The following is a 249,437-nucleotide window of genomic DNA, read 5'->3' on the forward strand; positions in this document are numbered from 1 at the left end:
GAGTTTCACTCTTGTTGCCCAGGCTGGAGTGCAATGGCATGATCCCGGCTCACTGCAACCTCCGCTTCCGGGTTCAAGTGATTCTCCTGCCTCAGCATCCCGAGTAGCTGGGATTACAGGCATGCGCCACCATGCCCGGCTATTTTTGTGCTTTTAGTAGAAATGGGGTTTCTCCATGTTGGTCAGGATGGTCTTGAACTCCTGACCTCAGGTGTTCTGCCTTCCTCAGCCTCCCAAAGTGCTGGGGTTACAGGCGTGAGCCCCCGTGCCCTGCCATGATTTAGAATGTTATAAAAACTTGGTTGATTAAGTAGCAGTAGGGTTTGAGAGGATTGACTCCAATTTTGAAAGAAATTCTCCTGTGGGTAAAATGTTGCCAGACAGGATCACATACCACAGAGAAATCTTTCATGAAAGGGAAAGTCAATTGATACAGCAAACTTCATTGTTGTCTTATTTTAAGAAAGTACCACAGCCACCCAACCTTTAGCAACCATCACCCTGATCAGTCAGCAACTATCAACATCAAGGTAAGACACTCCACCAGCAAAAAGATTACAACTCACTGAAGATTCAGATGATAATTAGTATTTCTTAGCAATAAAATACTTTTAAATTAAGATATGTACATTGTTTTTAGACATAATACTACTGCACACTTAAACTACAATATAAACATAACTTTTATATGCACTGGGAAACCAAAAAAATTATGTGACTCATTTTATTTCAATATTCGCTCCATTACAGTGGTCTGGAATGGAACCTGCAATATTTCCAAGGTATGCTTGTATTCAGAAAACATGCCTTAAGGAAGAACTGCTATTCAGCTCTGGTTAACAATGGTTACCAATTGAGGAGCTACAAAAAAGCTTCAAAAGTTTTCATCTTAAATTATTAGATGTTTTTCAGTTTCTTGTGAAACTATGGTTATAAAATATGGTTATTTTCTTTTACGAAAACATGCTACTATATAACTTTATCAACTGTAGGAGTGATCTATAAACTCTGTAATTGTTCAGTTGTTATTCCTGCACTGGCATATAATTAGGTATATGCCCTTTGAAAACAATGATCATATCCCATGAGACGTGAAACTGTAAAACTCCTAGAGGAAAACAGAAGAAAGTCTCCTTGACATTCGTCTTGGCAATGATTTTTTGATTCGTATGCCATAAGCACAGGCAACAAAAGCAAAAATAAACAAGTGTGGCTACATAAAACTAATAAGCTTCTGCATAGCAAATGAAACAATCAACAAAATGAGAAGGCAGCCTACAATTGAGAGAAAGTAGCTGCAAACCATATATCTGATAAGGGGTTAATATTCAAAATATATGAGTACTTCACACAGCTCAATAGCAAAAAAGATGAATAACCTGATTGAAAAATGAGAAAAGGCCCTGAATAGACATTTCTCCAAAGAAGAAATAAAAAATTGCCAACAAGTATGTAAAAAGGTGTTCAATATCATTAATCATCAGGGAAATGCAAATCAAAACTATAGTAAAATATCATTTCACACCTGTTAGGTTATCAAGAAATTATTATCAAGAATAACAAGTGGCTGGGTGTGGTGGCTCATGTCTGTAATCCTAGCCTGGGTAATATGGTGAAACCCCATCTTTACCAAAAACAACAACAACAACAGTAACAACAAACACAAAATTAGCAGGGCACAGTGATTCATGCCTGTAATTCTGGCACTTTGGAAGGCTGAGGCGGAAGGATGACTTAAGCTCAGAAGTGTGAGACCAGCTTGGCCAACATGGTGAAACCCTGTCCGTACAAAAATTACAAAAATTAGCTGGATGCGGTGGTATGTGCCTGTGGTCCCAGCTTCTTGGGAGGCTGAAGTGGGAGGATTGCTTGAGCCCAGAAGTTCAAGGCTGCAGTGAGCCATGATTGTGCCACTGTACTCCAGCCTGGGCAACAGAGTGAGAGACCCTGTCTCAAAAAAAAAAAAAAAAAGGAAAAATAAGAAATAAAAAGCATTGGTCAGGGTGAGGAGAAAGGGAACCCTTGTACACTTTGTACACTCTGTTGGGAATGTAGATGGATGTAGCCACTGTGGAAAACAGTATGGTGGTTCCTAAACAAATCAAAAATAGAACAACCACATGATCCAGTCATCCCTATTCTGGGTTTATACCCAAAGGAAATGAAATCACCACCTTATAAAGCTATCTGCACACCCGTGTTTAATGCAGCATTAGTCACAGTAGCCAAGATGTGGAAACAACCAAAGTGTCCATTGATGGATAAATGGATAAAGGAAACACTGTGCGTGTGTGTGTTTGTGTGTGTGTGTGTGTAAATGGATTATTCAGCCTTCAAAAAGAAGATCCTACTTGAGGTCAGGGGTTTGAGGCCAGCCTGGCCAACATGACGAAACACCATCTCTACTAAAAATACAAAAATTAGCCAGGTGTGGTGGCACGTGCCTGTAGTCCCAGCTACTCAGGAGGCTGAGGCAGGAGAATCGCTTGAACCTGCTAGGAGGAGGCTGCAGTGAGCCGAGATCTCACCACTGCACTCCAGCCTGGGTGATAGAGTGAGACTCTGTCTCAAAAAAAAAAAAAAAAAAAAAAAGAAAAAAAAGAAGAAGAAGAAGAAGAAAAAAGATCCTGCCATTTGCAACACCACGGGTGGACCCAGAGCACATTATGCTAAGTGAAATAAGCAAGACACACAAAGAGAATTGCTGCATGCTCTCTTATATGTGCGATCTTTTTTAAAAAATTGAGTACATAAAAACAGAGAGTAGGATGATAGTTACTAGAGTTGGGGGATGTGGGATTGGGGTTGGGGGTGGAAAATGGGTAAAAGGCTCCAAAGTTACAGTCATATAGGATGAATAAGTCTAGAGATTTAATGTACAAAATATGGTCAAAGAAGCAAACAAAAGGAATTATGATACTTCTACAGGGAGGGTCGGCAGGTAAAATGCAAGATATTCAGTTAAATTTGAATTTAAGGTAGGTAACAAATAACTATTTATAACAGGCAAATATTGCAGGTGACATACTTATGCCAAAAACTTATTCACTGCTTATCTGAAATTCAAATTTAACTGGTTATCCTGTATTTTTATTTACTAAATCTGGTTATCTTATTTATAAACTTCAGTTTTCTAATATATGTAATGAATAGTTTGAGCACATGTTATCTAAAGTCTTTTTCAGGTTTAATGTTGTATGATTTCTGTTACAATCAGATATTCTTAATAGAGCACAGTCATTTGCCATACTTATTCATAATTCATACCCTGCAACACAGATGATGATACTGTTGTATCACCATTTTATTGATAAAGAAACTAAAAATTACAAAATTATTTTTAAAAATATTTTTCAGATATAGGATTTTGAATTTCCACTAATGAAACTATGATAATTGCAGAATGCCTAGCTTCAGTGAATTGACTTGATTTTGATATTTAAAATACATACTAATTCTGAAATAACTTAGGTAATTCATTGGTTTTGCTAGACTGCTATGACTGATTTCGACTGAAGCACAGAACTCACAAACAAAAAGACTGTATTCTAAAACCACCACTAGCTTGCTCCACCAATTTCTTACATTCTTCAACTTCCTCAAACTTTTTTCTTTTACTGGCATATTTCAGAAAGAACTGGAAGAAAGTTCTTCGATGTTGAAATAGTGTTAACCATAGCTCAGCTTGTTCTGTGGTATTGACAGATCACAAAATTTATAACATACATAAGAATCACACCTGGAGTAATGAGGCAATACTTCATTTAAATCAAAATATGTAGAGAAGAAAGGAGTCTTATATTTGCCAGACGTAAAACTATATTTTAATAGCATTCTATGTAAAAGGTCACTGATTATCACAAATAGTCCCCATGTAGTAGTAGGAGATTGAGAAGTTAAAACTGATATGGTAGTTTTGAAGTCTGGGTATTTAAAAAAAAAAGTAAAAAGAAAAAATGGCATGGTTTCCTTTAACACGGTCAGAAAAAAAAAATCTTAATCCCATTTTTGTTTTTCATTCCAAAAACAATTATTTATTTACTTAGTACATTCCTAGGTCTCTGAATGAAAATATTTGTTCTTTGTTGATCAAAATTATGCACTCTATTCATTACAACAGAAAATTGTAAAGATCTAGAAAATATGTATCACTATCCCTGAAATATACACTGTAGCCCTTGTAAATATGCAATCATATAAAAATACATCAAACAAGAAAATCACCTTATTTAAGTAAGCTTATCTTGCTACTCACTTGTATTATGATAGCTGATAAATACTGTAAGCCCAGGAGAAAATACTTCAGTCAGAGATCTGCAACACTCTTTCCATTACCTTGTTAATTGCAGACTCATACCTGTATGCCAGGGATGCCTGAGTGCCCTCTATATGCTAGACATTCAGCTAAGTCTGTTAACTGTGTTCTCTCATGTAATTTTCTCAACAATCTTATGGAATAGCTATTATTTTCCCAAGTTACTAGATGAGCTAAACAATAAAACCCAAAGTTCACACACTTACATATATCTAATAAGTTATGCCATTCTTTTCTGCTTTTCTATCATTTTTCAATTTCTGCTGCAGTTACCAAGGAAAAATAGTTAAAGTAGCCAATAATGAATGTTTAAAACACTAAAAAATCATACCTTATATGTGCTAGAAACAGTGATTTCAACATACTAGGTGGACTTTTGGCAGTGTGTTCTTCCCATCATACTATTTGTAATCCAAATTTTCATTTTGTGTTCTTTTCCATCTCAGGCTGCCTTTGATTTTCCTCGATTGTTGTTGTTGTTGTTGTTGGTCGAGGAAAATATACAGTGTCATTAATTCTGCTGCAAGTCTCTCATGGGGTGGACCTTGTTAGGAGTACAGAATGATCTGATTCAATTTCACCCTGTTCTATACAGTTTTCAATATCTTGGGTGGATCCCACGTAGAACATGGACTAATAATAACAAGACTTCACATTTTTATAGAGTCGTTGTTCTTGGTATGGTCAAGGGTACTCATTCCAGAATGCATCTGACTTTCTGATCATCTCTTAATTTTTCCTCTTTATATTTTGCCTCCCTGATCTTCATATTCCGTAAATGAAAATGGATATGTCTACAACCTTAAACTCTCTCCAGACTGAAGTGTGTCCTTTGAGACAAGGCAGGTTCAGGTAGGCAGTACCTTTGAAGCTGGCCTAGGAGATAGGAGAAGATATTCAGCATGCTGCTCACACAATAATATTTATTTGCCCTGGGATAACTTTTTAAATCTGCTATGATTGCAACGAGGTAACTGTAATACTACTGCAAAATAAAGTAAAAACCAGAAGAAATAACTTGATTCTAGTTTTGCTACTTTACTAGTATCAAGGCTTTGGGCAAGTCTTTGCTTCAGTTTCCAGAACAGTGAAATAAGGATATGAATGTGAATCTCTGCAAGCCCTTAAGTGGCTCAAACTAGATTCAATAAGTGAGAGTGCTTTGCAAGGGGCTGTATGTGACATCTTGTTATTAATAGTCCATATATATGAATTCAATAGTTTTTAACACAATGAGCTTGATTACTCAACATAGATAGTGAGAAAACTCAGAGATCACAGAATATTTACAGATTCATTACAGAGATAAGGAAATTGAAGATCCCACAGTTAAGTGATTTACCCAAGGTCACTATAGAGCAAGAAGCCAGAGCTCTCACCTGGGAGGAGGAAATTTTCTGCTTTACAGATGGCGGCTTACAGAGACACAGCTGGCTCCCATTTGTAACATTTGTTTAATAAGGGCCTCCATTACCCTCACTGGACACTTACTCTTTGCCAGGAAGAGTAAATTTCCTGATGTCACCGAGATAGTAAGAATCAAATCCAGGGATGTAAACTCAAATCTGTCTGGCTCCAGAGCCTGAGCTCTTAACCACTGTGGTACTTAGTTAACCGCACACACACTCAGCCTCCCAGGAGAAAAGGCACGGGAGGGGCAAGGAACCCTGCCAGGATGAAATATGCTGAGACTTGTTAGGTTTTATGCCTGGAAAGCCAAATCAGTGGCTACTTGGCTCAAAGCTGTACATTTTGAAATACATGGAAACTGACAAGCAGTTAAGGCTTTAGGAAGCTCTTTAAGACAGAAAGGGAGCGATGCAGCTTCCAGTTATAGTTAGAATTGAATACGCAATGTAAAATCCTAAATACCAAGATTTAGTTAATTGTATCATATAAAATAGATAAAAGTTGACTTTTTTTTGTCCTTATCCTTTTTTGTTTAAAGAAACGCCCATATTTCAATGGTATTTGAATTTTAAATTACCAACGTACTTTGAACAAAACTGATACTTTAATGTGATAAAAGGGCTTATTTACTACCAACGAGTAAGAAAACTACTGCCAACAGAATTACAGAATCCAGAAACAGAAACTTATTTGACAAAAGGATATCTTAAAGAGGGAAATGAGAAAGTAGATTTTAGTTAACTTCGTGTTGATGGAGGAGAATCTGAGCTTGAAATTTGAATGGGCACACTGAAAACTCTGCCCTCTTTCATGCTCATAGCACAAAATTACACATCTGCATGCTCGTGCACGTTTCCCCAGGCCTCACTTCTATTCTGGAATGTGTACATATTAATAAAGAGTCTCTTTTAGCATTGAATATGATAATATAGAAATATAGCACCATTTTAAGAAGTAGCATACCAAGCTCAGGCATTTCTTCTTCTGATACTTAGGACTGGAAAATTATTTATCTTTTGGGAGAGCAGTAAAAGGCCCTACACTGATTACTGACCAATTTCCTTAAGATTTTAAGTGATTGAGAGTCACAAAAATAGTACTGATGAGCCCAATAGTCCGTGAGCCCCTCAAAGGCAAAGGCACTATCTTTGTGATCTTTGTTGTCCCAGCCCAATTCTTGGTATAGCAGATATCCAATAAAATTCTCCTTTTATTGAAATAAAATTTAATTCATGAATATATAATCTTCTTGGAAGTTCTATTCTAAAAAATGTTCAGTGATTTTTCATGTTTCTAAATATAAAATCTGATGAGTTAAAAACTCATTAAAATGGACAACAAAGCACATCTATTTTGGTTCTTTCAATCTCTAGAAGGCTTATTTGTAAATGACCCTCCAGAATAGAAAAGGTATACAAAATACCTCTGTAATTCCAAATATGGGACCATGAACAGTGTAATTCATATTTTCCCTTTAAAAATAGTATTGTATTTATTTTCTTCAAACTTTGATATCAAAGTAAAAACTACACTTCATACAGGGAAAACAGGGATTTATTTACATTTTAAGAATAAATTAGCCAAATATGATTTTTATTTCTTCTGTTAAACAATATAACTGGATAAAAATATCTCCCACACTCAATTACTCTACAAAAATATTTGTTATCTCTAGTACTTAAAGAAGGGGGCATGCATTAAACTTGAAAGTATGAATAAGTGTATTATCACTTCATTTGAGTATGTCATTTAACTCACATACTAAAATAGATATGATGAGAGTTAAAATGGCTACAATTACTATGGTTATTAAAAAAAACTACATAAACAATACAGCCTTTAGCTATTACATTTGACTTTAAAATGTTTAACAATTGGCTTTAGTTCCAATGGACAAAACTAATTCTGTGAGTTTTTATTATAATTGCATACATTGGACATCAAAGTAAAGATTTAATTATTTAAGAGTTGTTGACAATTTTTCATATTTTCCTTTGTATATTTCTAACTTCAGCGCAAAGAAGAAAAAAGTTCTCAACGAAACAAAATCAAAAATTTTTTTTCATGAATAGACATTTCTGTGTTAAGGAAACTATAATATTTCAACAAACATATCTGTTGAGTTTATTCTTACCTACTAATCGTTGGTCAGTTTGAAAAAAAAGGCATTAAAATAAGATTATAAATTGGAATAGGAGGGAACGGAAAAGGAGATACACCCGTGATAAAGACAGCAGTGGCTAATTACAAAACCTGGCCCAGGATTCCTGACAGCCAAAGAAAATATTTTTGGTATTTTAGGATAAATCTCTCATGAAGCATTTATATGGGGACATCAAATTCTAAAAACACTTTCTATGTGTTAATACATGCAGGAATACTCTAAATTATGAAAGCACTACACAGAGATGAAAGGATAATTAACTATTATGCATATATTACTGAATTGAGAATAAAGCTACAATTCTGACTTTCAGTTCCCTGTTTTCATCAACAAAGTCTTATGCATAAATAAGGTAACATATTGTCTGAGATTGGGCAGTTTCCATGAAATACAAAGTCTGAAATAAGACTTTTATTAAAATTGAAATGTAACAACCCTGATCTTGTTATATAAAACCACAAACACACACGTGTACACAATCTAAGAAGACATAAAATAAACACTTCCTTTAGGTTGTAATATGCAAAGGTGAAATGCACAGAACGATATTAACTACCTTTTAAGTGTAATTTTTCAGTTTTAAATAAAGCTTTTCAAGTGGTACTTATAGTGGAATAAAAACATACTTAAAATAAGCATTTAAAAATGTTTTCATTATTCCAAATAGTTTACAATAATTTTAGACAAACTCCAACCATTATGGCCCACTTTAACATGCCTGTCTGCTTTTTATATAAGCACACAGGTATTTATTAAGCATGTAAACCTCCTTTCCATTTATTACTGTCCAGTAGGAATCTGAAATCTAGATTATTATTCAGAGAAATATATAGCCAAGTGGACCTTCATTTAGCTTCATTCTACCCATCGATTTTGGTACTAATTCCATCAGGTAACCATGTGAAGAACAACTCTTCTTTCTCTAGTAAGACAAACTCACCTTCCATCTGTTCCATTTAAAATGGCCTACCAGCCCCTTTGAGTTGAAGTCTTTCCCTGACTCAAGTTCCTTTTAGGATTCTTCTGAGGAGGGAAGGCCTGAAGGTTTCCTTCATTCCTTTATTCAGTGCACAAATATTGGTGGAAAGTCTCCTGTGTTCTGGGCTATGCTTTCAGGAGACAAAGGATAAGACGTGGTCCTTTAAGAATAGGCTAGGCACTGTAGCTCACGCCTATAATCCCAGTGAGAGGTGACAGCGTGCTGGCAGTCCCCTTTCTGGGCTGGCAAAGACCGGAGCTGGCTCCCTCAGCTTGCAGGGAGGTGTGGAGGGAGAGGCGCCAGCCGGAAATGGGGCTGCACGCGGCGCTTGCGGGCCAGCTGGAGTTCCGGGTGGGCGTGGGCTTGGCGGGCCCCGCACTCGGAGCCTCCGGCAGACCCTGCCGGCCCCGGGCAATGAGGGGCTTAGCACCCGGGCCAGCGGCTGCGGAGGGTGTACTGGGTCCCCCAGCAGTGCCAGCCCACCGGCGCTGTGCTCGATTTCTCGCCAGGCCTTAGCTGCCTTCCTGCGGAGCAGGGCTCGGGACCTGCAGCCCGCCATGCCTGAGCCTCCCACCCCCTCCATGGGCTCCTGTGCGGCCGAGCCTCCCCAATGAGCACCGCCCCCTGCTCCACGGTGCCTAGTCCCATCGACCACCCAAGGGCTGAGGAGTGTGGGTGCACGGCACGGGACTGGCACGCAGCTCCACCTGCAGCCCCGGCGTGGGATCCACTGCGTGAAGCCAGCTGGGCTCCTGAGTCTGGTGGGGTTGTGGAGAACCTTTATGTCTAGCTCAGGGATTGTAAATACACCAATCAGCACCCTGTGTCTAGCTCAGGGTTTGTGAATGCACCAATCGACACTCTGTATCTAGCTACTCAGGTGGGGGCCTTGGAGAACTTTTGTGTTGACACTGTATCTAGCTACTGTGGTGGGGATGTGGAGAACCTCTGTGTCTAGCTCAGGTATTGTAAACGCACCAATCAGCGCCCTGTCGAAACAGACCACTCGGCTCTACCAATCAGCAGGATGTGGGTGGGGCCAGATAAGAATAAAAGCAGGCTGCCCGAGCCAGCAGCGGTAATCCGCTCGGGTCCCCTTCCACACTATGGAAGCTTAGTTCCTTTGCTCTTTGCAATAAATCTTGCTACTACTTACTCTTTGGGTCCACACTGCTTTTAATGAGCTGTAACACTCACCGTGAAGGTCTGCAGCTTTACTCCTGAAGCCAGCATAGACCACGAGCCCAGCAGGAAGAACCAACAACTCCAGACATGCCGCCTTAAAAGCTGTAACACTCGGCCAGGCGCGGTGGCTCACGCTTGTAATCCCAGCACTTTGGGAGGCCGAGGCGGGCGGATCACAAGGTCAGGAGATCGAGACCATCCTGGATAACACAGTGAAACCCCGTCTCTACTAAAAAAAATACAAGAAAAATTAGCTGGGCGTCGTGGCGGGCGCCTGTAGTCCCGGCTACTCAGAGAGGCTGAGGCAGGAGAATGGCGTGAACCCGGGAGGCGGAGCTTGCAGTGAGCCGAGATTGTGCCACGTCACTCCAGCCTGGGCGACAGAGCGAGACTCCATCTCAAAAAAAAAAAAAGCTGTAACGCTCACCACAAAGGTCTGCAGCTTCACTCCTGAGCCAGCGAGACCACAAACCTACTAGAAGGAAAAAACTCCGAACACATCCGAACATCAGAAGGAACGAACAACTCCAGATGTGCCACCTTAAGAGCTGTAACACTCACCGCAAGGGTCTGCGGCTTCATTCTTGAAGTCAGTGAGACCAAGAACCCACCAATTCCAGACACACCAGCACTTTGGGAGGCCGAGGCAGGCGGATCATGAGGTCAGGAGTTCAAGACCAGCCTGGCCAACATGGTGAAACCCCATCTCTACTAAAAATATAAAAAATTAGCCGGGCATGTGGCACACACCTGTAGTCCCAGCTATTCGGGAGGCTGAGGCAGGAGAATCACTTGAACCCAGGTGGTGGAGGTTACAGTGAGCTAAGATCGTGCCACTGCAGTCCAGCCTGGATGACAGCAAGACTCCATCTCAAAAAAAAAAAAAAAAAAAAAGAATAAACCTCTCCAACTCTGCATTATGTAAACGAATAACTGAAACAAAGCGTAATGGGGTCTTGCCCTACCTAACAGAACCTACTGGGGGCCAAGAAAGGGAAGGGCTACTTCTATCTCTGCAATGAGGGAAATATTCTTGAGGGGATAATACCTATGCTTAGGCACTTAAAATGATCGGCTGGGTGGTGAAGAGAGGGGGAGATTCCCAAATGGGGAAATTGAGCACAATCTTGGAAACGTGGGCAATTTTGAAACAGCTCTGCATAACTAGAAAGATTAGAAAACGGCAGTTTTCTCCTGTTATGTGAAAAGATTTATAGCAGCCAGGCACGGTGGCTCACACCTGTAATTCCAGCACTTTGGGAGGCCGAGGTGGGCTGATCACCTGAGGTCAGGAGTTCGAGACCAGCCTGGCCAACATGGTGAAACCTTGTCTCTACTAAAAATATAAAACTTAGCTGGGCATGGTGGCGGCCACCTGTAATCCCAGCTACTCGGGAGGCTGAGGCAGGAGAATCGCTTGAACCCCAGAGATGGAGGTTGCAGTGAGCCGAGATCACATCACTGCACTCCAGCCTGGGCAACAAGAACAAGCCTCCTCCAAAAAAAAAAAAAGATTTATAGCAACTGTGATTATTATTTTGCTAATCACTGGCTACAGTGAGGATAGCTTAGTACCATATGTGAAGACCACCAAGCTTGGTGGTGCTCTTAAGTGGTTTTGCCCAACATGAGCTTATTTCTTGCTTATGTGGATTCTGTTGTAGGTCCTGGGACTCTCCAGGGCAGCTGTGCTCTAAGTAATAGTTTAGCATTCCAAGAACCTTCAGTCTTGTGTCACCTTCATTTTAATACATGCTTTCATGATTGCAGCAGCAAAGGAAGGGAACACAGAGACTCAAACACTGGCTTAAGTAATTTCACCAGGAAATAAAGCATTTCATGTCTGTTCACATTTCCACTTATCAAAGTCACAGGGTCATACCTAATTTCCATGGGGTGGAGCATATAGTTCTCCCTAGGACCAGAAGGAGGACAGCAAAAAGTGGTAAGCACTGAAAATGCCTTCAGCGGTTACGAAATGTTATGAATGTTTTATGACTAAGATTAGCCTAATCTTACTAGTATTAGAGTCCATAATATTACTAGTATGTCATAAATTAAGGCTGAAACCAATTAAAGATTTAATCTTGTCTTGTGATTGAAAGTTACGGACTTTCAGGTAGTTTCACTATTACTCAATATTTGCATCATTGTCTGTGCAAGCAACTGTAAAAGCTTGCACAGCTCCGTATTCAGAAGCATAAATCATTCATGAAATTGTTTAATTAGAGTTATTGTTTAAAGACTAAAATCCAGAGGTATTTAAATAAATTGCTTTACTCTTAGTTAAAATCTCTAAAAGCAACTTTTTCTAATATGGTTCCAGTATTGTAATCCAAATGAGCCATGTGTTTTTTCTTTTCATATTTAAGATGCACTGAAATGACATTACGCACTGAAATAAATACCAATGCCTGCGTGTGATAGACAAATGGCACATTGCTAGGCATTTAGTTCAGCAATCTTTTTTGTTGCTGCAATGGATAAACAACTAAAGGAGCATTAATATCAGTTTAATTGTAATACCTGCCAAACGTTATTCTATCAGTGGCTAACACAGGTTTATTACTTGATGTTAGTGCTGCAACAGAAGTCCCCTGCAGGATGTTCCTGAAAACACATTTTTGGGCCCATCAGAATGGCGCGCATCTTAAAACAATTGGCACTTATGAAAAATATAAAATATGTAAATATATTAGGGTGGTGCAAAGGTAATTACGGTTTTGTCATTACTTTAAAAAAAAAAAAAATGGCAAAAACCGCAGTTACTTTTGCACCAACCTAGTACCTGTCTGTCCGGTGTAAAGAATAATCTAAAGGGCATGCACGTGGATACTAAAACGTACAAACAAGCACACAGCTGTGTCTGATTCCTTTACCCTTGTAAAACTTCCAACAAGTGAATACAATCTATTACTTAATTCTTAGTTTATAGACTGTCATCAGACATACTGTTGTCCAGTTCTCATGTCAGAGCTGTTACAGGCTTTTACAAAAAATGCCTCTGAAGACAGGGCAAGCTTAAACCTGCCACCAGTTAGATCTGTGTCACAGGTGCACTTTTAAAAGAATGGCAATCTTAAAGGTCAAGTTAAAAACACAAATTAAAAAAAAAATCCTGGACGTCGAGGGTCAGACTCCAGGGAGGGCAAGCTGCAGGCCCCACTCTGTGAGTTTCTGTCCGCATTCCGCGGAGGCCCCAATCCTCCCCGTGGATCCTGGCAAGGCAGGTAACCTCCCTTCCCCCCGCACCTGTCCGGCTCGGGGGCACCAGCCTTCCCGAAGCGCAGCCCTAGCGGTGGAAATGGGAACACCCCGTCTGGGAGCTTCCTTTCGGTTCAGCTTCCCCAGCCGGATCCCAAAGACCCGAAGCCCTGAGGGAAGGAAATTCCAACTCGCTCCCGGCCCACCCCCGCCCCGTTCCCCTCTCCGGCTCGCTGCTTCCCTCGCTTCGATGCCGCCGAGCTGGTCCCCACTTCTGGGCGGCCGTGCTGCAGACGCGGCGGCGAGCTCCTGGACTCCGGGCAGGGAAATGGGGCAGGGTGAGTGAGAGAGCGGGCTCCAGCGAGGCCCCCAGCGCCCAGCCAGCGCCCGCACCCCGCCCGCGGGACAGGGGAGGCGCTGAGTCCGCCCTGCCCGCGCTGGGCTGAGCCTCGCAGGGGTTGCCGCTTCTCCATTCAAGTCCTGGCTTGAAAGCCGAGCGGCAGGAGCGCGGGCCGGGGGAGGGAAGAGTAGGAGAGGAAGCCGCGAGGGAGAACAGGCGAGCTACTGTCTCCTTTGGAAAAGAACGTAGGAGCCTTGGGTGGGAAAAAAGAGATCAGCCCTCCCAACTTCTCTTCGGGAAAAGTTTTCCTAGGGCGTTTTGTTTGTGCAAACTCGGCCGGAGGAGCCTGGGAGTGCGCTGCCGGCGTGGCAGCGGTACCCGTGCGCCCGGCCCCGCTCCTCCTCCTCTTCCAGCCCCGGCAGCTCCTCTCCCTCCCCGAGAGGCGCCAAATGGCTACCCAGTAAACCCCACGGGGCGGGGGCTGCAGCGCCGCCGCCTCCTCCGCGGTGCTTAGGGCGCCCGCTAGACCTTGCAGCGACTGCGGCGGCGCCCGCGGGCTGGGAGCGGAGGTCCGCAGGTGGAAGCGCACCCGGGAGGCGGGCCGGCCGGGGCTGGGGCGGCTCGGGCGGGCTCTTGACGCTCAGCCAGCTTCGCTCCGGCCTCGGGAAGGCGCGCGTCCCGCCCTGACCCGCCGGCCTCTCCCACCCCAGCAGTGACGCGCCGCCTGGGAGCTGGAGCCCGCGCAGCGCCCCGCAGGGCGATGGACGGCCGAACCCCGCGCCCGCAGGACGCCGCAGCCGGGTAAGCCCAGAGCGCCGCGCCGCCTCTTACTGGGGAGGGCGAGGCCGGCGAGGACAGCGAGGCCTCGGCCGTTTCACCTGGCTGGCAACTCGCTGCCCTGCCGGCGGGCTGACTCACTGACTGTCCTCCACGCGGCCGGGGAGGCTGCTTCCTCCCGGCCTTCTCGGAGGCCGCCCGGGCGGAGGGCTCGGGTCGTTTTTGGTTGCCTTCCTACCAGGGCTGCCCTGGGTTGCTGAAGGCCAGCTGAATGCCAGGAATTGGGTGACGAGTCCGGGAGCAAAAATTGTAACAAAGGGACCCTTGTTTGGGCTCTGGGGGAGCGGTGGACGATACCTGTAAGTGAGCTCCTGGGGAGGGAGGGCAAAAGTTTCCTTGGTCGTGGGCTGAGGCCCAGGCAGGTGAGCAATGTCAAGGTGACTGTAAGGAGTGGGCTTTCTGCAGGCGGGTGGAGGGCGACAGGAGGGTGTGCCAGCTGTCAGCCCGCATGACAGTTCCGGGAGCGAGCGGGGTGCGCGCCTCTGATTGGGGGTGTGTGTGCCTGTGGCCAATTGCTGGTGCCAAAACCCAGCGCAAATCAGATTGCAAACAACTCTACTTTTCTTTTTATCCTCACATGTTTGAGAAGAGAGGAAGGGGCTGTCACATGGTGAGTTAATATTAAATGAGCCATGTCTTCCTGCCAGATATGCTAATAGTCACCTTGCTAAGCGTTTGAGTAAACAGTAATGAGAACAAGTAGTTCTGCAAGAGATGAAGAAAACCTGAAAATAACCTTGGTCTTGGTAAATAGTTCAGGAGTAACCTGGGTGGTAGTTGAGTTTCTCAAGTGGGAAACTCGTTTGATGTAGTACAACTTTTTTTCCCCCCAGCATAAGTGTTCCTCCAACATAGTTTATTTTGTTAGTTAATCTGAACGCAGAAATGCCCTAATGAGAATACGAGCATTCCAGAAATAGAAACGTTAAGGAAAAATCGACGTTGTCACTAATGAATGAGACTTGTACAGTTTTCCTGATTTAAGAGTGTAGAAGTCATTTTTCCCTGGAACATGACAGGCGTTTCCTTAGAAGCAAGTCACAGCATGTTTATTCATCAGAGACCATGCGAACATTGGCAGCTGTCTAGAGGAAACATGGAAAAGTCTCAAAGCAACATGACTAATCTAAAAGATATTTAGTATAATTTTTACATAGAGGAAACATGTAGTGTATTAATTATTTAATTTTGCTCAAGTTCACTTTCTCCTTTCTGCAAATATTCCTTTCACTGTTGACTTTCATTTCTTTTCTTTCCCCAGGTTTTTCATTGCTTAAATATTTTCATATATCCTTACATATATTCTCACATCAGGATGAGTAAAGAAATATATTGGTAGAAAGATATTGAGCATACAAGCAAGGTTCGTAAGTGGAGCTGCAGAATTATGTGAATTGACGATGAGACAGCTGTCAGGATACATTTCCGTATTCAGGGATTGCAAAATAAGATAGAATTAAATTGGATTTGGAATTGGATTAGGTTAAGGTACTTTAAAAAACGAAAAAGAAAGAAAAACATACCTGCTTTCACAAAATACACCCATGGGTGTTCAGAAGTCACTGGGGACTTTTAAGTAAAATAGGTGAGGTCAGATGGCTCTGTGTTGAAGAAACAGAAGAACACTTTTTGCTGGCAATCATAACTATAGTAAGAACCTTCAGACTTTACTCTTGATATTTTATTTTAATGTAGAGACAAGGTTTTGCTATGTTGCCTAGGCTGATCCGAAACCCCAGGCTTCAGGCAATCCTCTCACCTTGGCTTCCCAAAGTGTTGGGTTTACCAGTATAAGCCAGTGCGCCCAGCCCCTTTTGAGAATTTAAAGGTTAAACTGATAAGTTCTTTGCTTAAAAACAAAGTACAAAAGAGCTTTATCTAATTTGTCAAACATTTGTAAAGGACTTTTGCCCTCCCCTTTTCAAATTTAAGTAGGGAAAATGTGTCAACACCTTATCTAAAATAACACAGTAGTTCTATCATTTTACTTTACATTATTCTTCTCAGAGAAGTTATCACTACCTGAAAAATATCAACATGAACAAATTACTTCTCTACCTCATTTGTCTTCTTTCACTTGTCTAACTTGTCCTTTGGCATATTCCGAATGCCTGTCATATAAGATTTGTTGAATATTTAATATTCAGTATTGCTTCTGTTCTTTCTCAAAAGCCCAGAATATAAAGGGTTTAAACTGGGGGAAAAATACCTAGATAAGGGTATTTGGGAGGTGGCAGGCAGAAATCTTAATATGTTATAATTGTTAGGTTTTGGAGATAAATTTCTTGCTATAAAACTGACTAATTATATCATAACTCATTACTTTATTAGACAATGAAGCCTAGTTTAGTCTTTATCCTTGGATATTACTGTTGGAAAGAATTCCTCTGTAATTTTCAAAGTTTTACATTGTTGTAACATGTCATTTTAACATAGCAGCAAGTGTTGTTCTCCACATTTTATAGATGAGAATCTGAAGCTCAGAAACACTGAGTGAGTGTGTTGAAGTCCCAGCAAATTAGTAGTAAAACCAGAAGAAAAACTCCAAGTGCCTAGTTCATTTTGTTAATTGCTTTTAATCTTTTCTTGACCACGGTATGATATACCATACCATAACGTTATACATTTTAACGGATAACTTATATTTAACCATTAACTCTGTAATATTTTAATACATTTCAGGAAAAATGTAGTTGATATCCTCCTTATCTTCACTTTTATTAATTCTATGATAAATTAGCCCATTCGGGGAATAACTATTTTAGGAAAATAAAATTGTTTTATGGCCTCTCAGCTGCTGCTTTTTCTTTGAAACATTCTAAATAATAATTGTAACATCAAAAGGGATAGTTTGAAGTTTGTTTGGTGCCTTCACACATTTAACTCACATTTAGCATTCTACAACATTGTGAATTATATGGGTTGGGTGTCATTTTCTTTTCAGTGGAAGCGACGGTGCACAGAAATAGTGGCTGCTGTAGGGTCTGTGCTGGTGAAGTCCCTGCCTTAAAAGGGTCTGATCCTGTGGTCATCTTGAATGTGTTTCATTTTGGCCTCCATTGTACCGCTTTAATCCCTTATCATTCTAGATTAGATCCCTTTCTTTTGAGACAGGATGGAGTCTTGCTATGTTGCCCAGGCTGACCTTGACCTCTTGGGCCCAAGTGATCCTCCTAATTCAGCCTCCTGCGTAGCTTCAGACTACAGTCACAAGCCACTGTGCCTGGCTTTAGATCAGTTTCTTAGTATCATGCAGAAGTATCCACTTTATATTTGTTGTTCTGTATCTTATGGGCTTCTTTTTGGAATTTGTTATGAGGCTAAGAGTTTAGATGTCAAAAGACATTGAGTCACAACAGTTTCGGTTTTCCTTTGAGAAAAAAGTTTGCATGCAACTTTATATATATTCAAATGTAATATGTACATTCATATATAATATATTTACATATTTTATGTATACTATACATATACATATATACTCCTATCTAATTCATATATATATGTTTTCATATGTATGTGAAAGTTGACTGGTTTAACTTCCATAGTGATCTAGATGAAAAATGATAAATCATTTTTATATTTGTTTCTACGAAGTGGAAATCCTAGGTTGGTTTGCGTTTTTTTTTTTTTTTTTGCAGAGAGCAACACTGTTGGAGACACTGGTTAGAAAATTGAAATGCTGCATTGGAGAAGAGAGTGATAGTCAAAAGTGATTTCCTTCTCTAACGTGGATATCCAATTAGTAAATTTATTTAAGTTTTCTATATTAGTACTTAGTAAAGTGACATTAATCACTTAGAAAAAGCAACATGATTGCTGACATCAACTTGGGTGCTTATCTTTGGAACTAGTGCTTATGTTCTTTACTTGCCCAGATATGCTTTAAAAAAAAAAATCCTTTGAAATTTAAATGTCAAAAGCTTAATTTATCTTGCTCTGAGGGATCTTAATATTTTGATTCTGAAGCACATTTTCAGGAATGTACAGAGGGGACAAAAGCTCTCTTTCTCATTTTGCAGCTTTGGAGCTATGGAGTTAATTGAAGGCATACGAAAAATTAAAGAATGATTTAACAGTTGCTTTCTTAAGCTTTTGTTGAGGAGCGTTACTGGTTCTAAAGTTTCACTGATTGTATGAACTGAGTTCTTGAATACTTGAAGTTGAGTGACTTCTCTGAGGTTTCAACATGAGAGTCATCTGGGTACTTTCACACTAATTCTTGGGTTCTCACGGCCCCACCCATTCTAATTTAATTCTCTTGGTCTGGGACCAGGGGATGGCTAGTTTTGAAATGCTGCTCTGATGATTGTAGTGTGTGACCAGATTTGAGAATCATTGATTAAGTAGATATCAATAGCTGACATAGAGCTGATGCCAAAAAGAGAATAGAGGCTGTTACTAATCATTTGTAGGGAACTCAAGATTGTAACTTTAGCATTATTTTGCCTTTTGAAAGATTCCATGTAGCTGCTTTACAATATTATTTTTAAAGCTTTTGCTACTTCTTTTTGAATAAGTATATTAACTTCATTTTACAATGAATGAAACTGAGGATCAGAGAGCTTAATTAACACATCGAAGGTCATACAACTCTAAGGAATGGAAGAGTTTTAGAAACAAGCTCTGATTCCAAACCTATGCTTTTCATAGTGCTATGTTTGCTACCATGGATTATACTGAATGGCTAAAAATGATTTTTATTTAAAGTGGCCTTATAAAAACATTATCCTGATTCTTTTTAAAATCATGTTTACATTTTATATTTAAAAACTATAAATTTCAATGCATATAAAATGTCTAGCATTTAAAAGGAGATTAATTATTTGGGTTATGTCTTCAAAGTAATGTGTAACATATTCCTATGTATAGTATGATGTAATTTAACTCATAGTAAACTGGCAGTTTTTTTCATCATATGACAAAGTCTATACTTATTTTTTGATATTAGGCAGTTATTAAATGTATAACAATATTTCAAAAGTAGGATTTTTGATTACTGAATAACAAAAATGAAATTATTTATTAAAAATGCTATACCTGCCCTTCAACATCAATTATGTCTACATGAGTTAGAGGATATTGAATAACAATATTGTGACCTTATATTTGTACTGAAATGCCAGATGTGTTAATATAATAAATGCCAAACTTCATGTTATTAAGGCAACTACTTTTAATTAATCAGTCAAAAACTCCTGAACCCTTACTTTATATAAAACATGTTTTTCTAGGCACTGGGAAATAGGCTTCTAATCTTAAGAACTTCACTACAGAAATTATATGTATCTGTAGTAATAAAATGAACATGATGTTAGTGTATAAATGGTACTTTGTTACTGCCTTAAAACATTATGTCTATGCTTAGAATTTAAAATGCAACAGCCTAACTTATGGGTCAGCAAACTATGGTCCAGCAGTCTATGTCTTAAAAGTCAAAACAGCCCTCTACCTGCTTTTTCCCCCACTTTTTCTCCATTGTGGTAAAATATGCATAGCATAAAATTTACCATCTTAACCATTTTTAACTGCATGGTTCAGTGGTGTTAAGCACATTCATATTGTTGAACCATCACCACCATCCATCATTATAACTCCTTCCATTTGGCAAAACTGAAACCCTATACCCATTAAACAATAACTTCCCCATTCCACTTTCTCCAGCCCCCGAAAACCACCATTCTACTTTGTCTCTATGATTTTGGCTACTCTAGGTACCTCTTACAAGTGAGATCAAAGTCTGTCTTTTTTTGACTGGCTTATTTCACATAATGTCATACATGTTGTAGTATATATCAGTACTTTATTTCTTTTTATAGCTGAATAATATTCCATTGTATGTATAGACCACATTTTGCTTATCTATTCGTCCATCAGTGGATACTTCGGTTGTGTTCACATTTTAGTTATTGTGAATAGTGCTGTTGCTATGAACATGGGTGTACAAATACCTCTTGAAGACCCTACTTTCAGTTCTTTTGGGTGTGTTGTTAGAAAGGCTGGATCATATAGCAGTTTTATTTATTTATTTTTTGAGGAACTGCCATACTGTTTTTTGTTTGTTCGTTTGTTTTTGTTTTTTTTCCAGCGGTTGTACCATTTTACATTCTCACCAAAAGTACATGAGGTCCCAATTCTCTTCACCAACTTTTATGTTATAGAGCCCCCTTCCCTGCAGCAGCTATCCTAATGGGTATGTGGTAGTACCTCACTGCCTGTTTGATTCCTGTTTCCCTAATGTGTAGTGATTTTGAGTACCTTTTCATTGGCCATTTGTAAATCATCTTTGGAGAAATGTCTGTTCAAGTCCTTTGTTTTTCAATCTGTTTGTTTTAATTCTGTATATATTCTGGAGGTTAACCTGTTATCCTCCACCTGTATTTATAGAGTTTTACTGGCAAACAGCCACCCATGCTCATTTGCATATTATCCTGCAACCGCTTTCACATTATAGTTGAGTAGTCCAGATAAAGACCATATGGACTGCAAAGCTAAAAATATTTGCCCTCTGGCTCTATACAGACAAAATTTGCTGACCCACTGGCCTAATTTATAAGATCAGTAAATAAACTAGTAATTGTTTAATTAAAAACGTATTGCATACAGGAGACTTCTAAGTATGAACTGAAATGTCAGTTAAAACAAAATTGTTATCTGCATGGAGTGAAATATATCTTATACTAGGGGATTTTGCAGAATGGAGATTGGTGATTGATTCGTTTTTCAAATAAAGACTAGACTTGGCTGTTGGCAAACATTTTAGACTTTTTAACATTTATAAGATATTAGAATATATTTTAAAGAGAATTCCAGACTTCTGTGCCAGAGAAACTTTAGAAAAAATGACTGATATAATTAAGAAGATACTTAGAAACAAATGTGCCTAGGAGGAAATGGACCAAAGGTGGAAGGAGTTCTTATCCAGTATTTTGAGTCTAAAAGTCAAAATGTCTTTATAATTTCCAGCAAGCATTTTTATTGTTGTTGTTCAAGATACTCATATACTCAAGCTTTTGGTGTTCTAATATTAGTATGATAGTTGTTATGAGACTTTTTTTATGACTTTGCTTTGCTGAATTTTTTCACCCATCTGCTACAGTGAAAACAAACTAAAAGTATGAGAGAAAGAAGTTTCCCATGACTATTTATAAAAAAGGCCAAACGTCTTCAGTTTTACATACAAACTTCATATCTGAGGAATGAATCCTTTGGAAAAGATTCTCAAAGATTGGCTAGTCTTTAGAAAAATGATAGAGTGAGCATGGGTAATTTATTTCATTTAAGTTCACTGTACTGTTTATACATTTAAATATTTTAAAACTGTTTAGTTATAAGAAATCTGTGGAGTTGAATTTTGGAGCATTTTGGCGAAGTGCTTTAATTGAAATTGTCATCTCAATGTGAAGGCAGCAAAGAATGTAAAGGCAGGAGAAATGGCCTATTAAGCTCAACTCATAGAAAGTTGAAAACTTACTTCTATTTGTAGCTTGTAGCTATTTATTTATTTATTTATTTTTGAGACACGGTCTTGCTCTGTGGCCCAGGCTGGAGTGCAGTGGCACAATCTCGGCTCATTGCAGCCTCTGCCTTCTGGGCTGAAGTGATCCTCTCGCCTCAGCCTCCCGAGTAGCTGGGATTACAGGCATGTGCCACCATGCCCAGCTAATTTTTGTACTTTTTGGAGAGATATTGTCCAGCTGGTCTCAAACTCCTGGCCTCAAGAGATCCTCTCGCCTCAGCCTCCTAAAGTGCTGGGATTACAGGCATGAGCCACCGTGCCGGGTTTGTAGTGTTTTTTTTTTTTTTTTTTTTTTTGAGATGGAGTTTCACTCTTGTTGACCAGGCTGGAGTGCAATGGCGTGATCTTGGCTCACCGCAACCTCCGTCTCCCCGTTTCAAGCAATTCTCCTACCTCAACCTCTGGAGTAGCTGGAATTACAGGCATGCGCCACCATACCCAGCTAATTTTATATTTTTAGTAGAGACGGGGTTTCTCCTTGTTGGTCAGGCTGGTCTGAAACTCCCATCCTCAGGTGATCCGCCCGCCTCGGCCTGTCAAAGTGCTGGGATTACAGGTGTGAGCAACCGCCCCCGGCCATTTGTTGGGCCATTTGTAGTTTTTAATTCCTCAATTGAAATCAGAGCTTTAGGAGTAATATAAACAATTATTATTTTTTAAAAGTGTGGTTTAATAGGACAGAGGTTTTCTTTTGTAATGACGTCAGAGTTGTAGAAAATTCCTTTGGACATAAAGGTGTAAAAATACCACATATTTGAAAATAGCCAAAGTGTTTCAGAAGCAAGCCTCTGAAATGTGGTTGAATAAGAAGCTGAGTTATAGTAGTTTGGGTTCAAAATATGGCTGTACTTATAAAATCTGATATTTTAAAATATGATGTGTAGGTTGACTTTACATAGGATTGAATGCTAAGGCATCAGAATATGTCTTTAAAATAATATTAATCATTAGAAAAATTACATTGTTTCTCAGTGTGATTAATTTGAGGGATTAACACCAAGTAATTGGTAGGCATTCTGGTATATTTTAAAAATTAAATACACCATTTTACCTTATAGCCTAAAGTAAAGCTTTACATCATAGCTTCTGTAATTACAACAACATATATTTGTAAGGAAGTTGAGTTAAGATGCTCAAATCTAGGTGAGACATTTATCGACAGTCCTTGAGGATTCCATCTCTCGAATCTGCCTTCATGCACATGCACACGTACTATTTCTGGAGAAATGGAAGTGAGGAAGTATTAGATGAGCCCAAGGGGAGTAGCGGGGGCTGAAGCCAAAGTTTTAATAGCTACTACAGTTGTGTATTGATTGAGATGTGCTGGAAAAACAGGAAATTGAGCTGCTAAACAGGAAAATGACTACTATCCTACCATTCCCAGACCTGATTGGATGTGCCACAGTTTCTAGGCCAGTTAACCGTAATCAAGATAATTACAGGAGTCATTGAATTCATTTTCTCCTTTGTGCTAAGATGAATGCAAGTTACACACAAAATGGAAGTGTCTGAGGGTAGAGCAACTCTTTCTCTTTTTTTTTTTTAATGCCTGAAAGTCACTTGCTGTATCACTGCTTTAACAGAATTAGTAAAGAGACAGGGTCACTGTCTTACAGGACAATATCTGTATTTCCTGGTCTATGGCAGCTCCCATAATTCTCAGGTATCCGTGATTCAGTTATTGGTGGCAAACTCCTGAGCAAACTGTCCTGCCACACTGTGGGAGTGGGTTCTTCCTGACTCTTGCTCCTACATAAAATGTGTTGTTCCCCATTTCCAGATAGCAGCTAGGTGCTTTAACTTAAAGCAAAAAAAAATATTTTTTCTGTGCTTCAGGAAAGCAAAGCTGAAAGTGGTAGAAAAAAACATCGGCAGGTGAAAAAAATGTTTAAATTTTATTTAAAATTTAAATAAAATTTAAATGATTTCTACTAGATAAGTAAAATTTAAATGATCCCTACTAGATAATTTAAATAAAATTCAAAATCAAATTTAATAAAATTTTAAATGTTAAAATTTATTTTTATTTTTATTATTATTTTTTGAGACAGAGTCTCACTCTGTTGCCCAGGCTGAAGTGCAGTGGCTTGATCTCAGTTCACTGTAACCTCTGCCTCCCAGATTCAGGTGATTCTCTTGTCTCAGCCTCCCGAGTAGCTGGGACTACAGGCATGCGCCACCAGGCCTGGCTAATTTTTGTATTTTTAGTAGAGATGGTGTTTCACATGTTGGCCAGGCTAATCTCAAACTCCTGACCTTGGGTGATCCACCCGCCTTGTCCTCCCAAAATGCTGGGATTACAGGCATGAGCCACTGTGCCCTGCCAAAAATAAAACAAAATTTTAAATGTTTGTGATCCTATGATATCAGTCTTTTCAGTTTCTTCTTTCTCTGAAAGTGGGTAAGCTTTATTGTGATTATTACCTACGAACTTTGTTCCTCCCATTAGGAAAGTGAGATTTGACTTCGATTGAATGAAAAATATTTAATGCTAGTACTCTGAAAAGAGGAAATATACTCATTTTTCCTCTCACATTTGAATTGGGATGAATTTTATATCTAGAATCTGTTCCATCTTCTAGTTTACTTCACTTTACCATACATCATTTTGAAATACAATCTGATCTGAAACGAACAATATTCAAGAGTAATTCATACTGTATGTCTGTGATTCTATGTAGAAATATGTAGTAAATTCACTCTTAGATGACGCTAAGAAAACATAGTCCAGAATTTTGTGCTGGTATTCTTGTGAAATCTAGAAATATATTTCCAACACTAATTTAGTTACACGATTATAAGTAGTATAATCTTAAATTTAGGAGAATTTTTATAGCTTTGTAATCAAATTCAAGATTCATATATATATGTGGAGTGCAACACTTTGAGATTTTCATTTTTTGTGTATCATTTAGGACACTAAGGTTATGCATGTTTGAATTAGTGGCAGTTCTAAAAATTATCTGAGGATTTTGAATATTTACTATAATTTTTGATCACCCAAATCCATTCTTTTTTGTTGACAGCAATGGGGGATTTAAATGTCTTGGATTTGGGACATTCACAGTTTCCGTATATTACTGTAAAGCATAGGTAAGGTAGAGACCGAGTTTCTGGCATCCCGTGGATATTTGAAAGGGTTTGAACACAAAGGTACCACAAATACCAGTGGTACTAAAGGCATAGCCTTGGGGCACCAAGAAATACAGTTTAGGAAGCAGGGAGTGAGTAGTACAGTGAAATGATTTAATTCCATGGTCAGCATCTTTTGCTACTACTTTTACTGAGGAACTCATCTCTGCTTAGTTGCCACTCAGTGGCTGAACTGTGGATGGTTTTTACCCATTATCACCGTGGCCCTAGGACTCTCTTTTTTTCAGAATGTGGATCTATGTTACACCAATATGGACCTATGTCAAACATTCTTATGGAAGTAGAAGGAGTGCAAGAAAAGGAGGAGACCATTTAGGATTTGAGAAGGGAGATGCCTTTATTCTTAAACCTTAGAGAACCAGCCAGCTTCTTAAATTTGACACTGCTAATTAAATAGTTTTCATTGTATATGCATCTGAAGCTCTATAATTGGCTATCTCAAGAAAAAAATTTTAAAGTATTTATATTCAAAATAAAACTGGAAAATCTGGGAGATTTGGGGTAATACTCCGTTCATATACAATTTGATATTTCATTTGTATTTAAATATATTATTTTTCAGTTGTATATGTGATATATATTTCCTTCTTTTCCCTTTGCCCTGTGTGATCTGCTTATGTATTTACACTACTGCTTCATGGAAAAAAATTAAATTTCATGGAGTTCTCTTCAAGGGGAGAATTTTATTTTTATTTTTTTGCTTTAGTTAGCTAAGTAGATGCATGCTTTGCTAAATGGAAATGTAAGAATAATTGTGTTTTTATCTGGGGATGTGGATGAAGATGAACGAACAAAACAAGCGAAATATATTTAGTGAGTGGGAAAATAAAAGCAGAACAGTTTCTGATGGTAGAAGAAGAGGCAGCTGTGTTAATGCTGGACTGTATTGCCACTAAACAAGCAGTTTGAAGGCTGTGATCACTTGTATTCACTTTGTAACTCGGATACTGTTTGTGGAACACATCTGTGATCTTAGGTTATTATGAAGTGTTTTCTGCCAAAGACTATATATAACCCCTTCCAAAGTACCATATCTGATTGTGGGGGAAAATACTTCATCCAAAATTAAATTGATGGTTGTGCCAATGACAGTTCTTTACAGTGGTATTTATGGGTCATGTTATTTATTTATTATTTTTCTAATAGGCAACATATTCAAATGTCACAAAAAGCAAAAGAGAAAAATGACAAAACGGTGAGACATCTCCTTCTAGCATCTTGGCTCCTGTCACCCACTTCCTTCACAGAGGCAATCAGTGTTATGAGTTCTTTTGAATCCTGGTAGCGTTCTAAACTAGCACTGTCCAATGGAAATATAAGCCACAAATGCAATTTTAAATATTTAAGAGCCACATTAAAAAAATTAATGTAAGTAACATATTACATGACACATGGTTATATGATTCTATAAGTCTTTCAAAACAATAAAGTTGTCTTTAACAAAAAAATCTTATACCAAGTCAGATTTGAAATGTAAATTAATTCCATTAAAATGTCAGTTTCTTAGTCACACTAGCCACGTCTCAGTTGCTCAAGAGCCTGATGTGCGTAGTGGCTACTGTATGGTTAGTGCATGTCCTTATATTCTTGAGCAAGTGTGTGTATGTATATAGTTTCTCCCCTTTTTATACACAGTGAGTGCTGCTTCATTCATTGCTTTTTTACTTAACAATCTACTTTGTAATTATTCCATTTTATTACATAAAGAGCTTTATTTTTTTCTAGCTATGTATTATATCTTTGTAGGGATGAATTTTAATTTATATAGCCAGTCTTCTATTGATGGATATTTAGGTTTATTCCCCTCACTCACCCTTTGCTATTGAGTTGTCATTTTCATAACCTTTATGCAGTTTACAATTTGTTGTGAAACCCTAAAAGGAAAAGGCCATATTCTTTATTCCTTCTTTTGTTTAACTTGCAGGGTTTAATATCATTTCAACATATACCTAGAAACAATGATCAGTTATTGGATAGGTGGTATTTGAGTTTGTGTGAACTCAAGCAAAAAGTCAGTGTTGGAGATGGAGACAAATTACTTGTCCATTGGAACGATAGGAACTCAGTTATGCAGAGTATTGAACCGAGTATTTAATATTCATTTTTATAGCCATTAACCAACGAATTGTTATTAAGACACCATTAAATGCCACACCATTAAAATTACTGTTTTATACCTCTCAGCATTCTATTATAAAATTCCATTCTTGGTTTGAGCTTCTCATTTAGGATTATTCCCTGCCATAGTATTTTTGAAAGAAATGTGCATTTCATTAAGAGTACTATATAACTGAAAATTCTGAATAACATTTTCATTTTATATCTAGAGAAGACAAAAACTTTGTCCATCATGGGCAAGGTTGTTTAACAAGACATAAAGGGTATATTGTTTTTTACAACCTAAATATCCCCATTTGAGTAATTACAGCAGAGTGCTATTTTATTTACAGAACATGTTGTATGTTTGAGAGTGAAATAGTCATTAATTGTATGACTAATTAGTACATAAGAATTCATACTCATTTGTGTCAACACCCTGAAATCTAAATTGTCAATTGCCTTGCTATTTTGATTCCAGACTTCAGTTGGTAGAGGACATTAGTCTTTTGATATGAACAATAATGAGCTGAAGAAAAAGACCAAATAATGGTGGGTGTTTTCTTCCAGCTCATGAAAGAAAAGATGAGAATTTAGAGGTCTCAGAAATGCAAGAAATCCAGTTGTCATGTGGGCACATAGGAAAGAAAAACAAGTATGAGTATTCTTTTATTCTTTCTTCCTGGTGTTTTTTGAGTGTTACTCTTCAAAACGGTTACAAAACTGCAAATATTATGTAGAAATCAGATCTGTCCTTTTTTAAAAAATAAATATTTTGGCAACAAATCAACATTTTACATTATTCCCAAATAAGATGAAATTCTAAGCCAGAATTTACCATGAAAAAAAACCTTAAAGAAACGGGCCGGGCATGATGGCTTATGCCTGCAGTCCCAGCACTTTGGGAGGCCAAGGTGGGTGGATCACTTGAGTCAGGAGTTCAAGACCAGCCTGGCTAACATGGGGAATCCCCGTCTCTATTAAAAATACAAAATAGCCAGGCGTGGTAGTGCATGCCTGTAATCTCAGCTACTCTGGAGGCTGTGGAGCGAGAATCTCTTGAACCTGGGAGGTGGAGGTTGCAGTGAGCTGAAATCATGCCACTGCACTCTAGCCTGAGTGATAGAGCGAGATTTTGTCTCAAACAAACAAACAAAAAACAAAAAACCCACAAAAACAAAACAAAAAAAAGAAAGAAAAAATAAAACAAAGACAAAAAATTTTTAAAGAAACGATCATTTAATGGGATCAGGTATTCCATAAAACATTTTAAGTAAGCCTAATACTCTACATTTAACTCTGCCAGCTGCCTTACAGTTGTTTGATGCAATGAAACAGTGCACTTGGCACTCTGGCATTTAACAGCATTAGTTTTGGTTTCAAAAAAAACTGGTCCAGCAAGAAGTCAGATAGCACTTGGCAGGCAGCTACTGTAGAGTGAGCTTGGAGACAGGACCTGGACCTCAGTCTGTGCTCTGCCACTTGCTGGCTTAGGCACTTTGTTTCCCCTCTCTGACCCACAGTTTCTTCACCTGTGGAAGAGGATAGTAATATAGAATGAAAGTGTGAAAATAATACCAGTGTATGCCAGGCATTTGGCTTATGTTTGTGAAATCTTAAATATTATCTACATTGCTAGAAAACAGGCGATTGTGATGTGGGTATCATTATTGTACTATTTTGAAACCAGTGAAGGACAGTACACTCCCTGTTCTCATTTGCCTCTCCCAGGAAGTGGAGGATGAAGTTGGTTAGAAAGTTCATAAGTCCGCTGTGAAACTTCTTGTGCCAGATGCAGGGAACTTGTTCTTGGCACATTAAATGCAAAACGTGTACTAATCTTAATGAAAATCACACTCCCTTTTAGAGGAGAAAAATGCCCCCGCTGAGATTAGGAATATGCTACCAAGGTGATTGTAATTCTGATTCTTTCCTCGCTTCACCATTCTTGGAATTGCCTTACCTCTTAATATTTCACTTTTCTCTTATGTAAGATGAAAGTAACTCTAACTGCATTTCTTTGATTTTTGTTAAGACTGATATGCAGTGACTGAAAATTTTCTGTGGTGAAGTCTTACATGAGCATCATTACTCAAAGAGGAGGTAGGAACTTGAGACACCCATTCTAATCACAGTTTATCATATATTAAATATATATGATAAGTATATTAAATATACTTTTTTTACACATGGATTAAAATCAGATTTCCTACCTCCTGTAACAAGAAATTGAGGTATTATACTTGACCACAAATGCTGTAAAACTGTCAAGAAGCTGACTTCAGTTATTGAAAAGAGCAACAGGAATCTATAACTTCTGACTCCTCCATCTCTCAGGATGACTGCGACCACATCACTTAGTACAGGGGATAAGAGTGGGTGGCATTTGTTTCAGGTTGTTTAAAGCTATAACTCTTTCAGCTATGGTGGCAGCATGATGGCACAGTCTGAAAATTAGCCTCACACACCCTTGACTAAAAGCTTATAATAAATACAGTCAAATAGATTTATTGATTTGTATTTTTTTCTGGATTCACTTGTTGTAATACAGAAACTTCAAAAAATTTTCTTGCAGGTTAAGTTTTGATGTAAGAAGAAAGTGATTTTGTTCTATAATTTCCATGTACTGTAACAGCAATATTTTCAATGCAATTGGCTGCTATCAAAATCTCAACATAATTAAGATCTGTTTTTTCCTAAGTAAACTAAATGGAAATTTTCAGGTAGAATAAATTATAACCATGCATAAACTCTGTACTTGGAAAGTTTCTTAAGCATCAGAGTGCTCCTGGTAAATTTACCTTATAATAAATATGTTTCACAAGTAGTATATAAAATAATATGGAGCCTTAATTGCTTGAGAGATTGAATGAATATTTGTAAATTTATTCAAGTTTCCACTAATTAAAAGTATCAGGGTCACAGTAATTTAAGAACAATGACCAGTGGCTTGCAGGACTCTGGTTATACAATTAATGAGCATTTATGATTCACCAGGTACTGTGCTAAATGTGTGACATTTTGCTATATTTAATGGTCACATCCAGCCCACATCCAGTAGATGTAGATGTTATCCAGATTGTACAGAAGAGGAAACTGCAGCTTAAGGTATAACTTTTCTGGGGTCACGTGGCCAGGCAGTGGTAGATATGAGCCTGGAATCCAGATGTCATTTGGAATCTATTTCCTTGACCACTTTGCTTTTTGACAACTTATAGACAACTTGTAGACTGGCTTTACTGACAAAGCCAGTAAGATAAGTAATAGCAAGAGTGATCTTAAATGGGACTGAACACTTTTTTTTGTATTTTTAATATTTTTTTCCGATTACAAAATAAACATGCTTGTCACAGAATGTTTGAAAGCAATAGGAATATGTAAAGAAAAATAATTTTGCAAGCCACGTAGAGATAAATATCACAATTGACTTGCATTTCAGCCTTTTTAAAGGTGTATTCTGATTTATAATTTAACATGCTTTCTGTAAAAACAACTCCCATGGTCACATAACTTTGGGAAAGTGTAGGTTTTAAAAAGTTAAAAAGTTACAACTGTTAAACTGTTTTCTTCTCTCCAGACTTTCCCAGAGATTTTAATATGTGAACATGCATAATGGACTTTCAAAATGGAAACTTAATAAGTAACGCTTTCCCAATTTATTTATCAGAAATAAATGTCTTGAAATTATTCTTTTTTCAAATATATTTTAGATAATGCTATGGATAGATTGCATCCTTCTAGACTTTTTTTTTTTTCTTTTCTGGGACGGAATCTCACTCTGTTGCCCAGGCTGGAGTACAATGGCGTGATCTTGGCTCACCACAACCTCCACCTCCCGGGTTCAAGCAATTCTCCTGTCTCAGCCTCCCAAGTGCTGGGATTACAGGCATGCACCACCACGCCCAGCTAATTTTGTATTTTTAATAGAGACAGGGTTTCTCCATGTTGATCAGGCTGGTCTCGAACTCCTGACCTCAGGTGATCCACCCGCCTTGGCCTCCCAAAGTGCTGGGATTACTGGCAGGAGCCACTGCGCCCAGCCCTAGACTTTTTAATAAGCATTTAGGCTTTTAACTATGTATACTATTTATATATTCCTTTTTCTTCAGGATTATATTATAGGCTATTTCAATTATTTGAAACTCATTTAAAAATGTGTTTTGAAATATTTGCATAGCAAACCCTGTGTGTATGTATGTTCTGCATTTTGTTTTCAACCTTTCACCTGTTGAACATTTCTGTAGTTTCCAATGAAATCATTAGATGTGAAAGTTTTCCATTTGGGTGAAGGTGATTCCCGAACTGAAAGGTTACAGATCCTGCAGCAGTGAGGAAACCAACCACAGGGATTGTTACACAGCTAGAAACTGCAAAAGCCATCACAAATTCTTGAGAAATCTGTATAAGATGTATAAGATCCTCTGTGATTGGCCATCATGGGAGAGACATGCCAGAGAAGGGACATTCTCAGGGGAAAAAACGAGAAGTCATCTATGAGAATGAGTTGGTAAGTTAGGTGTCTGCGTGTGTCATTACACACTTGGTTCAGAGGTATGGAATTACTCAAGTATAGCCTGGGTGCTCCCCAGGCTGTACTGGAGAAGCTTGGACACATGAGGAGTTCCGGTTATTAATCTTTGCTGTGGTGAAGGAGGGTAAGAGGTTTGAAAGTTTGCAGTCTCCTTGAAGGGTGAAGAAACTGATCCTGTGGACAGGGATCGATTTAACAGGGAGAGTTAGATTAGTTGTAGAGGACTGGGTTTGAAGCCATTTAATCAATAACCCATTCTAAGAAGAACAAGAAGTCTTGAATCAACAGTTTGTTGATTTTCAGTAAGTATTTGTTAAATAAACAATGTGTCGGATACTGTGCTGGGCACTAGCAGTCAATTGTATTGAAAATATTACTATACAGTACATGGAAATTATACTTATGGAGTAATATAACTACTTGTAATGAAAACATGATTGAATCATATTAAAAATACACATCTTTGAACAACCTCCAGTGCAGTGTAAACAATGCTCTCACTGTTTTAAAATAAGGAAAGTCCAAATCTCTGAAATGCCACTTACTATGCAATTTCAGATACTTTTTCTTGTTGTTCCTCGGATGAATTTATGTTTGGTTCATAAGATCTCTTAAGAAAACTTTCACCAGCCTGGCCAACATGACAAAATTCTGTCTGTCCTAAAAGTACAAAAATTAGCCAGGTGTGGTGGTGCATGCCTGTAATCCTAGTAGTTGGGAGGCTGAGGCATGAGAATCACTTGAACCCAGGAGGTGGAGGTTGCAAGTAAGCTGAGATTGCACCACTGCACTCCAGCCTGGGCAACAGGATGAGACTCTGTCTCTAAAATAATAACAATAAATCTTTTCAGAGAGCTTACATGACTATGGAGCATGTAAATATGTATATACCTTCTCTCTACCCATATTGAAATTTTCCCTGAGATTAGTTCATCTCATTAGACTTTGGGAAGTTAACATCGACTTCTCTTGACCAGAGCCAAGTTTCAAACCTGACCTTCCCAGCTTGAGATAATTAATGGCGAGACTTGGAGAATACTACCTTCGTCAAGGGCAGTGGATTGCAAGGGCCAGTGAGATGCCAAAGGGAAAATTCCCAAAGGGAATAGCCAACAACCCAGAAGGCATATGAGGACCATTGCTGAGGCAGCAAGAGGTGGTTGGTTTTGGTCGATCCCTTCCCTGCCTGGGGCTCCCAGGGCCCCCAGCTCAGCAGACACAGGGGCAGAGCTGCCAGTTTGACATCAGACAACAGGGGAGGTTATTCTTCATCTGACCAGACTCTAGCAGTCACCTTTGTTGCCTTAAACGTGTGACTTACTATGAGAAGTGACAATTAGGAGACACTGGAAATAGTCCAAGGGACACTGGTGTGTCATTTTAGGGAGACTTGTGGTTGAATCTTGGCTCAGACATTGAACAGTTACGAGATTTTGGACAAATAAATGTCTTTGACTCTGTGTTTTTGTTTTCCATCTGAAATTGAGGATTACTTGTCTATTGCATAGGCTCATGGGCATTAATTGGAAGCATTTATATGCAAAGCCATGAAATATTGACAAAGTAATAAACGTTATGGACCATGATTTTCATTTAGTGATTAAATGTCTGTAGCTAAGTTATTAATGTTTTTGGACATCAGCCATAGGAAAAGTTAACAAGATTGGTTTAAGCTCACCACTCTCAGTTTCTATTCAGTAAGTTAGTAGTGGATACTTGGTTTAGGATCATTGTTTTCGAAATATAAATAAGGTAGTTTTGTAACTCATGAATTCATGCAATGGGATTCTTGGTAGGCAGGTTTTCCAGCCCTTAATCATTAGAAAAGGTTCTACTAGGTAAGATGCAGAGATAGTGAGCACACAATGTGTATATTATAATAATTCCCTTTTCCTGTAGGAAATAAAATAACCAACTAGCCAAATATGTTCCTTCCCTAAACTTTATTGTTGGCGATGGTTCCTGATGAAAAGGCCTTGTCTCTGAGCCTGTAAGACAGTCCTCTTATGTAAGAAGATAGTTTTAATTTTGTTCCTCCCATATCTATGGCTTGGGTTTTATCTCTTATATACAGACTGGGAACACTCACTATGCTGTCTTCCAGTAATCACATAATTTCCACATCTCCACATCTGTAAACTAGAAATAGTCCCTTTACATTGTAAACAGTGTGTAAGATTGTTGATAATACGTGTCCTGAATAGGTTATGCATTTCCTTTCTGTGTTTTTGACGAAGTTAGTTCTCTTGACAGCACAAATTCCCTTGAGTGTGGAGAGTGGGATGGCATTTGTGTGAAGGTGTTCTTTCTCAAAGTTCTTTGAGCTTTGTGGTGCCATTTTCATGTCAGGTCACATTCATTTCAACATGGATACTCATCTAATTAAAAATTGTCCATGGCTGGGCACAGTGGCTCACACCTGTAATCCCAGTACTTTGGGAGGCCGAGGCAAGTGGATCATGAGGTCAGGAGATTGAGACCATCCTGGCCAACATGGCGAAACCCCATCTCTACTAAAAATAAAAAAAGTTAGCTGGGCGTGGTGGTGCATGCCTGTAATCCCAGCTACTTGGGAGGCTGAGGCAGGAGAATCGCTTGAACCTGGGAGGCAGAGGTTGCATTGAGCCAAGATCATGCCACTGCACTCCAGTCGGGGTGACAGAGCGAGACTCCCTCTCAAAAAAAAAAAAAAAAAAAAAAAAAAAGAAAATTGTCCATGTCATTTCTGAAACAAGGCAGATTATTATTTTAATCATAAAGCACACAGTTGCACTTTTTCTTATTTAAGGAATCCTAACCAGGTTACCACTGCTCATAAACTGCTGAAAATTGGTGAGAACCTCAAAGTCATGGAGGAAGAAGGTGTGATCATGCAAGAGGGTAGCCCACTAGAGTGTGCTCGCATTTTGAACTTGTGTGTTTTCTGATAAATGCAGGTATTCTTACTGAAGCTAGCTGAACAGTGTGAATACATTACTATTTTATTATTTCAGAGAACTAGATAATTTTAAAGCTTTGTAAAGTGTTATTGTTTCCTGACAGTACTTGTGTATTTTATGAAATTAACAGCAGGCCTGGCGCGGTGACTCATGCCTGTAATCCCAGCACTTTGGGAGGCCAAGGTGGGCAGATCACCGAAGCCCAGGATTTCAAGACCACCCTGGGCAACATGGCAAAACCCCAAATCTATAACAAATACAGAAAATTAGCCAGGTGTGGTGACATTTTCTTGTAGTCCCAGCTACTCAGGAGGCTGAGGTGGAAGAATCAATTTAGCCTGAGAGGTAGAGGCTGAAGTGAGATGTGATTCTTCTACTGCATACTAGCCTGGGCAACAGAGTGAGACCTTGTCTCAAAAAAAAAGTGGGGGTAAGGAAATGACAGCATTTTGTTCACTCCAATAAACGGTTCTGAATAGAGAAAGATTTTAGAGTTATGAAGTTAAGAAACCCAGTGGTGGCTGGGCACGGTGACCCACACCTGTAATCCCAGCACTTTGGGAGGCCAAGGTGGGCAGATCACCTGAGTTCAGGAGTTCAAGACCAGCCTGGTCAACATGACGAAACCCCATCTCTACTAAAAATTAAAAAAAAAAAAAAAGCCAGGTATGGTGGCAGGTGCCTGTAATTCCAGCTACTTGGGAGGCTGAGGCATGAGAATTGCTTGAACCCAGGGGGCAGAGGTTGCAGTGAACCAAGATGGCGCCATTGCACTCTAGCCTGGGCAACAGAGTGAGACTCTGTCTCAAAAACAAACAAACAAAAACAAAACAGTGGCAAAAAAACTAGATGTTCTTTTTTACCCTGTGGAAATAACTAAATAAAAACACATTTTAAAAATCTCCCAGCTTTTAAAGCTAAGGGCATATTTTAAATGAAAGTCAGTGAAAACCTGGACCCAAGATTATAAACAGTAGAAACACAAGTTTCTGAACAATTGTTTCTTTCCCTATCTGAAATTCACTTTATATTTGACACTTTGGCACATTTCCTGACATCTCTGAGCTTTCATTGCATTTTCTAATTTTTCAGTTTGATTAAAAAATTTTTTTTTTATGTTGTCAGATTTTGGTGGTTTCCAATATGATCAGAGTAAATATCTGATTATTTTAAGTTTGTATTTTTTAGGTATTTGACAAACTCTTAAAATATTCATAATGTTTGAGAAACTCTTATAATATTTAATTTTAATTTTTCCCTTATAAATTCACTTCTTATGCTTTATCTCTTTTATGTTTGTGTATCTGTTCTTCTCTTGTTGACTTTATAAAAGCTCTTAATATGTAAAAGTTATTGATGCTTTACGACCTATGTTCTAAATATTTTGCTAGTTTTATCATTTGTTATGCAGCTTTGTTTATGCGAACATTTTTAGCATTTTAGTTTGATTATTATTATAGAGACAATTCTGTTTATTTTCCCTTTTCTGGGAAGGAAATGCTTACACTTTATAAGCCTTTAAAATATTACTTTAAGTTTATGATAGATTAAATATTTGACAGAAACAGGCCAGGCACGGTGGCCCACACCTGTAGTCCCAGCACTTTGAGAGGCTGAGGCAGGAGGATCCCTTGAGGCCACGAGTTCAAGATCAGTCTGGATAACATGATGAAACACTGTCTCTACCAAAAAAAAAAAAAAAAAAAAGAAGCCGGGCTTGGTGGCATACACCTGTAGTCTCAGCTACTTAGTAGGCTGAGGTTGGAAGGATTGTTTGAGCCCGGTAGGTCAAGGCTGCAGTGAACTATGATTGCACCACAGCCACAGCACTGAGTGACACAGCAAGATCTCGAAAAAAATTATATATATCTATGTATACATATATATGTTTACATATATACATATATAGTATATATACATGTATACATATATACTATATATGTTTACATATATGCACATATATGTAAAGATGTATATTGTATATATGTATACATGTATACATTGTAAATATGCATATGTGTGTACATATACATATATGCATGTATATGGATATATGGATATATGTATATGCATGTATGTATATATACATATATGTATATGTATGCATATATGTATGTGTACATGCATATGTGTGTATATGTATATACGTATATGCGTATATGTGTATACATATATATACACATATGTATATATATGTGTTTATATACATATATACGTATATATACATATATACGTGTATATACATATATGTGTGTATATACATATACGTGTGTATATACATATATGTGTGTATTCCAGTGGAATAAGGATTGATATCTTCATTTGGTAAAGATTAATATGAAAAAGTAAATACACAAAGCCTTATTTGTGATTGAGAAACTGGAAAAATTAAATGATGTAATTTATTCAACATATTGATAAATTATGCCAGAAACTGGGCTAAGTGAGCTTAAAAGGATGATCAGCATTTAGATGTGGCTCATGAGCAGTTTATAATTGGGAGGTAGAAATAGCCCAGTGATATGATATTACTTATGGCAAGGCCAGTAATAAAGGAAAAACAAGCATGGCTGTAGAAGCCGCCAGGTGGCTTCCCTTCCTAGAAGAGGGAACTGTTGTGCTGACCTTGAAGAATAAGTAGATCCTATCCCAGGAGAGGTATGTAGAATATACTGTAGGAACTCATTCAGTGATTAGTTCTGCCTGAGGCCACTGGGGTCTTACAGTGATAGTGAAGGATATAATGGGAGTTGCCAAACCAGACAAGGAAGAGATATTCTAAATGATGCATAAATGTTGGAGATTGAGGAGTAACATAGCGTGAGGAGAATGTACAGGCTTGGCAGGTGAGGCTACAGGTGAAACTGTGCAAGTTCTTCAGATATTGTGGTTGACTGGAGACTTTTGTTTAATATTTATCTTATTTTTAGATAAACAGTATTTTTATCTCTGTTGTTCTAAGTACTTCTCTTTTTTTTTAAATATATACCATTACACTCAGATAAGGGAATTTAGGTTAGAAGTTCAGGAAAACTTTCATATTACAAGTACACGTTCATACATCCCAATTTTAGTTTGGGTTCTATTCAGTCTTTCTCAGCCTTGAAGGCTTTCAACTGCAGGTTCAAAAGTTGGTTGGTTAATCCAGACAAAGCCTCTTCCACCAGTGGCTGTGGCTATGAGTTATTCTTGCTACCTGCAACGCTGTTGCTCAGTGAGTTCTCATCATTCATGTTCCAGATTCTACAGTGTTCCCCACTGAGCCTGTGGATGTTTGCGTATAACCTCACTGGAGTCCTGACTTAACTTCAGTTCATATAGCTGGGTTCTGACTCCCTGGCTAGCTTTTGCTAACCTTTTCCTGACCTTTTCCTCTTGGGGCCTTGATCTTGAATTCTGTGGCCTCCATAACCAGCTGTAAGCCTGCTATGAATCAGAGAGATCCACTGGGAACCCTGGCTGAATCCCTTCCTGACTTCTACACGTGGTACAAAGTGCCTTGAGACCTTGGCTGTTGTGTTTTATCCACCAGATGATACCTGTTTAGTAGAGTGTAGATAACCCCTCATAACTAATATTGAACCTCTACTTAGCAACTCTTGGGGTTCTTTTGACTATTGGTCATGCATGTTGATAAGTCTCCCTTGTCTTAGTCCCACACAGCCAACCACTGACTTTTATCCTGAATGAAAGATATATATTTTTATATTATAAGGATTAGAAATTGCTAAATTCTGTGGATTCTTACAATATGATATCCTTTAAAATAAAATTTCTAATTTAGGCCTGGGCTATTTTGATAACCTCTTCTTGCCCTCAGCTTTTAAAAACTTAATACACTACAGGGTTATTTCCAAACTACGGGTCAACTCCTATCAAGCTTTCCTTCTCTTCCCAAAAGTCTTTGCTGTCTGTACAGTAAAGGGCAGATTCTGTAGAAGGCATTGAGAATGCGAGGTGTCTGGTCCTAACTTTCCTTTTTAGCCTTATCTCTCACACTGTCCTTTCACCCACATTCTTTTCAGACTTAGAGGGCCCACTGTAGCTTCTGAAGACTGGGGAGTTTCACACCTCCTTGCCTTTGCCTGCTGTTTCTTCAGTGTGGAATTATGGCTCAATTCACTTCCCAGAGGAATCCACACATTTTTCAAGACCCACTTCCAAATTCCACCTTCTTCTTGAAGCTTTCACAGATCCTCAAACCAAATGCATTTCTTCTCTTTTTCTTTCATGATACTTTATCAGAGTATATATTACCTTCTGTCTTCTGTGTTTTTGTGTACAAGCTTGCTTTTACACAAAATTATAAACTTAGTGCAAGATTTCTCATTTTATCTACATTAGCACTTGCTCACATTGTTTTGTCCCTACTGGGTTTTCAAAAATTGTTTTTTCCATAATTAGGATTTTGATGGTCTAAGAAATTTTACTTTTTGCAAAGAAGGGTACAGTGGAGGAATTTGAGTCTTTCAAATAGTTGTCTGTTTTTTCTAACCCCTTCCCTTTCTCTTGTGCGTGTCAGGTAGAGGAATCTGGGTGAGTGCTTGAGGCTGTGTTAGAATGAATAATATGGTTTGGGGAGGAACAATTCCCATGGATCTTTAACCAATTAGGATAATGGTAATACTTTGTTTGAAAATTGTTTAAAAATAGATCATAATCCTAATGATTTATTGATATTCTTAATACCAAGTACTGGGGCAGCACTTTCACATCCTCCTGCAACAACCCCATAGGGTTCATGTTTTATCCCTTTTTATACAGGAGGAAACTAGGCTTATACAATTTTCTTAACTGAGATTAAGTAAGAGATGGAGTCAGGTTTTCATGTCAGATCTGTCTGATTTCAAAGCCTGTGTTCTGTATCACTGTGCTCTCTTGCCTTAAGCATTTGGAAAGTATGCATTTCTGTGAATTTTTTTTTTTTTTTTTTTTTTTTGAGATAGGGCATCACTCTGTCCCCCAGGCTGGAGTGCAGTAGCATGACCTGGGCTCACTGCAACCTCTGCCTCCCGGGTTCGAGGAATTCTCATGCCTTAGCCACTCAAGGAGCTGGGATTCCAGGTGTGCACCACCACACCCAGCTAATTTTTGTATTTTTAGTAGACATGAGTTTCACCAATTGGCCAGGTTGGTCTCAAACTCCTGACCTCAAGTGCTCTGCCCACCTTGGCCTCCCAGAATGCTGGGATTACAAGCATGAGCCACTGTGTCTGGCCTGGAAAGTATGCATTTCTGACCTCACTTTCCTGCTATGAAGATCAAATCAAGTTCACCAGCTCACAGTAGAAACTAGTGATTTCAGTGTCTGCTCTTCTCCAAATTAGCTCATTAGCTCAAGAGGTCAACACGATAAGTTAACTTATCAAATTGAATAATAGATAAAGAGACTAAAATGCTGAGACACTTATGTCAAATATAGTCACTTTTTGGCTCCTCCTTTGTTGCATATAATTAGATGACAGGTAATTAAGAGACGTTGTTGGAGGGTGGAGGAAGGTTTAGAGGATAGTGAGAATTTATACATTTTTTCTGAAGTTGAGGTATAGTTTACTTTTAATGGAGGAAAGACTGAATTGAGCTATTTTGTATGTACATGTCTACCTGTTTTTCTTTATATGATATATGCAAATTCTGTCTTTTTCCCCCTCTTTCTCTTTAACCAAGTAGGACTTCCTATGGAGATACTGTGTCCTCAGAAAACTTTTGAATCAATGAATTATTGTGGGAAAAAAGAAAGATTAGCAGAAGGAATACCTTATTGTTTTACTCTCCATCAGTATACACACATTGAGATAAACGTATATGGAAAATTTTAGTTGATTTATTTATTCAATCACTATTTATTAAACATCTATGTGTCAAACTCCATCAGGATGAGAGATAAGACACACCCAACGCCTTCCTCAGAGATTGCTTAATTGATCACCTAGCAGAAAGTAAAGACTCTTTAATTTTATATATAAGAATAATAATAATAATAAAAAATCAATTGTTTATTAAGACCTTATTAGATGCTAGATCTAACATTAGGTATGTTGAATATATTAATATTATAGCATTTTATCCTTATAATGACTGTGTGTGAGGGATACTACTATCTTTGTCCCAATTTATCAGATGGGGAAGGGTAGAGGGGAACCAAAGAGACAATGAGAAATGAAGCAGCTTCTACAAGTAATTCATTCTCTCTACCTTACTACTCTGATTCATCTATTTAAATTATATATTATTTTAGTGTATACTGTGTGAAGGATTTTTAGAGATTACTTTTCCAAAACTTTATAAAAGTAGCATTCCTTGTGCCTGTTCTGACCTTGTTACACAGACATGGGTCTGAATGAAGGATGTGCCATTTTCTTATTGGGTAACCTTGAGAAAGTTACTTGATTCTCACAGCCTCTGTCCCCTAGCTTGTAAAATGTAGATTAAAACCCATTTTGCATAGCTGTGTAAAGCACATGTTGGTAAGACCTTAAAATTTTATTTCCCAGTCATTTTCCTCTTACGCATTTCTATAAAATAGCTCAAAATAATCATGTGGTCATATAAAAAATATTTTGCTGAAATTTTCAGCTTGACTACAAACAGTTTTCTTGTAAATTCCTTGTGGTGTTCCAGCAGCCCAGTAAGTTCAGTTGTGATGTTGGAGAGTAAACATTGGAGTTGAAATTGGAAGCCCTGTATTTATTTTGCTACTTTGTTGTTCATTTCTTATTTTAAGAGACATGGAGATGCTTTCATTTAATAATTAGCTTATGAGTTTTTACTACTTGTTGATGCTTGAAAGAGCCACCAACTCAGCAGTCAGGTGGAGAAATAACCAACACCCCTGATGTTCCATTTGGATGATGGTAGCTGGTTACATAATGAAAATAATACTGTTTCTATCTGTTTAGCTAAAAAAGCAACCATGATTCAAGATAAAAAGTCTTTCCTGAGAAGCTTCTTGAATGCCCAGTTTGACTTTATACATTTTGTACCATTGGTTACCCCTGTGAGGTCTTTCAAGGGGTACATGGTTGTTCATCTAGTGGTTAAAATAAGTGCATTACTAAGAGATCTTTGTTGATTAAACCAAAATTTCATATGACAATGTAGATTCACATTAGCATATTGTTCTGTTGTGGTTTAAAATACTTAAAGTAGTAACTGAATATAGTGAAGATGTATTTATTCAATATTTTTGCATATATCTATCCATTTGATAATAGGCCTGTGAGAATTAGAAGTGTGTGTCACTTTCTAAAATCTAATTTTAGAAAAGTTGTTTAGAAATCAGTTGTGGTTTTTAAAAAAAATTTGGAAATTTAATTTTTGGTCTTACATGTACTTAAAAAAGTTGTTGTTTAAAAGAATCAATGGTAAAATCTTTGAGGTGAATAATCAAGACCTAATTTATTTGAGTTTGTATAAATGAATTTGGTTATGCCACACTTATGGGGAAAGTGTAAAACTAAATTATTTCTATTTTAGTATACAGTAGGGTGCAACTGCATAATGCTTATTTAGACAATGACTTTTTTACAAAGTCTTTTTTAAAATAAATCAGGGTTATAATTTTTAATACAAAAATCAACTAACAATTATCAAATGCTTACTCTAATATATGCTAGGCATTGTACCAAGGGCTTAGCATGTATTTTATTTTTATGACAACTCAGAGATGGGTGCTAAGATACTTGTTTTATATCTGGAGAAATCTAGGCAGGGAAGGGTGAACTCTTGCCAGAGTTACAGGAGGTTTGGAAGGTCGTGGGAGGAACAGTGTGAAACCATATTGACATTCACTTAACCATTAGTCTGTTGTTGCCTCTACAGGGTCACAAAAAGGCTATTTGCTCACCTTTTTATGAAGGCTTTTTTCTAGAAATTTAATGTTTCTAGAATATAAACTGATAAATAACAGACAGGAACTAAGTAGTTTATAAAAATCTTAGGAAGACAGGGACAATGCATGCCTTATTTACTTCACTATGTACCTAGCACATGGTAGGCCAGTTAATTCATTTTTGTAAAATGAATCAATTAAAATGTCGTTGTAGAATAGTGATATTAAAAAATCCTATATACATCATGATTTTAATTTTGTGTGTAAAACCAACATTCAAGTGTTCTTGACTGGCTGACCTGGTTTCGTACATAATACAGTGTCAGAAATTAAAATGGTCTTGTTCTTTTATTTGTGTTTCTAGATGTTGATGAAAATAGCATAAGTCTTAAAATATCTTCAGCTAGTTGTGATGTCAGAAAAAAGTGGTTTTTTTTTTTCAGAGACTTAGTTTGAAATGGGTTGTCATGGTTACCACAAATTGGAATCTAATCAAGAAGAGTCTCAGGAGAAATCAAGACCATGCTGCAGGTATTTTAGTTTTAGAATGAAAGGAAACAGGTCTTGACATCTCAATCTATGTGAACTGTTGAACCTCTGCAAAAATGCTGCCACAGAGGATTATGAATTTAGGTTGATAGTTCCAAGTGTAGATGCTTCTAGCGTTCAATTTGGAGAATATAAAAACTTTTTTTTTTCTTTTTTGGTGAACTTTTGCAGACTGTTGCTCAGGTTCTTTATGTATTTCTAGTCTTGATAACAGAAACCTGGATATACTTTTTTGGGTGTTCCATTTTTTCAGTTATGTCTTGTTGATTCTTTCACTAAATGTCTTTCAGATAGGGGTTTCAAAAATGTACTTTGACTTTTCTGGAAGTCAGAATACCATTTTAAAATAAGTAATCTTAGAGCCAAGAAATTGAGAGAGATACTGGAACCCAATATAGAATGCTGGTCACAGATGATGGAATTCTAGCTCTTTAACTAGAGTCAATCTTTAGATACATGGTATTCCATTGAATCTAGGATGACATCAAATCTTAGGTTCACCATTATATATATTTCACTGAAAGACAATCACGGCCAATTAAACTGATACAGTGCTTTACAATTTTTAATTAATGCATAATTTGCATATGGTAAAATTACCTATAGTTCTGCCAGTTTTGATAAACACATGCAGTCATAATGGCACTATCACAATTGACATCTAGAACAATTCCAAACACAATGCATTATTGCTTAGTTTTATATTTAATGATACTGAAAGATTTTAAATTAATTTTTCTTATTGTCATCATACCCTGTGCACTCATGAGAAGAAACATGTAAACAAAATAGTTTTAAGGTGTTTCTTTTTTTTTTGAGAGGGAGTCTCGCTCTGTTGCCCAGGCTGGAGTGCAGTGGCGCAATCTCGGCTCACTGCAAGCTCCGCCTCCCGGGTTCACGCCATTCTCCTGCCTCAGCCTCTCCGAGTAGCTGGGACTACAGGCATCCGCCACCACGCCCGGCTAATTTTTTTGTATTTTTAGTAGAGAAGGGGTTTCACCGTGGTATCAATTTCCTGACCTCGTGATCCGCCCGCCTTGGCCTCCCAAAGTGCTGGGATTACAAGCCTGAGCCACCGCGCCCGGCCCTAAGGTGTTTCTCAAACTTCTTCAGATTCAGATCTTACTCTTCTTTTGAACTCCCGGTGGTCATTGACTGTTACTTCACTTATCTTGTTCTTTATGCAATGAATTGCATCACTAATTCAATACTTCTGTAATCAGAAATGCTCTTCTGTTGTCCCTGGGGTTTTCTTTCAAGTGGATTATGTCTATTATGCAAGTTTTTGCCACCATTTTCTTATTTGACTAACTCTAGGTTTTGTTTATTGCACAGTTGAGTAACATGTCACTTGAAGTTAAGCAATTTCTGTTCAAAGTCAGTAAGAATGTTTTGACAAATTAACGCTTGAAGCATGCTTCATGTATTTATTTTCATGTATTTCAACATGCCTTTCATATATTTTGTTTTTCTTTATACTTCTTTTCAAATAACTTTTGTTTTGGATAGTTTTTTTTAAAGCTACCACTGTGAACCATATATCTGATATCTGAATTCCCTTTAGAGAACTTGAATAAAATTCAGCAGTAAAAATTTTGAGCTTTAGTGACTTGGAGAATTATAAATTATTAAAATATATTTGTGACATATATAACAATTAACTCCAATGTTACCACACCAAAATAATCAACTCTTTTGATTTTAGGGTGTTTCCTTTGTTTTAAAAAGTTGGATCCTATAATTTTATGACAATTACGAATACTTCTATATTGCTATAACAATCAACATTTTAATATCTATATTAAATTTCATTGCTATGTCATTCATTTAGTTTTTATATGGCATATACTTATATAATTGCTTTTGGATTTTTATATAATTTGGATTTTTACAATAAAAATTTTAAAAATAAATTTTCTGATAAATATAAAATCTGTATATGAGACAGATTTATATTTCTAGAACATACCTCTCCAACCCCAAATCTGATTTTCAAATCTCTTCTTTTAGAAAAAAAATTCATAAATATATCCCAAATACCAGAAAGGAAAATTGTCCATAGTCTTGAATCAAAAGATGTTTCTTTTTACTAGAATTATAGGTAATGAAAAAATCATATGATTATAAGATGATGTCTATTTGGGTTGAGATCTACAGAAGTGAATGTTTTTTTGTATTAAATCCTTTTTCTGTCATACATATGCCAACATAGCTGATATTTGTTTTATTTTTTCTAAAGTAGAATTTTCTAAACATCTCAAAGTAAAATAAGATAGATGATTTTTTAAAGAGCTCTTTTGGCATTTATTTAAAAGAGGGCTTTTTTGTTAAAATTGTTACTAAACAGTTTAAATAATTACCAGAATTGTGTGGTTCTTTATATATAAATTTCTAGTTGTATTATATGATGTTAATGTCATGTGAATATCTTGCATAAAATTTTGAGCTTAAATGTGTACAGTACTTGTATTTGAGAAATTATATATCATGATCAGGGCAACTCAAATTATTAAAAGATGCTGACTCCAGGTGCTTCAAAACAAATTATTTTTTAGTCTGTTTAATGGAAATGACTAACAGTCACTTTAATTCGACAGCTTATTTAGATACTTTAAAAATAGTTTTTGTAAAGTCAGTTCTTTAGAGGTTAAATATCTTCTTGTCATTGTTGTCTTTGGATTGTCCTTAATACCCTGAGACTTGGCTATTTGTTCTTGAAAAACCAATTCTATAATTTTGAGCTATTTGTCATTTAGCTTAGGCAATGAATCATACTGAATTTTAGACCCCCAAATATTTTTTGTGTTAATATCCTGATTTTATGGATGATAAATAGCAATCCCCAGAATGTCCTCAGAAACAGAGATTTTGCAGGCTAGGGACATTTTGTTACCTGTAGGAATAAGAGTTCATTATGTTTGGTACTTAATAGTGAATATTTATTTCCTTTGTAGTTGGACATTTTTAAAATGGCTTTTATGGATGCTATCAAGCATACCTACCAGAATATTAAAATATATAAACTGCACATATCTTTCAACTGTGATTTCTATTGAAGGGCGAGAACAGATTGCTGAAAGTTCTTTAATTAAAATTCAAATATAAATCTTATTCATACCTAATTTAAATGATAGAATTTATCCTCTAAGTCAACAAAACACTGTTGTAGTCAAGAATGGGAATATTTCAGCTACTTCATATATTGACATTTTTTTGAGGATGACAGTCTGGTGATTAATGAATTCCAAGTGTTGCTCTAGTGCTGCTCTCCAACGTACTTTGAGAGTATTTAGTGAATGCTGTAGAAAGTACCACATTGTTTGGCTATAAAAAGAAACATTGTTCTTGCTTTTTAAGAATATGTGAGTGGGGCAACAAACCAGCTATTTCTGGTTGAAACAACTTCACTTAGTGATAGTTTCTTTCAAATGCAGTGATATATGAAAGATTATAAAACACTGTGGACTTTTATGTTATTTACTTAAAATTTTAAAGTTTTTTAAAAAGTAATAGTGTTGTATTTTTTTAATGGGCTTAAATGCTTAAAAAATCTAGTTAAACTTACACTCTTCCTTGGAAAACTGAACTTTAAAACAAAGAAGTAAGGAAATAATGTCAGACTAGCTAAAGGAAGTACCACAAAATTCAAGTATGTTTTTTAAAAGACACTAACAGATTTTTGTTCATGCCTTATCAATTTTTATTTAACATTTAATCCTAACATGTAGCTATTTGGTTTCAAAACCAAAGGCAGATGGTAGAAATAGTGATGTAGAATGGTGGAAGATAGACTGCTATAAATGTGTTGGACTAACAGTAAACACTGATGATGAAAACAAAAGGAGACAGAAAAGCTATTAGAACTAGACTCAAAAACTGTAAACCTTAACACAAGGGCCTATATATATCAGTAAGTCCCTAAGCTATTGTATAATCCAGCAAAGACATAGTATTAAAAATTATTTACCAAGTCAAAAGACCATAAAGCATCAAACTGAGGTAAAATGTGCTTATTAAGGAAGGTTGTAAAACTAATTACAGATTGGGCCAGAAGGAAAATCTAGTTCATTTACGCAAATATGAATTGTACAGAGACATTCTTGGACCCAAAGATATTATTTAAAATAAAGCTCAGGCCAGGCACGGTGGTTCATGGCTGTAATCCCAGCATTTTGGGAGGCTGAGGTGGGCAGATCACTTGAGATCAGGAATTTAAGACCAGCCTGGTGAACATGGTGAAACCCCAACTCTACTAAAAGTACAAAAATTAGCTGGGCGTGGTGGTGCATGCCTGTAGTCCCAGCTACTCGGGAGGCTGAGGCACAAGAATTGCTTGAACCTGGGAGGCAGAGGTTGCAATGAGCCGAGATCTTGCCACTGCACTCCAGCCTAGGAGACAGCGAGACTCTGTCACAAAATGAAATAAAATAAAATAAGATAAAATAAAGCTCAAACAAAAATAAACTTAACAACTTGGAAATAATAATTAAATTATCCTAAATGCTTAGAGGATAAATTAATAGGAGAATAATTAAATTATTCTAAATGCAAAGGAGAAATCAAAACAAGTATAAACAGTAAAAACAATGCTAATACTATTAATAGGCTATACTCAGATGCAAATAAGTATCTGTACTGTATTTACATTGTTAAAGTGGAAAATGAGAACATGAATAAGAAATTCAACTCATGATACTAAAACAACAAAACAAATATATGGAGAGGATATAAATAATACACATATAAGTAGTAATTAATTATTTGACAAATGTAGAATTGAAAAACTATGTAGCTTTTTTTTTTTTTTTTTTTTTTTTTTTTTGAGATGAAGTCTGACTCTGTCGCCCAGGCTGGAGTGCAGTGGCACTATCTTGGCTCACTGCAGCCTCTGCCTCTTGGGTTCAAGTGATTCTCCTGCCTCAGCTTCCTGAGTAGCCCACTGCCGCACCTGGCTAACTTTTTTCTTTTTGAATTTTTAGTAGAGATGGGGTTTCACCATGTTGGTCAGGCTGGTCTTGAACTCGTGACCTCAGGTGATACACCCACCTCGGTCTCCCAAAGTGCTGGGATTACAGGTGTGAGCCCCATGCCTGGCCCTATGTAGCCATTTTTTAGGGGAAGGGTAAAATAGACTTCTTGAAAATTTAATGAAAAAGAGAACAATAATGTTGTAATGGCTTTCCAGAGTTAGATATAACTTGTGGTGATGGGTTAGAAATTGCAGATGAAATGGATGAGTTTCTAGAAAAAATATAGGCCGACCGTGGTGGCTCACACTATAATCCCAGCACTTTGGAAGGCTAAGGCAGGGGGATAGCCTGAGCCCAGGAATTTGAGACCAGCCTAGGCAACTAGTGAGACACTGTTTCTGTTTCTACAAAAAAATAGAAGAATTAGCCGAGTGTGGCAGCTCATGACCGTAGACCCCGCTACTCAGGAGGCTGGGGTGGGAGGATGGCTTGAGCTCGAGAGGTAGAGACCACTATTAGCTGTGATTGTGCCACTGTACCACAGCTTGGGTGACAGAGTGGGACCCTGTCTCAAAAGAAAAGAAAAATAAATAAATTGAATCAAGAATTAGAGCTGTTGGATCTATCAATAATAGAATGGAAATTTTGAAGAAAGTTATCAAAGGTCTACCCTCCAAAGGCTCTGGGGTCATTCGTAGAAACAAACTTATTAAGTCTTCTAAGGAAGGCAGTACAAACTCTTTATAGCTTTACAGAGCATAAAAGAAGCCAGGAAGCTTGAGTTTATTTTGTATAGTGAGTACATTTCTACTAATATTTTACAATGAAATTGCACAAAATGAAAAAGAAGCCATCCTGTCTTATGAGTATGGTTGTAAAATCCAAAATTGCTGTCACTAAGTGGGATTATTGCAGGAGTGCAAGACTGGCTTAGTTAGCAGAAAATTACTCATATCATATTAATTAAAGAAAAATCATGCTTAAAGTTATATAGATTGTACGTGGCAGAACTAGGTATCAAACTCAGTTTTGTGGTACACAGATAGTCACTGTATGTTCCTTGGGAAGTCACTGTTAGAGAAGAAATGGCAGCACAAATTTCAAAGGAGTGACGTTGGAGTTTTTTTTTTTCTTCTTCCCTTTTCCTTCCTTTTATTTTTTGTAAACAAGACCCCTAACAGTAACTAAGAGAATCAAAGGAAACCTTTCATTTAAAACCAATAAAAACATTTAAGAAATTGTCTGGGTATAAAAAATATGTAAACACCTATTAAAATGGCTAAAATGTAAGACATGGACAACACCAAATGCTGGAGAGAATGTAGAGCAACAGGAACTCTCATTCATTGCTGATGAGAATGGTACAGCCACTTGGGAAGACAGTTTAGTAGTTTCTTACAAAACTAAACATGTTCTTACTAGATGATCCAGCAATCATGCCCCTTGATAGTTACCCGAATGAACTGAAAACTTAAGTCCACATGGAAACCTGCACACAGATGTTTATGGCAGCTTTATTCATAATTGCCAAAACTTGGAGGCAAACGGGATGTCCTTCAATAGGTAAATGGATACACAAACTATGGTATACCCATACAATGAAATATTCATGACAAGAGAAAATGAACTATCAAGCCATGAACAGACATGAAGGAACTTTAAATGCATATTACTCAGTGAAAGAAGCCTAACTGAAAAGGCTACATATTATATTATTCCAACTATATAACATAAACTATGCAAAAAGATGAATTGCTAGGGATTTGAGATGGCGAAGGAGGAACAAATAAATAGATCATGGGATTTTTAGGGTGGTAAAACCATGATATATGATATAGTAATAAGGGGCACATTATACATTTTTTTCTAAACCAATAAAAAAGCATGAACCCTAATGTAAACTATGAACTTTAGTTACATATATATGTGTATACATATATACATATATATATACATATATACACACACATATATATGTATATATATATATAGAGAGAGAGAGAGAGAGAGAAAGAATAATGTATCAGTATTGGTTCATTAGTTGTAACAAAATTACCACACTGATACAAGTTGTGTATAATAGAGACAACTGTATGTGTGTGCTAGGGAGGAGATGAAAGGAGTATGTTTGTACTTTTTGATCAATTTTTTGTAAACTTAAAATTACTCCAAAAATTTATGAATCAAAAATTAATATGGAAAAATCTGCATCTTTTCCCTTAGCCACTGGAGGCCATCATCATTTGTCTTCTAGATCAGTTGAATTTTCAGAGAAAGGAGACATATAAAATGACTTACTCACATGAGAAAGAAAGCACTAGAACTTCTATTAATATGTAATTTTAAAATCGGAAATTATGCTTTACTAATAACACATAGGTAGGCACTAGAATGTTACTCAGTTTGTGGGTCAGAGAGTCCATGTGTGGTGTTGGAGTTGGGCTGTGGGAGGAGAGGTCGATTTGAGCTGCACTAGGAGTTGCCTTGTTGGCCTTGTGTAGTTAGCATCTTTCAGTATAATACAGGTTACGTAAACCAGGTAAGTGTTTTACATGTTATATTATTTATTAACTAATCTTCATGATGGACAGGTGAATATGTTTGCAAGGAAGCTGTACATTAAATACAGTGAAAATGCAAGTACCGGTGAACCATAAGAAAATAGCAAAGTTGACGGTTATCCTTTGTATCAACATTTTGTCAGCCACGTTATAAGAAACGATCAGATCTGATAAGAATTGAACCCCCAAAAGCAGTTATCAGACTATTTGAAATAAAGATTTATATTCACCTTTAATAAAAATGTACCATTAATAACACATATTACATGTTTGTTTTATATAATATGAAACAGACATTTCATATTATAGACTTTCGTTTTCATAAGTAAACTTTTATTCTTTTCATTTTCATTTTTTAAAAAAGCACCCATGAATACAGCAGCACATGTTATTTATAAGTTGTGTTAATTCTTTTTCTTTTACTCATAGAGTTGTGTGATCCAATACATCTGGAGATTGCTGGTCTGAATGACTCCAACAGTTTCCCAGCTGGTTTTCCTATCTCTGATCTTACTTTCCTCCAAACCATGTTTCATATTGCCACCAAGAAAAGCACCCCAAAATGCAACTCAGATTCTGTCATTTTCTTGCTTAAAACACGTACTTTTTTTTTGTTGTTGTTGCTAAGGCCTAACATTGGTCATGTAAGACACTGATAGGGGCCTGGTCCTCCTCCCTAGCCTTATCTCCTACTATCCCTGTTGCTGAAAGATACTTCTCTCCGCCTCTCATGAGTATCTAGAGGAATTTCATTGCCCTCTTCATTAGCCTGTGTCTGTCTCATTATTCAAGTATGTTGAGCCCTCACTTCCTTCAAGAAGATGTTTTCTGCCTCTAACTTGGCTGTGATGTGTCCTTAAATAGCTACCTGCCTAGTCCGCTAGGCCTGGACTATTGGTATTTGCTTGTCACCACTGTGACAAACTTCAAGTACCTCTAGGGCTTACTACCTTAGCTGTCGTCATGTGTATAATACATATTTGTGATTAGACAAATTGATTAAAGCCATATTTTAGAAGGAAGGTGATATTTTGTATAATGTTAGTTGACAAAAGATATTATAAACCTACTTATCTAAAAATAGATGAAGGATTATAAGCAATGCTAGTTTTGTTTGTCAAACTTTGTTTTTTAAATCTTGTATGATTAACACTTTTAAAGATATCACATATTACTAATACATTTATTGAGAGGAAGATAAATATGCAAAAATTTAAACTGACATACATAAAATAGTTGAAGTAAAAGTTACTAACATTCTCCAAATATTTTGGTTCTTATCCTTTGACCAAGTTTACATTCCAGAAGATCACTAAGGCTTTATAATAGTGGAAAATTTTTTATTATATTTGAGAAAATACTTGTCATAAAAACTGAATTAAAAAATCTATATATTGTAATCTATAATCTTTGAGGTGGCAATTTCTGTTCTTCAGAAAGAGAAAGACCGTTTAGCACTGATTATGTCACCTGATTATTTAGTTTTGGAAAACATGTCTTCCTTTAATTATTCATTTTTCAGTTTGCCTCCCTCCCCTTCCTTCCTCCCTCTCTTTCCCTCCTTTAAGTGTGAGTTTTAGTTTAAAATGTTATTCCCAACTTGTAAATCTAATGGGATGTTATTCAGGGAATTTTATAGACTTTCAAAAACAGTTACGTATCAAAATACTGATACTTCGAAGACTAAAAACTCTCAGTATTAAAATAAACTATCTCAGACTTTTAATTTGTTACAGATTTTCTATATCTAAAACCTGAACATATGTATGTTCTAACTTTATCGGATCACCCAATGGACCTTATTTGGAAAGTCAACACAGTCTAGTGAGTGAGGCAATGGAAGTTGTGCACACAATCTTCTCTTGGTTTCAGCAAAATCCCTCTCTCCCTTCAATCCTGTGCTTTTTCCTGCTGTATTGGGCCAAGTAAACTCAGTTTTTCCCTATTTCCATCATCTCTTGCCTTCAGATATATTACTGGCAAATACACATGCACATTTGGATGTATGAATTGTTCAATCTTAGCCTACATTATAGAGGTGCAAGTTTGATCTGTGGACTTTTCTGTTTAAAGCTATTATCAGAGGACCCATTATGAAATTATGATGGATGCTTACCATGTGCCAGATATTGTGCCAAATGTTGTGAGGTTTACAAAGTAGAAACATTTTACTTTTTCTTTCAGTTTCTTAACAATTTTAATTTCTCTACAAATACACTTTTCTTTTGTCACTAGCAATTATTTATGAATCTTAACCTGCTATCTAATTTGAGAGTTGACTGTAAATAATAAATATAAAACATGCTAAGTATTTTACAACTTTTTTGCCTAAATTTTGTTTTAACTTTTAAACTCTAGGTTCTAAGCTAAAATGAAATTTCATATTTACTTCAAATGCAGCTACAAAGAATCAGAAAATACATTTTTTTCTCCTTTTGAATGCTCAAGAAATAGGACATGCGATTCAAGTGACTGATTCTGTCTGTAGGAGCTTGCACTGTAGCCCAGTCTTCTTTCAGCTTCTGGATGCCATTATTCTGCTAGAAATATACAGCATATTCACAGATAATAGAAATAAATGTACTATTTACTTGTGTGATTTCTTTCTCCTGTCATGGATACTTTTACTTTAAAATGGAGGTGGGACAAGAACAAATAGAAAACTGTGTGGCAGCCTGGATATCAATTAAGGCTATTAAAAATTTGGACAAATTAACATGCAGTAAAATTGACTTTTGTTGGGTGTATACTTCTAGGAATTTATTAAATTAAAAAAAATTGAGATAGGGTCTTGCTGTTTCTCTCAGGCTAGTGTGCAGTGGTGCGATCATAGCTCAGTGTAACCTCAGATTCCCGGGCTCAAGCAATCCACCTCAGCCTCCCAAGAAGCTAGGACTACAGGTGTGTTGCCACCACACTTAGCTAAGCTTTTTAATTTTTTTGTAGTGATGAGATCTCACTATGTTCCCCAGGCTGGTCTTGAACTCCTGGCCTCAAGCAGTCCTCCCTCCTTATTCTCCCAGAGTTGGGATTCCAGATGTGAGCCACTGCACCCAGCTCCAGTGCTAGGAATTTTAACCCATGCACATGTTTATAAAATTTCCACCACTATCAGGACATAGACTGGTTCCATCCCTCCAGAAAAATCCCTTTTGCTGTTACTTTGTAATGAGACCTTCCCTATCAATAACACTTGGTGACCACTGATCTATTCTCTGTCACTGTAGTTTGAATTTTTATGAATGTCTTAAAAATTGAACCATACAGTATGCAACCTTTTGAGACTTTTTTTTTCACTCGGTATAATGCCTTTGAGATTCATCTAACTTTTACGTGTGTCAGTGGTTCCTCTTTATAGCTAAGTGTAGTATTTTGTAGTATGGATGTACTGAAGTTTCTTTATCCATTCACCTATTGAATTGAATACCATTTAGATTGTTTCCAGTTTGGGGTCATTATGAATAGAACATTCAAGTACAGTATTTTCATTTCAAGTACAAAATTTTCATTTCTTTTGTGTGCTGCCTAGGAGAGAGATTGCTGGGTCATGGTAAGTGTATATATAATAAGAAACTTCTAGACCATTGTCTAGAGTAGTTGTACCATTTTGCATTCCACCAAGAGTGCGTGAGAATTTTATTTGATCTGCATCCTCACCAACATAGTATCGTTGGTATTTATGTTAGCCATTCTAATACATGTGTCATGAGATCTCATTTTGTTCTTAATCTATATTTTCGTAAGGGCACTTGATGTTGAAAAGCTTTTCATGTGCTCATTTGCCATTTGTGTATCCCTTTTTGAGAGAACTGTTTAAGTCCCTGGCCAATTTTTAATTTGGGCTGTTTTCTTACTGCAGAATATTCTAAGTTCTTTATATATTCTGGATACAAGTTATTTGTCTGATATGTGATTTGCAAATATTTTCTCCTAGACTGTTGCTTGTCTTTTTTATTCTCTTAATTGTGTATTTTTAGAGCAAAAGTTTTTAATTTTGATAAAATCCAATTTACCAATTCTTAAAAATGTACTATGCTTTGGTGTCTTGTTTAAGAACTTGTTGCCTAAATCCAGATCATGAATGTATTTTTGTTTTTTAAAGTTTTACAGTTTTTCATTTTGTATTTAGATGTATTAATCATTTTGAGTTAATTTTTGTTAAAGGTATAAGCTTTAGGTCTGGATTCATTTTTTTAGCATACAGTCCAATTATTCCAATATTATCTGTTGAAAAGACTATCCTTTCTCTAATGAATTGCCTTTGAACCTTTGTCAAAAACAAGTTGTTCATGTTTGTGTGGCTCTATTTCTAGGTTCTCTATTTTGTTCCATTGATCTATGTGTCTATTTGTCAATACTACATTGTTTCGATTACTGTAGCTTTCTTTATAATAAGTCTTGAAATTGAATTGTATCAGTTCTCCAGCTTACTATTCTTTTTTGACATTTTTTAAATTCTAGTTCCTTTATCATACTGTATATTTTAATATCTGCTTGTCTATATCTACAGAAATCCCACGGGAGTTTTGATTGGAATTGTGTTAAAAATACAGATCAATTTGAAAAGAATCTTCCCCGTAGTGAGTCTTCTAATCCATGAACAGGATATGCCTCTGAATTTAGTTAGGTCATCTTTGATTTCCTTCATCTATGTTATGTAGTTTTCAAAATACGGATCCTCTACACATTTTGATGGAGTTACAGTCAAGTATTTTCGTTTTGGGATCTTAAAAATTGTTTATTCAATGAGAACTCATGGACACAGGAAGGGGAACATCACAGTCCGGGGACTGTTGTGGGGTTGGGGGAGGGGGGAGGGACAGCATTAGGAGATATACCTAATGCTAAATGACGAGTTAATGGGTGCAGGAAATCAACATGGCATATGGATACATATGTAACAAACCTGCACATTGTGCACATGTACCCTAAAACCTAAAGTATAATAATAATAAAAATTGTTTATTGCTATTATATGGAAATATTTGTGGCTTTCAATCAATAAAAAAAGGCCAACTCCCTCTGTGCATTAGGAAACCCCTTCTCTTTCCTTGGCCTTGAGCTATAGAGCATCTCCTTGTATTCCTTCTAATCTTTTGCTTCTGAGTTTAGGCTGCATTGAGTCCAAGCTGGGGTATACTGGGGGGGAAAAGTAGTTATTCATCTGCTTTTCAGTTTACTTTTCAGATTCTTCAAATTGTTGCTTTATGGATTCTGTCTGGGTTTTATAGCTGCATTCTCTTAAGGTAGAGTAAGCAACCACTTGCTTACCCCCTCTTTTTTTTTTTTTTTTTTTTTGAGACGGAGTCTTGCTCTTTCGCCCAGGCTGGAGTGCAGTGGTGCAATCTCGGCTCACGGCAAGCTCCGCCTCCCAGGTTCACGCCATTCTCCTGCCTCGGCCTCCTAAGTAGCTGGGACTACAGGCGTGCGCCACCTCGCCCCGGCTAATTTTTTTGTATTGTTAGTAGAGATGGGGTTTCACCGTGTTAGCCAGGGTGGTCTCGATCCCCTAACCTTGTGATCTGCCTGCCTCGGCCTCCCAAAGTGCTGGGATTACAGGCGTGAGCCACCGCGCCCGGCCTGCTTACCTCCTCCTAACTGAAACTTGAAGCAAGACCACTTTCTTTTGCTGTGAATAGAACTCAATAATTTGAAAAACATTGTAAATATGTTTTGTTAACAGATAGTCCCGAGTATTGAGATCTTGCAGCATTCTTCCCTTGTCCACTCCCTCTCAAGAAAATGACAGTACAACTCCTATCCCAGCCCTGAATACTCAGCTCTTATTTATGATCTCATTTAAGTATTGATTAGGGAAAGATAACCTTTTTTGGCTTGAATAGTTGTAATTGAGTATGTAATGTCAAAGTAATCTGTTTGTGACAATTTTTCTTGAAGAAGAGAAGTCATAGTGTTGTATCTACATAACTAGGTTTGAGTTATTTAAGAGTGTCTGCTGGCAGCCTTGGCAAACTCTAGGGAGAAGTGGAGGATTGATATTTAGAAAATTAATGTGTGTACGAGGAATTTGATATTTCACAATTAAAACTTTTATATAACAAAGTAAATGATGAGATGTGAAGGCAGATATTTTAAAGAAGGAACAAACTCCCTTAATTTACATAAGAGCCTTAGATTTTTTTAAAATTCACTGCTTTAAAAGCTGATTTATCTAGCCAGAATTCTGCAGTGAGAGTATTTAAAGCTTTTGTGTTGTAGCTAGTGCAAATACATTTTCTTTTACATTTGTTGGCCACTTTGTTTCAGGTTTGTTTTAGGTATGCCAAGCACAAGCCACGGATTTCTGAACCAATATCCTGTAATAATTGATCCTTTCAATGTAAGTTTTAATTATGTTCTGGCTTAGTATAATGATATAGAGATAGTGTTATATAGTTTCAGTTCCAATCTGGTTTTCCCTAAAACGGAAGATATTTAGTAGCATTTGTATCTGCTGTTACTTGTTCCTGTATAAGAAAAACGAAGTGAAGAAATGGTTAATTTTGTGTTTGCAACGGAGGAAGAAAAGTATTCACTTGCTTTTTCAAAAGTGGGAGAAAAGTGCTCTATATTCCCTTTTGCTTTTCTTGGAAGAAATATGTACTGTAGAAAAAAAATACCATAATTAAAACTTCTTGAAAAAACTAGCTGGTATTTCAGTTATACCTCATTTTGATGAAGGATGGGTATCTGGAAGCAGGATTGGCTACATGGTCATGAGGAATTGAAAAAGCGTAGACTTTAAGGTCAGAGAGATATGAGTTTGAATCTAAGCTCTGTCATTAAAATGGTGGATATATTGTTTAATAACCCTAAGGGTTTTTTTTCTGCCTTACGTTCAGTTGATTTACCTACTTAATTCAGAGGCTTGTTTAGTGAATTTAACAAGAACATTTGTAAAGGGACCCAGAACTATGCCTGTCATATAGTGGCATAAGAAATAGTGCCGTCATTATACAATAGTTAGAGCGATAAAGTAAGTAGTTTAATAGCTTAGAACTTTCTGAAAAAAATCACATGATGAGTAGCAAGGAAACTGATTAGCTTATTTAATATGGGCAGATTCCAGCCATCAGGGAAGCCCAACATTGCCTAGTGTGGCAATGCCAGCATATGAGAGGACTTTGAGTTACATTGGCATTCTACCTGTGACTTAATGACATCAACAAAGGTCCCAGAAATAATATTTCATTTTCCTTCCAGCCTTGTGAATAGCATTGACTTTTAGAAACTTTATAGGCAATACCAAATGTGAAATTGTTTCAATTAATATTTTTCATCAGATAATTTTATTGACACTATATCCCTTTCTCTTTTCTTTAAAAAATTTTTTAGAGTCAGGGTCTCGTTCTGTTGTCCAGGCTGAAGTGCAGTGGTGCAATTATAGCTCACAGTAACCTTGAAGTCCTGGGCTCAGGCAATCCTCCTGCCTTAGCCTCCCTAGTAGCTAGGACTACAGGTGTGCTCCACCACACCTTGCTGATTTTTAAATATTTTGTAGAGATGAGAGTCTTAATATGTTGCCCAGGCTGACCTCAAACTCCTGGCCTCAGCAATCCTTCCCCCTTGACCTTCCCCCTCCTTTTTTTTTTCTTTTGGAAGGCCAGCTACCTCATCTATCATCACCCACCATTAAATTTTATAGGAGCTTGGTTGCCTGAACAGGTTTTTAAAGTTTTTATTAATTATAGTAAATTTATATTAAAATACTTTATTATAAACAATATTCATTGTAGAAATTTTGAAGATATTAATATGCATAAGTAAAATAAAGCAAACTTCTGCAAAATTTATTCCTATTTTCTTCAATGTATAGAATTCTGGATTGTTTATTTCTGTATGCATTTGTTTATACCAAAATGAAATGCTGTTTTGGTTATCCTCATTTGTCAACTGATTTTTCTCTGCTAATGCTCTTCACTTTTTCATGTTAAATCATTTTCATCTTAGTTATGTCCATTCTCACATCCTCATATATACCCAGTCCATCCTTACATTGACTCAAATGCCCCTAAAACATGTACAGATACTTTGTCCTAATTAGGGTCTAATCTGGGACTTTGCTTTGCATTTGGTTATGCCCTGTAACCTTCAAGTAGTGTCCACTATGACTCTTTTTTTGAGGGGATCAAGATAGTTGCCCTACAAAATATTATGCCATCTGAATCTTTCTGGTTTCTTCTTTGTGGTGGTGTTAACTTGTTCTTAAATCCTTGTATATGGAAAAGCAAGATCTAGGCAACATAGATGTAAGTTAAGTAGATTTCAACTAGAACATATTGTAGGTGGGGTCCTGTGTGCCACCATGCGTCCCACCAGGAGACACAGTGTCTAGAGGGGCCACCATTCATGGGGCACACTCTTCAGACCACAGTGTCAGTGCTGCTTTCTAAGTCTGATATGCTTCTGCTTATGTTTGATTCACTGTATATCAAAGAATCATAATTTTTTAGTCTAATAAAAACTTTATGCACTTTTTAAAAGTTAATTTTAAGTGTAACTTTGAAAAAACTCAGTTTTTAAAGAAAAGGTATATTTTAAGATTGTCGATCACACTATTATCAGGGCTTTCTCTAAGACTAGGGATGTATTATTTTTGGTTTCCTAATGTAGCACCTTTAGTCTCAAGAAAACAGTAAAACACCTTAGATATTATAGATGTATGTTCTGTAGGATTAAAAAAAAATACATGTAGACTTTTAAAGCCTGTAAGAAGTTGTGATGAAGACATAGCTTACGATCCTGGAGAGAAATAATTTAACTGGGAGCGGGTCATTGGTCAATCTAGCTACTCTGGGAGTAAGAAAGATTTAGAAGATATTTGTAGTGGTTAATTTAATAAAATATAATGAATTAATAGAAATGATTAACAATAATGCCATGAAACATGTTTTTAATTGACATTTAATTCATTTTAACTTACTAAACTTTGAGGGAACTCCATATTTTTATCAAAAGCAAAAAGGTATTATTTTGCCATTTAATATCTCTCATCTCTCACTCTCCTTATATATATGCTTAATATTCTGTCAAAAAATTTTCAGTTTATACTCCTTTAGCTTTGTGAGTGCTTCAAAGTACTGTTATTGCTTCTTAAAAAACATTATTTCTAAAAGTTCTCCTTTAGAACATTATTATAAAGGAGTACCTTTAAAGAGACATTTAGGGTAGTTTCCCTTTCAAAATAAGCATATTTGATTACTTGATATGTGGAACCAACTTTCCCTAGAGACGAAGATGAAAAGAGTCCTCGAAGGAAGTGGACTTAGTGAAGAATGGTCATTGTGATAAGTATTTCTCACAATTCACTTTTGTTTTTATTGGCTCTTGCTCTTGGCATTGATTTAGAAGGTTTACAAATTCATTTTCTTTGCTTTTCTTAATACTAAATCTTAAACATTAGTACTTGTTGTGTGGGGCAAAGATTTGTGAATTCAACAATGTCTTTTGCTCTTACATGTAAATGGTGTTAACTTAATAGAAGAACACAAGGGCATTCTGGGGCAAGAGGGTCTGTGTCTGTGAACCATCAGTCTTCATGTGGGGCATTGAAATTGCTTTGTGATTCCTGGGGAATTCAAGTACTTATGCTACGTATGTACCGAGCCCCAGTAAGTCTTGTTTTTTCTCTTTCCTTTCCCTGTCACTGCCTTGTTCAGGAGTGTGCACTTGACTGAACAAGTGGAATAAAATTTGCTAGGCCATCCCTGTGCCTAGTAAAGGGTCACCGAAATGTCAGAATTCTAAATACAATCTTGTATGACTCCTCAGAGGTGTGTCTGTATTTTCCCTAATCTGATTTTTTTTCTTCCCTACCCTCCTTACTCCATCCTGCTGCCCTTCCCCTCTGCAATAACCCGAAATGAACTTTTATCTGTATATTTCTGACGGTTTTTACCAGGACCTTCCGTAGGTGTAACATACCTCCCAAACTCAAGGACATTCTTTTTACACTTAACACAGAGCATTTAGACAAATGCAGTTTTCTTTTACCTTGCATCTATGGAATGATTTATGGTATGGATAATTTAAGCCTTACAATAACAATGTAAGAATAGGTACTGCTATCACCAGGATACAGATCAGAAGGCTGTGGTTCAACTTCCACCCCTTCAGTTTTGAGGTCTGGATTTTTCTTTCCAAAGGAATTGGCACCTTAAATGGGTAGACAATTCTTTTTCTTAACAAAGAGAGCTCTGCTGTGAACTTCCTTCAAATTTACTCTGCCATTTCTAAGTAAGTATGACCTTCTGTTTGTATTAATAAATAGGAGACCACATGGAGGGGGTTCTAATTATGATGAATAATTTATGTAAAAAGCCATTTTAACCATCTGATAAAACTTTCTATAACATTACTTTTACAATTTTAAAACACATACACATTCCTAATCTGTAATTGAAAATTACTTTTTTTTTTTTTTTTTTGAGACGGAGTTCACTCTTGTTGCCCAGGCTGGAGTGCAATGGCACGATCTCGGCTCACCGCAACCTCCACCTCCCGGGTTCAAGCGCTTCTCCTGCCTCAGCCTCCCGAGTAGCTGGGATTATAGGCATGCACCACCATGCCCAGCTAATTTTGTATTTTTAGTAGAGACAGGGTTTCTCCATATTGGTCGGGCTGGTCTCAAACTCCTGACCTCAGGTGATCCGCCTGCCTCGGCCTCCCAAAGTGCTGGGATTACAGGCGTGAGCCACCGCGCCTGGCCCGAAAATTACTTTTCTAATAGATGATGCTAATGATTTCCATACTCTGTCACAGTTTACAAAGGCATATACTTATAGTCTTATCAGTCTGCTATAAAGCAGGCTTGGTTTTGAATTGTTAAATGGTTCCTCATGCAAATGTCTTTTATATTCCATGACATACTAGGATAATTTTTCTTTTCTTTGCATTTTTTTTCCTTGTCCCATGGGGATCTGTTAATATTGGAAAGGAATTTCACAAGGAACTTAACATGGAAGCTATAACAACAAAAGTCTCTGAAAGTAGAACATATTTTCAGATCACCAGTGATTTTAGCCATTTAGTTTTTTGAAGATAGCAAAAAGGATCTAACATAAGAATATAGATAAATTAGGGCATAATATTATCATAATCTCTCATTTGTTTTCCTTTAGTATTTTTCAGCATAGGAAAATGTATGTCAAAATAACATGAAAATACCTGAAATGAAGTTTTGTTAAAGAATTAAATTTATGAGATTTGTGTAAAAGGTTCAGTTTTGATAGTGCTGTAAATATAAGATGGTACAAACTCCCTTATTTTGAAAAACTTTTGTTTTTGTTTTTTGTTTTGTTCTGTTTTGTTTCTTAAGAAAAGCTTGAAACCTTTCTTTAAAAAGGTTTACAAACCACTATCATGTTTTGTTCTAGCTAAACAAATTTCTGTTTGACGATTTAAATAGTGCAGAAGTCACTCCACAAGGAATAAATTGGGTGTTTCACAGGTTTGAATTACATTCTACTGGGGGGTCTGGCCCATAGCATGAATTTAAGAGTTTCTGCCTTTTGGTAGGATTCCAAAGGCTGATTATCTCAGGCCTGTTTTTCAAAAGTAAGAAGCAGAAGATAAGCATGTGGCTCTTTCTTTCTCAGACTGGGTGGTGATCCTTCACTGGGAGTTGAATGGAGCTTTGGGGTAGGAATTTTTATGGGGAGGAACTGTAGGGTGTGTCTGCCAGTAGAATGTTCATTCCAAGGAGAGATTCCGGGATATAGTGGGCCTAGGAATGGAATTAATCCTGAGGTGGAGCAGAGTACATTACTTAATCTTCCTGCATACTGATTGCAGGACAGGCGTGTTTGAGGAGTAACATCTCCAGGAGGAAAGATTAAATGCTCAAAAGTGTTCTTTCTATATGTAAAGCATACATACAAAATTGATGTTATAAATACTTGAAAGGGACAATTATGTCTTTTTCCTCTAAAGACATTTAATGCTTACTGCGCGTTATGTGTATAATTTAATCTAAACACTATGTGATTGGTACTACTCAATTTGAAAGTTGAGGAAATTAAGACTTGGAGGTTAAGTAATTAAGGTTACATAATGAATAATGGAGTCTAAATTAGGCCCTACGTCTTTTGAACTTGAGTTATTTCTTAGTCATGATCCTATTGTGTAAAGGAGGCTGTTTCTAATTATGTGATGGCTGAACCCCAAGGACAGCCAAGAGCCAAGAAGGTCCAGTGGAGTTGGACCTCCTATAATCCCAGCACTTTGGGAGGCAGAGGCAGGTGGATGGCTTGAGCCCAGAAGTTTGAGACCAGCCTGTGCAACATAGTGAGACCCTATCTATACAAAAAATAAAAATAAAAAAATTAGCCAGGTGTGGTGGTGCACACCTGTAGTTCCAGCTACAAGGGGGGCTGAGGTGGAAGGATTGCTTGAGTTCAGGAGGTGGAGGTTGCAGTGAGCTGAGTTGGTACCTCTGCACTCCAGCCTGGGCCACAGAGTGAGACTGTCTCAAAATAATAATAATAATAATAATAAATAAAGAATAGAAAGAAAGAAAAAGAGCCAGTGGGGATTGGTTCGGGAAGTGTATCTACTCTCTACTTAAAGCAGCATCTCTTATGTGTTTACCAAAAGAGGCTGTGGATTTAAAAAATTAAAATAATTGAGCACTTGTCTGACCCACTTTGATATTGAAATACAAATGTGTATGATCAGTCAGTTTTTAGTTTCAGAAAACAGGAAAAGCCAGCTGTTTTTTTTTTTTTAAAAAGCAACAAAAACCAGAGAATTTGATACGTATCTAAAGGTTGGCAGTTTGGAGCAGCAGAACCTCACCTGTGCCTTCAGGTTTGGTGACACCATTTGTCTGGCCTGCCAGAGGTACTGCTACCTCTGCTACCATCAGGAAGGTGGAGAAGTTGCTCCTCAAGCTTAGTTGTGATCCAGGAGTCACAAAGACAGCACTATACATGGTGGCATATCTAATTAACAGATGTCTGGATGTAAGGGAGACTGAGAAGAGAAGTATTTAGGATTTTGGCCTCTGCAATTCAGGCAGGCACGCAGGAAGACAGTTGGTATGGAGGTTACCCACCATATTAAAAAAAAATGTACGTATGTATGTATGTATGTCTGTATGTATGTATGTCTATATGTATGTATGTATCTATCTATCTATCTGATAGCAATGGGATAAGACCTTGCTTTGTCTCCATGTCTACAATTCCTGACCTCCCTCACTCCCATCTCTCATTAAAATGTGACTTTTGTCTTTCTGGTCATGTGTTTTTGTTTTGTTTTGTTTAACCATGTCATTAAAGGCTTTCTCAGTGAACAAATAATTTAAAAATAAATATTTGATTAATATATGTAGGTAACTTTTTAAAAAGTATTTTGAAAAGTTATTTTGGCAAGTAAGACAAGGGGTGCTAGAGCTAAACTCTAGCTCTCAATTCCAAAATACCAGCAAAAAGTAATTAGCAGATATAACACTAGGAGAGTGTTCTGAGTCTATTATATCTCTGGCAGAGTATTCTGCACTTTTTCAAAGACAGGCTGCAGAGAATCAAGTATGTGTATAGAATACATTGTTATATGTCTGTATTTATATACGTAACTTTTCAGAATGGAACGTAATTTAGATGCGGACTTTACTGGAGACTTCTGATAGGAGTTATATTTTGGAGAGCACATTATAATATGATATTTCAAGTTACGCAGAAGTGTGCAAAGGATTGTTCTTAGCTCAGGTGCCTAAACTCAAAAGTTTAATTAGTTTCTAGAGAGAGGTGGAGAGTCTTCCAAAGCATTTTCCCTCAGCGATCAATGATGTATTATGTAAACCATGTTTTCTTTTCTGGAGTTCCTTGTGGAGTCTTACAACTTTCTTTCTTTACTTCTTAAACCTTTTATATGTAGCAGGCAAGTGTGAAATACCAGTGTGTAAGTTAAGAGAAACAATTCAATAGGGAGGCTCTTTGTTGCTGTTTAATTTCAGACATTTGTCTCTCACATTTTTTATGTATACAGTTAAGTCCTCAGTGTTGTCACTGGGTTCATGGAAACTGCAACTTTAAGTAAAATGATGTATAAGGAAACCAGTTTTACTATAGGTTAATTGATGTAAACAAGACTACCTGTGACATTTCTGGTCACAAAAGCGTCACCAAACTTTTAAATAAAAACCAAAACTATCACATTATTAAACATTAAAATAAATGTGAGCTATACATACATTTAAGAAAGGTTAACAAATCATGTGGGATAATGATTTACCTATTCCAGTTTAGGGTCATGGGTGGCCAGAGCATATCCCAACAGCTCAGGGTGCAAGGCAGGAAGCCATCCTAGATAGGATGCTGTCCCATGGCAGGGTGCAGTCACACACATCGACACTCACGTACATGGGACAATGTAGACACACCAATGAACCTGACGTGCACATCTTTGGGAAGTGAGAGGAAGCCAGCCATTCTGGAGAAAACCCATGCAGACATGAGGTGTAAGTGCAAACTCCACACAGATGGTGGCCCCACACAGATGGTGGCCCCACCCAGCGTGAATCGATTTCTCTTCTCATTAATATTATAATGAAACAACATTGAATGAAACAACATTGTTCAAGAATCTGGGCTGGGCGCGGTGGCTCACGCCTGTAGTTCCAGCACTTTGGGAGGCCGAGGCGGGCAGATCACGAGGTCAGGAGATCGAGACCATCCTGGCTAACACGGTGAAACTCCGTCTCTACTAAAAATACAAAAAATTAGCCGGACGCGGCGGCGGGCACCTGTAGTCCGAGTTACTGGAGAGGCTGAGGCGGGAGAATGGCGTGAACCTGGGAGGCAGAGCTTGCAGTGAGCCAAGATAGCGCCACTGCAGTCTGGCCTGGGTGAAAGAGCGAGACTCTTGTCTCAAAAAAAAAAAAAAAAAAAAAAAAAAAGAATCTGAAGCTATGTATTTTTCCCCTTCATCTGTTTTCCCTTAATGTATTTGAATATAAGGAGGAAAAAACAAATGGTAAACTTTAAAAACAAACAAACCAAACTCAGCTGGCTGTTTTGGAAGTATTCACGTTTTTGTAATCAGTCCAATGTGTGTAAAATATCTATCAATTTAAGGGCAAAAAAATAAGCAGTAGCTTTAGCTGAGAATTACCCAGCTGCTCAATTACTTCATTTTCAAAATGTCCGTTAAAGGGGGTAACAGCAGAGAGGATATCTGCAATTACCATCTAAGTTTTGATATGAGAAATAGGCTTGCTGATGATTGGGTTTCAAGTAGAGAGTTAAGTAGTCCTTAAATCTCATATTCTCACCTATTCTAAATCTGAATAGAAATAATGCAAGTGCTAAAAATATAGGCTTTTGATGGGAATAGCTAAGTATTCTAACATACCCTCTGAGCTCCCGCTCTATGCCAAACAACTTAAACTTCACACTTCCCTCTCCTTCCCCACATTCTTATTCCTCAAAAACATTGCACTTCCTTTGAAGATATTCACTCTCCTTAGCACAGAGGTAATATTGGCTTTTCTCATGCCCCGTTTCTGCTTCATATTCTATCAGCCTTGTAAGACAGGATATGTACAACAAAAATTATGACTACTTTGGATACCATCTGGTTAAACACACGTGACCACTCTCTTGTCCTCCATCTACCAGCCAGGTCATTTCTTCCCGATTTCTACCATCTCACTCCCTTATAACCATCTATCATCATGATCTCTATTAAAATAGGGTGTATGACCAATCTAATACCCTATCTTAATGTGTTTTTGTTTGGTTTTGAGACAAGATCTTGCTTGTTTTTTGAGTCCAGGTCTTGTCCAGGCTGGATTTGAACCCCTGTGCTTAAGTGATCCTGTCACTTCAGCCTTCCAAGTAGCTGGGACTACAGGCATGCATCACTGCATCTGTGTGTGTGTGTGTGTGTGTGTGTGTGTGTGTGTGTGTGTGTGTGTGTGTGTGTTTAAACCTCTACTCCTACAGGTTATCTCCTTTTAATCTCCTTTATTACTAACTGGAATGACCATACCTCTGAAATTCAGAAATTCCACTCACTTTACAAATTCTTGTTCTCCTACCTTTCCAACTAACCCTTTTCTACTACTCTGTACATCTCTTGAACTTTTTATTTTAGTTATCTGGTTTTTTTTTTGGTTAAACATAGAGATGGGGTCTCACTCTGTTGACCAGGCTGGTCTTGGTCTTGAACTCTTGGCCTTAAGTGATCTTCCTGCCTTGGCCTGCCAGAGTGCTGGGATTACAGGTGTGAGCCACTGTGCCTGGCCAGTCATCTGACTTTTCATGCATTTATTTCTGTATTCTGTGTAAATTCCAACATCAGTCATTTTAACTACTTTCAAAGTTGGCTCAATTTTAGGCTTTTCCTTCTTCCTAGACAAACTTTTACCAAACATGTCACTAACCATAAAATGGAATCAGCCTAAACTATAGTATCTCCTATTTCTGTTGTCCAGCTGTTAGGTGTTTCTAGAGGGAGAAAGTGGGCCTTGATAACCCAGTGGAAGACTCTTTGCATGCATCTCATGTAATTTTCATAACCTCCATGAAAGCTATTTTTATCAGCAGCTTGTAGATTTTTTTTTTTAAAGGTTCAGAGTTGTGTTTGAACCTAGGCCTTATGATGTGTGGAGCACAGTGGATGTAGCAGCTCCAAATGTCACATCTGCACATCAGTCTTTCTTAGAGAAGAAAATCTCTTTCTCTGATTGTCAAACAAGACTTGTGGCCTCACTCTGAACTAGCGTTAACCGAGTGGCCAAAGCAGTTGCCATGGCCGGAGTAATGTCAACATCTAGTTGGCCTGGGCTTGGGTTTTGGTCAATCATGTACTAAGTTTGGGAGATCTTTCTACTTGGTGTAGGCCAATCAGTGCCCACTTATGTGAGCAATCAGATAATCAATCCCATCTAGTCAACCAGACTGCTAACCTGTGCAAAAAGTATGAAATGGAGGCTGAGGAAGCATCTGACAAGTGTCTGTTACAATGATTGATGTTTTTATTCAATATAAGGGGCTTCTCACATTTTCAAATTCTAATAGTTTATTTCAGGTTTGGTTGTAGAAATTTAGAAAACCAAGTCATAAAAGAAGGCACTATGAAATCAACAATGGAATAATTTTGCAGGATTTACGTTTTTCAGAGGCTCCTATGGGAGCAGAGAAGCTATTATTACAGTAAATACAAGTTGGGATGTTATGAGCCATATAAGCTGGAAGACCAAGGATGCAAAGTAATTGAGGTTGCAAGTGAAAGTGTAGCCCTGGTGTTTCTTCAAGTACTCAATGATGGATGGCATGTAAATGAGGTTAGGGTATTTATTTGAGGGCTCAAGGTCACAGGCAAGGGATGCAGGAGTGGAAAGGTATAAGAAGCTATATTCAGAGGATGGATACTTATTTTTTCCGCCAGCCTTACTGAGGTATAGTTGCCAAATAAAAACTGTATATATTTAAGATATACAATATGCTTTGATATATGTTTACATTGTAAAATGATTACCACTGTTAATTAACATATTCATCATCTCATATAGTTACCATTTTCTGTGTCTGTGATGAGGACATTTGAGTTCTACTCTATTAGTAAATTTCAGTTCTATCAGTCACCATGCCATGCATTAGATCTGCATAACTTGTATTTGATACATTATAATCCTTATATTTGATGTTTGATTTTTCTGATGTGGAGATGTTTCAGGTAATGACAAGTTCCTAGTGGTAATGGAGTGCAAGTTTAGAAAGGCCAGTGAGCTAGGTAGGATGTTGAATGGTCTATCAATATGGGCACTGAAATTTAGAGTGGTGACAGCACTAAGGAAGGATAAGCTTACTATTAGCCAGATGTCCAATTCCTCAGTGTTTGTAGAAGGCAACTCGAAGTTAAGTGATTAACATGGTTAAAGTGATAGACATGGATGGTGAGACCCTTGGGGGTGAAGGAATGGTTGTTAATGAACTACAGTCATACATTAGTGCAGAAGGGATTCAGGAAAATGCTGACTGTTCCCTTTCCCTGGTCTGTGGAGGCAAGCAGAGAATGAACAGAGTCCATTTGAGAAGTGTGTGATGGAGACGGCATAATCAAGAAAAAGACAAGATACATTAAGGCAAGGAAGTAGAGGATGCTGTCATAGAAAATGTTAAGAATGGTGTACCAAGCTTTTTGGGAATTAGTAGTTCAAGAAGTACAATGGAAATCATTAGAATGGTGTGGGTAAGGGTTGGTGACAAAGAATCTGGGAAGGTGACACTGAAGCCATTCTGGGAAGTGATTCTGGATCTCTGTCTCCTGAGGGAGACAGGGCTGGAGATGAAGACTCTGCATACGGGTTCTTTATGCTGTGATTCCAGACTTTTAACATTTTTAATTTTTTTAGTGTTATCACTGACTGTTGCTTGAGCTTCTTCTCCTGGATCACCCAAGAAACTGAGCTTCTTGCTGTTTTCCAAACCATTTCCTATTCCTCCTGCTTCTGTTCATACATCTAGTTTTCCAGAAATGTCTCAGTTCTACTTCAACATCTCAAGTTCATATCCCATAAGACCAGGTCAACGCTCACCTCCTCCAGCATGTGACTCTCCATCCTTCTGCCCAGTTATATGCTCTGTTTTGTTTGGCATGACTTTTAGGACACTTTGCATTCATGTTATTTTGTGTATATTTGTGGCAGGACTCCATATCTTAGTATAGTTCCTATGCTCTCTAGTAAGGTGCCTTGCACTTTACATGTATCAAAGTACTGGGTGGAATATGAGCAGTCAGAAAAGACTCCAAACATAGTGTAGGAAAAGCCCTCTGGGTTTGTGAAGTTTTGATCTACGTATGAAAATATTCTTAATTCATTTCTGTATGCAGCAAATTCAACTTTGTTAACTAGAATTAGTTTCATATAATACATAGAAACACTGGAAATCAAATTTAAGACATTATTATTCATCTGAAAAATTAGGTTTACCATCTTTTTTAATGTGACTGCTTCATTTCAATTCCTTAATCAAATTAGCTGCCTGTTTTATACCTGCCTGGTATTAAAAAAAAAAAAATCTACCTTTTGTTGTGGAGGAGGATTTCCTCTGGCTATTTATTTTGAATCAAAGGAGACATCAGCTGTAGCCTATGTCCCTGAATCAGCTTCCTATTTTCTTTTTTGAGAATAAGCCTCAGATGTCTTTTTTTTTTTTCTTTCTTTCTTTCCTTTCTTGGACTCAAATACCACTGAAAACTCCCAGCAAGGAGAAAGAATAGTTATATGATGACTGGAATATTGGTATAAAGTTTATTTTTGTTGCCATAGCAACTACTCAGCTACATTGTCTCTCACTTTTGGAACTTCTAGCTCCTATGAAAATATTTTGTAAACATCCTGTATTAACCCCTGCTTGGAGTTATGTGTCTGTTCCTGGCTCATCATGAAGGGCTTTTCCTATTGTTTTCCTTGCTTTAAAGAAACCAAAACGAAACAGAACTCTTTAAATCTTTGACTACTTCTATTCATTTATGGGGTTGGCTGGAAGTTTCTTGTGAATGTCCAGAGTACCCTTCTGGTATAGTCCGTTCGTGTGACTATCTGGGACCATCACAGACCAGTCTCACTCTGTTGCTCAGGCTGGGGTGCAGCAGTACAATCTCTCCTCGCTGTAACCTCCACCTCCTGAGTTCAAGTGATTCTTGTGCCTCGGCCTCCCCAGTAGCTGGAACTACAAGCTAATGCCACTACGCCCAGCTAATTTTTGTATTTTTAGTAAAGATGGGATTTCACCATGTTTTTCAGGCTGGTCTCAGACTCCAGCCCAAATTACCAGACTAGGTAACTTCTGAAGACTAGAAATGTACTTTGTCACAGTTCTGGAGGCTGGGAAGTTCAAGATCAAGGCCTGGACATCTGGCAAGGGCCTTCTTGCTTCATCCTCACATGGCAGAAGGCAGAAGAGCAAGAGAGCCCACTCGCAGCCTCAAGCCCTTTTTACAATAGCATTAATCCATTCATTAGGATGGAGCCCTCGTGACCTAAACATCTCTCATTAGGCCCCACCTCCCAACACGGTCACATTAGAAATTATGTTTCTAACACAACTTAGAAAGGGAGGACACAGTCAAACCATACCACCTTCATTTTATATGTATTTTAATTGTTTTTAAAAAAACATGTATTGGCTCTAGTACCAGTGGAATCCAAAAATGAAAATAGCAAATGTCCTTCTCTAAGGGAATCTACAGTGTAAAGGGAAACAGATAAATGCATAAGTATCATATAACACTTTTGCACCCCGATTACCCATGAATGGCCTCCTCTAAGGGCTTAGGGAACAGAAGACAGGGAAGCAGAGTATGCAAACAGAAGGAAGGGAGGAGAGATTAGGATGCCTTCTTAGGGAAATTCACATTAGAGCTGGCCCTTCCAGAGAGAATACAGTGCTGTGGACAATGGGTGGATATGCTCACGTCACTCTGGAATTCACCGCAGCAGCCACATGAAATAATTACATACGTGGATCCAGCACTTTCTGTATGCTTTAGCAGTGTGTAAGGAACTTGGAGGACTAAAGAAATATCTACAAATTATGCCTTAAAGAAATGAACTTAAAATTTAGAGATACAAAATGCAGATACAAAAATAGAATAATAAAACAACCTAGGATTGTATACAAAAGCATATGTTTATTGAGTGACTTCTGTGTGTTGCGCAGTATGGTGATACTACTCCCTTTGTGGATCTTAAAGTCTATAAAATATAAAACATATAAAACATGCATAAATGAAAACTTAATGTGAATGAAGTTAGAGCTAAATGCTGTGAACACTTTGAAATGAGAGAATGTACCATGAGACGAGAGAGAAAGGAAGCCTGAGAAGATGACAGTGGTCCACTTGGATCTGCTGCTTCTCCTGCCTGGACTCTGGTCTTGCCACCTCCTTCTCCTGGCCTGGCTCCACACCTCTAGAAAGAATGTGAAAATACCACTTTTATCAGAAGTGTTTGATGGGTTAATTGATTGATTGAGACAGGGTAGCTCTCTGTTGCCCATGCTGGAGTGCAATGGCATAATCATGGCTTACTGAAGGCTGGATCTCCCAGGCTCAAGCAGTCTTCCTGCTTCAGCCTCCTAAATAGCTGGGACCACAGGCATGCACCACCATGCCTGGCTAATTTTTTATATTTTGTAGTGATTGGATTCGCTATGTTGCCCAGGCTGGTCTCAAACTCCTGGCTCATGCTGTCCTCTCTCCTTGGCCTCCTAAAGTGCTGAGATTATAGGCATGAATCACCGCGCCTGGCCAGTTTTGATCTCTTGCTTATAATATGAAAGTGTCTGAAACCACTACTGCTAAATCTTGGCTGTAATTGAATGTCTGGGATGGAGGAGGAGTTTTTAATGTTTGGGTCTGGCCAGCCCAGCAAGGACATGTGCTTCTGACCACACTGATTCACTGAACTGCTTTCTTCAGAGCCACAGCCCACGACTTGAGAGGCTCTCTTCTCTCCTCTCTGCTCTCCTCTCTCCTTTCTTTTCTTTTCTCTTCCTTTCTTTTCTCTTCTTCTCAACAGGGTCTTACTCTGGTGCTCACGCTAGAATGCATGCAGTGGCATGATCACGACTCACTGCAGCGTTGACCTCCCAGGCTCAAGTGATCCTCCTGCCTCAGCCTCCTGAGTAGCTGGGACTGCAAGCGTGTGTCACCACGCCTGGTTAATTTTTTTTTCTAATTTTTCTTTTTAGTAGAGATAAGGTCTCATTATGTTGCCCAGGCTGGTCTGGAATTCCTGGGCTCAACTGATTCTCTCACTTCAGCTTCTCAAAGTGATGGGATTACAGGTGTGAGCCACCATGCCTGTCCTTCATCTTGCCTTTCTGAAAGACCTGTGGGATTTGGGCATTTATTCTTGGAATATTGCTGTAGAAATCCAAAAAATACATAGTTGTGATAATTGCATACTGAAGGTTTAATCTCCCTTTTATGTAATACATGAAAAAAAATGGGAAAGCAAGGCAAACTACTGAACTATTGAAGTTATAACATTTTAAGTATAACCATTTAAAATGTATCTTGGGGAAGTTCTGATGTTATAGGTGATAAAATTATACTTGCAGTGGGTTTTCTTGTTATTTTGAACATTAAACTTTTATTAAACATTTAATGTGATATATTTATAGAATGTTATTTTTATATTTCAGTTGCTATTAAGTATAAATCTTTGACCAGAAATCTACTTGTTATGTTAATAACAGTCTTAAAATATCTGGCTGTTTTTATTAAAATTGTGGTAAAATACACAAGATAGAATTTACCATTTTAATCATTTTAATGTAAGACACAGTAACAGTTAGTACATGTACAGTGTTGTGCAACCATCACCACTATCCTAGCGCAGAACATTTCCTAAAGGAAACCTCTACTCATAAAGCAGTCCCTCCCCATTCCCTTTCTTCCTCAGCCCCTGGCATCTACTAATCTGCTTTTTCTTTTTTTAATGTGAATAATGTGATGTCACAGATTGCAAAATAGTGGAAAGAAACTGGTTTGATCTTTCTTGCTCACTTGATATAAAATAAAGCTTTTCTATTCGGTTTGTTAGACTAATTTTTCAGTTAGGTGATTTAAAAAACATAATTAACAGTTAATTTAGGGATGAGGAGCTCTACTGCAGAATTTTTTATTAAAACAGTAATTTTATTAAAGGAGCAAATGAAACTCACAAAATTAAGAAGAAGTAGTAATAAAGGCCAGGCATTTTCTTAAACTTTCATAATACTGAGAATTAACTGCAAGAATGAAGCCAGCCATTAAGATTTTTCACACTTTTGTAATTCGTGGGAATATAAAATTGCAAACATAAAAGTAAAAGACAATTCAAAGTAACGAGAACTAGAAGTGTTGGCTGAATAAAAAATGTCCTAAGTTATAAGGATAAAAGTTCCATTTTTTTTAAACTGGATAGCCTTCTCTGAGGCTAAAGAAAAAAAACCGTTAAAAGAAAGGATAGCTTTATTCCATTTTTAAAAATTCAGCAACACATTGATAATGTTTTTAGGGAAGCATGTTTACAATTTCTCTAAAAAGCAGTAATGAGGTTTGAATACCTTGTTATACTTTTGAGATTTGTTGAAAATAGATCTACTTTATTGGTTTTCTCTGTGTATGTGGTTTCTTTATGCTTTGTTTTGTCTTGAGCACCTTCACAGATAAAGCCTTTGAAATAAAGTCAGGGTCGATGTTTTAATTTGGGGCACAATTTCAAATTAACTTTGACTTTTAGTTCAGTGGAAAAGAATGTAGCTCTATAGTCAGACTGCCTAGGTTCAAGTCCTGCCTCCAAGGTGTACTACTGCGTTGACTAACTCGCTAAATAGTTCTTACCCTTACAGTGAAGTATCTTGTAAAGTGTCCATAAAGATATGTGTCTGTGGGTTGTGAGAAAGGGGAAAGAGCACCTCAGCAGCACTTTACAAAGTGTCTGGTCTGCAGTAAGTGTACAGTGAACATGAAAACTTCTGATTTGACCATGATGATACCAAAACATCCTTTTATCTAAAAATTAAATATTGGTCCAATGCCTCTCCAACTTGTTAGTAGCAATTTTATTTTTATCAGCCTTTCTCAAAACTGTTCCAACCTCTCTCCACAAGTATTCACATACTGTTATCACGGGCATGGGCCATTATTGTGCTATTTTTGTCATATGGATATGAGGTACCTAAAAAATAAAAGGTTTTGGGTTAAAAAAGAAAGTCTAATAACTTAAATCAATGTAAAGAGGATAAATGTTTGTTTTCTCTGTGTAGTATTCATTGTGATGTATGTAAAAGGTATTGAATCTTATTTTTTGTGTTTTTGATTTTGAAGCAGTAAACTTTTATAATTACGGTGCAACATTATGAAACGCAGACTATTACAGAGGGAAATGCATTACTGCTGTTGAAATACTGGAGGGATGTTTATATATTTAAAATTCTCCTAAGTATAAGGAAACGCCCAGGAGAAAATATGCACATCACAGGCAAGGTATTCTTAAAGGTGCCTGTTCTAAAGTTGACTTAGTGGAAGAGCAAATTATTGACTGAGAATTACATTTACTCCTTGCCCAGAGACCTCACAAGGCGACAGCAGTCTCCTTGAAAACACAGCATTTACACTCGTCTGTCGTCTACCCTGCCTTGTGGATTTCCACTTAGCCCAGCAGATACTCTGGCAGCACCACCCAGGGCAAATATTATTTGGTTTCTAAATAAGGCATAAAGCTGAAAACACACAAAAGTGGAATGGTTGTGGAATAAATAGGAGCACTGCAGCTCTTGTCCATTCTCTGTGGTGATAATATCATCTATGTCTTTGAGTTCATAACCCATTATCCTGAGATCCAAGGAAAATAATAATTAGATCTTCAACTGATGTTAAATTATTCATTATCGTCCAAGAGGAAACCATGCTAAAAAGATTGCTCTCGAAAAAAGCCATGAAAATCTCAAAACTTTTCCATGTGACTGACTCAGAAGGCTTAAAAAAAAAGAACGTATGTCTTTAAGTTGGCCAATAATTTTTATAAATTTAAACTTTTATAAAAGGGAGGAATTACATGGAATTCCTTTCATTCCCAGAAATGTTTACTACAAAGGCCTCTTATGTTCTTGTTTGTGGCATTAGAACCCTCAGCGTCAGCCATTTCTATGTTGTAGGCACTGTGCTGAGAACTTTGGTTACCACAGTCCCCTAAGTGGCGGTTATTACTACCCCATTTTACAGATGTGGATCTAGGAGAATGAGGATAAGTAATTTGCTCCAGGTCACACAGACAGCTTACGGGAATACCATGAATCGGGTCCAGGTAGTCAGCTCTGTGTTGCTAGACTGCCTCACATTTAGTAAAGTAACACTTCGCTTGAATTGTAGGATAGCAGAGTGATGTCATTATTTATCTAAGCTATAAAAGAAATAAAAGTATCATATATTTTTAAAATATTTTAAAATTCATGAGGCAAACCTGTTTCTCATTAGGCCTCATCTTGGCCCTGAATGCAATATGAGAACATTCCCATAGATGGAGGCCTGACCATGTCTCATTCCCTACCCTCCCTTTAATGTTTGGTCTAAACTTGTGGAGTGCTATCATCTTAAGTCTTCTATTTCCCTCTAGGCTCAGTTATTGGGACAGAGGCTGATGAAAAAAGACGTGAAGGAAGGCTCTAGTCTGTGTGGTCTCTGTTTGGAGGAGCTAAAAGGGGACTTTTTGGTCAAGAGACTCAGAGAGAATGTCCCTGCTGTAAGGTGACTGTCCTGCCTGGGCCTGAGAATCTGTGGGAGGCTGGGAAGCATCCTGTAGAAATAGGCTCTGTGTTCTGGGAAATGACATGGGTGGGGCAGGGCAGGACAGGTACATTAAGAACAAGGAGGAAGAATGCTGCATCTCCTGAAGCTTACATGGAATTCTCTGAGGGATTCAAGACCTCATCAGTTTTGGTGAAGGCTCTTTAATATTGTTCTTAAAGCTGAAGGGAACAAGGAACTTCCCTGGCTTTTCCTGTCGGGAAAATAGAAGACTGGGATAGCCCAGATTCCTTCAAGTTATCAAGAGAGAGCAGGACAGTTCTGATAAAAATTTCCCAGGCAAAGATGGTGACTTTGCCATGATTCGTACTGTTTATCCTTTCTCATTAGAGAACCTGTGATCTATGGTAATATTTACATGTTTAGATCACTTTTCTACCTAGAATCTAAGAAAAGACCAAATTTTCCTACCCCTACTTAGGAATGGGAAAGTAATTTGGATAGAAGAAAAACAATTTGGATAGGAAAAAACAAAACCAAACAGCAACAAAAAGAAACAAGTAATTGATCTCATTTGGAGACTGCAAAATTTAAAGACCATGTTTCCAATATGACTCTCAAATTCAAAAATCCTGAATGACTCATTTCCTGTGAAGTCTTGTCTTCCTCCTGTAATTTCTATCCTAGTTGTGGTTGGTCTCATCATTTACTGAATTATCGTAGTCATACACTGGGATTTCTCCTGGTCTTCCCCCTCCCCTTTTGTTAACCTGTGACTCGGTCACTAAATTTGCTATCACTTAAATGTCTCCTAAACCTATTTCTTTCCCTCTCTTCCCAGTGCTACCAGGTCTTGGCAATTTTTACCTGGATTATTGATCATTTAATTGGTCTGCTTGTCCCTAGTCTTAACCTTTTAATCAATCCCTTCTATTTTCATTATAATGATATCTCCATATGCAAATAAGATCATATGACTGCCCTGTTTTACTGATTTTAGATAACCTAAATTCAGTATGGCCTGCAAGGCTTTGCTTGGAAGGTTGTCTTTTTTGTCTCACTCTGTCGCCCAGGCTAGAGTGCAGTGGCATGATCTCAGCTCACTGCAACCTCTGCCTCCTGGGTTCAAGCACTTCTCATGCATCAGCCTCTTGAGTAGCTGGGTCTACAGGCACATGCCACCACCCTGGCTAAGTTTTGTTTTAGTAGAGACATGGTTTTGCCATGTTGGCCAGGCTGGTCTTGAACTCCTGACCTCAAGTGATCTGCCTGCCCCGGCCTCCCAAAGTGTTGGGATTACAGGCATCAGCCACTGTGCTGGGCTGGAAAGTTATTTTCTTTGGAGCATTAAGACTTCTTTTCTCCCCTTGCATTTGCTATTCCTGCCAAGTATAACCCTTTCTGACACAACCATCCTCTGAGCTGGCATTTTATTCCTTCAATGTCTTGCAATCCTCCATGTCATAAAGGCTCAGTCAGTGTTGAGTGAGTTTCCCCTAATCAGTCTGTCTGCTTTTCTCATGTATCTGAGGCTATTCCTATTAGAGCCATCCTATTAGAAGCACCAGAATTATCTTTTTGTGGCTGTTGTTGGCAACTCTTGGCCACTATGCATAGGAACAGATAACAGTGGTGAGATCTAGCCACTGGCTTAGAGTTTACAGTGCCATTCTCCCAAGGCCACATAGAATGCTGTGTTTAGCAGGGCAAATTATTTGACAACAGAAAATTTTACATAAAAATTCAGAGTTCTTAGGTCTTTTGAAAAACTGGAAAACTTCCTAACACAGATTCTCGTTTCCCAGAGTATTAATTAGCTAGATCTGAATAGCCTGTACTATTGCTAGCCTTTTCTCCAGCTGGCTGCAGGTACCCCATGCCAGTTTCTTTTACACTTGATCCATTTCATTTCTATTGTGCCTCAGTGGCACCTGTGTTAAGGAAATTGTTTTACACTCTTTAAAAGTCGCTTTAGGAAATCAAGCTGATATTAAGCTTATTATTCATGAATGTCATTCACCTTGGTTTAGAAGACTGTGTTCTCATTTTTCCTAAGAAGGATCATTGTGAGCATTCTTGCTGTTATCTACATTCAGGTATATAGCAGCATTCCTATGTCTCTCTCCCTTAATGCTGCCTGGAATCCTCAGGTGCATAGGTGCATATACAAAACGTTTCAGGAGAAGCTTAGGGCAGGCAGCATCGTTAGGAAGGTATGCAAAGAAAATTTAAGAAAGAATCTTGGATTATACTGTAGTAATCATTCTGTCTGTCTTTAACAGTTGTGTGTGTGTGTGTGTGTGTGTGTGTGTGTAACTCATGATTTAGTGAATTTTTGTTTTTCCTGGCATATTATTTCTTTTATATGGGATCAAATTACTTCTTTTTAAATAAGTTAAGACCAATAGTAAGGTTTGTATATGCCAGATACAGAACTGAAAAGACATTTTGAAAAATAAAAAAAAATCAAGCTACAATTCAAAATTAAACTTGTACTAAATGCCATATGGTATTCTGAATTAGATCATGGAACATATAAAAGACATTAGTGGACCAACTCTTGAAATCCAAATATAGTCTGGAGTTAATAATCACTAATTTTAGTATTAGTTTTGCCAAAGGTACATTGTTATATAAGGTGTTAACATTAAAGGAAACTAAGTAAAGTATCTATGGGAACTGTCTTTAGTTACTTTACTACTTTTCTGTAAATCTAAAATTATTCCAAAAGAATACGTTTATTTTTAAAAATTAAATATCTATCGTAATTATTTTTGTGTTTTTTTCCAAGGGCTAATAGTATTGTCCTTTTTATATATGTTAATCATAATGTTGTTCCAAAGGCACTTAATCACAATTTATGTAAATAGTTAAGTGATCGAATTAAAAAGAAAAGTGTTCCTCATAACTGATTCACTTATTTGACAGCAAAGACTTAATGATTGCTTGTCAAGTGACAGTCCCTGTTTTAGGCATCAGGAGAAGACTGACAAGGTGTCTCTTCTCAGAGTTTAGATTCTGAGGGGGAACCAGGTTGGCGGTGGGGGGGGAGGGGGCAGACAGACAAAATAAATTAAAAAAAAACAACAGTGATAAATGCTTTGAAGAGAATTAAAATAGGGTGATGGGATAGCAATTGGTATGCTACCGTAGACTCGATTAAGAATCTTTATGAGAAGGTAACATTTAAACAGGGATCTGAGTGAGGAAAAGCATTCCAGGTCCAAGGAACAGTAGTGGCAAAGCCTGTAAGACTGGAGGTGCTTGTATATACCAGACCTAGAAAAAGCCAGTGTTGCTGGAACACAGTGGGTTGATAAAGGAGCCATGAGAACTAGATAGCGCTGCAGTTTGGGGCTTCCTTTACCAGGATGAGGAGTTTGAGATTTATTCTAAGGGCCATGGGAAGCGTTTGGAAGATTTAAAAGAGAGAATAAATTGATAGTTTACATTTTAAAATGGTGACATGGAAGTTTTGTGGAAGAGATTGGAATGCCGCCTGAGAGCAGAGGCAGGGAGACTGTCAGGGTGGAGTGGGAGAGGACCGGGGGTTGAATTGGAGTAGGGGGATTTGTTGAAGTGGAGACGAAGTACATTAATTCAGCATCTTTTTTGGATTGAAAATGGAAGTGAGGGAAAGAGAAAAATGAACCAAGGTAAATTCTTAGATTTTGGACTGTATTGGGGCTGTTATTGAGGGGGGGAACTAAGGGAGGAGGGGTGAAAAGTTCACTTTTGGCATTATCAAGTTTGAGATGACAAATGGGCAGCCAAGAGATTTTAAAATATGGGTAGTAAGACCCCCAAGTAGGGTGATCCCTTATAACTGATTATACAACTTGGGGTATCTTTGAGGGCATACGAGGAGGGAGCTTTTGGGCACTAAAGACTACCACCAGGGGCCAGGCACCGTGGCTCACGCCTGTAATCTCAGCACTTTGATAGGCCAAGGCTGGCGGATCACTTGAGACCAGGAGTTCGAGGCCAACATGGTGAAACGCTGTCTCTACTAAAAATAGAAAACTTAGCTGGGTGTGGTGGCACACGCCTGTAATCCCAGCTACTCAGGAAGCTGAGGCAGGAGAATTACTTGAACCTGGGAGGCGGAGGTTGCAGTGAGCCAAAGTCACACCACTGCACTCCAGCCTGGGCGATAGAGTGAGACCCTGTTTTAAAAACACAAAACAAAACAAAACAAACTACCAGCAGGACAACAGAGACAAAACAGAATGTATTGCATGTAGGAGTCTGTTTTCAGGGAAAGATTTCAGGATTGGCAACATCAAATGTTTAGAGTGCCATGCTGAAATCAAGCAAGACGAGATTACAGAAGAATACTGTTCTTCAATATCTGGAGCAGCATGAGGGGCATTGGTGTTAATGAAGATATAGGACAGTCTGGGTGGGGTTGGGGGTGGTAGCCAGATGGAAGTGGGCTCATGAGAGGCTATGAGGTAAAGAAGTAGAAACTATGAATGCACTTTTTTTTTTAAGAGTCAGGGTCTCTTCCTGTTGCCGAGGCTGGAGTACAGTGGCACAGTCTCAGCTCACTGCAACCCCAAACTGCTGGGCTTAAGCAATTTTCCTACCTCAGCCTCCCCAGTAGCTAGAACTACAGCATGTACTGCCGTGCTAACCTGAACATCTTGTTTTTTGAAGTTATTGTTGTATATATTTAAGGTATACAACATGATGTTATGATAAACATATACATATTGAGATGATTACCGCAGTCAAGCAGATTAAAATATGTATCGCCTCACATAGTTACCTTTTTTTTTTTTGAAAAAAAATGATACAGGCAACCGAAAACCACTCTTAGCAAATTTCCAGTTTCCAGTATACAATACAATATTATTAGCCACAATCCTCATGCTATGCATTAAAGCTCTAGACTCATTCTTATGAACACCTTCTTAAAAATGTTTTGTTGTGGAGAGAGATGTAGGTACAAAGTACGTAGAGCTGTCTAAGACACAGTCGAGGCTAGAAAGCAGGTGCCAGTGACAGTTCTTGTGATATTTTGAGCTATAACTTTATCAGGCAGTATTGCACACATGGAAGAAGAAATGATGCTTCTGTCAGTGAAAGTAATGGGATGTGTAATTTTGTATCAAAGTTTCTGACACTTATATTAGAATAGTCTGCATTTGATTTTGAACATTCTGGAAAAATCGGAATTGTTGCAAAGATGCCCTTTGATTTAGAAGAGGACTGACTATAAAATCTAGCTGTTTAAATTTTTCTCCTTTCACATCAGGGCCTTCGCAGTAGAATGTTAGTAGAAGTGAAGCCATGAAACGGAAATACCAGCTTCCATTGGCCGTATTGAGGCTTCCGTGGTAGAAAATGATGTTTGCCCTGGACCCATTGGGAGACATTTTAGGGCATCTGCCAGGAAGTTTACCTGGTTCTTTTTTTCTTTACAAAATTAAATGCCTGCTTTTTTCTCTGAATTTTATATTTATATACTCAGCTTTCTTCAAACTATCATCCTACAAGTAATTTTAAGGCATTAAAAAATATTATACAGATGTGCTTCTTAGCAATAAGATCAAACGATGAATTAAGATAATTAAAGATTTTGTATATGTTGAGAATCTGCATTTATAACTTTATAAAGGAAACAAAAAATTGGATTCTCCAATTTTAAAATTGCTTGATAAGCTGCTTTTTATTTTTGTAATTTTTATTGTGTAAAACACATTCTCTTCAGAAAAAGAGCCTGTGAAAATGTTAACATGATTATTCCCAGAATGATTGGATAAGACCAGTGAATTCCTTCTCTTACATATTTGCCAGAGGTAAGAAGTGCCTGGCGCTTACACATTCATGATAAACAGTTGAGTTTGTAACAGAGCAGGACAGTTGGTTCAGCATTCTCTAAAAGTAAGGTGCCAAAGGAACAATACTGTTTTATAGAGATTTTCTGGAACAGTTGTAAGTAAATACGTTGTGTAAAACTTAAAATAATTTAACCTTTCCTAATCTTTTGCTTTAAAAATATCTAATATTTTCTCTCAAACTATTATTACCCTTTCACATTTTAATATGTCTGAGGACTCTTTTTCTCCGTCAGCATTTTTGTAGAAAAAGCTGAAGTAGTTATGTTTTTTGAATTGATGCTTTGGAGAGTAAAGTACAGAATTTTTTTCTTAATGCATTAAATGTATGTGCAATGATTAAATGTACATGCATGTTAGAGAAGAAAAATTATTTTAAATTTAATGCTTAATCCATTAAACTCTATGTGTGTATAATATTAACTACTGCTGTTCATTATATTCCTACTGGAAACACTTCCTAGCCTTAAGACATGGTGAGGTTCCTTTCAAATTATGGTAAATACTTCAATAAACAATATGATAATCACACTAATCTAGGGCTTTAGCTTTTACAAGGAATAGTCTCTATCATTTAAAATATGAGAACCCTATGAAGCTAACTTTAGGTATTTTCTTCGGGTACTGGACAGAAATTCAAACTAGAATTAAGCATTTTGATCTCTAGATTGGCACTCTTTCCCCTGTACGATCCTGGCATGGGCCTCTCTGTGTTAACAACCCTCTTGGTAGTAACAATTGCAGTTAGTCAATTTACCTGCATTAAATTAAAAAATAAAGAATCCTTTAGCACAAGACCCTTAGAGCAGACTTTGAGTGAAATATTAACTCTGTCAGCATGGAATAAGAAGGTTGCTCGTGGACGTTCTAAATTGGCTGGTACACGATTACATATAACTTTGCTAAACTAACTGAATTATGCAACTTGACTCATCTCCTTGCTTACAGTACTGTACTTTCTTTGTGTGCTAAAATATTATTCTTTTATTAAGGACCACATTAACTTCATCCCTTAAATAGATGTCTGGTATTATGTAATATTCGATGAATGTGAAAATTAGTCTTTTTATGTAAGATAAAATTGTGGTATAGAATATCTGTGGATAGCTAAATGCATCCTTTAATTGAAACTCCAAACGGTTTGTGTTGAAAGTTTGGTGACTTAAAAGAAAAAATTGAATTAACGTTGTTTTGTGGTATAAAGTATTTCTTCTAGCAGAGCTAATTAGTATTTAAAGAAGTCTTCTTAGAAGAAGTGATAAGATTAATCAAAAACCTTTACAGAATGAAGGAGAAATAATACATGTACTTAGGAGAGATTCTGAATGTTCAAATTATAAATCTACTTGCTATTATAAAATATATCTAAAATGTGAAAAATAGTCAATAGAATCATTGATTGTATATTTTTTAAACAAGGGCTGTGTTTCTAAATATCTTGTAGAAATCTAACTTATATAATTCAAATGTAAATTTCCTATAAAAATAAATACATGAGATTTACATTTTCCAAATTTTGCTGATAAAGAAACTTTATCACATTTAAGGTTGACATAAACCAGAACAGCACAAACTGCAATCTCGCCATGTTTTATTTTAAAAATAAAAAAGATAGTATTGAGTTACTATCTGTCACTGGTTTATTGCTGCTAACCACACACTGTGAGGATTAACAACTAAACAAATCCGCTTATTCATGTAGGGCATGAGGTCAGATGATCGAGACTATAAATAAGCAAACTTAATGATCTCATTAATAAGGAAGAGGAGAAAATGCCTCTCGGTGTCTTGTTTACTCCCACTATGCATACATTCTTTAGAAAGCAAATTGCTGAACCATATGGAAAAGGAAAAAACTAAGGTAATAGAATTGTTTAACACAAACTAATTATACATTCAATATTAAGAGTATAATTATATTCCATTTTCATGTTTGAAATAATTATGCATTAATCTTTAGAACTGGATGACTTTTCTATAGAATTTTGAAGTTATATAGCTATAACTTGGAATGTTTAGATGCCTTCTTATCACAATTTATTCTTGTCAAAGGAAAGTAGATAGTAATTTACAAAGACACATGCAGTAGTTGGCATATAAACCATATATGTGGTGATGTACAATTAGAAACTCGTGCTTTCTAAACCTGTCTCCATCTATTCAGAACAGTGTGCCTTGTACTGACCCATTTTTGTTTTTTAACGTCAGCCTATTGTCAATTATGTCATGAAACTCCCAAGTCATATGGACAAGCCCATTTATAATTCTAGTTGAGTTCACTTGTTTGTTAAAAGTTTTCACGTTTTGCAAAATGTACTTAAGTTTGAGTTTATGTTTTGTCTAATAGGAGTACTCTAATCATGCTGTAGTGCCTGAACTGAAACACAGTACACAATTTTTTTTTCTAATGAGAAACTCTAGAAAACAATGATACCCTGTTGTTTAAACAACAAAATATTTGGATGGAATATCAAATTGATTACGTGTTACATGTGGGTTTTTTGTTTTGTTTAGAATTACTAAAGATGATTTTCAAAGTCATACTGTTGATGTAAAAACCTTAGGTTGTTGGTGAACGTCATCTGTGGTTTCTTAAAGTGCACATAAATTATAGGTATCTCATTAAATTCATAAATATAAGCAATGATGTGTCCGTGACATAGAATTAGTTTTGCTTTTGAGATAAAATTTTTATATTTTCTAGCTTTTTATAAGAAAAGTGGTAGAAGGCAATTAAGAAAATATTGTAAGAGTAACATAAGTGGTGCTTATGAAATTGAGGACAAAATATAGAACATAATGATCTTTATGCGAGATCAGTACAATAAAAATATCTTATTTTTATTTTAGGATCAAAAAGTAAATGTGTAAATTAGGATTTTAACTCCTGTATCTTGACATTCATAATAACTGGACCACACCTATAATACCAAAATTCTTGTGCTATAAAAGTTGTTTTAATGGCTTTGATATCCAACAGCTATTTTTGAACAAAGTCTTTGCTAAGACATTGCTAAGTACTGACCACCACCATTACTTGGCGTGTTGTATATGCCTTTGTTTCTAGGTCCACCTATTTCCTCAGGGAAAGTTTGTATAAATGAGACTACTGTATATTTCTTTGTCATTTCCTGTTCTTGTTTCTGGGAGGAAGAATTGCAATGGATTTTACGGTGTTTATACATTAAATCAGATACCTTTCTATGGTACTGAATGTCATGGTAGTTGGACGGGCCAGGAGTAGTATTTTTGTTTGTTTAAACTAGGCAGATGAAAACATTGTTTACTTTTCAGAATATGGGTATTTTTCCTTTGTTTCAAAAGATTTAATATAGTTTTACAGATCATGAAGGCATGATTATAATGAATTAGTCTTTAGTATGCATATAGCTAATGGTTTTCTTTTGATAAATTAGTGTTTCTTTTAGTAGATGTCATTTCAGAAGAAATATTTATTAGATAGATTCACATAATGTATTGTGTTTTTTTTTTCTTTTTGTTTCAATCTGTCACTCTAAATAGAATTTTAAGATCTTAGATTGGTGTTTCAGTGGTGCTGGGCACACAGATACGGCATACAGTAACAGAATGGCATAGTAGAAAGAAATGGGTTTTGAAATGAACTTCGCTGGGTTTTAAACCTAGGGCTGCAGTTTACTGACTGAGGACGAATTAATTCCCTTCTCAGGAATTTATGCCTTGTCCTGTAAATTATACACAAAACAACAACTCACAGTGTTGTGGTAATAATTAGTTTAATTCATATATAGTCTTCTGCACATTGTACCTTAGTAAATTCCATTATTTATGTTTTTATGGGTGCTTCAGAAGTGCTCATTTGTTGACCAAAGACACCTAAAGAGAAAGGGAGAACAAGGTAACATTTGAGACTTTTTATGTGTAGTTGATTAATATTGTAAAATAATAAACTGTTGGTTCTTTGAATACAGGAATTGTGCTTATTTCTTTACCCAAAGCCAGCATAGGTGCTTAATAAATGCTTGCTCTGGGCGGGGGTGGGGGGGGCGGTGCATGTGGCAAAACTTGAGTTTCTTCCCTTCCTGGTTTAGAGTTATTTCCCATGCATTGCTTCTTTTAACTCTGTGCAATTACTCTTTTTAAAATTGAGACAGGAGCTAACTATGTTGCCCAGGCTGGTCTCGAACTCCTGAGCTCAAGTGATCTGCCTCCCTTGGCCGCCCGAAGTGCTGGGGTTACAGGCATGAGCCACCACATCTGTCCCAATTACTCTTAAATGAGCTCATTTTAATTAATCTGTAATTTGACCTTTTTCACAAACAGGAATATAAAATATATCCTTATTTACTGATGATTGGGGAGAATATATATAAAATGATGTATTTGGTAAAGTTGTCAAACCACCAGTCTGAAAGTAAAAGGTAAATGTCTCTACAATAGATGGGAAGAAGAAAATGATTTTCATGGAATATAGATGTTTAGCAATCCTACAGCTTGGTTATTTTTATACATTGCTAGAAGACAGCCTGATTGTTGAATGGCTGAGGATAATTTATTCTTTGTGCAGGTTCTTGTTTTCTATGAATCAGGGTCAAATGCTGAAAGGAACTGTTATTTCACACTAAATACATTAAAAATTCTAACCCAGCATGCTTTTAAGAAATGAGATTTTTTTTTTTCAAAATTAGGAAAACATTTGAACACATGATAGAGTATGTGTGTATCTGAAAGATAAATCATTCAACCATGTTTTATTGAGCATCTTCTTTTTTCCAATAAATATTCTAGATGCTTCAAGACACAGCATCAAACCAGAGAGTTAAGGAGCCTGGACTCAGTCAGCTTCCATTCGCTAATATGAACTTGCTAATCTGAATTAATCACTAAGAATTGTGAACATTTACAATAAGCCATTTGCATATTGTTGCTTGTATGGAAACATTTAGTGTGTAAACAGATTTCTTTGCTTAGTGTGCCATCGTGTGCTTGCAATACAAATATACCTAAAAATAGTTAAGGAAATAGGAAGGCCAGTGTTTTCACAGAGATTTTTAGAAATGTCGTTTGTCAACACATACTACTTATCTTTAAATTTAATTGTGATTTTTCAATTCTGATGACACTAATAAGAGTTAGTAGATTTTTAAAATTTCTTTTTATCAAATGATTTACTAAGGGATAGATGATAGGAGGCATTTAACTAATAGACATAAGATGGTTCTGGATCATTTCTTCCCTGGATAAGAGGGATTATTTCTATAGATGAATAAAAATGGTTTCTGGAAAACTATGCTTCTGTATTTATATCTTAATTCAAAGGTGTCCAATCTTTTGGCTTTCGTGGGCCACATTGGAAGAAAAAGAATTGTCTTGGGCCACACATGAAATATACTGACAATAGCTGATAAGCTAAAAAAAAAAATCTCATAATGTTTTAAGAAAGTTTATGAATTTGTGTTGGGCCACATTCAAAACCATCCTGGGCTGCATGTGGCCCGCAGGCCACAGGTTGGACAAGCATGGCTTAGATTATTATTTTATTGAGAGAATCGTTTGTATTATTTCTGGTGCATGTGATCTATCCACAGTCTTCTCATTTTCTACTGCCTTTCTTACAAATTGTGTAATAAATTAAGGAGTAGCAGGTGGTTGCTTTTGCTTGGCCTGCACGTGTTTGGATAAACTAAAAAAAAAAAAAAAAAAAAATCAAGTTTCAGGTCATAATTTCTTAAAGGTTTGTCAGTGTATGGATCAAAGTTCTCCAGCAATCCTGTATCTAGTGACCTGTAGAAGTTCTTAAACTTCAGTCAACAAACTTGTTCAAATAAGATTTCTAATCCCTCAGTAATACATGCTGACAGTCTGTTCTTTGCACCGTTTGGGGCTAGGACCAGTAGGGTAATTTCTAGTTCCCCTTCTCATGCCAGTTATATTTCTTCAACATTTTGTTTTACTATTACTTAACCTGTTAAGGCCTGTTTTTACAATTGCTTATTTTAATAATGTAATTTTAAAAATATTATATACATACAATGCAAAAACAGGAAGAGCTGTTTTCATAAAAGCAAAATTAAGTACTTTAGAAATAATCTTTGGTGAGCTACCTACCCTAACCAAAAAATTATGCTATTGAATTATAATTGAATGAGACAACTAAAATAATGAAATAAAAATATGAAATAAATGAATTTACATGTAAATGCAGATGTGTTGAAATATTTGATCTACATAGAAAAGGAGAACATCAAAGGCAAGCCTTTGTATGCTATGTATGCAAGAAGGACAGGATGAAAATCCCATCAGTGGGTACATTTGCAAAAATAAAGCTTTCACTCTACATCAAAGAGCAGTGAATGAATTTACATCTGTGCATTTTAAGTTAGAATGTTTGAGGTTATATGAACTTTTGATTTCTCATACTTCTGTGCATTTTAAGTTAGAATGTTTGAGGTTTTATGAACTTTTGATTTCCCACTTTACCTGACCTTTTTATAACTTACTGACTAGAAATGTTGAGAATTTTGTTATATTTGCCTCCCTTTTTGATAATTTTTCTAAATCATTAATCCTAAACTATTTTCTATAAGATAATGGTACTATCTCTTCTATCTATATGTTTTAAAACTCTAGTGATTTTTCCAAAAAATGAACTTATTTAAATATGAGAAAAAAATTAAAAAGCATTCATGCAGTTTGTGTTTGAATTTAAAAGTACACATTTGAACTGCCCATTGTTGCATAAGCAACACTTGGAGTAGAATTCCATCCCTCTCTGTGTTTCCGTAGTGAAAGCAGTACATAAGTTAAACACAGTTATGCTGTCTTCATTGTACCCACCACATCTTTCTTTATTAGACATGTTAGTTTATTCATTATCCTTATGATATACTCAACATTTATACCAACCCATTGATCTGTAGTTGAAGGAAGAATGGCTTAATGGAAAAGCAGAGGCTTATGGTTATTAAGCTGTTTTAATCATAATCAAAATATTTCTTGGATAATTAATTTTATGTCCAAGGCTGTGTTTTGTGTAATATAGGTGTGGCTTATGGTTCTTGAATATCTGTTGGTCTTTCATGAGTAACTTACAATTTTAAATGCCAGTGGCTTTAAACTATTTCCATGTGCATGGAGGAAAGCAGGAGTAGTCAGAGAGTACTAGGAACATACTATGTATCTATGCTGTGAAGTCTTAAGAATGGCATACTGTATTGGTTCGTTCTCACACTGCTATAAAGAAATACCTTAGACTGGGTAATTTATAAAGAAAAGAGGTTTAATTGGCTCAAGGTTCTGTAGGCTGTAGGGGAAGCATGATTCTGGCATCTGCTCAGATTCTAGGGAAGCCTCAGGAAACTTACAATCGTGGCAGAAGGCAAGAGGGAGCCAGCACTTCACATTGCTGGAGCAGGAGGAAGAGCAAAAGAGAAGAGGTGTCACACACTTTTAAATACCAGATCTCACAAGAACTCACTATTGCAAGAATCGCACTAAGGGGAAATCCACCCCCATGATTCAGCCGCCTCCCATCTGTCTCCATCTCCAGCACGGGGGATTACAAATTCAACACGAGATTGGAGTGGGGACAGGGAACCAAACCATATCACATACAAAAAAGGGTATATGCAAAGATTTGTATGTGAGTGTTCATAGCAGCGTTATTCATAATAGCCAAATAGTGGAAGCAACTCATACATTAATTGGTGAATGGGTAAATAAAATGTAGTCTATTCATACAATGGCATTCTATTAGGGAATAAAAAGTAACTAAGTATGGATATATGCTACAACACTGGTGAACCTCAAGAGCTGCTTCAGTGGAAGAAGCCATTCAGGAGAACACATATTGCATGATTCCTTTTATAGGAAATCTCCAAAAAAAGCAAATACAGAGAGACAGAAAACACTCTAATGGGTGCCTGAGGCTGGGTGTTGGTTAGGGTTAGAGCAGAGATATTAGAAAGAAAAAAATTATGATCTTGGCTTATTTAAAGCACAAATAAGAAATATTAGAATGAAAAGAACTTCAGAGATCTTCCAGACAGCCCTTCATTTTACAGATGAAAAGGCAAAAGTGACCTTCATTTAGGAGGTCAGTATTCCCAAATGTGTTTTTGATTAGCTTTAGTAATTTCTTTTGTTTCTGTGTGTTTCAATTATTGTTTTGTTCATGTATACCATAGAGCATAAGATTTTTTTTGTAAAAACATTAGTAATTTTCAAACACAAAAGGTGAGAGTATTCATTACTCACTTTTCACCCAGCTTTAAACGTCACAAACCCTTTGCCAATTTTGCTTTAGCTATCTCCACTTTTTCCCTTTTATTCATCTCACGAAAATCCACACATAGCCATTTTACTCATATTTTATGTCTGTAACAGATAAGGAAATTTAAAAAATACCTTTTATAGCATTAGTGTATCTAACATTTGGTGGTTTTGTCACTTAAGTCTCTCATTCTATCTGGGTTCTTTCCCACTCCCTTCTCTTTGTTCCTACATTTTGATTCGTTAGTTAAATTGGATTATTGATCTTGCAGACTATTGCAAATTCAGAATCTTGCTAATTACATTCTTGTGGTTGTGTTTATATTGTTTTTCGATCTACTTAATTTTTTGGTTAGAGTCATATTAAATGTATTAGATAGATTACTTCATATGTGGTACTGTGTGCATTCCATTGCAAGATGTCATGAAGCACATGATGTCTGTCCAGTATTTAGTGATGCTAAATTTGAAAAGTGGATTCAGGTGGTGTCCATCTGATCCATTTATTATGTTCCCAGTTAAATTCTCACCTCATGGCTTAGAGTTCATCGATGAATGGTTGCTTAATACTGTTTTTGAGCAAATATTGAAACCAATAATTTTCTAATTATTTTATTCCTTCTGTATTTTATTAGTTAGAATTCTTTAAAGGAAACCCTTGTTTGTCAAATGTTATATTTCTATATGAACTGTATTTCAGGCAGTATAAATGCTTGATTGATTCTTTCCCTAAATTTTCAGGGTGCTAAGAGATGTCCTACCTTAGCAGCCTTCATAGTGACTATTTAGTTTTTATTATTAATAACTCATGGATTTATAAAATAAACGTTATGTTTCAATACAACGTAGTCATTCTTTTAGTGTTCAAATTATCCCATCTTAGGCCAGAAAGAGGCCCTTCCAGTTGCCTGCTGAGTCATTTTGCCATGACCTCCATAGTCTGTGATAACCTCTCTGATCCTAGAACGTTCTGTTTGCCCAAAAAGTCTCATATGCTTTTTTGGCCCACACCTGGACTCAGCCATTTTTTCAAGGAACCCTGGTTCCTTTGGTGGGAAATATATTTTCAGACCATAAGTACATGCTCTTTGCTACTGGGTGAGGACTTTCAAGTGGACAGCTGGATAATATGCATTTTTGAAAGAAGAAAATCATGTTCATACTAATATATTCAATCAAATCTAAAGTTACAGCATTTTTATTTAACTCCAGTTTTATGTTTATCTCTTATTCAGAAAATATCGACTCCTAATAGTATACATTTAGATATTTATTTTACAATTATATGAATAATATAGTTTCAAAATAATATTATGTTAAAATTACTACTAATAGTAAGACAACTGGTTACAGTTTTAAAACTTTTAGTGTTTTTGTCTTTAGAATATATCATACTAGGAGCATATAAAAAAGAAAAGCTAGCTGGGTATGGTGGCTCACACCTGGTAATCCCAACACTTTGAGAGGCCAAGGCAGGAGGATTGCTTGAGGCCAACAGTTCAAGACCACTCTGATAAACATAGTGAGACCCCATCTCTACTAAACAAACAAAAAAATTAGCCAGATGTGGTGGCACATGCCTATAGTCTCAGCTACTCTGGAGGCTGAGGCGGGAGGATCTCTTGAGCCAATAGGTCCAGGCTGCAATAAGCCACAATTACGCCCCTGCACTCCAGCCTGGATGATAGAGCGAGACTCTGTCTCAAACAAAAAGAAAAAGAAAAGCTCTTATTTAAAAACATTTAATCTTTAAAGGCAAAATTTTAAGATACATTTGTAGAGATCTAACTTTCATCCCTATTCCTTTTCTCCCACATAATCATTTTTATTTTTATCTTGACATTGTTTCTGTTATATTCCATACAGAACCCCATCTACTTCTTATCAAAAGATAGTATACTAAAAGCACTTATTTTCTTTATTTCATTTGATAATATATTCCAGTCATGAATGTGTGCGATCTTTTTCATTCCTTTTCATGATTGCATAATACTTTATCAAGTGGATGTACCGTAATTTGATATAGTCTATACTTCATGGATATTTGGTTTGTTTCTAGTCTTTTTTCAAAAATGCTGCAAGAACTAACCTTCTGCATAAGCCATAAGCTGGTGTGTCTTTGGGATAACTTCCTGGTAGTAGGATTATTGGGCCAAAGGGTAACTACGTATTTGATTGTGTTAGTTATTGCTAAATATTTCTCTATAGGGAAAATTCCTCCATTTTGGTCTCCCACCAGCAAGGTATGAGAGTGCTTGTTTTCCCAACCATACCTATAGTGTGTGTTGTCAAATTTTTTATATTTTTTTCTCAAACAAAAAAAAGAAAAAAGACACTTTTTTCAAACCTGATACGTATGAAGTATATTTTTGCATAAAACTAAGGATTTTAAAATTGTATAGTGACTTTATTGGAAATGTGACCCTTTATGCCAGGAATCAGTGAGTTTTTCCTGTAAATGGCCAGACAGTAAACATTTTAGACTTTGCTGGTGCTAAGGTCTCTGTCACAACTACTCAACTTTGTTATTGTGTGAAAGCACTCATAGATTATATGTAAACAAATGAACATAACTTTATTTTTTAAAAAAGGATGATAGGCGGGCAGGCGCAGTGGCTCACACCTGTAATCCCAACACTTTGGTAGGCCGAGGCAGGTGGATCACGAGGTCATGAGATCGACACCATCCTGGCTAATATGGTGAAACCCCATCTCTACTGAAAATACAAAAAATTAGCTGGGCGTGGTGACGGGCGCCTGTAGTCCCAGCTATTTGGGAGGCTGAGGCAGGAGAATGGCGTGAACCCTGGAGGCGGAGCTTGCAGTGAGCCGAGATAACACCACTGCACTCCAGCCTGGGTGACAGAGCAAGACTGTGTCTCAAAAAAAAAAGGATGATAGGCTTAACTTGGCCTGTAGGCCATAGTTTGTTCACCCTTACCTTATGCCGTTTTAAATAATGCAAGTGATTTAAGATGATCAGTAACTTTTACCAGGCTAGCTAGTTTGTTGTCGTATAATACACTATACATTTAATATATTGATTAAATGAGACAGCTGAGACTCAGCTCAGTATATGTTGGATTGATACTGAACTGAAGTATACTGTCTTGTAATGCAGCACTCTTTCCTAGTTCCCCACTACCTCTCCTGGTTAGTTCAGGACATTATATATTGGATTGTTTCATCTATGATACAGTAGATGCTACTACTGGCCAAACTTACATTGAAAGTACTTTGAGTTGTCATAGACTTGTCCTCCTTCAAACACACGTGCTCAGTTGACTTTTATTTTGCCCAATGATGCTCACTTTTTTTCTGGCTCAGTGGTTGGCACTGTCACCTGTGGCCAAAGAGCATGGTCAGGTTAAATAGCCCTATAAGGAAGGATTAAGCCTATAATTATGGATTCACTTGAGGCCAGTGTTAATCAGCTGAACTATTTGAGCATAATCACATAATGACCATATTTTTTCATCCAAAAGAACTTATTTTTCCACAGAGTGGAGAGCAAGTGAGCTAGCATTTCAGAGGTTATAGGAACTGTTTGAGTTAGAGAATAGCAGCCTTTCAGAAATGATGTTCTAAGACTTGATTTATTCTCTAATTGCATTGCTACTTCTCTTATGAGATGGCTGGGAGATAGTGGGAAAACTGTGATTCATTCTTTGCTGAGAAAAGGTGAAAAGGGCCTGGTAGGTACTTGGCATAGAGCTGCCTAATATAAATGTGAAAATTGTATACCTGGATGTTCCTGTGGACATCCTGTTAGGAGAGAATTTGAGTGAAGATTTGGAAACTTCCTGGGTTTTAACTCTTACTATGTTGTATATGGAGTAATATTTATGTTGATCTTTTCATGAGTTATATCGAACAAAGGAAACTTTTAAATCAAATACCTTGATGCTTATTTTTGTCTATGATTTGCCAACAATAATTATTTCATATAAAAGCATAGATAAAGGCCTATAATAGACATTTAAATATGTGACGCCTGTGTCTTATTGAGGATATATTTTGCCTACACACCTTTGTTTTCATAGCATGGGTTTTTTTCTTATGTCAGTGTTTTCACTTCTGTATTATCAGATGTGTTATGACTAACAGTAGTTGCATTTTTTTTTTTTTTTTGAGATGGAGTTTCGCTCTTGTTACCCAGGCTCAAGTGCAGTGATGCAAGCTTGGCTCACTGCAACCTCTGCCTCCCAGGTTCAAGTGATTCTCCTGCGTCAGCCTCCCGAGTAGCTAGTATTACAGGTATGCACCACCATGCCCAGCTAATTTTGTATTTTTAGTAGAGACAGGGTTTCTTCATGTAGGTCAGGCTGGTTTCGAACTCCCGACCTCAGGTGATCCTCCCGCCTTGGCCTGGCAAAGTGCTGGGATTACAGGCATGAGCCACCGCACCCGGCCAGTATTTGCATTATTAAATAGATCCATAACGTCATTGCATGTCTTTTGCTGTATCTGTGACAGCTTCTTGACTCAGTTATATAGTCCGTGAATGAGGTCTTGTGTGGGTAGGACTTCTTTAGTAATTGGCCATTAAATAGAACAAGAGTTATTAATGGGGATCATCATTTTTTCTAATATCTTTGCCTTTATTTTAGTTCGGTGGTTTCAAACTGTAATGTGCTAGATAATCAATGTATATTACCTGGACTCTGTATGCAGGTTTACTTTAAATAGGTACGAACTGAAGCAAACATGTATTATAAACAAGTTCCATAGGTGATTCTAATATCTACCAAATTTTGAGAATCACTACCTTAGATATATTTTTATTGTAACTTTTATTTTTTTTACTAGTTTGCTTTGAAAGAAGTTACAGACATAGTGCAGAAAGTTTCTCTGTGTCCTTCTTCTAGCTTTCCCCCAATAATAATATCATATATAATGGTAGTATGTTGTCAAAACCAAGGAAGTGACATCGATACTAATGCTATTAACACAGGTACAGACCTTATTCTGATTTCATCAGCTTTTTACATGCATTCTATAATCATTATGTTTGTTGATTTAGGTTTATAGATCTATGAAATTTTGCCACATGTGTAGATTTATGTAACTGCACCATTCATTATCAGAGTACAGAACTCTTCACTACCACAAAGAAACTCCTTCATGTTAACCCTTAATAGTCTCATCATGCCTCCAAATTTGGCTGCCATTGATCTGTTTTCTGTGACCTGAAGTTTGTCCCTTTGAGACTGTTATGTAAGCAGAACCATACAGTATGTAACTACTTGAGACTGTCTTTTTTCAGTCAGCATAATACCCTTGAGATCCATCCGAGTTGAATGTATCAAAACTTTGCTGCTTTTTATTGCTGAGTAGTTTTCTGTTGTATGGATGCATCATAGCTTTTTATTTTTTCTCCCATGGGAGCACATTTGGGTTGTTTCCAGTTTGGGTCTTTATGAAGAAAGCAGCCAGAAACATTCATGTAGAGGTTTTTGTGAATATAAGTTTTCACTACTCTTGTGCAAATACCTAGGAGTCATACGTTATGTGTATGTTTAGTTCTATATGGCACTGCCAAATTGGTTCCCAGAGTGGCCTTCACCGTTTTGCATTCACATTGTACAAGCCACATATGAGAGAGCCAGTTTCTCCACATTCTTGTCTGTACTTGGTAGTACCAGTATTTTAAAATTTAGGTGTGTAGTGGTAGCTCATCATGGCTTTAATTTGCATTTTCCTAATAGATAATGTTGTTAAACATATTTTTGTGTGTCTATTTGCCATTCGTGTGCCCTCTTTGGTAACGAGTTTACACCTTTTTTCCATCCCATGACGGGATTGTTTCTTGCTATTGAGTTTAGAGAGTTCTTTGTATATGCTAGATATGTCTTTTTGCTGAATATGTGACTTGCAAATATTTTCCCCAGTCTGTGGCTTGCGTTTTCATCCCTTTAATAGGGTCTTTCACAGAACAAAAGTTTTTTAATTTTTGATGAAGTCAAAATTTTTTATATACATATATGTATACTAAATCTATGGATTGTGCCTTTGGTGTCATAGCTAATCCTATGGCCCAACTTTTGTTCCCAAAGATTTTTTCTTATGTTTTTATCTATAAATTTTTTTAGTTTATGTTTTAAATTTAGATCCAATTTAAGTTAATTTTTAAATAATGTGCTACTTTTGATTTTAATATTTCTAAACTCTGTTTAAGATACTATGTCCAAATAGTTCTTTTAGCTAGTATTTGTCAAAACCTGTAGCTAGGAAAATTATTTTGGCAAATTTATTTCAGGGAGTTCTCTTTATCAGTATGTGGTGAATGATAGGTTTACCCCAACATGAATTTAAAATTTTAACAGAGTCTGATGACTCAACGATGTTTAATATTTACCCAGGTTCATATTTGAGAGTAGGTTATTCACATTGTGACTTGAAAGCAACTTTTGGTTTTATTGTTTGGTTGGCTGATCTACCAGTGGGCTTGCTTGGCTGACATATGCATTCCCACTCTTTAATATGTATATGTGCATATATTTTAATAATTATAACTCTTAACATTTAATATTTTAAATGCTAGGTTTCTAACCTAGCGTGTGTTTGAAATTAAAAAAAAAAAAATCAACTAAAACTTTTTAACTTCCATTGGTGGAAAACTTTTTTCTACATTTATTTCTTCAGAGAGCAGGTATAGTAAAATTTTTAAAAATCCACAGATAATTTTTTTAATAAGTAACTTTTTCTTCAAATTTTTATGAATAATAATTTAACCTTTTTAAAGTAGAAATATATATTTGTAATAAGGCCTTTTATACTTAATTTCTATGTGCCAAAGAAAAAAGAGGTCAGAGTTTCACATAGTTCTCTCTTCTCATGTTTTTGTTAATCATTAAAAAAAAATTTAATTGTAGTGTCAATCACATTTTTATGACCTTTTTTGGACTAATTTTTCTAAACCACAGTGATTCTCCCATACATGTTACCTGCAACGCAGCAAACACAAGTGCAAAGGAAGCTTTCAGTAGATGATGTTGAGTCCAGTTGCTGCTGACACTTGTATAGGCAGAAAGCTGTGCAAGAATGACTGGAATCATAAGTGAGCATTGAGACATGGTTTTGTGGTTTGGGTTTGTTATTGAGAGAAGTTATTTGGTCATTTCCATAAATGTTTATGAATTATTTTAGGGTTCTATTCAAAAAAGCATAGTATTTGTTAGGATATATATATATAAAAAACATTTGGCATAGTTTCTGCAACTAGATAAGCATCCAGTTAATGTAGAGTTTTTTCCTAGAGTGAATTTAGGGCATCTTTGCCATTGTTTAGTTGGACTTATTTCATTTTTAAGTTATTGGTATCTGAGGGCCTCATATGGTATTTCTTTAATCTGCTCACCATTTCTTTATATAGCACTGAGTACACAGTGGGTGCCCAGTAAATGTTGTTGAGTATCTTGTGACTCATTGTAGATATTTCTTTTAAGTCTGTTTTTTCAAATTGCTCATTTGTTTATATTAATTTTATATCTCCTCCTTTCATTAGCTATTTCTGCTGAAGGTTTTTCTCATCTTTTTCCCCAAGATGAGAAAAAGATGTTTTTCTCATCTTGTTCCCTTTTCTTGTTAAGAAAGTTTGACTTTCTTAACTGTGCAAAAAGTAAACATCCCCTGTAAAATATTTAGGAAAACCCAGAGACAAACTGAAATTGCAGGAACATCTATGGGACATATATAAGAAATTTAATATTTAATTATTATTATTATTATTTTTTGAAACAGAGTCTCACTGTCACCCAGGCTGGAGTGCAGTGGCATGATCTTGGCTCACTCTAGCCTTGACGTCCCAGGATCAGGTGATCCTACCACCTCAGGCTCCCAAGTAGCTGAAACTATAGACATGAACCACCATGCCTGGTCTAATATTTAATTTTTACTTTGTAGTTTTATTTTCCTATCCTATATCTTGGTCTGTGTTGGTGACTCCTTGAGAGAGAAACCCAGACAGAGAGAGGTGTGTGTGTATATATGTAAAATTCTATTCACTTCTATTTGTGCATTTTCTTATGTAAATTGTATCTCAGTAAAAAATATAAAGTAAAAGATCATTTTTGTTTCTTTCATGACGAATTTTCCTCTTTGATAAAAGGAAACAAAAATGTAACAGGGATTTAAATTTGAAACATTTATTACTAAATTTATGGACTGCTTTTAAGATACGTTTTATTCACTGATCCTGAGACCTTGACTTTACATAAATGTGATTGAACTAGGTAGAAGCCTTTATGTGTGTATTAGAGTTTATAAAGTTCCAGTGAAGGTATATCATTAAGTCTAACTGAATACTTAACGGTGTGCTAGGCATTATATGAGACCGGTGGTTCTCAAAATTGGCTGCACTTTAGAATCTCTTGGGGAGATTTTTAAAAATCCTCACAAACCAATTAAATCAGAATCTCTGAAAGTGACACCTAGTCCTCAGTATTTCCTTAAATGTAGGTGGGTCCATTGTGCAGCCAAGTTTGAGAACCATTGTGCTAGACAATGAATATACCTTACCCATTTAACCCTCTCAGCAACCTTGAGAGGCAGGAAGTGTTATTCCAGTTTTGCAATTCAAGTTCCAGTGAGATCAAATGACCTAATAACTAATTTGTGCAGACCCAGACACAAACCACGATCTCTGACTCTGAATCTTGATTTTTTATCAATAACTCTTGGTGATTAGTATGTAGATTTTTTTTTCCTTTTAAATTGCAAGTATGTATCTTTTTTTATTACCCTGTGCCTTTCTGGAATGCATTAATGTTGTCACTGGAAGATTACACTGTATGTATTTAGTGAGCTAGATATTTTTGTTTTCTCCCTGCCATATCCCCCACATGTCCCCACCAAAAACAGTGAAGGCCAAATTATACGACGATTATCTAAAGCACTTATTTTAAATTTATAGATATTAGAATAAGTTTATTGACCTAGAGATGCTGCTTAGGAGTAAACTATTACTCTATCAACTTTTATAAAAATATATTTTGCCATTTTAAACTATTTTAGATAGTATAAGCAAAACGAAAAATAGAAACCAGGGTTTTGGAATTGAAAATATTATTAGGATATTACTAAATGTTGAAGAAATTTCCCTAGAAATTACCTGGTGATGATGAGTAGAGGGAGAATGGAGAGAATTATGTTACTTTGCATCTCAGTAACTGGCTATCATAGTGAATATTAAACTTTTCCTCACCAGAATTATTTTTAGGAGTTATATGTTTTCTACTGGAGTACGTATCTGCATAAAATAGGAGAATAAGAGTTGCTTCAGGAAAAGTTACTTGGCAAGTGAATTTGGAATAGACCTCTGGTGAAAGCCAAAGGAAAATAAGTGCTCATGGTGCTCACTAGCACATTCCCTCGCTCTCGCTCTTGCTCTCCCTCCGTCACTCTCTCTCTCTCATGCTGCCGTATACACACATATGTATACTCACACATTTGTATATGTGTATATGTGTACTATATGTATAGAATGTATTTAGAGTAAGGTGAACAAAAGCTGGCCCTATGTCTATTAAAGGTCTGAAATGATAACTAAGCCTGAGTCAGAACAACTTCTAAGATGTATTTGGGAACCACCCTTGCACAGCATAGTGATTTTTTATATATACATGAAAAGTATGGCAGGATGATAAATACTGTCACTTGTTTACATGAATTTAAAAGGGCATTTAGAAGCAAGTGAACTATCTAATTTCATTTAAGAAATAACAGCTTTTGAGTTGAGACCTAAATTAAATTTAAAGAATCCTGTCATTACCTACATGACCCTTTTATTACATGAGTTAGAACACAGAGCAGGTTATGCCTTTCTGGGTATATGACAACTAAATTACAATAAAGCTTCATGTACTCACGCTAACTTTATTCTCAAAGGTCTAATGATACAAAGAGGTTCTATTGTGTTCCTGTGGCCCACTTTACATAATTGCTATGTTCCTTAAAAATAGTAAAAGGGGAAGATTTGAGAGCGGTATAACAACAAAAAAATGAATCAACCTAATGAAACTATATTTAAGTAGATTCATTCTTTAGGAATTAATTGAACATACTCTGCAGAAGGTAATGTACTAATCAAAAATGCCAAAATTATGTTAATGGTTTTTGCCTCAAAAATTTTTTCTGGCGGATAAGGTGATGTACTTTGGAAACTATGCACAAGGTACCCTGGGGTATTTCACTCCTGCATTGTGCTAGTCACTTGGCTACGTCTTTACTCTTTCTGCCATACTCTACATGCTAGAGGGAAACCTGTGTCTTTAAAAACAACATTTTAAAAAATTTTTATATATTTATTTCAGACAGGGTCTTGCTCTGTCACCTAGGCTGGAGTGCAGTGGCATAATCATAGCTCACTGCAGCCTTGACCTCCCAGGCTTAAATGATCCTCCCAGCTCAGTCTACCGAGTAGCTGAGACTGGAGTTGCATACCAGCATGCCAGGCTATTTTTTAAATTTGTTTAGTAGAGATGAAGTATTATTATGTCATCCAGGCTCTTGGGTTCAAGTGATCCTCCTGCCATGGGCTCCGAAAATGCTAAGATTACAGGTGTGAGCCACTGCACCCAGCCGGAAACCTGTGTCTTGTCTTTGGATTTGCTCCACTTCATCGTCACACAGAGATGGGTGTGATAGATCATCATAGCTAATTATTGAACAAAACGATTTACATGTTTCCTTTAAATATAGACAAGATCCTAAAAGAATTTAAAATAGACTTTTATGTGTGAAACAAGAAAGGTTCTTGGATTGCAAAGAGAATGTGCTCTAAATGTAGGTCATGCCAGGAACAGTGCTTTAGAGCACAGCAAGTATGTCGAATCACCTGAAACTGAAACTCAGGTACAGGGTGTATGTAGAACTGTCATTCTCTAGTTTGCTGGTTGAGTGGTGAGACTGCAGTCAAGGTGTAGGCTGGGGCTCAAATCTCTACTGGGGAGATATTTGCTTCCAAGCTCACTCTTGTGACTATTGGCCTGAGATGTCAGTTGCCACATGAGACTCCCCATAGGGCAGCTGGATTCTCTCAGAGCAGGAGGGTACCTAAAACAACACCATGGTCTTTTCATAACTTAATCTCAGAAATGACAGCCCATCACTGTTGCTGCATTCTATTTACTGGAAGTGAGTCACTAAGTCCAGCCCACATTCAAAGGGAGGAGAATGCACAAGGAAGCAAAGTCATTGGAGATCATCTTAGAGGCAGCCCACCATGGTAAATGTATTTCCTTAAACTGAGTATATAAAAATATTATTTTGCCAAATCATGAGTGAACTCCCATTCACAATTGCTTCAAAGAGAATAAAATACCTAGGAATCCAACTTACAAGGGACATGAAGGACTTCTTCAGGGAGAACTACAAACCACTGCTCAATGAAATAAAAGAGGATACAAACAAATGGAAAAACATTCCATGCTCATGGGTTGGAAGAATCAATATCGTGAAAATGGCCATACTGCCCAAGGTAATTTATAGATTCAATGCCATCCCCATCAAGCTACCAATGACTTTCTCCACAGAATTGGAAAAAACTACTTTAAAGTTCATATGGAACCAAAAAAGAGCCCACATCGCCAAGTCAATCATAAGCCAAAAGAACAAAGCTGGAGGCAACACACTACCTGACTTCAAACTATACTACAAGGCTACAGTAACCAAAACAGCATGGACTGGTACCAAAACAGAGACATAGATCAATGGAACAGAAAAGAGCCCTCAGAAATAATGCCACATATCTACAACTGTCTGATCTTTGACAAACCTGACAAAAACAAGCAATGGGAAAAGGATTCCCTATTTAATAAATGGTGCTGGGAAAACTGGCTAGCCATATGTAGAAAGCTGAAACTGGATCCCTTCCTTACACCTTATACAAAAATTAATTCAAGATGGATTAAAGACTTACATGTTAGACCTAATACCATGAAAACCCTAGAAGAAAACCTAGGCAATACCATTCAGGACATAGGCATGGGCAAGGACTTCATGTCTAAAACACCAAAAGCAATGGCAACAAAAGCCAAAATTGACAAATGGGATCTCATTAAACTAAAGAGCTTCTGCACAGCAAAAGAAACTACCATCAGAGTGAACAGGCAACCTACAGAATGGGAGAAAATTTTCGCAACCTACTCATCTGACAAAGGGCTAATATCCAGAATCTACAATGAACTCAAACAAATTTACAAGAAAAAAACAACCCCATCAAAAAGTGGGCGAAGGACATGAACAGACACTTCTCAAAAGAAGACAGTTATGCAGCCAAAAAACACATGAAAAAGTGCTCATCATCACTGGCCATCAGAGAAATGAAAATCAAAACCACAGTGAGATACCATCTCACACCAGTTAGAATGGCCATCATTGAAAAGTCAGGAAACAACAGGTGCTAGAGAGGATGTGGAGAAATAGGAACACTTTTACACTGTTGGTGGGACTGTAAACTAGTTCAACCATTGTGGAAGTCAGTGTGGCGATTCCTCAGGGATCTAGAACTAGAAATACCATTTGACCCAGCCATCCCATTACTGGGTATATACCCAAAGGACTATAAATCATGCTGCTATAAAGACACATGCACACGTATGTTTATTGCGGCACTATTCACAATAGCAAAGACTTGGAACCAACCCAAATGTCCAACAACGATAGACTGGATTAAGAAAATATGGCACATATACACCATGGAATACTATGCAGCCATAAAAAATGATGAGTTCATGTCCTTTGTAGGGACATGGATGAAACTGGAAACCATCAATCTCAGTAAACTATCACAAGGACAAAAAACCAAACACCACATGTTCTCACTCATAGTTGGGAATTGAACAATGAGAACACATGGACACAGGAAGGGGAACATCACACTCTGGGGACTGTTGTGGGGTGGGAGGAGGGGGGAGGGACAGCATTAGGAGATATACCTAATGCTAAATGATGAGTTAATGGGTGCAGCACACCAACATGGCACGTGGATACATATGTAACCAACCTGCACATTGTGCACATGTACCCTAAAACTTAAAGTATAATAATAAAAATATTATTTTAACATGTAGTCAACATACAATAATTACCAGTAGATATTTAATACCTTTTACTAAGTCTATGGAATATAGTGTATATTTTACACTTATAGCACTTCTCAACTCAGATGTTATATTTTCATTGGAAATACCTGATCTGTATTTAGATGTCATGAAATTTGTACTTGAAAAAATAGATTCTGGGCCAGCACGGTGGCTCACACCTGTAACTCCAGCACTTTGGGGAGCCGAGGCAAGTGGATCATTTGAGGATAGGAGTTCACGGCCAGCGTGGCCAACGTGGTGCGACCCTGTCTCTACAAAAATTAGCTGGGCGTGGTGATGCATGCCTATAATTCCAGCTACTCAGGAGGCTGAGGCATGAGAATTGCTTGAACCCAGGAGGCGGAGGTTGCAGTGAGCTGAGATCACACCACTGCCTTCCAGCCTGGGTGACGGAGTGAGACTCTGTCTTAAAAAAAAAAAGATTCCCGTACTCAAGTTATCCCAAATATACTTAAACATTTTCCAATAACTGAATCAAGTATCAGTATTAAAATTCAAATTAAAACGAAATAAACTAAAACTGTAGTCCCTCAGTCACACTAATTATGCTTCAAGTGCTCAGTAGCTATATGGCCGCCATATTGGACAGCAGAGTCCTAGAAGTTTTGCTGCAGAAGAAGGGAGGGTAACGACAAGGTACTTGGAAGAGTACTTGGAAGAATCAGGCAAGTCGTATGTAAGATAATAGAAATCTCTGCATTTTTTTTTTTTCTTTGCACCTTGGAGAGAGAGATTTAAGGTGGCAGGAACATGGGATGTAATTGATGTGACTATGGATTATTGGTCAGACTTGAGTGGAGGTGCTATGGGGGCAGAAAGCCTGAAGTGATGAATGGCTTGTCATAGGGACTTGGTATTCTAGGTGTTGAAATGTAAAATAATTGAATGTGGGAGACTCAAACAAGAGCTTTTCAAAATTTTCCTTTGGATTTGCCATTCCCTTCATTTTTTCCTAGTGTGAATGCCAAGAGAGAGAAAAGCACTTGGAAATGGATCCCATTTTCCAGGCTTCCATTTCCTATGAGCCTCAGAGGAGGCCCTTTCCTGACCAGGAGCAGAAGTGTTCTCAGCAAAGGAAGAACTCCCTAGGAATGGGCATCCTGTCCATGTGACTCTTTCAACCAAATGCTACTTGTAAATTAGTGCAGCCACTGTGCCCTGCCCTGACCCTAGTCCTAACTATCTTGTCTCCATTTCCAGTCTCTGAACAAAATTGTGCTTAAATATTTTATGTTAGAGGTAAAGGGGCATGGGATCATCTTGTTCAATACCTGTATTTTGTAAATGAGAAAATGGAAGACCAGAGAAATTAAGTGATTTACTTATGGTAACACAAGTGGCCATTTAGGATACTCCCAGGCCTTTTGATGTCCAGTATATTGTTTCTCCAACCTCACCTGGGGAAGTAGCTGTTTCAGTGGTATGGCTGGGGTATGGGTACATTTGGCATCTGCCTTCCTGTTTAAATGTTGAGGCTTATGGCCCTTGCTAGGGTTACTGGGGGGTGGGGAGCGTGGATTTGGTGGGTTTTCATTTGTAGTTGTCCCATGTTCTCTGTGCTTTTGGGCAAATTTCTTAAACCTCTGTAAACCCCAGCTAAATGGCAGTGGCAACTGCCTCATGAGATTAAATGTAGACAAAAAGCACCTGTACAGGACTTAGAAGAAGATATTCAATAACCACATTTTTTTTTTCCTCCTTCACTACCTGGCTTTTGCTCATTCACTTGTTTTGTTTATTTTGATGAATGTTTAAGATCTCAAAGAAATGATGTAATGTGGTAGTAAAGAGCACTGACTTTAGAATCAGACACCTTGGATTTAAATTTCAGCTCCACCACTTACTGGCTAAGGAACCTTAGGCAAGTTCCTTAATCTCTCTGCATGTCACCCTCGTCTGGAATGTGGAGGTGGTAGCACTTGCTTCATATAGTGTAGTAAGGACATGAGTTAGTGCAGGTAAAAAACATTTTCTAACACAGAGTCAACACTCAAGGATTAGCTGCTGTTGATACTGGATAAAAACTATTTTTTCTTGTGTTCTTTTTGGCTTTTACTGTTGGGACATGACACTAGCATTCCATATGTGCTGCTTTGATGTGAAGAATACGCACTGCCTCTTTGCCTGGTACATTATACCAAGTATAACTGAAAGATGAGTCCCATTCCTAAAAATGAAAAATTATTCTTTTCTGATATTAATCATAATTCTCATTGGTCAAAGGAAGCTACAGATGAAACATTTGAGTCCCATCCCACAGATTATATGGCTTCAGGCAAATTACTGAGCATCTGGGCACAATGAGAGAGTCTTCATACAATCTAAAATTTTGTCAATCCCAATTTGATCCCTTCCCCAAATGGGAAAACCATTTAGAAACTTCCTGAGGATTGAGCTCTTTTATCCATGTGGATGTCTTTGGGGCTTATTTAAACATTGGGACTTATTTGGGTGGCCTTTGCTAGGGTTATTGGCGGGGGGATTTGGTGGGTTTTCATTTGTAATTGTCCCATGTTCTGTGTGCTTTGGGGCACATAGAACCTTTCTTAAACCTCTGTAAACCCCAGCTAAATGGCAGTGGCAATGGCCTCATAAGATTAAATGTAGACCAAAAGCACCTTTATAGGACTTAGCAGTAGATATTCATGAATGACTTGAATGACTTCTTATACCTCTGGCTACAGAATAGGTTGACTCTCAGCAACCCACCAAGTTTTTGCTCTCCTATGAACTGATGAAACTATTATGACCTTCCCTCCCTTCCTTCCTCAACTGAATAAAAAAAAATGCTCATAGAGAACCCCATCTTGTGCCAGTTATAGTTCTAAGTGCCAGCAGAGAATGAGACAGGCCAGGTCCCAGCCCTCCAGGAATTTTTATTCTGGGGTCAAATAAAAAACAAGAAAATAATAAAATAAGCAGGATGATTTCAGATAGTGATGAATGTGATGGGGACCAAGCAGGGCTATGTGAAGGGTGGGCCACGATGGGTGGGGTGGGCCGTGCTACCTTTTTTGAGTCGTTAGAGAATACCTCTAAGAGGAGGAAATATTTTATCTGAATTCTGAATGACCTCAAGGAGCACGCAATTTGAAGTTTTCTGGTTAAAAGCATTTTGGACCAAGGGCAAAGCTGTGGAAGGCTCTTGGATGTGAAGAGACTGGGTCTATTTCAGGAAAGAATGCCAGTGTGAATTACACGGGGCATTGAAACTGGGAGTAACAAGAGGGGAGCTGAGGTTGGTTCATTGTTTCTCAGACTTTAGCATACATCAGAATCACGTGGAGGGTTGTCAAATGTGGATTGTAAGGCCCTGCCCTTAGTGTTTCTGATTATGTATGTCTCAGGGGTACGGCGACCAAGTACTACGGCTGCCGCTCTGAAACCATACTTTGAGAACCACCAGGCTAGCTCATTTGGGGCCTGCAAGCCAAGGAAAAGAATTTGGGTTCATCAATGTGTTGGAAGGCCAGTGAAGGATCAGAGAGATGTGATCTGATTTATGTCCTTTTTCTTGTTTTTCTCCTCCACTGACCTAATGGCATACATATTTAAAAGTTCACTCTGACTACTACAGGGGAGAATAGGTTTTAAGGGACAAGAGGAGAAACAGGAGAGACCAGTGAAAAGGCTTTTGAAGCAGTTTGGGCAAGAAAAGATGATGCCTTAATTACCAGGGTGGTAGCAGGGAGCTGGTGAAAAGTAGAGAAGTTCAGGATATGTTTTAAGAGTTTAGATCCCAGGGGAATTGTTAACGTATTGGAAATAGGAGATAAAGGACAGAGAGGAATTAAAGTATGCCTGCTGGAGTTTTTTTGCTTGAGTTAACTGGGTGGTTAGTGGAGCCATTTGTAGAGATGGGGAATAATATAGAGTAGGTTTGTATGAGAATGAGGATTAGAGATGAAGAGGAGAATCAAGTTTTGTTTATATAACATTTAGATACCTGTGGGACATCCAAATGGAGATAACCATGAGATTGTTGGGGATAAAAGTCAGAGCGCAATAAACAAGTCAGGTTGGAGATGGGAATTTGACAGCCACTGACATATAGTGATATTTGAAGCCATGGGCTTTTATGAAGTCCCCTTGGAGGTGGAGGTTGTAGAAAGAAGAGAAAAAGGCAGAGAATGGACCCTGGGGTTGCCCCAACATTTAGAAATCAGAGGAGGTGAGGATGGGGAGACTGAGGAGTGGCAGTGAAGAAGGAAGAGAACAATAGATTGTGTGCCCACACAAAGAAGCCAAGGGAAGACAATCCCTCACAGAGGACTTGAGTGGCTGTGAAATAGTGCTCAGTGTGACCAAGATGAGACAGATAATTGTCTATGATTTGGATCCTCATAGGTTATTGGCAACCTTGAGAAGAAAATGTAATATGAGAGTCATATAATGTTTTGGGTTTCTCCTTGTCGATTTTCATTATTGCATATCTTTTCAAGCCCTTTCGACATACTCACTCTTTGAAATTAGGCTCATCAAGAAAAGAGGGCTTTATTGTTTTTAATTGTATTCCCTTGAGCACATAATACAATGTTATGCCCACTTCTGAACAAATCTTATTTAAAAAATTCTTCTGTTGTTTCATTAAACCCAGAGAAACTGGGAAATTTTGTTGAGAAATTGGTTTTCAATTTATAATTGAAATACATAGTTTAGTGGCCATGAAAACACTACCAGTTATTTTGAAGGACTGCCTCATCACCACTTACCACAATAAATCCTATGTTTAATCGCCCTCTGTGCTGAGAGAGGGTTACTGTTAAATTTATTTTTTGTCTTTAGACTGAATACTTAAAAACCCTATTGTTTTAAGACAGAATTCACTCTTATATTTTTGTCTTTAATATTGAATCCATATTTTTTGTATAGCACTTTTCTGAATGAATCTATAAGAATACTTTATAAATATGATAAATATAGCAAACTGATGAGAGCCCATTGGAGTTGAGTAGCTTATTAAGGATGTAAATATATCTCATATAGCATTTTAAACCTTTGCTTTTTCAAATCAAGACTAGAATTATGTTTCGCTGAGCTCTTTTATTCCCTCTTTTGATCTATTTTAAGGATATTATATTGACATTAAGGCACATGATTTTGGAGTGCCCTGTAAATCAAAATGATAAAAAGACCAATCAGCAGTAATAGTAGGACACTAATTGAATTCTGTGTTAAAATGAGGTTATGATATTTTCAAAATATATTATTGAGTAATGCAAATTTTGCCTTAATTCTCATTATTAAAATTGAGTATAATATTGAGATAATTTTAATAAAGCAATGATTTGCATAAGCAATAATTTACTGTAGCTTGTTATTTTTAAGCTTGAATAATGAATTTTTGCCCTGATGTGGGGGAGTTTTCTTATTATAAATATCTTTCCAGTATAACCTCCCCTCCACCTACCTTATGTGAAATTTGCTATTGTTTACTGTTAAGGGGAAAACCCTCTCAAAAGTAGGCTGATAGTCAAACAAGGGCCACCGGTGAAGAAGAGCATATTGAAAATCTGTTTGATAAGGAAACTGGCTCAAACATCCCTGTTTAAAAGGGGTGAGGAGGTTTCAATGGCAGTTACTGTGATTTTTAAATATTTAAATATTTTTAAAACTTAGTATGCTTAAGTATGGTTGTTATTGAATGTTAATTTACGTTTTTCTCTTTAGTTTTATCAGAATTTCCTATATTTAGATGATAATAAATGTTTGATTATCTTCACTGTACTTTTAACTTTGGGTGACAATTTTGTTATTACTTCAGAGCCTCTGACCAAAAAGTTAATATTAGTAGAGTTGTGAGTAAGTAAAAGATATTTTCAAAATTTCGCTGGTGACTAAAAGGTCAAATAAGTTAAAGTCTTAAAGCTACTTAGGATTCAGGCCAAATCCAGGCTTCCATCTGGTATTCTTTTCACTAGACTGGACTATGTAGTAAGCAAACTAGATAAACACATTCCTAAATTTAATGTGTATGTATCACAATTGGGAACTAACATATAATTGATCCTATAGGCTCTGCTTATCAAAATTCTACTTTTCTTTCAAGACCTGAGTCTCGTCTTTTCTCTTTGAAGCATGCCTTGATCCTGCTCCCCACCCCACACAGCTGGTCTCAGCTGGCTTTCATTGACCTAAATTTTCAAAGTTGCCATCTGTTTGATGACCCTTCTTTTTCGTTTTGTATTATTTAATTACGCATTGCATCTTCTCGGTTGTATTGCGCATTCATTGTGGAAGGATGTTGGTCTTATTCACATTGCTTTCCATTTTTCAGGAACAAAAGTAACATACATTATTAAATTGAAATAACAACTGAGAACATTAGGATGTTTTTCCTAGAAGTCTTATGTAAATGCCTCGGTGTGGTGGCTCATGCCTGTAATCCCAGCACTTTGGGAAGCTGAGGTGGGAGGATTGCTTGAGTCCAGGAGTTCAAGACCAGCCCGGCCAACATGGCAAAACCCGGTGTCTAGTAAAAATACAAAAATGAGCTGGGTGTGTGCCTGTAGTCCCAGCTACCCAGGAGGCTAAGGCACAAGAATCGCTTGAACCTGGGAGATACAGGCTGCAGCGAGCTGAGACCGTTCCACTGCACTCCAGCCTAGGTGACAGAGCCAGACCCTGTCTTAAAAAAAAGTTCTGCGTGAATGGTTTTTCAACTAGTGCTTTGTCCTACTTTCCCCGTCTTAAAAGAAACTGGCTTATGTATAGTGATTAGAGATGGATTTTCATCATAGACTCAAACTACCTGAGGAAGTAAAACTGTCACACACAGACATCAAAACTGTGAGTGAGAGGAGTTCACTGCAGTGTGCAGTAGACAGGGAATACTTCCCCAGAATTACGAAGTTCTCAGTTATCCCTTGCTGATAAAGCCAGTGTGTATTTTTCATTCATCTTGTAAAGTATAAAACAAATCATTTAATTTAAAAAAATCCCAGACAAGTAATCCTGATATGAAAGCTCATTTTATTTTTTGGTGGTAAGGACTCTTTTCCTTCCCAATTTTAGGCTTAGGTAGTGCATCTTCTGTGGAAAGTAGTCATTGAATTCACTCTTTCAGCAAATATCAGTGCCTACTATGCGGCAGGCATGGTCCCAGAGATTCTGGGTATTTGCAAATGTGTGGACAAGATGGTGGAGACAAGTCCCTACTCTCATGGAATTAATTACCCTTTAACAGAAGGAGACATAAGTATGTTGCTCATTAACCCTGTGGCCAAAAGTAAAGCAGAGAGATGGGGGTGTGAAGGTCAAGAGCAGACTCTGTAGAGGGCCTGGTATTCTGGATGTGTTCAAGGAAAAGGCAAGAGTCCTGAGATTGGAATGCAGTGAGCTTAGGGAGAAAGTGTTAGATAGGGGACTGGAGAGGCCGGAGGTAAGGGAGGAAGGAAGGACCTATTACAGATGGTCTCCTGCTTGCGATGGTTTGATGTATGATTTTTCAACTTTATTGTGGGTTTGTCAGAATGTAACCTCGTCATAAATTGAGGGACATCTGGATTTATGATGGTTTGAATTATGATTTTCTGATTCTATGATGGGTTTATTGGGGGTATTTGGTACATTTGGACTTATATTTTCAATTTAGGGTGGATTTATCAGGTTGCAATCCCATCGTAAGTGGAGGAACATTTGTATAGCACTCCAGATCTTTTCTGGTTGAGGCAAGAAACCATTGGAGAATGTGAGAAGTGAGGCAGTGATCTGACTTGTATTTTATTTTATTATTTTATTGACTTATTTTTCCACACATTCAGAGAAACTTCTCTAGTAATGAACTATAAAAATGACCCCTGAAAGTTTAGTCTTCTAATTTGTATTTTAAAAAGATCACCCTGGTTGTTTCGTTGAGACTAGATTACGAAGTGACAAGGTTGGGAGCAGGGACACCAGTTGGCAGCTTGAGCAGATGTATTTGGTGATCCAGGTGGTTGGTGGATTCTGGGTCTACTTATGATATAGAGCTGGCGGAATTTGTAGATGGATTAGATGTATGTTTACGAGAACAAGGATTTTTGGCCTGGACAAATGAAAGAAATGTGACTGACTGAGATGGGAATACTTGGAGAGTCTTTTTAAAATTCAATTTTGTTGCTATTACCAAAGTTACTTTTTCTTTCGTTGTACTTTCTGATGAGTTTTTGCTGATATTTAGGTAGGCTATTGACACTTTCATATATGAACTTTGTACCAACCTACCTTACTGAATTATCTTACTTATAAAATGTTTCAGTTGATTCACTGATTTCTCATCTCTTTTGACTTCTCTGTGCAATTTTACCAAACCATTTAATTCTAAAAAGTACCATTTTCTTTTATGGCTCTATTCACTTTTCTCTGCCAAAAATATCAGTTATTTCTTGCCTTTTTCTGTGTGTTTCTATTCATTCTCCAAAACCCAGCTCATGTTTCCCATCTGTAAGACATTTCTGGATTCCTAAGAAAGTTGCATTTTCTTCCTGTGACCCGCAGCTGCACCATCTGCATACCTGTGTTAGAGCAGTCATCAAACTTGATGGTAATTTTGCCTGCCTGTCAATCCTTTGGGGCTATGAACCCTGCAGGAATAGGAACTGAGTCTTACTCATCTTTACCTTTCCTGTGTTTAGCTGAATCTGCTCTGATAATTGTCTGTTATAAAATAAGTATTTGTTATACATGAGTGGTCAATTTCTGCAGATTTAAAAATTGAAATTTGAAATTGGGGGACATTCTTCTTTACAGGGATTTTTATAAGCTTTTATTCATTGTAACAGTTTTTTAAAATGTAGTTTTGTTGCTCTTGTAAAATAAGTCTTTTCTGAAGTACAATATGTTTCTATTATTATACCACTAAGAGTTAAGGGCTTGTTATTTTTGCAAATGAATGTACAGTGTAGGAACCTTGCTTCAGTCTTTTCATGATGAGTCGTATGTTAAAGGAGTTGGAGTTGTGAGACCTTTAATTTTGAAAATACCGAATAGGTGGATGTTATATATTTACTTACAAAGAAGCCTTTTGATCTTGTTTGGTTCTTATGTTTGCCTAGCAAGTAAGGATGGGAGGAATTGAAATCTGTATTTTTCTGAGTGGAAAGGAGTAGTATTCATTTTTCTAAAACCAATTAGCCTTTTATAAAGGTAATATTTTCAAAAACTTTAATTCACAGTGTTTTAAATAAAACCATAAATATGTCCTTACTTATAGTTTATTTTCACATTTTATTTTTTCAACCCATGAAATCATTGGATTGGCCTATGTAAGTTCAGAATGTCTACTATTTCTGTTATAAGTTAGTTAAGAGGTTGTCTTAGTGATGCAAAAATATTTATTAGAAAATTATTAGTAATGTTTTTCACTGAAGCAGATATATTATTTATCAAACAACCCATCATAGTTCATTGCTAGGTACCGTGGGAAATAGCCATCTATGTGCAGTGGGAAATACAGCCATCCACACCATGCTGCTTTCTTGCTTTCATTCTTTGAGATGGGGTCTCACCATGTTGCCCAGGCTGGATTCAAACCCTGGGACTCAATGGATCCCCCCACCTGTCTGCCGAGTAGCTGGAATCTCTGCTGTGTGCCACCACATCTGGCTAGCATGCTTCATGCTTCTTTTTTGCAGGGAGTTATAAATGTAGGTAGAGGGTTGAAACTGGTACCCCCCCAAAAAATCTAAAAAGTTGCATCTATGGAATTGGTACGTGATATATCAATTCAAAGAAAGAAGAAATTCTGTGGAAGGGGTCGTTTGGGGTAAACAGGGTGGATTTAACTAGTCTTTGAAGGATAAGGTAGGGTTTATCTGAAACGAGAGGTGGAACATTCTACATCGGAAACAAATAGGATGAAGGGCCCAAAGGTAAGAGTTATTGTGAAATGAGAGAGTGAGATACTGATCTCTATCCTGAAACGTTAAGGAGTTTTGTAATTTATCTAACCAAAGAAAATACATTTTCCTCGACTTGCTATAGTGAACACACAGTAACTAAATGTAATAGAGGCCAATATAAAATTTCTTTATCATGTTTCTTTTTATGTCCAAGTAATGTAGGCATAGTACTCAAAACAAAACAAAATGCTGACTGGAAAAAGAAAACAAAATCCTAATTCGATCATCCAACACTAACAGTTAATGTTGTAGAACATTGTTTCTAGATGTGAAAAACCACTACTAGATCATATTTATAAAAATGCATCATATTAAAAAGTTACCTTAAAAATAAAATATTTTGTGTTTTCTTTATATTTTAGGAGAAAACCAAAAGCCAAGGCACCGCTTCCTCCAGCTGAGACCAAACACACTGATGTCTCTTCAGCTGCTGATTCTGTAGAATCCACTGCTTTCGTCATGGAACAGAAAGAAAACATGATAGATAAAGATGTTGAACTCTCAGTGGTCCTACCTGGGGATATTATCAAATCTACTACTGTTCATGGCAGGTACGCTGGAGTGAATGAAATATCAGGACCTCCCCTTCTTATTCTACCATTGAAAGTCTCTGTGATATAAGTCTTAATGTTTGTTTTTTGACAAAACACTTCATTTATCACTCAGTTTAGTTACCTGTTAAAAAAAGAGTGCTAAAATGGTGTTAAAAACTTTCTATCAATGTTTTAATATCAGTGCTATGAATTCCACAAACCCAATTAAATGACTCTTGAAATTTGGAACCCTTTCATATCTCGTTAGTTATTTAACAAGTTTTTAAAAATAAGCCTTTCCTGGAGGAATGGCCATTAGTTATATTGATTTTGTAAACCAAACTTACAAAACAAGCCCAGTGACGCACAGGAAAATCCTATCCTTTTCTTCTCAAATTGTTCTTCCCACTTTAAGCTGCTTCTTTAAGTTTGCAAAACTCTTAATTTTAAGAGTTTTATTACTCTTAAAATGTAATACTTTTGTATTTATCAAAACAGTTAAATCTGTCTGTAAATTAATTGGCAGTTTTTTTATTTCATTGAATGATTTAATTAATTTATTTAAAATGTGGGTGAATTAAGTAGAAAAATAAAACCAAACTTTATCCCAGCAAAAAGGAAAGATGTGATTTAGAAGACTGATATTTTTAAATACCTTTGTGAAAATTGGAAAAATGGAACAAAGCCAAGTGTAATTTTCCATTTCACTTTGAAGTGGAAAGTTACATGAACTATAGACTTGGTCTTGTTCTTTCACCTTCAACTGCCTATTTGTTATCAGGAATCCTGTTTTAGAAATTTAAGCTGTTTTGACCTTAGCTCGCTCGCTCGTGCGCTCTCTCTCTCTCTCTCTGTTTGTGTGTGTGTTATGTATAAGGAAAAGAATATATTGGGTATTGCATTCTTACAATCTGATGTTGTCTAGAAAAACTCATTCAAGGTAACCTTAATTTTAAGATTTATCATTAAAATAATGTGTAACTTTATAGATTATTTAAAGTAGATGAAAACAAAATAGTTCAGCTTTAGCAAATAATATCGTATTATTTAACTCTGATTAAATTTGAGGAAGTTGCATTTTGCCATTTATTTTGTATTGAAAGTCATTTTGGAGATCACACATTGAACCCTATTTATGAGATTGAGAAAACTGTCTGTGGTAGGCTCCCACCTGCAGCTGTGGATGGCCTCGTATGTGTGAGAAAGACATCTTGAAAGTTAGAGACAATGGCCATTATCATGAATTCTTGAAATAATGTTACTCTGGTTTTAAAAGGAAAATGGATCTGGCTGGGGGTAATAAAGGCAATTCCTTTTTTATTTTTTTTTTATTTTTCCTGAATTCAAAGTAAGTAAAAAAAAAAAAGTCTACTTTTTTTCTAGTTATTAGGGTTTCAGGTCACGTTGGTTTCATCACAAATACTCTTCAAAATTTCTTTTTTTTTTTGAGATGGAGTCTTGCTCTGTCGCCCAGGCTGGAGTGCAGTGGCGCAATCTCGGCTCACTGCAAGCTCCGCCTCCCGGGTTCACGCCATTCTCCTGCCTCAGCCTCTCCGAGTAGCTGGGACTACAGGCGCCCGCCACCACGCCCGGCTAATTTTTTTGTATTTTTAGTAGAGACGGGGTTTCACCGTGGTCTCGATCTCCTGACCTCGTGATCCGCCTGCCTCGGCCTCCCAAAGTGCTGGGAATACAAGCGTGAGCCACCGCGCCTGGCCTCAAAATTTCTATTTGGGGATTTACCAGTCATCTTTTTATATTACCTTATTCTCTGTTTGCTCTCAATGAATCTCTGGGTTCTTCAGATTTTTTTTTTTAAACTTCAGTGACTTTAACATCAGAAGCGTGTTTCTTCTCTCCATCCTGTCACCCGTCATAGTTATTTTAGACTTTTCCACATGCCACCCCGAGTTAACTTTTCTTCTGTTTCCTCAACTGTGGAAACCAAGATCCATGGTCAACTTCCCTGTTTCCACCAGAGAATGGTGGAATCTCATCACTTTAAAACGGTTCCATTCCTGAGATCTTAGGGTTCCTTATTTGAATACCACCTTTTTAAACATCTAGCTTATCCACTTTCTCTTTAACTGAATTAGTTCTTCATCCTCCTCAAGTCTAATTTATGACTTATGTAGGATGCTGCATTTTTCTTCATGTCTAAATTTTCTTCATATCTATTTTTTCTTCATACCTGATAGATTCTGCATCAAACATTGCTCCTACATTTGTACTTACAAGCACCCTAGATTTTTCCCACCTCCTTCCAGTATGTTTGCCTCCTCAGGTCCCTAAATCTGAGTAACTTTCCATCAATCAGCTTTATGTTTCTGGGCCAACTGTTGTTGAATTGCTGCAGTTTTTTTATCTATGAAAATGTGTTATAGGTGAATTGATAGGATTAAATATGATTAAATGAAATACTGTCAGGGCTTGGCGCCTATTGGCTTTCTCTTTTTTTTTTTTTTTTAATTGGGAACTGCTTTTCTTAACCCTGGGCTCTCTTCATTGACCTTGTACCCTCAGATTAATCTAAAATGCCTCTCTGTTTGTGGTACTACCTTTGATAACAGACTGCAGGACAGCAATTCAATATCAAATTAAAGGAGTCCAAACTACCTAGCCTGGAGATTAGGATACCTTATTTTCTCCAACAAAATTAAGTAGGCTTTTCCTTCACCACCACTCTCCTTCCTTTGTGTATTTTTTGTTTGTTTGTTTTTTGAGACAGAGTCTTGCTCTGTCACCCAGGCTGGAGTGCCTTGGCAGGATCTCGGCTCACTGCAACCTCCACCTCCCAGGTTTAAGGAATTCTCCTGCCCCAGTGTCCCAAGTAGCTGGGATTACAGATGAACACCACCATGCCCAGCTAATTTTTGTATTTTTAGAAGAGATGGGGTTTCACCATTTTGGCCAGGCTGGTCTCGAACTCCTGACCTCAGGTGATCCACCTACCTCGGCCTCCCAAAGTGCTGGGATTACAGGCATGAGCCACTGTGCCCGGCCCTCCTTTGTGTATCTTAAGCTTCACCACATGACTCTTTGCTCTTCCTTTGTTCTTCTACAAATACTCCATTTCTTTTACCTCAGTACCTTTATGAACTTTTTTTTCCCTCTTGTGTAACTCACTACCCTCATTTTCTACAGTTAGTTTATATAGCTCAGGTGATATATTTTATATAAAGGCTCCCTTATCTCCCCAGAATCAGTGATTAACTCTGGCTTCCAAACTCTTCTGACACTTTATATCATATTTATTACATATTGTTCTATGCTGCAATGTATGTGTGGGTCTTACCTTTTGAAGAAACCACAGAGCCATGAGAATATCATTACTTTTCTTTATAGTGCCTAGCACAGTTTCTTGCAATGTAGTAGGCATTTCATAAATTTATCAAAATGAATATTGTCTTCCTAAACCCTTACATGTAGCTGGAGGTAGCAACATAAATGGTGTGAAGAAGCACTTGGAATTGTCTTCCTAAACCCTTACGTGTAGATGGAGGTAGAAACATAAATGGTGTAAAGAAGCACTTGGAATGAGTCCTAGTTGTTTACCCAGAATCTTTTAAGTAAAGATATTTTCACCAGGCAGAGAGCAAGGTAGGAATGGAATGCCCCAAATTCCGATTGCTTTTTAAATTTTGTTTAGGGCTGAAGAGTTTTTCTGAGAGTAGAATTTATATCGGTGTTTTTGTTTGTTTGTTTGTTTAGACATGATTTCAGTCACCCAGGCTGGAGTGCAGTGGTAAGATCTGGGCTCACGGCAGCTTCTGCCTCCCAGGCTCAAGCAATCTTCCCACCCCAGCCTCCCAAGTAGCTAGGACCACAGGCGTGTGCTACCATGCCCAGCTAATTCTTGTATTTTTTGTAGAGATGGGATTTCCCCACATTGCCCAGCCTGTATATCAGTGTTTTTACTATGGGGTTTCATTTAGGGACTTTGTTCACAGTAGTTTTATAATTCAGGCATGACTCATCGATGCTATGACTAATTTTCTATTTTAAGTGTTTGTGATTTAAAGTAGTTGTGTGATTCTGAATATCTTAGGAGTGTGATTTTGGGATACCTTAATGCGATCCAAGATGTTTCAGAGTTTGGCTTGGTATATCTTACAAGTGTGACTTGGGATATCTTAATAGTGTGATTAGGGATGTCTTGAGTGTCACAGCTGCTGCTGACCCATTGTTTCACAAAACTGTTTAACAACAAAAAGAAATGTTCAGATAGAAAATTATGTACTACTACTGAAAAATGTTAACTACCTAATGGGAAAACTCATAATGACAAAAATAAAATTTCTTTATGACTTTGTTACTACCATATAAAAGGAATATGAAAAATCTCAACAGAATAATACAATAATTTGGTGGAGGTAACTTTAAGTGTGTGAGGGTTTCTTAGATAAATAGAGTTCTATATGTAACTCTGAACAAAGACTTTAATGCAGTTTTTTGAGACCATGCTTTCTGAATTTGTCTGAATATTTCTTATATATTTATTTTGATAGTGTAGTATTATTTCTTATGCCTTTATTGTGAAGAATACTATCAGTGTTTGACGGAAATACAGATTTCAGAAACTTATATGCCTCGCTTCACTTTTCGGAAATAATTTTCCCACTCAAAATGTATTCTTGGGGAATATTTTTGGAAAGTCCTCCCATAGATCTCATGCACAGGTGGGCTCAGGATGTTCTCTTTTGGGGAATGTGAGTGCGCAGTGGTATCTTCAGAAGAATGCACTTGTTTGTACATTGATTTTCACCAAAGAGCTTGTTCAGATTAGGAAACACAGTGGGGTTGGAGGTGGTCATAGACTTTATGCTCAGGGAGAAACTTATTATCCTGAATTAGGTTGGTAGCCATCTGCCAGCTCAACTATTTTTGGTACCAGAACTTAGTGATGCCATCTCTTTAATGACCAAAAGTCACCATGTCTCTACTATCTTGCCTTTGTGAGGCTCTGCTTACATTAAGGGGGGTTGCCATGCTAACCTGAAAACTCTTGGGCATTTCTGCATATCCTAATATCATGGATGGTTGGACTGAAAGAAGGAAGAATTAAAATATTTTATTTATATATAAGATACAGTGTAGTATAGATGTATGTGTGTGTATGCCTATGTGTATGTATGTATATATGTTTGCACACATATATAAATGTGTGCATCTATGTATAGACTGTATATACCAAATCCAAAATCTCAAATGCTTCAAATTCCAAAACTTTTTGAGTGTAAATATGATGCTCAAAGGAAATGTTTATTGGAGCATTTCAAACTTTGGATTTCCAGATTAGGGATGCTCAACTCGAGTAATGCAAATACTTCAAAATCTGAAAAAAAATGTGAAATCGAAAACACTTCATGCCTCAAGAATGTTGGATAAGGGATACTCAACCTGTTTCTGTGTGTCTGTGTATCATGTATATAATCGATAAACATCTTTTTCACCAGACAAAGCAGTTCTTTGCCTTTCTAGAAATGAACATTAAAGGATACTACTGTTACAGAACTAGTGGCTTTTCTTCTCAGAAGATGCTATACTTCACAACAGCATAAGCAGTGGTGTCTGCTAGTACTTGGGAAAAGTTAATTTTTAATGAAAGTGAGCCTATAGACTAAATAGATATAGAAACCACATAGAATAAGGAAATATGTGGGTACATTTGTATATGATTCTAGGTCTTCATCGTATAGTCGGGTATCTGCTTCATAGGTAATTATTCCTCATTGAATAAGTATTAGTTCCTTTTTCCTCTTTTCCCTTTCTCCAGGCTAAACTTTTAAAGCAAAATGTTCATTTTGGGAAATCTGATAAGATTGACACGAATGCTTCCTTAGCCTATAGAGAGAGCATTCAATGGCCATGCTATCACACTTTCCTACAAGAGGGAGGAAGAAATAAGCACCATTTATAACATAGGAAGATATTTCTTTTACGCCCCTACCACAAATAGGAATTTGTTTTGATTTGAGCACACGTGAGATGTCATAATTGAAAACACAAAGAAAGCACAGAACTCCAAGCTAGAAGTCCCAACTAGAAGTTACAGTTTGTTCTAGACTTGCTGTGTGATCTCAAGCAAGTCACCTCACCTCTCTGGGCTTTTCCCATAAAATAACCCAGAGACATGTCGCACATGCTTTTCAGCTTGATTTGCCTGTGCCATAGCACCAGTTTACAGCAGAGTCGAGCCTAAGCCCGCGGTTTTGACTGGCATAGGGTTGGGCCGCTGAGGAACTCGGGAGCATTTTACATGGATTACAGCGCCACCTATTGGGAAAAAGTAGACTATGAAAAATGACAAGATAAAGTTGGATCAGTGTGGGATTTTTGCTAAAAAAAACGAGAGTAACAGAACAGTATGGATCTAGAAAAATTTCTGAAGTTCATGTCATATTTATATTTATTGAGAAGTGTCTATTGATGACAAATGTGTGATAAATATATGTGTATAATAGGGTGTTTTTTTTAAACTGTCAATCTATAGGGTGGTACAAACCATGTTTAACTATATAAGATGCTTAAATTTTGGTTTAGATCCTTATTCTGCTGTAATTGCTTAAAACAAAAGTTGGCATTTTAACTGTGCAAGTACCTAAACATAACAGTACTACTTGAGTTTTTAATCGGTACTATTTGAGTTTTTAATCATCCTGTCATCTAGGTTCTGTCACTGCCCTCCCATATCCCCCATGGCTCTGAGCTCAGGAGAATGTCAGCCTCTGTCACCTGCCTGCTCCCCTGGTTGGGAAAGGGGTGACAAAGTATTCACAAATGTCCTCAGAACATTGTTCCTGGCAGGGCCACCCTCTTCCCTTTGCTTTTCTGGCATCTACACCTTATAATAATGACCCTTTTTAATTTGTTTTTTAACTTAATTTAATTTTTAAATTTTTCTAGAGACAGCGTCTCACTCCATTGCCCAGGCTGGAGTGCAGTGGTGTGATCATAGCTCACTGCAGCCTCAAACTCTGGGCTCAAGTGATTGTCCTGCCTTGGCCTCCCAAAGTGCTGGGATTACAGATGTGAGCCACCGTGCTCAGCCCTAATTTTAGTTTTTAAATTTTTGTGATTACAAGTGCAATAGTTAGATGTTTTAGAAAGTTGGAAAATACAGATAAGCCAAAAAATTGTAAATGCAATTTCATTAAGCAGGCAGATTGCAACTTCTAACATTGTAGTGTCTAACCTTTTATTCTTAGACATGCACATATATGTACACCCATCTATATGTGCACTCTTCTTTTTTACAACAATATGGTACTATATTGTACATGCTATTTGTAACCTGCTTTTTTTCAGTTAATGATTTCCATCTTTCATGTCAATAAAATGTTATCCTTTGTCTATATTCAAATTGCCTCAATTATAGTGAGATATATTTGTAGTATTTTTGTTTTTATAAGGGGCATGTATGTGTGTTTAGTAGGTGTGTTCTTAAATCACAATTTGTATGACGGTAATTATTTATAATTAGCTCTGAGTATAACACCTAAGATAAACAACCAGATAGAGTCCAAAGTGGTGACTTTCTAAAAATTGTGGGGTTTTTTACATTTAGTAATATCTATTTTTAGTATGTTAAGAACTTATCAGCTTAGTAATCTGACCTATTACTATTTATCTTCAAATCTTAATTTCATGTGTTATTTTCTTCAAAATGTTTCTTATAGCATAATAAGCATTCTCAATTTTGAGAATGGGTCTATTTGTTTTGTGTACCTGGTACTTTTCATTTCTTGCACACACAGAGAGAGCCCTGCTTCATTCCTGAACTCATTACTGAATTACATGGGTTAGCATAAGATTGATAAACATCAGCAGCAATAGAGAATCTTTTAAAATTTCTGTACTATTACTGGTATGTATAATTGGGTTGTTGGTGTGCACTTACAAGCACTGTACAGATATGAAACTAATCCAGGGAATTGTTATTTATTTCTGAAAGAAGTGGGAAATCTCATAGGGATTTCTTCATTTCAAAGAAGAGCTTTTAGAGTCTTAAAAGAAAAAATCAGCCCTCCAGAAAATTATTATATTATCTTACAAGAGAAAAAATTCTGTAAATAATGTTAATGCAAAGCAGACTCTGCTGAGTAATAAAATAACCCAAAATTCAATGTGGTGTAATAATATAGAGGAGTGATTATAATGTTCATCCAATCCTTTTCCACTTTTAATAATTTGCCTCAGGTTTTAGGTGGACTGCTCATGTGTGCTCCCGCCTTAGGAAACAGGAAGACAGGCATCTTTTCTGTGGTGATCCCGTGGTCAAACCCATTAGCCAACTGCCTTCAGGTGCATCGACTGGGGGATGATTATCCAACCAGAATTGTTATCTTTGGCAGAAGTAGTTTGGCATCCAGGTGGATAATTCTGAGCTCTATTCAAGAGATTATTTTATTTCCTGTGGGTGCACTTGGTGACTAGTTAACCCCAGCGGCAGCTCCGTTGGATGCAGGACCTGCTTAAAAGTTAATGTCCTACTTTTATAGTGTTATCACTCCTTTATGGTAAAGCTAGACAGTCAGTAATTCCCAACCTCAAAATCTTGTGGTCAGGGTCAGCTTTCCTGTGTTACAGTGCTGAATGCTGAGGCGGCAATTAAATATTTAAAGCATTCAAACTAGTCTGAGGCTATTTTTGGAAAAGATCTTAACCCTATTTAATGTTTGTGTCTCACCTTTGTGTAAAGATGGCATGGCTTAGGCAAAACAAGCTTATTAATTATAAAAAACAACAGAGCTTTCACCATGTTACTTTTATCTAAAGCATATGAACTTCCTCTCAACAAGTATGCTTTCTCATGTGTCAGTTGTATTAGTCTACTATGCATTTGAGCCCCTTGACTTTCAAGCAGAATTAATCACTGTTTTCTCTAAATTCCCCGTTCGACAACAGCGACCTAGCCAGGTGCCTGAAAATTACTAAGGTGTGGTCCTGCTAGAGGGGAGCTCACATCCATGTACACACAGAACCCAGATAACTTCTTGAGGTCACTCTGCTGCTTAAGATCTAAGTAAGGCTGGCCTGAACCCATGTTCCACTTCCTGTGGAAGGTTCAATCCCCTTTATAATCTTATTGTAAACTCCCAAGAGTTTTATGTTCTTGGGGCCACCTCTGGCTCTGACTTCATGCCTTACCACCTCTGGATTCATATTTTTCAGTTTCTGCTTTTGAAATTTCATCCTTTATTTGACACCTTTCAAGGCTACCAGAACATTAGTGATGGCTTGTAGAGTTACAGTAAGCACACCACATAGCAAACCATTGAAATTTGCATTTTAGGTCTCCTGTTGGGTACTTTCAGCAACACTGCCACTTTGTCCTTCCAATCCTGGCCGCTTTCCACTGGCTAGCTCCTCTTTCTGTCTCTGTCTCCTTTCTGCATTAGCTTCAATCCTATCAGCTCCCTACAAAATATATCTAGAATCTGAGTAGTCCAGGCCACCACCATCTCCCACCTAAATTTTCGCAATAACCTTGTAGCTGCTCCCCCAGGCTATTTTGAATACAAAAACCAGAATGTAATCCTTTTAAAAAGTAGAGTAGATCACATCACTCCTCAGAACTCTTTGGAGGCTTTCTGTCTCGCTCAGTAAAATCTCAAGTCTTCACTTGAAAGGCCTTTAAACACTACAAGATTATCACTCTGATTTCATGCCTATTGTTTTCACCTTAGCCGAATAGTTTCTGTTTTTCTTTAAACACTTAGAGCACATTCCTGCCTCAGGTTTTTGTACTTGTCAAAGCTATCTTTCCGCAGATACCCCAGTCCCTTCAAGGTCTCAATTCTGGTGTCATTTTTCAATTAGGACATTCCTAACTTCTTTCCTTATTTTTTTTGTTAGAGCATGTAACACCATCTGATATTTTATATATTCTACTTGTTTCTTTTTTCTCTTCTCTCTAGATCAGAGTTTCATAAACTTCATAAACTACAGTATGATCAGAATAGGCTGGAGTGCCTGTCAAAGCACAGATTGCTGTTCCTCATTCCCAGAGTTTCTGATTAATGATCTGGGCTGGGGCTTGACAATTTGCATTTCTAACATGTTCCCAGCAGATACTGATGCTGCTGGTCTATGTATCACACCTTGAGAACCAGCGTGTTAGAATTACTCTATCCAGTATGACAGCCATTTACCAAATGTGTCTACTTACATTGAATTTAAATTAAGTTGAATAAATTAAAAATTTGGTTTGGGAGTCCACTATCCCAGTAACCACTGTGTTGGACAGTGCAGATATAGAACATTTCCATCAGTGCAGAAAATTCCATTGGGCATATTACTGTAAAACACAAACCACATAAAGATCCACATGGAGCTTACTTTGGTGTAAGGAATCAGGTTAGATACACAACTTTTCTTTTTCATCCGATAGTCAGTTTTCCCAATACCACTTATTGAAAATTCAGTTGTTTCCCCAGAAACAATTCATATGCAGTATTAAATTCACATATGTAGTTATATCTATTGCAGAACTTTCTGGATTGCTGCATTTATCTGTCTGGGAATAGGAATATTTTCAAGAGAAATTTGGCTTCTAAAATTATTGAATAAAGAATTGGACCTGGAATTATAAAATGAGAGAATAAAGTCATAAAGAAGTTCTGTGGTTTTCAGTTGCCTCTCAAAGAGGGATTTTTAGTAGAAAACATGTAGGCAGTGTTGAGTCCAAAGGTCATGATATAGTCGGCAACTTTTCTCTCATGAAATCTGATATAGTGTGTGAAGTTCCTAGATAAATAAAATATGACTGAGGGAATAGGCCATTATGTTAATATTCTTGACCAATTATCCACACCATTTATTAGATTAGAAAATTAATTTATCACAGATAGAAATACCAATATTTCTACACAAATAATCAAATTGTTCTAACTTTTTAAAAAAATCAAAAATGTATTTTAAATATTCATGTGTTTATACATAAACGATGAAAATTATGGCACAAAAATAGGGATAAAAACAAAACAAAACTTTAATAATTTTTTGTTTTTTGTTTTGTTTTGTTTTTTGAGACGGAGTCTTGCTCTGTTACCCAGGCTGGACTGCAGTGGCGGGATCTCGGCTCACTGCAAGCTCCGCCTCCCAGGTTCACGCTATTCTTCTGCCTCAGCCTCCCAAGTAGCTGGGACTACAGGCACCCGCCACCACGCCTGGCTAATTTTTTGTATTTTTAGTAGAGACGGGGTTTCACTGTGTTAGCCAGGATGGCCTTGATCTCCTGACCTCGTGATCTGCCCGCCTCGGCCTCCCAAAATGCTGGGATTACAGGAGTGAGCCACCGCACCCAGCCATTTGTCTTGTTAACTTATGTATTTCTGGCAGAGATTCAAAAAAACTGTATATTTAAGAAGTAAAAGATGTTGGAAGAATAAACTTCAATGTTTTTACATTTATTACTTGACACATTTATTTATAGAGAGAAAGAAATACGGTCTGCATGTATCATCATTTACTCATAGTCAACAGCAGACAGCTACCCGTTCAGTTGGCGATGAAAGTTCTCTCCTCCTCCAGCTAAACTGCATTTGTAATTGTATTTAACTAGACATTACCTAATCCTTCTTAACTTTATTTACTATCAAAGAAAGTACTATTTCCAATTCTAGAATTGGTACGTGCCATCCAATTGCTCTTGTAGAGTACCATATTACCAAAAAATCAACTTCCACAAGACCATTTTGCTGATATCTCTGGATGAAATTTAAAATGTCCTGTTTAAAGCCAAAACATGGGCAATATAGATACATTTATGGGCATAGCCTGTGGCTCAAAAGAAGGATGTAAAACTCTTAAATATTATACAACCATCTAATAAAGACACAGGAAATGTATTTTGAGAATTGAAATGTATTCCTGAGAATTTTTTTTTTAATTGAGGGACTTAGAGCCTTTATTTATTTTTCTTTATATATATACAAGTAATAGGGTGCTACTTGTATGTGGGGGAGAAGGGAGGTGTGAGGGACCATTAAGAAACATACTCCTTATCCCATAAAGATTGGACTGGCCTAGCAGTAGGCAGCGACCACAGAAAGTAGAAATAGGGGCTGAACACGGGATGATCTGAAATCTATGTAATGTGTTGTTTGACTTCAAGACCACACAGTGTCCGACAGTGAATCCTTCCCCACCTCTGCAGGAGACTCCTTGAAGAACTGCATCAGAGAGGCTGCAGGCCTGGGAGCTTACTGGGGGTGACATGCCATATGAAAACAGGTGCACTAAAATAAAAGTAGCATACTGAATGGTGGGATTTCTAGCCCTATTTCCCTGTCAAGTTCCCAAAAGCCAGTAACCAGGTTTATATCTCTAGTCAAGAAATTGGAGAATAACTTTTTACTAATATGTGCATTTCCCTTTCGAGGTGGGATGCAGATGGCTGGCTACCCGATTACCCTAAAGTGAATCCCATGAACCTATGCCTCCATCCATAAAAATACGATTTACATACTGCAGTTTAGTGCCTTATTCTTAAGTGTGAACTAACAGCTTAGGATCACCTGACATTTGGGGAAAGCACATGTTACCAAAGATTTTGTAGTGTGCTTTCCTTAAGGGCTGACAGTATTAAGAAAGACTCAGAGACTGTGTTGTTCTGTTGATGATATGAATGAAAATGTAAGTCCGTGTCAACAATGACAATCTATGGAAAGGGAAGCAAAAAATTGATAAGTATCCCTGAATCCCAAGTTGGGTATGAAAGTTTCTATAGAAATAAGTCCTGTATTACCAATAGTATTAAACATTCATTCATTATTTGAAATTATCTCATGCATTTATTTATTTCAATTTTATGTTCTAGCACAAGAGCTGATAAACTTTTTCTGTCATGGGCCAGGAAGTAAAAATAGTAGGCTTTGTGGGCTATGCCTATATAGTAGATGTGGTCACCCTACTCCATTCTGCTGTTGTAACTAACTCAAAAGCAGCCTGAGACATTATGTAAACAAACAGGCATGGCTATTTTCTAATACAACTTTATTTACAAAAACAGACTGTGGGCCCATTTTGACCTGCACATTGTGGTTTGCTGACACTTGGTTTAGTTCATCCAGTAGAGTGTTAGATCTATGAGAACAGATATACTATAGTACTTGTACTGTGATTCCAGTGCCTAGAGAATATTCATAACCTTTGAATGATTAAAGAATTTGTACTACACCCTTTGGGATTTTGTAGACTTCCTATGTAGATATTTACAGTCTGTTTTCTAAAGCCAAAAAGTGGTGGTGGTTGTTCCAAATGCTTCATTCTTAGGAGAACTTTGTAACCAATTCATAAGCTAAAGACTGCCAATATTGTATTACAAATAATGTGTTGTGAAGGACTGCTCTCGGGTAAGGAAAGGGCTCCTCCTCCTGAAATTTATAATTTGGAAACAATTTGGTAAAAACATAAAAGTAGTTGTTGAACTAGGATCCATGCTGTCTTGACTATCCCAGGACTTTTTAACTATTACAATTTTGTCTGTTTAAATATCTTGTAGTTCAATTTTTTTGTAGATTATTTTTGTTGTTGTTGTTGTTATTGTTATTATTATTATTATGACAGGGTCTTGCTCTGTTGCCCAGGCTGGAGTGCAGTGGCACGATCTCAGCTCACTGCAGCCTCAACTTTCAGGGCTGATGTTGTTCTCTGGCCTCCACCTCCTGAGTAGGTGGGACTACAGGCACGCACCCACCACAGCAGGCTATTGGTTTTTTTTTATTATTTTTTGTAGAGACAGGGTCTTGCCATGTTGCCCAGGCTGGTCTCCAACTCCTGGGCTCAATCAGTCCTCCTGCCTTGGCCTATAGCTTGGCCTGTAGTTCAATATTTAAGCTGCTTTTCCAAAAACTATCTTGTAGCCTTGTTTATCTATCGAAGACAAGCATTCTAAGAAAATCCTCAAAACAATAACAGGTAATGAAATACTCTTGTTTTACAGTAAACCTATGATGGACTTGTTAATATTCCTTTGTGCACAGTATCACTTAAATCCATCAAGTTACACAATCGATCTGTTGTCAGCTGAACAGAACCACATTAAATTTAAGCCAAACACACCAATAGGAATGTTGGAGGTAGAGAAGGTAATTTTAAAGCCAAAAATGTTGGATAAGAAAAAACCGACACCTATAATACCAGAGGTAAGAATTCCATTATATATTTTGATGTCTTATTCAGTCATTATCAGCAGCTCATTGTTAAGTGAAATAAAAATGGACTTTCCTGGTTAAATTTGATGTGAACATGGGTATTATGTTTTTCTAGGCCACTTAGTTTAGGATTCAGTTGGTTATTGATCCCTGGATTAAATAGAATTTGGGCAGTACTTTAGATTTAAGTGCTCTAAAATGATCAATATGATTGCATAAGAATGTAACAATTATGAATGATTTGTATTTTAAGCTACTCTTTTAAAAAGTATTTTATATGTAAAGGAAGGTTTTAGAATCTTTTCATGAAAATTTGTCTAATAATTTCTTAAAGTAATTTTTTGGCTTCTATGTACTTGGTAAGCAGCAGTAACTTACTAACATCTATTTGTATGTTTGTTTTTGTTTTGTTTTCCAATTCTTCATTGTATTTGAATTTACTAACATCTAAACTATTAATGTGTGCTACACATTAACTCCATTTTCTTTAATGTACAAATCTCATGCAAAAATGTTTAACCACAATCATTCTAATATCGGTTCTTATTAAAATTGTTCTATTGCTATAAGCAATAGGGTAGAATTTTATGGGTTTCAAGAAATACTCTTTCATTATGAACATCCACCATTTTCATTTTATAATATATATAAAAGTTTGTATATTAAATTGATACATGTGACTTAAATATATATATTCTTGCATTTTCTTCATATTGTTATGAAGCTTTTTTCAAAGAAGTTGAGTTTTTGAAAATATTAAAACATACTTGCTTTCTACAATATATGATTTAATATTATTAATATATATTAGGATATTGGACTGCCTTCTGTCTAGGTATTTGTTTCTGTCTAGGTATTTATTACATATCCCTGCTATTTTTCTAGATGGAAATAGTTATATTTATGCTATAGCGTGGGATTATATATGTGAATAAATATTTGTGAATAAAGGTCTTTAAGGACCTGCAAAATGTACATTTCACTTAGTATGGTCTCATGTTGCTAAGTTCCATACAGGATTTAATTCAATTACATAAAATGATGAGATGCTTAAAATCTTCCTAGTAATTTTAAATTATTAGTACTAGATATCTAATGAAGAGATTTAAATATTCTTTACTAAAATATTAAAATTAGCCAAAGTAGTAATAGTAACAACAAAAGCTAATCACAATAGCTAATGTTCTCTTATTGATAAATGACTATGTGCCAGAAAGTCTGCTAAGCTTTTCATATGGATTATCTCATTTATAATGTTTCAAATAGAAACAAAAACTTTAGTGACTTAACCAAAATACCCCTTTTTTATTGAGGCAATAGAGAAATTATTTGAAAGATAAATATTCCTCAAAGGGTAGGATAAAATATACATAATTTTGTGCTATGTATATTTGCTAATTTTAAAGTAAATATTTTAAGAAACAAAGTGAAAACATGAGTAGTACTAGATAGAAGGCTAGTTTTTTAGTTTCAAATTTAATTAAAATCTTACTATAGAATGGTTGGATTATTAAATAAATAAACGAATGTGTTTGCTTCTAAGAACTTGCTTTGGATTTAGGAAGTAACATTAATCAAAAAGAGAATTTCACACCAAATAGGAAAGTACTGTTTATTGTTTGAATATGTAACTGTAGGTTATCTCATTATTCTAGACATTATTGTAGAATGTTTGTTTCAGTAAATTATGGTACAACTATGGCTTTAATCTGTGTTTCAGAAAACTGTGAGAGTAGTGATTAATTTTAAGAAAACACAGAAGACCATAGTGAGAGTGAGTCCACATGCATCACTTCAAGAGCTTGCCCCTATTATATGTAGCAAATGTGAGTTTGATCCGTTGCATACACTACTGTTGAAAGATTATCAATCGCAGGAGCCCCTCGACTTGACAAAATCTCTTAATGACCTGGGACTAAGAGAATTATATGCGATGGATGTCAACAGAGGTGAGTAAGACTTTTATTTTATTTATTTAGTGGGATGTGTATATTTGTATATGTTTGTGCATTGTGTTTGTATGTAGGTGTTCTCAAGTTCATAATGGCAGTTAATGGGTCCTATAGATAAAAGTAATTACATGGCATTAGGAATAAGAAAAAAATGTTAATAAATATAAATCAAGTTAAATATAACATTTAACTTAATTTCAGTTATTCAGATTGGAATTAAAACTTGTATTTTTAGCCGTCATCCACATTTTATATTTTTTCTTTGATTTTTTTTTTTTGGTAGGATTTAACTTAATTCTTCATGGCTTTGAGGCTTAAACAGAATTTACATATAAAGTCATTGTTATTCTAATCAAGTGTGAATTACTGTGGACTCACTATGATTTTATCTGAGTCTTAATTATCATTCAAGTTTGGAAGTTTCTTGCCAAATTTTTCCTAAGGTCAACACCAAAATAAATTGGCTTATGAAATGTATCAGTCTAATTCAAACAATTTTTGAAATAGCTCCCAGTTTTAATCTATAGAAATGATGTATTAAAATTTGGAGATCTTAGGTAATGCTGGTTTGTGTGATGTCTAGTAGACAAATGCAAACATTTATTCAACATGAATCTGTTTCACTAAGAGAAATAAAAGTTTAGTGAAGCTGACAATTATTTACATACTCTTTGCATAGAGACTTCAAAATTTATCTTGAGGTTGTGTCTTTATGTAATCCATAGACTATTTTTTCAACTCAGTGATGTTTTATACTTGAACAAACATCATCTTCACAGTCAATTTACCCTCTTTTATACCCCTCCTTCTGTAGCCACTTCTGTTACTGTCTTCAGTAAGTCATCTTTACAAGGTAAGATGTATGAATCAGTAGAAACAAATTATAACATGAAATTGGATATATTGAAAATAAGCTTCTAATTTTACCTTTTCTTAACATCACTAACATGTTCATTCTGTATGATATTTTAACCTAGAAAATATTTGGGTTTTATTTCCTTAAAAAATGTATAGGTTCCTTCCCCTTGATTTCCGAATTTAATTATAATAATTTCATTTCAACAAATGTTTAAAAATTATTCTAACAGTGTGGGAAAACATTCTTTACTCTCATACAAGGAAAAATGATTTGCTAGGATCTTTACTGGGTACAAATGCTAATAGCTTGGTAGTACCAAGGAAGCATCTCAGATTATTTCACTGAACAGTAATTCAGAATAATGGTGTTATATTAATCATATGAAATTTTGCAGTCATTGTTTGTGAATATTTTGTAATAACATGGAAAATGCTTATGCTGAAATTAGCTTTTATACCATATAAGTGTGTTTAACACAATAGGTGAATAAATGCTTTCATATGAAATTGCTGAAAGGAAATATGTAAAAAATTTCAATAGTGGTTACCTTTGGGTGGTAGGGTTATGGTATGTGATTTTTTTATTATTTATTTTCTTTATAATACAGAATTATATAATGGGCATACATTCCTTTCATAGAGAAAAACTGTATCAAAAATTGTCCAAAAATAAATTGTGGAAGTCTTTTTTCACCCATTAAGAAAAAGTCTCAAATAATTGATTACCCTAATAATTACCAGCCTACTAAAAAAACGAGCCTTAACAAACTGCATATATTATGTGTTATTGAAATCTCACCTTCTACTTCTATAATAATAGGAGATTAGAAATAGTGGTCTCTGTGGTTCTTTCTAGCAACAACATTTTTTTACTTGTACTTGACTTTTATTCCTAATTTTGCCACTCTCTATCTGCATAATACTAAGCAAATTCCATAAACTTCCTGGCCTCATTTTGAGGTTGTCGAATGCATTGATTTCTAATATCCCTTCCAGTAATGGAAGGATGTGGTTTATTCAGAATATGAAATGTTGTGGACAAATCTTGAGAGTGAAATATTAAAATAAAGAAAGTTTACAGTATCAGAATCTACAAGGTCAATCCAAATGTTGTCACTACCCTTGCCTCCTTATTTTTTCTGATACTATTTTGAAAACTTAGAACTTTCCATGCAATTATTTTTAGCCTGCCTTCTAGAAACAGGAAACTACAGTATTTGAGTTGCTTTTCTAAGTAAGCTAAAGCCTTTGCTTGTCTTACTGTTTAACCTGACTTACTATGATCCCTGATGTAGAGCTTTAAGTGAAAACTTAAGGGCTAACTAGTGTGGAGGATGACCATGTACCTGAAAATTTCCTCACCGAAAATAACCATAGGGGCCAGGCACGGTGGCTCACGCCTATCATTCCAACACTTTGGGAGGCCGAGGTGGGAAGATTGCTTGAGCCTAGGAATTTGAGACCAGCCTGGGCAACATGGCAAAATCCCATCTCCACAAAAAATACAAAAATTAGCCGGGTGTGGTGGCACATGCCTGTAGTCCCAGCTACTTAGAAGGCTGAGGTGGGAGGATCACCTAAGCCCAGGGAGGTCAGGGCTGTGGTGAGCCATGACCCTGCCAGTGCACTCCAGACTGGGTGACAGAGTGAGACTGTCTCAAAAAAATAAATAAAAATTAAAAATAAAAATATTGTGGTTATATTTATTGTATTGCACAACCATATGAATTTTTCATCTACTGTTCTGACTAAATTTAATTGTGTATCCATATGCGATAAGTGGTATATTCCATCTTAAATTGAAATAGTGGCAAATCTAAAAAAAATACAAATATAAATAATCTTTAAATGGATACCAGTTTTAGTTCTACTGTTTAATGCCTGTTTATCTTTGTGCAAGTTACTAAAACTCTCTGTTCACTTATAGTTCCTGACAGCATAATGGAGTAATACCACTACTTTCATTGTATATATATGTATATCCTGCAGGGTAAATGCTAGCATCTTCCAATGAGAAAATGGGCTCAGAGTGATAACTTTTGATGCTTCCCTCACAAGGTCATTCTAAGAAATATATTAGGCACGCAAAAAAACTTTAACCATAAAGTGCTATCCACGTGTTCGTTATTATTAGTTGCTAGCATTGTCAAACTCATTGTGCAGAATGTATGCTGCTTATTTAATATTTGAATCATCAGATTTAAAAGTTTTACTTTGTAAAATAGTATTCCTTTCATATGTTATTGAGGCATATTGTATTATTATATTTATTTGGTGTTAACTAGCTTTCCTTTCCTAAAGTAGTCCCTATTTTGCCATAATTTATTTTGGTTTTTTAGACAGGTATTTTAAATAAAAGCATTTAAGACTGCATATTTATCTCTTGGTTTAGCTTTAGTTATGTCTCACAAATTTTAATACGCAATATTTTATGTCAAATGTTACTTAAATTATATTGTGATTTACCATAAAATCCATATGTTGCTTAGTAAAAGAAATATTTTTTGAATTTTACAGATCACCACTCATTGTTTTTCCAAGCTTTTAGAAAAATACGCTACTCATTTATTGAAGAAACTAGGTCATTTGTCTTATAGCTTCCCATGTTCAGATTTTTACTGTTTGCCTCCTGTGGTGTCACTTAATGTTTAACTTATTGCCAATGTCATTGAAATTTTATTTCAATGTAAATTTCCCCTCGATTTCCTGTAACTTGATGGTTAAATCTAGAGGCTTGGTCAGATTTTGGCAAGAGATTTTTTGGCAAGAATACTTCTCAAGTGTTGCTGTGTACTTCCATCAGCAAACATGTAACGAGTTATTTTTTTCTGATGTTAGCCATCAATGATCTTTGTCTACATCTTAATTAAGAGTTGAAAAATGGTGAAAGTCTATTGCAATCAATATTACTAAAAAAGCAAGCTTCCCCGTGTCAGCTATATGACTGCTACATAGGTCGAATTCAATCAGAAAAAGGTAGAATAGGCTGAATGCGGTGGCTCATGCCTGTAATCCCAGCACTTTGGGAGGCCGAGGCGGGTGGATCACCTGAGGCCAGGAGTTCGAGACCAGCCTGGCCAACATGGCGAAACCCTGTCTCTACTAAAAATATAAACATTAGCCAGGCATTGGGGCGCATGCCTGTAGTCCCAGCTACTTGGGAGGCTGAGGCAGGAGAATAGCTTGAACCCAGGACTCAGAGGTTACAGTGAGCCAAGATCATGCCACTGCACTCCAGCCTGGGCGACAGAGCGAGATTCAAAAAAAAAAGACTCTGTCTCAATAAATAAATAAATAAATAAATAAGAAAAGAAAAAGGTATAATAAAAGTTGGATGATTTTGTTTCATCAGTTTTTAAAATAATGGACTGGTTCTCTAGCGTAACACAAAGGTGAACAAAGAGGCTTTTTTTTTTTAGTATCATTATGAATGTATGAAATTAAACACATGTGACATGTTTCAGTTTATTGAGTTACTTTTATGATGTCCAAATTATCCTTATTTTTAACAGTAGAAACCGTCTCAAGTTAGTTCCTGAGTCCTTCTAACACAACCTGGTAGACTTTGATAGCATTCTTTCTAGTATGGCTAGATGTCCCAAGCTTACCTTGTACATTGTTTAATACCAACAGATAATCAACCATTCTCAAGTAATCATGGTTTCTTTTAATGGGAAATGGAATTTATAGCCAATTTGGGCCAGGGAGGCTCAGCACTACTGGCTGTGTCATTGTTTGTAGGCCCTTCAGTTGATATTAGGAGATGCTTTTTGGAAAATTTTATATAAATATTATGTATACAATCTTGAGGTTTGACATTTGCCATTCTAACTAAAGTATGGCTTCCTAATTTTCAGCACTATTAACATTTGAGACAAGATAATTCTGTCATTGGGGACTGTCTTTTGCAATGTACTATGTTTGGAATCCTCACTGGCCTCTACCCAGTAAATGCTGACAGCACAGTCTCCTAACCCCATTGCCAATGGTGGCAATCAAATTGTCCCCCGACTTTGTCAAATGTCCTCTGGGGGACAAAATTGGTCCCAGTTGAGACCCACCCTATTAAAGAAATAACTTTTATGAAACATTTAACAAAGTACTGAGCAATTATAATGACTCACATTTTGTAGAATAAGATATTTCATAGTTGTTTAGCTGTGAGACAAAAGTATAATCAAAATAAAGGAACAAACTGTGTGGTAGCAATTTCATATCTTGTTTAATTTGAAGTGTCTTTTCTGTTTTGCTTCTATACTTCAAAAGCAGAACACAGACTGAGTCAAAAAAATTGAGTTTGTGTCGTAGCTCTGTCATTTCCTGAGTGTTGGCCTTGATTATCTATTTTAGTTTTTTAAGCTTCAGTTTCCTCTGCTGTGAAATAGGGACAATATTTGCTTGTTGCTTTGAGAACTTAATAAGATTTAAGGTGCTTAGCAGAGTGCCTTGTTTCTAGACTATAATTAGTAGCTTTTAGCATTAGATAAGTTTGCAAAGGGGAAGTAAGAGAAAGAAATCTTGGAAGTGAACAGTCAATCTCACGTACAAAAGTAAGATGCTTTTCTTCTATTTTAGAGTCCTGCCAAATATCACAAAACCTAGATATTATGAAGGAGAAAGAAAATAAAGGGTTTTTCAGTTTTTTTCAACGCAGTAAGAAAAAGCGGGATCAAGTAAGTATTTTCTTATATTGCATTTTATAAGATTCTTCAAATATTTTTAATTACTAATGCTTTTTACTAATATCTTGAAATTACTAGATTTCGGCTTTGTCATTCTTTACTAGACTGCAAGTGCCCCTGCAACCCCTCTAGTAAATAAGCACCGCCCGACTTTTACGAGGTCCAATACCATTTCCAAACCATATATTTCCAACACCCTGCCGTCGGATGCACCCAAGAAGAGGCGGGCTCCACTGCCCCCGATGCCAGCATCTCAGAGTGTCCCCCAAGACCTTTCACACATCCAGGAGAGGCCTGCTTCTTGTATAGTGAAATCCATGAGTGTGGATGAGACAGATAAGGTGGGTAGTTTTGTTTTCTATTTTGTTTTTTTGGATGAGGCAGGGTACCATTTATTTTTCCTCTTACCTAACTTATCTTTTCTAGGTAGACTAGTAAGACGTAGTCCTATAACCGTTGGTAATTAGTAACAGTTACTAATATGTAATAAGATGAATAGCTCATTCTAAGATTGGTACTAGGAATAGATCTTCTATATACGTACAGGTCTGTGATGCAGTAAAGGATAAATGTCCATTTTAAGTAACTTTCATATTCAAGCAAAAAAAAATCCGAAAACCTAAAGTCTTGGTTTACTAAGGCCTAACTAGGGGCTCTTGCTTGGTGCATGTAATAGGAATGGAAATACAGTCTTTATTTTTGAATAGTTCTTTTTTAAACCGTAACACAGTCTTTGAGTTGTGTTCATGGGTTTCTAACCACACGTATCTTCTTGACCTGACAGATTCTCCAGGGAATAGCCTGGTATCTACCTAGTACATAGATACTCCACAGTGAAAAAAGAAAATGAGCCTTTTTATATAGAATATATCACAGTTACCTTTATGCACCCTTATCTTCAAAGCACAGTTGTACGTGTACCTTTTTCTCAGTTTCTTATTATTACTCACCTTTAATCTCAAATTTTCCCTGAGTTTGCCATTTTGTGGAGATCCATTTGCAAACTACTTTTCATGACTAAACAATCCGCATATTCCTTGCTTTATCCATGTGAAAAATAAATGAATTTTTAGGTATATATGATTGAAGATGAGACTGTATATATTATTGCTTGTAATCAGACAGAATGATTTAAGTAACTTTGAGAGCAGATTTTATTTGGAGATACTTGAGACACTGAGAAGTTTTCTTGTATCTAGTTGAAAGATTTTGTTTCCCCCTTGGGAGCTCAGAAATGCAATGCTAAAGTAAATTAACTCTTCCCAAGCACCTGATACACATTTCTGTGCTTCCTTGACTTAAAAAAAATTAACCATAGTTTTTAAATGTAGTTTATAGACTATCATACGTGCAACTCAAAGAGATAGAAATGAATTTTGAAAATGCTTAACCTCAGTACTTGGAAAATGATCTATTAAGTTTCTTATTTCTATGAAGACTTTCTTGTCTAATTTAGTATTTGTGGTAAAAAATCTTATCTTATAAAATCTCATCTAATCTCACAAATCAGGAGGATAATGTTTTTGTCAAGTGATAGAGTCACGTACTGACAAAGAATTTGCAGGGTAACTGCCTGAGAGTTGGGTGAATCTTCACAGAAGAGATGATTCTTGAGTTCACTCTTAAAATGTGTGTGGGAGTGCATTAGGCAAAGGAACCCTGTTCAGAGATGCAGGAATGTGAACACTATGACTTGCCTAGACATGAGCAAGAAACAGAGATTGAAATTAAGCATGGTAAGCAGGGGTCAAGTCAGGGTCCTGAAGACTTTATTTTGTGCTTGTAGCCCTTTTAAATTTATTCACAATAAGAAGTAGCATTTTTAGGGTTGTTGTATCATAGAAGAGTGTAAATTATACTCTTGAGTAGCTAACTTTTTGCATATATTAATATATATAGAAATATACTTTAGCCCATGCTCACAAATCTTTATTCCAGCTGTCCTCATCCAGTCTATTTCAGTAAACTTCCTTTGTACTTGGCTCCCCAAGAGGTCTATGTTGTCTTTCTAATAGTCTGTTTCTTAAAATTCTCGGCTGTGCTACCAGTGACCTCACTGAAAGCTATTTCTTTTGATTCTCTCCCTCTGCTCTGTGACCAGTTGCTGCCCCTGTGTTAAGTAATCTTTTTTTTTAGTATGTTGCCTTTGGCAAACTACACATCTTTATACAATTTTCTAATTATTTTTTCTTTTGATCTGGACATCTGGATAGTTCTTTGATGTATTGTTCAGTAGGACCCAGACTTACTTGTTTTTCTCTAGAGAAGCTGAAGAACCATTTTTTATTTATTCATTGCAAAAATTCTTAAGCTGTAGTGATTAAGCTGTAGTGCACACACAAATTCATACCTTCTTAAGCATCTCTGCAACTAACTTCTTGATATATTTGATGTGGTTAATTACCCCCTTGGTCTTGATTTGTCTTTTTCTTCCTTGGTCTTGAGCCTCTTCTTATATCTCAGCCCTCTTCTATTTTTTTTTCTTGTCACTATTTCTTTTATTCATTTTCTAAATTTGGAGGTACTAAATCCATGGTCTTGGCCTATATTTCTGTGCTTATTCAGAGAACACGTCTCTTCTTTTTTGAGTTTGTGGGCTGATGGTTCTCAACTGTAGTGGTTTGAATATGTTCCTTGCAAAAGGTATGTCTGAGCTCTAACCCCTCCAAAACCTGTGATTCTGACCTTATTTAGAAATAGAATTTTTGCAGATGTACTTAAGGATCTAGAGATGAAATCATATTGGATTTGAGGTGGGCCCAAATCCAGTGGCAGATATCCTTATAAGAAGAGGAGACACACAGGCAGAGAGACACAGAGAAGGTCGTGTGAAGACAGAGGCAGAAATTGGCATTATGCTGCCACAGCGAACCATTACCAGGAGTCACTGGAAGCTGGAAGAGGCAAGGGAGGGTTCTCCCTAATGCCTTCAAAGGGAGCATGACTCCGCCAACACCTTGATTTCAGATTTCTGTATTTCAGAACTGCGGAAGAATACATTTGTGTTGTTTTTAGTCACCCAGTCACAGTAATTTGTTAGGGCAGCCCTAGGAAACTACATCAACTTCGTAATTCCAGTCTTGGTATTCTTCCAGTTGCAATTTGAATTCCCAGTTGCTATTGACTTATCACTACCTGGAAGACGTATTTAAGACCCGAATCATTGTTTTTCACCAGATTGAAAAGCTCAGATCATCTTTGATTTTTTTTTCTTTTTACATCTAATGAGAGACCAATCCTTCATTCAGTCTCCCTTCATGATGTCTTTTTTATTCCCTCTGCTGACATCTTTTGTAGAGAAATTCAGGACAGAGTATAAAGAGAAAACCAATACTTAACGTGTCTTTGAAATACTCAATGTGGCAAGCTGCCACATTTGTATTTCTTAATTATCACTTCTCATTTCAGAAATGTTACATAGCTTGTTGTCATTTTTCTAGGCATTCCAGATCCTCTACAGAATGATCACAATTTTACTTTTAAACTTTTTAATGCCTCGTCATTTATAGGATAGGATAGGATACTTCTATCTCTAATCAGAAGATTTGACTTATTGTTGCTGATGTAAAATCCTGTGTTCTATCTTTTCAGAATGGAATGGCCCCACTTCCGTCTTCTTCATTTCTACTTACCCATCCAAAGGATGTCCATTCTTTTATCAGATTCATGGAGAGTTTTCTAAAGATTCCAGCGCAGAATAATCTTTACTTTCTCTGAATTTGTCCCTCTTATCCCTTTTTATTTTCTCTTAATTTGCATTATGTATAGGTTTTATATGTTATTCTAAAGATAAAAAGAGGAATACAGTATAAATTCTCCTTCCCTATCCCCAACCAAGTTCTCCTGCCCAGAGGCAACCACTGTTAACAGTTTCTTGTGTGTCTTTCCAGAGATAATGTATGCATATTTAAACCAATATTCATGCTAGATATTATTTTATTTCCTCAGGTGGCCATATACTACATGCATGTTATACTTTACTTTTTGGTATGGAATGACTTATTCTGGATATTCTTAGCAGTTCATAAAGGGCTTCCCTTTTTGAAGGATTGAATAATATTACATTGATGGGTATAGCATGACTTACTTACCTCATCCTCTAAAGATAAACTTTAGGGTTGTATTATGGCTTAATGCTTGCAGCATTGTTAAATTTTACCTTTTTCTTTTCCCCACCCAGAGGGCAGGAATTGTGTTCTCCAGCAAAATTCTGTAACATGGTAGGTGTTCAAGAGAATTGATAAGTAAACATTAATCACTGCTTTCATAGCCAGGTGTAGTATATACAATGAGAATGTGTCACACTTATATCGTAAAATTTTAGTATGTCATTCATATATCTGGTAAATTTTCAGAAGTACTGGATAACTTAAAGATTGCTTACATTTACTTTTATGGTAATTGGACCATGTAATTTTTAGCAATATATTTCTTAAGCTTTTAGAGAAAAGCTAGAATTTAGATAAGGTTATATTGAAAACTTAAGGTCCAACTAAACTAGACTGTACATTGCATAATGCATATAAATATAATTGATCCTTGAATTAAAATTGTTTATAGCCCAGGCTTGGTGGCTCATGCCTGTAATCCTAGCACTTTGGGAGGCCAAGGTAGGAGGATCACTTAAAAGCCAGGAGTTCAAGACCAGCCTGGGCCACAAAGTAAGACCCCTGCCTCTACAAAAAATAATAAAATAAAATAAATCAGCCAGGCATGGTGGTGTGTGCCTGCAGTCCCAGCTACTCAGGAGGCTGAGGTGGGAGGATCACTTGAGCACAGGAATTCAAAGCTGCAACGAGCTGTGATCTCACCACTGTACTCCGACCTGGGTGACAGGGTGAGACCGTGTCTTTAAAAAATAATAATGAATTTTAAAATAGTAAAAATGTGGTTTATATAGCCAGATGCAAATATTCAGGAAATTCAGCAAAACATATGAACTTACAAGTGAATCTTACTTATTTCACTGCTTGCTTGTTTTAAATTTAAAATCAAAGATGGTCATTATCACTATAAACATTTGTATCTATTTTAACAATTTAATTTTCAATTTGAAAATGTAAAATGTCACTATTTTTAGTGATTGAAAATGATAGCATGTTGAGGAAAACATAACTTGGAAGAAAAATATGTATGACCAAATTGGTTCTAAGTATGTGAATTTTAGACACTTACTTAATTTTTATTGTTCAGGATACAAAATAAACCACAAGGGTGCGCTGTTTGACAGAAGTACAGTATTCTAATTTTTCCATTTTTTTTTTCTTCAAAGCACCTTTTAATAAAGCAGAAAAAAAATATTGAAAATAGTTACATTGCATGAGAAGTAAAAAATGCTTATTCGTGCGGGTAAATAAAGCTAGAGAGATAAGTGTCAGTAACACATGACAAAGGGATTTATAATTAGCAATTTTATTCATTTTGAGTTTGTAATGCATTTTGTTGTTCTTTTAAGAGCCACAGAAACTATGTTTGCCTTAGTCAAGGTTTACTGATGTCAGTTAATCTGTAGCTTAGGAAAAATTTTGTCAACCACATTTATTTTATATTTTTTGGCTGTCTATATTTAATAATTTGCCTCATTCTTCTAAGATATTTCTCAATATTAGCAAATTAAAGTATATGGATGGTGTTTTTTTAGAGCTTATACTGAAAATGCTCACATAAAAGGCTGTTGATTTGCTGAGCTAATTTTGACAAACTAATTGTGCAGTTTCCAGAGACTATTCAAAGTTAGCAGAGATAGCAAAGATCCAAGTTAGCAAATGATTTAACCCAAGCTTTCTTAGAATATTTCTGCATCTAAAATTATTTTTTCCATCTAAAGAATACATTTTGAAGAACACATATTTTACTATTATTGCTGCAGTATCCTTTCAAATCCCTAAATTTCTCTGTACCCTCTTTCACATTATTTCAAGTCTCATGTCATTTTTCCTATGAAGGTGAATATATAATCTTCTATGAAAATATTCATTTGAAAAGAAAACTTTCCCATTAGAAATTTTCTGGCAGTATTTCTTGGTAGTTTTTGAGCATTTTTAAAATATGATTTTTCCTGATGATTTGAAATGCCATTTGTGCAACAAGACATATAATAGATCATGCTTTATTTATATGAACCATATAACATATATTCTTATATAAAATGTACATAGTTATTTACAATAAGATTGTCATTTGTGAAATGGGAAGTCAGAAATTCGATTACATTGACTTAAATTGAAAGTGACTTAGAATTCTTAGATAAATCTAAGTTCAGAAATCTGGTTTCTGCACCGTATCTGCTGACCAAGAGTTTATGAAGAGCACATTTAATAAAATCAATGGCCAAAGGATGTTCTGGTCTTATTGACAAATTAGTCTCATAAGCTGATTTCACATTTGAATAAGTGGAAGAAGAGTCAGGAAAAAGTATTGGGTAATCTTGACCCATAGAATTCACAGAACCTTTTGGAGAATTTTTCATTTGGCACATTTGGTGTGACTGCTGCTTGGAACGATGAATATACAACAGCAATCAATTTTTCCCCTGGCTATGGGCATGGCACATCATTTTCTTTGGGATATTACATTGTGGCTGGAAACACTGTAAGAAATGATCTTCATTGGGCATTTTATTTTGTCTCATTTTGCATCCTGCTTCAGACAAACACTCAACTATTGAGAAACGGAAACTCTTTGCCATCTAGTATTATGCAAGTGAAATTTAATACCTAGAGTGTTAGTTTTAAAATAACTGACTTAATTTTTTAAATGTTTTACATTATTCATCTTTTATGCAATTTTATATTCTAATATATATCTTGGTTTATAAGCAGATAAGAAGATATATTGTCATATACTTATTAAATGTACAGGTACATGTTTTGCTATTTTACTTAATTTTAATCCTAGTTATTTTACATAGAGTATGTAAAGTTGTACCCTCTGTTGTAATAGAGTATATATTTGCAATGTTTAAGAAATATCCCCCTTTTTAGATTTTTACACAGGTTGTCATATTTTATTTTCCCCTCCATTTTCCTCTTATATTTATTATATAGAAAGTGGACCACCATGCATAATTCTACAATTGCCTAGGAACAGTGGTTACCATGGCATTTGCAGTTTGCTGTACAGAATACAGCTGTCTGTACTTCCAAAAATATGACTGGTTTCATTCAGTAGAGAAATGTACCAACACAGTATAATATTTAATCTGCTCCCCTTTTTGAGGCTTTCCTAGATGTAATACATACTTTGCCACTGTAGTTTTCATCAGATTTTCAAAGGGTCATAATCACAATAGCAAAAGCAATAGTGAATGCTTATATAATGCTTACTAATGTTTCAGACAAGGCTCTAAGAACATTACTTATTTAATCCTTATGACGACCCTTTGGGCCATTACATTTTAGGTTTCTGACAGTTCTACTTCTAGCCTAAAAGAACTATGAATTATGAGGAATTAATAAATTGTTAAACTTTAAGGAAAAATATATTATTCAAAGAGCAGTAGGTCATTTGTGGAATTAATATGGATTTCTCATTCTTATCTATTAGTATGTAAAAAGTCGTACCTCTCTGAAATAACATGCTGAGTTAATAAAATAGTATTGAAAATAATTAGTGTTAGGAGGCTGATTTTACCAGTATGAAGTTTACTTACCCTCTCTACCTCTGTTATGTTTGTGACCTCATGGGGAGATTTGCCTTTCTCTGGTAACCAGCATGTGTTAACAGAGGCCAGGGCAGATAGAAGCAGGCCTCTTTCCTGGAGCCACGGTGATAACCTTATGGTGTCACTGGGATGAGCCTGCTCCCAGCCTTAATTCCCTTTCTGGATGGACTGAGTTGGCCCCAGTTTGTTTGATTGACTGTAGCTTCACTCTGGTATAGGTCCTAAACTCGGTTAACTTCTAGATTATTCACATTCTCCTACCTTGTGGCTAAAAACACCTGTATCCTCATCACTGTGATCACAGGGAATCACGGTTGCCACCATTCCCTGTCTTTTAAACTTGATCCTGAGCTCTGCTTTCTGGTGGTTCATCCTGTTTTTTTTGTTTTTTTTCATACAAGATGTACCATTGAGCTAGACCCTCATCATTGGGCTTTTACTAAATGCTGTATGCAAAGGATTATCACAAATAAGACTTAGTTTATATACTTTATCAAAGTATCATAGGGTTGATGAAAGCACGGATTGCCTCAGGAAGACAAATGGAAAAAACTCACAGGGGGATAACATGGGATTTTTTAATGTGTGTGTGTGTGTTTCTTTCTATTGTGCCTAGAGAAGGGCTGGAAAGAAGTCCTGACCTGGCCTGAGAGAATCTTGAATTCTACTAATAGGTCTATGATCTTCTTCTTTGCTGTTGTCATTTTTTTTCCTTCACCTTTGCTGAACTTCTCTATGACTTAGTTTTCTCCTCTGTAGAATAAGGTTGTGTAATTAAATTTCCCAAAGTCTCTTCCAACTCTAGTATTACAAAATTATGCTATTTTGCTATTTTTTAAAATTGGCCTCTAACAGATGAACGTGCTTGTTTTGGTTTGATCAACATTAATGAGATCATGGTGTCTAATCCTGGCATTACTCCTCTGAGGATTTCAGAAACTTAAAGTACAATAACAAAATAAAACATTGATTGACATCTTTCTTCCTAAACTCCTGACTGTAACACAAAAGTTAACACACTTGCATAGGTATTGCATTACTAAAAAGAGGTAGAAGACTTGATGTTTGATGACGACATGCTTAGGTTAATGAGTTTGTTAACCATAGTAACCATGTTATCATTGACTAATAATGAGTTTTAAAGTAGATGACTAAGAGAAATCTAGTGGCAAGCTTGGCCACTCAGAATCCCCTGAATGGGTTTAATTTTATTAACCAAAAAGGTACAAGTTACTGTTGGTAGTGGTATTTAGATCACATATAAGTGAACCTAGCTGTAACCTCATTGCTTCCTCTCATAGTATTTATTTCAGCAGATTGGTAGGAGCAGCATTAAAGTTGTCCACATAGTGATAGCTGGCCTACTGTAGATGTAAGAGCTCCAGGCCCTGGGTACTGCTGTCCTGTTTCTCCTCTCGTTATTATGGTTGTCTGGGATCTGACATGCCACCTCTATTCCTTATACCCCTTCACTTTGATGTTATACGACTTTTCTTAATCTACAAAACCTAGGCAGGCTAAGATTTTCTGTGCCATCAGTGAAGAATCTTAAAACAGGTTTATATAGAGAATAAGAAAATAGAATGCATAAGCCCTAGATTTTCAGGAGTGGGGAGGAAGTGCCATCCAAAGAGGAAAAGGATGTAGAACAGGGAGATACAGGATATCGGAAATAAACTTCCCCCACTCCACCAAAAGATAACATTTTATTTTTACAAATCACAATAATATAACGAAGAAACTGGCATCTATGCTTTCATACAATACAAGCCAAAATTTGCATGCACGTGTGTATCTATGTGCATTATGTATATACAGGTGTAAAAAGATACACATATAACAATGGACACCAAAACTTCTATGAGGCGACTTTTATTTGGGATTCAGTGATATTTTTTTCCTCATCATTATATACATTATTTGTGTCTTGTGAGATTGAGCTAATTTTATCACATCAACCATAAAACTGATTTAATTGTGATAAAAACTCATAGCTTATTTTGCAAATTCAAGACCTCATACTTCTAAATTACATTTATTATAGTGTAATAATGTATATAATAATGACACTTACAATCGACTTGCCTAAGTTGTAAAATTTTTTTAACATTCTTCCATCAAGAGTTAAGAGTTATAACTTGACCCTCAGATATATGAAAAGTTCAGTTATTGGGACACAATAGCAAATATCATAAATTAATGTCAATTTATAAGATATTTTGTACTATTTAATAGTGTTTATTGGGAATGTCCAGGTTGGAGAAGAATAATGTTTGAGTCTGTCCCTTGAAAAACAAAACATGAGTTTTAAGACAATTTCAAGGGATTGTTTACCTTCTCTCCACTAACCCCGCCCTTTTCCACCTGTGAAAATCATAAACAGAACCAACAGATTCTATTAGAAACATTTAACAACATTATTGAAGTTGAGCTTCTATGTTTCTATCCCCTAATTGAGTGTTTTTATTTTCCATATGTATTCTTTCACTTAACTCTTTAATCCAGGATACATCAATTTCAATGACCCACATTTTATAATTCAACTATGATTAATAAGTGATATCTAATAACTAGTACAGCGCAAGTATTCAGTAAATCTCTTGAATGCCATTTGATTCTATTTTCTTCAGCTAAATTTAATTAGATTTTGAATCAGTAAATTCTGATCTGGGTGTGAATTCTGGGGGATTAACAATCTGGCATGGTTTTCAACCTGACCTTGCCACTTTCATTAGTAGATTCTGTTTCTCCTTGTGGTATTTTCCTTTTTACAGACCATAAAATTCGGTGATGTGCATTCCTGTTAGAAGTGTAGTTTTCATTAATGGCAAGCAGACTTATCAGTGACTCTAACTAAAGTAAATAATTGAACATCTCTAATGATTAACCAAAGCAGTTTCCCCTAGTAAGTAGAAACCTCTGTGTTTTCTCATTTTGTAAAGCCTTTAGACTTAATAAATTTTAATCTCTACCACTTTTTAAAATGTAGTCTTAATTTGAACAAAGTAAATGTTTGTTGGTAGTAAAAGCTGAAGACAGTTATAAATAGTTCTTTAATTTTTCACATTAAATTTGCTTATGAGACATTTCAAATATATGTACTATAATACACATCCATGAATTCATCACTGATTCAACAAAGTAGTGTTAAATATTTAACTTTTATTAAAGTCCTTTAAAGTATGTTGAAGAGACCTGAGTTGACTTAAAGGTGGAGACTTTTAGACCCACGATGAATGTTTATACAGTAGACTAAGCATCGGTTCCTGAACATTGGGCACTGTTGAGTTTTAAGGTTAATTATTACTGAGACTGATTCCAGTAGGACTCTTACCAACACAGTCACCAGAGAGTACAATCTTAAATACCTCCTTTTACCTATACTTTTTACTCCAACATCTATATAACTATAATTCTAATTTTATTTATAGAACACTTTCATGTACTTTAAAACAGACAAATTGCATGTAATAATATCAGCTGATGGTTATGAAGCATGTATTGTATGCTAGGCACTGTGCTATGTATTTTACATATAACATTTCATTTAAGCATCCCAGCCCCTTTTGACATAGGTGCTATTACTTTTCATGAATGAGGAGGCCGAAGGTCACAGAGACAATAAATGGCATGTTTCCTGGTTCAACCGCTTGTATTGACTCCAAAACCCATTTCTTTGGGAATCATTGTAATGGGCTGCCTTCTACCTTGCAAACTCTCTGTAAGACTCTCTCCAACTAGACAAATTCACATTCAGAAATAGTGGGTAGTTTAGCTATGATGAATGCAAGAGCAGAACTATTGGGAGACTCTTTGGAGCATACTCCTGAAGTGCACAGAAGAAAATATAGCTTAAGAATGCTGCTGCTGGCCGGGCACGGTGGCTCATGCCTAGGCCGAGGCAGGTGGATCACAAGGTCAGGAGTTCAAGATCAGCCTAGCCAAGATGGTGAAACCCCATCTCTACTAAAAATACAAAAAATTAGCCAGGCATGGTGGTGGACGCCTGTAATCCCAGCTACTCGGGAGGCTGAGTCAGAGAACTGCTTGAACCCAGGAAGCAGAGGTTGCAGTGAGCTGAGATCGCACCACTGTACTGTACTCCAGCCTGGGCAACAGAGCGAAACTCCATCTCCAAAAAACAAAAAACAAAAAAAAAATGCTGCTGTTTTGGCATCAGTGGTCTTCCCAGCCTTTTGATTTAATTTTTTAGCATTCTAAATTCATGATGTGTATTACTTAAATATTACTTAAATGCTGTGGCAGTTTAGTAAGTCTGCTTTTAGCATTAGTCATTCCTGGATTTGGAGCCTCTCCAGTCTTGCATATTAGATATGTATATTCTCTGTAAATCCCAGTGTATACATGTGCTTTCCTGGCTACAGTCTATTTAGAAATATCGAAGTCTTCTGACTTAAATGTCCCTTCTTTTCCTTCAGACTTTCACCACGCCTCCCCAAGAGAAGGTTTTTTAGTAGATGTAGAACATCTTTCTCAAGTCCCAGTTGTTTGTGTTAAGAGTGATGTTTTAGTTAACACACAATAACTCCACATTTGATTTTTATTATCTTAACTTCCCTTGGCAATTTCTTAAATAATTGAAATTATTTTCCAAGAGTCTTCATAAAACCTCTTGCCTCTGTGTCTTATAGGACAAAAATATATATAGATATATAAAGCTATTTCCTTGAATGCTAATATGAATATTACTCACATTTCAAAAGAAAATTTACATTTCTGTCCTTCATTAATCTGTTGGCTATTATTTAAACTCACTATTCTTATTTCTTCAAAACTCTTGCCTTTGCACGACTTATACCAGTTGTTAAATTTACATTTTGTCCTCAACTTTATTAAGTTTTAACCATTATTAACAGCGTAAGTTCGTTATGACAGACCCCATAATTGTACCTCATATCAATTAGTGACAATCATATTCACTTTCCTCTAATGTCTTTTTATTTTTATCTATTTATTTATTTTGAGATGGAATTTCACTCTTGTTGTCTAGGCTGGAGTGCAGTGGCACGATCTTGGCTCACTGCACCTCCACTTCCCAGGTTCAAGTGATTCTTCTGCCTCAGCCTCCCAAGTAGCTGGGATTACAGGCACACACCACCATACCCGGCTAATTTCTGTATTTTTAGTAGAGACGGGGTTTCACCATGTTAGTCAGGCTGGCCTCGAATTCCTGTCCTCAGATATTCTATCCACCATGGCTCCCCAAATTGTTGGGATTACAGGCGTGAGCCACAGCACCCAGCCAGTGTCTTTTTTCTTAGCCTCTTTAATTCAAATTTCAGCTTTAGTAATCCATGTCCATTTACCATCATGATACCCATGCACAACATGGTAAGGGTGGTGAATGTCACAGAATAGAGTTGTAAAATAAATGCTTCCCCTGATGTCCATGGCTTTGTTTTTTCAATATGCATTTCCCCCAGTTATCTTCATAAATGCTGTTGAAAAACATTTAGCATTTATAAAACTGAAATATGTCTGTTTTGACAAATTTTAAGTTCTTTACCCATAAAAATATAAATACTCCGTTTTACAAAAAGCTAGCTTATTTTAAGACCTCTAGGCTGAATAATGAAATATATGAGTCTATGGTTATTCTGTCTTTGAGTTATGAATAGGCTCATAAAAATTTGTGAGTCTGTATATATTCCTCCATTTTTTTATTTCTATACTGTCTGCTTTATTATAATCAAAATATAAGAGCTCTAACTCCCAAATAGATATTCTCATTGAGAAATTCATGTCATGGCTGCTTTTATCATGGAAAAGACCAATAGGTGACAATGATTAGGAATGTGACCTAAAGGTGAACACATTTTTATTAGACACCTCATGAAAGCAATCAGTTGAAACACGGGAAACATGGAACTAGGGAGGAAAATCAAATGCTCTTGTTGCTTCATGCATTAAGCTGCCACTTATTTTATCACCTATTGCATTCTTTCTGGTAAACTAGATCTGCCATAGGAGTGGAGCATGGCTTTAATAGGGCTTTACAGAAGTAAATCTGAGAAATAAAATCACATCTTCTACTGCTTTTGATTTGTAATAATTATTTTTTTAAAGTGAAGGGCCATGTTCTTTTGGGAGAACTTTTGGCCTTTTTTTCTGATGTTTCCTAAATGTGTTACTCTTGATATCAAGGGAAGGTTTTAGAACACAAAGGCATTATCAGTAGAAAGATTCCTATTTAACCTTTATATTCTATTCAAAACAATATTTAAATACTGCCAATTCCTTGGTGCATTTCTTTCTTACCTTTTTGTTGCAGCGGGCCCTTGTTTTGAATTATTTCAAACATCCATAGAGAATCCACCCGCATGCCTACCCCAGTCAGGATGATCATAATATTTAGTCAGAATTGACTTTAGTGACTCTGAAACCGAATCTGAGTTTGGGTGGCAGGCTTTAACTCATTTCCTGCTGGATTATAGAGAAATCTGAAGAATTTTGGAGGAGGAATCAGAGTAATGGGATGGGGTTGGAGGCAGCTCTTTACCAGCTAGTAGAAAAGAAGTTTAACATTTCAACTATTGGTAAAATCTCCCTGGTGCCACCTTGTCCCACCCCCCTGTTATGAGGCACAGTTAGTGGGTTTATGAGAGGTTTGTTCAGTGAAGCTCCTGCCACCGTAGACCTAAATGTTTCTCTCCCTGTTGAAGTGACCTGCCTTCCTCTTTAGTATCTAATACGTTGGCAAAGAGCACAGCTAACTCAAACCCTTTTCTTTGGGGGCAGGCGTCCCTTTCTCTCTGGCAGATATATTACAAAATTACAAAATAGTAAATTTGCCAAATTTTTCTTGGTGTGTAGCAAGGCATAAAGACTGAAAAATATCTTATGAATTAGTTCACTTCCCTTAGAGGTACCTATGTTGTCTTGTAAGACTAGAATACCCCAAGCTTTACACATGCCCCTGGTCTGAATATGTCAAGGTCTTTTATTTACAAATGAAGATGGCAGCATATCATTCATTTTTTTATTCATTCAAGGAGTATTTACTTAGAAACCTCTGTGAGCCAGACATTGTTCTGGACATACAGCAGCGAGTGAAATAGTAGGGGAAAAAATCCCTGCCTCTGTGGTCAATCCCAGTGGGAGCAGACACTGTACAAGGCAAATAAGTCAACTGTATAGTATGTTAGAGAGCAATTAAATGCTCATCATAGAAATAAATCTAGGAAGCAGGGATAAGAAATGTTGGGAGTCAGGGAGGAGTTCATTGAAAAGATGACATTTGACTGGGTATGGTAGCTCATGCCTGTAATCCCATCACTTTGGGAGGCCAAGGCAGGCAGATCACTTGAGGTCAGGAGTTCGAGACCAGCCTAGCCAACATGGTGAAACCCCGTCTCTACTAAAAATACAAAAATTAGCCAGGTGTCATATTGCATGCCTGTAATCCCAGCTACTCTGGAGGCTAAGGCATGAGAATCACTTGAACCTGGGAGGTGGAGGCTGCAGTGAGCCAAGTCACCCACTGCACTCCAACCTGGATGGAGTGAGACTCTGTTTCAAAAAAAAAAAAAAAGACATTTGAGAAATGGCCTGAAGAAAATGAAGGGACACCGAGCTATCAGAAGAAAAAGCATTCCAGGCACAGGGAGCAGTAAGGGTGACCACCCTGTGATGGAGGAACTCTGCCAGCACATTTGAAGAGCAGCAAAGAGGCCAGTGTGGCCGGAGTGGAGTGAGCCATTCCATTACCAGAGGAGAGGCCAGAGAAAGCTAGACGCCAGGTTGTTAATGGTCTTATAAAGGGAACTATTAGTGGGTTTTGACCAAAGTTACCTAATCTGGCTTGCATTTTAATAGGATCCTTTTATATGATCTTATTTAAAGATAGCAGATTCTTTTTGCTGCTATGTTGAAGGACTATAGGGAAACAATGTGGAGATGGAGTCTAATTAGGTACTTCCTAATGATTCAGACTACATAGTAGCAGTTAAGCTGGATGCTGGATGTCTTCTAAGGGAAGGGAAAAAAGTTGACTCAGTGTGAGATGTGACAGATACAAGATGAGGATGAATGGAAGGATGACTTGTTCTTTACTCAGACAGGGAAGCCTGTGAGAATAGGATGCGGCAGAGGGATAAAGAGGAATTATCATGATCTCAGTTTTAGACATGCGAAATTGAAGAGGCTTCAGACATTAAGGGGAGATCAGAACAGAGGTCCAAGATAGAGACATGGATTTGGAATTCATCGGCATACAAATAATACTTAAAGAGAATAGATGAGATCCTCTGGAGAGGGAGCAGAGATACTAAATGGAATGTGTTCACAGACCACGCTCTGGGTCACACCAGTGTTGATCAGGAGATGAAGAGAAGCAGACACAGAAAACTGAGTAGCCAGAGAGTACGGATCTATAGAGAGTAAGAAATGTGGTCTCCTGGAAGAAAAATAATGTATTTTAGGAGGGTGGTCAGCTTTGTTTAATGTTGCTAATAGGTCTCATAAGTGAGTTCTGAGAAGTGGCCACGGATTTCTTCATAGTCAAGGTCTTTGGTGACTTTGATAGGAATCATTTTAATGGATCAAAGGCTGGGAAAAGTATCATTGAAAGGGTTCAAGTGGGATAAGAGAAATTGGAGACACAAACTGCAAACAACTCTTATTTATTTTTTATTTATTTTTTTGAGATGGAGTTTCACTCTTGTCGCCCAGGCTCGAGTGCAATGGCACGATCTCGGCTCACTGCCACCTCCGCCTCTGGGATTCAAGTGATTCTCCTGCCTCAGCCTCCCGAGTAGCTGGGATTACAGGCACATGCCACCACGCCTGGCTAATTTTTTTATTTTTAGTGGAGACGGGCTTTCACTACGTTGGCCAGGCTGGTCTCGAACTCTTTACCTCAGGTAGTCTGCCCACCTTGGCCTTCCAAAGTGCTGGGATTACAGGTGTGAGCCACCTGAACAACTCTTTTAAATAGTTATTCATTCATTCATTCGTTCATTCATTCATTCATTCTTGGTAAAGGCAAAGAGCAAAGATGACATGGCAATTGGTCAGGAGGCACTGACCCCTGCTGAAGGAGGATGTCTTAGGATCTGCTGACAGTCACGGGCTAGGAGTGTGAGCAGTAGCTTTTTGCAGTAGGTGACCTTGAAGGACCTTGCCTCAGGTAGACATATAGATTTTTGCAGTGTTCCTCACTGAAACACTGCAGCTGTAAAGAGGTAGATTTAATCAAGCCAGATACTACTATACAAATAATGTTCCCTTTTTCATCCCTTCCTTTTAATGTCTCCAGATTTTTCTTTAAAAGTTAGTTTTTAACACTGTTACTTATGAGTCCTCTACATTACAGTTAGTTGTTTGTGTGGCAGTCTCCCATTCTAGCCCAAGTTTCTTGAGAAAGGCCGTAATTTTTTTTTCTTTACGTATCTATCCCAGTGCCCAGCTTCTGCGTGTGGCAGATGCTTCATAAACGTTTTTAAGGAATGACTATTATGTTCCATTTGGGTATATCCTGTGCTTGACATAAAGTTCAGTGTCTTCCTAAAGTTTGCTACTGATTTCTAAATGTAGGACTGTATTTGGTCATTTTGTTTTCCAGAGTCCCTGTGAAGCAGCAAGAGTGAGGGCAGGTTCACTGCAGCTCAGCAGCACGTCTGCAGGGAATTCATCTTTGAGAAGGACAAAGCGAAAAGCACCTTCCCCACCCTCCAAAATACCCCCGCATCAAAGTGATGAAAATAGTTGTGTGACTGGTAATGTGGTTGTTTCATTAACATTACATTTGTATCGTGTTTTGTTTAATATGGACAGTAGGAAAGATATGGATATGTAAGTTATGCTTTTTAAATAATACTTAGGCTTTTTAAATATATCTTGATTAGTCTCACTTTGCTGCCGTTTAAAAATCTGAAACATCACCAAATAAAGTGTCAAAATTATACAGCTCCATTATCCTAAGATGAGCATGTCATAATCCGTGAATTTATTCAGAAAGATGCTGCCATTTCAGGATTAGCTGAATGTAGAAAAGGGAGTCTAAGTGGATTTTAGTGTTTTACAGCTAGATAGTAAAATGGCTTCTAGCAAGGCTTACTGCTTTCTGAACTATACAAAAATAACTAAGTTAAACTGTTAAGGAATTGTTTTATTTGTGAATATGACTTTATAAGTTGTGTTGCTTCTTTCCTTTAGCCTTACAGCCAGTAGATGGAGTTCCTCCAGACAGTGCTTCAGAAGCAAACTTTCCTGAGAAGCTATCCAGCCCAGGTATGACACCCTTATTCTCCATGGTGTAATTACTGAAAAAGGACTTCCATGATAATTGAGAAATGAATCCATTTGTGATGCTTTGTACATGAAAGAGATACAGATTCTTTGGCCTTATTTCCCCAATTTTTTTATTATGAAATGAATTCTTGCCCCCACCCCTCTGCCCCTCAATCCAATTAGAGTATGAAGCTAGCAGAGATCAAAATTTCAGTTCTGGAATTGTCCTTGAGTACTTTCTCTATGTGGTCTCCTGCTTTCCCTTATGCAGTATCAGGTTAACATTTATTAACCTCCTTCCCAAGTGTAATGACACACACCGTAATTAGGAATGTACCTTGGTGTGTGCAGAAGAAAACTTACAGGAAAGTGTAAGCACAATTTCTTTATGCAACTGTTCTAGATATGAACTCAACATACAAGTTACCCTAATCTAATGGTAAAAATTTGTTACCATGAAAATGTTTTCTGTTGCAGTATATGGCTCTCCTTGAGGATTCTTTCCAAACAAAATTCCATTACAAGTTACATAATTTATACTAATACTTTTCCAGTGTTTTTAATAATAGCTACTTAGTAGCTTTTCTAAGAAGTATGATAAAAATGTTTTAATCTTTAGAGTTACTATTAGACATCAATGAATGTGATAGACTAGTAATATCATACCAAAAATAGAATATGATCATGCTAGGACTTTATCATGGGGATAATTTTGTAAGTAAGTATAAAAAGTGCTTAATATAACTCACCTAGTTTTTATAATTTATATTCCAAATACAGGAAACATTTAGGAGCAACACTCTTGAATCTTTAATCTTTAAGTGGTATTTAAGAATTTGGAATTTTAACATATATATGTAAGAATTCTTCACTCCTCTGTGATTTTAAATCTTACTCTCAGATAACTAGTAATGATTTTTCTCAGCCTTTACTCAGAATAATATAAATGGCACCATTTTTTTCCACAAAGGAAATGTATTGAATAATAACAATTACAACTGTTGAGTGAAATTAGAAGTCACTGAAGTATTATAAAAAGGAGTGCATGCTATTCAAACTTTGCTTCATATCTGTTTTCATTTTTTTTTCCTTTTACCTCTTCTTGTTTAATGCATGGATAATTGTGAGCTAACAAATCTGATTTCTTCCAAAATGCTTCTTGGTCTCTGCTTGCCTTAACTCTGTTGTCTAAGTGCCATTTCTACAGATTCTCCTTCTTTGGCAGAAACCTTTCACCCTGGGCTCTTCAGTCAGGAGCAGTGCACTGCGCCCAAACTGATGGAGAAAACCTCTGTCTTTGAGTGCCCTGGGACACCTGAGGCAGCCGTAACATCATTGACATGTAGGTGGTCAGGCCTTTCCTGGCTGGTGCTTTGTATCAGGCAGGTTAAGATATCATTGATTGTAAATTTGATCAGCTATTGAAACCTTGTGTAAACATATTTTATAAAGAAAGAGAAGTTGCTCCTTTTTCACTTGAAATTTTATCTGGGTTTAGAGTTTACTGTTTTTCCCAACCATACAGATGAATACAACAGAGTGGATTAGTTAAATAAAATCAGTGGTTCAGAAGAATTTTAGCTTCTCTTCTTTTTGGCTTATATATACTGAGGGGTCACTTTGAAAACAGAATTGAGACTGGGCGTGGTGGCTCACAATTATAATCCCAGCTACTCATGAGGCTGAGGTGGGAGGATTGCTTGAGCCCTGAATTTTGAGACAGCAGTGAGCTATGATCATGCCACTGAACTCCAGCCTGGGTGACAAAGCAAGACCTTATAATAAAAATTAAAAAACACATTTGTATCTAAACCATCATGGCCTTTCATTTTTCTCAATACAGAGTTTTCAAATTATATAAATACATTCTTAACACATAGATACAATATGCTATCATAGACACATTATTTCTATTTCACATCATAATAAAGCATCATTTGCCAAAATATGTACATTTGAATATTCACTTAAACCTAAATTTTTAAATATTTTTTATTGAGTAATCTATTTTTATTAATGATAAAAATACCATTAAAATTTCTCATGTTTATTTCTCAAAGAGCACAAATAGCACACTTTTCTGTCTATATACTTAGAGATGAAATTTTAAAAATATATTTTAAGTACTTTAAATATTGAATTATGTTAAAAATTTAAATTAAATTTTCTGAATGTGCTGATTACTATAATTGGATGCTATACCACCTCCCCACCCCACCCCCCCACCACATCCCAAGCCTTGGGATAAAATTAAATTTCATTCAGATACTATGATGTATATGGAAATGTTTAATTATATTTAGCAAAAATCCAGAACCTCACTGTTTGGCTTATATTTACTTCCATGGCTAATCTTGACAATAAGCATGAACATTAACTGCTCAGGATGCCTCCTTCTCTTTTACCCTGCTGGCTATTGGTTGTTGGTGATAAAATACATTTTTTATATAATGAAATGTTAACCACAGCTATTGAAAATATTTATGTGTAAACATATATATTAATATGGATGATATTTAAGATATTGTAAGTGGAGAAAAAAGCTAGGTGGCTACAGTATGCTTCCATTTATATTAAAGTAACAAAAGGAAACATGAGTATGGTTATCAGCCTATGTATGTATATTACACTTTCTCAGGACATGCAGGAAAAACTGTTAAAGCAAGTTGCCTCTGAGAATCAAACTGGATAGGAATAAAACTTAATTTTCATTGTCCAATACTTGCTCTATTTGTATTTTCAAAAATTAAGCATCTAGGTCAGTGGCTTTTAACTCAGGTTGCATAGTAGAATCATCTAAGTAGTCTTAAAAGTCCATTGCCCCACCCTTCAGAGATTCTGATTTTGTGGAGTAGGGTGTGAGCCTCAGTATTTTTAAAGGGGGCTCAGGTAATTCTCAAGTATAGTTGGTACTAATAACTATTGAGTCAAATTTTATGAGTGCCCTTGTAGACAATACAAAACTCTCATGTGCTTTTCATTTTCACTCTTAAAATTATTAATTTGCCTTTAATTTGCACTATTGAGTTGTTGGATGAGTGTAAAAACTGTTCAATTGAAAGATACTTCTTAAATGAAATATTTAACTTGAAGTTTATGAGATTAACTAACCTCTTGTCTCTACCATTAATAAGACCTAGAGTGATAGCAGATTGTTTTGAGAATTATGAGTCTGAGATAATCTGGTTTTATGTTAACGTGGCTACTCACCAGGAGAAAGAACTTCACTATTATTTTTGAAGCAGACCTTAAAAGAGTCCAGCTAATTATTATTTTTCAAAATTCCTTCCTTGCCAGAATTGCATATGATGAATGAGACAAATTAATATTTAGGATTAAATCTGCATTTCTTTGTAGCTGGAATAAGCTCTGATTATAGCCTTGAAGAGATAGATGAAAAGGAAGAACTGAGTGAAGTGCCTAAAGTTGAAGCTGAAAATATTTCTTCGAAGTCACAAGATATTCCTTTTGTATCTACTGATATGATAAATACACTGAAAAATGATCCTGACTCAGCCCCTGACAATGGTAGTGGAGAGTCCTCACAAAACTCCATGGAAGAAAAACAAGAAACTAAAAGCACAGATGGACAGTAAGTAGTCTCTGTGCTGGAGTGTTGGTGGCCATTAGTTTAATTAATACTAGTCTTCTGAAATATAGATCTGATATTTTAAACATAAATATAGTCAGCCCTTTGGTTTTGACTTTATCCCTTTTACCATTATATAAGAATGTTTATTAATGAAGTACTTATTTGCATGTAACTACATTCAAAGAAAATCAAATGTGACAGTTCTAATATCCCTGTGTCAGATAAACCATGAGAAATAGTTTATTTGTGTGATTCAAAAATGAAAGTTTTTCTTTGTGTGTGTGTTTTGCCTGTTACCTATGTGACCTATATGTAATATTTAATTTTCAATTTTTACCAAGTATTCCTGGTGGATTTTCACTGGTATATGAAAACAATTCTGCATATTAGAGTATGATGTTAAATCACGAGCATTATCTTTGCAGTCAACTTTATGAAACAGAGAATGTACTTTCCGCTTGAGTCTAGAAATGGACAGCTATAGTCTAGTCCACTTAGGTTTGAAATGCAACAACGTGGATAAAGATGAAATCAACCAAGCAAAATAAACCATATATGTCAGAGGTTTACTGTAATTTGCACGAGATTGTCTCCTTATTAAACTATTCTATCACCAAAGGGAAAAAAAGATCAGTGAGGTCAATCTACATTCTGATTTATATAGTTGACCTTGCCAGATGAAAAACTAAAATGTTTCATTTAATTTCCTTTTTCTTTAAAAGGTAAATAACTGATAATCACAAAATAAAGCCACTATTTTGGAAAAGTGTCTATTTTACCAAGCTTCTTTCTTTTTAATGGGACCACCACATGAAAGCTAATGTTTCATAGCAGCATTTCTTCTCAGTTATATTTTTTCTCTGCTATTAAATTTCTGATGTTTGGCAGAAATAAATGATTATTTTAGTTCATCTGTCTTTGGAAATTATTGCCTGTTTTCTCGTGTGTGTGTGTGTGTGCGTGTGTGTGTGTGTGTGTTTCAGTAGTATCAACATATAACATACAATGTCATATCTTCCAGAGAACCACACAGTGTAGTATATGATACAAGCAATGAAAAGAAGGTAGTTGACAGTATAAGAAACTTGAAGTCGTTGGGCCCAAACCAAGAGAATGGTGAGTTATATAAATTAATAGCCAACACTTTCTTACTTTTATTATGTGCCAAGGACAATTCTTAACAGTTTATATGTATTAACTCATTTAATCTCCTGTAACTCACTTAATACCTACCTCATTTATGGATATTACGGGTACTATTATTTTTAGTTCCATTTTACAGACGATTGTGCCACAGAGATATTAAATAACTCACCTGAGGTCTCACAACTACTACGGTAAGTGGTGAACCTAGGATTTAAACTGGGGCAATATTGCTCTAGAGTGTGCCCTTAACTACCATGTGTACTACTTTTGTTGTTAAAACATAGAAATTATCTAATTTAGACTTTGGATCTTAAAAATGTTTCCTCTGTGCATCTATTTGCGATCTGTTTCTCTTTTTTTTCCATCTAACTTCCTTGGATGAAACTTTTCTGCCTGATTTTTCAAGGCCCAAATCATCTAATAATATAACCTTATTTACCACTATTTCCCAGTTCCCATCCTTATATTAGCTCAACTTATTTTTTCTCATGTCATTTGCTCATTTCTATATCATAAGGCATATATTCATGTTGTCTTTGCCTGAAAGACAATTTTTCATCTATTTTACCCATTCGATTTTTATCCAAATCATAACATTTCATTTTTTTACTTGATTATTAGAAGCTTTGTGGTTCTATATTTATGATTCCTTAACTGAATTAGGCAGTCTTGGATCAGATAAATTACATTTGATACTTTGCACTACTCATGGCACCTAGCAGAATCCTGAGATACTCATGAAATATGTACTTAGTATTGAATTTCAGAAAAACAATCCTATGCAAATAGAAAATTCAAAAAGTATACAATGGTGTTTTAAGGGGTGAAGAAGGAAGTAGCTTATGAATTCTCATAGTCCAATCTATTATGTTAATCTAGAAAACTAGGTTAAGATATTTAGAAAACTTAGGGATGTAGTATTCATATTTGAATAAGACATAGATAATCGCAATGTCATACTTATATATATAATTATGTATATATAAAATTGTATGTTTGTGGTATGTGTTTGTTAACTTGAATATGTATGCTACTGATTCATTTTCTCCCACATTCAATACCATTGTGAGATATCATACTGAGAAGGTCGAAAAGCAAATAATTTTTTCATTCTTTTCCACTTGAGTCAGTTTTTCACAGCATGTACTGTGATGGCAATAGCATTCCTATTGAGAAATTATGATTTAAAAGCCGCTTCTTTCTCTTTAAAACAACAGTCAAGTTGAATCATTTTTGTTAAGATTTTTGTTGTCAAGTTAGTGCCAGAGTCACAAATACATTTACGTAGTATTTTGATTTGCATATGGTTTGTTTTGCTATGACCTTTGTCAACTCTAGTTGTTTTTTAAAGTAAATAATGTCTATTATTCTTAAAGTAGTTTTATTCTGTTTTCCTTTTTACCTACCCTTAATCTAAATCACCTTCTTGTAAGTTTGTCAATGTCAGTGTCACTTTTGAGTAGAGGGTCACTATAGTATAAAAGATACCTTCTCCCTCTACTGGCCATTCTTGGAAAATGATCTAGCCGTTTATAAACACTTGGCTAACATCATCGTCAGTTGTATATGAGGATGGATTCTGGGTTTCCAGGACTGCCAATCACTGGAAATAATCATGGAATGTTGAGAAGAAATTCAGAATTAGACAATGGTAAAGTAGGTGTAACCTACCAAAAATATGAAAAACAGAGACTTACAATTCTAAAACCAATAAATTAGGGTTTTTAAAAGGGGATTCAATTGAAAATATATGTTTACATTGATTTACTTTCTTTTGGAAAGTATTTCTGGGAAATACATATATTCAGTGGAAAATTAGAAATAAGAAAGAAAGAAGGAAATACATTTAGACTCATTTCCTGCTGCCAGAGATTGTTTCTTAAATTCTTTCATGCTTATAACAGTGTTCAAAATAGTGTTTTTCATATGAACATTGAAAAATACTTATGAACCAAGTAAATTGAGAGCAGAGGCAGAAATGTGCGTCTTCTATGGTTCCTAAGAGCACGGGTCCTTAATTTTGTAAATCAAAATAGTTAATAATAATTGGTCATTGAGAAAAGAATTCACCTAAGTAGATGGTACGTATTCTGATACTCAGTTGCATTTTATCCGGGAAGAATAAAAATGAGTTCCATTTTAAAATTACATGTTTAATATAGGAATCTTGCAACACAATATAGAATATTAACTGCCACAACCAAATAACTGTTCAATCAGGCAGAGTTTAAAAATGTGAAGATATGTTTTTAAATTGTATAGAAATTTACCTAACATGATATTTTTCTGCATGCATATCTTTTTTCTTTTTCTTTTTTTAAGAGAGGAACTATATAATATAGCTTATTACATTTTAGGCAGTGTACTTCATCTCGTCCTTACAGGTAAAAGTGGGTAATGATAAAACTATAGAGAAATAACTTGACATAATTTCACAGTTTGACCCCCAAGGCTCACATTTAACTTGTGCTGTGCAAACCATTGCCATATGTGAAAAGGCACTAGGGTTTTGAAGATAAGCACAGTGATCGTGTAGGAAGCATGATTCTTCAGGGCATTTGAATAGAGGAGCAGAGGAATGACTTAATTCAGTATTGGGCACATGATGCAGACTCCAAAGCCTGTTTCCTTCCACATGCCTCCTGCCAGTGCTTTGCCGTCATGTTGTTGACTGGAAGCTGTTGCTCTGTTAACCTAGACACTGGCAAATGAGTTTTGTTTTCAGGAGGTCTGAATTAGAATCAAGAGGAAAAGTAGCGCAAGGGAGAGGAAGGTTATTTTCTCTACTTTGATTTTGACTCTGACTGTAAAATAAGGATGCCTATTTCCAACAGAGAAAAATCAAAACCATTATGACTGATTTCATGTCATTGAAATCACCCATGTTATAACTAAAAATAAAGTCCTCTAACAGCCTTCAGCAAAGATACCTTGTTAACAAGACAATCAACTGAGATTCTGTTTTTACTGTAAATCTTAATGTTTTCTGTTAAGGCCTTCATTAAAACTGCATTTGCTGGGATTCTTTTCCTTTTAATGTTAGGTATGAAAATATAAATATGCTAGGGGCTTTAGAAAAGACAGTCAAAATAGAGGAAAAATACAGTTTTTGAATTTGTCAATTTCTATTTTTTGTCATGAACAATGACTGAATGACATCTTCTAAAAAGTAAAAACTTATTTTTATTTACCTTCTATGGAGTGTTTATTCTGGTCAATATACTAATGAGCATGCTATCTAAATGACACACATATAATATACATATTTTCACCTTTTTGTGTCTGGGCAAACTGAGGCTCAAAGGGGTTAATTAATATGTTGTAGCCACACTAGTTAAGCCAGGGATTCCAAACTTCAGTCTGTATGCATCCAAAGCCCGTACTGTTTTCTCTGTATGCTACTACCTTTATATACACTTTACTATACTTTATATAGTCAGTGAGTTGAAAATTATCTGTAGAATTCAAACCAAACTATTTCGGGTTGGAGAAAGTAGGCATTAAAAACTTGAGGTTTTCTACTTTTTTCATATATTTAACTTGATGACTTTTTTCTCTCAGTAGTTCAAAATGAAATAATTGTCTTTCCAGAGAACACAGAAGACAATATGAAAAATGGAGTGAAGAAAACAGAAATCAATGTAGGAGGTGTTGCCAAAAATAACAACATTGATATGGAAGTTGAGAGACCATCAAACTCTCAGGCACATGAAACTGATACTGCTATAAGTTACAAGGAAAACCATCTAGCAGCTTCATCAGTACCAGATCAGAAACTGAATCAACCCAGTGCAGAAAAGACAAAAATGCAAGATGCAGCAATTCAGACAACCCCTTCTTGTAACAGTTTTGATGGGAAACACCAAGATCATAATTTATCTGACTCCAAAGTTGAAGAAAGTGTGCAAACTTCAAATAACAACATATCAACTCAACACTCATCCTTAAGTGCACAAGATTCTGTAGATACCTCAAGGGAATTCAGGAGTCAAGGCACCCTAATTATACATTCAGAAGATCCACTTACCATAAAAGATCCAATTTGTGCACATGGTAATGATGATCTTTTGCCTCCTATAGATAGGATTGACAAAAATTCAACTGCTTCTTACCTAAAGAATTACCCACTTTATAGACAGGACTACAATCCCAAGCCAAAACCTTCAAATGAAATTACACGAGAGTATATACCCAAAATTGGCATGACTACTTATAAAATAGTGCCTCCCAAATCCTTGGAAATATCGAAAGACTGGCAATCAGAAACCATAGAGTATAAAGATGATCAGGACATGCATGCGTTAGGGAAAAAACACACTCATGAGAATGTGAAAGAAACTGCCATCCAAACAGAAGATTCTGCTATTTCTGAAAGCCCAAAAGGGCCACTGCCAAACCTTAAACCGAAGCCTAACCTGAGAACAGAGCATCAAGTGCACAGTTCTGTGAGTTCACCTGATGGTGCCATGGTTAGTCCTCTGAAACCTACTCCCAAAATGACAAGAGACACTGGCACAGCTCCTTTTGCACCAAATTTGGAAGACATAAACAATATTTTGGAATCAAAATTTAAATCTCGGGCTTCAAATCCCCAGGCCAAACCCAGCTCTTTTTTTTTGCAGATGCAGAAGAGAGTATCGGGTCACTATGTGACATCTGCAGCTGCCAAGAGTGTCCATGCTGCCCCTAATCCTGCTCCAAAAGAACTGACAAATAAAGAGACCGAAAGGGATATGCTGCCTTCTCCAGAGCAGACTCTTTCTCCCTTAAGTAAAACGCCTCACTCTGTTCCACAACCCCTTGTTGAAAAAACTGATGATGTCATCAGTCAGGCTCCTGCTGAAGCCTCCCCTCCTCCCATAGCTCCGAAACCTGCGACAATTCCTGCTAGTCAGGTATCCACACAAAATCTGAAGACTTTGAAAACTTTTGGTGCCCCGCGACCATACTCAAGTTCTGGTCCTTCACCCTTTGCTCTTGCTGTAGTGAAAAGGTCACAGTCTTTCAGTAAAGAGCGCACCGAGTCACCTAGTGCCCGTGCATTGGTCCAACCTCCAGCCAACACAGAGGAAGGGAAGACTCATTCTGTAAATAAATTCATGGACCTCCCACAACTTGGTGTGTCTGATAAGGTAACTGTAGCCTTTTTAAAAATAAGTATTCAAATTTAATGACATGGTTTAATGGGGGTTAACAAGCATGTTGATATGTTTGTGTGTTACTTAACTCTGAACTCATATTAATCTGGAATTAAGCTATTGTAGTGAAGAGAGTGGTAATACATAAAATCTGATTATTTGCTCACAATTATATAACTTGTTTAGGTACTACTGTAAGGTCATCATTATATAATTGTGTCATTAGCAAATGTTTTAAAGTTTCTTTGCTCATATCATTTGTATGATGTATTTACTAGTTTATGGTTCTATTTTCCTGTGTTATCTTAATTTGTTTTTAACTTATCTAAATCTTCTGGTTTATTCTCCAATTTTACATTACTATGTAATAGTAAAGGAAATAGTCTTAATGAAATGGAAAAATAGCAGTATGAGAGACTAGCCAGAATAACTGAGCGCCTCTCAGCTCTGTGATTTCCATCATATACACTCAACTTCAGCTTGCATATATTGTACATTTTCACATATAAATACATCGAAAGCAGAGTTTTAAAATGTAATTTTCTTAATTCCCCATTCTGTTAATTCAGTGTCAACTTTCAACTATAATATGTATGTTGACCAAACTGTTATCTAACCACTATGTAACCTTAAATATTTACCAAAAAGGAGTGTTGTTGACTTAGTGTTTGGTCAACTAAATGTTGTATTTTGCTAGCTTCAGATAATAGAGTCAAAGAAGAAGATGAAATTCACAGCACGATTTATGATAATCCTCATGCAATTTTAAAGAAATACTTTGTGTACTTTCACTCTGATAGTGTTTAAAGAATACGTTCATATTTGTGTGACGATTCCAGAAGTATTTAATATTACTTTTTCAAACATTCCTAGAGCAAAAGAATGTTAACCATATTGCCAAGTAAATATTTTTCCATAATTGTATAACAATATTTATCTTAATATTTTTTCATGTATTTTACATTTATGTTTATTACTTTGATATAGCATCAGGAATAGAAGTATGATACAGAGATTAATTCTTTACTTGGAAACAAAGCCTGTGATTTTTCTTGGAATAGAATACCATTCCTAAACAATGGAAGCTTGGTTTAGATAATAAAGCTTTTAAGTCATTGCCTGAGCCCTGTTTGGCTCATTTTTTGGTAAAGATACGTATTTGGCAGTTTGAAAAAGACATTTAAGATTACTTGATAACATATGCCTTTTACATCAGTTACTAAATATTCCTTCCTGAGAAGCGAAATTAAATTATTTAGTCTTCAGTTTGGAAGTTCCTAATTTTTATATATTGATTCTTATGGCAAAAAATAAAACATGGTTAGCACTTAGTCCATGTGACTTCCAGAAACACAAAATAAGCTAATAAGTGTAGCATAGTAATTAGTATTCCTTTATTAGAAGATATATTAGATTCAACATATATGACATTGTCTGTTTGACTGTTTTGCTCATTTAAAAGTAGCAATTTCATAGCCTGGTATGTTGAAACCATGAAAATGGGTCATTTTTTAGTTTGTAGTATTTTTTAAAATCTTCATTTGGCTTTTCTAACCAATTCTGTGTATTGGTGAAGTCAGCAGTATTTAACTCAAGAACAATAAAATTACCACTGTACTTATGAAGTAAAGAGTGGTACCAGTTTTCTTCTTTGGCTTCCTGAGTTCAAGAGAAAATAATGCCCTCATCTTCCAGCTTAGCTCTGGCAGCAGAGATAATTCAGTGGGTGAGGAAACAGAGCTGTGTCTGAAGCACCAGTGTGGCAAACGGTGATTGTTAAAGAACTATTGATGATGAAAATGTTTTGCAAAACATGGCCCATTCTTTTCTTGGCATTCATATAAATATTTCCCATTTATTTTTGTAGGAAAATAACTCTGCACATAATGAACAGAATTCCCAAATACCAACTCCAACTGATTGCCCATCATTCACTGTTATGAGACAAAGTTCTTTAACATTCCAAAGCTCTGACCCAGAACAGATGCGACAGAGTTTGCTGACTGCAATCCGTTCAGGAGAGGCTGCTGCCAAATTGAAAAGGGTAAGTCTTCTTTATCAGATGGGTGACACTGGGTTTATTGTCACCACTGTCAAACTAATACTTAGGGGAAAAATTTTCTAGCACGTAAATCTAAATAGGGTTCCCAAAGTTACTGTTCTATGTCTTTAAAGTATAAGCTGAAAGAGTTCCAGAGTCTTACACGTACTTGAAAAATATGTCAGGTCGGTTTTCCACAACATGGGCCAGGTGCAGAACATGCATTTTGTTCATTCTTACATAACTATATAGAGAATGCCCTGGACTCTGATTTTAAGAGATTATGTTAGCACCTCGAGAAAGACTCTTTGGAAAATACCTTCCTGTTCCAAAAAAGGTACATTAGTGATAGGAACCTACAAGTTTGTAGTCACAGCTCTTACCATGATTAGTTACTACCATATGTGAGGCTTAGGGAAGAGTTTTATAGGTTAAACCAAAAAAATTGCAGAATATATAGAGAATGTAGATGATAGATAATGCAGAAATTCAAATCTTAATAATGTCCTGCCAAAGTTATCTAGCTCCTCCTTACTGTGGGGTAGAAGAAGAAAAAAAAAGAGGAAGTCTGCTTTTTCTCAGGAAAAACATTCAAGTGTCACAGGGAATTCTTTTCAGGTGAATTTCCTCCTTGGGTTCCCTTCATCCACTGAGAAGATGATGTGGTGAAGCTTTGAACAAGGCATCAGCACTTAGACTCCCCAGAGGGAGTCCTCTCCCTAAACCTCTGTTGTCTTCTCCCCTTAATTCTCCTGGTTGGAAGCACCTCTGCATCTAAGACAAGGAAAGTACTTATTATTCCATTAACTCCCGAGGCATTTCATTTTGTGAATTCCTTCTGTGATCATTTAAAAAGCCATTTAGAGAATAGTAAGAGACTTGTTGAGCAAAACATTGAGCTCAGCAGAAATTAAATCTGCAAAGGAACAGGAATGCTACAAAGACAGGAAAAGAAATGGGGAAAGGCTTTCCGGGCCTTTCAACCATATCAACACTGGCCAAACTTGACTGCATAAGCCAACTTCCTTGGTGTATATGTGAAGAGGTATGAGTGACAGCCATTCCTCCCAGAGGACTTGGCACCCTGTCTGGGCAAACATGGAGACAAGGCAGAATACTGGGTGCTGTCAGGAGTGGAGGAAACAGGAGGGAATACTACAGTGGATTAGATTTGAATTTTGTAAATTATTTGTAGAGTCTGATTTTACATGCCAGGCAGCATAACAATTTGGTATAGCTTTTAATATTGAAATTGGTTTTTCATCGGTCATGACAAATTTATATTTTTAGAGGAGGATAAACGCCCATGTTAATAAATTACACATCCTCACTTAGAAAAGTTTTCTTTTTCTGATCTTGTAAATTAAGGATGCGTTTCAAACCAAGCACTACTGGTTTCTCAGTTCAATAAATTTGGCAAGCATTTTTAAAGCACATAAGTAACAAATACTGTACTAGATACTGAGAACACAAAAATGAATAAAATGAAGCCTCTGTCTTCTGTGCATTCACAGCCTGGTCCTGAGATACAGTGGTATATCAGGCCCATGGGAGAACCAAGTTACTACACAGAAACTGATTGCAATGCCTTTATACTAGGTCAGTGAAGATATTCATCAGTTTCAATGAACTAATTGCAGAAAACTGCATTAAGTTGGAAATGCCTTTTAGGCCAACAGAATTATACAGGCCAGCAGCTATATACTTGGTGTGTTATGGGCCCTGACTTGGCAGTCCTTTCACACACAAAACTCTCATTGCTTCTAGAATGAGCTGAATATGAATCAACATAAAAAGTGGGCAATAAATGATTATCCTATAATTGTTTCCTGTTTAAAACCAATTACTTTAGGTTCTATTGAATCTAAAATTTTCTGTCTTTCAGTGGAACCTGATTGATAGCACTGAGTATAGTGCCAGATTCTAATGTTTTTAAAATAAAAATCTCATCTATAATCCATCTCATTTCACTAAAAATGGACATAGTATCTAGTAAAGTTCACAATATGCAAACTTCATGACCAGCATTTTTCACTTCTAGTTACATATCCTAAAAATGTTGTTATTGTGTACCAGGACTCTCACACATAAGAATGTTCATGGAATATTATTTGTAAAAACTCCAAATAAATATAACCCTAATATCTAATTAGTAGAATTAATAGCAGTATATTCAAAGAATGGACTGTCATATAGCCATCAAATGGACAAAATATAGTAAAATGCAACAATGTGCACAAAAATACACAGATACATACGCATAAAGTTTGACAGCATACAAAACTAATTTACATTATTTAGTGATGCATGCATAAGCGGCAGTTATTTTTAAAAACAAGGAAGTAATTATAAAAATTATGATAGTGCTTACTTCCAGAGGGGAAAAAAGGGGATTGGTGAGGGCTTATTGATGTAGGCCATGCACACAAATTAAGGCGGAATCAAAAAGCTAAGTAATCCAGATAAATGTTATTTATTGTAATGCAATAAAAATATTCACAATAAGGCTAAAATCTATGCTGAAGAAAATACCACAATTTTAAAAGAAGATTAATAGGGAACTTGGAGGTATTTTTTCTCTTGACATGAGTGGTGCATTGTATGCACATTTGTTTTTCACTGGGCTGCGTATTTACATTTAGTGAATTTTTCTATACATATATTCTATTTCAAAAAATTGCAAAAGGAAGTAAAAATGGGCACAGGCAGGCTCTTAATTTCTTGTGATCTTTGCTTAAGTCTTATGTTTCTGTTCTGTACTGAAGATTTCTTCTAGTTTCTTTTAAATTCTGACATTTCTTTTATAGAACAACAATTATATTGCCAAATAAAATCTCCAGTGATTTTGATAGTAGGTTTAGATTGTTCATCAGAAAGTTGGCTCTGTGTTTCTCTATATCTTGGCACCCAAATGTTCAGTTTAACTCCAGGTACCCACTTGTCTTATGGCTCTGGTTCATACGCAGGCAATTAACCTTCATTATAATGGTTGGTTCACAATAGAACAATTATCTAGTTGATTGCTCTAGTGTAAATGTAGTCATAAATATGCCATGTTTTTTTTTCATGTTTCAGAAGGGATTTTTTGCATACCTTACCCCTACTCAACCCCCATGTAGTCACAGAGATTAGTCTTTTCTTCAAGTAAAGCATTAATAAATCGAGTTCAGTATGTTATAAATTGTGTGATGTTAAGGTTTATGAATCAGCAAATTATTTACAGAGAGTAAGACAGATTAATTCATTACCCTTGGCCTGTGTTGACATAAGAACAACTTTGGCTTTCAGTACTCGATGGTCTCTGATTTACTAAAAATCAAGTTATTACCCTATTACAAGTAAGGTCTGAAAATAGTGAATGATATTTTGATATTTATCACTATGTATTACGTGTTTTTCAAATGTAAGATTTATCTTTGGTTCAACAGAAGGTGGAGGGAAGGAAAAAACTGGGTAAGTCACATAGAATCTTGCTGGCTTGTTTTGTTTATTTAATTAGTTTTTTTAATTCGTTTTTCCTTAGTTTAAATTTGAACAACCAAAGAGTTTCAGGTTGGCAGCGATTTCTACGTTTTTAAAGTAAATGTAAATGATAGAAATTTTCATAGTTACACTCCTTATGGAAAAAAGAAAGCTATGTGAAATTCCTAAAAATGCTTTAAGCTTCAAGAGTAGACAATCAACTAGTAGATATTCACATCAGTAAATTCTTAAATTTTTTTTAAGTATCTGTATTATAAGTGTAATATGTTTCTCATTCAAAAACATTCAAGTGATACCTTCTTTTTTGTTTATGAATGTTTGTAAAAAGTTACGATATTCCATTTAAGAAATATTTATTGAGCACTACACTGTCCCAGGCACTAAAATAAATATCGATATAAAGTAGGTATAAACTGGCATTAAAATCAATAAGATCTCTGCCCTCAGAATGCATAAACTAGTATTCTAATGATGGCTTCTTGTGTTTAAAAGTTTAGTAAACAAGTTTTTAAATAATAAAGATGTCATTTCTCTTCAAAAATAACCATTCTTGATAGGTTGCTCTTTAAGCTTCTAGCCCGCTTTTGTAGTATGTAAATTTATTTAATTTACAAAATGGAATCCTCTGCAAATCCATTCACAAACAAATGTCTCTTTGAAGCTTTTTCAAATTGTTTTATATATATATATATATATATACACTATTCTTTTTAAGATTACATAGGATTTGACTTTATGAATGTGACATAGCTTATTTGTTCCTTATTGGTGGACATTTAACTGGATTCTATACATGGCGCTACAATGAGCATCTTTTACTTGGAGACATTTAGAGCCATTGATATGTTTTCTAAATGCCTAAAACAAATTTTCTCCTTCACAAAGAATTATGAGAACTGCAATTTTGGCAAGAATTACAAAATAATTCTGTACACAGAAACATTTGGGACCAAGGTTCCACAATGGAAGTCATTACCTCTGCAGCCAATTAAGCGTTCTGAGTTCCTTTCCCTATGGGGACCCAGTGTGCAATGGCTGCAAACAGCAGCTTCCTTGGTAGTGTATGCAACCTGTTTCCTATATAGGTTGCTCTAAGGGACCTTGGTAATAGGCCTTTCAGATGTATGTTCATGTCTCTGACCTTGCACTACCCCAATGTAGGCTCCAAACAGGCATGCGAGGTGCCTTTGGAAAGCCCCAGGGCACTGTGGCCAGGGGTCACATTGGCCAAGTTACCATGTCCTTCCGCACCAAGCTGCAGAACAAGGAGCATGTGATTGAGGCCCTGCACAGGGCCAAGTTCAAGGCTTCCACTGTGCTGCCGCCTCTTAATACTCACCAATAAATTCTACCTCCTCTCCAAAAAAAAAAAGAAAGAAAGTCATTACCTGTCATTTGTTGGCTATACTTGGAAAGAAATCTCACAGGCATACTAAAGAGAGTGCAGATGAGTTTTCCCTTCTGCTGGTGGCAACTCTTCTTCTTACCCATTTTCTTTTAGGTGTGTAGCGTCAATCACTCTGCTCCGTCCTGGATTCATCAGACAATCGAGAAAACTCATTAGTTTAAATGACCAATCTTTATTTAGTAAAAGGCAAAAAACGAAGCACAAGGAAGCCAAGTCCAAACTAAATTTGCCAATTTCATTTTCCTTTTAACCAATTTACTTGGTTGATAGGAAAATCTGTGGCCATTTGTACTCCAGTTGTCTTTTTGTGAGAAAATGTTAGTGTTTGGTTATGAATCTAAATTAGACAAATTATAATCTAAACTGTCTAAAATATCTTCATTATATTGCAAGTATGATGTTTTAAAATACAGATATTTACTATTCAGAATCCAGATGACTTTACATTTTTCAAAAGCTGGAATTTTACACTATGAGACAATTCTTGTTTTAGTGTTTTTATTCACTTACAGTTTGTGAATAGAAGACTTTGCCATAGAATTTTGAAACTTAGGAGTTTACTTACTGGGGAAAAAAAAAACAAACTCCTTTTCAGTCTGCAATCATTTGGCTTAACAGTCACAGATTTTAATTTTTAAACCCTTCATATGAAAGCATTTTTAAAACCAAGGGCTAGTTTTTTTGTTTTGAATCAATAGGGGGCCATTGGGAGGGGGATTTCACATTAATTTATACCATCAGTACAAAACTTGTAAAATTCATTGCTTTGTGGAATTCACTTTGTCTTTCTGCATTCTCAGAGGCAGTTTTGGGGAACCAGAATTACAGAATTAATGTAGCTAAAAATGCTCTTTAACAGCTTGGCTTGCAGTCTGTTTGTGCTCTCGTCCTTTGTGTTGATTTGGTAATTCTGTATAGATTAAGATGTGTTAATGGATTATTTATTTGTTGTGAAAATAACTCTTTATAAATTTTATGGTAGCATGAACATTTATTCTTGATTGTAATTTATTGAATAATAAATACTTACCATTTACAATTAAGCAGAAGTTAAAATGTGGTAACTGTTGAAAATTGAAAATTAGACAGCTGTCCCATTTTAAATTGATGGGTGCAAAGTGTGTTTCTTTCTCTTAGGTTACCATTCCATCAAATACAATATCTGTGAATGGAAGGTCAAGACTCAGCCATTCCATGTCCCCTGATGCCCAGGACGGCCGTTAAATGTTACTCTGCCACACCACTGCACTTCCACTTCAGACCAACTTCATACTAATGGAACATTTTGGCAAATGTATATTCAGATGTACACTAATATATTACCTGTTAAAATATTAGAATTTGTGCTGTGGCTTTTAATGCCAAAAGAAAAGTTACCAGAATTTATAATTTATAGTAATTTTTTGATCTTTTTTTTGCCTTAAGAGTTGAATATGCTGCTTTAGAACTTTAAAACAAGGTGTAAATGATTTTCATTTTTTACAAATGAAAAATAATCCCTTTGTATTGATTTCACTTGCCAGCACATTCTCTACAATGGTGACTTAGACAAAAGTATAAGATTCGTAGACTTATATTTGTATGACATACAACTAGGACAAACATAGATATGACATTTGCTGCCTCAGTGTTGCGATTGGAAATATTTATAAGTTATATGAAAGCCTGTTTTGGGCTGAAAGAATGATTTAGAAAACTAGTGATACCAAATAAGTATATTCAGTTCAGTAATTATTTTCAATGATGAATCAGTTAATGTGAAAGACTTGCCTTGTGTATTCTTTATGTAATTACAAATCACTGTCAATTTTATGGGAAGCTCATAGTATTTTCATATTTTATTAACATGGAACTCTTTTTTTTTAATCTTTAGAACTTAAATTCTACAAGAATTTTAAATATTTTCTATATGTAATTATGACATTGTCACACAGAAATTACACATTTTATGTGCCAGAAGCCTTAAAAATCTTTCTGTGAAAATGCTGATATATTGTGACAGTTATTTCACATTTGATATGTAGAGAGGAATAGGGGTTACTTTATGTTTATATTGAAAAACTTTAAAGACTATTTGGAAGTTCCAGAAATTCTGGTTTTAATTCAAGTAAAATGATAAAATAGTCATTATATAGTTCAGATGCTAATATTCTAAGTAACAATATATATTTACATTGAAGCTAAAAGTGTTAGGCAAAACAATGCCAATTTGTCGGCTTACAGCTCTTCTGGAGTCTAGAGCCTGTTGGTGTTCTGTCCCTACTTTAAGAATTTAATTGTTCACTTATTCTAAAAGCTTTGTTCAAACAAGATGATATTAAATTTGTTTTCACTAAAACTACTGGGATATCTGCCTCTTGGGGATTTTTTTTTCTATTTAATAAAAGCAAGTTGTATATTTGGGGTGCTTTTTAAAATATATAGTTTGTGTCAACCAGCATATTTATTTCCCTTACCTGATGCACGCATTTCTATTAGCCAGTGAACAAACAAGAAATTTGTAAGATTTACCGTTTACCAGGGATCCCTAGTGTACATTTAAGCCCTGGCATTCTGACTCCAAAATGCATGGTCTATGCATGTAAAATGTTTAGCATAGTTCCTGATACATGGCATGGCCATCTTAAATGCTAAATGTTGCTGCTGTTTTCCTTGAATCAGTTGGAGAGACCCTCATATATGGATACTTAAGTTATGCTGTTATAAGCAAGTAGAGAAAGGAGTGAATTTTTTTAAAAAAAAAAAATTGTGTTGGCATAATTATTATCTACTTATAAAAATATAAATTTGGATCCCTAATTTAAACCTTCTTATATTTTGAGTTGGATTGAAGACTTAAAGACAAGTGACATGTAAGATGTCTTCAATATATTAATATATAAGAAAGGCTTAATTTATGAAGATTTAAAATTTCCTACAACTCATGATAAGTCTACCTAATAGAAATATCAGCACATTATTCTTACAAGAGGAAATTCAAAAGTCCAACATCGAAAAAAAAATACTCTTCACTGATAATAAGGGAAATACAAGTTAAAAACATGGAAAGGTACTACATCAAATTAGCAAAAACATAAGTTTCAAAATAGCAAATGTCAGGAACATCGAACAGTGGGAACTCTAATGGTTGGTGGGAAAATACACTGGCATAACTACCAGTTCTGCAATATCTAGTAAAATTAAAGATTCCTTAAATAAGTACTTATGCACATGCATAAGGAGACATCTGCAAAAATGTTCACGGCAGCCTTGTGTAAAACAGCGGAAAGGGGTCCTCACCCGTGCTTAGCTTTGGTAATGCATATATTCATATGATAGACTTCCACACAGCAGTCAGAATGAACAAGCTAGAGCTATGTGTGTCAGCATGAATACATCTCAAAAACAAGTGACAAGAGTGAGTGGTGGGACAAGGTATGTTTTACAAAATTAGTTACATAAAGTATAAATATAAAAAATGATACTATAAATTATGGCTGTATATGTAGAAAAAAAATTTGCTGGTGGTTACCTGTGGGAACCAAGAAAGACTGAATTGAGATTTATAAGAGAGAGCAATTGTGTTTGTAGTATTTTATAAACTGCTGTTTGAAAACAAGTGCTTATTATATTCTAGATTCTAGTATACTTGTAGTTAATAATTATAATAAAATAATGTTTCAAAGGTTACATAGGATTTAGGGGGCTATGTATATAAACCATTAATACATGTATGTTCTGAAAAGTTGCCTTATCTACACCATTTTAGGAGAATGTGTGCTATCCTCTCAATGGGGAAAGAAATTTGTGACAAGTAGTTTTCACTCATCACATCCTAAAATAACAGCACAAGTAAGATACAGGAATGGTCTAGAACCAACTTTTGACTTTCATGTATTATTTTTAGCATCTAGGCATTTTGCTTTTCCTTCTTTCCCCCAATCAAGTTATTTATTTATATAATAAAATTGTAATTCAGATTATATATATATATATGATAGAGCATAAAATACATTCTTTTTCATCCCTAGCATCCCACTCCCCTCTCCAAAGATAGCTGTTAATATTTTGATATGAAGCCCTATATAGATGTATTTATATGAAGTACATGTGTGCAGGTTTGTTGGGGGCTTTTGTGTGTGTGTGTGTGTGTGTGTGTGTGTGTGTGTTTCTTAACATGAAAGGAGTCACACTCTAATACTGTGTAACAACTTGCCTTTTATACCAGCAGTGTTCTGGAAGAGCTTTTCTTTTTGCACATACAGATCGATCGTATTTCCGTTAGCCATTCTATTGTTTCTTGCTTCGGTACATAATGTTGGCTGGAATGAGGAGATTGGGGTTGAGATCACAAGTCTGCCACTTATGAGTCATGGGATCTTGGGTAAATTACTTTCTCTATGCTTCATTTTCTCTTCTGAAAAATGAATTAATATGAATAAAAATGAACATTTATTTTAAAAATGGCAGGCAATTCATCTTTTAAAGTTACCTGATGTCAATACTATTAGTGAACAGGTATTATTTGCCTAATATACTCCCTATTCTTTGAGGAGTGACCCTTCTTCCGATTTCACCTCTTCATGAACTGCCAGATCTGGCCTTGGCCACTAGGCACTGGCAACAGCATACACACTCTGTCACCTTATCCAAGTCCTTGAAATGAGACCAGTCTTTGTCCTGAAACTTAGTTACTTATAGGTGCTTAAAACCCAAAGCATCCCAATTGATACAATTATGTATGTGTCTAATTCCAGTTTACTTTGTACCCACTACCTGTAGAGAAAATAAGTATCAAAGAGCTAAGAATCAAACTCATCATTTTTAAAACCTACTGATTTTGATAACTGACTTGAAAGAAAAGAACTTGCAATTAGAGGTTATAGTGCAGATTTCCAGGGTCAAAGTGGTTTCTGAGGTTTTAGATGTAAAAATTGCTCCTATTTATTTGATATTTCAGAGTTTACAACAAGATTTTTATTTGATCCACATATTTAAAAGGTGTGCAAAGATTGCTGTTTTACAAAGGCCACACAAGCAGAGGAGTCTCAGAGTCCCACATGCAATTACTAGTCTGTTCTTCCTCATAACTAAATGTAGCAAATGATGAAGAAACTGGTGCTAGATTTCAAGGGATACCAGAATAGGAAGTTATTTGTTCTGAATCTTCAGTTGGTTTTCCTTTTCTCTTAAATGTTACCACTTTCTTGCAAATTTCCATCCTTAATATGTTAGACTCTTCATATAGATACATTGTGTTTACAACAAGGAAAAAATGCCACCATGTGCTCAGAACTTTTTTGACAGGTATTTTGAGAAGAGTTGTGGAACATTCTGGTAATTTGTAGAGATCTGTTGGCATCTCTGCTTCACAAACTGGAAAAAATCATTTGGAAGTCTTGCTAATTACTTTTCTTGGAGAAAAAAAAAAATGCTACAGTTGCAAACAAATGTATAGTTTTCAAAAGAAGCAACTTTTTTGCTCCCCAGTTTATTCTTCGTTTCCAGCCCATGCCTTGCGATAGCAATAGGCATAGTGATGGCCTCAAGCTTTCCCTCTCTTGCATCCATACCTTTTGCTGGGTGACTTTGCAGCTCCTCTCATTAAAGAGGCAGAGCCCCCTCTCCCACCCATAGAAGCAGGTTTTGAGAGTAACAGAATGAAGTGAAAATGACACTGTGCCAGTTCTAAGACCAGCCCTCAAAGGTTCACGTATTTCTGCTTGCTTTCACTATATTCAAAATGTTGCTGTGAGAAAGACATCTCTGAGACAGCTGAATGGTCCTAAGAAAAGGATGAGAGATGCAGGGAGCAGAGCTCCCAACTGAGGCCAGCCTAGATCATCCAAGAGCCAGGCCCCCAGCTTACGCTGATGTGTGAGCAATAAACGCTTGCCCCAGCAATACCACCAAGGTTTGTGGCTGGTTTATATACAGCATTAATGTGGCAATAGGTGCAATACACCCTGTTAAACAAACCATACACATATGACTCTAACCCCGATCATAAATTCAGTCTGTTCAGTTCCACAACGCTGTTTCCTCCAGAATCTCACAAATGACTTACTAAATCCAACACAGACACACCTCAGACTTTCTGTCTAGCTCCCAACCAGTTAAAAGCAATTCTAAATATTTTTTTTCTTAGTCGTGGTGCAAAAGTATATTCTCTCCCTTTCTCTATAGTTTTCTCTCATTTTGTCTTCAGACCTAGAAGCATGAGAGCCCAGCTGTCAAAGTCATCTAGACCCCCTTCAGAAGGTCATTAAAGTTGTCTATTTCACAGGATTGCAAGATAAAATACAGAATGCCCAGTTAAATTTGAACTTCGGATAAACAACAAATTACTTTTTTAGTATAAGTATATCCCATACAATATTTGGGATATACTTATATTTTTATATTGTTTATCTGACGTTCGAGCTAACTAGGCATCCTGTATTTTTCTTAGCTAAATCTGGCAATTGTGCTATTTCGTTGAAAACCTGAAAGTGTACAAAGAAGGAAGAAGCAGAATCTGCCATATGAGTAATAGAAGTGAGCAGGCCCAGGACTCCCTAAGTCAAGAAACCAAGAGGCGTCATTATGGAAAAGAGTAACACACCCTGTGTGCTCCTTGGTAGTTTTCCCTCAGAGATGCCCTCAAGTTATGAATGGGGAAAAGTTCACTGAAGAGTTCATAGTGAAGAAGCTTTTTGGAAGATTTCTGTTGGTGGGTTTTGGATACCTTCAAGGGATCGGAAAATAATATACTTAGGAAATTTTGGTAATGTCATCATTACTCTCTACGTTATTATTATGACAGTTACAATTGTTAAATCTAGGTGGTGGGTATATTGTACATGATTTTTAACTTGCCTGCATGTTTGAACTTATAATAAAGTCAGTAAATAAATTATTCAGATACTTCTGTTACAGTGACCGATTGAACTCTATTCATTTGGGTAAAGACATTTAATTTGTGGCCATTTGTTCTCCCTCCACCCATTAAGAATGTTAGTCAAGTCAGGACAGATGATGCGAGGCAAGTAGGAATTTGCAAAAGCATCTCACTATTAGCAGAGTTAATTAAGGGTGTTATGGTTCAGTTTTAACTAAAAAACACCATACACTGCAAGGTCTGATGGAGCATGGCATTATTATTTTTTTTTTATTATTATACTTTAAGTTCTGGGATACATGTGCAGAACATGCAGGTTTCTTACATCAGTATATATGTGCCATGGTAGTTTGCTGCACCCATCAACCCGTCATCTACATTAGGTATTTCTCTTAATGCTATCCCTCCCCTAGCACCCGCCCACCCAACCTGAGAGGCCCAGTGTATGATGTTTCCCTCCCTGTGTCCATTTGTTCTCATTGTTCAACTCCCACTTATGCAGTGTTTGGTTTTCTGTTCCTGGAACACGGCATTATTTTTAAGAGGGAGGGGAGAAATAGGGAAAATGAAATTTAAATACCACTTCTCTACCATTTACTCTGCTACATGTCCCTTGAGGTAGATTTTTAATCACATTTTACTCATGAAGCTCAGAGCACCCTAGGGTGGTGCTGGGGTTGAAGACATATTTGATACCATGGCCCCATTTTTTCTGTTATACTCTGCTGCCTTATTCGAATTGTAACTGTGTACTTGAACAATCTTCAAAAAGTTTTTTTTTTTCCTTTGCAATGAGTACCTCATAAATTAAATTTCTAATCTTTGTAACCTTATCTCAGTTGCCTAAACCTGAGAAAAATCATAATGAAAGTGACTAGTATTTCTCCAAGACCACTTATTCTGCCATTTTAAAACCTGATGGATGGCTGGTAATTTGTACTAGGTGTTGCACCACATCCCCTATAAATATGGGACACCTCCTAGAATTTTACTAGGCACTGTGCTTTAGAGAAGTATGGCCTTCTTGAGAAGTCTAGAATCGAAGTCAGAGGAGACAGACATAGAAATGTGGAGAAACATAATCCAACAGTGCATGAGATGTCCCAGAGAAACATTTGCTAAATGCTAGAGGCTGCGAAGACATGATGTAAAGGGACTGGTGATCTGGACTTCCAAAACTGGGTGGATAGGAGTTGGTAATGTGAATATAAGAGGAAAGACTCTGAGGGCATGCATGTGGTGAGTTTTATTAACGGTCTGCATTATTCTGGGGTGACAAGTCTGTTCCTTTATTTGATGAACATGCATTGACCATTTTCTTTCCAACAGGCACTGTGCTGGGTCATAAAGAAACAAAGATAGCTAAGACAATTTTAGTCCTCCAAGAATTATAGACTAGTGATGGTTCATAAAACACGGTCATAAAAGAAAAGTATGCTAGAAATGTAAGTTGTCCCTTTTTCCACTAGGTCATTTGCCTTTTTTCAGAAGTGCTTTATATATTCTTGATACTAACTCATTATTAGTTACATGAATTATAAATATTCTCTTCATGTTTGTAGCTTGTTTATTTAAATTGTCTTAATGAAAATTTCTTATTAACATAATTGAATGCATCAATGTTTTTTGTTATGGTTAAGATTTTTTGTATTATGTTTAAGGAATTCTTTTCTACCCTGAGGTCAGACAGGGGCATTCATTGGTATTTTATTCTGAAAGTTTTAAGGCTTTTCTTCTTAAATTTAAGGTCTGAATTCATCTGAAGTTTTTTGTATGGTTTCAGATACCAATCCATTTTTCTTCTTGCTCCCTATATGAATAGTCAAATATTTTAACTGTGTTAGTTAAATAACCATGCCTTTCTTCAGTGATCTGACATATTATCTCCATCATTTTTGATGATCCCTAAATTCCTAAGTCTATTTTGGGGCTTTTATTTTCCTGTTCCATTGGTCAAGATGTGTATACTGCACCAATATTACTGTCTTAATTACTATAACTTTATAATAAGCCTTTATATCTTGAAGAAAAGTTGCTCGTTTTTCTTCTCCTTCAGAAATGTCTTGGCTATTCTTGCTCTTTGCTCTTCTCTGTAAATTTTAGCATAAACTTAATTTCCATAATATATGACTGGAAATTTTACAGAAGAGTTAATGTGTCTAACTAGTCAACACGAAGAATAGCTCAGTGTTAGCAGTTAACTGAGGGAATGCAAATCAAAACCACAAGGAGATAACAATTTGAGCCTATTTACAAAAATTCAGAAGTCTAATAATACTAAGTGTTGGAGAGGATATGGCCCAGTATGATCTTATCCACTGTTGGTGGCAGTATCAATTAGTACAAACACTTTGAAAAATAAGAGGGAATTCTGTAATATCTAACATTTGCATATATCCATTTATCTCTCTAGATCTAGATCCTGGCCCTCTCCACCCTGCACTGCGTTCTTGGAAGTGGATCATGAATGGTTTCCTTGCATTCTGCCTTCTGATTTGGTTCAGCCAATGAGAGACCATGGCAAGACATTTGAGAGAAGGGTAGAGAGTCAGGTCAAGGTTCTTAGTGAGATCAACTCTTTCTCTGCCAGTTTGTTAACTGAGTTCTACTGAAAGCTAGAGCTCTGTTGAGTAATCTTTTAAAGCTGCAGCTACCCTTTTGAGATTAAGTAGTAGCTCCCTCTTTGTGCCTTGTTAGGGCTAGGGATGTTTAAGGATCCTTGCCCTTGCTAGTCCTAGCATGTTTTGTTGTCCCATAATAGTTTTTTTTTTTTAACTTTCCTCAATTACACAATTTGATCTTGTTCCTACCAGTACCTTTGCTGGTACAACCTAAAACTCAACAGTTTCACTCTTAGGCATTTACCCAAGAGAAACCAAAGTAGGTACATTTTCCAGAAGACATGTTAAGAATGTTTGCAGTACACTTTGGATGCTTTGGTAATAGCAAAAAAAAAAAAAAAGAAAAAGAAAGAAACAGCCCAAGTTCCAATGGACACAGATAAATAATAGTAAGCCAATGTCAAGGACAAAAAGTTTGAAGAAAGCCACAGAAGGCAACATATAAAATTATAACCTTAGATGTACATATATGTGCTAAGAGTTTTTTAAAAGGAGGCTTGATAAACATTAAATTTAGGAGATTGGTTACCTGTGAGAGGGAGAAAGGGGGATAGGATTAGGTTAGGCAAGGGACACATAGGTAAGTTATCAGTGATGTTTATTCTGTGATATAAATTGGACAGTGGATTTAGAGATGTTTATTATATAAATTGGTTGAATAAAATAAATGCATAATTAATGTATTACTGTTAAAAATGAATAGCAGGTTTAGAGAGTGTAGAATTCCTCTAAGTAATCCTATGAAGTTTTGAGCAGAAAGGTGACATAATCATAAAATTAATCTCCTGGAAGTGGCCAGAAATTCAGAAGTTAATGATCCTTTGCCAAAATCCAAGTCTGATTTTGATGGGATTCTGCCTCTAGACTCCTGGCAGAGAAAGGGGAAAAAAAAAAAAAGAAGCAGAGTTAAGAATCGATGGCATTTTTGGTGGAAATACAGAAGGCAAAATGAGAGAGGACTGAAATATGAGGCCAAGAGTTGGTAATCTGGTACAGATTTTCCATCCCAGAATTACTGAAACCAGCATTTTAAATACTTTAAGGAAATATGAAGAATATTTAATTATTTGATGCCATCTCTATATTGGCTACATTTATGCCAAATGACATAGATGCCTTTATTTCTTGGGCTCTTCCCAGTCCTTACTGTTTTCTGGGAATTGAATACAAGACCAAAGCTGAGACTGCAAATAAAGGTCAGGTTTTAGCTACATCTACAAGATCAATTATATTTTTTATAGCTGACAGATATTATCCAATTTGTGTGTGTGTGTGTGTGTAGGTATGTGAGTGTGTTTATATGTGTGTGTTTAGTGAAAGGAGTACCATTAAAAGATATAAAGGCACATCCCAGCTAAAAAGATTAAAGAACTTCTATTCGAAATTATGGTATACATTATCTCTGCTTGAACGTCAACCATTCTTAAATTCAGAAAACACTTCTATACTAAACATTTCTCTTAAATATTTAAATGTTAGTTTCTTTCCTGTGTTCAATAAAAATAGCAAAACTTATTAGGGAATTCAATCCTGTGGGTTGAGTTGTTAATCCCTGTACTCTATTTATACAATTATTTTTCAAGTTTCTTTCCTATTTTTATCTTGTCCTTCAACTGCAGGATAGTTCAGGGTTGCCTATTTTTAGTGCACTCAAGTACCACACCGTGGAAATGCTGTCACAGTTCACCATATAACCACAGCAGTACTGGACCGCACCTTGCTTGGCAGCGGGTGGCCAGTGCTTCTGTTATCTGTCTTTCAATGTAAAGGGTGAGTCCCAAGTTTTCTATTCTCCTACCATAAAGAATACCCATGTCATTGTGGAAGAAAAGAAAAGCAATAAATCATTTTTATTACCCCTGTATTTTAGAAGAGACCTCAAAAACCTTGTCTAAAATTTAAGATAAGACATTTAATATGCATGCCAAAGATAAAGTAAGTCATTTTTAGCAACCTTGGGACTTTTGGCTCACTTTTTGTCCCATCCTCATTTGGGGAATCCTATAAAATCATTCTGTTTTATTTTTTAAGAAAAATCTCAGTGAAATGAGTTTGACTTCTTGAAGATTCTTTGGCAGCTTTCTTTTCTTTTTTAAATTCTTGTCTAGATGAGCTGTCTGCAGAACAAGCCTATATTTATTTAAATATAAATTTAAAATCTGTGCCTCAAGCCTCTTTGATATCTGAGATGGGGCCAAAATGACAAGTGTGTTGAGAGATATCTGGTTAATATTTTTTCAGATTATCCAAATCAGCTCACTTGTAGAAGGCTGACAGTGGGATTAGAAGAAAAGAAATCAATATGTAATTATGACATGGTGCTGTGGTATGAGACAATGGTGTATTTGAAATTGGGGATGCAGGTTTCCTCCTTCCCAACCATCAGTCTGTCAATGCCATCTGTTGCACAATGTGAAGAACAACTGAGCTCATCGTCAACAAACACTGGCTGTTGGTCTTTTCATTTTTTTTTTTTTTTTTTCTGAAGTGCTTGTCTTTATCAAGACAAAGGTCCCTGAAGCATCACAAAGATTTGTGCCTTAAGGAATGTAGCACAATGAAATTAAGACTGTTTTCTTGAAACTTTTAAGTGGTCATAAAGAAGTAAGAATAAAACGGAGAAATGAATTATTCCAAGGATGCCTGCCCAACACAATGTCACAGATATGAAATTTCACTTGCTTCATTTAAAAGGGTATGATTTACTGTAGAAATAACAAAGATTTCAAATCTCAGTTACCAACATGTGAAATAGCAATATACTGTGTGGCTTCCCTTGGTTGCAATAGCAAAAGAAAATTATGCATCAATGTTTAAAGAGATGTTAGAACTATGTTATATTGCTCATGCTATACCTTCTTTTAGCACTTAACAGAATTGTAGTGTAAAAGCTATTTACCCAATTTTCCCCATGAGGGTAGACACCATATCTATCTTGTTTGCCCTCTATCCCCAATCCATAATACATAATAACAACAGGAGCTTTTGCCCTTACCACATCTTCATCTAAATGCTTCATTGATGTTAATCATTTAATAAACAATAACAGTAGGTATTATTATTACCTCCATCTTATAAATGAGGAAGCTGAGGAACAAATTATCCAAGATTACGTATCTAGTAAACAGAAAGCCAGAACATGAACCCAGGCATTTTGACTCTAGAGTCCTCATATTTCTATATTGCCTGTCATATTAGGCATGCAATAAATGTTTGTTGAAAGAATGCATGAATAAGACAGTAAATTTTGGCCGGGCGCAGTGGCTCACGCCTGTAGTACCAGCACTTCAGGAGATCGAGGTGGGCAGATTACGAGGTCAAGAGATCGAGACCATCCTGGCCAACATGGTGAAACCCCATCTCAATTAAAATTAAAATACAAACTAAAAAAAAATACAAAAATTAGCTGGGTCTGGTGGTGCATGCCTATAGTCCCAGCTACTGGGGAGGCTGAGGCAGGAGAATCACTTGAACCTGGGAGGTGGAGGTTGCAATGAGCCAAGATGGCGCCACTGCACTCCAGCCTGGTGACAGAACGAGCCTCTGTCTCAAAACAACAACAACAACAACAAAAAAAACCAAAAAGACAGTAAATTTTATATTTTAGCTTGACTAAATGAGGCATAGACCATTAGAAATACCAATTCTACCTTCCTACAAATGTTATAATAGAGGTAGTCCATATTATTTATAGCATAATAATATGACAATAGCCAGCTTCATTCTTGATGTAATTGTAGAATTCTCTCAAGTTTCTAAAGAGATATTTTTTAAAATTTGGTTAGGTTTAATTTGCCCAAAGTTGTTTTCATTTCCATTTAAACATATTCTGCCATGAACAATACACAAATATATAAGCACAGAACTCTTTCATAGTACTTGTAAAAGTGGCTTACAAACTTGGAAATTCCTGTGAAGTGAATTCACTGATAGAGTTTATTTATTTGTTTATTTATTTTTGTTTTTTTTGAAACAGAGTCTCTGTCACCCAGGCTGGAGTGCAGTGGCCCGATCTCAGCTCACTACAACCTCCGCTCCTGGGTTCAAGTGATTCTCATGCCTCAACCTCCCTAGTAGCTAAGATTACAAACACGCACCACCACACCTGGCTAATTTTTGTATTTTTAGTGGAGATGAGGTTTCACCATATTGGCCAGGGTGGTCTCAAGCTCCTGATCTCAAGTGATGTGCCCCCCTCAGCCTCCCAAAGTGCTGGGATTACATGCGTGAGTCACCGCGCCTGGCCTAGCCACCGCGCCCAGCCTTACTGATGGAGCTTAAAAACATTCACCAAGTACTCACAATATAAAGTACTATGCCTCTAACTAATGCCCCTCTCTCTGTTGGGCCTTTCTTATTCTTTCTGTAGAGGTGAATGAGCCTGGTCACATTCTCAGATTTTATATTTATTATGTATTTTAAGCTTTATTACTTTTTTCCATTTTAATAGATTTTAACAACAGAACAAATTTCACTATTTCAGTAATAAGAAAGTTCTCATAAAAATCAAGAATAACAGACATGAATTATGTATACTTATAAATACAATTGCTTTTTCCAAAATTATATTTCATGAGAAAAGTTCAGTAACATTTAATTGAAGGGAATTTTAAAATTACTGTTGTTTTTGCTAGAATCAGTTTTATTCAAGAGTGTGTGGGGCTCCAGTTACACAGTGCAGGGAGGGTGCAGTCTGGACCAGGATACCAGAAATCTGGGTTATGGGCCTGGGGATATACCAATTTACTAGGAGACCTTGTCCAAGTTACTTCACTTCTCAGAGCCTCAAGTCTTTTAACTGTAATACTAAGGTGCTTCTGAAATATCCTTGTCTCTTCCAGAAAACATATATTATAATGAATCATCACACCAATACTGTGAATTTCATAGTGACATTTTTTTACGAAGTCATTTTTAAGGGAAGAAGAAAAAAACCCTCTCCTTTCTTGAAATCTAGATTCTATTTAAGTGATACTATTTGTCTATGAAAAATACAGTGAGCTATGGTGAAGTGATTTGTGTAAATGATCTCATTCAGGAGGCACTGAAAGGACAGACACTTGTCATTGCCAAGTAAGTCACATTTAAATTCCCTCAAGCCTTGAGAAATAATGTGAGGGAAAGTGCAAAAATAGCACAGTCATTCCTTTGGACTAAGTCAACTCCTAGGCCTCCTGAGAGCACTGCAGCTGTGTGTTCATCTATATGCAAAGAGAAATAAAAAGAATCATCTATATTTGCTACAGGGTACTTTCCTATATACCAGCGTACACCTCTATCAATACATTTTATGCTGAGACTTTTGGTAAGGAAAGACCCACCATACACATTGCCTCATGCACAGATATAGACACATATTGAAGATACTTTCTTTCCCCTGCAATACAGAAAATTGCATGAGCACACACAACCACACTAAACCAACCAGAATGAAACTAGAGGCAGCCGTATCTGATTGAAACTGTGGTGAGAATTGAGATTGATAGAGTTACAGGGCTAGGAGGTTAATGAGTCCATAGTCCTGCCTCCAGTCAGAACTGTCCTGAGCCATTCCAAGTAAATGACAGCTCAGCCTCTTGGAAAAAAAAAAAATCTTCATAACGTGCTTCAGTAACCTATTCCATTGTCTAAATGTCCTTATCCTCATAAAGCTCTGGGAGCAATATGAGTCCACATTCTCCTCTGTTTAATCTCTATGTTGACAGATATCAAAAATAATAAATTGACAGAAATGTCAAAGATGATGAGAGCCTTAGGGATGAGTCATGGAACTGGTTATCACCTTTCCAGAGACCTCAGAGGAGAGAATAATTAGCAAGTCTGTTGTGGATTGTGGTTCTAGTTAAAGTAATATTATGAGTCTATTTGTTTTTACACATAAAATCTGTTACAAACCACTAAATGAAATTTTGCCTTGCACTTCATAGCAAGGACCATAGGCTTAGCAAACGCTATCCTGAGCAGAAACATGTCATCGAAGAATTGGTTCTTACATTTAAAAAAACAAAAAAAAAGAAAAGGAAGTACAGAACTGGTGTGCAAATAGAACCATACTTCTTTATTTACTAATTATTTTTTGTTATAGTATTCTAATTTATAGATACTTTCTCACATATAATGCTTCTAATAATAGATTACTGCATGCCCTTTACTTCTGAGAATTGGGAGTGAGGAAGGTATTGGCAGCATTATATAGAGAAAAGAGTAAGAGGTTTGCAGACCAGAATTCTAATCCCTTGTCTACTGCTTATCATCTGTGTGGGTTTCAGAATACTGCTTGATGCCTGGACTTCATTGCCCTTACCTGTGAAGTGGGACTAATAACGCCTATTTTACGCTATTCTTGAAGAATGAAATGGGATAATACTGGTGAAAGCACCCAGGACTTGGCAGGCACTAGAATAAATGTCAGTTGACCATGAATCTGATCTACCACCATTGCTTTTCTTTCTTCTCCATTCCTCATGAGTTCTGAGAAATAATTGAGTGTGGGACAAACTTTCCTCTTCTAAGCACGTCACTAGCCTTGGTTTCTGCTTCCATTTGGCCTCTCTTCTCTGTCGCTGATCACTATGCAGGCTCGTGGGGGGAATTTCCCACAGGGACATCAGGGGCAAAGGCAAGGAGGCCTTCTCATCCCAACTTAAAACTGATGTTGGATTTTAACTTGAATTTTAAAAAATCTGCACATGTTACATTTTTGCTAAGTAAAAGTAGATGGAATTCAGGTTCTAAAACACTGTATTCATTTTTAGAAAGCCATAACAGAACTTCTTTGTGCAAAGGATAAAGAGACTGATTCAAAGATAGACTATTTTTTAATTCACAAGAGTGAGCAATAAGATTGCTATTATTCATTGTTAGCTAGAAATGCTATTATCTTCATTATTTGGAATAGATTGAAAAAACTTCTTATCAGAGAAATATGTTCTTATACATGTAAAAGATAGATGTAGAGATAATTAAAACATCACTCCTAATTTTATGATCCAGAAACAACCACTGATAACATTTATGTACTTTTTTTTTCTCTTTTTCTACATATATTCTGATGGGAAGGATGGCTTTCAAGTTCAAATTCTTCCACTTACTGGTCAGTCTTTGCAAGTTATTTAGGTTCTTTAAGCATCTGTCACTGCATCTGAAAACTGGTACCAAGTTTATAGAGTGCTTGTGAAGATTAATAAGAAAATGCATATGAAACACTCAATACTGAATGTGGTACACAATAAGCATTCAATCATGTCAGCCACTGTTATTATGCTCTTTATTATCTGTATTATATTTTCAATGGAAAAATAACAGTTCAAGGAGAGGAAATGACAGTCCCTAGCAAGCTATTTTGACTTGGGCATTTGGAGTTGGTGCAATACAGAAAGTCAGGTTTCTCACACACCACCAACAACAACAACGACAAAAAGACAATTTACTTAATGCTTTACTATGTGATCCCAGATACTGTAATATCATAACTTATTTAATCCTTACAACAGACCTATGAGAAACATTATTACTCCCATTTACAGATGAGTAAACTGAGTCAAAGGTTAAGCCACATGCAAATTTTCACAGTGAAGTGGCAAAACTGGAATGTGAATGGAATCAATTGAACCAGATAGATAAGTACCAAGAAAAGAATTAGACAGATGTCCTATCCTTTTAGAAAGAATGTTTTGCAGTGTTCCCAATTGGGTACATCCAGCAAAGTTACAGGGCTTCACATTCAGTCCATTTCTTCTGAACTTTGTGGGTAGCTAGAAGTGGTTGGGCAGCAAGCAGTGTTCTTGGAAAAATAGATGTGTATTACTCTTGGAAACAGACCATGTTGCAAGAAAGTCTTTGGCATAAAACAAGGCTGAGTATACACAGTTGTCTCTCATATGGCATTGGTTTGGAAACATAAGTGGACAAGCCAAACCCTGTAAGTCTCCCTTTTCCTTTGAATTGAATTCCAGAATGTGTTTTTACACTTGATCTCAGCCAAAAGGCTGAGAAGCAATCTGAATGTGTTTTTTTTTTATATTACCAGGTAGCATTCATGTTTGTCCTTATTTATTCCTGCATAATATTTCATTCAGTGGATGTAACAAAGGCTATTGAATGAAAACAAGATTCCTCATTCATTCCAAACTAAGTTAAAAATCCTATGCTCTCTGAGTCCATCAACTCTTCCCTTTCAGATAATGAGGAAAAAAAGAGAACAAAACTATCTAAAAACACAGGACGGACAAATGATAAACCATAATCGCTGTCAACTTTGGGGGGAAAAACTACTATGTTCAGCTATTGCTAAGGAAAGGATAAATTGGTACGTTCCTGTTAGAAAACAATTTAGCAACACTTATGAAGTGTACTGTAAATGTTCATACATTTCATACCACTTGGCACAGTTCTCCCATTCCTGGGAATTTATCCTAAGGCAATAATTAAAAAGAAAAAAGTATATAAATTCAGGCAGAACTCAAATGAAGTGTTAATTATAAATGAAACCCAAGGAGCAAACTGATGGTTCAACAATAGACAAGTAGATAAATAAACATCCACAGAATGTTTTGCTCCTTCAAATAATTATAATCATGAACTGGAAAATAACAGAGAAAAAGGAAAAGTTAAAAAGCAGGGCACTAAATATACAGGCATACCTCATTTTACTGTGCTTTGTTTTATTGCACTTCACAAGCGTTGGATTTTTTACAAATTGAAGGTTAGTGACAACCCTGCATCAGGTAATTTGATTAGTGCCATTTTTCCAACAGCATGTGCTCACTTCATGTCCTTGTGTCACACTTTTGTAATTGTTGTAGTATCTTCAACTTTCTCATTATTAATACATGTTTTGGTGATATGTGATAAGTGATCTTTGATGTTACTGTAGCAATTGTTTAAGGACAACACAAATGTTGCCCATGTAAGACAGCAAACAACTGAGAAATGTTGTGTGTGTTCTGACTGCTCCAACAACCAGCCATTCCCCCATCTCTCTTGTCTCCTCAGGCCTCCCTATTTCCTGAGACATAACATATTGAAACTAGGCCAATTGATAACCCTGTGTGGCCTCTAAGTGTTCAAGTGAAAGAAAGAGTTGCATGTCTCTCACTTTGAATCAAAAGCTAGGAATGATTAAGTTTAGTGAGGAAGGCATGTCAAAAGCCGAGACAGGCCAGTCGTGGTGGCTCACACCTGTAATCCCAGCACTTTGGGAGGCCAAGGCGGGTGGATCACCTGAGGTCAGGAGTTCATGACCAGCCTGGCCAACATGGTGAAACCCCATCTCTACAAAAAAATACAAAAGTTAACAGGGGGTGGTGGTGCATGCCTGTAGTCCCAGCTACTTGAGAGGCTGAGGCAGGACAATCATGAACTGGAAAATAACAGAGAAACTGGAAAGTAACAGAGGTTGCAGTGAGCTGAGCTCATCCCACTGCCCTCTAGCCTGGGCGATAGAGTGAGAGTCCATCTCAAAAAAAAAAAAAAAAAAAAAGCCAAGACGGGCTTATTATACCAAACAGCCAAGTTGTGAATGCAAATGAAATGATCTTAAAGGAAATGAAAAGTGCTACTCCAGTGAACACATGAATGATAAGAAAGCAAAGCAGCCTTATTGCTGATATGGAGACAGTTTAGTGGTCTGGCTAGAAGATCAAAGCAGCCACAACATACCCTTGAGCTGAAACCTAATCCAGAGCAACATCCTAACTCTCTCATCAATTCTACGAAGGCTGAGAAAGATGAAGTTACAGAAGAAAAATGTGAAGCTAGCAGAGGTTAGTTCATGTGGTTTAATGAAAGAAGCTGTCTCTGTAACAGAAAAGTGTAAAGTGAAGCAGCAAGTGCTGATGTAGAAGCTGCAGCAAGCTATGCAGAAGATCTAGATTAGATCATTGATGAAGGCAGGGCTACACTAAATAACATATTTTTAACATAGACAAAATAGGCTTCTCTTGGAAGAAAATGTCATCTAGGACTTTCATAGCTAGAGAGAAGTCAATGCATGGCTTCAAAGCTTCAATGAACAGGCTGACTCTCTTGTTAGGGGCTAATGCAGCTGGTGACTTTAAGTTGAAACCAATGCTCATTTAGCATTCCAAAAATACGAGGATGCTTCATAATTATGCTATGTCTACTGTGCCTGTGCTCAAAACACCAAAGCATGGATGACAGCACCTCTGTTTACAGCACGGATTACTGAATATTTTAAGCCCACTGTTGACATCAATTGCTTAGAAAAAAAGATCCATTTCAAACTACTACTGTTCTTTGATAATGCACCTAGTCACCCAGGACCTCTGTTGAAGATATATAAAGAGATTAATGCTTAATATATAATATTAAATAAATATCTTATTATTTAAGAAATACATTTTGTAGGGCTATACCTTACATAGTTATTCTTCTGATGGATCTGAGGAAAGTGAATTAAAAACCTTCTGGAAAAGATTCACCATTCTAGATGCCATTAAGAACATTTGTGATTCATGGGAGGAAGTAAAAACAGCAACATTAGCAAGAGTTTGGAAGAAGTTGATTCCAACCCTCATGGATGACTTGGAAGGGTTCAAGACTCCAGTAGAGGAAATCACAGCAGATGTGGTAGAAATAACAAGAGAGCTAGAATTAAAAGTGGAGCCTGAAGATGTGACTGGATTGCTGCAATCTCATGAGAAAACTTGAACAGTTGAGGAGTTGCTTCCTATGGAAGAGCAAAGAAAGTGTTTTCTTGAGATGGAAATGACAACAAAGGATTTAGATATTACACAAACTTAGTTGGAAAAGCATCGGCAGGTTTTGAGAAGACTGACTCAATTTTTGAAAGAAGTCCTGCTGTGGGTAAAATGTTATCAAACAGCATTGCATGCTACAGATAATTCTGTGAAAGGAAGAGTTTGTTAGTGTGGCAAGCTTCATTGGTGTATTATTTTAAGAAATTACCATAACCACCTCAACCTCCGGCAAACACCATCTTGATTTATCAGCAGCTATCGACATTGGGGCAAGACCTTCCACTAGCAAAAACATTATGACTTGCTGAAGATTCAGATGATCGTTAGCATGTTTTAGCAATATAGTATTTTTAAGGTATGTACTTTTTTTAGACATAATGTTATTGCACAATTACTAGACTATAGTATAGTGTATACATAACTTTTATATGCACTGGGCAACCAAAAAATTTGTGTGACTTGCTTAATTGCAATATTTATTATATTGCAGTGGTCTGGAATGGAACCTGCAGTATCTCTGAGGTATAACTATACTTCATGTTCAGAGTTTTATTTTATTTTTTAATTGACATATAATAATTATACATATCTATGGGGTACATAGTGATGTTTCAATACATAAACTATATAGTGATTGGTCAGCTTAATTATCATATGTATCACACATCATCTCAAACATTTATTTATTTTTGTTAGGAACATTCAATATTCTTCTAGCTATTTGAAACTATATAATATACTATTGTTAACATCATCATTCTAAAGTAGAACACTAGCACTCTCAATCTGTTTTCTCACCAGGATGGATAATGCATCTATAAACCTGAAACATACCCATTCTCCTTGAAGGCAAATGGTAAGGTCTGTAGTTTTCGATGTGTTTGGTTAAATAGTTATGGTTGCTGGAGGTGAGAAGAGGAAAACTGACACACTCTTCTAATGTCAAAAAACCCACATACTCTTCCTCCCTTTATTTAGCTCATTTATTAATTATTTTGCATTTCTCAAACAACATTTGAATTAATTTAATAAAAAATAGCTACCATCCAGCTTACGGTAGGTAATATTGAATAAATAGCAGCAATGGTGTTAAAACAGGGATATCAACTGTGTAATTTTTTTCTTTCCGAATAAGCCATTTTAGAAAAGATCGAGAATAAATTTCTGGAGTAGGGTCTTCAATCTACAGTAAGATTTCACTTCAAAAATTATGCCATGTCTTTTTTTTTTTTAAACTACAGTAGACACTTATGTTGCTCTTTCCTGTTACTGACTGTTTTTCCTGACCATCAACATGAATTTCAGGCTCCCTTTTCAGTAGCTATTCATTCTTTTCCTTTTTTTTCTTTTTTTTGACACAGAGTCTTGCTCTGTCACCCCAGGCTGGAGTGCAGTGGTACGATTTCAGCTCACTGCAACCTCCGTCCCTGGGTTCAAACGATTATCATGTCTCAGCCTCCTGAGTAGCTGAAATTACAGGCGCCCACCACCACACCTGGCTAATTTTTGTATTTTTAGTAGAGACGGGGTTTTGCCATGTTGGCCAGGCTGGTCTCGAGCTCCTGACCTCAAGCGATCTGCTTGCCTTGGCCTCCCAAAGTTCTGGGATTACAGGCATGAGCCACTGTGCCCAGCCCACTTTTGTTTTCCTTTATCTGCCATCTTGATATGACCATTTAACCTTTCATTTCTATTTGTTGATTCTCTAATGTACTTTTTCTTTCACCCTGTTTTGTGTATTTTTTAAAGGCACCCTGGCTAACTAGCCACACTTTCATTTTCAGTTTTAGACATAAGGGTTAACTCAATGCCAGCTCTTAAACAGCACTTTATTTGGTTAATTTATCAGGAGAACTAAATGACCACGGTTTTGTGTCACTAAGGGCATCTTCTCGTTATTCTCATCTTGTATTCAAATGCTCTGTTGTAAACAGAGAAAATGCTTTTATTTTTATTTATTCAATATAAATAGATGCCTTATGAAGAAATTAACTGTTCTTACTCACCTGTTATTAAAAGTTCTGCCACTTAGTTTATACAGTTTAGTCTTATGGTTGAATAGTACTTATATATTTTAATCGTGTTGGAGTAAACTAGCTAGGTATTCATTGACTTTGTCTGCAATGATTGATTATCCCTCATTTTGTGCGGCTGGTGATTTATTTTTTGAGTTATTCATATGGAAATACTTTCTTTCCCAAGTGGATCATTGCCCTAAAGTACTTTTCAACGTAAGAAATATAATATTGAACTTTTCATTTTGTCATGAAGTCTCAAATATAGGCAATGACTCTAATGTGACTCTATGATTTGTGTCTTTTAACATCTGAAAATACTAGCTATTAGGAAAGAAAATTATGGCTCTCCAAATGGTAATGTAACACCATGGGATGACTCCCTTGTTTTCGTAGATGACATGTTAGTGCTTATCTATACTTTAACCATAATTGGTGACTACTTGAGCAGTGTCATCAGAGAATAATGTGCGAATACATATGACTTCATTTAACAATACTCAGTGGGATAGAACAGGAAGCAAAACCTTACCCTCTCTGCATCATAGGCTCTTTTTTGCAAAATGGGAAACTGTCATTTCACCTGTTAAGCCTCTTCTAGGTATAAAGTCTCCAATAAATCTGATTGTTTTTATTTTATGGATCATAAAAGATTATACATTTTAGTAAAGGCAAAAAGGATTTTAAAGCTTATTTTCCTTTATTTTTAATTTCAATTTTATTTTAGATCATGGGGTACATATGCAGATTTGTTACAAGGGTATATTGTGTGAAGTTTGGGCTTCCATTTATCTTGTCACACAAATAGTGAACATAGTACCCAATAGGAAGTTTTTCAGTCCTTGCTTTCTCACTTCTCTAATTTGGAGTTCCCAGTGTCTATTGTTCCCATCCTTATGTCTATGTGTACCCAAGATTTAGCTCCACTTATAAGTGAAAACATGCAATATTTGATTTTCTGTTCCTGCGCTAATTTCCTTAGGATAATGGCCTCCAGCTGCATCCATGTTTCTGCAAAAGGCATGGTTTCATTCTTTTTTATGGCTGTGAAGTATTCCATGGTGTATATGTACCACATATTCTTTATCCAATCCAGCATCAATGAGCACCCAGGTTGATTCCATGTCTTTGCTGTGGTGAATTCTGTTGCATAGTTGTTGGTAGAACAATTTATTTTCCTTTGGGTACATATACAGTAATGGGAGTGCTGGGGTGAATTGTAGTTCTATTTTCAAATACTTGAGAAACCTCCAAACTGCTTTCCACAGTGGTTAAACTAATTTACATTCCTACCAACAGTGAACAAGCATTCAAAAAGGACTTTAAAAAATAAAGATATTTTAAATGATTCATGGCTCAATATTTAGAATGTATTGTGGTAGACAATAACTGGTGAATATTAGGGATATGTTGGATTATAGCTATAGCTACCTTTATTTACATTTTCAAATGTATGTGCATTGAAGAAAAAAATTTAAATGTGTAGGTTGCCCTATGCCTTCAGAATATTAAACGAAGGCAATAAAACATGATAAAACAAAATGGAAATTAGAAGTTTTTACATATTGACTAAAACCCTGCCCTGAAAAATCCAATGCATATATTTAATATCTCTACTACCATGAAACTGAGATGAAAGGATGTTGCCATGGTATTATACTGAATGTATTAGGCTGTTCTTGCATTGCTATAAAGAAATACCCAAGGCAGGGTAATTTATAAAGGAAAGAGATTTAATTGACTCATCATTCTGCAGGCTATATGAGCATGGTGCCAGCATCTGCTTAACTTCTGGGGAGGTCTCAGGAAGCTTTGACTTATGGCAGAAGGCAAGATGGGGGCAGGCCTGTCACGTGGCCAGAACAGGAGCAAGAGAGAGCATGTGAGGGGAATTGTCACACACTTTTAGTCAACCAGCTCTCCCAAGAGTTCAGTCACTATGACGAGGATAGCACCAAAGGGATAGTGCTAACCCAGCACCAAAGGGATAGTGGTAAACTATTAATGAGAAAGCCACTCCCATGATCTAAACATCTCCCACTAGGCCCCACCTCCAACACGAGGCATTACATTTCAACATGAGATTTGGTAGGTGCATATATTGAAACTATATCACTGACTCTTCAGAAAATCCAACATTAAAAATGCTAAATGCATAACAGAAGTAAGTTTATTAGTTCCATGTTACACAGGGAGTCCTTGTAGGTTTTCTTTGAAAGGAGCCATTTATGATTCCTTCATTAGTGTATTTATAATATGATTCAATGTGCAAAATTTCCATTTCCACACAGTTTCTTGGTAACAAATCTCTTGTGTGAAGCAAGGTCTACTTGTAATCTTATGCTTTACTAAGCAAGGCTGAGTAGCCTCAAGGTCATTCAGACAAGTTTTTGGCTTCTGTGAGAAGACAGACCCAAGCTATTTAAGGAATATCTGGCTGCTGGAGAGCCTGAAGCCAAATTTGCAGCTCATCACTAGCAAGTGTATGTTTTTTAGATGTTAACTCGACTTCTGGCTCCATCTAACTTTTCCATACTTATTTTTCCTTTACCTTGTTTAAAAATACTTCTGAATTCAAAACATGTTGAATTTCTTTATATTAAAAACGATCTCAGTAACCTGCCTTAAATTGCTTTTGATGCATATCTGGATAGGAATTTAAAAACAAGAGTGAATAGTTTGTGTGATTATTAGGAAGCTCAAAAGAGCAGAATTAAGAAACAGCCTATTGCCAAAATTGTTTTTATGCTAGAATCAAAAATGAATAACCATAAAAAACGACTTCTTAACAATAAATATTTATTTGTTGAAAAACACAAATAATTAAATATGCCTTAAGTTAAATATATGGCTTTACTTGAAGTAATCCTAATACTATAGTACTTATTTATAAATTAAATTCCAAACTGGATATGGATCTGCAAAAGATTATGACATTTTGAAAACTCTATTTCAATATTTAAAATGGCACATTGAAGTGTGATTCTCATGAAAATACCTATGACATCTACATTAATACACACTGGAAAGATAGTAATCAGTGAAACTTCTGTGATTTCCACATGAATCAACAGTAGAACATTGCTTAATGTACCACTCAGTTACATCATGTTTAATTTATGTGGAAATGTTTGGAAATGCTTAAAATGTCAGTGGTAAATCATTTTAGTCTTAATTAAACACTTTTCTATGATAAATTGCTCTATAAACAAACTAAGATAATATTCTTACATAACTATCAATTTATTGTGAAAGACTGCAACCTCAAATCATTATAGTTTCTTCTTTGTATGAGCCAAAGCTTGTATCCTTCAAGGATTCATTTTCCTGTCATATGGCAAATAATTTTAATACTCATAGAATGCTTATTTCCATCCCATAGCTGGTTATCATTTTTTTAAACTCACAATATTTATTTCTTAATATATAAATATCATAGTGAGTTATAGTCTCCAAAAATGATTAATTCTTAAACTTTGACACTCTTTCCCCCAATAATAAGGTACTGAATGTAATATACTAAAGAGTAATGTTCTCCTCCCAAACTCCATTACTTTTATTATAAAGAATATTTAAGAAAGGAGTTCAATTTCATGGTAGAAACTAGTTGAAATGTAATTTTTATGTTTGGCACATGAAAGATTTTATGTTAAGCTGAGAAGTAAATATTTTGAATCAGAAAAATGCTATCTAAAAATCAATAACTTCACAGGTACAGTCTCTGTAACTACAAAATCCAGGAAATAAGAGTCCCATTAGGGTTTCAATCACTATTTGATTAAATGTTTAAATCAAATAAACCCTATTTTGTAATGTTTTATATGCACAGTTACTTAAAATATAGTATTATTCAAGAGTTACGATTGCTTTATGTGATGTCATTTAGTTAAAATGGATGCAAATTTATATGATTCCAGTTACATATGAACTTAGATGTCTGCTGCTTTTTGTATCATTTTCCAGAAAAATGAGTCAACAACCAAACAGGAAACTGTACCAGTCAACTCTTGGTTACAAATTGACAGAAACCATTAATAACAAAGCAACACAGTCTGAGTATAATACACCAAAAGGAACGTAGGTAGTGTACTACTGGGCTTGTTTTTCAGCTGAGGCCTCAATGGAACTTTATGAGTCTCCTCCTCTACTTCACTTCCTTTGCCTTCAGTTTGAATCTCAGTGGGTCACAGTGAGGGATCTGAACCCCTTGTGGCCCTCCTGAATCAGGATGCAGTATAATTTCTTTGACACTTTCTCACAATCCCCAAGTATAGCAATAACTCTACTTTCCCCCAAGAGGAACTAGAAAACACAATATCACATTAACAACAGTAACAATCTTTTTATTTCCCTGTTTACTTACAGCATTAAAAATCCAAACTCATCAGGTACAGCCTTAGTTTCCAAATCAATGCAATATTACTGTGTCTCTTGGTAGAGAATTCCCCTTTTCTTGGTGCTATGCTATCAGAGTCCAAAATCAAAAGGACAGAAAGCAATCAGAATGTGTCAATAAGTGTAATCTCAAAGCCTTGCATCCCAGTTTCCAGTCCTAGGATTCCAGATGCATATATTTTAGCTAAGGGGGAAAAAGAATGCCATGTGGTAGTCACTTGTTCAGAACATAAACCATATTCTGCAGGACAGTATCTCAAATTTGCAAGCTGTTGACTCTGGATGAAGCTCATCTGAATTTTCATGGAGTATGCAATACCAACAAATCCCTTGAACGTTAGCTCATTGCCTTGTTTCTCTATGAAGTTATTTCCTTTAAACTGAAGGAATTTTGTGTGGGATACCATGCCCTTACATATGGTAGACAATCTATAGATAGAGCAAGGACAGAGACAAATGATCAATAAAAGAAAAAAAAAGAATCCAGAATAAATATTTATTGCAAGAAGGAAAGATTTCTGCTACTCACTCCTTATTCCCTAAAAGATGGCAGTTGCCCACTCTAGACAACCTGACACCAAACAGTTCTTTGGTCCTTCTAGGTATAATGCTTATAAGGACTTACAATGGTCTACTGCTATTAGAAAATTGAGTTAAAATAATACAAGGAAGAGATCTTACTGTGTGGACATCTCATGATGTGAACGGCATACTCACTGCCAAAGGAGACTTGTGGCTGTCAGACAACCATTTACTTAAACATCAGGCTCTATTACTTGAAGGGCCAGTGCTGTGACTGCGCACTTGTGCAACTCTTAATCCAGCCACATTTCTTCCAGACAATGAAGAAAAGATAGAACATAACTGTCAACAAGTAATTCCTCAAACCTATGCCACTGGAGGGGACCTTTTAGAGTTTCCCTTGACTGATCCTGACCTCAACTTGTATACTGATGGAAGTTCCTTTGTAGAAAAAGGACTTCAAAAAGCGGGGTATGCAGTGGTCAGTGATAATGGAATACTTGAAAGTAATCCCCTCACTCCAGGAACTAGTGCTCACCTGTCAGAACTAATAGCCCTCACTTGGGCACTAGAATTAGGAGAAGGGAAAAGGATAAATATATATACAGACTCTAAGTATGCTTATCTAGTCCTCCATGCCCATGCAGCAATATGTAGAGAAAGGGAATTCCTAACTTCCGAGGGAACACCTATCAAACATCAGGAAGCCATTAGAAGATTATTATTGGCTGTACAGAAACCTAAAGAGGTGGCAGTCTTGCACTGCTGGGGTCATCAGAAAGGAAAGGAAGGGGAAATAGAAGGGAATCATCAAGCAGATATTGAAGCCAAAAGAGCCACAAGGCAGGACCCTCTATTAGAAATGCTTATAGAAGGACCCCTAGCATGGGGTAATCCCCTCCGGGAAACCAAGCCCCAATGCTCAGCAGGAGAAATAGATTGGGGAACCTCACGAGGACATAGTTTTCTCCCCTCAGGATGGCTAGCCACCGAAGAAGGAAAAATACTTTTGCCTGCAGCTAACCAATGGAAATTACTTAAAACCCTTCACCAAATCTTTCACTTAGGCATTGATAGCACTCATCAGATGGCCAAATTATTATTTGCTGGACCAGGCCTTTTCAAAACTATCAGGCAGATAGTCAGGGCCTGTGAAGTGTGCCAAAGAAATAATCCCCTGCACTGCAGGCCATACATTTCAATCCCTGTATCTTTAACCTCCTTGTTACGTTTGTCTCTTCCAGAATCGAAGCAGTAAAACTACAAATCGTTCTTCAAATGGAGCCCCAGATGCAGTCCATGACTAAGATCTACCGCAGACCCCTGGACCGGCCTGCTAGCCCATGCTCTGATGTTAATGACATCAAAGGCACCCCTCCCAAGGAAATCTCAACTGCACCACCCCTACTATGCCCCAATTCAGCAGGAAGCAGTTAGAACGGTTGTCGGCCAACCTCCCCAACAGCACTTGGGTTTTCCTGTTGAGAGGGGGAACTGAGAGACAGGACTAGCTGGGTTTCCTAGGCCGACTAAGAATCCCTAAGCCTAGCTGGGAAGGTGACTGCTTCCACCTTTAAACACGGGGCTTACAACTTAGCTCACACATGAACAATCAGATAGTAAGAAGAGCTCACTAAAATGCTAATTAGGCAACAACAGGAGGTAAAGAAATAGCCAATCATCTGTTGCCTGAGAGCACAGTGGGAGGGACAATGATCGGGATATAAACCCAGGCATTCAAGCCGGCAATGGCAACCCCCTTTGGGTCCCCTCCCTTTGTATGGGAGCTCTGTTTTCACTCTATTTCACTCTATCAAATCTTGCAACTGCAAAAATAAAAAAAATAAAAAATAAAAATGGAGCATTCATAAAGACCGTAGCCATGTTACCATTGGTAAGAACTCCACGTTGTTCAAACCGTGAATAACCTTCATTCCATCCGTGATGTCCACTGGAATTTTCTGAGAAAGAAGGGCGACTTACATCTACTGAATGGGTCACCTTATTCACACTAGAGGCTTTGTGATGAATATATAACTTTCCAAGAAATATATTCTCATTCTGGGCTCACTATAAAAAGTCATACCCCTTCAGCATACCCTTTCCTGAAACTTCCTCCACAATGCTCCGAGTTCACTATTTTCAAGTGCCTGCTTGTCTAACCAGTGCCTTAACAGCTGAATTGGTGTAGGTTCCTGTTCTAGTTATTGTTGTTGCATAAAAAATTAACCCACAGCTTTGTGTCTTAAAACAATCACTTTATTCTAATCATGGATTCTCTAGGTAAGGAGTTGATGTGGGAGACAATTTATCTTTGCTCCATGGTATCTGTGACCTCAGTTAGGAAGTCTCAAAGCCTGGGGATGACTCAATGGCTGTGGGCTGGAAGCATCTGTAAGCTTGTTCATTCACATATCTAGTACCTACACTGGTCTCACTCAAAGACTAGGACTGGTGACTGGGGCACCTATATACAGCCTGTCTTGGCAACCACACAGCATGTGACAACTACAGGGTAGTAGGATTTGTTCCAGGTGACCACAGGAAATAATTTAATTAGCTGTTTCACTTTTCCATGCTAGGATGAGGCAGATCTAAATTCCATCCCTAAAATGATTAGTATTTAAAATTCCTTCAGCCTCAACAAGGTCAGATAAAAACCCTAGATTCTGCCCATTTCACTGAGGCTCTGTGCTGTAACTAGCTACTGGTAACAATTTCTGTTTAAATCAGGGTCTTTTGCTGCACAACAAAAACAGACTCTGGCTTTACTAAACAGAAAAGAACTACACTGGAAGAATATGGGTTGGCTCAGACAGTCCATAGGAAGGCTAAAGAGCCATGCTCAGGAAATGGGCCTTAGAGAGTGGAAAGAGAAAATGTATCTAAACTTATATCTCAGTAACAGCTTGATAGGACATTGTCACTAGCAGTGCCACCACTAGGTCCTCACCATTGCTGCTGGCATGAACAGCTACCACTACTATGACTACTTGACCTAGTCAAGTTCTATTGCCTCCTCCAGAACAACCTCTAACTATCCCAATCTGTCACTTACTACAGATCCAACATTCCTGCATTGAATATCCTGCTGGCTTACTAAGAGACATGCCTATATCTTAGTTCATAGGGTGAGAAGAGAGGTTGAATGTTCTTTCCAGTTCCCTAGAGGGAAGTGGGGTTTTTGCCTCACCACATTTACACAACAAAATTCCTCCCAAGTACAAAAGGGGCTTAGATTATATGTAGATAAAAATAAAGCAAATACCCATTGAACATATTAATCTGATTATTCAATAATTAAAATGGGGGTGGAGCCAAGATGGCCAAATAGGAACAGCTCCAGTCTACAGCTCCCAGCCTGAGCAACACAGAAGACGGGTGATTTCTGCATTTCTGTTTGAGGTACCGGTTTCATCTCACTAGGGAGTGCCAAACAGTAGGTGCAGGACAGTCAGTGAAGCGCACTGTGCGCGAGCCAAAGCAGGGCGAGGCATTGCCTCACTCGGGAAGCACAAGGGGTCAGGGAGTCCCCTTTCTGAGTCAAAGAAAGGGGTAACAGACGGCACCTGGAATATCGGGTCAGTCCCACCCTAATACTGTGCTTTTCCAACGGGCCTGGAAAACGGCACACTAGGAGATTGTGTCCCGCACATGGCTCGGAGTGTCCTATGCCCACGGAGTCTCACTGATTGCTAGCACAGCAGTCTGAGATCAAGCTGCAAGGTGGCAGCAAGGCTGGGGGAGGGGCTCCCGCCATTGCCCAGGCTTGCTTAGATAAACAAAGCAGGCAGGAAGCTCGAACTGGGTGGAGCCCACCACAGCTCAAGGAGGCCTGCCTGCCTCTGTAGGCTCCACCTCTGGGGGCAGGGCACAGACAAACAAAAACTCAGCAGGAACCTCCACAGACTTAAATGTCCCTGTCTGACTGACAGCTTTGAAGAGAGTAGTGGTTCTCCCAGCACGCAGCTGGAGATCTGAAAACAGACAGACTGCCTCCTAAAGTGGGTCCCTCACCCCTGAGCAGCCTAACTGGGAGGCACCCCCCCAATAGGGACAGACTGACACCTCACTCGGCCGGGTACTCCTCTGAGACAAAACTTCCAGAGGAACTATCAGACAGCTGAGTTTGTGGTCTCATGAAAATCCGCTGTTCTGCAGCCACCGCTGCTGACACCCAGCCAAACAGGGTCTGGAGTGGACCTCTAGTAAACTCCAACAGACCCTCCAACAGCTGAGGGTCCTGTCTGGTAGAAGGAAAACTAACAAACAGAAAGGACATCTACACCAAAAACCCATCTGTACATCACCATCATCAAAGACCAAAAGTAGATAAAACCACAAAGAAGGGGAAAAAACAGAGCAGAAAAACTGGAAACTCTAAAAAGCAGGGCACCTCTCCTCCTCCAAAGGAATGCAGTTCCTCACCAGCAACGGAACAAAGCTGGATGGAGGATGACTTTGACGAGTTGAGAGAAGAAGGCTTCAGATGATCAAACTACTCTGAGCTGCAAGAGGAAATTCAAAACAATAGCAAAGAAGTTAAAAACTTTGAAAAAATAATTAGGAGACTGGATAACTAGAATAACCAATGGAGAGAAGGGCTTAAAGGAGCTGATGGAGCTGAAAGCCAAGTTTCGAGAACTACGCAAAGATTGCAGAAGCCTCAGTAGCAGATGCGATCAACTGGAAGAAAGGGTATCGCTGATGGAATATGAAATGAATGAAATGAAGCGGGAAGGGAAGTTTAGAGAAAAAAGAATAAAAAGAAATGAACAAAGCCTCCAAGAAATTTGGGACTATGTGAAAAGACCAAACCTACGTCTGATTGATGTACCTGAAAATGACCAGGAGAATGGAACCAAGTTGGAAAACACTCTGCAAGATATTATCCAGGAGAACTTCCCCAATCTAGCAAGGCAGGCCAACATTCAGATTCAGGAAATACAGAGAACGCCACAAAGATACTCCTCGAGAAGAGCAACTCCAAGACACATAATTGTCAGATTCACCGAAGTTGAAATGAAGGAAAAAATGTTAAGGGCAGCTAGAGAGAAAGGTCGGGTTACTCACAAAGGGAAGCCCATCAGACTAACAGCTGATCTCTCAGCAGAAACTCTACAAGCCAGAAGAGAGTGGTGGCCGATATTCAACATTCTTAAAGAAAAGAATTTTCAACCCAGAATTTCATATCCAGCCAAACTAAGATTCATAAGTGAAGGAGAAATAAAATACTTTATAGACAAGCAAACGCTGAGTGATTTTGTCACCACCAGGTCTGCCCTAAAAGAGCTCCTGAAGGAAGCACTAAACATGGAAAGGAACAACCAGTACCAGCCACTGCAAAAACATGTCAAATTGTAAAGACCATCGAGGCTAGGAAGAAACTGCATCAACTAACGAGTAAAATAAACAACTAACATCATAATGACAGGATCAGATTCACACATAACAATATTAACGTTAAATGTAAATGGGCTAAATGCTCCAATTAAAAGACACAGACTGGCAAACTGGATAAGGAGTCAGGACCCATCAGTGTGCTGTATTCAGGAAACCCATCTCACGTGCAGAGACACACATAGACTCAAAATAAAGGGATGGAGGAAGATCTATTAAGCAAATGGAAAACAAAAAAAGGCAGGGGTTGTAATCCTAGTCTCTGATAAAATAGACTTTAAACCAACAAAGATCAAAAGAGAAAAAGAAGGCCATTACATAATGGTAAAGGGATCAATTCAACAAGAAGAGCTAACTATCCTAAATATATATGCACCCAACACAGGAGCACCCAGATTCATAAGGCAAGTCCTGAGTGACCTACAAAGGGACTTAAACTGCCACACAATAGTAATGGGAGATTTTAACACCCCACTGTCAACATTAGACAGATCAACGAGACAGAAAGTTAACAAGGATATCCAGGAATTGAACTCAGCTCTGCACAAAGTGGACCTAATAGACATCAACAGAACTCTCCACCCCAAATCAAGAGAATATACATTTTTTTCAGCACCACACCACACCTATTCCAAAATTGACCACATAGTTGGAAATAAAGCTCTCCTCAGCAAATGTAAAAGAACAGAAATTATAACAAACTGTCTCTCAGACCACAGTGCAATCAAACTAGAACTCAGGATTAAGAAACTCACTCAAAACTGCTCAACTACATGGAAACTGAACAACCTGCTCCTGAATGACTATTGGGTACATAATGAAATGAAGGCAGAAATAAAGATGTTCTTTGAAACCAACAAGAACAAAGACGCAACATACCAGAATCTCTGGGACACGTTCAAAGCAGTGTGTAGAGGGAAATTTACGGCACTAAATGCCCACAAGAGAAAGCAGGAAAGATCCAAAATTGACACGCTAACATCACAATTAAATGAACTAGAAAAACAAGAGCAAACACATTCAAAAGCTAGCAGAAGGCTAGAAATAACTAAAATCAGAGCAGAACTGAAGGAAATAGAGACACAAAAAACCCTTCAAAAAATTAATGAATCCAGGAGCTGGTTTTCTGAAAAGATCAACAAAATTGATAGACCGCTAGCAAGACTAATAAAGAAGAAAAGAGAGAAGAATCAATAGATGCAATAAAAAATGAAAAAGGGGATATCACCACCGATCCCACAGAAATACAATCTACCATCAGAGAATACTACAAACACCTCTATGCAAGTAAACGAGAAAATCTAGAAGAAATGGATAAATTCCTCGACAAATACACCCTCCCAAGACTAAACCAGGAAGAAGTTGAATCTCTGAATAGACCAATAACAGGTTCTGAAATTGTGGCAATAATCAATAGCTTACCAACCAAAAAGAGTCCAGGACCTGATGGATTCACAGCCGAATTCTACCAGAGGTACAAGGAGGAACTGGTACCATTCCTTCTGAAACTATTCCAATCGATAGAAAAAGAGGGAATCCTCCCTAACACATTTTATGAAGCCAGCATCATTCTGATACCAAAGCCTGGCAGAGACATAACCAAAAAGGAGAATTTCAGACCAATATCCTTGATGAACATTGATGCAAAAATTCTCAATAAAATACTGGCAAACCGAATCCAGCAGCACATCAAAAAGCTTATACACCATAATCAAGTGGGCTTCATCCCTGGGATGCAAGGCTGGTTCAACATACGCAAACCAATAAATGTAATCCAGCATATAAACAGAACCAAAGACAAAAACCACATGATTATCTCAGTAGATGCAGAAAAGGCCTTTGACAAAATTCAACAACCCTTCATGCTAAAAACTCTCAATAAATTAGGTATTGATGGGACCTATCTCAAAATAATAAGAGCTATCTATGACAAACCCACAGCCAATATCATACTGAATGGGCAAAAACTGGAAGCATTCCCTCTGAAAACTGGCACAAGACAGGGATGCCCTCTCTCACCACTCCTATTCAACATAGTGCTGGAAGTTCTGGCCAGAGCAATCAGGCAGGAGAAGGGTAAAGGGTATTCAATTAGGAAAAGAGGAAGTCAAATTGTCCCTGTTTGCAGATGACATGATTGTATATCTAGAAAACCCCATTGTCTCAGCCCAAAATCTCCTTAAGCTGATTAGCAACTTCAGCAAAGTCTCAGGAAACAAAATCAATGTACAAAAATCACAAGCATTCTTGTACACCAATCACAGACAAACAGAGAGCCAAATCATGAGTGAACTCCCATTCACAATTGCTTCAAAGAGAATAAAATACCTAGGAATCCAACTTACAAGGGATGTGAAGGACCTCTTTAAGGAGAACTACAAACCACTGCTCAATGAAATAAAAGAGGATACAAACAAATGGAAGAACATTCCATGCTCATGGGTTGGAAGAATCAATATCGTGAAAATGGCCATACTGCCCAAGGTAATTTATAGATTCGATGCCATCCCCATCAAGCTACCAATGACTTTCTTCACAGAATTGGAAAAAACTACTTTAAAGTTCATATGGAACCAAAAAAGAGCCCGCATCACCAAGTCAATCCTAAGCCAAAAGAACAAAGCTGGAGGCATCACGCTACCTGACTTCAAACTATACTACAAGGCTACAGTAACCAAAACAGCATGGTACTGGTACCACAACAGAGACATAGATCAATGGAACAGAACAGAGCCCTCAGAAATGATGCCGTATATCTACAACTATCTGATCTTTGGCAAACCTGACAAAAACAAGAAATGGGGAAAGGATTCCCTATTTAATAAATGGTGCTGGGAAAACTGGCTAGCCATATGTAGAAAGCTGAAACTGGATCCCTTCCTTACACCTTATACGAAAATTAATTCAAGATGGATTAAAGACTTAAATGTTAGACCTAAAACCATTAAAATCCTACAAGAAAACCTAGGCAATACCATTCAGGACACAGGCGTGGGCAAGGACTTCATGTCTAAAACACCAAAAGCAATGGCAACAAAAGCCAAAATTGACAAATGGGATCTCATTAAACTAAAGAGCTTCTGCACAGCAAAAGAAACTACCATCAGAGTGAACTGGCAACCTACAGAATGGGAGAAAATTTTTGCAACCTACTCATCTGACAAAGGGCTAATATCCAGAATCTACAATGAACTTAAACAAATTTACAAGAAAAAAACAAACAACCCCATCAAAAAGTGGGCGAAGGACATGAACAGACACTTCTCAAAAGAAGACATTTATGCAGCCAAAAAACATATGAAAAAAATGCTCATCATCACTGGCCATCAGAGAACTGCAAATCAAAACCACAGTGAGATACCATCTCACACCAGTTAGAATGGCCATCATTAAAAAGTCAGGAAACAACAGGTGCTGGAGAGGATGTGGAGAAATAGGAACACTTTCACACTGTTGGTGGGACTGTAAACTAGTTCAACCATTGTGGAAGTCAGTGTGGCGATTCCTCAGGGATCTAGAACTAGAAATACCATTTGACCCAGCCATCCCATTACTGGGTATATACCCAAAGGACTATAAATCATGCTGCTATAAAGACACATGCACATATATGTTTATTGCGGCACTATTCACAATAGCAAAGAGTTGGAACCAAGCCAAATGTCCAACAACGATAGACTGGATTAAGAAAATGTGGCACATATACACCATGGAATACTATGCAGCCATAGAAAATGATGAGTTCATGTTCTTTGTAGGGACATGGATGAAACTGGAAAACATCATTCTCAGTAAACTATCACAAGGATAAAAAACCAAACACTGCATGTTCTCACTCATAGGTGGGAATTGAACAATGAGAACACATGGACACAGGAAGGGGAACATCACACTCCGGGGACTGTTGTGCGGTTGGGGGAGGGGGGAGGGACAGCATTAGGAGATATACCTAATGCTAAATGACGAGTTAATGGGTGCAGGAAATCAACATGGCACATGGATACATATGTAATAAATCTGCACATTGTGCACATGTACCCTAAAACCTAAAGTATAATAATAAAAAAAGAAAAGAAAAAAAAAAGAAAACCATAGGAAAGAAGATGAAAAAAATAATTAAAATGATTGAATGGGTGAATTAAGAGTTAGTTCATATAATTGCTTTAACTCTTTTTGTTTATAAAATAAGGGTTTGACCTGTGATCTCTGATTTTTATTATACCTTTAAATTTTTTTTTAAAAATTATTGTCAGCCTGACATGGTGGCTCACGCCTAAAATCCCAGCATTTTGGAAGGCTGAAGTGAGAGGATCACTTGAGACCAGGAGTTTGAGACCAACCTGGGCAACAGGGAGACACTATTCCTACAGTAAATAAATAAATAAATATTTAAAAATTAGCCAGGCATGGTGGTGCATGCCTGTGGTCCTAGCTACTCAAGAGGCTGAGGTGGGAGGATCACTTGAGCCTGGGCTGTCAAGGCTGCAGTGAGCCATTATTGTGCCATTGCACTCCATCCTGGGCAAAAGAGCAAGATCTGTCTTAAAAAAAAAGAAAAAAAATTGTCAGTATTATTTGCAGAGTCTCATCCACATGGTGGAGCCATATGCCCAGAACTTGGCAGTACCCAATGCACGAATATCATGAAACTTCTATTGAATCAAGTGGGCTAACATCTTGATGTTCCAATGGCTTGTTTTATGTGTGTTTATAAAACAGGTGTAACTAAAGATTATTGAACAAAGTTGGTTAAATGTAGTGGTTCTGCATCTAATTTTCCATTGTGTGAGCAGAAATGTGAGAATTTTTTTTTTTTTTACATCATCTCATTTTGCTTTCTGAACTACAGCTCAGCTTGATTGTCTAGAGATAGTGTATAAACTAGCAGACAGCAAACTCAGGAAACACCTTTCCCAAGGATGTAGGTTCTTGGTACAGAAACCCTTTCATGAGAGACTAGGTTCCAAGGTTTTCTATGAGGAAATTTGGGAACTTTCTGTTTAATTCACCTCCTCTGAGTCATTCCTTCAGTAGCCTAGATCTCACCTCTGAGAATGATTCAGCCTTTTTAAGCCAATACGGAATATTTTCTCCCTCCTTCGGGAAAGATTGCAAATATTCTTGGAGCAAAAGGTGATGATACTCCAGAACTGGCTGGCTTTCCTCTTCACAGTGGATCTGTTATGGTTCCCAAGGAAAATACCTACAGGGAATCTCCCTGGCTTCATCTTTTGGTAGCCAATGCCAAACCAAGACCAAATCTTCAGAGAAGATTTCACTTGCCGTGGCTCTCAGAGTATGTTTTATTATTGAAAAATTGGTAGTAGTAACAGTACCTGGAGCATATGGTGGTTGTGAAGACTAAGTGAGATGAGTTTAGAACAGTGCAGGGCCTATAGTAAGCACTAGAAATGCATTACATATTACTCTTATTATTTAAAATGATACCCAAATTCCTTTGTGGGACATTCAGCACCCCTCATGATCTTGCCCCTGCTTTCTTGTCTGGCTTTAACTCTTCTTTCTCCATACCATTCTTTCCCTGGCACCAGCAAAGCTCTGCTCCACCCTTACTGAACTACTTGTAGTTACCTTGAAACTTTCATTCTTTCTCTTGGCTTAGGGCTTTACACATGTAGCTCTCTTCTTCTTCCTAGAACATCCTATTCTACATAATTTGTCATATTAAATTCTACTCATTCTTTGAGACCTTGCTTCATAGTTATCGTTGCAAAAGCTTTTCTCTTCTCCAAACTTGGGCCTGGTCCTATTTCTTACTAGACGCCCTTTAGTACTGTCTTAGTCCATTCTGGCTGCTATAACAAAATACCATAAACTGGGTGACTAACAAACAACAGAAATTTATTTCTCACAGCTCTGGAGGCTAGGAAGTCCAAGACAAAGGCACTGGCAGATTCAGTGTCTTGTGAAGACTCATTTTCTAGTTCATAGATGGTGCCTTGTTGTGAGGTACCTCTGGAGCCTCTATTAAAAGGGCACTCATCCCATTCATGGGGGCTTTGTCCTCATGATCTAATTACCTCCCAAAGACTTCACCTCCTAATACCTTGGGTTAGGATTTCAACATATGAATTTCAGACCATAGTAAGTACCTGCTGTTTACCCCTTTGTAAAAGTTCCTTGTAAACTACTAGATTCTTTGGCTATCTCCCCGACTTCCCCATAAGATTCTCAGAGGTAGAATTTCCTGATGGTATAGCATATCACAGTGCCTAGAACATAGTGCATATCCCATAAATAAAGGAATAATGAGTAAATAGGCCACTTATGGCATGATAGTTATTTCAAAACTGAAACAAAGAAAAGCAAGATATACTGGTGGCAATTATAAAACACCATGTATGTTTTCTGCCCAAAACATTCAAGCATACTAGGAATACATAAATAAAGAGTCATTTGGGGTATAAATATGTCTTATTCAAAATGGAAATTTGTAATCATTATGTATCACATATTTAAATGAATGTACTATAAAATATAATTAATGCTACAAGAAAATTATTGCACCAGATAGAGAAAATCAAATTGGTAAATTGATTAATTATATTCCTAATTATTTCTTACATTTTTGTTTTCATTTTTGTTTTTCAGTTAGGGCATCTGCCTTAACTTTGGAATAAAGATGTTCACTGATCCTGGCTTACTGGACTTTAATCCAGTACTAATGAATTGAAACACACTGTGAACAACAAACACATTTTCATTCATCATGGCAGATGCTCTTTGAAACTTGCCTTGTGAGGACAGAAGTTCAATTAATGTGTTTCCCATTTGTTCTTCTGACAGAGGCCAAATGACACAATGGGAAGATCTTCAACTAAGTGTCAAGAAAAAAACTAGTGTTCTGGTGTTCTAGAGTCCTCTTTGCCACTTAAAATAGCCTTAGTGACTGTAAGTGTGTCATCCATCCTCTTGGAGGTTCAGAAGTGGAAAGGAAAGACATTTTGTAAGTGGCATAGTATAAATGTCGATAGAATCCTGGCTTTGTCACTCCAACCTAGGTGACCACTAAACCATCTGTTCCCATTTTCTCTTTCACTTATTTAATATATATTTAGTGGTTAGCATAAACTGACACTGAATTCGATAATTAAAAAATGAAATAAATGGTTGTTGTCCAGAGAAATGCAGCATTTAGTGTGAAAGGCAGACATCCAAACCTCACACGATATGGCCAATAAAAGCCTTTCTCAAATTTTTATGTGTATAGGAACCACCTGAGGATCTCCTTAAAATGCAGATTGTGGTTCACTAGGTCTGGAGTGGGACCTGGGGTTCCTCATTTCACACAAGCTTCCAGGCTATGGATACTGCTGATCAGTGAATCAGTTTGAGAAGTGAGTGTAATAAAATATAAACAGAGATATGCTACCAGAGCACAGAAGAAAAGAAACTAACTGAACTATGTAGGATCCAAAGAGGAAGTGAGACGGAGTTGAAGGATGAGTAAAAAAAGGTGCAAAAGAAGGCATTTAAATGTTTGAGTAGACGCACTATTTTATATAGAACACAGAGGTATGAATTGCCATGGTGTGAGTGTAGAAAAATAATCCCACACTGGGGAGTCATGAACAGGGAGACCAGTTTCCAGGAAGAGCAACAGTTCACTTAGGAGGTAATGAAGGCCTGAATTACTTAATGTATTCATGTGATTATTCATAGCTGAATTTTCTTTTTTCTTTTTTTAACAAATGATTTTATTACATTATAGTGTTTTATCACTTAAGAAATATGCAAAAAGGTAATCTGTTTCTGATTATCATGGAGTACTAATGCTTCTACCAAAAACAATGAGGAAAAACTTTTCTAAAAGGTGTAGTGGAGAGGGCCTAATGAAGGGGAAAATAGGGGGGATAAAAAGAAAAAGGAGATACATTTCTCCCTATGTATTTATAAGGTAAAAAGTGACAAGGCCATGGCCAGTTTCGGTGGCTCATGTGTGTAATCCCAGTGCTTTGGGAGGCTGAGATAGGAGGATCACTGAAGGCCAGGAGTCCAAGGTCAGCCTAGGCAACATAAGGAGATCCTATCTCTACATAAAATTAGCTGAGTGTGGTGCCACGTGTCTGTAGACCTGACTACTTGGGAGACTGAGGCAGGAGGATCACTGGAGCCCAGGAGTTCAACGTTACAATGAGCTATGATCATACCACTGCACTCCAGCCTGAGTAACAACAGAGCAAGACCCTGTCTCAAAAAAAAGAAAAGAAAAAAGAAAGAAAAACAAAAACAAAAAAGAAAAAGCAAATGACAGAACCAAATCACTGATCATATGTGGCTGAGGGTAAAAGGGAAGATAGACAGGAAAATTTATTGCTCTGGTGACTGGTAAGGTTGTTTTTGCTCAAGATAATGGTTATACTAGGAGAAACAGTTTCCAATTTGCTGGAGGAGGTAAAAAGTGAGACAAAATGAATTTGAACACTGAAAATTTAATGACTGAGGGACATATTTCCAGGGCCACTCTAGGTTTAAAGATCTATTATTGCTCCCCTATTATTAAGTAAATTTTCTTTGAATGCTGCATAGAGTGGCTACTTTATATTTTGTAATAAATTTAAACAACAATTTTGAAAAAAATTAACATTTTAGCATCATTTCATGAGTCCTTTGAGTAATTTCATTTTCTCATTTGTAAATTCTCTGTGTATTCCTTAAAGTTGGGTGTTATAACTTTTAATAATATTAGGAATAATGCCAGCAAGACGGCAGGGGAAGGTGCCTAGAACTTGCTCCCCGACAGAAACACTGACTTAACAACAATACACAGCTCAAAAAGCCTTTATGACAATGGTAAAATTCAGTTAGAGAGTTGAAGTACACCAGGCAAACACAAAGCCAAGAATAGCCCCATTGAAATGGGAAGGAGAAGCAAGCTCCTCCTAAGCTGTTACAGTTCATAATCTGAATGAAAAGCCCCAATGTACAGCTTCTCCCTTGGGGGAAAGAAGAAGATTGGAATGTATGTCCAAGTTTCAGCTTTTGGGGTGGGAGGAGGGCACTGCCTGAGGGATTGGTTTCTATCTCTCCTAACTTGGAGCATTAACAGGGAACCTGGATGCTTTGGATGCCTGAGAACAAAATGCAGCTCAGTGAATTGTGGCAGCACCAGAGAAACTGCAGTACTACAGACAGACATCAGAGAGAGCAAGAGATGACAAGTTCCTGAGAAATAAACTGGCAAACCTCTCACTATAAAATTACATGCACAAGTTCAGGGAAGATACATTCCCATAAAAGGCTTGTGAGGCCACTAGAATCTCTATGCAGGCTATTTATGAAGGTCTTCCCCATACAAAACCAGTGCACAAAGATTGAGAGAAGTGGCTGTGTTTCAAATGCAAAAGTCACAACAAAACATAAGGCATACAAAGAAATAAGAAAACATGGCCAATTCAAAAGAATAAAGCCAATTTCCAAAAACCAATCCTAAAGAAACAACAAAGATCTGCGAAAGTAGCTAACAAAGAATTTAAAATCATCTTAAATCAGCTCAATGTGCTTTTAGAGGAGACAGAAAACTAAACAAAATCAGAAAAATGATGCATGAACAAATTGAATGTATCATTAAATAGATTGTTTAAAAACCTAGTAAAACAGAACCAAACAAATTCTGGAGCTGATAAATAAAATAACTGAATTGAAAAATTCACTAGAACGGATGAAAGTAGACTTGATCAAGCAGAAGAAGGAATCAATGACTTCAAAGACATTGAAATTTCAAAGGTCACTTGAAATTATCAAGAGAATAACAACAACAAAAGAACAAAGAAAAGTGTTGTAAGCCTAAGGAACTTATAAGACACCATCAAGCAGAGCAATATATACATTATAAAAATTTCAGAAGAAGAGAGACAATGGGGCAGAGAGCTTATCTGAAGAAATAAGTCCCAAATCTGAGAAAGAAAATGGTTGTCCAAATTCAAAAAGCTCAAGGAACTACAATGTTGATGAATGTAAAAAGGCCCACACTAAGACACATTATAAAGTCAAAAGACAAAGACAAAAAGAGAGTCTTAAAAGCAGCAAGAGAAAACTAACTCATCACATACAAGGGAATTTCCATAAGATTATAAGTGGATCTCTCAGCAGGAACACTTGCATTACAAGAGAAGAAAGATCTCAAATCACCATCCTAAATTTACACCTTAAGTAACTAGAAAAAGAAGATCAAACTAAACCTACAGTTACCTGAAGGAAAGAAATAATAAAGGGTAGAGCAGAGATTAATACAATACAGAAGAGAAAAAAGTCAGCAAAACTGAGCTCATTCTTTGAAAAGATCAACAAAATTGACAAACTAATCTTCTCAAACTCTTAAAAAAAATAGAAGTGGGGGAACACTGCCTCTTGATGCAAAATCCCTCAACAAAATACTAGCAAACCAAATCCATAACACATTAGAAGGATTATACATCATGACTAAGTGGAATTTATTCCTGGAACGTGAGGATGGTTCAACATATGAAAATCAATCAGTGTTATACACTACATTAACAGAATGATGGACAAAAACCATGTGATCATCTCAATTGATGCAGAAAAGGCATTTTGCAAAACTCCAAAAACTTTCATCATAAAAACACTCAACATAAAAAGGTAATGACATCCACATAATAAAGGCCACATGTGGGCCGGGCGCAGTGGCTCACGCTTTTAATCCCAGCACTTTGGGAGGCCGAGGCTGGCGGATCACGAGGTCAGGAGATCGAGACCACGGTGAAACCCCGTCTCTACTAAAAATACAAAAAAATTAGCCGGGCGTAGTGGCGGGCGCCTGTAGTCCCAGCTACTCGGAGAGGCTGAGGCAGGAGAATGGCGTGAACCCGGGAGGCGGAGCTTGCAGTGAGCCGAGAGCGCGCCACTGCACTCCAGCCTGGGTGACAGAGCAAGACTCCGTCTCAAAAATAAATAAATAAATAAATAAAGGCCACATGTGAAAAGCCTACAGCCAACATCATGCCTGTCAGGCCTCTGAGCTCAAGCTAAGCCATCATATCCCCTGTGACCTGCATGTACACATCCAGATCGCCGGTTCCTGCCTTAACTGATGAATTCCACCATAAAAGAAGTGAAAATGGCCTGTTCTTGCCTTAACTGATGACATCGTCTTGTGAAATTCCTTCTCCTGGCTCATACTGGCTCAAAAGCTCCCCCACTGAGTACCTTGTGACCCCCACCCCTCCCCGCCAGAGAATAACCCCCCTTTTTCCTTCACCTACCCAAATCCTATAAAATGGCCCCACCCCTATCTCCCTTTGCTGACTCTCTTTTCGGACTCAGCCTGCCTGCACCCAGGTGATTAAAAGCTTTATTGCTCACACAAAGCCTGTTTGGTGGTCTCTTCACATGGACGCGCATGAAATTTGGTGCCGTGACTCGGATCGGGGAACCTCCCTTGGGAGCTCAATCCCCTGACCTCCTGTTCTTTGCTCCATGAGGAAGATCCACCTACGACCTCAGGTCCTCAGATGGACCAGCCCAAGGAACATCTCACCAATTTTAAATCGGGTAAGCGGCCTCTTCCTACTCTCTTCTCCAACCTCTCTCACTGTCCCTCAACCACTTTCTCCTTTCCACTCCTCAATCTCTCCCTTCTCTTAATTTCAATTCCTTTCATTTTTTGGTAGAGACAAAGGAGACACATTTTATCCGTGGACCCATAACTCCGGCGCCGGTCATGGACGGGGAAGGCAGCCTTCCCTTGGTGTTTAATCATTGCAGGGATGCCTCTCTGATTATTCACCCAGGTTTCAGAGGTGTCAGACCACGCAGGGATGCCTGCCTTGGTCCTTCACCCTTAGCGGTGAGTCCCGCTTTTCTGGAGAAGGGGCAAGTACCCCAACCCCTTCTTTCCATGTCTGAACCCCTTCTTTGCCTTCCTGGGGGGCAAGAAATCCCCAATCCCTTCTCCTTCACCCTGAGCAGCAAGTCCTGCTTTTCTAGAGCAGGGGAAAGTACCCCAACCTCATATCTATGCGCCCCAATTCCTTATTTCTTCACCCCAACCTCTTATCTCTGCACCCAATCCCTTATTTCCGCACCCCAACCTCTTATATCTCTGCACCCCAACCCCTTATTTCCGCTCCCCAACCCCTTTCCTGCTTTTCTGGAAGGTAAGAACCCCAAACCCCTTCCCTCCGTGTCTCTACTCTCCCTTTTCTCTAGGCTTGCTTCCTTCACTATGGGCAACCTTCCGCCCTCCATTCCTCCTTCTTCTCCCTTAGCCCGTGTCCTCAAAAACTTAAAACCTCTTCAACTTTCACCTGACCTAAAATCTAAGCATCTTATTTTCTTCTGCAATGCCGCTTAACCCCAATACAAACTGGAAAGTAGTTCCAAATAGCCAGAAAATGGCACTTTCAATTTTTCCATCTTACAAGATCTAAATAATTCTTGTCGTAAAATGGGCAAATGGTCTGAGGTGCCTGATGTCCAGGCAATTTTTTACACATTGGTCCCTCTCTAGTCTCTGTTCCCAGTGCAACTCATCCCAAATCTTCCTTCTTTCCCTCCCACTTGTCCCCTCAGTCCTAACCCCAAGCGTTGTTGAGTCTTTCTAATCTTCCTTTTCTACAGACCCACCTGACCTCTCCCCTCCTCCCCAGGCTGCTCCTCGCCAGGCCGAGCTAGGTCCCAATTCTTCCTCAGCCTCTGCTCCTCCACCCTATAATCCTTTTATCACCTCCCCTCCTCACACCTGGTCCGGCTTACAGTTTCATTCTGTGACTAGCCCTCCCCCACCTGCCCAGCAATTTACTCTTAAAAAGGTGGCTGGAGCTAAAGGCATTGTCAAAGTTAATGCTCCTTTTTCTTTATCCCAAATCAGATAGTGTTTAGGCTTTTTTTCATCAAATATAAAAATCCAGCCCAGTTCATGACTCCGTTGGCAGCAACACTGAGACACTTTACAGCCCTAGACCCTAAAAGGTCAAAAGGCCGTCTTATTCTCAAAATACATTTTATTACCCAATCTGCTCCCGACATTAAATAAAACTCCAAAAATTAAATTCCAGCCCTCAAACCCCACAACAGGATTTAATTAACCTTGCCTTCAAGGTGTACAATAATAGAAAAAAGTTGCAATTCCTTGCCTCTACTGTGAGACAAACCCCAGCCACATCTCCAGCACACAAGAACTTCCAAATGCCTGAACCGCAGCGGCCAGGCGTTCCTCCAGAACCTCCTCCCCCAGGAGCTTGCTACAAGTGCCAGAAATCTGGCCAACAGGCCAAGGAATGCCTGCAGCCCAGGATTCCTCCTAAGGCACGTCCCATCTGTGCAGGACCCCACTGGAAATCGGACTGTCCAACTCACCTGGCAGCCACTTCCACAGCCCCTGGAACTCTGGCCCCAGGCTCTCTGACTGCTTCCCAGATCTTCTTGGCTTAGCGGCTGAAGACTGACCCTGCCCGATCACCTCAGAAGCCCCCTAGACCATCATGCGTGCCAAGCTTCGCGTAACTCTCACAGTGGAAAGTAAGTCTGTCCCCTTCTTAATCAATACGGAGGCTACCCACTCCACATTACTTCTTTTCAAGGGCCTGTTTCCCTTGCCTCCATAACTGTTGTGGGTATTGACAGCCAGGCTTCTAAACCTCTTAAAACTCCCCAGCTGTAGTGGCAACTTAGATAATACTCTTTTAAGCACTCCTTTTAGTTATCCCCACCTGCCCAGTTCCTTTATTAGGCTGAGACACTTTAACTAAATTATCTGCTTCCCTGACTATTCCTGGATTACAGCTGCATCTCATTGCTGTCCTTCTTCCCAATCCAAAGCCTCCTTTGCGCCCTCCTCTTGTATTCCCCTGCCTTAACCCACAAGTATAAGATACCTCTACTCCCTCCATGGCGACCGATCATGCATCCCTTACCATCTCATTAAAACCTAATCACGCTTACCCCGCTCAATGCTAATATCCCATCCCACAGCATGCTTTGAAAGGGTTAAAGCCTGTTATCACTTGCCTGCTATAGCATGGCCTTTTAAAGCCTGTAAACTCTCCTTACAATTCCCCCATTTTACCTGTCCTAAAACCAGGCAAGCCTTACAAGTTAGTTCAGGATCTATGCCTTATCAACCAAATTGTTTTGCCTATCCACCCCATGGTGCCAAATCCATATACTCTCCTATCCTCATATACCTCCCTCCACAATCCATTATTCTGTTTTGGATCTCAAACATGCTTTCTTTACTATTCCTTTGCACCCGTCATCCCAGCCTCTCTTCGCTTTCACTTGGACTGACCCTGACACCCATCAGGCTCAGCAAATTACCTGGGCTGTACTGCTGCAAGGCTTCACAGACAGCCCCCATCACTTCAGTCAAGCCCAAATTTCTTCCTCATCTGTTACCTATCTCAGCATAATTCTCATAAAAACACACGTGCTTTCTCTGCTGATCGTGTCCGATTAATCTCCCAAACCTCAATCCCTTACAAAACAACAACTCCTTTCCTTCCTAGGCATGGTTAGTGTGGTCAGGATTCTTACACAAGAGGCAGGACCGCATCCTGTAGCCTTTCTGTGCGAACAACTTGACCTTACTGTTTTAGCCTAGCCATCATGTCTCCGTGCAGCGGCTGCTGCCACCCTAATGCTTTTAGAGGCCCTCAAAATCACAAACTATGCTCAACTCTCTCTCTACATTTCTCATAACTTCCAAAATCTATTTTCTTCCTCATACCTGATGCATATACTTTCTGCTCCCCGGCTCCTTCAGCTGTACTCACTCTTTGTTAAGTCCCACAATTACCATTGTTCCTGGCCCAGACTTCAATCCAGCCTCCCACATTATTCCTGATACCACACCTGACCCCCATGACTGTATCTCTCTGATCCACCTGACATTCGCCCCATTTCCCCATATTTCCTTCTTTCCTGTTCCTCACCCTGATCACGCTTGATTTATGGCTGGCAGTTCCACCAGGCCTAATCGCCACACACCAGCAAAGGCAGGTTATGCTATAGTACAAGCCAATAGCCCACCTCTTAGAACCTCTCATTTCCTTTCCATCGTGGAAATCTATCCTCAAGGAAATAACTTCTCAGTGTTCCATCTGCTATTCTACTACTCCTCAGGGATTATTCAGGCCCCCTCCCTTCCCTACACATCAAGCTCGAGGATTTGCCCCCACCCAGGACTGGCAAATTAGCTTTACTCAATATGCCCTGAGTCAGATAACTAAAATACCTCTTAGTCTAGGTAGACACTTTCACTAAATAGGTAGAGGCCTTTCCTACAGGGTCTGAGAAGCCCGCTGCAGTCATTTCTTCCCTTCTGTCAGACATAATTCCTCAGTTTAGCCTTCCCACCTCTATACAGTCTGATAACAGACCAGCCTTTATTAGTCAAATCAGCCAAGCAGTTTTTCAGGCTCTTAATATTCTGTGAAACCTTTATATCCCTTACGGTCCTCTGTCTTCAGGAAAAGTAGAACGGACTAAAGGTATTTTAAAAACACACCTCACCAAGCTCAGCGACCAACTTAAAAAGGACTGGACAACACTTTTACGACTTTCCTTTCTCAGAAGTCAGACCTGTCCTCAGAATGATACAAGGTACAGCCCATTTGAGCTCCTGTATAGGCACTCCTTTTTATTAGGCCCCAGTCTCATTCCAGACACGAGACCAACTTAGACTGTGCCCCACAAAAACTTGTCATCCCTACTATCTTCTGTCTAGTCATACTCCTATTCACCGTTCTCAACTACTCATACATGCCCTGCTCTTGTTGACACTGCCGGTTTACACTGTTTCTCCAAGCCATCACAGCTGATATCTCCTGGTGCTATCCCCAAACTGCCACTCTTAACTCTTGAAGTAAATAAATAATCTTTGCTGGCAGGACTATGCTGAATCTCCTTAGGCACTCTCTAATCAGATGTCCTGAGTTGGCCCAATTCTTAGACCTTTTATACCTGTTTTTCTCCTCTTATTCCATTTAGTTTTTCAATTCATACAAAACTGTATCCAGGCCATCACCAATAATTCTAAATGACAAATGTTCCTTCTAACAACCCCACAATATCACCCCTTACCACAAAATCTTCCTTCAGCTTAATCTCTCCCACTCTAGGTTCCCACGACACCCCTAATCCCGCTCAAAGCAGCCCTGAGAAACATCGCCCATTATCTCTCCATACCATCCCCCAAAATTTTCGCTGTCCCAACACTTTACCACTATTTCATTTTATTTTTCTTATTAATATAAGAAGACAGGAATGTCAGGCCTCTGAGCCCAAGCTAAGCCATCATATCCCTTGTGACCTGCACGTACACATCCAGATTGCTGGTTCCTGCCTTAACTGATGAATTCCACCACAAAAGAAGTGAAAATGGCCTGTTCCTGCCTTAACTGATGACAATGTCTTGTGAAATTCCTTCTCCTGGCTCATCCTGGCTCAAAAGCTCCCCCACTGAGTACCTTGTAACCCCTACTCCTGCCCGCCAGAGAACAACCCCCCTTTTTCCTTTACCTACCCAAATCCTATAAAACGGCCCCACTCCTATCTCCCTTCGCTGACTCTCTTTTTGGACTCAGCCTGCCTGCACCCAGGTGATTAAAAGCTTTATTGCTCACACAAAGCCTGTTTGGTGGTCTCTTCACACGGACACACATGAAAATGCCAATGGTGAAAAACTGAAAACTTTTCCTCTAAGATCAGAAGCAAGGCAAGAATACCCACTCTTGTCACTTACCTTCAGCGTAGCACTGGAATACCTAGCCAGAGCAATCAGATAAGAAAAAGAAACAGAATCCAAACACAAAAGGACTAAATAAAATTATCTATGTTTACAGATGACATGATATCTTACGTAGAACACCCTAATGATCCTATAAGAAAACCTGTTGGAACTAATAAACATATTCAGCAAAGTTGAAGAATACAAAATCAACATGCAAAAATCAGTTGCATTTCTATATATTAACAATAAACAACCTGAAAACGATTTAAGAAAAAATATGATTTTCAACAGTATCAAAAAGAATACTTAGGAATAGGCTTAAGCCAAGAGGCAAAAATCTTGTACACTGAAAACTATAAAACATTGCTGAAATAAATCAACAAAGACACAAACAAATGGAAATGCATCATGTTTGTGGATTGTAAAACTTAATATTGTTAAAATATCCACCCTACCCAGATCAATCAATGAATTCAATGCAATCACTGTCAAAATCCTAATGGCATATTTTTTGTAGAAACAGAAAAAAAGAATCCTAAAATTCATATGGAATCTCAAAGCACAATGATGAAATGATCTTCTACAAAGGCACCAAGGCTACATAAGAGAGAAAAGATAGTCTCCAGCAAATGATGTTGGGAAAACCGTGTATCTATATCCAAAAGAATGAAATTCAACCCTTACCTTATGCCATATACAAAACTTAAAATGGATTAAAGACCTAAATGTAAGATCTGAAACTATAAAACTCCTAAAAGAAAACACAGGAAAAAATCTTCATGGCATTGGATTTGGCAATGATTTCTTGGATTTGACACTGAAAGCACAAGCAACAATAGCAAAAATAGACAAATGGGACTAATGTAACTTGAAAACTTCTGCACAGCAAATAAAACAATCAACAGAGTGAAAAGGCAACTCATGAAATAGGAGAAAATATTTGCCAACTATATATCTTATAAGGGGTAAATATCCAGAATGCATAAAAAACTACTAAAACTCAACAAGAAAAAGAAAAGCAACCCAATTAAAAAATGGGCAAAAGACTTGAATAGATATTTCTCCAAAGAAGATGCAGAAATAGCCGACAGGCATATGAGAAGATGCTAAACAACACTAATCATTAGGGAAATGCAAATCAAATCCACAGTAAGATATCACCTCACACCAATTAAGATGGCCACTGTCAAAATAATCAGAAAATAACAAGTGTTGGTGAGGTCATGGAGAAACTGGAACACTTGTACACTTGGTGAGAATGTAAACAGTATAGACATTTCTCAAAAAATTAAAAATAGAATTATCACATGACCCAGCAATCCCGCTTCTAGGTACATACACAAAAGTATTGAAAACAGGAACTCAGAAACATATTTGTGTACTGACAGTCATTGCAGCATTATTCACAATAGCCAAGAAGTGGAAGCAACATTAATGTCTACCAACAGATGAATGGATTTTAAAAAACATATTCAGTGTATTAATCCATTTTCATGCTGCTGATAAAGACATACCAAAAACTAGGCAGAAAAAGAGGTTTAATGGACTTACAGTTCCACATGGCTGGGGAGGCCTCACAATCATGGTGGAAGGCAAGGAAGAGCAAGTCACATCTTACATGAATTGTGGCAGGCAAAGAGAGAGTTTGTGCAGGGAAACTCTCCTTTTTAGAACTATCAGATCTCATGAGACTTACTCTCTATCACAAGAACAGCACGGAAAAGACCTGCCCCATGATTCAATTATCTCCCACCGGGTCCCTCCCACAACACGTGGGAACTATAGAAGCTACAAGATAAGATTTGTGTGGGGACACAGATCCAAACCATATCATTAAGCCTGAAGAAAGAAGGAATAACCCTGTTGCGATATACAACATGGAGGACATTATGTTGACTGAAATAAGCTAGTCAGGAAAAGACATATGCCACATGATCCCACTTATATGAAGTATCTAAAACAGTCAAACTTTTAGAAACAGATAATAATATGGTGATTTCCAGGGACTAGAGGGAGGGAGAAATAGAGATTTATTGTTTAATGGGCATACGGTTGTAGTTTTGTAAGATGAAAAGAGTTCTGGAGATGGATGATGGTGATATTTGTACAACATTCTGAATGTACTTAGTATCACTGAACTGCACACTTAAAAATGGTTAAAATAATAAATTTTCTACTATGTTTTGACCACATTAAAATGATTTTGAATACAGTATCTTCTAATCTTGCCTGGGATGGTTCATATAATACAACTGATTTTCTATCTCTTCCTCTTAATTATTGCCAGCATCATTTCAGCTGCTTTTGTACAAAAGTGATTATTGACCATATCTTCTCTTTTCACAGTACCCTTTCAGGTCTCGAGTTCTATTTGATTATATTCCAGACTCTTTAAATAAATTATTCCAAAATGATTTGTCGTAAATAAATTATTTTTGGTAGTGAATAATACTGGAAGTCTAAAAGAAGTACTATATGGTAAAATGAATTTAGCAAACTTTTGTCTCTGTTTGTAGAGCTGATTTCCTTTATATAATGGGAGTTTCAAAATCATGAATCCCCAGGGCCAGAGAGGTAATATAGTGTAGTGAAGCAGGCTGGGTATAAGAATTTTGGCATTAGCATTTTAATAGTACAGTTGAAACTTAGCCTTGGTGCTAGGGAGACATGGGGGTTCAGTAGGAAGTGTGGCAAACTGGAGAGCATAGGGCCCAGATAAAGGGGTAGCTATTCATAGGGAATTGATGCTATGTAGGAATGCACATCCTCCCAAAATCTTCTGATTTTTACAGAGAAGTAGAGATTTGCATTTTCATTTGAAATCTACTGATCTTACCTATACTGGTGCAGATATTTTAAAAATACTATTCACAGTTGTTATGCATTGAATATGTCCCCTAAAAAGATATATCGAAGACTTAATCCCAATACCTGTGAATGTGACCTTATTTTGAAATAAGGTCTTTGCAGATGTAATCAAGATACATTGAGGTCATTAGGGTGGGCCTTAATACCATATGACTGGTGCCACTATAAGAAGAAGAAAAGAGAAAAATACATACAAGAATGCCATGTGAAGACTGAAGCAGAGATTGAACAGAAGCATCTACAAGCCAAGGACCACCAAGGACTCAGCATCATCAGAAGCCAGAGGCGAGGTATGAAAAAGATTCTCCCTCAAACTCCTCAAAGGAACCAACCTTGCCAACAACTTGTTTCAAATGTCTAGCCCCCAGAACTGTGAGACAAAACATTTCTATTGTTTTTCTAAGTACCCAATTTGTGGTACTTTGTTATTGCGGTCTTGTGAAACTAATGCCAAAGTAAGTAAACATACCTGTGAGTTTTATATGTTGTTTGCCACCATATCATATTAATAATCTTCTTACGGATTTTTTAAAACTCAAGAATTTTAAAAAGTACATGTTTGTGGTATGCTTCTTCGGAATATAGCAAGGTACTTTGTCATTACCAACATCTCCACCATCTTCTGACCTCTTACACCAAGAGATGACCAAAAAGGTAAGTATTTGAGTTTATTACCTCAATAAACATTAAGAACTTACCAGGTACCAGTTACTGGACTATGCACAAGAGGTAAAACTGAAAAAGAAAATCTCTTTTTCCTCAAGAAAGTTACCGTTATAAAATCAGTTCTAATACAGTAACTGTGATGATGATGGGGTAGCACGGATTGCTATGAGAAGACAAAAGAGGAGCTCCTAACACCAACAAAAGGCTCAGAAAGTGATCATGGGGTGAAATGATAGCTTATTTGTCCTACAACTAGTATACACCGGAACTAAATTCAAACCCAAACCTCGTTCTACCTTACCTCTCCTTTGGTTTTTTTCATCTGCAAAATGAGGATAACATTACTCCTTAAAGCTTTGTGGTGATTAAAAAAAATAGGAAGCACATTGTCTCAATGTCTGATCATGGTAGACCTTACTTGTGCCCACTCAAATCTGGCCTTCCTCCCTGTCCTGGATACATGGAAGACATTTCCCAGATGGAAATAGAAGAATACACTTCCCAGAATCCTGCTTGCAGTTAGGGGGAGCCTTGTGACCAGTCCTGGCCAAGGTGTGAAAGCACAGAAGGGCCAGCATGTGATTTTTCACACTCTTGTCCCCTTGCAGGAACCAAGGAGACCATGTGTTCTAGATGGTGGAGCTGCAGATGATGACAATTGTGTCATCTAGGATCCCCCAGCAACTATGTGGAATAGAACCTCTGCCAAAGGGGTCCTTTCCACATGATAAAAACAAAGCCTTGTTTTGTTAAGCCACCAGGATTTGAGAGTAAATTTTTCACAGCAATTTATCTTAATCTATCCTAATTAATATACTGCTCCATAAAACATGCTCTGCAAATGTCAGTTTTCTTCTTTTTTCTGACAATAATTTAGAAATAACCATTAAGTTTTTAAAAAGTATTAAAAGGCTGTGTATTACCCAGCTGCATACAATATTCTTATTCTAGGTTCTGAGACAAACCAAAAGCTGCTATAATAGTTGAATAAGCAACTGTGTTCTAAGATGAGCTGAAATAAAAAATCCATTCATTGTCATAAAAAGTCACATCTCATTAAAGATCATTTCTCTCATTCCTCCAGACCAAATTATTTAAGTTTTAAAATAGCAGAACATTGAAAAAATGTATCAATGCTAAAAATTTCAGCTTGAGGTTTCAGTCACTATTCTTAACATACCTTCAAAGGATTTTGACTGTCTTTACTACAAATAGAAGACTTCCAGGAAGGGGTTATTCAACAAAAAGAAGTCTTTTATTTTCTCTACAAAATGGGACATAGGAAAAAAAGATGAGAGTAAATACAATACCAACTTTTCTGCTCAAAAAAATCTAAATACTTTTGCCTAACATTCCATGTCTTGATGATATGTTCTGATTTGCTAACCAACCTCATTTCCCACTTTTTCCCAACATAGACTTCATTTTAAGAAAGTCTTCTCAAAGTCCACAAACAAGCCATATTCATTCTTTCTTTATGTCTTTACCCATCTGCCTGAAATGCCCTTCTCTCTTACTTGGAGAATGAGCTCTATGTCTGCTTCCTGTAGTTGTATTTTGTCCTCTAGGATTCAATATTTTTTTTATGCCTAGTAATTTTGTCTGTTTTCTGGACTATAACTCTCCAAGAACAGAAACGATTTTTTTTTTTTTCACACTTTACCTCCTTATCCTCAAAGCTCTGGCACAGTACTGAACACACCACCAGCAGTAAGTAAATTCTTCTTGGTTGGCTGGTCTGTGAGTGTGTGTGGAGAAGGATGGGTAATGAAGTGTGAGCAGGGGGAGTGGAAAATTGAAGTGGTTTTAGCAGGAAGTCTAGCAGCTGAATAATCAGTCTCTGGAGGCAGGGGGGACTTAAAAATTGTCTTCCATAGTTTTGTTTTTTAGTTGAGTATTACCAATTAGTGACCATTTAACAATAGGCTTACAGCTGCTCCACAGAGAATGAAAATATGCAGTGAGGCATTTCAGAAACTTTCCTGCTTGGAAATAGCTCTGTGTGGCTGTAGAAAGAGGCCCTGGGAATGTTACTACTGTTCATATTTTAAATATCAAGCACTTGGCCAGGCGCAGTGGCTCATGCTTGTAATCCCAGCACTTTGGGAGGCTGAGGTGGGCAGATCACGAGGTCAGGAGATCGAGACCACGGTGAAACCCCGTCTCTACTAAAAATACAAAAAAATTAGCCGGGCGTGGTGGCGGGCGCCTGTAGTCCCAGCTACTCGGAGAGGCTGAGGCAGGAGAATGGCGTGAACCCGGGAGGCGGAGCTTGCAGTGAGCTGAGATCGCACCACTGCACTCCAGCCTGGGTGACAGAGCGAGACTCTGTCTCAATAAATAAATAAATAAATAAATAAATAAATAAATAAATAAATATCAAGTACTATATTCTCTACTATTGCCTTCACTTTTGAGAAAAACATGCATGATCACTGGGTACAATGTATGTATTACATCATTTCACCCAAACTGTCACCCAAGTTCTGGATGTAGCACAAAAAGGTTTTATGTAACAATGTTTCAGTTTGTTAATAATGTGATGCATACTCATGTGAAGTACATTGGTGCCAGTAAGTAAAAAGATTTAAGATGTGTAGGTAGATTTTTCTCAGCTTCCTGATTGTACAACAATATATTGTACCCTGTCCAAATTGCTATTTTCAAATATATTATGTTAAAATAGGTGCTGAATTAGATTTGATATTCTGAAAATGAAAGGTCATATGCTCGAGTCAGGGCCATGAACTGAACTGCTTGAGTGGAAGTAGAGGAAGAAAGGATTGGGAGGGAAATGTTCAGTTGAGCATAGTTACTCATTGGATAAGCATTTCTTGGATGCCAGGTCCTGTTCTAGGCACCAAGGAGCTCCAAGGATCCAAGATAGACTTGCTCTCCACAACCATGGAGCATACATTCAATTTGGGGAGATAGGCAATATGCAGATGAATAAATGTTCATGATGGCCTCAGGCAGCAGTAAATTCTATGAAAAAAATAAAACAGGGTGATGTACCAGAGTGGTGAGGGAAGGGTTGTTGAGGAAAAGCTCTATGGGGAAGTAACATGTATCAAAGGCCTAAGTGACACAAAGGAGATAGCTTTTCCTCAATGTGGAGAAAGAATGTCCCTGCAAAGGCCTATAGGCTCGAGTGACCTTAGTATGTTTGTATTTGAGGAACAGGAGGAAGGCCAGCATGATGAAGGAAAAATGAGGGGGCAGATGAGACAGGATAGAATGGCATGGGGCCAGGCCGTAGGCCATGGCAAGGAGCTTGGGTTTTACTTCTGTTGAAGATTGGAGCACTGACTTCCTGTTTTACTGATTCTGGCAGGACCTGCATAGAGTCTGCCTCCGTGTCCACCTGTTCCTAGCTGGTGGCTTCAGGTGCATGTTTTCTCCCTTTTCTAGTCCTGGCTGCTGTTTTGAGGAAACCACCATCTTTCAAACAGGAAGGCTTCATGTCTTTAAGGGATTATTTGGAGAAAACACATATTCTGTGACTCATTAGCCATTTCTCAAAGTACACCTGGCCCTCATGTGTGGCTATTTTTGTAACAAACAGAATACTAGCTATGAAACCTAAATGTGAGGATGGGTAAAATGGAGTGCCCTTTAGAAGCTCCATGTCGTCTCTTGTGGTGTTGGTCCCAGGGCCAACATATTCATATGGCTCAGTAGACATAGCACTTTGGGCCTACAATACTTTTAGGGGTACATAAAGTGATTTAATTATTTTAATAATAAAAAAGTAACTTTAAATAATATATTCACCTTTATACCAAAGCATTCATAAAATATAATTTAAATATTTTTATGGAGGAAGGGACTGAGGAAGCAAAAGGACCCATAGGGAAGTCATGATAGCACCCATGTTACTGCTTATATAATAAGAGACATTAACGTACTGTGAACTCTTCAATAGAATTATTATTCTGGAAGAAATACATTTTATTTTGCTTGTTTTAGCTTATTAAATTAATGGACTCTAAACTATTTGAATAATAGACTACTGTACCATTATATTATACATGGTATGACATGTGCATAGTGTTAAAGCAAACTAAGTATGGCCTGAGAAGGACTCTGTACTTCTATATTTGAGTCCTTTTGGATGAATTGCAGCCTAACTTAATAGGTAGACAAGACTGAAAGCCTAACTGAGAAGTATGTGCTTCTAACAATAGATGAGTCTTGGCCAATCCCAGCAGCCATACTTCAACCACTTATACCCTGCTGAGTGTTCAAACTGTGTTCAAATAACGTAAAATGACAACTTTTGTCTATGAAATTTTCTGACCACAAGGCACCTCAGTCCTCTGAACTGGTATCTTCTGGGGGTGCCCGTTTATTTTTCATTTCAATTCATTGCTTTTGGTGTTTTAGACATGAAGTCCTTGCCCACGCCTATGGCCTGAATGGTATTGCCTAGGTTTTCTTGTAGGATTTTAATGGTTTTAGGTCTAACATTTAAGTCTTTAATCCATCTTGAATTAATTTTTGTATAAGGTGTAAGGAAGGGATCCAGTTGCAGCTTTCTACATATGGCTAGCCAGTTTTCCCAGCACCATTTATTAAATAGGGAATCCTTTCCCCATTTCTTGTTTTTGTCAGGTTTGTCAAAGATCAAATAGTTGTAGATATGCGGCATCATTTATTGCGGCACTATTCACAATAGCAAAGACTTGGAACCAACCCAAATGTCCAACAACAATAGACTGGATTAAGAAAATGTGGCACATATACACCATGGAATACTATGCAGCCATAAAAAATGATGAGTTCGTGTCCTTTGTAGGGACATGGATGAAACTGGAAAACATCATTCTCAGTAAACTATCGCAAGGACAAAAAACCAAACACCGCATGTTCTCACTCATAGGTGGGAATTGAACAATGAGAACTCATGGACACAGGAAGGGGAACATCACATTCCGGGTACTGTTGTGGGGTGGGGGGTGGGGGGGCGGGGACAGCATTAGGAGATATACCTAATGCTAAATGACGAGCTAATGGGTGCAGGAAATCAACATGGCACATGGATACATATGTAACAAACCTGCACATTGTGCACATGTACCCTAAAACCTAAAGTATAATAATAAAAAAAAATAAAAAAAAATAAAAAAAAATAAATAAATTTAATTCAGCTGAAGTTTTTATTTTAACAATAATTATAGATATATAAGCAGAATATTTTAGGCTAGATTAAAAGGGAAAATAATATGTTTATATAATTTTCAAGTTATTAATGATATATAAAATCTTTGCTCTTAATAAAATTATTTTTTTTTTTAGTGAAAGTTATATAATTGCATATGCCGAAATTGTGTGAAAGTCTTACTTTAATATTTTGCAACCTAAGAGTTTAGTTCAGCTTCTTAAACCTGGCTGAATGAAAATTATACTTCACAAAAATCTGTATTTCTAATAGAAAGAGTACAGGAAAGGTGGCACTTAAAAAATCATGATACTAATTTTTCAATCCTATCTAACAATTATGCAAATGTTTTGTTGAAATTCATCGACGTGGTGTCTTCTTAAATACTTGTTTTTGACACCTAATCAGAAGTTGTTAAATTGTTACATTTTTAGCAATGAGTTCATGACCCACTGAAATTCTTTATTTAGAAAATTTGTAAACAGGTATAAAATGTTACCAAGTTTTTTGTTGCTGGTTTGGGTTTTGTTTTTAGTAAGGAAGTCTTGCTAAGTTTCCCAGGCTGGACTCAAACTTCTGGGCCTAAGCAGTCCTCCCACCTCAGCCTCCTGAGGTACTGGGACTACAGGCACCCCGTTAGTGTGCTTGGCTTAAGAATTTTTCTTTTGTGTCTTTTTAATTAAGAAGCAATTATTAGAGTACTTAATAGGTGACACATTTACAGCTGCTGCTAAAATGAAGCAAAATCACATAACAATAGAAATATTTCTAAAGACTCATTTTCAAAATGCTTTTTCCTTTTGTGAGTTTCTTTCAAAAAGACAGTTGATGAATCACTCGTTGATAAAACACCAATTTTATTTTGATGGAATCAATTTTAAACTGTCTTTAAAAAGTGTCTACCAGGTAGCATTCTACGGAGGCCTACCTGTAATTGCAGCAAAGTTCAGCAAATTTGGAGCACTTAACTAATTTGCAATGTAAACTCAATTTTTTATTTCAACAACCACTTCAAGTACTTTGGGAAGATAACCAGTAGAACACAACAATTTCGTGGTCATTGCCTTCCTCATTACAAAGTATTTAAACGTTACAATATTGAAAATAATAAGTTTTAAAAGTGACTTAATGGGACAGGGAAATCACAATCCATAGCAAAACAGTGAAAGGGAACCCAAGAGTGTTAGAGTAATTCTCAAACAGCATCGACTCTCATAATATGCCCTGGGTATAACTTATACACTTGGTATGAACTGAACTTTGCTAATATACAGAGGGTGTGAAGGTGCCAGTATAAATATCTATATTAATGATAAGTAAAGCTTAATTTCTTTTCTATTTTTTAGGCAAGAAATACTTATAAATTGGAGGCTTGTTTCATCTTACACTATAACAAATTAGTTTAGTTTAGAGGCCACTCTATTAAATTGCTATTGTTTCCCATCTTTTTAAACTTTATATTATGTTTGCCTTCTCCTAACATAATATTTACTATGACATGGATTGCTTTTCTTATTTTTGCCAACCAATGTACTTTAATGACAACAAATAAACATGGAGATTACAGACACCTTCCAAATATTCTACACATTTATGCAGATTATTTTCAGGGTTTCTCATATCAATTGAAATTAATAATAAAAGTTAGTTAAAAATTTGTTTCTATAAAAGAACAAAACCATGTTCTTTGCAGCAACATGGATGCAGCTGGAGGCCATTGTTCTAAGTGAATTAACTCAGGAAAGGAAAACAAACATGGTATGTTCTCATTTATAAGTGGGAGCTAAACATTAGGTACTCATGGACATAAATATGGCAACAATAGACACTGGTAACTACTATAGTGGGGAGGGAGGGAGGAGAGCAAGGGCCGAAAAACTAACTGTTGTGTGCTATGCTCAGTAGCTGGGTGACAAGATCAATCATACCCCAAACCTCAGCATTATACGATGTACACACGTAACAAACCTGCACATGTACCCCCTGATTCTCTACTTTTTTTTTTTTTTTGATACAGAGTCTCTCTCTGTCGCCCAGGCTGGAGTGCAGTGGCGCGATCTCGGCTCACTGCAAGCTCCGCCTCCCGGGTTCACGCCATTCTCCTGCCTCAACCTCCCAAGTAGCTGGGACTACAGGCGCCCGCCACCACGCCGGCTAATTTTTTTGTACTTTTAGTAGAGACGGGGTTTCACCGTGTTAGCCAGGATGGTCTCGATCTCCTGACCTCATGATCCGCCTGCCTCGGCCTCCCAAAGTCCTGAGATTACAGGCGTGAGCCACCGTGCCCGGCCATGTACCCCCTGATTCTAAAATAAAGGTTGAGTGTGGCATGGTGGCTCATGCCTGTAATTCCAGCACATTGAGAGGCTGAGGTGGGCGGATCACTTAAGATCAGGAGTTCGAAACCAGCCTAGCCAACATAGTGAAACCCCTTCTCTATTAAAAATACAAAAATTAGCTGGGTGTGGTGTCATGTGCCTGTAATCCCAGCTACTCGGGAGGTTGAGGCACGGGAATCACTTGAACCTGGGAGCCAGAGGTTGCAGTGAGCCGAGATCACGCCACTACACTCCAGCCTGGGAGACAGAGCAAGACTCTGACTCAAAAAATAATAATAATAATAATAAAATAAAACAAAGGTTGAAATTGTAAAAAAGGTCCTGTAATTAAGAAGAAATTTTACAAAGCCTCTCTTTACTAAACATACCTAGATTAGCAGAAAATATTCAGAGAGCTATGAACTCACATGATCTCATGAAGACTGGGCAAGCAAATTTAGATCTTCAGCAATGAAGTTATTTTATTCACTTACCTTTTGTTTTCTTTTTACAAAAGTCTCATATACTGAAACAACAAAAATATGCTGAATGCTTATCAACCAAAAATATCCAAAGATAGAAGAATTTTTTGTGTGTTTAGCATTATGAAAGGATGGAGAAGCAAATGTTACTTATATTAAATTGGAATTTTAAAAGTAAAATGATATTATCTAACTTATTAAAAATTAAAAACCAGAGGGCAATGAAGGATTAGTATTTCAAAGACAAAATATTAGAAAACTAAAAGAGCATCTTAATAGTTGAGATAAAGTTATACAATTAATTGACTTTATTTTCAGTTCAAAGTGTTCTATAACTTCAGTCGCTGATAGTTCAATTCACATTTGAAGCAAGTCTGAAAGTTAACTTAGAATGGTATTCCTAAATGTTTTCTAGTCACGATTTCCTAGAAACCCATTGTCCATCAGTATTGCCTAGACTTTACCAACCTACTTTTATTCAAAAAGGAGGCAGGGGGAAGGCTGGAAAAATAAACCAGGTTTGAAGTAACATTTTACAAAGGTTTAAAACCTTTGTTAAAAAAAGGTTTTAAAAGTCAATGGTCACAAAAAAATTATATATTCAGCTCATCAAATTTACCTTGGCCTAATCCATATTTACCAACTTAGTTCCTCCTAGCTATTTTCATCATCTTCTATCATTAACTAAGACAGTAGTCCTCAGTCTTGAAAGTAGCAGAAATAACCCCTTGAGGGAAGTAATAGCCACCTACCTCTCCAACCCCGCCTTGTCTGTCTACTTTGAGGCTTCTTCTTCCTCCTTCTGCCCCCTGAATGTTCCTGCCTGAGGTTTGTTCAAGTCTTTACTTTTCATACCCTTGCCTCTGACAATCTCATTTGCTCTGTGATTTCAATTATTGTCTCTCTGCAGAAAAATCCCCAACAGACGACTCTAGAGGAGACTTTTCAAACTACAGGCAGGCATTCCAACTTCCTGCTGTCCATCTACATATGGATATACTACAAGCAATGCCAGTGTAATGTATGCAAAACCAAAAGCATGATTGACCTACATTCTCAGTTTAACTCCTCCATTTCTGTTAATGCTCCATTCCCTACCTACCTTGTCTTGAAGCTCAGGGCTTCTTTGAATTGTCCCTCTCCTTTCCCACTGTCCTACCCTTACTATCATCACATGTACTATTTTCAATAGCTTCTTAAATTGTCTCTTTACTTCCAATTAAGGAACGTGTCAACTTGAATCACACTCTAAAGCATGGCTTTAATCATGTTTCATATGTTCTTTGAAAACCTTTGTTTGCTTCTGATTATCTATAGAAGAGTGTTAAAATTGCTCCATCTGGCATTCAAGAATTTAAAGATTTGTCAAACTTTTTGGGGGTCATCCTCCATCCATTTGATTACTTATAGCTTATACACTCAAGTTGAACTTGATTACTTAATATCTTCCTAATATAGCATGCAATCTCTTGCTCCTTCATATTTTGCTGATATTGTGTATCCTGTTTGTAGGTTGAAGTACTACACAACCTTAAAAACCCAGTTCAAATTATGTCTTTTCCAAGAAGCTTGAACTCCCAGGTTCAAGCTCTAGCTAGCTGTTATTTCTATTCTGATGAGCACCATGATGTAATGGAAAGGGCATGGGCTTTGAAATTCTATACGGCTGGGTTTCAAAGTCATTCTATTAAATTTTTTATAATAGAAAAGATATTTAACTAATTTAAATCTTGGTTTTTCCATCTATAAAATGGGTATAATACAACTTACCAAAGGAAACCCTGTGTGATGTGATTGATGTCACCAGGAGAGTCAGTAGAGTGACTTCTAAGAAGCCTGAGAAAGGAGAATTTTCTTTCATTCAGATACATCAGATGTCTACTATGGATCAGGCACTTTAAAATAAAGAATAATGAGTGAGCTAAACACAGTCCCTGCCTGCTTCAAGCTAATAGCCTTACAATATAAATTCACCTGGCCAGGTGCGGTGGCTCACGCCTGTAATCCCAGCACTTTGAGGGGCTGAGGCGGGTGGATCACGAGGTCAGGAAATCGAGACCATCCTGGCTAACACGGTGAAACCCCGTCTCTACTAAAAATACAAAAAAATTAGCCAGGTGTGGTGGCGAGTGCCTGTGGTCCCAGCTACTCGGGAGGCTGAGGCAGGAGAATGGCATGAACCCGGGAGAAGGAGCTTGCAGTGAGCTGAGATCGCACCACTGCACTCCAGCCTGGGCGACAGAGCAAGACTCCATCTCAAAAAAAAAAAAGAATATAAATTCACCCGAGCCCAGGGTCTACTCTACTTTACAGACTCAGGAACTTGGTCTGATTTTTTTTTTTTACTTGGGAGGATGACGTGGCTCACTCTCTTGCCCAGGTTGGAGTGCAGTGGTGCAATCTCGGCTCACTGCAACCTCTGCCTCCTGGGTTCAAGCGATTCTCCTGCCTCAGCCTCCCAAGTAGCTGGGATTACAGGCATGTAGTACCACGCTTGGCTAATTTTTGTATTTTTAGCAGAGAAAGGGTTTTGCCATGTTGGCCTGGCTGGTCTCAAACTTCTGACCTCAAGAGACCCACCCACTTTGGCCTCCCAAAATGCTGGGATTATAGGCGTGAGCCACCATGCCTGGCCTTGACCTAGAAATGATTGGATTAATGGATGTGACTCTTGCACATGATATCCTTGAGACTAATATTTGAAACCAGAATAACAATGTACTTCCTTCCCTCCCTCCCTCCCTCCTTCCTTCCTTCCTTCCTTCCTTCCTTCCTTCCTTCCTTCCTTTCCTTCCTTCCCTTCCTTCCTTCCTTCCTTCCTTCCTTCCTTCCTTCCTTCCTTCCTTTCCTTCCTTTCCTTCCTTCCCTTCCTTCCTTCCTTCCTTCCTTCCTTCCTTCCTTCCTTTCCTTCCTTCCTTCCTTCCTTCCTTCCTTCCTTCCTTCCTTCTTTCCTTCCTTCCTTCCTTTTTTCTTTTCTTTCTTTTCTCTGAGACAGGGTCTTGCTCTGTCACCCAGGCTGGAGTTCAGTGGCATTTCCCTTCCTTCCTTCCTTCCTTCCTTCCTTCCTTCCTTCCTTCTTTCCTTCCTTCCTTCCTTTTTTCTTTTCTTTCTTTTCTCTGAGACAGGGTCTTGCTCTGTCACCCAGGCTGGAGTTCAGTGGCACAATCATGGCTCACTGCAGCTTTGACGTCCCAGGCTCAAGCAATCCTCCCACCTCTCAGTCTTCTGAGTAGCTGGGACTATAGGTGCACACCACCATAACCAGCTAATTTTTGTATTTTTTGTAGAGAAGTGGTTTCACCATGTTGCCCAGGCTGGTCTCAAACTCCTGGGCTCAAGCAATCTTCCTGTCTCAGCCTCCCAAAGTGCTGGGATTACAAGCGTGAGCCACTGTGCCTGGCCTAACAATCTCTTATTTATCCTGAAAATGCAACGGTCAAACAAACTGGTCCCCCAACATTGGTCTACCCACATAGCCATATAAAATCAGAACTAGAAGGGGAACAGATTCAAATATTGGATAGACTTGGGCTATGATAGCCAGACAGATAATTTCCAAAGCAGGAGGGTAGTCTTTCTTTCTTAATACATGTTTGTAGATATGTGGCATCTAGAATATCCAGCCCAAGAGAGGCCCTGGAGTGATTCCCCCCTCCTATTTTCCTTCATTTTCTGAAGAATTTGCAGAAGAGGTTTCCACATGTTCCTATAAAACTTAAAGGTAGGGATGGAAATGTTTGCTACAGATCACTGCACAAGGTGTTACCTCATGATGAGGCTGGGAGTGTTTGCAGAGGAAGAGCTGGAACTTTGAACTAAATTTTGAGCAGGGCCTAGGAATCATCATGTGGCAAGATAAATCACTGGATAAGTGGGAATGAACTCGACTGAGTATCTGCCATTAGGCAACGTAGCAAATCAAAGACTAGATTTCAGTGTCCAGCCAAAAGAAGTATCATTATATCCACACTGATTTTTAAGTTGCAGATTGTTACGTGTTTGTTAACATATGACTTAAGTTTCTTAAACGCTGAGACAAGATTTTCTAATAGAACGCCATACCCCATAGACAATAGACTCAGAATTGATGCATAAGAAATAAATGAATGATCCATTTAATCCTTAAAGAGCATACAAATTATCTAGGCATCCTTTGTACATTGAGTAAGCCCCCTTATGAGAGAGATATTTGGGGGTTGGAAGAGGACATGTGAAATGCAGGCCTTAGATGGCATGAGACTTAAATAGTACCAGGTTGGCATCAGAAGGGAGGTTGAAATTTTATCTCTAACTTCCTCCTATCCCTTTGATATTCAAGTGTCCAATAAGAGAGAAATCTCTAAGACATATTGGCTCAGCACGAGTCAAAGGGAAAGTATAGAGTCAAAATAATCTTACCAAAATAGTGTTTCTCTGGCTTTGTCCACACTTAACTCTGCAGGTTATTTATCCCCTCACAAAACTGTAGTGTACAGTAAACATAGTAAGTTGTTAACTGTTATTTTTATATGTCCATCTATCCATCACTAAGTTTGTTCCAAAAAGGATTTGAGGTGGCTTGCACAAATACAGCAAGATAACAATAAAAATAATAGATGCAAATAAAATACACAGAAGGAAGTCAAGGTCAACGCTGAGAATAAGAAAAGAAAATAAACTAAAGCCGAGAGTATTATTCACCCACAGAACACAGGATTTAGGGATCCGTGTACTTGCTATAAATGGGGTACAAAACCACAATACTGAGCTTTCTTATATAAGCACTTGATCTTTGCTGGTATATTCTAATTCCTTGGGAAATCCAAGTTCCTTACAACATGAAAGCCAAAAGAGAATCTGTAGGGAAGGGATATATTAGCATTTCTTTAGGTATACCATCTATTTCCTTAGGTATAACACTTAAAAACTGGTACCAGAGATTTTCAATTCCTATAGCATGTTCTTCAAGGGAATTTTCGTTTCTATTTTATCTTGCCACAATCCCAATCCTTTTACTTCTTTTTATCTTTTTAAAATCGAATTCTGCTGCTCCTTTAAGACATTCATTCAAGGCTAGTCCTTGGATTTACTAGCACTGCTGTTGTAAATAAGAGATAACTAATTTGTTTATATTTCTAAATAAAAGTCAATGAGATGGGAACTATATCCAGCTACTGAGAGTAATAAAAGTTGAGATATGAAATAGCTGTACTTTACACTTCCATATTAAAGCTGGTAGCAGGATCACTGTGAGCCATCTGGAGCTCAGAGGTCTAAGAGTATGCACAGTTTTGATCTAATAAGGGCAGGCATGCATAGGTGTGCCGAGAGGCACTCACTAAAAGTTGTGCTTCAAGGGCTGAAGAATAAAGCACACACCCTGGAGTACTGCTGTGGTTTTCTTTACCACTTTAAAATAAATGATATTGTACTGACTATAGCTCATAAAAGTGACAGACTGACAGATTGGGCCCCAAATTTCTTCTTCCCACAAAGCAATCACAAACAGGAATATTACAAATGCTGAAAAATGTTTGGTACTACCGAGAATTAGGGGACTTAATTGGTGCATTATGGAAATTCATAAGCATGCTAAAAGTTTTACATGAAGCAGTTTGAGCATCTGAAGGTTGTGTTAGAAGATAAATGAATAGGCTGGGTGCAGTGGCTCATGCCTGTAATCCTAGCACTTTGGGAGGCTGAGGCAGGTGCATCGCAAGGTCAGGAGATCGAGACCATCCTGGCCCACATGGTGAAACCCTGTCTGTACTAAAAATACAAAAATTAGCTGGGCGTGGTGGCGTGTGCCTGTAGTCCCAGCCACTCAGGAGACTGAGGCAGGAAAATCGCTTGAACCAGGGAGTCGGAGGTTGCAGTGAGCTGAGATTGCGCCACTGCACTCCAGCCTGGCAACAGAGTGAGACTCCATCTCAAAAAAAACAAAAAAAAGATAAATAAATAAATTCATAGTCTCGGCATGGTGGCTCACGCCTGTAATCCCAGCACTTTGGGAGGCTGAGGCAGGCAGATCACCTGAGGTCAGAGTTTGAGGCCAGCCTGAGCAACATGGAGAAACCTCATCTCTACTAAAAATACAAAATTAGCCAGGCATGGTTGGCGCATGCCTGTAATCCCAGCTATTCAGGAGACTGAGGCAGGAGAATCGCTTGAACCTAGGAGGCAGAGGTTGTGGTGAGCCGAGATTGCACCACTGCACTCCAGCCTGGGCAACAAGAGTGAGACTCTATCTAAAAAAAAAAAAAAAAAAAACCAATAAATAAATTCATAAGAAGTATAGGTATCTTTGTCTGTCAACTCAATTAGTGTTCCTAGAAGTTTCATTTTTAATTAGGCCCAAATATTATTTTAAATGGTCTTTCATGGGAGAGGACCACTTAACAGAAGATACTAGGATCCCCAATTGATTGTGGTCCTATAAAATAGGGCCTGCACCAGTTGGCCGCAGTAGTACCCTTCTATCTTAGAGGCAACTTAACCTTTTACCATTATTCTCCTATGCTTTATTTTACTCGGGTGTGAACTTTTTCTTCTAAAAGCCACTGAAAGAAATGTATGGTCACTATAAAAGTTTGAAGATGCTTAAGCCTGGCCCAATTAAATTAAAAATTGCTTTGGTAGAATGACTAGCAATAAGCTAGGGGGCTAAAGAAGTCCTGTTCTAAAGGAATAAAGTATAGACTATGTTATGATTTGATGAAAAGCCTCCCTCTTCCCAGGAGCATTTGTTAATTTTAGGCTGACATGTGATATCTCAATACAAAAAATTAAGCCAGAACAATGAAAGAATATATTCAAAATGTTGAAAGAAATTAGTGCCAACCAATAATTCTATAGCCAACAAAAACATCCTTTAAATATGAAGAGGAACAGAAAAATAGTTTGACAAAACCCAATGCCTCTTCACAATAAAAACACTCTAGAAACTAGGAAGAGAAGCAACATTTTCAACTTGATAATGCAACATTTTCAACTTGACATTTATAACAAACCAACAGCAAACATAGTATGTAGTGCTGAAAGATTGACTATTTTCCCTTACGATCAGAAAAAGACAAGAATTTATGTTCTTGGACTTCCATTCAACATTGTGTTGGAGGTTCTAGGAAAAGAAAGAAAGGAAGGAGGGAAGGAAGAAAGGAGGAAGGAAGGAGGAAAGAAAGAACTAAAATTGTCTCTGTTTGCAGATGACATAGTCTTACCTATAGAAAATCCTAGGAAATCCACTAAAAGATACAACAATAAAAACAAAAACTATTAGAACTAATAAACTAATTCAGCGAAGATGCAAGGACACATAGTCAATATGCAAATCAATTTTGTTTTCATATTAAGAATAAACAATCTGGAAATATAAGAAAACAATCCATTTATAATAACATTAAAAAGAACAAAATACTTAGAAATAAATTTTTAAAAAAGTACAACATTTATAATCTTAAAATTATAAAACATTTTAAAACAAAACTACAGAACACACAAATAAATGGAAAGATAATCCACGTTCATTGGAAAACTTAATATTGTTAACAGGGCAATGCTCCCGAACTTGAACCCCAGATTCAATGCAAGCCCTACCAAAATCCAAGCTGGCTCCTCTGCATTAGCTGATCTGAAAATTCATGCAGGAATTCCAGGGACTCAGAATAGCTTAAATAATCTTAAAAAAGAAAAACAAAGTTGGGGGACTCACAATTTGTGATCTAATTTTTTTTTTTTTTTTGAAATAGGGTCTGGCTCTGTCACCCAGGCTGGAGTACAGTGGCACGATGATCTTGGCATACTGCAATCTTTGCCTCCCAGGTTCAAATGATCCTCCTGCCTCAGCCTCATGAGTAGCTGGGACTATAAGCACACACCACCAAACCTGGATAACTTTTGTATTGTTTTTGTAGAAACGAGGTTTCACCATGTTGCCTAGGCTGGTCTCGAACTCCTGGGCTCAAGCCATTCACCTGCCTTGGCCTCACAAAGTGCTGCGGTTACAGTTGTGAGCCACCATCCCTGGTCCCCTGATTTCAAAATTTAACGTTTACTACAAAGCTACAATAATAAAAATAGTGTGGTTCAGCAGAAGAATAGACAAATCGATGGACTAGATTTGAGAGCTCAGAAATAAACTCTCATATTTATGGTCAATTGATTTTTGACAAGGGTGCCAAGACAATTCAATGGGAAACTAATAGTGTTTTTACTGATTGATGCTGGACAACTGGATATATACATGCAAAAGAAAGAAGTTGGACTCCTTCCTCGTACCATACACAAATATTAACTCAAAATTATCACAATGTACATGTAAGGACTAAAACTATAAAACTCTTAGAAACAAATATAGGAGTAAATCTTTGTGACCTTCACATAGGAAAAGCTTTCATAGGATCACAAAATCAAAAGTGTCCAAAGGAAAATATAAATTATACTTCATCATAATTAAAAGCATTTTTGGTTCAAAGATATCATCAAAAAAGTGAAAAGTCAACTCCCCATATGAGAGAAAAATTTGCAAATCATAAATCTGATAAGCGATTTGTACCTAGAATATGTACAGAACAATTAAGGTCAATAATAAAAAGACAAATGACTCAATTAAAAAGCAGGCAGGTCTGAATAGACATTTCTCCAAAGACAATATGCAAATGGCCAATAGGCACATGAAAATATACTCAACATCATTAGCCATCTGGAAAATGCATATCAAAACCATAATGAGACACCAGTTGGCACCCACTGGAATGACTATAATAAAAAAGACAGATCATAACAAGTGTTAGTTAGGATGTGGAGAAACTGGATCCTTCATAGATTGCTGATGGGAAAGTAGCATGGTGCAAATACTTTGGAAAACATTCTGGTAGTTCTCAAATTATTAAATGTAGAGATATCACATCACCCAGCAATTCTAAAGAGAAATCAAAACATATGTCCAAACAAATACTTGTACACAAATCTTCATTGTGTCAGTATTCACAATAGCCAAAAAGTGGAAACAATCCAAATGTCCATCAACTGAATGAATAAAAAATGTAAATACATATAACTTTATTCTTCACTAAAAATATAATAAAGTACAGATACATGATACAATATGTATGCACCTTAAAAACATATGCAAAGTGAAAAAATCCATTCATAAAAAATACACATATTGTACGATTCCTTTTATATGAAATATCTAGAATAAGCAAATCTATAGAGACAGGAAGTAAATTAATGGTTACCTGGGACTGGGTAGGTTGGAGTAAAATGGAGAGTGATTGCTAATAGAAAGTGATTGAGTGATAAAATTTTAATATAACATCTCTCAGGAGCTAATAGAATAAACAAAAACTCAGTAAGAATGAGGAATTTAAACAGCATGGTTAACACATTTGTCCTAATCGACCTACACATACATAAGTGAAGAAATTTGAGAAAACCTCTTCTTCTATATCATACATAGAATATTATTAAAAATTGACCATAGTCTGGGCCATAAAGTAAGTTTCAAGAAATTTCAAAGAACTGAAATTACATAAAGTATAGTCTGTGATAACAAGGTCGTTAAATTAAATATTTTAAAGAATCAAAATCGACAGCTAGGAGAATATTGCAATGGAAAGTATAAAATACTTTGAACTGAATAATAATACAAATCAATATGCTAAAACTTCAAGGATACAGTTAAAAATCATACCTGGAGAGAAATGAATGTCTTTAAATGTGAATATTAGAAAATAAGGAAAGCCAAACATCAATAAGCTTTCCATGTAAAATATTTAGAATATCAACAAAAAATAATCAAAAATAAAACCAGAAAAAGAAGGAGGGAAATAAGACAGAAAAAGATAGAGGTCAGGAGCGGTGGCTCACGCTTGTAATCCCAGCACTTTGGGAGGCTGAGGTGGGTGGACTGCCTGAGGTCAGGAGTTCGAGACCAGCCTGGCCAACATGGTGAAACCCCATCTCTATTAAAAGTACAAAAAATTAACTGGGCGTGGTGGTGGATGCCTGTAATCCCAGCTACTGAAGAGGCTGAAGCAGGAGAATTGCTTGAACCAGAGAGGCAGAGGTTGCAGTGAGCTGAAATTGTGCCACTGCACTCCAGCCTGGGTGACAGAGTGAGACTCCATCTCAAAAAAAAAAGTATAGAAATTAACAAAATAAAACACAAATGAAAAATAAGGTTATTCTTGAAAAGCTTAAAAACTTGATAAACTCTGGGGAATATAATCAAGAAAAAAGGAGAGAAAGCACTAATATCCAATGTCAGGAATGGGCATAGGGAAGCATAGTAAATCCTTCAGATATTAAAAAGTTTAAAATTTAGATGAAAGAGATACATTTCTAGAAAATACTACTTGTCAAAATTGACAGTAGAAAAAATCAAATTTGCAAGAAAAAAACAAACAACCCCATCGAAAAAATGGGCAAAGGATATGAACAGACACTTTTCAAAAGAAGACATTTATGCAGCCAAAAAACATATGAAAAAATGCTCATCATCACTGGCCATCAGAGAAATGCAAATCAAAACCACAGTGAGATACCATCTCACACCAGTTAGAATGGCCATCATTAAAAAGTCAGGAAACAACAGGTGCTGGAGAGGATGTGGAGAAATAGGAACACTTTTACACTGTTGGTGGGACTGTAAACTAGTTCAACCATTGTGGAAGTCAGTGTGGCGATTCCTCAGGGATCTAGAACTAGAAATACCATTTGACACAGCAATCCCATTACTGGGTATATACCCAAAGGATTATAAATCATGCTGCTATAAATACACATGCACATGTATGTTTATTGTGGCACTATTCACAATAGCAAAGACTTGGAACCAAGCCAAATGTCCAACAATGATAGACTGGATTAAGAAAATGTGGCACATATACACCATGGAATACTATGCAGCCATAAAAAATGATGAGTTCATTTCCTTTGTAGGGACATGGATGAACCTGGAAACCATCATTCTCAGCAAACTGTCACAAGGACAAAAAAACAAATACTGCATGTTTTCACTCATAGGAGGGAATTGAACAATGAGAACACATGGACACAGGAAGGGGAACATCACACACCAGGGCCTGTTGTAGGGTGAGGGGAGGGGGGAGGGATAGCATTAGGAGATACACCTAATGTTAAATGGTGAGTTAATGGGTGCAGCACACCAACATGGCACATGTATACATATGTAACTAACCTGCACGTTGTGCACATGTACCCTAAAACTTAAAAGTATAATAATAAAAAAAAGAAGAGATATGAACAGAAAAGAGGGAGAAATACTTAGGAAGTAGAATTGCTCAGGCTTAGGACTGATTGTTAGGCTGGTGCAAAAGTACTTGCGGTAATTGAAAAAACCACAGTTGCTTTTGCACCAACCTAGTATCTGTAGGTGAGAGGTGATTGGCCAGCCTTTTGATGCTGCATTTGCATCAGCACCACCCTTACCTGGGCCAATTGGTTGTGCTCAGGGTGAGAGTCATGGGTTCAAAACATAGTGAGAGGTGACAGCATGCTGGCAGTCCTCACAGCCCTCACTCGCTCTCGGCGCCTCCTCTGCCTGGGCTCCCACTTTGGCGGCACTTGAGGAGCCCTTCAGCCCACCGCTGCACTGTGGGAGCCCCTTTCTGGGCTGGCCAAGGCCAGAGCCGGCTCCCTCAGCTTGCAGGGAGGTGTGGAGGGAGAGGCGTGAGCGGAACCGGGGCTGCGCATGGCACTTGCTGGCCAGCTGGACTTCTGAGTGGGCGTGGGCTTGGCGGCCCCGCACTCGGAGCAGCAGGCCGGCCCTGCCGGCCCCGGGCAATGAGGGGCTTAGCACCCGGGCCAGCGGCTGCGGAGGGTGTACTGGGTCCCCCAGCAGTGCCAGCCCACTGGCGCTGCGCTGGATTTCTCACTCAGCCTTAGCTGCCTTCCTGTGGGGCAGGGCTCGGGACCTGCAGTCCGCCATGCCTGAGCCTCCCACACCCTCCGTGGGCTCCTGTGCGGCCCAAGCCTCCCTGACGAGTGCCACCCCCTGCTCCACGGCGCCCAGTCCCATCGACCACCCAAGGGCTGAGGAGTGCGAGCACACAGCATGGGACTGGCAGGCAGCTCCACCTGCAGCCCCGGTGTGGGATCCACTGGGTGAAGCCAGCTGGGCTCTTGAGTCTGGTGGAGAAGTGGAGAACCTTTATGTCTAGCTCAGGGATTGTAAATACACCAATCAGCACCCTGTGTCTTGCTCAGGGTCTGTGAATGCACCTATGGACACTCTCTATCTGGCTACTCTGGTGGGGCCTTGGAGAACCTTTGTATGGACACTGTATCTAGTTAATCTAGTGGGGACGTGGAGAACCTTTGTGTCTAGCTCAGGGATTGTAAAGGCACCAGTCAGCGCCCTGTCAAAACAGACCACTCGGCTCTACCAATCAGCAGGATGTGGGTGGGGCCAGATAAGAGAACAAAAGCAGGCTGCTGGAGCCTAATGGTGGCAACCAGCTAGGGTCCCCTTTCACACTGTGGAAGCTTTGTTCTTTCGCTCTTTGCAATAAATCTTGCTACAGCTCGCTCTTTGGGTCCACACTGCTTTTATGAGCTGTAACACTCACCGCGAAGGTCTGCAGCTTCACTCCTGAAGCCAGCGAGACCGCGAGCCCACCGGGAGGAACGAACAACTCCAGTCGCGCCGCCATAAGAGCTGTAACACTCACCGCCAAGGTCTGCAGCTTCACTCCTGAGCCAGCGAGACCACGAACCCACCAGAAGGAAGAAACTCCAAACACATCCGAACATCAGAAGGAACAAACTCCGAACACATCCGAACATCAGAAGGAACAAACTCCGAACGCATCCGAACATCAGAAGGAACAAACTCCGGACACGCCGCCTTTAAGAACTGTAACACTCACCGCGAGGGTCCGCGGCTTCATTCTTGAAGTCAGTGAGACCAAGAACCCACCAATTCCGGACACAATAGCAGCAAAGGAGCTCCTCAGTAGGACATATTGGCTGTGCCAGTCTGAATAGCCCCTGACTCTGGTTCCGTAGGGTGAGCAGGAAGCAGAAGACTACAGGAATAAATGTCTGCAGACACTTCTCTGCATCAAGAACAAGGGAGGACTTTCATGAGGGCCAGTAAGAGTCTTCTAGAGGATGGAAGGGGTAGCAGGATAGATGCATGGTCCCCAGCAGATTCTTGCCTTTCCTCCAGATGGTGTGGATAAGTTGGAAAGCCCTATTGTTCCCCAAAGTGATCTTGTCTGCCGTAAGTGTTCCTTTATGGAGAGCCACTTGGTAAGGTGAGGCAATTAGCTTTCCTGCCACCCAAGTCCTAATCTCTAGCAGCTCCCTGGGAGGAAATGAGAGTCACACTGCAGTTTCAGACAAGGGCATCCTGCATCCTAACACTCAGGTAAGCAACCCCGCTCCCGGTGATTATTCCCCCTGGACTTATGAAAGCTGTTTTTCAGATCTACAAGAGTACCTCTATTTTACCTTTATTCATTCTTCTGTGAAAGGAAGGTTTCACTCTGAATAAAGCTATGCTATCCATCAAAAAAAAAAGAAAAAATAAGAATTTGGAATAGTCCTATAACTATTAAAGATATTGAATCATTTATTTAAAACTTTTCCACAAAGAAAACGACAGGGTCTGATGGCTTGACAAGTAAATTTTATTAACTATTAAGGAAGAAATAACACAGTTTATATAAGAAATAATCTGTATAAACTCTTTAAAGAAAGAAAAAGAGGGAAAACTCTGCACTTCTAACAAGGCCATCATTAGCCTATACAAACATCTCAGAAGAATATTACAAGAAAGAAAAATTCAGGCCAATCTCACTCATGAACATAGGTGCAAAAACGTGTAAACAAAATATTAGCAATCTTATTAAATATATGTATAGCTATGAGTAGGGTTTATCCTATGAATGTACACTTAGTTTACCATTAAGAAAGTCAACACAGTTAGGCCGGGCTCGGTGGCTCATGTCTGTAATCCCAGCACTTTGGGAGGCTGAGGCGGGCGGATCACGAGGTCAGGAGATCGGGACCATCCTGGCTAACATGGTGAAACCCCGTCTCTACTAAAAATAGAAAAAATTAGCTGGGCGTGGTGGCGGGCGCCTGTAGTCCCAGCTACTTGGGAGGCTGAGGCAGGAGAATGGCATGAACCTGGGAGGCAGAGCTTGTATGAGCAGAGATTGCACCACTGCACTGCATCCTGGGTGACAGAGCAAGACTCCATCTAAAAAAAAAAAAAGTCAACATAACTACTTTTTAATACATAAAATGATGGAGAAAAACCATATGATCAACTCTAGAGGCAGAAAAGTTGATTTAATAATATTCATTCATAATAAAAATTCTTAGCAAACAAGGAAAATGAGGGAACCCTTCTCATCTGATAAATGATATCTGTGATAAAGATATGATATCATATTTAATACCCATCCTTTTGAGATCAGAACTCAGACTAAGATCTGTGCTATTAACTATCTTGAAGAATCCATCTTGAAGAACAGAATGAAAAGCCCTGCTCCATTGAGTATTAAGACTTGTTATAAATCATAATGATTATGGAAATATGATATTGACATAAATATTGGTAAATAAACTAGTGGAATAGAACAGAGAGCCCAGAGCAGACCTATGGGTAGATCAGCAATTGAATTATGACAAAGGAGCCACTGCAAAGTTGTGAGGATAGGATAATCTTTTCTATGAGTGCGGCTGTGATATTACTTATTCATATTAATAAAAACAACCTATATACCTTCACAGATAAGATAAAAACAGAAATTAAAAATAACTCATAAGTGAGTAAGAAAAAGACAAACAACTCATCATAAGAATGGGCAAGACATTTGAATTGGTCCATCAAAAGAGAATGTCCAGGCCAGGCTCTGGGGCTCACCCCTGTAATTCCAACACTTTGGGAACTCAAGGAGGGAGGATTGCTTGAGCCCGGGAGGTTGAGATTGCAGTAAGCTGAGCCATGATTGTGTCACTGCACTCCAGCCTGGGCAACAGAACGAGACTCCAACTCACAAAAAGAAAAACAAAAAGAGGATGTCCAAGTGGTAACTAATCATAGAAAAAATTGCTCAAACTCATTAGTCATAAAGAAAAGTTGAATTCCACAATGAGATAGTGCTATGCACTCACCAGAATGTCTACTGTGACAATTCTAATACACTAATTGTCAAGGATGTGAAGAACTGGGAAAGCTTATGCATTCCTGGTAGTGATAAAAATCAATACAAACAATTCGGGAAACTGCAATATCTACTAAAACCGAACATACATATATATATATACCTTGACCTCACAATGCCACTCCTACATGTATACCTCCCAGAAGTGCATGCCTATGCATACCAAGGGAAATGTGCAAAATGTGCATTGTGGCAATATTAATAATAGTCAAAGCTGGAAACAGCCTAGATATCTTTCTGCAGTAAGATGGATCAGTAAACTGTGGTATTACATACAATAGAAAGACAAAAAGACTACAGCTACTTGCAACTGCATGGAAGAATATTACAAATGTAATGTTAAGGGAACCAAGTCAAACATAAAAAGGCGAAACAGTATGATTCCATTTATGTAAAGATCAAATCTAGAAAATGTATTTCGTTTAGGGATGGATAGTTAGGTGTAAACTATAAACAGAAAGAAGGATTTGATTATTCTGAACATTTGTATTGGGCTGGGAGTGGTGTCTGAAGCCTGTAATCTCAGTACTTCAGAAGGCTGGAGAGGGAGGATTGCTTGAGCCCAGGAGTTTGAGACCAACTTGGGCAACATGATGAGACCTCATCTCTACTAAAAGTAAAGAGCTGAATGTGGTGGCATGTGCCTGTGGTCTCAGCTATTTGGAAGGCTGAGGTGGCTGGATTGCTTGAGCCTGGGATGTCAAGGCTGCAGTGAGCTATGTTCCTGCCACTGCACTCCAGCCTGGGCAATAGAGACACTGCAAAATAAAAGGAAAGAAAGAAAGGAAGAAAGGAAGAGAGGAAGAAAGGAAGAGAAATGGGGGAGGGAGAGAGAGAGAGAAAGAAAAGCAAGCAAGCAAGCAAGCAAGCAAGAAACTAACAAACAAACTAACTAACTTTGAATTGAAGGGAGGGGCAAAAGAGGAGTTTCTGGAAGGCTGACAAGAATCCATTTCATGACCTGGCATCAGTATTTTCCTTGTGATAAGGCATTATACATTGTGTTTATGAACTTCTTTTCTGTATGTGTGTTATCTTTCACAATACAAAGTGTTAAGAAATTTAATTGATGAGCAGAGAGAGAGAGGAATGCAATGAGGACACATTTTCCAGGAGGGGTAGAAAGACTGGGATTCCTGAGGAAAGACAGGAAAGGGAGGGACAAAGAGTAGAAAAGGCCCACAGAGCAAAGGGGCCAGGGGACAAGCTGCTTCTCTGCAACAGGCCCAAGTCCAAAAGGAGGACAGCCACCCAGGGGACTAATATTGCTCTTTGATACCCACATATCTGCTTTATTGTTTCAGAAATCTGTCCATTATGAGGATGAAAATTTCCTTTTAAAACTTCTCTTTTATAGAAAAATACCTCTATTTTCTTAGGCTGTAGCAGGTCTGACAGGATTCTGTACATTTTATACTGCATAGTTCTTTATTTAGAATCATTTCTTGTAAACCATTTGGATGAAAAAACCTAGTTCCTTTATTGACTTGCTTCAAAAATGTGAATGAGCTAATTCTAAAAACTCTTGTTACAGATTCTCAAGGTATTACTGGGAGTAAATTTAACATTTAGTGCCAATCTACAAGACAAAATTATTTAGTTTCTCATTCTCAGAGACCTGTTCCTTTTCTTTTTGCCCCTGGTAATCTCAGGGATTACAATTTCTACCCATTGGGGTCAGAGGACCAGCATAAAGCCTGCAAATTGACCCTCCCTGGATTTCCACTAAATAGGAGAATGCTTGGAAAGGGGAGACAAAATAGAGATATCTTTCCAACCAAGGAATACTCTTTCTTGAGGTTAAGAAATTATGGCAATTATACTAAGATGTGGAGCAAGATGCACCATTGGGAATAGCATTTCCAGTGATTCCAAAGACATATGCGGATTCCACCTATCCCTTTCCCCAAGAAAAAAAGAAAAATCAAAAATGTGCTCTCTTTCTTTCTCTCTCTCTCTGTCTTCACCCACCATGTGTGTGTGTGTGTGTGTGTGTGTGTGTGTGTGAGAGAGAGAGAGAGAGAGAGAGGAAGGGGGGAGAAAGAGAGAGAGAGTGTGTTGTTGGGAGTGGAGACAGTAAACTTCAACCACTAATTCATGTGCTCAACTATATTATTCTTAGAAGAAGTGGCTGCCTGCAAGAGTTCTGGATAAAATTGGGATAATGACGTTAATGATTAAAGTTTACTTATTTCTTTGTTTCTTTAGTTCAAGTTGTCTGCAACTACATACCTCATTTGTTTTTTGCTGGAATAACCTCAGTATATCTGTATGCTTTTAAATTAAATTCACTTGAACTCAGGCATAGAATCTGTAATTCAGAGAACTGGATGTGAGTGAGGGCTTTGTCTGGCACATGTGTCAATAAATGTTAGTTATCATCATGGTTATTATTATTATTTTTTCCTGAGAAAGAGAATCACTATTTTGTCCTAGCTTAGCCAAAGTATTGTATAAACTGCAGTGTCCCCAACCTTTTTGGCACCAGGGACCGGTTTCATGGAAGAAAATTTTTCCACGAATGGGGTGGGGGTGATGGTTTCGAGATGAAACTGTTCCACCTCAGATCATCAGGCATTTGTTAGATTCTCGTAAGGAGCAACCTAGATCCCTGGCAGGCATAGTTCACCAATAGGGTTCGCTCTCTTATGAGAATCTAATGCCCAGCTGATCTGACAGGAGACAGAGCTCTCGCTGTAATGCTGGTTCACCAGCCGCTCACCTCCTGCCGTGCGGCCTGGTTTCTCACAGTTCATGGACTGGTAAGGTGTGGTCCAGGGCCCAGGGGTTGGGGACCCCTGGTATAAAAGATCCTAGAGATCACACCCGCTGTGACCCAGGTCACTTCTGGGCCTTAATTTTGACATTAGGAAAATAAAGAACTTGGATTCCCTGAACTGTGATTCAAGGATTTTCTGTCTTCACGGAGTGCCCCAGGTTTCCTCACAGGCTGGGAATTAGTGACCCCTGGGTTCTCCAGTGGTCGGTGCCTCGGTGGGCGAGGAAGCACTGAGATGGGGGAGGGGAGCTGCTGCTTTCTTCTGGAGGCAGTGTTTACCTTTCCCTGGGCAGAGGTTGTTGAAATTAAGAAAACCTGGTAAAGCAGATGCCAGGGACAGATATTACCTAATTTGGTCAAAGAACAAAGACCCCGTGAAACATTTGGAAATCCTCAACAGTGCATAGGGACAGGCACACTTACTGGAAGAGCAGAAACAGGATCGCCCAGCATTTCAGAGTAGGGTTGCTGCATCTCAGAGGGTGAGCATAATAATGTCGTTACTATTTCAAACAGTCTGGGTTTTTGAGAAGGAAGCTTCTGGGTTGGAATATTGACTCCACCAGCTACTAGTGCTCTGTTACTAGTGCAAGGTACTCGATGGTTTTGAGCCCCAGTTTTCTTTTGTGTAAAATGAGATAAACATCTAATTTATGGGGCTGTTGAGAGGATAGGTAGCGTAAGGCAACCTGGAATTCATTAATATAAGCTTCTCTCATTACCATAAAACTAATAGTCTAATTCCAGACACCTTCAGGTTTACTCATGCTTTACTGAGAATTCTCAAAATCTCAGTAGTTTTCTATAACGATTGGACTCTTTGCTCCCCATCAACCCCCCAGTCTTTGGCTGCGGAGTGGATGGAAGAAGAGGCACGTGGGGAAGGACTGGGGCAAACCCCCTGGTGTCCTGGCCTCCTGGC

The 249,437-nt window shown here is 37.2% G+C and overlaps 1 protein-coding gene, 1 non-coding gene and 1 pseudogene across 3 annotated transcripts; 2 read left to right on the plus strand and 1 right to left on the minus strand.

The window, feature by feature from the left end:
* Positions 1-13,524: 13,524 nt before the first annotated feature.
* COBLL1 (cordon-bleu WH2 repeat protein like 1) lies at positions 13,525-172,211 on the plus strand. 2 transcript variants are annotated; one of them, XM_032755548.2, is made up of 16 exons: positions 13,525-13,595; positions 14,308-14,398; positions 113,272-113,460; positions 127,391-127,592; positions 129,322-129,550; positions 130,368-130,406; positions 134,987-135,084; positions 135,198-135,434; positions 152,340-152,493; positions 152,933-153,007; positions 154,233-154,349; positions 156,365-156,599; positions 157,621-157,715; positions 161,337-162,877; positions 164,751-164,927; positions 170,953-172,211. In XM_032755548.2, the coding sequence occupies exons 1-16, from the start codon at positions 13,586-13,588 to the stop codon at positions 171,037-171,039; spliced, it is 3,576 nt and encodes a 1,191-aa protein (XP_032611439.1). In that variant the 5' UTR covers positions 13,525-13,585; the 3' UTR covers positions 171,040-172,211. The 2 variants fall into 2 exon arrangements, with proteins under 2 accessions (XP_032611439.1, XP_058297560.1); XM_058441577.1 differs by lacking the exon at positions 130,368-130,406.
* On the minus strand, positions 110,766-110,843 carry LOC116809745 (small nucleolar RNA U3; annotated as a pseudogene).
* Positions 169,386-169,520, plus strand: LOC116809887 (small nucleolar RNA SNORA70). The gene has a single exon (XR_004370051.1). It is a non-coding gene; the product is annotated as a small nucleolar RNA SNORA70 (small nucleolar RNA).
* Positions 172,212-249,437: the final 77,226 nt, after the last annotated feature.

This window comes from Hylobates moloch, unplaced genomic scaffold (genome assembly GCF_009828535.3).
Source record: "Hylobates moloch isolate HMO894 unplaced genomic scaffold, HMol_V3 SCAFFOLD_1, whole genome shotgun sequence".
Classification (NCBI taxonomy): domain Eukaryota; kingdom Metazoa; phylum Chordata; class Mammalia; order Primates; family Hylobatidae; genus Hylobates; species Hylobates moloch.

Bases quoted from the DNA above. Each gene is read 5' to 3' on its own strand.
- COBLL1 (XM_032755548.2), top strand. The intron at 129,551-130,367 runs GTGAGTAAGACT...CTCCTTCTGTAG, and splicing joins TGCGATGGATGTCAACAGAG to CCACTTCTGTTACTGTCTTC. The intron at 152,494-152,932 runs GTAATGTGGTTG...TCTTTCCTTTAG, and splicing joins TGAAAATAGTTGTGTGACTG to CCTTACAGCCAGTAGATGGA.